The sequence below is a fragment of the Carassius carassius genome, chromosome 3 (assembly GCF_963082965.1).
Source record: "Carassius carassius chromosome 3, fCarCar2.1, whole genome shotgun sequence".
In the NCBI taxonomy this organism is placed as follows: domain Eukaryota; kingdom Metazoa; phylum Chordata; class Actinopteri; order Cypriniformes; family Cyprinidae; genus Carassius; species Carassius carassius.
The window spans coordinates 19,718,474-19,974,222 of NC_081757.1; the positions used below are offsets into that span (position 1 = coordinate 19,718,474).

Below are 255,749 nucleotides of genomic sequence, written 5' to 3' on the forward strand. Positions count from 1 at the left end.
GACTGTTCTGCTGCTTAACTTAAGCACTTCCCATTTTATCTTCCCTGTACTGTATGATCAGCAAATGTACTGAACTTACTTCTCTGTCTGCATTTTTTGTTAATAGGGCGAGATCAGAGGATTAAATTCAGCATGTGTGTATATGTATTATGTTTATATCATGAATCTAAGCAGTGCTATTGTGTGAAATGGTTACAGGACTCTGATTACCCAGTAATGAAGAACAGAAGAGCAGCCTCTGAGATGTGATTGAGAGGCCCAGCGGGTAAGTGACTTGAACAAATGTGAGTGTACTTGTTATACAAGTGTACAAGTTATACTTGTGTACAAGTTATACTTGTTATACTTGTTATACATGTTATACTTGAGTGTACAAGTTATACTTGTGAGGGCCAAATGTCCTTACATATATGGTGAAAAATTTCACGACAACTGACATTTTATAAGGCTCATGTGGATCTCAAACTCATGTTCTCAGACTGAACTACTTATAAATCAATTTATGGCTTGTTATCTAATTATTTGTCATCCATCATTTGTATATAAAAAACAAATTTTTTGATAATATAGGTAACATAGGTAAACTAATGAAGAAACGTCTCTTGATGGGGGATGTCTCAAAGCTCAACACTCAAGTGTTTGTCACTTCATAAATGTATAAATAGATGACATGTCACTAAATAACTATGTGGGCATATACAGTACCGGCATGTACAGTTCAGCTTCTAATGCAATAAGTCCACACTGCTGTATTATAGTGAAATAAACAGGTTTTGTATTATTAATTTACATAGGCAAAGCCAATTCAAGGATTTCAGTTGCAGCGCAGCTCAGCCCCCAATTAGGGTATGATATATTTAATAGTTTGTCTTTATCAGAGTAGGTTCATATACTAACTCTACTGCTGTGTTCCAGTGTATTGAATTGATAGATGGGTAACTTCACTTGTGAAACTACATGAGACTACGCAATTTTTTCTTTCCTGTACAAGCAAGATAAAAACACACATAAACACAAATATATACACTGCATTTCCGTTGTGTTTTATGGAAATGTTCCATAGTTAAACTGTATTTTCTAACCTCTTACCCTAACTCTACCCCTAAACTCTCTGCTATTTTAGATTTTCAAAAAATTAAAATTTGAATGATTTATAAGCTTATTTCCTCATGGGGACCAAAAAACTGTCTTCACAAGGACAAGGATTTTTGATATTTCCATCCTTGTTGGGGACATTTTCTAGGGTATACCTGAACCACACACACACACGTTTTTGTGCTGATAACTGATATGACCAGGGGTGACACTATGGTTTCTGTTCCCCCTGAACAGCATATTGTGTGGGTTAGCATTTAGCATAAAATTGATTTAGGCACTGCAGTAGTAGTAGTCAATTTATTTACTTAGTTTAGTTAATGCAACTAAGGAGACTGAAGACCTCCTAAAAGGGCCTAGTAACAGCTCTGGGCTATGCTAACAATAATATTAAATATTTATTTATCAAATGTATTTATAAAACATATCAGAAAAGTTATGAGTACACAGGGTCCAATACAGTACATTTTGAGGTTTGTTCACTTTACCAACATTCAGTTGTCATAACTGTTTTAAACCACACTGCGTTTGTAGTCTACGTGTTTCTGCATTCATTTACACTTGAGAGATGCTGAAGGACTGTCTGCTTAAGCTCAACTCCCAAAGTCTGACAAAGGTCATCTAAAGTTATTTTATAGGCCTAGACATTTGCTGTGGTGCTCAAAAAAGTATCTGAGGTCCCGGAGCAAAATAGCATTTTTGTGTCTGTAGCAGTCAGCCTTTTCTTCTTCCACAATGTAAGAGTCTTATTACAGAAGTGTTAGAAAAACAACAGTCTATAAAGTACAATGGAGATTTTTAACTCTGCAGTGATGGAATGGCAAAGGTGCTGCTGATGTTTTAAGCTATTTGTATTATAAAATGTAACAGTAATAATTTCCTAAATTTACCAAATTACCAAAATATAAATTTTACTTAAGTGAAATATCGTATTGTCCAGATGCCAAACGATGTCTGACGCCCTCATGTGGTTGTGAGGGGGAAAAACACAAATTTTAATGGAAAAAAAAACAATGTTACACAAAAGAGTGAGAAAAATATATGTTCATGATTGTGAAATGATAACATACTTCATTAGTATACACTAAAATTAATTGGAGAGACCCAGAAGAGTAAAAATATACAAAGGTGATCATCCTCAAACTGCTGTATGTAAATACAAAAGGTCAACATGTTATAATATCGACTGCATCTTTTCTGTAAGTTTATATGATCTGACAGAGGCACCTCTACAGAAACTCGTACACTGCATTTGTGAGTTCTGCTCAGAGAGCTTTTTGAAAAAAAATCTTCTTCCAAGGACAATAAAAATGACAACATACTACAACTGGTTTTCAAGAAAGCATAGCGGTCAACAGAGAGAACAGTCTGGGACATTAGTTATAATTTGCACCCGAAAGTGTTGAATACAATATTTGTTCAAATTGGACCCACCTGTTCTGAGCGAGTGTGCAGAAACAGAAAAATCTGCCTCTCTCATGGGTACAGTTTTGTTACCTTTCATCGCCGCCATGATGCGGGAAACGCCCAAATGTTTCTGTTTGCAGACCAATGCCAAAAACAGGTGTTTTCAGCTATAAGGGCCTAGGGACAATGCCAGCCTTACTTTATACAGTATTGTGGTATGCAACACTCCCAGATAGCAAGCAACCAATTAAATAATGTTGATCACCCAAAATTGAAAATTCGGTCATCATTTACTCACCCTCATGTCGTTCTAAATCTGTATGAGTTGCTTTCTTATGTTGAACATTGTGACGATGTCATAAGTCATCTTTAATCTTTGGGCTATGCCCTGTGTTTTGTTTGGTTTATATTATTGATATGAATGTTTGTTTTCTATTGTTTTTTTTTGGGGGGGGGGGGGTTATTTTTCTGGTCTAAGGTGCACATTAGGTCAAGAAAAAGAGACACCAAAAAGAGTTATTTATTCAAAGTTTCAGTTTTATTTCCTTACCTTTTTACCTCTGGGCTCTTGAGGGTTTGGGTGTGAGGGTTTAAAGGGTTAGTTCACCCAGATAGCAAAATTATGTAATTAATAACTTACCCTCATGTTGTTTCAAACCCGTAAGACCTCCGTTTATCTTTGGAACACAGTTTAAGATATTTTAGATTCAGTCAGTGTACTGTTTGAGTGCATGCATTACTCCGGGATATTGGTTTGTTTTATCTCAGAGGGAGTGTCAGCCACATTAAACAAGTTAACAGCTTAAGTCATTTGTGGATTAATGCGTGTTAGAGATGCGAACTGTTTAAAAGTTCAGTTCGATTTGGTGAACTGAATGATTCAATCGCGAACCGGATATCACAAACTGCTTTGTTTTGAACTCTCTCACACAACAGACACGGAAGAGAAGACAATGCTGAATAAAGTCGTCGTTTTTGCTATTTTTGGACCAAAATGTATTTTCGATGCTTCAAAAAATTCTAACTGACCCTCTGATGTCACATGGACTACTTTGATGATGTTTTTCTTACCTTTCTGGACATGGACAGTATACCGTACAAACAGCTTCAATGGAGGGACTGAGAGCTCTTGGACTAAATCTAAAATATCTTAAACTGTGTTCCAAAGATAAACGGAGGTCTTACGGGTTTGAAACAACATGAGGGTAAGTTATTAATTACATAATTTTGCGATCTGGGTGAAATAACCCTTTAAGAGGAAGTGCGTCCTTCCTGTTTCCTGTTTTACAGGAAATGTAAAAAAATACAATCAAATGGAATTCTGGGTAATGTAGGCATTGTCTATTGGCTAGTCAGAGCAGGAGGGTCATCGTTTGTTTATTTTGAATGTGTGTGTATATGTAAATGTATTGTTCAGTTTGAATGTATTTTTGTAATGTTGATCTTTGATGTTGTTTTGAACTTTATCTTCAATTGAGTTTATGTGGCTGTTTATATGATTTTTCTTTTTGTGGGTTTTCCTATAATTTGGGATGGTTTGATCCTTGAGTTTAAAAAGGGCAAACTTGGCCTCTCAGGGTTTAGTGTTGGTTGAGGCCTCCATGAGGAGAGTCAATTTTAATGTCTCCAGTGTCAGATGTGAGTCAATAAACTTCTTTTGACTGCAAGCAAGTGTCTCCCCACCTTTGTTCTTGTCATGTCTCCACAAACATAAAAGAAAACATTTTAAAGATTGCTGGTAATCAAACATTTTTCTACTAAAGACAGAAAATAAGTCCAAAGGAATATACTGTATGAATGAATAGGAAAAAAAGCAAAACCATACTGGAAATTCTGATGCACCAAGTATCACTTTTGCACCAGCAATTGATGTTGAAACAATACTGAGAAATCAAGAGAAAATCAATGAAAATGTCACAACTATAGGCGAAGTGTGTGTAAGGCCAAGGGGACTTGCAATGGCCAATCAGAGGAGTTATCGTTGAAACAGATAAGTTTTGTTGAGTGCGTGCTCGTTTGCTGACTGAAGTTCGCTCTTGTGAATTCTCTAGTCATAAATAATGAAGCGCAGATGTACGTACAATGTAAGTAAGATATTAATTTCACAGATTCAGTGATTATAATGATAGTTTTGTTATTCAAATCGTGATGGATCAGTGTTAGTGATAAATAATGTCACTATCTATATTGCCAGTCTTCGATATTTAGTCCAAGGTTGTCTTCCCATGCCGGGGAATTATGACAATAATTTGCTTATTAGTATGGTTAAATTGGATTATCGAAGGTAAGCAGCAAATTAGTTTATAAAATGGGATTAAATAAATTATATTTGTATTATTTAACATATTTTAATTATTGCAGCTTTACATCATATTCTGAGTTGCTTTTAACTGTCTTTTTTTTTTTTTTGAGGAAAACTAAACACTTTTTTTTTTTTTTTCTGTGAGTGAGATGAATAAATGCATGTTCACATTTATTATAGAACTAAAGTAACATCTTACTCCCGATTTCTCTTAACATGGGTACAGGAGAGATTTCAATCAGTAAATGGAGGAAAAAAACTACAGTTACTTATTTGAAATTTTTTCTTGTAAATTAAAAAGTAATGCGTTACTTTACTAGTTACTTGAAAAAAGTAATCTGATTACTTAACTCGCATCACCCCCAACACTAGTCTTTCAGACTGACTGCTGAAGGTGTGGAATGGCAGCTTTCATTGGCCAAGGCCCGCCCATGAGGCCGTTTAACAGACATGTCAAACAACCAATCACAGTAGGTTGCGATCAGCGGCACATTTCGGGGGGTAGAAATGTCGCTACAATAGAGTGGCAGAACTATGATGTCACTTTGTAGCCAAAAACCCAGAAGCGAGTTAACATTTTAGCACTTCCGATTCCATCGTCCCACAGTCAATGGGTTTTTTTGAATGGGATTTTGTTTAAATCCCTAAAATAAGGTCCATGGTTCACACAGCCTCAAGATACTTTCACATTTTTATTCTATGACATAAAATACACCAGTTACCCCACTCGTGATTTTTTTTAAACTGTTAAGTTTCTTAAAAAAGACAGTTGCTAATAAGTTGCTAAATGGGACTACAGGGGCTGTCAGAGACATAAAACGTCATCACGACGAACAGTTTATAAATGTACAGTATTTTCTAGTCGTAGTATAATTTGTAATACAATTAATGGTAGAATAACAAATTAATAGCTTCCTGCACTTATATTATCGGTCGACAATGTTTTTTTGTTTTGCCCTGAAATGCAACACAAGTCTTCAGATGGAAGATGCTTGTTATATCACTTTCCTACTGATATGGAGACTCTGGGTTCACACATATTCCGATTATTCCATGTTAACACCACATTTAATGGCTTTGTCACGGTGAAGTGAAACTTTAACGATGCATGCTTACAGCCATGTTAAATTTAAATGATTACAACTGTTACGGAGCACATAGATCGAGGATTTTCTAGAAACAAGGATAAAATAACATTTTGTGTAACTTACCCACCCTAACAAAGCTGAAATGTGGTACTTTATTCACTAAAATAAGTTTATCCTTACCATATCCAAAAACTCGCTCACACTGCTGTTATTTGAATTTTATTGAATCGGTTGTGGAGACACATTTTTAATTAAAATATTCATATTAATCAAGGATTTATTTACTTTTAATGCTTTCATTTAATTTATTCACTATACTATTTATTATTAATGCCTCATTTCAGTTTTAGTTTGGCTCTAGTTTTGTATTTATTCCAGTTTAAATGAAAAGGTTCATGTAGCCTGGAGTAAAATTCATACTCAGAGTAAATCGTTTTCACTGAACGTTTTAAAAATAAGTTTGAAAAAGTTGTGGGAATCGTGGTGGTGGTGACGCTGAAGGCGAGCGACCGTGGTGGTGTAGTTAGCCTAAGTTTAAGTTCTGGCGCTTATATTTAGGCTTCAAAATTCATCAAAGTTATATTATTTTGTGAAAATTATCTTGATGGACAAAATGTGTAAGTTTCATGAACTATGGTTGAACACAGAGTTTATATCTTGAGATAATCCAAAAGTGTTAACACACTCGCTTCGAACTGGAATCATGATGAATATCCAGTGATGTCCACTTCGCAGGGTACTTATGGTCAAATAGAACAAATGTCTGAAGTGATAGTAGAAACCTAAAATATGCAGAGCGGGGGCGCAAGGACTGGAGTTGAAAACCACTAAATTAGACCCCTGAGAAGTGCACAAGCAGAACCAAAATGAGCGTTTACCAATCAGTGCTTATTTTCAAACTATAGTACAACTGGCGTTTTTCAACCCACCCCTAAACCAGATTAGAGCAAACTGGCTAAAGCAAAGCGTCTGAAAATGCCCAACGTAGTCTGACACGCCCCACTGACTGAGACACACCCACTAGTGTTCTGCAGAGACATAGCCTATACCTGCATGATCTTGTGGTTATCAACTGCAAATCAGTGTCACTGTCTTACCCATGTGTGCTAATCAAAATTTCAATGCTGATCCAACATACTTCATAAATTTAAATGTCATAATGATGGTTTGGATCAAAACTCAACCTTGTCTCAGTGTCACCATGCTATCTGAGTTGTCACTTTAGTCTATAATGCACCAGGAGGTGGCAGGTTGGAGTCAGAGTTCAGCAGGAATATTAAATAAATATTTTATTACAATGAAATACAGTAAGTGCTCTCTCTTGCTCAAACATATTAAAGCCCTGAAGTAACATGTTAAACCATAGCCCAAAAATTAACCCCCCCCCCCCCGTCCACCCCCCCCCCCCCCCCCCACATGTGGACAGATATCGCCCCTTAAATAATTTTTGACTTGGTTAATTGGTCACCTCCCGCTTTTTTGTCTCATGAAATGTATCTCTGTCATTATTTATATTCTTACAGTTTTCCAATCAAATAATAATGGGGTTCCTCAAAGTCATTTCAAGAATGGACACCTGGATTTTAAAATGCCACCTGGTGACAAACCTCTTGGAGCGATCTGATATCTATTTCAACAGATTGAGGATGTTTAAGACTTGTGAACAAGGCTTCAATAGAGCACGTACTTATTTATGTACTTTTTTTTGCAAAGTCTCACTGTTTGTATGTTTTAAAGACTATAATCTTTTTAGCCAGCATAGTTTTGAAGAATACAAGTGTATAATTATAATAATTACAATGCAATTGTGAAGTATATATGTAGTATGTGATCTAAAATGTGTCTGCAGAATGTGTTAAGTGATATTTCTGTCATAAAGTTGGAGTTTCCGCCTGTTTTATTGCTAAACACTGTTGCTAGAGAGCACAACATGAGAAAACAGAGATTACAGCAACAGAAGTGATAGTCTAGGGTCCATCTTAATTTCTTACAGTTCTTGCATTTGCAAGAAACGCCTATATTGAAAGTGTGTCATATTTCTCTGCTCATTCCAAGGATTTAGTAAAAGATGTGGGTCAGGTGTGTTTGCATGTTGTACACAGAGGTGGGTAGAGTACCCAAAAACTGTACTCAAGTAAAAGTAAAAGTACTTCTAGAAATATTTACTCAAGTAAAAGTAAAAGTACTAGTCTTGAATAGTTACTTGAGTAAGAGTAAGAGTATCGGATAAAAAAGCTACTCAAGAAGTTAGTTACTAGTTACTTTGGGTCATATATACTGAGCCTATTTTTATTTAGATATATAGATAAAATGTATGTAATGTATGTGTGCGTGTATAAATGTATATATTTCATCAGCCTTTACTCCAATTTATGTAATTTATTATAAAACCCTGTCTGTTTACTTAAGTAACAGATATAGGTTTCATGCCATAACATATTTTTAATACGACTGACTTTATATTAAATGTGAATTTAACATTGAAAGTTCATGTGATATAAATATTGCTTCTAATCTTTCATTGTTCAGAAAGAGAGCAAATAACATTTACATTATTAAAGATCATTTTCACTGACAGTCTAGATTTCAATCACTCTCAGAAACTCCCATTAAAATCACTGAAACTGTTAACACTGTGAAATCAATATCTTATTTACAGATTCGTACATACACACATCTGCACTTTGTTGTTTCTGACGAGAGAATTCGCCAGAAAGAGGTATTCAATCAGCGAGCGAGTGAAGGAAGCACCGGCATTTTAGCGATGACTCATCTGAACACATCTGATTGGCCAATGCTTTAATAAGCTCAAAATAATCATGTGAGATTGGTTATAATGCGCAGCGCTGTATAAACGCATCTATCTCTGGCTCAGCGCCAGCAAGCGATCACAGATCTGAATTTAGCAGCTGATGATATGACTTGCTGAACGTACTCGCACCAGTGTGATTGTATTAAAATTAATAAAATCTTAATCGGCTATTTTTTGTCTTTTGGAAGCTGCATTCAACTTGACTCCCCTCTGTAATAAGCCACACACGTACAACAAACTAATGTCAGTGGTATCGTGTACTGTAATCGAATGTAGCCCAAGTTATTACCTGTTGAACAGTAGACAGCACACGCGGTGTTCATCTAATAAGGATCTCCATCGCTAGCAAATAATATCCTTTGCAGATTTGCTTTAAATTCAGTGCAGTTCCAGCCACGTTTTCAACGCTCTTTCTGTTCTTAAACGTTACAACTCCGAGTGAACCACTTCAGATGCTCAGCGCGTGCGGCAGGGAACTGAACGACTCATTCAAACTGATTCATGAACCAATTCACTTGTTTGCCAACTGGTTTGATCAAGCCTTTGAACAGAATTGACTCAAAAGAATGAATCATTCGCGAATGGGCATCGCTCATTGCCCAGAGAAAAGTAGACGGCGTGTTTGGAATAAACTGAAGCATTTATAACATTTATTGCATTAAGATAAAGTAACGAGAGGAGCGTCGCCCACAGTAACTAAGTAAAAGTACAGATTTTTCCCCAAAAATTTACTCAAGTAAGAGTATAAAGTACCCATCTTTAAATATACTCCGAAAAGTATTCGTTACCCCAAAAAATTACTCAAGCAAATGTAACGAAGTAAATGTAACTCGTTACTACCCACCCCTGGTTGTACATTGCACCAAATGCCCCCACAAAGACAGATAAAAATGAAATTACCTAGACTGTATGACCAGTTAACATTTACAAAATTCTTTTTTAATTAAAATGCATAAATATTTTGGTAATAGGTTATGTAAGGGGATCGAAAGCATCATTAGCTAAATATAAAAACAATACAGGTTAGTCGCCACGATAGAATGAGAGAAAACAAATGTGTGTGTGTTGATTGTGGGGGAGGGAAGGAGAGGGGGAGTTGGGATTTGACCTTCTCATTGGCTGAAAAAAAGATCTGCTTCCTTAAAAAGACTGTAGAAGCCATATGGGAAACCTATATAAACTCAACTAATGTTATAAGCTGATAGTCCTTCCCTCGAATCCCCTTTGAACGTCCTGCTCTGTGCTGAAAGGTGAGTCTCTGTTATTCTGTTCATCTCTAACATTAGAGCAGATCTTCAGATCTCAATCATTCTGAGCAGCCATACTCAGCCATACTCAGCCAAGAAATTAGAGCAATAAGCAAGATAATATGCTTTATAATGTACTATATATTGGAGGAAGGTATTAGTGACAAAACTGGGCTGTTGCCTATTATAATACTGTTTTTAATATTGAAGAGACAATGGATATTGTTTGATGTCTTCTTTATGGATAAATTATGATCAATTTTAATTTTAAACTGTAATGTCAAATGCTCAGAAAGCTTATTAGACCCCCAATTTGCCTTATTTATAGTATTTGTTTTTGGGGTCTATTTGAGTTGGCTATATTCAGTTCAAAGATTATGAATCTCATTAAGCACATGCTTACAGTTAAATATTTCCTGACTTTATCAGCACCTGTTGATTAAAAAAAAACAGCAGTTGGGGTTGCTGGAATAATTCAATTAAAATACTATCAAATGTAAACAACTTAACATACCTGTACATTTTACAGTTTAAAATGGTTTTAAATTACAAAAATGGACAGAAAAAAAAATGAAACTAGTAAATCCAACAGCCGGTTTCATAAGGTTTTGTACACACAAATAAAAAGAACCATCATGGTAACACATATTAAAATAATGCAATAAACAGTAATCTATCAACATAAGATCTAACATAAAACCATAGTTTTAACAAAATACCATCAAATATGAAGTATCATGCAGGAAATTCTGTGAATGTCCAAATGACTTGTTCCTTTTACTTCCAAAAACTGTCCATTTAAGTGTATTCTTTTACTATTAAATTGCATGAAATGTCCCAATAGATCTGTTTTAGTTTTTTCACTATGTAGAGTATGGGAGCTTATCATTAACCAATAAACAGGTTTTACCATAAATCCTGGGCAATCCTGTTTCACAATGTACACATTTCCTTCATACACCTTATGATATACCACATATGTAGAATGCGTAGCTATGTAGGTATGTAGACCACAGCTGATTTTAGAAAACAGAATGTCTCAGTGTCCACGTCAAATCCCCCAGCAAAAATCAAAACAAAAAAAAAAAATTGGCAAGGATATTATAGAACTAATAGAGCTGAAAGTATTTTTACAGTTGTAGTGGGTTTCAGCTGTTGAGTGTTGAAGTCGAGGAGATTCTTCAAGAGGCAGCAAGTTGTCTGTCAGCTGTCTCGCCTTCTGTATTGATGCAGACCTTCTGCTTCCTACAAAGGATCACTAAAAAAAGAGCACAAGACAACTGCTTCTCAAATTCAAATCCAAACACCTAACACTTCTGTGGGTCTTGACACTCACACACTCCCATCTCTCTTTCACATTATCCCAACCAAATTTAGACCTGCTGCAGGTCCGATGACTGAATGCAAATTGTTTCCATTAGATTGAAGGCAGTATCACCCCCACCTGCCACCCACAGGCGTCTTCATCTTCACAGGGGTTTCCACAAAGAGCCCGGCAAGATGTCTGAGTAAGTATTGAATTACAACACCATGATGTCTGTGTGGTGTGAAAAAGGTCAAGCCACTAAGTCCTTAATTACTGAACTCAGCAAATACATTTAGCATCATGATCATGTCGTATTTATTAAGATACATACTAGCATAAATTTTATTATTACTATCAAAAGTGTTTTAGCATGGATGTTCCATCTGTTTCTTGCAACCATAATCAGCCCAACCACTAAATGATGCACTGTTCTGCACTCTCTGAAATTGTAAACATTTGCTTTCTGATAGGAAAAAGATGTCATCCAGCCGCAGGCAGCATCTGAAGGTGAGGTCATGTCTTTTGTCACGTGATCTGTGCTATATGAGCTATTAGTGACTGTCTTGTTGAATGCTGTCTATGTTGCTTCTTTGTCTTTGTGCTCCAGAGCTTGTTGCTTCAGATTGCTCATGGCCTTTTGGAGGAAGAGGCAGATGAGGCTGAGCAGGAAAAACAGAGATACATGGATGAGAACTGCCCTGTTCTCTCATTGCCTGGAAGCATGCAGGAAATACAGGTACACACACACACACACACACACACACACACACACACACACACACACACACACACACACACACACACACACACACACACAGACACACACTTACTTCCATGTTTTATGGAGATGTTCTTAGACAAACTGCTGTACAAACTGTATTTTCTTCGCCCATTACCATAAAGTAACCACTAAACCTAATCCTCTCACAAAACTTCCTGCCTTTTTGGGGACCAATGAACTGAATAGGCTAATTGTGTACTTTTGTGTAAAGGAGCTGTGTAGGAAGTTGCACCAGCAGATTGATGCTGTTGATGAACAAAGATATGATATGGAGAGCAAAGTGGCCAAGTCAAACAAAGAGGTACTTTTGTTGTGTTTTACTACATAATGTATTTAACTGACGTAACTTCTAAAACCTAAACTTTTTTCTTGATCTCCTAAGATTGAAGATCTGAAGATAAAGGTCCAGGACCTGAAAGGTAAATTCAAGAAACCTGTTCTGAAGAAAGTGCGTATGTCTGCTGATGCCATGCTGCAGGCCCTGCTGGGCTCCAAACACAAGGTGTCTCTGGATCTAAGAGCCAACCTCAAACAGGTCAAGAAAGAGGTCAAGGAGGAGGTGAGTGCACACATAAAATGTGGACAGATGATGAACTCAGATGATGCCTTTTAAAGACTTTTACAAACAGCAACAGCAGACAAATTACACTTGTAGTTTTGAAACACTGTACTTTTTTTCTGGTGCTACAGGAGAAGGAGGCAGTGGGAGACTGGCGTAAGAACATCGAGGATAAGGCTGGTATGGATGGCAGGAAGAAAATGTTTGAGTCTGAGGCCTAAATCAGTTTTTTTTTTAAATACATTAACATGATTTATTTGGTCAGACTGTCTTAATTTTCGTGGTCAGGGTTTTGAGAGATGGTAATGCTATCTGTTTTGTGAAGTGATGTCACAGTTGGTTATGTATTCTATAAATGAGGTTTTTATGTATGTGATGGTTGGTTTTGCAGCTGAGGCTTTAATTTGTAAAATAATAATTTGACTTTGGACCTTTGTAATTAGACCAAATAAATAAATATTCATCAATAAAACCCATTTAAATACTCAAAATAGAACTGAGAGATGTTTGCTGGAAAAAAAAAATAAACTACAAATCAAGCAATCAAAATTTGAAGTTTTGCTTTTTCATTATTTCACCAAATGTGTGAGACTAAAGAACAACAGCAACCCATGACCCCTAGTGGTCACAAAGGGAAAACAGCCAGATTATCACACTAGTAGAGACTTGCTCTTTAAAGGGATCATGATGTTGCTAAAAATAACATTATGTTGTGTATTTGGTGTAATGCAATGTGTTTATGCGGTTTAAGATTCAAGAAACACATTATTTTCCACATAATGTACATTATTGTTTCTCCTCTATGCCCCGACTTCTGAAACGCATGGATTTTTAGAAAGCTCATTGTTCTGGAAAGTGATCTGTGCTCTGATTGGGCAGCTGTCCAGGGCATTGTGATTAGCCGAATACCTCAAGCGTGTGACGGAAATGTTACAGCCCTTAACATACTGTGATGGCGTCTCCCGGCACAACCGAACAAAAACAATAAAACCCATGGCAAATGATGCATTTTTTGCATCCAGTGGGGACAAAATTACTTATTATAATGACTTTTACTGTGTTTTTATGTGTTGCATTGCGTAACGCGTCACTTAAACATAAAACCATGTCTGCATTTGTAATGGGAGAAACAACAAACAACAAGTGCTTCTCTACACTGCTTAAAACACATGTTTGAAAGGACACAGTTGATAACCCAGGGCTGGACTCAGCTTGTTCCACAGAGAAAGCTGTTCCGGCGATCCACAGCACGTCCTCAGTGACTAGCACGGATCAGCTCAGACCTGACAATGTGGATATCTTTTTCTTTTGGAAGGCCAAACAAAGTAGTCTCGCTTTCACAACTAAACACAGCATCTCCACAACATGGCGGCAACAGCAATACTACACAGAGAATAAAAGTTATGCCTTCTTTCTTTGGGTGAAAATTTGGGTGGTGTTATGCAAATCTTCCCAATTAAATGTACACTGTAAAATCCAACAGTTTACCTTACTTAGATTTAATAAGTTATCTTTACTTAGTCTTTATACTTACTAGGTTTTATTAAGTTTCAGCTACTTTCAAGGCAAATAAAACAATTTACTTACTGTTTTGAGTGACACTTACTTAAAATATTAAAGTATCCACAAAGGAACCAATGACATTAATAAACCAGTGAGAGGCAGCAGTGCACTAATATGTAGCTAATTGCCGGGTTTTTTTTTTTTAGCTTACCATTATAGTGATTAGCATTCCCTTTGGTTGGGCACTTGAAACTTCATTTATGTTACTATAATTTTCTCTCTATTAATGGAGAAATGCATCATGAAATCAGAGTTATTAATATGCTGAAGTCACACACAGACTTAAACATTCATCACGTGAATCACAACAATGGTAACAATTTAAATTTAATTTATTTTCATTAATTGTAACAATAGCCATTTTATTTGCTCTTTTTGTTGTACTACTGCTGACACAAGACAACAAATAAAATTGGCAAATAAAAACAACAACTTTAAAACAAAGCAACTGCATAATTTATTCTGCGCAATGCATTCTGGGAGTCAGTGAGTAGCTATACTAAGTCATGAGTAAACCTAAATGAAAGGATCAAGTACCCCCTACAGTTCTTTTTTAGTTACTAGAACTCTTGTGTAAGTTAACTATACTAACTAAGCATTTGTCAGTACAACATACTATTCTTATTTCACTTTAGTTAGTTTTTTCAAGGCAATCAGTTTGCATGCTTTTTTTAAGTAAGCTGAATTTATTAGATTTTACAGTGTAGCAAGTCACACACAGAGATTATTCATTTAATAAGCAAAGCAAGATTTAAATGAAATCTCCCACTGTTTTAATATATTTAATTTTTTCTTTCATTATTTACATTCTTAAAAAAAGTGTATTGTATAAAGTACAAGTCTGAAGAGTTAAACATACAGAATCCTTAGTGTTTAAAGTAACTATTAAACTATCAACGCTACATAAAATGTAGGCGTTCATCTGATACTGCTGAAGTGTGATGTATGCATCTTAGCTGGCATAATTATACATCTTCACGTGCACACCCTTTTTTATATGTAACTATACACCTTATTTTAACTAATATAATTTGTGGCTAATATAATTATTTGCATTCTTCTTCTTCTCCACCCACACAATTCATTTAGTTGAATTATAATGATGATAATGGATCCTTATCATCATTATAATAAGTACATAAGTACTTATCTCTACTTATGTACTCACTGTACCCAAGTCTACCTGTTTATTGTGTAGGAAGGTAAACAATACATGTGGATATAATGCTTCTGAACTGAGTGCCTGACAACAAAAAGATTAGTAGTGGTCCTGCAATGCTATTGTTTTGAGGTGTGTGTGTGTGTGTGTGTGTGTGTGTGGTATCATCTTACTTTTCCAGGGGATTATCACATGACTGGTTAGCTTTCTGCTGATTGGAAGAGAGAACTGGAAAAGACAGGAGCCAGAGTTTCAAAGCTCTGAATGAAAAACACATGGAGAGAGACAGAGGAAGGGAGTGAGTGGAACAGAAAGAGAGAGAGAGAGAGAGAGAGAGAGAGAGAGACTGACTAAATCCTACTCAGTGAAAGAAGGGGAGCACATTCACACCCTTTAGAGGACTCACAGGAAAGGAGAGAAACATACAGTCAGATACCATTTTCAGTCACACAAGGCTGCTGGGTTTTCAGTGAGGAAATTCAGTAAAACCCCAAAACATGTCCAGCTCAATCCTACGACGACATTCCAGCAAGAAGGGATTGGAGAAACTCCAGAGGTGAGATGTTGTTGATTTGTTTGCATGTGTGTGTGAATGTGTTTGTCTGTGGCCATTTGGTCAGAGTCTTTGGTCTACAGAGTCAAACTGGTCTCGTGTTGCAGTTACTAACTAATTAAATCCTATTTTGTAAATCTTGACTTGTACATCTTAAATCATGATTTTTAAATGGTTAATGTGCTGATAGTGATGAACAGTTATCTATGAATGCTGAGTAGCACCGGACAACCATTAGGACAGAATGGATTTATCAGGCAGAACAGAGGGGTCAAGAGGGGAAAACAGAGAATGACTTCTTTCTGCTTCTTTATCAGTTCTTCGGGGTGTTTAGGGGGAAGGGTTAAAGTTCTTGTGGGTTGTTTTGTGGTTCTATGTTCAAAGAATGCATGGATGCAGATATAGTGAAACCCAAATCATCAGTCCGTCCCAGAGGTTTTGAGGGTATAGTGTTGTTGTATAGTTATGAGGGATGTCATGAAATGATAATGTGTTTGTTTTTTCGATGTGTATGTAGTTAAAGTAAAATCTGTCCCAAAGCTGTCCCAGATGGCTGTTGTTCACACGGCACATGGTGAGTCGATTCATGACATCATATGAAATGGCAGTGACAGGCTTCAATAGCTTCTTTTATTACTGGAATTTTCCTGAGAGTGGTGACATCATCAGATCTATATCTGCTGGATCTGTGATACAGAGCAGCGCCCCCCTCCCACTCTGCCCCCTCTAAACTGAGCCGATCCACGGCACCCAGCCATTCTCACTAAGTTTGTTCAACAAAGGAAAGGGTGCAGTTATTATCGATATTATAGATTTAAGCCACTCTACTTTAGTGCTTGCTACATTCTTTGACTCAATATGTTTTATAATAGATTCAAATGTTTAAGCGGAGCTTGAGTGGTAAAAGAATCTGACTACTCTGAAGTATGTGTTTTTCTTCCATGTGTAACATAATGTGATCATGGAATTAAGATTTATTGTTTACTTAGAGAAGAACATTCAGAATATTGTTTGATTTGTTTTACGGTCATGGGTGTAAATTGGAATCGCAGGTTGGGTCAGTAAGATTCTTTTGGGTGTTTTTGAAAGAGTCTCTTTTGATTAACTTGATTCATTTGATCAAAAATACAATAAAACAATAAAAAGTATAATGTATAAAATTTAATGTATCTTTGCTGAATAATAATAAATAAAAAAATGTACTGGCCCAAATTTTTAAATGGTAGTTTCAAACTATGTTTTTGTTTATTTTCTTTTATTTTCTGGCTTGGTCTTATAACCAGTTACAAAGTGCTTAGATTACACATTAGATAAATGGTGTCGGTATATACAGTAACAATCTATGCCTTTTGTTGATCATTTAGAAAAGGTTCTAGAAAATATTAGCAAAGTGCATTGGTTCCCAGAGTCATGTGTAATATAATCTGTAAGCTTACACCAATATTACACTTCCAGTAAAACTTGAAAGTGCAGAAATATTTTCTGATCTGTAAAAAAGAATAAAAGTGTCTGTTAATCATCCACCTCTGCACAATTATTGTTAATAATCAGTAAAAGTTTTTCTCTGCAGAATTAGTTGTGCCATTTGTTTAGTTTAGTTCTCGTAATGTAAGCCCTCTTAAAGGAAGGCAGTGAGTCATTTCCTGTCACTGTGAACCCTGCATTTCCTGTCCAGGTTTTACTTACTTCCTGTCCATCTCTAACCCTAACAACTGTCAGATGAACCTATCACTATCATAATCATTGTGATGAATTATTGTTTGATCCGTTGCAAATTAATGCCTGAAGATTTTTATCACAGAGTATGACCATACACTACAGTATAATGTATACAAGTCTGCACAAATGCTGCATTCATGATTTAGCAATCAAACTTCTGTTCCTGATCATAGAAATTATGAAGATTTATTTGTATTATATGAATTGTTATTATGTAGGATCACTGTTCAGCGCAGTCTGGAGGATGCAGAAGAAATTGAGAGAGAACGACGACGGCGTGCAAGAACCAGTTCCTCTACTGAGCCTCCTATGACCCCACAGGACAGCCCTCGCACTGCACAGACTCTGGACATCCAGTTAGTTTCAAAAACCTCAAGTATACTACAGTCTTCATCAAATACATAGAACAAACTGTATTGTGTGTGTGTGTGTTTGTATAAAAACCATTACGCCTATGGGATGTCCCCACTTTTCACAAACGTGTGTGTGTGTGTGTATTTGTGTGTGTGTGTGTGTGTGAATGTTTTGTTTCCATGGAATCTGTTAATCTGTTTGTATGTGTATGTGTCAAGACCACACCTATTCGTTTGCTTCAGTTACCTATTCTATTCTATTCTATTCTATTCTATTCTATTCTATTCTATTCTATTCTGTTCTAACATTCTCCACTGTTGTAAGTAGATGTGCTATTCCTATCTTGACATCCCAGTGAGAGGCCATTCTGAAAGTGTTTCACTGTTTGTTAGGGGTCAGAATGATCTGGTTCCAAGCTGTCCATCCTCTTTGGAAGAGGATGAAGGCTTCAGTGATTGGACACATCTGAACAGGCGCAAACAGGGACAAATGGAACATAAAGATGTAGAAACACATCTCAACGGCTCCCGTCACTCAGAACCCCAGCTCTGTTCCAGCTCTGCTCAAAAAAGTAAACTGCATGATATCAATGTGTTTGACAGCACCCCATTTATACAGACACGACCCCCGCTTTCAAACCAGCAAAACCTGGATGATGGTGGTGATGATGAAGACTTGGGTGCCAGAGAACAGGAAAGAATGGATAACATTAAGGCAGCAGAGAAGAAGGAGGGAGAGAATGGACACTGGTGTGCGGAGGAGGACGATCCAAGAAGGGTGAAAGGTCATGAGTCATCTCTCTGGAAAAAACAAAATCAGACCTGTGACATGGATGAGAAGGTATGATAATTAAGAAGGGATTTAACAAGATAGAGCTTAAATAATACTTCTTTACCTTAAACCCTTAACTCAGTCATGTATTAAAGTGCCGAGTATATGTCTTCATCTTTCAAGTGCCTAATATATGCTTCTTGCTGTACTCACAGAGAGAAAAGAAGGCAGAGAAGAAGATTTCCTACACCTCCACAGTTCTCCTCCAACAGAATGGGAGACAACACAGCACTAATGGACAAGAGGGGAAGAGAACAAATGACAGGTACATGCATAGACAAGCAAACATTTCTACATGCTCAACTTGTGTAATTTGTAAAATATATACAGTTACAATAAGAAAAGTTAAAATATTGTAAGTAAAGTTATAGCAAATTAAGATAAAATATATGCTTAAACCTTACACCATCTTACACTTAAGTAACTTGGGCTTGTGTTATAGTGTGTTATTATTTTTATATAATTATAATTATTTACTGATGTGTAAGGATCGAAATAGACATCCGAAGTAGAGAGCTATTACTTGTTTAGGGATTGAGAATTAGTTTACATGTTTCAAATTATTGTAAATGTCTACATGACAGCTCATGATGAGCTTGCTCATCTAATTCCTGTCGATCACAATGATAAGCAAATAACCCAACACCCACCCAACTCCACCTCCATTTTTAAACTCTACTAGGGATTCAGTAGAAATGCTTAGTTTGTATGGTGATTATGCCAGTGTTTGAATTTAAATCAGTATGAGGAATCCTACACTTATTCAGACAAAGATTAAGCATCAACATCTGACATACACATTGTGTGTGTGACTTCCAGCATTGTAAGAGATACCCCTACAATGTAATATCCTCAGTACACTGCATGAGAACAGTTTGAGAAGAATGTGTCAATGACTGGGCAGCAATAGAGTTATGTCGATATTGGCTCTGTGTTGAGAAATAATATGAGAAATCAGGTGAGTTTCGCAATTTCCTCAGAACGAATGTCCTTCCTGAATTTAGCTTTTTTCATCTTTCTCAGAGAACCGAAGATACAGAGCAACATGGACTCTTCAGTCGATTCAGCAGCGCTCGGCTGTCAAGAAAGGTAAAACAAATTAGTGTGAGGAAAAATATTTTGTTCATTAATTGTTGGCCTTATAGTCTTGTTGTCTTTAGTGTGTCTGAGGAGGTGTTTGTGAAGAGCAGTGAGGAGGACCAGGAGCACAGCGAGACAGGAGATCAGACTCATGAGGAGGTGCAGAGGAGGATGAGAGAGCAGGAGCGAGAGAGGAAGAGGAAGGATGTGATGGAAAAGCTGAAGAGGTTGAGTATATCCAGTGGAGATCCAGAGGAACCCTTCAGTCCTCTCAGCCCCAGGAGCCCCTCATACATGGTAACTATGGCATCATCGTCATTAGATACAAAATCACATTAGAATTTAAAATTCATTGCTAATATGTCCACACATGCTTGTTAAAATGAATAGAGTTAAAATGAACATTAACATGCTTTAGTTAATCTCATCTCATCATGTATAATTGCTTTTAACTAGGCATCATAATCTGACTCACAATTTTTAGCTGCTCAACAATATCTGCAATGAATGATGTGTGCATTCGTGTGTTTTGCATGTGTTAGTCTGGGTAAAGGGTGTCCTGCAGGGTTTAGCTCCAACCCTTATTAAACACACCTGAACCAGCAAATCAAGGTCTTCAGGACAAAGCATATGTGTGAATGCCAAGACGGTTTCCTCGTATTATTATGAATGAGATAAACTGGCAGTCATCAATAGATAAAGTCATGACTTCACCGCGGGTGTGGTTCTCATAGAAGACAATACTTATGAGACCGTTCATGTCAGATTTTATTTTTTTGATTTAAAATACATTATTTAAATGCAAGTTTGGTCAGCTGTTTTTGAGATTTCAGTTTTTCCTCACAAAAGGAGATAGGAGCTGGTCTTGCATGTCTGTAATAGCAGCTCAGTGGTGTTGCAAATAGAGCTGTGAGTTAAACGAACGTTCTTTGTTCAGACTGACTTTGTTCAGGATCAGTAAAAACATCTAGTCTGGCAGGCTGGAGCTAAACTCTGCAGGAAGATGGTCCAGGAGCAGGATTGAACACCTCTGCAGAGTCTGGGTGGTCTTGTTTCATTTTGGGACAAATGTCTACAAATGTCTTCAGCATTTGTCCCCAAATCAACAAATGTCTCCAATGATAATAAAAAAAATAAATAAAAATAAAATAAAAAACCTACATTGTAGTGAGGAAATAGCTTGATGAAGAAAACTTATTCATAAAGGGAATAAATAATGCTTTATTTCACTTAATAAAATAGCAAAACGTCTATTGCAGTTTGACAAATAGCATTAGATTAGGGGCAGGGCTACACCTAGGTTGGGGTTGAATGTTCAGGAAATTTATTTGAAGGTTAATTTCACAGTGTAGTGTTTTTGTTTATTTATTTATTTTACCATTTGGTGATGCTTGTGGCAAAGAAAGGCCAATGACAATGGTAGGTCCCCAGTCTGTCTGACATAAAACAAGACACACTGTATAAAACATGTGTTTGCGCATCGTGCCCAATTGTTTTTTATCTCTGAAAAGGATCTGGTATCTTCCATGTGCTGTTTGCGTGACTCAGACGTCTTTCTTGTGCTATGTTTGGTTCTAATCTTTTCCTTGCAATGGTGGTGTGGGTTGAGGGAGAAAGATGACAGAACATGAAGCATCTGCTTTACATTGCTGAGGTGCTTTGTGTGTGTATGTGTGTTGCTTGCTGGTTTCAGGCTGAGGGTGAGGAGTGGCAAACAGAAGGTACAAGCTCGGTGAGTTGCTTACTTTGTGCATGTGCATGACAGCATTAGTTGTACGTTAGAGTGTTTATGTATGTCTGCTACTATGCATCTTCCCTTTGTTTTATAAAGCTGTGGCTATAATTGCTTTGTTTTGCATTTGTTCTGTTTATGTCTATAGCCAAATTTCCTTCCATCTTACTTTTTAATTTTTTTTTCCGATAAAACGAATCCTGATATACTGTACAACTCAAGCAATTAGTGATACATTTTTGACAGCATCAATGTGCCCCAGATATGTATGTTTGATAACATGCAGTTCTTAACAACAAATAATAAACACATAGTGTAGGTTGATGAAATTTTACAAATACTCAGGAAATGTGTTGCAGGATGACTTTTTTTGGGCAATTAATGCATCCTATCCTTTTGAGCAAAAATTAACCCTTTAAAGGTCTAGACACAAAAGGCAACAGGCTACAAGGATTTACAGGATCAACAAAGAATATGAACAGCCAGATATAAATCCTCGAGTGAAATTATGAAATAAATCTGCTTACAACATCAGTGGGCTGAACTGCCCTTCAGTATTGACTCAAACTTATGACAGGCTGTACTTTGTGCAATCACCAGCCATTACCCAATGAAGTTTTTTTTTTTTTTTGTCTGTTGCCTGGAAACATTGCACAAAATATTGTCTTAAGGGTTTTCATGCTCAATACTGTAAAGATTGACAAATATTCTGAATCTATTTACTAATAAATCTTCTTTTACCTTTGATCTACAGATTACTGAGAGGACTGAGTCTCTAAACCGTTCCATTAAAAAAAAGTATGTAACGTCGGAAACACACATACACATTGAGATGAAAGGGCACAAGTGATTTACTGCAGGACTGTAAAAAACAAAAATCCCCCTCATAGTAATGAATGTGAGAAAAAGCAGGGGTGAACTGTTGTTTTTCTGTGCTGTGGTATGACATCATGGGTTCATCAGTATCTTCTCTTTCATCAAAACACCACACATGAATGATTCATCCATGAATGAACAACTGTTTGAAACATGGTTCACCTTTCAGGCCGGCAGGCAGGCATGACATAACATGTTTCTACCAATGTATTCTTCTCCTATTCATTAAATATGAAATGATGAAGGATTGGTTTAGTCGTTTTTTGTGCATGTATCAGTGTCTGAATCCAATTTATCACCGGGTATTCTTTTCCACATTTATTCTTGTATGTAGAATAAACAGTATGCTTCACAGAGCCTTTGTTTATCTAAAACGACTTTATGAGTCATGGTGCTCTTCGTGTCCATGCTTGTTCTGAGATGGTCTGTGTCTTGAAAGACTTTAGGTAATGTTTCATCTGTTTGTGAAAACAGGAACAGCATAAAGAAGACCCAGCCTCCCACGATCATCTCGAAGTTAGATGGCAGACTGGAGCAGTACAACCATGCCATTGAGGTGAATTAGCTTCACATGCACTTATATAATGTCAGCTTCATAGTTAAACCTGTAAATGCAACTGCATGGCTACATGCTGCTGCTTTTTGCATGAATTTATTTGCACAAACGCTTGTTATTACCACACCCAGTGCTTACATTCACCTGCTCTGATGTTTATCATCCTGATTCACTGCTGTGGTGCTTTCAGACACCATGCATGTCCAGGCACTTCCTCTCTTAGTCATGCTGACTCGCTCAAACATTTTTGTTTTCCTGTCACCTACCTGTCAGGAAACATGTAAGAGCCCCAAGGAAAATGTGTGTATTGTGGAACCAGGTGTTGCTGTGCTTTTATTGCAGAGTCAAGCAGGTGTTTCACATGTCCCAGATAACGTAATATTTCTGGTCATAGTAGTGTATGTTTTGTTGTGTGTCTGCAGGAGTCCAGTAAAGAGGGAAGTGTAGTAAAAGTAATGGACGTCCCAACACCGCCAGAACCCGTATCCGCTCGGAAGACCCTGTTTGAGGAGGGAGAAGCCTGGAATCAGAATTCAGCAAAGGCTGTTTCCTCCAAGGTTCATACAATCATAATGCTCATCCACTGTTTATCAAAAAAAAAATGTATTATGCATGTTAAAGGGATAGCTCATACTAAAAATGTACAAGTCTCATGTCATGCCGATCCTGTATGACTCTTTTTTTCTATTGAACATTAAATAATATATTCTGCAGAAGTTTTTTTTTTCTTTAGCCATACAATGGAAATCATAGCCTGCTGCAAGGATAACGTATTTTTGTAATCCAAAACCTGGAAACAAGTTTGCATTTTCATAGCAGTTTCTGTCGTATGTATGGCAGTATGTTTTTTGAGCCCAACGATATTTTCAAATTTTATTCTATGACAAGCTTTTACTTGTCTTGTACAAGAGAGTTACTAACAAGTAACTCAACTGTACTTCAGAGGTTGTTGGGGACAGATGTTGTCTGTTGAAAAGTCATCTAATCACTAGTCTGCCTTCTCGGCCTCAATGTGTTTATAATTATGCTCTTGCAAACTATTATAACTCAAACCTTCAGGGAAAATATATTTTAAGTGAAGACTTGTTGGTAGCTTGTTGATGGCGACTGTGGTGTAGTTCGTTTTAAAAACCTACATTTAGCTTTTTACTTCTGGTAAATATATTTAGGCTTTAAAAATTGATAAAAGTGTGCAAATTTGTGAAGATTATAAAGGTAAAGAAGACGTAAGAATCATACAATGTTGTTGGTCATAACGCTTTTTTTTCTGTATTAATCTAAAAGGCAATGGACACATCCTATGGGGTCTTTGTTGAGGGATTCAGTGTAATGCTAAAAACTTCTGGGTTTACCTACAACATTGTGTTATCACTGTTGCACGCTGTCGGTGTTGTTTTGGAACCCAGAAACTATTTTTTTTTTATAATTGTGTTACACAGAAGAAAGTCATACAGATTTAGAACAACATGTGGATAAATAAATTAAGAATTAATTAGCAAAAGCAGACAACAGTTTTTTCATTGTGCATTCCAATTAATCTCAGTCAAACAGCAGTTGGGTTATTTTGATTAGGTAAAAAAATAATTAAAAATGTAAAAAAAAAAAAAAAAAAGAAAGAAAAAAAAACAGACCTATCAGGGTTTTTTTTTTTTTTTTTAAATAAACTCTTCAGATAATGACATAATTCTAAATTTGGGGTGAACTAGATTCTGTACCCACTCAGACCCACATTGTGTTAGCAGTCATTTATTGCTGTACCTGAATTTCTGTTTCCTGTGAGATGAGCATACAGATAAGCTGCACATTCTTAATCATTCTGATCTGACTCTAAAAAAGTGAGTAATAAATAATGGACGGCTAATTTCTCTGGTTCAGGATACAGAGGGAATGAAGGTGGGTGTGGCAGATCTAATTAACCAATGGGTGAAAGGAAACAGTGATGTCAGCATCAAGAGCCCCTCCTCCAAAGCAGCTGTGAGTTTATATGATATAGTCTCTGAATGTTAATCACATACTGTAGTTACTGAATCCAGCCAATGGTAAATTTCCTTCTCAATCTATTGTATCCTCTATCTTCTTTTTCTTCATCTGTAGTTCTCTTCTTTACATTTTTCTTGTGCCTGATGTTCTTCTCATCCTTTTCAGGAAGGTAATCAATTCCTTTCTCTTTTTTCTCTATAGATTCTTTAAGTCTGAGCGGATGAGTTTAAGTGGTATCTCACTCTTTGCACTCTTTCCCTCTTTGAGATCAAACTACTGTGAAAGAGTTTTCGACACTAGCGGTTTCAAAATGTCTGCTTTGACATTTTTTGTTCTGGACTTGCTTATATGTGTTTCCTGTATATAATCACTAGAAATAAAAGATGTTGCATGGTTGAAGTTCATGCTATGGTATGTCACGTGATGGGAGAGAGCCCTGAAATAAGCTTGTGGTTTAATGACGCCATCTAGTGGTTACGACCTGAACAAAGATTTTTTTTTAAATGAACCTGTTGACTGCAGTTTGTTTTTTGTATAAAAAAGGAATCTTTTGATATTTTATTTAAAATTATATTTAATGTGTGTGTTTTACTATTATGCCATTAATTATTTCTTTTTTGTGTGTTTGTTAGTGTCAGGATGTTAAGGCTGGTGAGGTGCGTAGCATCAAATCCATGTGGGAGAATCTGGGAGACCCCTCATCTCAGGATAAACCATGTGCAAAGGTACACAATGACTCCTCATGTCACTAAACCATGGTCAACCTTACAGAAACATTTCACAATTAAAACTTATGTTAGGATTTAATTGTGTTCTCAAGTTTACCTGTTGACACTAAGCACAAGCTCATTCTATTGCTCCTGTAAGGTGCTACTTTAGATTAAGTATTTCTTAAATCCTCGTCACTTGTTTTTTTTAGATTTAACAACGCTGTAATCTGACATGTACTTTTTCAGGGACTGGCTGGAAAAAGGTACAAATTTGTGGAGAATGGGCACGGGAAATATGAGAAGGTCTTCATAAATAACACAAACTGAAGAACAAGTAAGAATTTTACTTTCTTTATTAAAAACTTATATTCAAAATAACAAAATATAAACTCAGCATGTTCGTTACTACACAGACATAATTCGTGCTTCATACCAATTCATACCAAAGTAACTAAAATATGATAATGTGCTATACATTAGCTGCTGCTTATCTACAAAAACAAACACACATACATATAGTTATATTAAAGTACAGTACCTTGAGGGTGTACAGGGTAGGGCAGTGTGTGATGAGTAACAGTTGAAATTGTTTATTGTGGTTTCTCACTGTAATTGTGCACATACACTTCTGTGCTGGTTCTACTTGAGTTCATTTAGGATCTTTGTTGCCAATTCTGTACTACTACACAGAGCTAGGTCTCAAAACCACGCCAAAGTTGAACTACTCTGAGCTATACATGTGGAGTGAGTAAAGGGCACAACACAGCAATCAGTTGGGGTTTGCAACAGAGATCCCTGAAGTGCAAGCACCCCCCCCCCCCCACTACAGTCCTAGATAGTTTTCTGTCAATTTCACATGCTGTCATTCCTATAAGTCTAATCATGCTCAGTGTTTGTGACACTGAACAAGAAATTAATCTGTAAGCATGAAATCTCTTGCAACATTTCTCTAGACATGGATGTATGAAAACATCTAACACTGGTTTTAAGCTTAAAAAAGTGAAAAATAACACATCAGAAGCAATTTTTTTTAAAGACACATGATACAATTTGTCTTATTCCATGATCAACATCTTCAGATTTAGATTTTTCATTTATTTTACATGTCTTTCCTACATGTTCTAGTTATACTTTACCACTTTTCCCTTTTTTACATGAACAACTCAACCATCATGTCAGCTCATTCTGAGCAGGGCTCTTGACTCCGCTCAAAACGTCACTTTCTGAAGCTCACTATTCTAACACGTCTGCTCGCACCACCCGGCTCAGCTGACGTGAAGCAAACCTAAACCCCAACATCCATCCCCAGGATGCCACGCCACACTCTGAGCCACTTTCCTTGTTTGATCATTCTAACCGTTACGTTTTCAGCCCTTGCTTACTTCCTCACTCCTCACATCCCAAACAGCTGCACCCATCAGTCGCCTTCTCAATGCAGGAATGCACTAGGCCTCCATTTCTGCTGACCAGCCCCTTACTGCACTGCTCGGAGCAGAGCACAGTGCATGGCTTGTTTGTCTCACTGTTGTTGATTTCATGAAATACATTTACAGTACTACAATGCTACATAAATTTGTAGTTAAAATTAACTGTACATTTGAAATGCAATCAAACATCTGCTGTTTTTTCTGTAGATGCACCGAATCCTTTGGCTGTTCTGTTGAAGTCTTTCGGCTCTTCACCTTGCTGTTTGCGATGCAGCAGCCCTCTTTCAAAGGCTGTAGCTATTTTGTTAAGAGGTTTCGCAGCCGCCTCCTTCAGCTTCCGGGCATTGAAGCGCGGACTGTAGAGAAGGATGGGCAGGCGGTGGACGAAGGATGGGACTACCTGATCATCATTCTCTATTTTTTTCTGCTCATCCTCAGATTTGTCGCTATGTATCTGCTTCATAATGTTCTCCTTTGTTGCAAACATATGAAATAGTACAGCATCCCACATTTTTGTTGCCCTGGGCTCATCTTTCTGTTTTACCACAACCTGTCCACTCGATGATTCTCCTTTGGCCCCTCCAGACTTGTCTTTACCAGTTATCTTTATATCTGCTTTCTGAGCATTTTTCTCTACCTCAGACTCTGGAAAACTGGGGGCTTCAGGTTCAACCACCATGTGCTTTTTCAGCCTTGTCCAGCCACTGAGCTTGGCCTTCAGGCCTTTGGGTTTCTGAGCACCCCTAGCTTCATCATTTTGTCTCTTGTGATCATCTGGTGTGGGTTCAGAGAGAGTCTCTTTAAACTTGCCATCTTCAGAGACTACAAGCTCATTTGGCCTTTCAGTTACTAATGAATCTTTTGAACACTTTTGAGGTTTTGAGGTATCAGACTTCAACACTTTAGCATTTGTGACAAGATCAACTTTTGTATCCTGAGCATTTTGTGGCTTTACATCCAAATTAGATGCTTTGGCTTCTGTCTGGGATTTTGCAGAGCTTTCTTTAGATGAAGAGAGCGGTAGAGATTTAGCAGCTCTGAGAAGCATGGCGGCAAGACTATTTTCTGCAATTGGAGCTTTTCGAAGAGACTTCATATTTGAAGACTGTAAAGGCTTTTGAATATCAGATTTTGTTGAATTGCTTAATTTAGTTGCAGCTTTGCAATCAATGTTTGTTTTATTGGAGTCCTGTAAATCTGATGCCAAATCAGTAGGTGTGTTCGGCTCTTTTATATTAGCACATAGGGGTGTTAGTCCTGCTTTGCTATTGTCTGGTTTAGAAAATGTATCGATTGCCAGGTGTCCGACTGGGGCTTCAGTGTTAGGTGCAGGTGAAAATATCTGTGCTTCTGAGGGGACTTTGGATGATCTGTTTGTTTTGTTTGAAAGGCTTGGAATAGACTGCACATTGATGTCATGCTTCTGCATCTGCTGACCTTCAGTAGTTTGATTGATTCTAGTAATGGGTTTCAATGAGGGAGGTGTTAAATTTGTGTTTATTAAAACTGCAGTTTTATTTGCTTCTGATTTAGAGTAAACTACAGGGTTCGATGTATCTGATTTAAACGTATTTGCAAGTTGAGATGCCTCTGGTTTAGAGTGACTTGGAGGATTAAATATATCTGTTTTAGCAGGAGCTGGAGGATAACATATGTTTGATCTGGGCAGAACATCAGAACTGTCTGCATTAGACATACATGAGGCTCCAGGTCTGGGTATTTCTGTCTTTGAGGGGGCTGTAAATATAGATGCACCTAACTCTGAGTGAGCTGTAGATTTAGTTTCCTCTGGCTTTGAGAGGGCTGTAGGTTTAATATCGGGAGGGACTTTAGTGTAACTTCTGGTGTCTGCAGATGGCATTCTAGAGTCTGTGACATTGGTTGGGTTTGTTGTGAGATTATTGAAACCTTCAGTTTTGGTGTTTATGATATTGTGAAGTTCATTAGCTGTACTGATAGTAGTAGAAGAGTCACAGACAGCGGAGTAAGTCTGATAGGTTTCTAAAGAACACTTGGATAAACATGATATGGTTTTCTGTTCTTGATTTGCAGAAACTTGCAATTGCATTGCTTTCACTGTTGCAGGATTAAAACTTTCTGTTGGATATATAGATCTGTTTGCATTCTCTGAATGCACCATTTGCTGTGGGATATTTTGAACCGACAAGAAGTTCTTTCTTAGCAATCCGGTTATATCTGAGTTCTGAATATTTGATTGTACCAAGGGAAAAGGGTAAGTTGGCATTTTTTTCCCCTCTGCTGTGGTGATGTCTGTAAACCCTGAATTGATCTGTCTAGGAGCCTCTGCTACAGCAGTGGGGTTTATGGCCATTCCTAAAGGTGTAGTTTGAAGCCCATGGCACATTGTATCTTCAGGATTTAAAGCTAGATGCATTGGTTTGACTCCAGAGATTGTCTCTTGCTCCTTAAGATTTTGAACTGGTATTTCTGAAGTGGAATTATTAATAGTTTGTTTTTCAGTTTTGTCAGTTACTTGTACCTCTGTTTGGTTTGTCAAGACTTGTGAGGGCAGCTCAGCCACTGACGTTTGTAAAGCCTCTGAAGATTTCTCTGCATTGAAATTAGATATAATGCTGAACATTTCTTGAGCTGGAAATTTGGACATGCTATTCTCACATGTCATGTTTTTAAACTCCTCTGGTACTTCAACTTTAGATACAGAAGAATCACTTTGTGAATTCCCCTTGATTCCACCATAAGCAACATATTCAGCAGGTGTCAAACCATAGTATGTGGACTTTCGTTTCGGGATGTTAGTATCATTTTGTGATGGCCTCTGGTTGGCCAAAAACCGTGCTGGTGGTCTAGGTGACCAGTATACAGGTGTACTTGATGTTTGATAGTTTCGGGAGAGTACAGGCATGGACGTCTCCTGACTTACATCTGCTGGAACAGACTTGCCTGGTGTCATTATACAGGTTTCTGGAGTTTCAGTTTTAGTCATTGGATACTCCTGTTGTATTGTAGATGTAAGCACTTCACATGCTCTAGAGCTTGACTTAGTAGCTTCAGCAATGGTTTTTAATAAGGAAACCTCACATTTAGAAATCTTTGGTGTCAAGCATTCCTCAGAATAGGCATTAGAAATGAACGGTTTGAGTCCTGTGGTGAACACAACACCATTGGGAATGGAATTCCTTATTTTATCCACAGCAATTCTTTTCAAGGTATCATCGTGATCAACAGCTGCACCTTGAGCTTTTACACTAGTCGATGAAGGAGGCTGGAGATGGTGATTTTGAGGTTTGGGCCCCTTTTGGTTCTCTGTAGAGACCATTGTGGTAGATAATGTAGAGTTAAATGCAAACAAGGGCTGATTATGTGCAGAAGCCTCCAAAACATGTATTTTTGATCCTGTAACTTGTCCTGCATATGTATTTATCTGACTAGAAGGTGTTTGAGCTTCAGACAGCATCCCTGAATATTGTTTACCATCTATCACTGGATTTTTTCCATTAAATGGTACTTCTCCTTGAAATGTTGAACCACAAGTCCAGGAGTCCTGAATAGGTGGCTTTGATATCTCATAAAAGGTGGTTTTTGGAGTATAAATTCTTGTTTTTGGAAAAGCAGCTACTTTCTCCATTGTGGAAGTCTTGAAGTGTGACCCAGCTGATTCCATGACGTGATTATGTGTGAGAGGTGTGTGAGTAATGTGTGCCGGTGCAACGTTTTTATATCCTTCCCTGTTGGATTGGCTCACTGGAACCTGAGAGATGGAATGTTGTGTCTGGTAACCCGGCGCACGGGCCAATGTCAAATTTGGAGCGAGAGGTCGAACTGGAGCCAAAGGGGGAGCTTGTATTTGTACTGAAGCTTGATAGGTCTGTCGTTCACCAAGTGTGCCATGTGTCACCCCTGCTCTTGAGGAACTGGGCTGAAGAGTTTGACAGAAGGCTATCTCAAAGGAGGTTTCTGGGTCAAACTCTGTGGCCTGCTCTGAGTCATCATCAAAAAGGATAGATGAGCATGTGTATAGAGGTGCTATCTGGTGCTCCAGTTATCGGGCAGGGTAAGGGTACGACTGGGCAGACAGTGTGGGAGTAGAGCGGTAGTGTGAGCTGTTGGAAGGGTAGAAGTATGGGGAGGTGGAGTGATGATAGCACGGGCTGCTGGAGGGATATTGAGAGTCAAGGGTCCTGCTGAAGAGAGGGGTTTCTGGAGTCCTTGGAGGGGTGGAGGGGTCACTGTGCTCCAGGTCAGGGCTGGCTTCATTGACTGGCGACAAGTTCGACCTGAATGGGATGGGTGTCTGTGAGGAAGAGCCAACTTTCTTCTTGGTGCTTTTCTTCAGGAGTTTCTGCAGGCGGGCATTGTCTCGCCCTGGTTTTGGCAGTAGAGGAGGGGGGTACTGCTGTGGGAGCAGATTAGGCTGACTACCATAACTTAAAGCCATCAGCATTTCAACACCTGCATTAAAAACAAGCCACACATAGATGTCTAGTATTATAAATAGTCAATAAACCAAAATCAGCACACTGCCACTACTGCTCTCAAAAATGTATAAAATCACAACTTTTCGATCCTAAGGTAGTTTTGTAGTTTGTTAAACGCTGTATTTTATACATTTTTGAGAGCAGTAGTGGCAGTGCGCTGATTTTTGTTTAATGACTGTTAAGGGTTTCATATGATCGAGCACCTGCCATAAGTTTTTGGATGTGCTCGCATTACACTTACTTAATATCAAAAATAAAACTTCAGTTCAGACTGAATACTAACTCTGGCTTTAAACTTGATCTCTCTTTTTCCATACAAACTGTGAATTTCACTCCATTATAAAAAAAAATTCAAAGAACTGGATTCCATTAATTGGGATTATGCATATACACTGTAACATGATTTTTCGAAGTTGAAAAAAAAAAAAAAAAAAAAAAAAATTAAGTAATTAGATATATATTTTTTCTCACTTTATGATTTATGATGCCTGTTAACTGTTTTAAAATTCTTTTTTCTCTCTCTCTATTTACCTGGCTGCGAATCACAAAGATGTCTGAAGACGAGATGCTGATGTGATCATTATTCCTTCAGTTGTTGCACTGTACAAAATGTAAACCCACTAATATTTAAAACGTGTTTTAATTGTTGTCATACATTTTAAGTAAAATCAAAGTGGTGGCAAAGCCAAAGAAACTCTGAATGACTTAACTGATGAAGAAAATCTTTAAAAACTCATGTAATCAAGTACAATTGACAAAAATTATTGTGAAACGATGGAAAAAAATTATAGTAGGGTTTTAGTTACTTTTATAACATCTCATTTATGTGTCAAACCTTAAATCATTGGTGTCCAATCCTGCTACTGGAGAGCCACTGTACTGATTTTTGTCAAAAGAAATGTATTATTTTTCCACTTACATGTGTATTATGTCAGTTTTTCAATTCAGTAAGTGTTTAGTACAGATTGAGGAACAACACCAGTCAGTATTAAATACAGAATGTAGTCTGGAAGAAGGTATCAGACAATAATCTGAACTGTCTTCTCTGAACCCAGTGGCACAAAGTGCTCTATATACATTTACTGAAATATACTTTTTTATGTTGAATGAATTATTTTTATGTTCATGTTCTCTTTTTGTTTAATTAAATTTAGTTTAATACTGAATGTTTTAACTCTCACCGTCCTGCTCTCATTTTTGTCATTTTTCTTCCCTCATAAATTTTTTTTTTAGAATATTTTCTCCATATAAGTGAATAACATTCTGTTAAGTAGCATTACAAGTTCACACATGTAAACCGATCACCAAGTGACTGTGCAGTGAAAGGTGTATTTGTCAAAAAAAAGGTTAATAAAACATAAATTTTCTGTGAATGTTTTGTCACTTTGTCCATACTCTTTCCTCTTCAGTTCCATACTTTTTAAGAACATACACAGGCATTTATGAATACTACAACGACAACAAGTAATTTCGCAGATGTAAGGTTTTCCACCTCTGTTAATTTAGGTTGATAAGCATGCATAACACTTGCATAATATGACAGAAATGACCAAATTCAAATGGACAATTATACAGAATATCACCACATTAATATTCTTGCAAGTAAATACAGCCTGTGACTCACTCTGTATCTGGGTTACTTTGGTATCTGAATGTATTCTAGTGTCTATGTGACAGTAGTGTCGCTGAAATGTGATCATGAGCTGCTCTACTTTTTATTTTTGCTGACTGAAAGACTGCACATCCTGCAGCCACGATAAGACTGGAAAGATAAACGCCCCAGCCTCAATTCTCACACAACAGTATAGATGTGAAGATGACACTACTTTATATATCCATTAGAATCAATTTAATAATTCACTATAATATTAAATATTAAAAGCATTTGTGAGACTTATGGTAAATCTAGAGAAAAGAGATGATGCTGATCTCCAAAAAAGATGACCAGACAGATATGAGATGGATATCAATTACTGCAGTACTGTACATAGATCATAAAGGCCACAATTGTTAAATATTCTATATGTCAAGCAAAGATGAAAAATGATAGAAGCAGCTTTCAATGGTTTTAAAGCAAGCACTTTGATACTTTGGTAAGCACAGCAAGCCGAGGCCTAATATCTCTTACAGAGCCATGCACCACTAACAGATCTCACTCACACAGTTCATGAAAGCTAAATTGTGAGTTTTATTTTTACCTGTGCAAGAATTGCTGTGCAATTAAGTGTGCAGCTGCAGAGTCCAACTCCAAGTGTGCTGGGGGAAGATTAGTAGAACAGAGCAACAGGACATGGTGACCTACCCCTTTTCCATGCCAAAAATAAAACTCCTCGCCCTGAATTCAAGCTGCGCTCTGACAGCCAGTGAGCTGTAACCAGGCTGGGGTTTTCCACTTCACCTGAAACCCAGTGCATGCGTTAGGTTATCAAAAGTCTGTTTCTCCTTAACTATCTTTGCATGCATTTAAAAAACGCTACAGCTCTTTTGAAGACCACATGGAATTGATATGCTATGGTAATGTTGTAAACATGTCTGTCAAAGTCTGTTGATATGCTTTGCATGAGTTTAGATTTAGGTATGGATGTTAGAGATAAATCCCTACTAAAGGATAAAACAATACTAAAAAGAATTTGAGTTTGTCTTTCTAAACAAAATGCAACCATATTATTTGCTTTTATAACGTCATAAATTCTGAAATATTATCAGCTGAACCAGCAAAAATAAGCAAAGTAACAGTGTTTGTAAAAACACATTTAATTTTAGGTTAATTTTGGTTCAATTGAGTTGAACTGTGGATCTTTTGGGCAGGTGTGAATACAGCAATCACACTCGGGTGTGGAGTAAACAAATGCACCGAGACCCAGCTGAAGACGGTGTCTCAGTCCAGTTCAAAATGAGCTCTGGTATGGTTGAATGGATGAACCAATCAATGGATGACCTTAGCACACGTGTGTTGTTGTTTACAATTTGTGGATAACTTGTAAAAAGGGCAGTGTGAAAGCGAACCACACCGAACAAAAATTTTTATTTGGTCCGGACCAAAGCAAGTGAACTAGCAGACTTTCCTGATGTGAATACACCCTTAGACTAAAAAAAAGAGCTGTACAAGAACCGGAATTTCTTATGATTGTTTGGACAATGTATTCAACGTGCAAACTATGGTGTACAAATATAAATTCTCAAATCTAAACAAGAACAATTGATATGCTGTTGTAGTTTTACAGAATACGACAACATATCTGTATAGTTTGATATTAAAATCTTCCAGTTGTATAAGGTCCATGTGTTTAGCTCCAACCTTTATCAAACTCATCTGCCAGTATGTCCAGAGTCTGACTTGACGTGGATCTGAGCAGACCGATCGTTGTTGTATGACATCAAAGTCCTGCGGGAGCGATTCAATCAAGAGTAGAATATATGTATTAGTCAGTAGCCAAATATGTTTTAACTGACATGGAGCCGGTCGCCACCTGGGGGCAGACATGTTGAGATCACACGACTAGCCAAATAGTCCTGGCTTTATTTCAGTCTCCCCTTAAATTGGGCCCTTTCCCTTGTGGAATAAATGAATTTTGTCTGAAAGTTAATAGCCCATTTCTACACTGGCACTTACATTTTTGTGTGATGCTGCATCATGCAAAACATCAAACCCAAAGATATACTTAAGATAGTTTTCATTTTACTGATTGTTGTACACTTTTTTTTTTTTATTTTATTTTTATTTTTTTTAAAGCGCATTCTTTCTGTGCTTGCTCCACACAGAATCACTATTGTGGACAACAACAAAGATATGTACAAATAATCATCGAACTTAACACAGAGAAAGAGCTCAACTAATTTAGCTTTGTACGTATCATCGGTCCAAAAGGGCTGTGACGTCTACCCTGTGTCCTCCTCCCAACAGCATCCACAAAGACATTTTGTGTCCCTCTGTTTACAACAGCCAGATTTCTAAATGATCCTCAGACCCTTAGCATGCACTCCCTCTTAACTTGGGCTTATTTTGGCTTGCCTTGTGCTATGACAGAATTAGCGATTGGGTGCCTCAGCTTTCCAAATCTGATCATCCTTTCATCCAGTACATACTGTAGGTCTCCATATGGTCCAGATTCCCCATCCCCCCACATTCACTCTTCAGCCAATGAGATTCCTTAGAAGATCAAGTATCACTATAAGTCAAGGACTTAAGAAGTTTCAAGGTTCGCAGAATCTTGCAGCCTGTCTTCGCCATCAAGACACTCTCTTCTTTCGGCTTTTCTGAGGTAAGAGTTTAAAGGTTTGGTATCTTCAAAAGAGTCAATACAAGGCTGAGCGGACATTTCTTTAACCCTTTGCTCACTGATGACGGTGCTTTATTCTTTTGAACGTTAAGGAAGGATTCAAGTTGACGAGTCATTTTTTGCTATATGGTGTTATTTCCCAGTGTTATGTTGTAAATTTTTTTCGTAAAAGATGAACTTGACAAATGTGAATGGAATATGCTAATAGATTTCACCTCAGCTGACAGCCTTGATCATTTGAGGGTGGGTGTGGACTCTTCTGTAGATGGTTCTGTCTCAGTAAGGAACTTTGTAGATAACAAACTAAGGCCAACACAATGCAATTTAGGATTTACACATGGTTGGCTTCCTCTTTGTCCTATCCTGTAAATCACTACTAATGATAGCAATGACAATAGAGGCTTAACAAAGAACAGCAGACAACAGATAGTAGCACAAACAGGGTGGTAGACTTAGAACAATGCTCCAATGATTTCTCAAACACGGACTAGATTGTTGTCATTTTGACACTAATACAATGGATATCGTAATTGCACATTATATTGGTTCTGTTTTGATGTTGCATTCACTTTTTGATTCATGTCAGAAAAGAAACACATAAATAATCTGGCATTCCTTCCTTTAATGGCTCATAATACTGTAACCAGACAGTCATGCCCACATAAGGAAGGGCTGAAAGAACCAGAGCCTCACTGTCAAAAGAGAGAGAGAGAGAGAGCTTATGCTGGGAAATCTGATCATGTGTTAATCTCCAAAGCCTTCTGCAGCTGTGCTGGAGATATGAGTCACAGCACACACACACACACATATTTCTGAAGTTTTTATTAGTGAGGGCATCTGGTATATGGAATTTTTTTCATACTAATATCATGATATTTCTTTTATCATACCCAAAAGCTTACAGCACATAATTTATGTTCTTGTTTTATTTGAGAGGAAATAATTTTACATTTATCCATGACAATTTGTTTAATGCTTAACATTTGTTTTTCTGTCAGAATTTGTTTTTTTACATTACCTCTAAATTGAATCACATTTTAGAATGAAGGCATTATTTAGTTTTTTCTCTCTTTTGTTCAGAGCTTCATTCTGTTGAAGATCTGCTCTAAGTTCTAACTCTGCCAAATTAATTTTGCTCTGCTTTGATCATATATCATTTCTTTGAAGAAATTAAGTCAGACAGTAAATGTTCAGCATATTCAGACACACAGCTGTTTTTAGCTAACTGGATGAAAAGGATGTCATAAAAATGTAACGAGTTACCTAAAATATTTAGTCTGTTGAGGTGCCTTTCACACCTGTCACGTCAGTGATTGACCCTGTCACACAGTGGTACAAAACAAAGTCTAAAGAACAATCGCAAACACTCTCTCCGTCTGCTTCGTATAGGTCTAAAGCTCCCTCTCATCATGTCCGACACAGAGGACTTGTAAGTATTCTGACATTTGATGTAATAAAATGTATATTCAAACTCTTTGGTCAAGACTAATGATAATATTTCCTTCTCTTCAATCAGTGGGGTCGAGGGTAAGTACTGAATTTGAATTCTTATTCTTATTATTGTCATCATTATTGCTGTTAATTTGTAGAAAAACATATGCCTTAGCCAGGATTTTCAATTCTGTCTTGTGTAAACATGTCCACTCAATATCTATTTCCATTTTATTTTAAATATTATTATCTATATGTATTTTTCAGTCAGCATCAGTGTTTTCTTGGTATGTCAGCAGCATTATAAATTGATTCATTAAAAAGCACATATTTCAAATCTACAGTATATCCAATGCAAGAGTGTCTTGAATTTGCTTGTAGTGACTGATATTGTGCCACCTGCTGTTTGGCAGTTGTTTCATGAATCTCATGCCAGCATACTGCCTTCTGCCACTGCCACAGAGAGCTTTTTAAGAAAATCTCTGGAGGCTAACATGTCAAATGCACGCAGTGGCTGGGGGCAGTATTAACGATGCTCATGTTACTGGTGTTCTCTGACGTGAATGCTCATGTGAGGCTACTGAACTGATCAGAGCACTGACTCCACAGAACACCAAACAAAAAAAGGCTCGGCATGCATTTAATGTATGATGTAATTCAAATTCTAATAGTGTAAAAAAAATAATAATAATAATTTTGTAATTTTTGTATTCCTTTACTGCTTTCTTTTCTGGTATATGAAGAGTACGAAGAAGGAGGTAAAATAATAAACAAACAAATAATTAATCACCACTACTACAACCAAACCAACCAAGAGGATTTGACAATTAACTAGTCTTTCAATGTACTAATTCAACACACTGTTTCCTTATTCATTAAAAAATGTCTGACACTGTCTGTAGTAAGTTGTAACTAAATCAAATAAAATAATTAACCGAAACTAGAAAATCATTTGCTGAACTAATCTTTATCTAATTCAAGAAGCTTTCAAATGTCAACCTTCATCATAAAATAAACTAAAACCATAAGCATATTAATCATATTTATGGTAGGAAATCTAACCAGAGCTAACCAACATGTGCTGCCCCCTACAGCTTGAAGAGTGCCATGACCTTTGATGACTGTAACGATAAAATCTCCATAATCATCGGGAAGAAGGAGGCGGGAACCGGCGGACAATCAAATAAAAACTTTAATAATCAAAATAAATACAAAACAGCGCAACAGCCCCTCACGGACGACTGTCGCGCACAAATAAAAAGCAAACACAAACTAAAAACCCAGGCCTGGTCCTCTCTCGTCCTTCACTGTCGTCGCTCCAGTTTTATATGCTTCCATCTCCTCCGTGGGACTCGAGACCGGTGGGTCGAGCAGGTGTCGCTCATCTCCAATCACTCCACCAGCCTCGCCCCGTTCCCACGGCTCTCGGCCCCGCCCCACTCGTCACAATGACCTTTTAAGCAGAATTCATAAAGCAGATTGGAATATTCCAGTATCTGGCGGCCTGAAGTTCTAAATTGTGTGGCTGCTGAAAAGGTCATTAAATAAACCGTTGTTTTGATGCGTTGTCTATGTTTTTTCAGATATTAGTATGTGGATTATATCTGAGCATAAGGTGTGAAATTTATTCTAGTTTATTTTCCTATCAAACACAAAATAGATGGTTTTGGATTATTAGGATCAATGGCTTTGGCAAGCAGGGAAAAACAAAGTCATTTCTTGTTGGTGTTATGTTTGGCATGTGGAATCCAGGTGTCTCAAGGTGTCATCATTTCATAACAGGTTCTCCCGCTATGTGCATCCTGTCGGCCAACTATACATTTCACACATGGCTTTGTCTCTCTTTCTCACTTTAACCAATACATAATCTCCTATTTCTGAATGCTACCTCCTCTGCAACGCATTAACTGTTGATAACCTTCCTTACCCTGGTTGCTTGCTGCATGTATTATTAGCTGAAGAGGTAGTAGAGATAGAGGTAGCCCCAGAAGCAGCACCTGAGCCTGAGCCTGAGCCTGAGCCTGAGCCTGAGTCTGAGCCTGAGCCTGAGCCTGAGCCTGAGCCTGAGCCTGAGCAAGAACCAGAGCCAGAGCCAGAGCCAGTGGCAGAGCCAGAACCAGAGCCAGAGACAGAGCCAGAAAAACAGCCAGAGCCAGAGCCAGAACCACAGGTGCATGAGGAAGGTATGTGAGATGAATATTCATTCATCCTTCCCATTCCCCAAAACAAATAAAAACCGGCAGCGCACTTCATCGGCTACTTAAAAATCAGCCACATTAATGTAGTTTGCCAGTAGTACCCTTCACCCCAAATCCAACAAAACATTAACCACTACTGGTGGTACCTCCTCTTCATTTCAGGCCCACCATGAGACTACCAAATGGTGACAGAGCTTAGATCCATGCCATTTCAGTCCCTTGTGGTGCATTTGAATTATGTTTCAGAAATGTACAATTTCCACCCTTTATGAACAAGGAATATTTTCCAATTTCGAATTCACTTGCAGACCAATGGGGAGTGAGCTGGAACGATCAAACTCTGATGCAGTGCTTGTCACACCTAAAATGCAGCTTACCTTTAGGGTGGATGCAGGAGGCCTGCAGTGTTAGGAAACAAATAGTACTGTAGCTTAGCCATCTTAACAGCTTTTTCAGTTCTATTAAAAAAAAAAGAATTTTGTGTTGGGGTACACTATGTTTCTTCTCTACCATACCAAGTTATAAAGTCATTCTGTTCTGAAAAGCAACACTGTTCTTGTGAATTAAAATTCGAACTAAGCATTTTGTAGATGATACTAATCATAATAGATTAAAGTAGCATGACTGTAGATGAACTATTGTATAGCTGGAGTAGCTTCCCCAACACTATAGAGGCCCGAGCTGATAATAAATCCCACTGCAACTCCTGCTCTAGCAGCAATGACGCTTATCAGATCACTGAAAACTCTGCACTTTTCTACATTGAGAACTGTCTCTGAATGCTACTCTAGGATGCATCTTGAAATAGAACCTATTCTATTGCATGCATTTTAATAATTCTGCAACAAATGCAGCTGTTTCATAATACTCATGGAATGACTATTAATTGTTCAGTATATCCAAAGTAATTGTCAAAGGGACAAAATGGGCTATAATAACTTATTCTTTCTGTTTTCACTGGCTTAACACTGGAAAGACTCTCTTTGGCACACTGATTAAATTAAATATATTATACTTATATATTAAATTATACATTAAATATTCCATTTAAATATAACTTTTCAAAGCAAAATGCCGAAAGTGTCAAACAAGATGCCATCCATTATTAAGGCGCTTTTGTCCACTTTGAAATACCAGTCAATGTTTTACGATCATATGTATGCTAATAGAGGTTGGTCATCAATATGTTGTTATTTAGTTTATGTTCTTTTAATTGCTTGCTCATATTGAGGTGTCCCATTGAAAGTGATTACCTAATTCATTCATCTGAATGTTTCTCTCTGAATGTAATCGATTTCTGTCAATGTATCCTGATATAAGTTGGCACCTCAATTTGAGTGTCCGCTCAGCTGAACTCTGCACACAAAGCAACATTAATGTTCTCTATTTTACTCTTGCTTTCAACGCTTCATGCATGCAGAGGCCTATGAAGAGGAAGGTATGTTTGTCATTTTCTTGTATTTGTTACTTCTGATTAGAAAGAAGGCATGGGGGAGGGGTTAATGCCTGAAAGTAACACAGTGAAATCAGATCCAAAACCTTACGACATAAGATTGACTGAATGGGGAGACACAGTAAACTTGCCTGAAGTGTCAATTGAAACTAACCTTAAGTCAAGAACAAGGGTGAAAGAATATGAAATGCTGACATTGCTCTGTGCTTTGCTTATTTTTGCATGAATGTGCCACACCAGTGGAAGAAGGGGGACAAGATGGTAGTTGGATTTCCTTGTGGAAAATATCTGGTCTGGATGTGGCTTTTTGCTTGTGTTTTTGCTGTGAAGTTCAAGCCAAATAATTACGAAACATTGCAATGGCTCAAACATCTCATCTAGGTCACCTGCAGAGTCCAGTCAGCTATATAAAAAACTCCAGTTTAGATGCTGTTAGTCAAAAGAGATGGGAAAATGAATGAAGGGTAAAAAGATTTCCACGAGGCTTTGTTGTTATGTTCATTCTTGAAAGCGTGAGAGTGGTCCACTTGCCAGGAGTTCTGTGTCTGTTTATACTCATGTACTTATAAGCACCTCACGATCTGAATTCTTATGCAATGATTTTTCTATATTTCTTTTGATCACGTACTGTACTATATTTGTTTCACAACTAACCCAGTTTATTAACATTACTGAAACGATTGAAATTCATATATGTTATTTACTTTGGAAACATGCATTCAGAAGTTACACACATCATTCTTAAAGCTCAGGTAATATAAACCAGCACTGAGTTGTTACTAAGAGTAACTCCATATTCATTCCCAACAGAATTCCCAATGATTGTTGACTGAGCTTGTTTTAAACTCTCTAACCATGTTACATATCCCTCTCCCTTTTGTTATTTTTTCACAACAGAGGAGAAGCCCAAGTTCAAGTAAGTAGAACTGTCCACTAAGCACTTTTTATAGCCGAGCAGCCAATTCCAATGCTGTGATGCAATACAGCATCCTCAGAGTGTTACTGAGGAGCTGGGCAAGATACCCAGAATCCCACTAAAACACATTTTGCTTTCATTCCCTTCAGACCAAGTGCACCCAAGATCCCTGATGGGGAAAAGGTGGACTTTGATGTAAGCAAGCACTTCATTGGATACATTATATTATAATGATAATACTATGTATTAAACTTTTTAAGAATACATGTTTCAGGTCATAATTTTGTGTATGCAAACAGGACATCCAGAAGAAGCGTCAAAACAAAGACCTTGTTGAGCTGCAGGCCCTGATTGATGCCCACTTTGAGCACAGGAAGAATGAAGAGGAAGAGCTTATTGCTCTGAAAGACAGAATCGTGAGTATCAGCCATCTCTTCAAATTATCCCACTAAATAGGTGGATACTCAACAAATAAATAAATACAGTATGTGGAGATTAAATATTGAAGTTGAAATGATCTACCTGTATCTTATCTTGAAGCTTCCTCTAAGAAAAACAAGAAAACAAATAGACTTTAAACAAGACGATCACTGCAACAATATTACAGTAATATTAATACTCATAAGAGATCATTTTCACTGTGATTTTTCAATGTGATGCGAGAGATTCAAGTTTCTCACGCCAGTTTCATTTTCCTGGATCAGTCTAGGTATGGAATAAAATATATTGCTATAAAATGTTTTTGTTATTTGAAATAAAGCTTAAGATAAATAATTGTCTCAAATAAAGTTGAACAATACTTGAAAAACTTCTATTTTCATGTAATAAATCAAAACTGAAATGAAAAATAAAACAAAGCTAATGACAAAGGCACTAAATTACAAAAATTAAAAACGAAAACTGAATATTAATAACTTTAAATATGAATAAACACTATTGTCTAATAGTACATAAATAATACTTAAATTACCCTGGGCTCGATGAGCAGAATGATACAGCAAATAAACGAAGGCGAATAAAATGAAACATCTGACAGATGATATAATATCAGGATGCCACTGACCAATCAGAATCAAATATTCCAGAGCACCTTGTTTCAGAATATTAAAATGGACACATTTAATGTGTGCATGTGCAGGAGAAAAGGAGGTCTGAGAGGGCAGAACAGCAGAGGATCCGCGCTGAGAAGGACAAGGAGCGTCAGGCAAGACGTGAGGAAGAGAGGCTGAGGAAGGAGGAAGCTGATGCTAAGAAGAGAGCAGATGAAGATGCCAAGAAGAAGTCTGCCCTGTCTAACATGGGCTCCCAGTACAGCAGCTACCTGCAGAAGGTTTTTCTATCAACCCCAACACTGATTCTGTCAATCATTACTGAATACAGTACTGTATATAACTATGAAAAGTGTTTTGTTTGCATATTGCTAAAAACAGGCTGATTCAAAGAGGGGAGGTAAGAAGCAAACTGAAAGAGAGAAGAAGAAGAAGATTCTGGCAGACAGGCGCAAGCCTCTGAACATTGACCATCTGAATGAGGACAAGCTGAGGTCAGCACAGATCTGACACCTCTATGGGAAAGACAACTTGTTCTGATGAAACTTTGAAAGTTTGTGTGTGTAATCTAAATGTGTTTTGGTGCATATGTTGGTTTACAGGGAGAAAGCTAAAGAGCTGTGGGACTGGTTGTACCAACTGGAGGCTGAGAAGTTTGAGCACATTGAGAAACTCAAGAGGCAGAAGTATGAGGTGAGGGAGCTGTCCAATGACCATTTACACAATACAACATCTGTAAAATGATTTTACTTTATATTACATTTGTTTTACTAGGGGAGATGCACTACTTTGTCAACTGCACCCTGGATAAGTTATAGCCTAAAGGGATAGCTGACTCAAAAGTGAAAATCTCTGTTACAAAGAGATGTTAGACAGAATGACAATCACCATTGGCTATCACCTTTCATTTTCATTGTCAAATGTACATAATTCAGTGTTGTCTGAGATGCACATTCTGCCGGTCAAACAGGTTTGGAATAACATAAATATGAGGAAATGATGACTTTCATTTTTTGGGTGAACTATGTTCAGTGGACAAGCATAAGCACAGTTTATGTACAACTATAAAATCATTCCATCTAGCTGCTTTTAGCTGCTTAAATGTAAAGCCAATGCCTTGTCAGTTATGGCCCTTGAATTTGATTCAGATGTGGTGTGGATTTTCAGTGACTCTTTCTGCAGGTTACATGGATATGGCTTTTGGTGGTGACAAGTCTTTGTGAATCATTAAAGAATTTATTCAGTTGATTCATTCAGAAACTAAACACCTATTGTGTGTTGCTTGGAGACACAACACTCTCTTAAAAATAAAGGTGCTTCACGAGGCCATAGAAGAACCTCTTTGTCTAAATGGTTCCATAAAGAACCTTTAACATCCGAAGAACCTTTCTATTTCACAAAAGGTTGTTTGTGGAAACAGAAGGTTCTTCAGATTATTTAAAAAAGGTTAGAAAGAGATTATTCTTTAAATAATTTTTTACTGAATGTCTCTATGTGAAACCAAAAATGGTTCTTCTATGGCATCGCTGTGAAGAACCTTTTGAAGCACCTTTATTTTAAGAGAGATGTTGATTCTGCTTCGGCTTTGTTTTTGCTGGTGGAACAAATTTTTTTTAAAGAAGCGGTCACATTGTTGGCAAAACATTATCTATATATTTCTACATAAAATTTCAATTGTGTGACCTATGAAGCAAAGCTCCCACTAAATTCACTCTTAATCCAAGTAGCATTCTGCTGATCAGCGTGAATGAGCGACCAATCCGAACCCACTGTGAAATTCCTGATCTCATGGAGTTCTATTGTTGACTATATTTCATGATATCTCATTTGCATAATTAAATCGCTATGGGAGTTTGACATTAAAAAAACGTGAACATATCAGTCATATATGTGAGAGCAGGTCGTACAGGTTATCTAGAGTGTGTTTATGTGCGGTAGCTCAGGTCTCAGCTGTGTTCTGCTGTTCTGCAGGTTACTACCCAGCGTAAGAGAGTGGAGGAGCTCAGTAAATAGTGAGTAACTGGAAATGTAGGAAGTTAAGGCTTTGTTCAGCAACAGGGACATGACGGCATGGTCTGCATGCATGAGACTCCCTGGTCTCCATGGCTTCTGGGAAACAGGTCGATTCAGACCACAGGTGAAAGGTCAAATGTACTGTGTTGGTCTCTTTCAATCCAGCAGCTAAAGCAAACCACTGATCCAACAATCTAGCAGTAGAGATGTGAATCATGGTAAACTAAAGTTAGTCAGCATCTGAGCTTTCATATCCCAAGATGTTTCTCCTGCAGGTAAGTGTGTGTGATCATTTAAGCTCAATACCGTCTTGCTGAGGGATCCTATATAACAGCACAAAACACTTTGACCACACAATGCTGCTCCATACCAGCTCTTGAGGTCAGCACGTCCTGAGCATCGAGACAGAATGATTTGTGTGTGTTTGTCAGCACTCAATGATAGAGGACAGCTATCCCAATCCAGGATCCTGTGGTTGAGGTATGATCTGGCAGGTGTAAAAACGCTCATGTGTTGTTTTCAGGTCATCTCTCTCAGAAACCGCATTGATGAATTGCAGAAGCAGTGAGTAGCTCCTCCTTACCACACGCACAGTAATATTACTATCTAACTTTAATCTAATATCATTATCTAATCATTTCACACCCCATGAAAACTCTCAAAGACACTGTCACTCACAAATAAGCTGCCAGTCATATTGGATAAAAAGTCGTAAAACTGTCATTGGCAGCACAACTTTACAAAACATGTCCTAAAACTTATTTACGATATAGGGCTGTAGTCTTGAAGCTGTTGTAGAGATGGTAAGTATCTGGGACATTTTTGTAGCACTGTGACAGATTTACTGAAGCGTGAAGCCTTTGAGAGTAAGTTTCTGCAGAGCTGTAAGAGTTTTGTCCACCACAGTCAGACAGTGAACCCTCGTTGCAGTGTCCTCATACATGCTCCCCGAGTACGTTTACATGCAGAGTTTGATTTCAGTAGGACTAAAGCAATTCTTCATCTGTTTTAAATGGTATGTATAAACTTTAGTCTGACTGAATTCTGTTTTTTTTGTAAAGTTAAATTACCAAAATATTGGAATTACAGTTTGCTATGGCAAACATGCCTTTATGCTGCTTTCAAGTGCGACTACAAACCCGTAAGACATGTCCCTTATTCAAATTTGAAACTTAACACAGACGTAGTCTAAATAAAAGAAAATAATTGTATGCCTATTGTGCAGCACTTATTTATCCATCGTATGACAACTAAATAGTTTTGTTAATAAAGAAAACAGTAAAAGTTGAGCGATTGACCTTAAACCATTTGCTACAGACTTGATTTCCAATCACTGATCTCTCTATATGGATTATGTTATATATTATAGTTCAGTGTTGTGTATCCTCTAAAATTCTGGGTTTCTGGGTCATTCATGTAATGCTTGTAATTCATAATTGACTGCAAATATGCTAATGCATATTTGCTAATGCATGCTAATGCTAATGCAAATATCGCTAATGCATTGTGTCATATATGTGACCCTGGACCACAAAATCAGTCAAAAAAAAACAAAAAAAAACAAAAGTAGATTTATACATAATCTGAAAGTTTAATAATATTGAAAATTAAAAATCAGGAATCTCAGGATGCAAAAAAAATTACAATATTGAGAAAATCACCTTTAAAACTGTCCAAATTAAGTTCTTGCCAATGCATAATATTGATCAAAAATTAAGTTTCAATATTTTTAAGGTAAGTTTTATTTTTTATTTTTTATAAAATATCTTCTTGGAACATGATCTTTACTTAATATCTTAATGATCTTTGGCATAAAATAAAAATCAATAATTTTGACCCATACAGTGTATTTTTGACTATTGCTACAAATATACCCTAGCGACTTAAGACAGTTTTTGTGATCCAGGGTCACATATTTACACTTGGACAGACAGATGAAGACTGTAACTGGATTATAACCGTGCATGTAAACGTACTTGATTTCTTAAGTTATTTACAGACAATGAAAAATAAAGCTCACTCTTATATCGCTCAATGTGAAATACGTAGTGTAGCTTACATGGCACAATAAAATACTTGTCTGTTCCTGATCTGGCTTATTTTTCATTGGTGCCAGCAAATCTGAACTGTGATGAATGTGTTTGGTATACACAAGGTAATGAGTGGTGTAAATGTGATGTGTATCAGCTGCTGCTGTGATTTAAGACTAAGACAGGCCTGTTTAACAAACTGACAGAGCTCAGAGAAAGAGTGGTAAGTCCTGCATGGAGTGAACGTGGTTTCAGTTCCATGTGCATGACAGACTTTGTGTGAACACAGTAAGTGAGAAGAACATCCTGCAGGACTGGACTGAGAAAACTGTGTTTGTAAAGATATGACAATCACATGGTAACTATTGAATACTTACATTTGATAAATTAAATTACATCTAAAAAAATTAATGGATCCCTGTCCTGTATGGTGTTTTTTGGTCTTTCTACTGGTATGTCTGTTACGGTCAGCACCACTAACTCACTCTTTCTTTGCTATTCAGCTCCAAGAAGGGCGCTGCTGCTCGCCGCAGAAAGTAAGCTTTCATGGAGGAATCTACACTCGTGGTCAAGACATGCCTGCTCCCTGCATCTCTGGGCTCTGCCTTCAATCACCAGGCATCTCTGATCCCAACCAATGTTTGCAGTTTACCAGAGGCTATCAAAGGCGATCTTCCACACCCTGCATGACATTAACACTGTCCTGTCTTAGCAGTAGTTGCTGTAGGAACTTCTCCCCTTGCTCTGTCTTATGGCTCTCACCTTCCGTTTTTGTAAATAATGTTTGGCTCACCAGCTTTATCTGTTGCATCTGGCAGTTCAATAAAATTATTCTTCAAGTCTGATAAACTAGAACTGAGCATGTTTCCTGATTATACTGAGAAACTTGGATGCTTAAGCACTGAATCAAACTGAATATGAACATTGTAAGTCTTCTGTTCTACTTGACATGTTCACAGTGGGCTCCATGCTTTGGATGTATTCATATTGCTGCAGATCGATGGGTAATTAGCCAATGACAGTGTGGATATGTCATTCTCTCCAAAAATAATGTTTCTTATCTGCACATGGATCTAAATGTCTTTATGCACAGTTAAATCTTTCAAAATCTCAGTTCTGGGCAGGTTTTTAATCCAACTAGTCATCACCCTGAAGCTAGGAAAACAACGTCATGACAATGGTTATGGGCTGATAGCACCATATTAAAGGAAACAGACAAGGAAAAAGTATTTAAAACTCCTCCAAAAAATGTTATTAAATAAAATAAATACTAGTTTAAATAGTGAACCAGCAGGTGCTGACAACCAGAAACCATTGAAATGAGTTTTGAAAAATAAATAAATAAATTAAACTCAAACACAAACTCTGCACCTTTAAAAAAAAAAAATATATATATATATATATATATATATATATATATATAATATCATTTTTTTGTAAAGATTTTTTTTTATTTAAAATGAAAATATACATACAGTATAGTACACAATTTAAAACTAAGCATATTATGTATTTTGCAATTCTTCATCAGGTAAAATGTTAAAACCAAGAAAGAGGGCTCCACAAGAAAATATATAATTCTATAAAATATTATAAAATATTTCAATCTATACAGAGGTATTCATTATGACCATCCATTTGCATTTTATTGATGCAACATTGCAATACTGTGGACACAGATATAAAAACAGGAACTTCACATACTCAGTTTTACGTCTAGTATCTCACAAACAAAAGCTAAAGCTGTTCTTAAAATGCATTACTGTATAAAGCAAAATTATGTTGACTTTGCAACAACTTCAGCAACTTCAACAATGACCAGATCACAAAGATACATTATTTTGCATCAGCTGAAGTGCTTCATCGATAAAAGCTATGCATAATTCATACATATTGTACGTGTATTGTACGTGTATAAAATGTTGTATTTTAAGTGAAGCATTGTTCTTATATGGTAATAAATAAATAAAGTGCTCAAAATACAGCATAAGATCAATTATTCAATAAACGTGATTGTTCATAACATGTTATCAAATCACATAATATTCAGATCATTAAGAAGTAACACTACCTGTCGAAAAGCATCTAAATACAATTAGTAAATCTTTTTTTCAGTTTGCTCTGTGGTACAATTCCTTATATACAGATCAGGAGCACATAGCCAGTAACGTTATTACTGTTGCTGTTGGATTCATAAGCTTCCACATTACTTCCTTCATGCATGCACTTCATGTTTAGAACCTTTTCTGAAATATTTAACAATTTATATTCTGTGTATATTCTGATCCGTGAAAAATAGAAAAACTTCCAACACTATGCAGATTTGATGGTCCTTCACGTTCAAGTTGTATGATAAGTAACACTTTCTGTTATTATGGTTTAAGGTTTATGACCACTGGCAGGAACAGTCTGTCGGCTCCTGTATGGTGTAACTAACCCACGTGGAGTTTCCACTGCAGTAGAGTTGGACTGACCGCCGCTGCAGCCCCATCTCTCTGCAGCACTTACAGAAGCGTGCATACGTGTTGATGTTGTAGTTGTAAATACTTGCAGATGGACACTTTCCATCACATGACACTATGTTGACCTGTGAACATGAACATGACCTGTAAACCAGTTTGCAGCCAAATTAGATCTTGATTATAATGGGTATAATCTGAAATGAACTCACCGGTCTGTTACTACGGCAGTCATTCTTTCTAATTGTCATCCTTACTGTCACTTTCTGACATGACTTCCCGTCCTCTTTACCTACAGCATGAAAAGTCAACGGATTATCTTTTTCATCCTGTATGACAATTCTAATTCATTTATTGAATAACTTCTGGTCTCACTATGAGGATTAAGTATCTTCTGATTTAGACTGTCATTTAAAGGGGTCATAGTACCATAAAAAAGTCCTGTAAGTTTCAGAACTCAAAAGCTTCTGGTTAATCTAAAAACATCTCGTATTGAAGGCAGTCTGCCAAAATGTTAGATTCGGTAATGTGCCACTCTATGATGTAACGGTGTGGATAAACACTGTCTCTGCAGAAGAAGATCAACGCCTGCTTCTCAAGAACTCAAGAATGCTGGGATGTCACTTTAAGTGACATCACTGGGTGTCTTTCCCTCTGATTATAAAGTAATCTTTAGATTCAACACATGCTTGAATATGCATAAGATAAATGTTAATTTGAGTGTTGTTACAAAGCGTAATCTGTCTGAAAAAGATGACGCTGAATATTATCATGTCCTTCATGTGTGTTAAAATGATGGGCTTTTTTAATCTGGTCTAACACCACATCTTACCTTTGAATTTTCCAGTTCAATAAAAATTCATAGTATGAACTGTATTTTTTTAAATAGATTTTATAATAACAAGCAGTTCACCTTTTTCATCCCCCCCTAAGATTAAACGTGTTAACTTGTAACTTCAAAGGATTTTAATCACTTGTTCTTGTGATGAATAACTGACAGTGGAAATAATAAAATTCTTTCCCCACTTAGCTGATAAAAAAGTAATCACTATAAAACTACTTATCTACTGAAAATAAATGATACATAAGAATTCACTTGTACTCAGGATCAATATCATTCAATCCACCACCAGATGAGCTATAATACTTACACCAATACTTGATTTTCCAATAAAATACACAGATCAGTAGTGAGCAGAAGCTGTAATGGTTTGAGTAATGTGGCAGAGAAGGCAACAACTCTGGAAGGAGTCAACAGATTTGGAAAACGCTTTGTATTGCTAATGTTGCCACATCACCCAAAACATTACCAAACACCCCATTACCACAAACTACACATACTATGTGATCAGAAGCTACAGCCTAAGCACCCTGAATCATGCAGAGCTACAGAAACTCTCTAACTGGCCACTACCAACAGTACATTGTTGGCAATCAACAATGCACTGCCCAACAGAGCAAAATGGGGAAAGATTTACAGTAGCTGCTTCCAAGAAATATCTGGGAGAAAAGTGACTAGAGGTATAAATGACTTCAGTGAGCAGTTATCTTCAAATCTGTTGAGATTCCTGTATTGTTTGAATAGGGGGAGTACATTGTTGGAAATCAACAATGGTGATGGCGAGCCTTGAGGTCTGATGTTAGTATCAGGTACCTTGTTCACAGTTTGTGCTAACTGTGGGTTTCAAAGGGCTAACAGAGAAGGGGAACAGGGAGCTCGCAGCGCCTGGAGAGATTGTTACAGAACGTTACACTCAGTCTGATGCAAGAAATTAACTTTTTACTGTTGTGTGCATATCAGTGCTTTTAAACAATTCTCGATTGTTCCTAGGATTTATTGTTTTTATGTTAGGTCTATGAATATTGCTCTTTACCTTGATGGTACAGAACAAAAGTCCCGTGTCTTGTTTGTTGTTTTCATTCATACATATTGAGTGCAAAAGACTTGTAGAAGAAACAGATGGAGCTGTATTTTTCTTGTTATAACAAGAGCAAAACAACAGAATGTATCCTCAGTACTCACATGTCTTGCAGCACCCATCCATGTAGCTCACAACGGTGCCCCCAATCTAAGACAAGATGACCATTTTGAAAAATGTAGCAGGGTTCAAACAGTTTTGCAAAATGTTTATTACAGTACTTATTGTTTTATGTATTTTGTCATGAAGGAAGCTGTCAGTATATTATGGAACCACTGCTTAATCACTGAATCAAGACCAGAAAGGTCTCATAAACGCATTATGTATTAGTTTTTTTATAGTGTAGTACATCTCTGTGTCACGTATATGTGTTTGTGTGTATCTTACCTGTACCTTGATGTATTATTTAGGTTTATGGTTATCAAGAAGACAGAATTTACCTTCATGCACTCAGTTTCGTTGAAGGGTGGACAGCTGTAAGGGTGCGAGACGAGCACAGGTCCTGACAGAGTGTCTGTACAGTCATAGTGCATGCAGTCAGACACCCAGCTGCGTCCTGGCTGGAGAGGGAAACACACAAAACACTGTACATTTACTGTACATCACAGCAGAACAAACTCAATAGGGACAAATTGCTGCAAGAGAGTCGTCAAAAAATATGGGATAAAAAAATATTTCAGTGAAATTTTCAAATGTAATAATGGCTTCAAACAACATATTGGCATATAATATCTCATTCTGCAAGGATGCATAAAATTTGTCAAAAGTATCAGCATTGACATTTACTGTGTAATATTACAAAAGTCACTATTTCAAATAAATTTCACCAAAAAAATATTTTGAAAATGTATCATGGTTTCCACAAAAATATTAAGCAGCAAAAACTAATTTAAACAAGTGATATAGCCGTTTAGTTCTGTGCAGCTTTTGTACAGGGTTTTGAGTGGAGGAGAACATCACCTTGTACATAGTTACAGATCCATTCTCACTCCGGATCAGGCAAGAAATGTTCTTACACATTCCACAGCAGCTGCTGGGGTCTTTAGGAGGGATGTATATCTGGTTCTGGAGAACACATAACACCGTTAGGAGGTATCTTGTGTTTGGCTTGTGTGTGTTTTGTACACTTGGAATACTCACAGGCTGGCAGCGTGCAGTGCAGTTAGTGCCAGTGGCTCTGAGGAGATAGAAACCTGTGGCAGAGTCCAGAGTGTGTGTGCACTGTGTGGTGTAACACACACCCTGATCACGATGCTCCACCAGTGTCTGCCCCGGCCGCATCACTCCCCGTTCACCATCTACACACACTGCCTCTCTCACTAAGAATACACACACACATAGAAATGTTCACATACAGTACATACATTTTCTCATGCATCTTCAGAGAATTTCAAACAGACGTGTTTGTTCTCACCACAAAAGAATCGTTTGCAGGCACACCGGTTTTCAGGATCGGACAGAGATGCTCTGTCTAACTGCATACTTTCCCCCTACAACACAATACATCTGATATCAGATATGATCCAACCAGTCAAACAAGAGCAAGAAAAATAATAGAATAATAAATATATGCAAAAAATACAAGGTCATTTTGATACAGTCATTTCTGGTGACTCACCAGAGCACATTTAGGCCGAAGGACTTTCTCACATGCACATTCTAAGAGAGAGAGGAGCTTTATTCTTTATCAGAAACATTTAATATAGATTCACATTCTGTTTCTTTAGCACACATTCACAAACACAGACAAGCAATACACAAACAGACTGACTTACCCTCACACTGATATCACATAAACAAAGACAATCTAATGTACAGTAAGTACTTCGACTTAGAGCACATTGTCATTAGGTTTGGGGCTTACCACATGTCTGTGATGGACAACACTGATCTTGAATCCTTGTGGAAATTACTGCCATGCCAACTGGACATGTGATGTCTAAGCATCGAGAGGTCTCACACACTGCATACATATACACACATCACAGTTACAATAACAATTCACTGTTTCAGTTAAGTTGGTGTTTTGAAGGTACTTCTTTTTGTGGAGCTTGAGGGTTGTCAACTTTTATGTGACTGTTCATTTAAATACATGCAAGTTTAGACTACTTGTTCTTCTGCGGATAATGGTTGTTGTTAAAAAAAAATATATATTTTTTACTGTAACTGGCTTACCATAAGCTCACAACTGGGAATGAAAATGGCGAATGTCTGTCTGTTTAATCATGTGTTTGTACTCACAGCAGTAATAAACTGGACAGCAGCGCTCTGTGCTGTTTGTGTCCACAATCAACAGTTCTCCATCCTGACACACCGGAGCTGCCTCAGAACATTTGTCACACACTAACACAATAAAAAACACACACAAAAAAATGTAGGTAGGCTGAAATCAAATAATGATGACAGGGTGGAAATACATTTTCAAGGAAGAATTTACCCAAAATATAACTTACTATTTACTCTTAGAACATGACTTCTAAAGACTTGGAATGCAATGAACAAGTCAAAATAACTATATTGTATAATATAGTGTTACAGTTCTATTATACAAGTCCTAACAATTTCTCTCTTTTTATTTAATGGGAGAATGTCAGTCATATGGGATTGGAACAACATGATTTTAACATAAATTGTAATGACTTACTGCAGATGTGTGCCAAACAGCAGCTGCCTTCAGCACGAGTGGCGATCAATGTCTGATCCTCACGACACACAGGAATGTCCAAGACACACTGATCAGGATCACACTCTAAAAAAAAAAAAACAATAAACAAAAATTAATTTGTATGCATGCCCAAGTATACAGACTCACAGACACAAGCTTAGACACAAAATATGTCCAAACTCACCACATAAGTATTCTGGGCAGCAGGAGTCCTGCCTATGATATGACACCAACTTCTCACCGTATTTACAATCCATAGGAGCCGCCTTACACATGCTCTGGTTACAAACTGTCACAAAATGAAGGAATAGTTCACTTCAGAAATGAACATTTTTTTCATCATTTACTCACCCTTATGTCATTCCAAACCTGTATAAGTTTCTTATGTTAAACACTATATATATATATATATATATATACACATATATATAATTTTTTAAAGACTTTTGAATAACCAAACAGTTGTTGGACCCCATTGACTTCCATAGTAGGGAAAGAAAAGTAAAAGTGAAGAGACATACAGCCAAGTATGGTGACCCATACTCAGAATTCGTGCTCTGCATTTAACCCATCCGAAGTGCACACACACAGCAGTGAAGACACACACACCATGAACACATACCTGGAGCAGTGGGCAGTCATTAATGCTGCAGCACTCGGGAAGCAGTTGGGGGTTCGGTGCCTTGCTCAAGGGCACCTAAGTCATGGTATTGAGGGTGGAGAAAGCGCTGGACATTTACTCCAGCCACCAACAATTCCTGCCGGACCGTGACTCGAACTCACAACCTTTGGATTATGAGTCCAAATTGCTAACCATTAGACCACGAATTCCCCAAGACTTCTGAAATACTATAGGTCAATCGGGACCATTCAACAGTTGAAAGAAACTTATACAGGTTTGGAACAACATGAGGGTGACTACGTTTTCATTTTTGAATGAACTATCCCTTTAAGCATAGAATAAACAATCTCACAAAGTATCTAAACTTATTAAGTAATGGTAAAATAGTACATTAAATACATTAATATATGAGTTACAGTTATATGCATTAACACATACAATGTCAAATAGCGTTGGGCAGTATCACAATTTTCATTTTAGATTTAGTCATTTGACTAGAAATTCAACTCCAGAATGTTTTCAGAGAAAATCTACTAACATTACGTGTGAAATGATTGTGTAACAAACCACAGGCTTTTTGAGGGCAGCAGCTGCTGTCATCTGCCAGGTTGACTGTAATCTCTCCTGTACGCATGCAGACTGGCTGAGGGATATTACTGCAGTTATACTCCACTGGCACTATGCTGTCGTTTTCACACTTGTACATGCAGCAGCCATCCAGTGAGGCTTTCCAAACCTCCCCAAGAGCACGTGGGGTTCCAAAACTATCAGTACATGCTGCAATATCAACATATCATAACTTGAGTAAATTAATAACAAGGGCTAAATGTCTTTAAAAAGAGAGAGAAACAGACAAGGAACATACCACACTTGCTGGATGGAATGCACAGGGCAGAATAGGGCCGGTGTAATAGAGTTCCCTCTGGACACACACAGCCCTCTGAAAGGCCTGTGCATTGATCTGGGACAAACTCAAACTCTTGGTTTGGGCAAGATGGAGCAGTGCAGGCAGGCAGACATGCTTGGTACCGCAGATTTTCTGGGCACATGAATGCTACACAGGAAAACATTAGAGAACATACCAATAAATAGCATTTAACACCATATACATCTGTGGAAATCATTGTCACTTAAAGCTGTGTTGATATGCCTTGCTAACTACATACGGCAGAAATCAGAGCTCCTCCATTCCATGCAGATGTTGAATTTGTGGCAGGAAGCAGCATAAGCAGCCAAAGCAACACACGGATTATTCACATACTCCACATCTCTTACCCACATCTCACAGAACATTGCTGGAGGGACCTGCAGTGCAAAAAAGCATTGAGGAAATGTAGTCAATAATCACAGGTGTGTTTTGCAGGTTTGGTATTGTTGGCATGTGCATGTTGTGTGCCGTACGTAAGGATGGCAGATGGTGAAGGTACGGTTGCTCAGCATGCTAATGCACTGGGAACAGTCGCCCGTGGTGCAGTTGGCCTCCCTCCGTCTGCTGTGACTGACGTAGCTGGTGGTGTTGGGAATCTGCCAGCTATCGATAAACACGGCCGGATCCTCTTGCTCAGGCACAACTGTACCGTTAGACAGAGTCAGATCATTCAGAGGATTACCATCACAACTACCTGGACAAGGTGACAAAGAGAAAGATGAGAGCGGTGGAGAGTGAGGAACACAAAGAAAGTAGATGGCATTAAAATACGACATGATCATTTTTCCAGTATGTATAATCTGTGGTTATTGGTTTCGTACCACACAAGCCCATTGTGGGGAGTCTGTTGTTATAGCTGTCCATCTCAATCACCATCATGCCTGTAGTGTGGAACCACTGGATCTTCAGACCAGCTGGACTTCGGATTAGATACATGTTTCCTGTGTCCAGAATCTCAAAACCAAATTTCTTAAAACGTGGCTTTGCATACCTGGAGTTCACATATAGCTAGAAAAAAACATTCCATTGTATATTTTGAACCTCTTCAATCATATATATATATATATATATATATATAAAAACGATGGATACTCACGCGTCTCTCCGGACGATTGATGAGCACTTTGTTGGATTTGTGAGTAATGTTTAAAGCAGCCAGACACAAATTGGTAAAGTTCCACACAAGCTGGAAGCAAATAGAATGATATTATGACTTTGATTGTTTTTTTTTTGTATTACACATAAAGAGCACTAGAGTTGTGATGAGCTATCCTGAAGGTTAGTGGAAACAGTTGTGCATATCTCACAGTGTCATCTGCTCCAGAACACTCTTGTACAAGGATGCTGACAGTCTCATTGGGAAGCTGAGCCACCACATATAAAGCAGCTTTATAAATTGCAACACTTTTCCCATCAAATGTGATCAGATTAAGATCAGGAAACACTGAACAACGACCTACATGTCAAAAGAAAAATATATACTTTAATAAACATTCAGTAATTCAACAAATGACAAAATAGAAAAGATCATAGTAATGTATATACAGTAATGCAGGTGTTACTCACATGGACAGTCCCATCGTGGACAACACTTATCACCATTGACCAGTATAGCAAAGCCAAGCAGACCACAGTTTGGAGGGGTAGGATCATATGGGCAGCTCTGAGACTTATTGAAGAGGAGCAACTGGCCACTGACACAAATAAGCTTTGTACATTCATCCACAACCTCTGAATATGGAGACTACAGACACATAAACATCATATTATTTAGTTTAGCATGTAATAGCTGACTTTGGTTATCCAAATATATATGTAAAATATTTGTTCATACCACCACATAATTAAAGACAGCTAATTCTATATAAAAGTATTTTATAATTGACTTACAGTGCACACTCTGCTTGGCTCGAGAGCAGTAGTTTTTGGAACTGCATGCATTTGGCTCGTCATCCAGTGCTCTGTTTCTATCGTGTAGGGCAGGCTGGTCATCACAGATGACCTCAGTGTTGTTTGGGCAGTGTCTGGAGCAGGTGGCATGGCGGTGACTGTGGTACGTTCATCCACCAGAGGGCGCTCAGAAGATGCACTTGTACTGGTTACAGGACTACTCTCAGCGATAGAGGAAGTAGGCGGATGTGTTGAAATGGTAGTCTGGGTAAAAACTGATGCCACACTAGGCACTGGAGTTGTTCCAATTGATGAAAGCAGTGTTGTGGTCTGACCAGTTTTAGTGGTGTACTCTGTAAATCCAAAGGTGTATTCAGAGATGTCATGAATGTGTGTTGGAAGTGTGCTAGAAGTAGCAACATGCATACTAGAAGAAGTTCTGTCTATGGAAACAGTGGTCACTTTATCTGTAGAAGTGATTGCAGGTGTTCTCAATGTTGTTGCATTCCTAGTTGGAGGTGAGATGCTGGTTGTGGCCACAACTTGTGGAGTTTCTCGTAGTGTCGTAGCCACAGCCACCTGTGAGGTCAGGACTTGTGTGACACGGGTTGTGAATTCTGGAGACATTGTGGAAGAAAAGGTGCTGGAGGACTCATGGACCAGTGCTGATGTCTGGGTTGTCGCAGTGGTTGACAGCACAGCTCTATCTGTGTCAAGAGAAACCCTAGTTGTCTGAGTGACAGAATGAATACTCAAAGGTCTAGCTGTGGACGTTTGAGTGGTAGAAATTATCTCTTCCTCAGCTGCAGTAGATGTTAGCAGAGGTGTCTCAGAAGTGATAATTGTTTTTGTGGTTTTTGTTGGGGCTTGAGGCACTGATGTTGCCATTGTAAGTATGGATGGTGAAGCTGGAGAAATCTCAGGAAGTGCAGATGTGGTGCTTGGAGTTGTCATAGAATAAGGAGGATGAACTGGTGATGTGCTGACTTTGTCTGAAAAGAGAGCAGTGGTGGAAACTAAACCCCAGTGAGACTCTGTAGGGCCCAGTGTAGTAGAAGCAGAGGCATCTCTAGAAGTTGTCTTGTCAGTAGGTGACACATGTGATGTAAGCAGTGTTGATGTTTCTTCTGTAGGTGCTGAGGTGAATGGGATGCTGGTGTAGGTGGTAAGTGGTGTCTCTGCTATCCTGGCACTGGTTTGGGTTGTTTCTGGTGTTGGAGTTGATGTGGTTTGGATTACTCTCCAATCCGTCTGTAATGTTATATCAGTTGTTGGAACATCAGGATAAGGATATATAACAGATGTTGGTTGATAGGTTATTTTTGCTGTGGTTTCTGTTGGCACAAATGCAGGAGCTTGAGAGGACACTGTGGTGATGAAGGCTGCTGGAGCAGCTGTGGGCACAGACACTGTTGTTTTTGAAGTTTCGGGTTGCTCTGAGGTTGATGTTGAAGGAATAAAAGGTGTAATTTGAGTGGAAGTTGGTGTTGGAAAAGCAGAACTTGTGGATTTTACTGTAATGTGAGTGGTTGAAGCTTCAATATCTGTAGAGGAAGTGGAAATGGTAGTGATGTCCAAAGTCCCATGTGTTTCAGAGGTGCTCTCTGGGGTCTTCACAGTGCGTAAAGATGTTGGAAAGGACATTTTTTCTGTGGCGATAGAGGTACTTGACTCTAATATAGATGTTGTAGTTGATGGTGAGGTGGACTTTGTTGTGCTGATGATTTCAGCAGGAAACTGTGTACTGCCACTAGAAGTCACAGAGGGTGTTGTAGTCTTTTGAGTAGATATAAAGGCCTCTGTGATTCTGGGGGTCTCGGTACTAGAGGTGAGGGGAGAGGACACTTTGACTGTAGGGGAAGTGGCATCTGTGGAGCTTATGCTGGCTGAGACTGGAAGCATAGGCGTGGTCGGCTCTTTACTTGAGGTAGACGACAGAACGGGACTAAAAGTCGACAGTGAGGGCATAGCTGTGGTACGTGTGAGAAGTGTTAAAGACTCTGTTGGCCTGCTTGTTGTAGAGGTCTCTGAGAGAGTTTCTGAGAGAGACACTGGGCTAGTGTGCAATGTGGTGGAAGAAGTGGAACTGTGGGGGATGCTTGGTGCTTCTGCGGTTCTCTCAGTGGAAGCCAGTGGGCTTGGGGAGAAAGAAGTGGATGTTGTTAAAGTGGTAATGGTTTCCACCACTCCAGGTCTGATAGGAGAAGATGTAAGCTTGGCAGTGCTTGGCATGTGTGCTGTAGGTGTGAAAGCAGTGGTGCTAGACCCTGACACTGTTGAAGAAGTGAATGATATTGAAACCACTGGACCACTCAAGGTAGAATGCTCTGAGGAGGATGTTGATGATATTGCAGTACTGGGTAGCGTGAATGGAGGAGCAACAGCAGGCTTAATGCCTAAACACAAATACAGCATTTATTAGATACTGCACAAAATATCTAATCTTAACTGATATAGCTAATTGTGTTACTTTAAGATAGATAAACTGGAGCTTGGATTTACTATCGCAATAAAAAGACAAAAAACAAAATAATTGCTCCATTTACAAATAGTGTTAAGAAATATTTTTTTTCAAAGACTGTTAGCATAAAAGCAATAAAAAATTGACCCCCCCCCCAAAAAAAGACTGTTAGCATTAGGCTGGAAACTGTAACTGAAAGGTAACATAAGCTGCCTTAGTCAAATCATATGAAAATGATTGTGGAAGTAAATCCCAACCTATCATTTACCTCATTCAAATGAAAAATGTCAGTGATTTTATTTTAAACTAGCGGTGTTAGAAGTAACACAAATAGTAGCTTACAGTCCTCCATAAAGACACATCTGTGAGTGACCTCGTCTAGAATCATGTGACTTGGACACTGAGGCAGGCATCCCTCAACCCTACAGAAAGGTGCATGTCAGCCATATCACTTTACACAATTTAGATTCTTGTAAATATTGGCAGAAAACAAATGTTTGGGGGTCTGCATGCATAAATGTGTGTGCTCTTACTTCAGGATACTTGCACAGCTCAGACCTGATGGGTCACTGCATGTCCTGAAGCATGGACTCACACATGATTCATACCGCCACTGACATCGAGGACCCATTGGATAGTGGGGTATGCCCCCTGTAGTAAAAATAATGATTTGAAAAAAAGCAAGTCATAATATTTCTGTGTGATTATAAGCAAGGTTGTGCGCATATGTAGCCACATGCTGACCTGTCAGTTTAAATAGAGTAGCTCGGCGGTACCGATCGGAGTGACTGTATTTCATGAGTTGGAGTCTGGACAGCATGAAATGCAGAAAAAACCCTGGCTTTGCCAGGGACTCTAGCGAATCAAAACTTGATATCCAGGTGTCTCTGTGAAGAACAAATGTAGCTGCATCCCAAAATGCTTCAGCTTCTTCCCACTTCTGCAGTCTCAGCTGGCCACTGCGCTCTGCTTTTAAGAAGTAGTTGGGTCTGTCTGCCGCCTCAAATGACACCAGAGATGTGTCTGCAGCATTAACAACATACCCATTAAAAAAAGCAACATATACAGTATATATATAAAATAATATAATACATCTAAAGTAGAAGATTTTTGCTTCAAAATGTTTAGATTTGGTCTGAAATGTGTACGTTTTAGTATTTACTATATATTTACAAAAGTGACTTTATAATTTTTATGCTAATTGTGTGCTTTTGTCTGTCTGACTGACCATGTGGTCTGGCTTTGCTGATGCCTGGTGTCATCATGAACAATGTCAGGATCTCATCAGTACTGGTCAATTCTCTTTTTGGGAACACCAGTCCACTTGTCTTATTGGCTGCCAACAGTGTTCCTCTCTCTCTGTAGGTCAATAGCTTCAGTGGCCCTTTCCCTAAAACTATGCAGATGTGCATTTCCACACACACACAAATATCAAAATTTAACATCTCTCAGACAAATACAAATATTATTATCATTAAAACTAAAGATGTACCTTTGTTGTAGTATTCACAGTCATAAGCTGTAAGAGGAAGAAGATAGTGTAACACATCATACAGTACCATAAAAACCAGTCATGTGATGAAAAACTGTAATGTAGATTACTCAGTTCCTTCTTCCTCCAGACTTTCATTATCTTTTAGAAGAATATTAATTCACCGTTGTATACCCAGTTATTGATTATTATCACAATGATTGATTCTAGGAATATGACTGGGCTGAGGTGTCACTCACGGCAGACAGAAGGGGAGCGCCAATCGATGGTGACGCCCTTTTGGCAGCAGCGGTGAGCATATGCTGCAACACTGGTGCAGAAACACTCACAGTCTCCTCCACGGTTGCAGCCACAGGTGTCCACCAGGCAGTTCATATAGAACCATGTGACATCTACCTACAGAGCATCAAACACCTTTAAACATAGAAACGCTCATGTACATTATGACTCGGTGTGAATGCTGTTATCTGTGATCAGCTTACCACAGGGTGGCAGACTTGGAACACTTCACTGAGCAAAATCCCACACTGTCTTTTTGCAAAGGGCTCTCGAAGAGGATTCAGATTGCAGGGGTGCCTTATATCACCACTGTTCACACACTAATGGGACATTCACACACAAACAGACACTTTCAGTGTAAAGAGTTTGATTAAAGTGTTTGATTTGTAGCTACCGCCACATTTTAGACATTCTGAAGGGCAAAAACACAATGTTTAGCCATCTAGCAAGGAGAATTAGATAAAATTGTGCATACACTACTGGTAAAAAGTTTGGAATAATTACGATTTTCTAATGTTTTTGAAAAATCACTCACCGAGGCTTTAAACAGTAAAAGTACAATATAAAACAACTAATTTCTATTTGAAACCATCAAAGGAATAATTTACATTTTAAAATATATAGAAAAGGTATTTAGAATTGTAGTAATTAGACTGGGATTTAAATGTCAATTTCACAATATTACTGTATTTAAATTACATTATTATTTTGATCAAATAAATGCAACCTGGGTAAGCATAAAATACTTTTTTCAAAAACTTAAAAAGTCCTGATTATTCCAAACATTTGACTGGTAGTGTATGTGTGTTTATCTGTGTGACATGCCTCTGCCGCTGTCCAGCTGTTGCCAAACTCCTGTGGTGTTGATGAGTCAATGTTCTCTGGTGTTCTCATCTCATTCGCTGTCTTCTGATCAAAGTTCCCACAAAGACCGGTTAGCTTGCCCTAAAATAGCCAAAAACACACAAATACACACCTGTAATCAAAACTGATCTGCAAATGACCGATTGGCAAAACTACTAATGTTTACACTTACTGCAGAGTCAGGAATCAGTTACATCTTCTTTGTGTGTGTATGTTATTGTTTTTTTTTTGTTTTTTTACCTGCCAGCGTGGCCCAGCTTGTATATGTACAGTGGTTTTTCTGTCCCACAGCACTGTAAGGTCTTCTCCAAGAAGATGCACAATGGTATAGTATCCTGCTTGCCAGATATATACTTTCTGCCTGTCGATCACACTTGATGGGTTCTGCATGTGAAATATATCCGCAGAATGTAATCAAAGGTTGTTAGAGTACCTCAGTGGTTTCACACCAAACCAGTGTTTTGAGAAACAGAAGACTGCAGATGCAACACCCTCACCACTATGATGCATTATGACCAACAGTATGATGCAACAAAATACAGGTGCTGGTCATATAATTAGAATATCATCAAAAAGTTGATTTCACTAATTCCATTCAAAAAGTTAAACTTGTATATTATATTCATTCATTACACACAGACTGATATATTTCAAATGTTTATTTCTTTAATTTTGATGATTATAACTGACAACTAAGGAAAATCCCAAATTCAGTATCTCAGAAAATTAGAATATTACTTAAGACCAATACAAAAAAAGGATTTTTAGAAATCTTGGCCAACTAAAAAGTATGAAAGTGAAAAGTATGAGCATGTACAGCACTCAATACTTAGTTGGGGCTCCTTTTGCCTGAATTACTGCAGCAATGCGGCATGGCATGGAGTCGATCAGTCTGTGGCTGTCCTGAAATCCTGAATTCTGCATCTCCATAAAGTTGGTCAGCAGCAGGAAGCATGAAGTGCTCTAAAACTTCCTGGTATGCGGCTTTGTTAACCTTGGACCTCAGAAAACACAGTGGACCAACACCAGCAGATGACATGGCACCGCAAACCATCACTGACTGTGGAAACTTTACAATGGACCTCAAGCAACGTGGACTGTGTGCCTCTCCTCTCTTCCTCCAGACTCTGGGACCCTGATTTCCAAAGGAAATGCAAAATTTACTTTCATCAGAGAACATAACTGACCACTCGGCAGCAGTCCAGTCCTTTTTGAGGCGAGACGCTTCTGACGCTGTCTGTTGTTCAACAGTGGCTTGACACAAGGAATGTGACAGCTGAAACCCATATCTTGCATACGTCTTTGCGCAGTGGTTCTTGAAGCACTGACTCCAGCTGCAGTCCACTCTTTGTGAATCTTCCCCACATTTTTGAATGGGTTTTGTTTCATAATCCTCTACAGGGTGTGGTTAGCACTATTGCTTGTAGACATTTTTCTACCACATCTTTTTCTTCCCTTCGCCTCTCTATAAATGTGCTCAGACACAGAGCTCTGTGAACAGCCAGCCTCTTTTGCATTGACCTTTTGTGTCTTGCCCTCCTTGTGCAAGGTGTCAATGGTCGTCTTTTAGACAACTGTCAAGTCAGCAGTCTTCCCCATGATTGTGTAGCCTACAGAACTAGACTGAGAGACCATTTAAAGGCTTTGCAGGTGTTTTGAGTTAATTAGCAGATTAGAGTGTGGCACCAGGTGTCTTCAATATTGAACCTTTTCACAATATTCTAATTCTCTGAGATACTGAATTTGGGATTTTCCTTAGTTGTCAGTTATAAACATCAAAATTAAAAGAAATAAACATTTGAAATATATCAGTCTGTATGTAATGAATGAATATAATATACACGTTTCAAAGTTTCACTTTTTGAATGGAATTAGTGAAATGAATCAACTTTTTGATTATATTCTAATTATATGACCAGCACCTTGTAGATATTCTGCCAAAGTATATTAACTCCCACCCGGGGATTTAAATTTACAGAATATGGTTGGGGCACATTAAATGTAATTGGTGACAGCTGTAGGCATTTTTTTTTTTAATTCAGGCATAATTACACTATTTTATGGTGTTAAACAGAAAGAGAAAAGCTCACTCACAGGTTTGCCGGTGTCATCATCAAACACAATGAAGGAGTGTCCAAAGGAGATGAGGAGAGATTTCCTGCAGATCACACCACTCTCAAAGCAGTCAACATTCTCTGAGGTCACAGTCATCATTGCATCTAATGAGCTCTAACACACAGGAGCACACATTAGCAGTCAACAACAATACAGTTTTATAAGAATATGAGATATGGGAATATCTGGATCTGTTGCTAAAAGTTCACCTTGACCAAGTACACCTTGCATGCCCCAATATAATCAAACAGGAAGCCATCAAATGTTCGGTAGTGTCGATCTCCATAAGCCGTGCACATTGAGGGACATGGGCGGAACTCACACTGAAACGTGCCGTGCTGACACACACTGCAAAATAATAACATTCAGACCTGAGAAAGTTTCACTGCACATTTCTCTCTTCCCTTTTCCCTAGAGAGATGATAAGTTAATAGGTTTATGCAGAGTTTCAGTGACATTTTATGTCTCTACCAATTTGCTACAATAATATCTGTAAAACATTGGAAAATTACATTGTTATGCATACGTTTCCTCATATTCATAACCTAAAACAATGAAGTACCAAACTTCAAGTGACAACATACCTGTATTCTTATTTTATATAATATTTCTAGGAGTACTGTATGTAAAGATCAAATATAAAAAACTGACTATTCACATAGAAATGAATGCACAGAATGTGAGTTATTGTAGTCTCACCATTGATGGCAGGGGGACGAGACTCTGTCTCCTGGATAATATTCTTTCCCTTTCCACAAACACGGACATGCATGTGCCTCGAAACATTCATCACCATGCTTGAGGAGCCTGAAATACACACATGCACAGTGCATCGTGCCTGTGAACATACTGTACTAAAACAGCACACAGGATGCATGTGTGAGTTTGTTTAGGCATGCAAGTATGCCATGCAAGAATAATGCAAGAGATTCTGCCTGAGACAAGAATATTTGGATGGGTGGTGCGATGAAAGAAAAATCTGACTGGTGACATGAGAAAAGCAGCCTATTCTCATTCTCACAGATCCAAAGAGCTTCTCTCTCTCTGATAAAGATCTTGTAATATTGCAGTGAATCATTTCCATTGGCCTGAGGGTCTCTGAGAGTTCCCAGCACACTGTCTGTTAGAACTGAGTAAACTTACACCCCAGATAGACAGGCGTTAACAGCTCTCTTTATCCCACAGCCAGAACGCTGGATCACTTACTGCCATCAAAGAATGCATGATCACCTGCTCCTGTTCTGCATGCATTAATTAAGAAACAAAGAGATGGATCCATAACTTAACAATCACATACTCCATTGCTCAGCAATTATTGTCATGCATCAATGACATTGCTCTCTCTGTACAAAGCAGACTTGAGAAAATAAAACCATGACCCAAACGAAAACTCAGGGATAAAATTACAAAAATACTGAAAAGGAGGTTTTGTGTTCATAATTGTAATTATTGTTTTCAAATGACTATAAAAAAAAGCCATTGCGTGATGAGTAAACTGAAAGGACTTATGTTATATTGAGAACAATTAATAAGGTACAATTTCATGAATATGAGGTTGCTGTCAACTTCTCTTTATTCTAATAGATTGAAAATTGGACAGAAAAGGAGCTGAAGTGATTATTCAATACTGAGTATTCTGAATGCAAACAGTCAGTCCATCAAGAAAGAATCATTGATTTCACAGGAGACAATATTCAAAGTTCAGTGCACACACAGCCTAGGTTGCTTGTTTCTTTTAACTCCAGCAAATAGTTTAAGATTTTGATGTTTCTGGTTGAGGGTTAATGGTGGCACAGGTAATATTCCAGCCAAAGGCTCAGTTAGATGTCGATATGTGGAGTTTTTACTGTATGTGCATGGTTTGACATACACCAGCTGTATGAACATCCTTGCGCAAACCCAGACCTCTCACACAACACATAAATAAAAAAAAAATACATCTAATGATTAAAACAGTCTACGCAATCTATTTTTAAAGAACTGAAAACAGAAACTCGAAAAAGGTCAAGCAGACAAATCAGTTCAAACTAGGTTAGTTCAAAGTCAAAACTGGAAGTGCACCAAAAAAAAAAATCAAAGCACACTCCTCACCGTTTCTCTCTTGTCCATTAAGCTAAGGGTGATGCTGATACCCCATCCCTCATGGGAGCAGCAGTTATAGGAGTGTTTTTGTGAACTGGGGAATTCCTGCACTAATGAGAGCGAGTAATTACCCCCTCCTCCACCCCAAGCAAAGTGGTTAATGGCAGCGATGCTTATTTACGCAGTAAACAGGTGCACAGCTGGATCAAATAACTGATAAGCTGCTTAAAGACATTCCTATAGTCCATACTTCAAAATCAGCACATTTTCATTTGTCAAGATGGAAAGAAAAGAAAGAAAACTACACGAAAAGAAAGGCATCTTTATGTATCTATGCTCTTGCTGCGCTGTGCTATGCTAAAGACCTTTGGCTTGTGTGAATACCAATGTTTTCTGAACAATTGTTTTCTCTCTTAGGGTTAAGGTCAGGTTTAGGGTTAAAGGTTAAGGTCAGGGATCAGTGCAGATTACCTCTACTTCTTCTCAGGTGTAATGCATATGACTGGGTCTGAGACGCCACAGTTGAGACTCTATACTATACAATGGTACTCACTGCATTTTCACCCAGAGATTGTGTCACCCCAAACTGAAACATCTTTAACAAACTTTGACAATTAAAGAAAAAAGAAAAAAATCCACTCTGCGGCCACTAGCCGATGTGAGGTGCATTTCCTAAAAGCATTGTTAGCCAACTAATTTGTCACATTAACATGCATCAACACACGTTTCCTCAGATTATAAACTAAAGTGAGAAATGTGAGAACTTTAGTACAAGACTCCAAAGTAGAAGCACACCTGAGAGATGTGATAATGTTTAATAATAGAAAGAAAAAAATCCTATCTTTAGTAATTAGTGGACTAGTTTTCTGGGCATGAACAGGTGCACTGAGGAATTCAACCCGCTTGTAAGGTCTAGCTCACGTATCAAACACAGCTAACACACACACATTATACTGTTTCTAGTGAGACACTGCGCTCTGAATGAGACGGGCTGTGACTATGTATGTATGTGTCTGTGTGTAAAAGGCTATGGCTGCTGGAAAGTCCCCGAAAAAGGTCTAGAGCATCAGAAGTCTCATGACAGTGTTCCAGAGGGCAAACAATCAAATACGTTACATTCTGCCTTTTACAGTCACTCTTGGGGCTTTCAGATGTACACATTATAAAAAATTGACAATCAGCAATGGATTCCTTCTGCATTTCTTTTTGGAATTAGCTAAATAGGTGAAATCACAGGTAAAATGTCTAAACTATTAAATCTTGATACATTTGAGATGCTAGATTACACAAGATATAACGTCTTGTTTTCTGAAAAAAAAATCTAAATAAAGTGAGTTTACAATACAAAACAAGAAAAAATACAACAACAAAAACAACATTAATTCAACAGAAAAAAAACATTTAGTTTAAGTATAAATGCAATTAATTTTTATAGTTTATTTTGTCATTTTACTTATTAAATAAATTTATCGTGATTTAAGATCATTTAGATATTTGTACTGGAAAACAAGACAAAAACCTTTTTTTGATATATATATTTTTTCTTTTATTTTTTGCTGTGTAATATGAGTTTGCCACCCATTGTGGACATTGCTTTTGTTAATTTCTATCCCATATTCAACATCCTGCTGCTACTATACCACTCAACTATAATGATATTAGACCACATGTATAGCACATTTAACATTTCCAGACTTATCAATAATCTCATCACTACTTCACATAGTGGCATAAGGGGCCTTTGTGCCATATTTACACCAGCCCAGATGCCAAACTATCGAGTTGCAGGAATTTATTAAACACTCATGACAGAATCTCAGCCATGATATTTCTTTCCCATGATGCTCTTGACTAATGTTTTTCTGTTTAAAAGGTCAATAAGTCAGAAGAAGGTGAATCACACACACACAGCCATCTAAAATATCACATCCCCTCTGTGTGCAGTAGAGACTCGAGTTACTCTCAAGATACATCCGTGACCTCACAGCCCTTTCACTACATGGCTGATGAATTTTCATGAGAGATTTTCACTTTGTATTGAGAGTATTAGATTGCCTTTGTAATTCAGCGTTGGGAATGTCTGAGGATTCACAAACCAAGTGTTATACTCATTCCAACCACAAATGTAAAAATAACCATTAAATCAATCAGATGAGCAAAAAAGAAAAAGAAAAATCAACAGCAATTAATCACAGAGAAGAAACATTTAGCACACACTCCAATATGCAGCAACCAAATCAAATGTGTAAAGAACAAAAAGTGTTAACACAAATAATATAAAAAAAACAGAACATGGCATGTTCCCAGACCCTCTTGCTGGTGTTGGTAAAAGGATAACTGAGACGAGGTCTTATCATGCTGTTATGGCTGAGGATGGCTTTAGGAAGTTAAGCTTGTGATATGGCACTTAACCTCCGTTTGCTTGTGTAGACACTGGTATTAAATGTATCAGATGACAAAAATCCATCTATAGAGCAGGAGTCGTGCTCTCTGAAGCCCCCTTAGTGGGAACGTGACGCGAAGGGGAGAAAAGAGGGGGAAGTGGAGTTGAGCGACAAAGAACTCTTTTCACCTGCCGTAGACAGCAGCAAAGGTTCCCACTGAGTCAGCGGAGACCCTTTAACTGATCTGTATCGCCATCATCACCTGCTCCGGCAGACACCATCCGAGTGAGACCTCAACATGTAGAGCAGAATGTCATCTGTCCGTGATAGAGAGCCGGGGAGTATGTGTGCTTCTGGTTTTTAATTATGTGGAGGAAATATTTGAATGGAATTTGATTAGGAACATTGTGTGACACAGATAAGCTAAAAAAACCCCCACTGTATGAATGCATGTGTAATGGAAATGAGTAGTTCCTGACACTCCTCGGGCGATTCCACCCACTGAGCTTAGCCATGGATCACTGCCCCATCACACACGTAAATACTGTACACATACAGCCATTCACCTACTAAATCCTCTACATCACACACAAACACGGAAACATCTAACCTTTTAAATATATAAAAATAAAACTACCAATACAGACCAAGAATAAACATACTCAGGAACATTTCGGGAGTTTGGTAAAAGTGCTTTTGCATTTGAAAACCATTGAATAAATGAAACCAAAAGCAATCACATTAAAACTCCAAAAACATTAAAATTACTCCAAAAACATCCAACTGAAGAAGAGAGTAGTAAATGGCACAACAGCAGCACACTTACAAAAAGCACCGTGATAGCCCCATGTTTTTTGGACATGCTATCATAATACAAAGGTAAACTTTTAAGTGCCTTCACTATAAATCACATTAAAAACCCATATAGCATGAATTTGCTCAATTAACACTTTTATCTTCATGTCTCTATATTATACTTTATCTTTACTATATTTTTTCTGTATTATAAATATGTGTGTAAGATTCAATGGACACAAGTTGAACTAAAGCAAGGAATCTGCTACATATATACTACTTGTATCTTTCATTTTAATGAAAAAAATCTTTGTTAGTTGGAGGTTTTAAACTTGTCATTTTGAGTCCCTTTTGATTGTTTATTGGACATGCTAGTTTTTAATCTAGGTTTTTTTGTTCTGTCTGGAAGACCATTTTCTCTATGTGATGATTGGGTGAGCTCTCAAATCGGCAGGACTTTGCACCAAATAGCCAGTAATTCAAACTATAAAAACATATTATAAAAATGTAAAGTAATTATTTTCCATTTTTATATACTTTAAAATGTCATTTATTTTGATGTCAAAAGTTTAATTTTCAACAGACATTACTTCAATTTCATAAAATATTTTAAATGTTGATATGCTGCTTTTTATATTATTACTCTTGTTGCTCGGTGAATAGAAAGTTCAAAAGAAATGATAAAAAAAAATTTTTGGTAACACTTAAGGATAGGGACTGAATCTCACTATTAACTAGTTGCTTATTATGCCTATTATTAACATCGCCGCCGCTCCCACCACGCGCATCACGCACTGTGCGTAGGGCACCAAGTGCTGAGGGGGCACCAAAAATAGCCTAATGAATTTTTTTTTTAAATGTCAGTATTATTTCATTAGCCTATAGAAATATTAGCCACATTTTAGCCATGTATATGTAACAAAAAAGGGGGAACAAGAAAGATATTTAATAATTGCTCTAGTCTAGTCTAGAAAGTACCCCCCCCCCCCCCCCCCCCCCGTGCCGGATGGTCCGTTCCGGTTGTTCGCGCGGGCGAACGTTTTTTTTTTTCTCGGGGTCGGGGTGGGGGGCATCATAAAGGAATTATGCTTAGGGCACCAAAATGGCTAGCAGTGGCACTGATTATTAACATACTGGCTGTGTATTGGTACTTATAATGCACATATTCTGCATGACCATATTCTACATCCCTAATCATACACTATACCAAAACCTAACAACTACCTTACTAACTATCAATAAGCAGCAAACTAGGAGTTCATTGAGGCAAGAGTCATAGTTAATGGTTTATTAATAGGGAGAACTGGACCTTAAAGTGAAGTTTGACCAAATCTTTTGTAACATTATAAAAGTTTTACTAAAAAATATTGTACTGATCCCAAACCTTTGAACTGACAGTGTTTGATATAAGTCTTTCATAACACATTGAGTTTAGCGTTTATAATCTTGTCTATTGCCTACTGCCATTTGTAAATATTGCGAGGCTCCAGCTGCCACTGGTATATAAATTAATAGTCTACCATAGTATGTTTTTGTAAGTGAAAACAGAATGACAACAAAGACCTTACTCACCCTGCGGGACAGACACAGCCAGGCACACACGGCTCATGGGTGGAGCAGGTGAGGTTGAGCAAATACGATTCACAGGTCTGTTCACAGGCTAAACCTTTATTGGCCGTGTGGCCGTCTACTCGGTTCTCACAGTCCTCATAAAACTGCCCTGGTGGACACAGGGTATCTGAAAGAGGAGAGAACACACACTGAACTTAAACACTGTAGACATGAAAATTCAAACCAACTGCAAACACTACAGATATTCAAAGAGTTTCACACAGATAAACTACAACAGCATGCTGAAATACAACACTCACCAATAACTGAGCTCTGGGAAACAAATTTTCCATCTTGGCAAATTCTGTTTGAGGTAAAAAAAAAAAAAAAAAGGGATTTTAACTGATGTGAGGCAGTGAGTCTTTTGTACTGGGCTGCTGTGATATCTTTACCATGCCAATATATACTGATAAAACACTGACAAAACACAAAAAATAGCTTTTATTGGGAATGTGATATGTTGAAGAGTTTGACAGTGTGGTGACATTTAATATGAGTGAATAAGACAATCTTACTGTACACCTGATGATGTCAAGATCACATCTCCAGGAGAATAGTCAGCACCAAGAAAACTGCATGGACATTCACTCCTGTACCACAAAATATTAGAAAAATATCTGACTCTGAATCAATAAATTATGCAAGGAGAAAATATAACTGAAGGTGCATCCCAAATCGCATACTTATGCACTATTCTAAGACGTTTTGTAGTATAAATAGTGTGAGTAGTGCGTTCACACTGAAAATTCAAAAAAGAAAAAGTGCACTTTAAAAACCCGGATGATGCGTGGAATGTTGGACACTTCACGCACTCAACTGTCGCAGCTTTAATAATGCAGCGAAGGGGGAGGGGCTATCAGACTCCGATTATGAATGACAAAATAATCGTTTATAATTCATACACTACATCGTTGAGTACATAGTGCATAAGTACATAGTGTATGAGTGCATAGCGTATAATGCATCATTTGGGATGCAGATTTTAATTCTGTACAATTTAGTTAAATAACACAATGTCTTCTTAACCTAACGCTGAAAGCTACAATACTGCATAACAGCGCAGCCAACCACAAGATGTTTACTGTACAGATGTAAGGAGTGAGGATGATTGCAACGTTTCAGCTCACGTGACCTATGAGACAATAAAATCTCTCTGAGCTGTTTTAGAGAGTTGAGTTAGTACAGTTCAGGCCACAGTGCAGCGGTTGAGTCTGTAGTAGAGTATGAGGCCAAAGTCCTCCTCTATCACGTCCCTGACTTTCTCTCAGCCTCTGCCAGCGTGAGTGCTGTAACTTTAGCACACACTGAGTATGTGGCAGTGGGACACGGGACATTTAAGGGAAGTGAACCCATGTGAGGGTGAGGAGGCTAAAAGCGTTATACAACACCTGAGGTTGTCAGGTCCATAACATTTTACAGCCTGCTTGACTGAGGACTGCAAATAACTTCACTCTCACACACACTAAATAACTTAATCTAGGTCTGAGTCACAGAGCTAATGTTAGAAAATTAGGAGGGTGTTGATTTAGCTTATTTTTCAGAATTTCGTAGCAGTTAGTTTCATAATTCTTGACACTGTCCATGCATAACCTCTAGTATGTGAACAAAAATTATTTAATATTATGTAAATAACAGACGTGAATAGTAAAATGGTGGAGTTGAAGTGTTGGATGGAAGCTGTTTAAATAGCATTGTGTTTTTGACTGACAAAATTAGATCCTTATGCACTTTAATTTGGATCTCCATTCAGTTCTAACTATGCAGCAAATATAATGGATAAGCACTGTTTTAAAAGTTAATTGAATTACCTTCCAAACCCAAAGAAGAATTTTAAAAGCAGTTCATAGTGATTGTCTGCTAAGCTCCAAAAAGCACTATAATGCACCATAAAGCAGTCCATACGACTATATTTGAACTTTTACCGTGGCACGCAGGTGTGTGTATGCATGTTGAAGTATGTTCCTTTTGGGCACACGCAACCCTCCTCACACTCCTCGCCACACGGCTGAGGGAGAGACAGAAACAGGCAGCGACGCTGACATGACGACACACAGACTCCATACTCCATAGAAGACGGACACGTGATGGCTGCAAAAACATACACATAAGCCACATGCATATACACTTTTACATTTACAAAGACGTTTTTTTTTTTGTCTACAAATTTCAAATAGAAACTTTAACTTTCTATTCATCATAAAATCACAAAAATGTATCGTGATTTCCACAAAAAGCAAAACTGATTTCAGCATTGATAAGAAGAAATGTTTCTTGAGCACTGAGTCAACATATCTGAATGATTTCTGAAAGATCATGTGACACTGAAAATTCAACTTTGCCATCGCAGGATATATTAAAATAGAAAACTGTTATTTTATATTTTATCAGTATTTCACAATATTATTTTTCTGTAATTTGATCGACCTGGTGAGTATATGACGCTTCTTTCACATTGGACATTACAAAATCTTACTGACCCTAAACTTTTGCATGGTGGTGAATGCATGTGTAAGTGTCAGACTGACCGCACTCAGGCAGCTGTGAGCGGAACTCAATGATGACCCCGTGTCTCCTGCAGGTGCGGGCGTAGTGAGCGAGGATGGAGCAAAGGCACGGTGCTCCACATCTGCAGACGTCTGCGCGACACTGTAGCTGGAAACCCACTGGACTTACATACTCATGACAGGCAGAAAACACTTCTTGCGTCAGCACATCACACTTCTCCACTGCATAAGCGGCTGGAATCACACAAACAGACGTTCAAGCATTACAGATCCCCTCAAAACCTAAAGCTTAAAAAGGCATTAGGTAATGCATAAGAAGGGGAATGTGTCACCTGCTTGCTGGTGTGTGTCACAAGGGTCCAGCTGGGGTAAGCTGGGCCGCGGCATACATGCTGAAGACACACGCCATGCATTTCCAAACAAGTATGGTGTGCTTTCAATCATGCCAGAGGGTGCGCTAGAGTAACACATCAACAAAATTCACTTAAAATTAAAGAAACGTTGGAGAATAAGTTGACAACATACAACAGGGAGAAAGCAAGCAGGAAGTAGAGTGGAACCTACAGGAAGTCATCCTGAATGTTGCCGTTAAAGGTTCCGCAGAGCCCCACAGTATCATCTCTCCACTGCTCCTCCAGCTGCAGGTACAGCCTGAACTCCCTCCAGTTATACTGCAGCCGCAGACCCTGCGATGACTTCACCTGAACAAACATGGACGACAGCTCCTGGATCTGAAACACATCTGAGAAGATACCACTATATTAATCACATGAAGGACTGGCAATAAGTCACCCAATAGTTGTATAGTTCACCCAAAAATGCAATTGTTATAATTTACTCATTTACTAGACTTTTTTCTTCTGTTAAACATGAAGGTAACAAAACAGTTTTGGTTACCACTGACTTTCACTGTATGGACAAAAAAAAACCCCGATATCTTATTTTATGTTCCACAGAAGAAACAAAGTCATTCAGATTTGGAAAGAACATTTGTGTGTCAGCTATCCCTTTAGAGAACTATTTTATGATGATGGACATCAGTGGTGGATGTGTGTTTGCATGCAGTCTTCATTTGCTGTATGCAGAGGAACACATTCGAGGTAATAGCACAAAACACAGAAATATATTGATCTACTAATATAAGAGTATGTTGTGGTGCACTCTCAGAAAAAGAAAAGAAAAAAGATACAAAATCTGTCATTGGGACGGTACTAAAATACTAAAATCGCATCTCTTAAGTTTTAAAACGTATCATTTATTGTAGGTACTAATGTGTAACTGTAAGGTACTAATATGCACCCTTTAGGGATAAATAAGGTACAAAGGTGAACTATTTGCCAACATCTCATTACAGATCAGCTGTAGTACATTACCATCTGAATACGGCAGTGAGATCCTGAACTGGCTGGCCAGAAAAACCTCTCCACTGTGGCTCATTGTGATCTCAGAACGTGGATCTTCATCAACCATCAGGTTGACTGACTGAATACAAGCACCATCCAGATTCTGCAGACATAACAAAGCAAAACTAAATCAGAGAGCCAGAACGTCCCATACCAGCACACACAATTTCAGCAGCTATAGAACTACTGCAGCGAACACAATGGATGAATGTCTGCACAGGGACACAAACCTATCGGTCCATCTGTTTCAATTTTGACTAATTCAGTAATCATGTCGTTTAGGAATTAAGCATTTATGCTTGTGAAAGAGTTACTGAGAGCTGCTCACAGGAGATAAACCACTCGGACTCTGAATTGCTCCATTCAAGGAAATGATGGACACTACCAACAGGTGCCTATGTGAGGATCTCTCACCGGCCGCTTTACTGAAATACATCTCTCTCTCTCTCTCTTTTCTCTCTCTATCAGCAACAACAAAGTCTCTGGCTCTGTCATTCAGAGGCTCAGATAAGCAGAACAGCTCGTTCAGAGTCCAGACAGTGACACTATACACCAGACTGCTCTCTGTGTGTTGAGTTTTAGCATCAACACGTCTGGGCTTCAGGAAAGGAAGGCTTTGAGGGAGAGAATCTCTTCATGTTTTGTATCATTTCATGTTTTATCTGTCAAAGCTAAGCAGGGTCTAATCACAGTACAAGCGCATCTAGGACTTTGTTTCATCTCAACCCAAAAAAATTAAACTTTAGGCTGTGCAATTATTTGTGCCTAATCTCCTGTCTAATTTAACTTTTCTAGCAACTAATTTAACTAACAGACTAACAAGTACAGCTACGCTAACTGCTAATATTCCAATAGCTTGACTAATCACACAAATCTAGAAGCTGTAGTCTGTCTATTGAAACTGTGTTCCAGTCCCCAGATTACTCTTTAGATCAGCACACTAGAGCAATTCTGGAACGTGATGAATAAAGCTTTGGCATGCCTTAAGGCTTTTCTCTGTTGTGTGCTAATACTTGAAGCTTGTGTTGGTGCGGTGAGCATGAAAGTGCACAGGGACTTACGGCTCCACAGGGTGCATTCTGAATGGTCACTGTGAACTTGCCCGAGTTTCTGCTCTTGGCTAAAACGTACTGGCACGTAGCAGGAAATGTGTAAATGCGGCCATCAAATGACTGGAAGAACATATCTCCTGTCACAGAGCACTCCCCTGTAAGAAAAAACAACAACACCGTTCAAACGTTTGGGTCAGAAAGATTTTTTTAGTGTTCTTGAAAAAAAAAATACAATAAAACTTTAATGTTGTTAAATTCCCGAATTTCTTCAAACATAATTTTAATATGCTGATTTGCTGCTCACGAAAGATTTCTTTCAATGATCTATGTTGAAAATCATTATGCAGTTTAATATCTTTGTGAAAACTTTGACTTTTTGATGAATATAAGTTGTTGTTGTTGTTTTTGTATATATATAATTTTACCAATTTAATGCATACTTGCTAAATACAAGTATTAATTTACTTTTAAAAAGTCTTACTGAGCCTAAACTTTTGAATGGTAGAGCATTTCCATTAGCATATTGTTCAGTTTATCAAAGTAAATTGTTGGAATGAGTTATTAAGGAGAAGTATTTCTTCTAGAATAAGGTCTTTCTTTAAATAACAAGCACTATATGAAGAAAAGAGAATTACATTTGTTATGTTTGACTAAATAAACTAAATCTATACAATCATAAGATAATAAATTTGCAATAAGATAAAGTTAGTATCAGTGAAGTGAGAAAATATGGTTTCAAAGGAAGATAATTAATAGAATGTGAAACACTTAAAATAGACATCATGAGGCCCATATAAAAAAGGTAAATAAAAAAGATAAACACCTGGGCAGCTGTTCTCAGTGCAGTTCCACATGCCCCCAACACATGTGCTGAGACAAGAACAAAAACTGATTCATACATTAATACAAACACAAGCATCAATTCTTCATTCAACCAAGTATGCATTGCATAAGATGATATAATGTCTGACCAGTTGTTGCAGTCTTCCTGTATGACACGTCCAGAGGGGTACAGCATGCCATGGTGCTCACAGGGACAGTCTGATGCCTTAACACACACCCCATTCTCATAGATCAAATCTAAAGACAATAAAATGATTACATTATTTTCAAACATTCACAAATGAACACACATATAAAGCTTGTGATGAATTCATTTAGTGTTATGTTTCTACCATCGGGGCAGTAGCAGCCATCCACACACTGCAGCTTGCTGTCGATACACATGTGTTCGATCTTGCAGTGCATGGGACAGCAGGTAATACACTCTCTGAAAAGGAGCTCGGCGGGGCAGTCAACACCTACAGGCAAGAACAACACATACTCTCACAATATACATCTCACAGCAAAAAACTAAAGAAAAGACAAAATTACTAAATGCATGACCTTTTATAAAATGCAGGCAGAAGCAATATTTCAATAAATTGTTACCAATATTCAATAAACTGTATTTTCTTTACACCACTGATCAAACGTTTGAATAAGTAAGATTTGTATTTTTTTTATTTTGTATTGTTATTTTTTATTATAAATAATTTTATTTGAAAGGGCATATACATTTATACAATAATACAGTAAAGATGTATTATTGTTATAAAATATTGATATTAAAAAACTAATGGTTTTCTTTTGAACTCTTTACTCATCAAAGAATAGTGACAAAAATTATCTTTGGTTCCAAAGAATATTAGGCAGCACAACTGTTATACAATTTATAATAATAAATGTTCCTCAGTCCAGTGAAAACTATAATAATGGCTGATAAAAATCCTGCTTTGCCAACACAGGAACAAAATGACAAATTTATAATTATATTCATGGGAACTTTAAAAAAATCTTCCCAACCATAAATTTTTTTTACCATAGTTTATAAACAATTCACACACCAGAATAATCAATTCTTGGTGCAAACAATTCTTACACCAATTGTAGTTTTATTCTGTATGGTTACAGTTGTGTGTATATTGGAAATTTAACATCGGAATACTCATTTAGAAATAATAACTATTTCTAGAATTTAGAAATTTATGTTACTATTTACAGTACATTTAACACCAAGACAAAATATGCTCAAATATCTCAAACATTTGTGCATCTGCAGTGTAACCTACTGCAAACAGGAAAGTGTGATCTCCAGTTATGCAGTGGATGTCCAGCATGGGCACATGCTCTGGCATACTCTGTGAAAACCTGGCACACAACATCACCATTGGGACCAGACCTGCACCAGGTAAATATATTATACATACACAAGCGTTAAATAATGCAATAACATCAATAGCATAAGTATGTTTAAGATAACATTTTGGAAAGTAATATCAGTAGTTTTGCAATGTAGGTTTATAGCTTTCCAGTAGGTGTAGTAATGTCAATAGTTCAGTGTTATGTCAGTACTTACAGGCAGAGGTCATTGGAGCAACTGGCCATGTATGAATATGGACTGACAAACTCATGGCAAGACTGGAACGGTTCCTTCAGGAGGGTGGCACAAACTTCCTCCACTTTCTGCAGTGAAGAACCAGAGACCTTATTCACCAGGTGTATCATGATAAATCAAGCTTTGGTCGGTGTGGGACAAGTATTTTCAGTTTGCCTGTGTGTATTTGTGTGCAGTACCAATAAGACTCGAGGATCCTGTATAGCACATGGCGATGGATAAAGAGAGGGAACAACAGGACACCTGCCCAGCTGTGGCTCCTCCTCTGCCCAGCTGTTTCCAAACATAGCCAAATCCTGTGTAAAAACCCCTGTAGAAAACAGCGATAAATGCATTTATGCACAGTCAGTGATGCATAATGTGTTTGTGCTTGTTTTAAAAATTAAAAATGAAATTGCTAGTATTTTTCACAATTACAAAAATCAATTAACACCAAAATAAATGTGACATTTTGCAAAAATTAATATGTTCTTGTAAAACATTTTCCAATAATGTTTTGTTTTATTTACAGCTTCAGTGGTGTGACAAATGGTTTTAAGTAAATATATTCTCAAAAACTGTATACATAATAATTATAAAATGGCCTGTACTAACTGTATAAACATTACTTTTTTCTTGCTGTTCAAAAGCTTTGCTGTTTTTCTATATTGCCAAATAAAATCTACAATTTCTAGTCTTGATTTAATCTTGCTGATGTTGTCCCTTTCCATCACAAGGTTTTTTGTTTTTTTTCAGTAAGAAAATGAGTAAAACTTGCCATAGCTGGTCTTCAGGTCATCCTGAGTGTCAGCGTTGAAATTTCCACAAAGTCCACAGGTGTGTCCTACAAACTCAGGACTCATCTGGATGTACACGGAGCCAGTCAGTCCCTGCCAGGCCAGTGTGAAACTCTGTGGCTGTGACACTACAATGTAGTCAGAGATGCGCTCCAGCTCAACATCATGAATGTGATGGGGCAGCTGCACACTACAGAGAGAGGATGTTCAGTTAGAACTACACACACACACATAGATCATTGAACAGATTCTTTAAAAGTATCACTGAGATTGCAAAGGTCAGGTTGAGGTTTAGGTGACAGGGGGTGTGGTTAGTGTCATCCTGTACTGCATTCGACACCATAGATCATGACATACTCATAGTCCGATTACAAAACTTTACAGGTATTCAAGGGCAGGCTTAAAGATGGTTTAGATCCTACCTGTCTGACCGCTACCACTGTGTTTAATTCAATTATCACCAGTAAAGTATAGAGTGCCACAAGTATCTGTCCTAGGTCCTCTGATATTTTCAATATACATTTTACCCCTTGATAATATTATTAGAAAATATGGAATTTGTTTCCATTGTTATGCTAATGATACTCAACTATATATCTCAACAAGACCATATGAAATTTCTAAATTATCTAAGATAACAGTGTATTAAAAATGTAAAAGATTGGATGACCAGTAATTTTCTCCTATTCAATTCTAATCAGACAGAGATATTACATATTGGACCAAAAAGCATTACACAGAATCTCTTGGATTACAAGTTGCAACTAGACGGATGTACTTTTACTTCCTCTACAGTCAGAACTCTGGCTGTTATATTAGACAGTTACTTGTCTTTTGAAAATCATATTTCCCATGTTACAAAAACAGCATTCTTCCATTTAATTGTCTTAACTGTCTGTAAAGCGACTTTGCAACAATTTGTATCGCAAAAAAGCCCTATACAACTAATCTTGAATTTAACTGAATTGAATTGTTGTAGAATGTGAATGTTTATTACCTTTGACCTTTGAAAGTAACACTGAAGTTCTGTAACCTAATCTCCCCCTCCCACGGCAGGAAGAGGCTGATTGAACGTGTGCAGGAGTATGGGAAAGAACTGCATTCTGGGTCATTATGCACCTGCAGATGAATCACATGATATAAGAATCTTGCCATTTTAAAAAGTGAAAGAAACAAAAAAAACAAAACGAAACTACATTTAAAGTTTAAAAGAATTCCAATGCTAAAATAGAGAGGAAGCAAACCAGATTATCACTAACATAAAGTGTCTGCAAATACAGTGTGCAGCTCTTAAGATGCTTCCTCTCCACCATCAAAGAGTGGAGCCTCTTATCCAGAGCAGCTGGGCCAACCCTGGTTAAGTTCTGCATTACTGTCGGCCATCCCTTTCAATTCATTGATAAATGATATTGGCACTTAAGCTAATGGCCTAAAGAAACTCCTGGCTGAGTTAGCTCACCTCCTCTGGATTCCCATCAGTGAGTCTGGGAGAACAAAGCCAATTCTGTTTTGGCCCTGGCCATAATTACTGTATTAAACTATAATGCGAATAAATGACCATAATAATGAGATCACTTTCTCTATGAATGCCAATAAATATTTTCCTCAGGCAAGAGCTGCGCAGTACACACACACTTATGGCATCTCTGAGGCAAAGCAGAGAACAGCAGCCTGCTTGAAACAAACCACATCTAAAGATAATACACTCTCCGAAAAAAGGTACAAAAGCTGTCACTGGGTCAGAACCTTTTTAAAAGATTCACCTTTGTACCTTATTTACCCCTGAAGGATGTGTATTAGTACTTCAAATTTATTTATTAATAAATTTTGAAAAGGTGCTGCCTCAGAGCAGCTTTTGTACATTTGTTTTGAAGATAAAGGCAATAAAGGCAACAAATAACCATTTGGTAAAGGACATCTTTTTTGGTAAATAGCTATAGGTGGTTATGTGTTTGATATATACTGATGAAGGATTCTAAGATGAAATGCCATTGTAGATATACTGTATCTTAAAAATAATAAAACGCTCTTCACCACAAGTGTTGCTCAATCCCTTTTCATTGTTGTTGAATGATTATAGGTGACAAAAGTATACTGTATGAATGTTGATTATTATTATTATACAGAAAATGATCACAAATAAAGCAAAATAAACATCCTTTTATAAACATTATAAGAGATCACCTGTATATGTAGACTTGACCGAGTGCTGTCTTCACAGTCTCTCAGTAATGTGTAGCTGCATTTTCCAGGGAAGTAATAATAAAGTCCATCAAATGTTTCATAGTTGTATTGTCCCCATGAGCGGCATGTCATTTCTCGCTCAAAGCCTAGGTTGGGGACTAAAATATTTGATCTATTATTTGTCATGCCAAACCTCTCAAAATGAGATTAAAGTGCATGATCAAATCATCTCAAAATGAGATTACATTTCTTGATCCATGGTACAGTACCTGTCTGGCAGTGTGATCCAGTGGCCTGATATAAAGTGCAGTTACACAAGTCTGGATGGACACACCAACCCCCATTCAGACAAGGAGATGTACAAGCACCTGTATAACACAAATAAAGCTCATTAAATAGTGTGTGTTTCAGTGGATTCAAGTGTGTGTTTGGTATCTGGTATCTGAAGTGATCACTGAAGCATTAAGATGAATCCCACTCTTGTGTAATGATGACACTCATCAGCCTGTTGAACAGATGTCTAGTGAAAGAGAGGAAAGCCCCTTTCTCATATTTCAAATGAACATAACTTGTATTTTTTGGAGTTTATCATTACAAGAATTAGGTTTATGCATCACAAGCTTGCACACAGTAATTATTAACATGATATAATAGCTTAGAATTATTACTAAATGCAATGCACAAAAAAGATGGTTTCACTAGCAAATTCTTGTACACCCACATCAACAAACAGTTCATTACAGATGAAGCCCTAAACATATGTGCAGGTGTCAAGAGCAAAACATGCAGGCAAAAATAAAAATAAAATAAAAACTGCATTGTTCAACAGTGGGATTGTGCACAAAGACCCAAAATATACACAAAGAGAGCACCGGCCCTCCTGATGTATTGTAACATTCAGTTCAGTTCTTACCGGTGGCTCTGCGGGGTGATGGCTTCTGAGCTTCTGTTTGTTCTGTTGATGAAGTGTTGCTCTCTAAGGATCTCTTTAAGGAAAAATTATAAAAAATGTAAGTTAACACATAATTTGTTTAACAGGAGGTTGTCCAGGGAGTTACTGAAAAGTTATTGCCATCCAAACTTCTACATTCAAATGTATTACAAATGCATTGAGTGCACTTAAAATCTAATGTGTATGACTCATTAAAATGTATTTAAATGTTCATAAAATATGTAAGAATATTATTGTTGTAGTATGCATACAATGCTTTTATTTATTTTTTTACAATATGTAACAGGGGGCCCTCTAGTCTGTAGCTCTACCCAACAAGCGGACCTTGGAAAGACAAGAAGGTTAACTATGAAGATTTTTATAACAATTACTATATAAGTGAAAACACCAGGATGATAACATTCTGCTGGAGCGCCTTAATGCAGGAAAGATAGGCTGATGATACATTTGGCATATTTTTGAGCAATTTTGCCAGGAAACTTTTTTTGAGCAATGTTGCTGAAGCACTTTCCCCTTGAGAATGGGTAACAAATCTCTATCTAGATTGCTCGTGGGCCCTGTGTCTCACCTGGTTGCCTGTTGATGGGAACACTTCCCAAAGTTGCCCAGCAACATTGCTCAAAATGTTGTACAGTGTATCATCAGCCTAAATGGCTGTCAATGTTTTTTCCATTCATCTGCTGTGGGAAACAAAAATAAAAAAAATAAACATTCTAAAAGTGATTCCAATGTCTTTCATCCACAATATCCACATACAGTTGTGGCATGGATTCTGCTATTCTTTTGAATTTAGAAGGATTTTTAAAAGTAGATCTTTATAGTTACCAATATTGTAGCCTATGGTGAACGGGCCTTTAGAGTGAAAGAATAATTCGAATTGTCAAAAACACATAAGCCTAATTTTAAGACAAAATACAAAGTCAGTGAGAATATAGTGGTACAAGTTTGTAATCCAAACTGTTCGTTTGAATTAGTTGACTAATTAAGCTTAGGTGAAAAACGCAAAGTCTATCCTTCAACTACATTAATTTGTTCTCAAATAGGCTCAGATTAATTAAGACCTCCATGAACTAATTTATCTAGAGACCCAGAAGCCGGACGCCACAGGGCAATCTGAAATTCCGATCAAAGTCTAAAAAGTCATCTAATAATAAATCATTGTTCGCCTGTACAGAGCCTGGAAGCATGTGCTGCGCAGAACATGGATAAGAGTTTATTATTACCGCCGGAGGGGGTACATGAGAGCGATTAGCGATTCACTTCACTTCAGAAATAAATCATTTTCTTATCTGACCGAAACCGTCTCTATTCTGCCCGCATTTCCCCATCACACCTGATATCTGAGAGTTCAATAATTTTATGTAACTTACGAGGCTGCAAGGGAGATGTATTCTGACATAATGAACGGGGCCAGTGTGTCCCGGTGAATAGCGGCTCTGGGGAACAGCTTTACCAATCCTGAGCGCCCAGCGGACACCTGAAACCGCTTTACTGCCTCCGAAATGACGGCTTTTGTCCCAAAGAGAGCTCAACAAATCCAGCACTGGGGGATGTGTTTTCAGTGTGCGAATTAAAGAATGAATTTCAGGGGGGTCAGCTCCTTTTAAAAGAAACTTCGCGAGGAATTTCTCAGGGCGCAATCTGTCGCGTTCGCCTTGTGCGTCTAAGACAATTAACCAAACGCAAAATACTTTTAAAACAAACAAATGAACCAAAAACACAAATTTGATGTTAGCCTATATGGCTAGCTATTTCTATTTTGACTATTTTATTTTGTATAAAGTCAAATGTAAAGTGCTCGAGCCTTATAGTTTCCGTAGGCTACTAATAAAATGTACCCTGACATTCTAACATTTGTGGCTAGAACTAAAACCCTTGAAACCCCTGTAGAAATTAAAAGTAATCTGCACATGCTTGCATTATGGCCCTCCATAACCCGGGGATTCAAGTCTCAATTAGGGGGTCAGGCTCTCAAATCCGTACATAATTTGCACCTCCCTTTTTCTTCTTCAATTACTGAACACACGGCATCGGTAGTAAAGACTGATGTAATTGTTTTCAAATCAAAATTATTCTAATCACTGAGCAAGGGGAGAAATATTACATTTTTATTGTCATTGTAATAATATTTTTAAATAATTGTAATAGCCTATCACATATTGAAATTTAAACCGCATTCACTTTTAGCACATTCCACTTTAATTAGATCCTAATTGATTCAGGCAGGCTATTCTCACCAAATCTTGTTTAAAAAACTCGACTTTCAAGCTCGCTTTTATCATAGATCAGGAAAACACTTTTTGCAAAACACCTTGTTTTTCTGTAATGTTATGCATTTAACCTCATGGCATCGCATTTAGCGCAGGTTTCCCGTGCGCTCTCTCAATGCATCGCTTCAGCTCTCCTACCTGCTCCGTTTGGGAAGCGGGATCCCATTTCTCCAGCATTATCCTGCTGCTCTCGCTGCTGCTGCTGGGACACACAGAGAACAAGGAGCGGTTTGTTCCTCACACACAGCTAATCAGCACTTGTGTTCGACAGAAAAGCCAGAGACTCACAGGCATTTCGACTGAGCTTTGTCAGCCTGTTTCACAACTGTTACAGACCTCAAGACCTTTCGTGTGATTTCATCAAACATGCGCAAAATTAGCGTTGGGTCAGGATGTCAGCATTTTAAAGATGCTTAAAATGTGCAAATAATGCTTACCATTACCAGTATAACAGATGTGCATAATAATAATAATAATAATCCTTAATAATAATAATAATAATGATAATAAATGATATAGGCTAATACATATAAAAATTAATGACGGACATCGGACAGACACATAAATAAGATAATACTCACTTTTCAAAATCATGCTGGTTTGTTAAATTCAGACTTTCAGTGCCCCACGTGATATGTGCTGAAAATAAACAATTTACAATCACATTAGTTTTTTTTCCACATAGGACTAAAAATTACGCATATTTTTATATAATAACAATATATTTACATAATTCTACATTATATTTCAAGTAAGCTTTTTAATACATTAAATTAAGACACTTTTTTCTCTTAATCTTTTTTTTTTTCTTAAAACAGAAATTAAGATAAGAAATGATTACCAGAACATCTTTCTACCTATCCATTCCCAAATTTCTTAAATTTCAGATATTTAAGCATATAGACCATTATCATTAGGCCTATATATTTTTCCCAAAATGTTTATCTAGGCTAGATAAACTCTTTCCTTTACAATAATATATAACTTAATTTTACAATTTAATTATCTAAATGAATTTTTCCTCTATATATATATAATGATTAGTTAATCGGAGAATAACACATCAGTTCATTGTCATGCTGCTTACCTTGATATATGAGGATAAAGAATAATAAATAGAGTAAAAAAAGTTTCTTTCCGGGAGTTAAAATAGGATCCATCCGTGACTCATGTGAATCACTTGAAATGGAATGCGATTCTCCCCTCAGTCTTCCACCGATGACTACCGACGCATATTCCCGTCTGACTGCAGCTGCTCCTCGCGCGCATCTCAGGTGCGGAGGATAACACGCGAGTCTCGCCCGTCATTAGCATAATGTATGCTAATGACCACCACTGGTGCATACCCACAACTATAGGGAGAGAGAGAGGGAGAGAGAGAGAGAGAGAGAGAGAGAGAGAGAGAGAGAGAGAGAGAGAGAGAGAGAGAAATGGAGGCTCAGCTGCAAGAAGAAATAGTTCTATTTTTTATATATATTTTTTCTATTTTTCTCTATTTCACTGTATATTTCTTTTTTCATGATACAGTGAAAATAAAAAACATTATGATCCAAGTGCTGATGAGTCCCGAGAAGTAGTTAATGAAGGTTCTCCTAAATAAATAACTAGTTCTGTCCTCATTTACTCATCATGTTGTGACAAAACAGTTTAACTTAATTTCTACTGGAACACAAGAAAGGTTTTATAGGAACTTGGAAGAATTGGAGGTCATCATTGACTTTAATTGGCTAACTTATATGAAAAGAAATGCAACAAAAGTGAATGGTAACTGAACTTCTGCCTAATAAAGAATATTCTTGGTATCAGTGATGTGAACATACAGTAATATGCAGCTGGACTAACACACACGTGCTGTGAAGCTAAACATGGAAAAGGGTGGAAAGATTTCCCTCAAGATGTGAAAAGGGGTGCTGTCTAGCATTAGAATAGTGTCACAAAATAAAATGTGCACATTTAATCTCACAGTCTGGGTGACTTTGAAGAACCTAGAAGGAGTTAGTGTGCAGACAAACAAAATAAATATGGAGAAACAATGAAAACAACAACAACAACAAATCATAACAGCTATTAGCTTATATTCATTTAAGGAGTTTCAGATACAAAATTATGGATTTTTTATTTTGTTCTTTTTCATGACATCTTAAAACTGCAACATCATTATAATGAATACTAGCTATATAATATAAAGTTGTTAAAACTAGACTATAATGCCACACAGATAAAAGCATACTGCACTTCTTTCTTTGTGCTGACCTAGACATTCACATGCCAGCTCCTTTTTAAGATAAGAAACTTCATCAAAATGATCCTGAGCTAACTTGTGCAATAAAGTGGTGTAATTTGACAGTAACATAAGATATTTTGAATGTCTGTGGTATTAACAAAAGATATCATCTGGGTTATTTGTGACCAAGTCCTTTCCCAGTGTGTGAGGAGGTAAGTTAAATGCCATGGTTTGTTGTAAACAGCCCTCTCTCACACAATGTGGCAATGAACAGGACAGTCATAAACAACACCTTTCACAATTTCTATGGCCTGTTTGGCTGTGAGCGCCCTCCAGTGGTTAGCAGAAAGCTAAAGACAGCAGCATTAATGATGCACTGGATGTATCCGAAAGATGGCACACCATATGCTTCATAGAGGAATCCTCCAATGGTTGGGCCAACAGTTCGTAAAAGAGACTGCACCGATGCACACAGACCCAGCATGGTTCCTGAACACACCACACAAACAATGCACACAGCGCTTGATTTCTTCTCTCTTTCCAAGTGCTTTATATAGACCAAATGATATTTAATGACAACAGTGAAAGCCAGTTTTATTGAAAAACATATTGTTAATATAAACGTGTTAAAGATAAATTAATAAAATTATATTTTTATTATTCTAACAAAAAACTATTGTCCCAATTTTTACATACATTCTTACTACATTATGAAAACATTTGCATGGAAAATGATTCATCAGACATTGTGCAAAATGTATATCCTTAAGTATGTATATTATGTTAATGCACAAGGTCATCTTGTTCAGTCTAGCATGTGTGTTTGTGGATTACCTGTGTCAGATGGAGACACACTCTTGGTCAACATGCTGTCTGTGATGACATTGAAGACACTTAGAGAAAACATCATTGGTATCACGATTAAACAAAAATGAAACACGTTGGTCATCATAGCCTGAAAAAACACACAAAACTGTCATGAGTCAGGTTTTTCTTCCGTTTTCGCTCTCGCACGCTCTCACTCATTTACACACACACACACACACACACACACACCTTATTAGCTTATTATATTACTCTTTGTCTGTCCCGCTGACCTCTCTCTCTTCATGCACCTGTTTGTCATTGCAATTAGCGCTCGCGCTGATTTGCTATGACACCTGTTTCTACTTTGCCCTAAGTGTTCACCCTTTATCTGGTGTTTGCTCGGGTAGATTCTTGGTTGGATTATTGTTACATGTCATGCGTTTTGTCTGCAGTTACATCCTGTCTGTATTGAGAGGTACTCACCTATTCTTGTCTTGTCTGCCTGGAACAGTCTAGCCCCTAAGTTTTTGCTGTATTCTGCTGCTGTTGCTGCTGATTGTAGACCAATGTGGTTCTCTCACCCTGCCTGAGTTATCTACTCCTGAGCTTCGAGTCTGCTACAAGGGAGTCCTGTTCTGTTACTCATCGAGACAGGAGTCTTTCCGTTTGTTCAAGTTTCTATTTACCAGTTCTGTGTGCTGAAAAGACGGACTGCCTTTGTTATATATTTTTTCATTAAAGACTGTTATTCCTGTTATCTCTGCTTTTGGATCTTTCATTTACCAGCGTGACAGAATAATCCAACCAACATGGATCCAGCAGATGAGAGGCCTGTCCGGTCGGCGATCGAGATCCAGGGAGCTATGCTTGGCAAACATGAGCAGGAGTTGGCCGCCGCTCATCAGGCTGTTAAGAGTCTTTCAGCTCAGGTGGCTGATCTATCTGCCCGTTTACTTCACCTGCATCAGGAATCTGCCATGTCTCACAATCGTCAGCTGCCCTCTGAGCCACGAGTCAACAATCCCTCCTGTTATGCGGGTGAGCCTACGGAGTGCAGAGCTTTTCTCATCCAATGTGAAGTTGTCTTTTCCCTTCAGCCCCAGACGTATGCAGAGGATCGGGCCCGCATCGCTTATGTTCTCTCTCTCCTCACGGGACGAGCACGCGAGTGGGGTACGTCAGTTTGGGAAGCGCAATCTGCATGCTGCAGCAAGTACACTCTTTTCAAGGATGAGATGATCAAGGTCTTTGATAGATCCGTCTTCGGCAGCGAGGCATCACGTCTACTTGCTGTGCTACGTCAAGGCAGAAGATCTGTTGCAGATTTCGCGATAGAGTTCCGGACTCTGGCTACTACAAGTGAGTGGAATGATCCTGCACTAACTGCTCGCTTTCTTGAAGGGTTGAATGTAGACCTTAAGGAGGAGATCTACGCGCGGGGGTCGCCAACTCAGCTCGATCAACTTATCGACCTGGCCATCCGCCTTGACAAGTGTTTCGAGCAGAGGCGTCGAGTTCGTTCTCCACTTTTCACATCCTGTGATAACTTTCCTTCTGCTACTGCTTCTGTTCAGAACCAACCTGATGCTGTACCCATGCAGCTGGGGGCCGTACGCATCTCCCCGGAGGAAAGACAGCGGCGAATTATTAACCGTCTCTGCCTTTACTGTGGTACGGCGGGCCATTTCGCTTCATCCTGCAGTTTAAAAGCCAAAGCTCGCCAGTAGACGGAGGAGTACTGGTGAGCGCTTCTGTCATCTCCTCATCACCAAGGTCTCGAACCACTATATCCGCTGTTCTCCGTTGGGCTGGTTTTTCTGTTACCGGTCTTGCCCTCGTCGACTCGGGTGCGGAGGGCAATTTTATCGATGAGATGTGGGCTCGTGAGAACAAGATTCCCTTAGTTGATTTGACTGATGTCGCCACTGTCTTTGCCCTGGATGGCAGAGAGCTTTCTTCTGTTCGTCGTGTCACCAGTCCGGTTAGTCTCACTGTTTCCGGCAATCATCATGAGACAGTCTCATTTTATGTTTTTCAGTCTCCCTTTACCCCCATTGTTTTAGGTCATCCCTGGCTTATCCAACATAATCCTCACATTGATTGGGTTAAGGGGTCTATTCATTCATGGAGTTTAGCTTGTCATGTAAATTGTCTGGTTTCCGCTGTTTCTCCCGTGTCTTCTGTTCCTCTTTTCCAGGAGGAGCCTGATGATTTGTCTGGTGTCCCGGAGGAGTACCATGATCTGCGGGCGGTTTTCAGTCGTTCCCGGGCGGTATCCTTACCGCCTCACCGTCCGTATGACTGCTCTATCGAGCTCCTTCCTGGCACCACGCCCCCTCGCGGTAGACTGTACTCTCTTTCGGCGCCCGAACGAGAGGCTCTGGAAGGATATCTTACAGAATCTCTCGATGCGGGGATCATTACTCCTTCTTCGTCTCCCGCCGGCGCTGGGTTTTTCTTTGTAAAGAAGAAGGATGGTTCTTTGCGTCCTTGTATCGATTATCGAGGGCTGAACGACATAACAGTCAAGAACCGTTATCCTTTGCCTCTTATGTCGTCGGCTTTTGAGATCCTACAGGGCGCAAGGGTTTTTACAAAATTAGACTTGCGCAACGCCTACCATTTAGTGCGTATCAAGGAGGGAGACGAGTGGAAGACCGCGTTCAACACTCCTGTCGGTCACTTTGAGTACCGGGTTCTACCTTTCGGTTTGGTCAACGCTCCCGCTGTATTTCAAGCATTAGTAAACGATGTCTTAAGAGACATGCTTAACGTTTTCGTGTTCGTTTACTTGGATGACATCTTAATTTTTTCACCCTCTCTCCAGGTACATGTTCAACACGTTCGCCGTGTCCTGCAGCGCTTATTAGAGAATCGCCTATTCGTCAAGGCTGAGAAATGCGTTTTTCATGCCCAATCGGTTACTTTTCTCGGTTCGGTCGTTTCAGCGGAGGGGATTAGTATGGACCCTGACAAGGTTCGAGCAGTTCTTGATTGGGCTGTTCCCGATTCTCGAGTCGCACTCCAGCGATTTCTGGGGTTTGCGAATTTTTACCGGCGCTTTATTCGTAACTTTAGCCAGGTTGCCGCCCCTCTTACCGCTCTCACTTCGTCCAAGTCCAAATTTGCTTGGTCTGAGACTGCTCAGGATGCGTTTGACCGTCTTAAGATGCTTTTTACGTCTGCGCCCATCCTGATCACTCCTGATCCAGAACGTCAGTTTATTGTTGAGGTCGATGCCTCCGAAATTGGGATAGGAGCTGTCTTGTCGCAACGCTCCTCCCAGGATGACAAGGTTCATCCTTGCGCATTTTACTCCCACCGTCTTTCGCCCGCGGAGCGCAACTATGACGTGGGTAATCGAGAACTCTTGGCTATCCGTCTGGCGCTAGGTGAGTGGCGACACTGGCTTGAGGGAGCCAGTGTACCATTCATTGTTTGGACGGATCACCGCAACCTGGAGTACATTCGCTCTGCTAAACGTCTTAACGCTCGTCAGGCCCGCTGGGCATTATTTTTTGATCGCTTTGATTTTTCCATTTCATTTAGACCCGGTTCTAAGAACCTCAAGCCTGACGCCCTTTCTCGGCAGTTTGACTCATCAGAGGGTGCCTCGACCGATGAGAGGATTTTACCTCAGCACTGTGTGGTCGGGGCAGCCGTCTGGGGAGTGGAACAAGCGGTCAGGCGTGCTCTTTCTCACACTGCAAGACCGCCCCGCGCTCCTGAGGGAACTTTGTTTGTACCCGAGGCTGCTCGTTTGACGGTTCTTCGCTGGGGTCATTCTTCTAAATTAGTCGCGCATCCCGGAGTTAGAGGTACTTTAGCGGCCATCCGCCAGAGATTTTGGTGGCCCACTCGTGAGCGCGATATTCGTCGTTTTGTTGCTTCTTGTTCTATCTGCGCTCAGACTAAGTCTAGTAATAATCCTCCGGCGGGTCTTCTCAGACCTCTTCCCGTTCCTTCGCGTCCCTGGTCGCATATTGCGTTGGATTTTGTTACCGGGCTTCCCCCTTCGTCTGGCAATACGGTCATTCTCACCGTCGTGGACCGTTTTTCTAAGGCTGCGCATTTTATTCCGCTCCCTAAATTACCGTCGGCTCAGGAGACCGCACAGATTATGGTGGATCACGTTTTCAAGATCCATGGTCTTCCTTCGGACATTGTGTCTGACAGAGGTCCGCAATTTACTTCTCTGTTCTGGAGGGAGTTCTGTCGCCAGATAGGGGCTTCCCCCAGTCTGTCGTCAGGATTCCATCCACAGACCAATGGGCAAGCCGAGAGGACCAATCAGATTCTTGGTCGCATGCTGCGTAGTCTTACCTCTCAGAATCCCGCGTCTTGGTGCGAGCAGTTACCATGGGCCGAATATGCTCATAATTCTCTCCCATCGTCCGCCACTGGGTTATCCCCGTTTGAGGGTTGCCTTGGCTTCCAACCGCCTGTTTTCTCCGCCCAGGAGTCTCAGGCCTCGGTTCCGTCCGTCGAGGCTTTTATTCAGAGATGTAAGCGTACCTGGAGGAGGGTGAGATCTGCCTTATGTCAGACTAGGGAACGTACTCGTCGTGCCGCTAATCGCCGCAGGGTGAGATCTCCCAGATATTTTTGCGGTCAGAGGGTGTGGTTATCCACCCGCAATTTGCCTATTCAGGAGACGTCTCGCAAGCTCATGCCTCGTTTTATTGGACCCTTTTCTATTGTTAAGGTCATCAGTCCAGTCGCTGTAAAGCTAAGACTGTCTGGTCAGATGCGCCGTGTTCATCCGGTTTTTCACGTGTCTTGCATTAAACCCGTTATTCGTGCGCCCGCACGTCCCTCCGTTCCCCCTCCTCCTATTGACGAGGGGGCCTCCATTTACAGAGTTCGAAGGCTACTCGACGTTCGTCCCCGGGGGCGTGGTCACCAGTTTTTGGTGGACTGGGAGGGGTATGGTCCTGAGGAGAGGCGGTGGATTCCAGCCCGGGATGTCCTGGACCGCTCGCTGATTGACGACTTCTACCGGTCCCGTCAGGCTCCTTCCTCGAGCGCCTAGTGGCGCTCGTTGAGGGAGGGGTACTGTCATGAGTCAGGTTTTTCTTCCGTTTTCGCTCTCGCACGCTCTCACTCATTTACACACACACACACACACACACACACACCTTATTAGCTTATTATATTACTCTTTGTCTGTCCCGCTGACCTCTCTCTCTTCATGCACCTGTTTGTCATTGCAATCAGCGCTCGCGCTGATTTGCTATGACACCTGTTTCTACTTTGCCCTAAGTGTTCACCCTTTATCTGGTGTTTGCTCGGGTAGATTCTTGGTTGGATTATTGTTACATGTCATGCGTTTTGTCTGCAGTTACATCCTGTCTGTATTGAGAGGTACTCACCTATTCTTGTCTTGTCTGCCTGGAACAGTCTAGCCCCTAAGTTTTTGCTGTATTCTGCTGCTGTTGCTGCTGATTGTAGACCAATGTGGTTCTCTCACCCTGCCTGAGTTATCTACTCCTGAGCTTCGAGTCTGCTACAAGGGAGTCCTGTTCTGTTACTCATCGAGACAGGAGTCTTTCCGTTTGTTCAAGTTTCTATTTACCAGTTCTGTGTGCTGAAAAGACGGACTGCCTTTGTTATATATTTTTTCATTAAAGACTGTTATTCCTGTTATCTCTGCTTTTGGATCTTTCATTTACCAGCGTGACACAAAACACACATATATTTAACATACACACAATGAGACCAGTCACATAATCCAGCTTCCATGTTTAACTTACACAACTCTTATGCATTTAATTTGAAACAAAAAATGAAATTGTTTGCAATATCATCTTACCTGTGCAAGGCCCACTAAACTGGATATCCCAACAGAGAGCACCAGTAAAGAAGACTCTGAAAATCTAGATGTAAGACGCCCAATTACAGCGCCTTGGATCACCTTAAACAGCAAGACACCAGTGTCACTTACTGCCTCAGCACAGAAGTGCTTCAATCCAGAACTATTTATATAGCATGTGTTTATACCATTTGTACTATGCCAAAGTAAGCCATCAGATAGCCATTTTGCTCTGCCTTCAGTTGGAAGAAGTTTATGGCAATGATGGAGAACATAACTTGAAATATACCTATATGCAATAAAAACAACAAATAAATGTCTGTTGTTTCTCTGAAAGATTTGAAAGTTTTGACATTTTAATAAAAAATGTAGCAGGTCATTTTTTTTAAAACATACTGTATGCATTAACTAATCATTCACAATAATATCAATAACATGCATTTGGAAAATAATTGGTGATTTTTCGTTTCATGTCCACTTTAAGTGTGTTTCCAATTTAGGGGTGTTTCAGTACGTTTAAAATCACAAATGCTAATAGTTAAATTGTTCACCTGATGGCAATCCAGAAATAATCTTCACTGTGAAAGTCTTTGGAACACCTGGAAATTTCATCAGCCTTGTGATCTCTCCCAGATTAAACACAGAACTTGATGAACCCTTCTCTAAACAAACATAAAAATCATAATAATCATTATATTTTTTATGAATTTTTTTTAGTAATACATAAAACATAGATATATACAAACTCCATTTAACAATATACAATAATCTGATTCTTAATATAAGACTTTTATACAATAAAGTTACAAATGGCCACTGGAAGAGCATTCCTTCTGTGTCTAGCTGAGCTGTGTGTTTGTTTATGTCCATACTGTTACTCTCCGGCACGGTGTGCATTTTGGTCTGTTTAGGGATGAAGTTCAACACCAACAGCAAAGAAACCAAACTTCCGACAGCTGCAAAACATGCTGCAAACTTTTCCCTGCAAACCACACAAAGACACATATGACCACTTGCACTTGTCAGCACTGATCTAGAAAAACAATCCTGATTTACTAGATCAGTACTTTTTTTCCAGAGTACAAATGGTAAAGTTTTGTACTAGTGGACAAAAAGATTCAAAAGTTGTTTCTTTTGAATTTGTATTCATCAAATAATCCTGAAAAAACTGTATCACTGTTTACATGTAAAACTGTATTGATGTTTAATGTTTCTTGAGCACTAAATAAGATTATGGGAATGATTTCTGAGGAAATCTGTGGAAAACTGTGTAGTGTGTCCTACCCATAGCGTGTGCTGAGGGTCCCACCCAGTGATGATCCTGCGATCATGCCTATGCCAAAGCAGAGGCCGAGTTTCCCAAGAGCTTCTGCTCGCTTCTCCTTCTCTGACAGATCTGCTACCACCATTTGAGCTCCTACACACAAATACAAATGCACTCACGTACCTGTTTACTGTGTGTTCGAGTAAGGTATATGTAAGAGTGTAAAAGCATGTGTTGCCTGGCAGTGCGTGCATAAAAACAGCAGGTAGTTTATGCACGAAAAGCATAAAAGTGTTGTCTGCCACCGCCAACAGTAAGAAATAAACCACTGATGCCATGCAAGACACAGAGAGAGCTGCACGTGCTCCGAACACATCTGCAAACCTGAAAACAGACAAGACACATATTTTAAGCCTATAACTAAAGTAAGACACATAAACAAGTAATTTACATTAGGCACACATAGTTACAGACATTTTTCCTATTTCCAAACCCATCACACAGAGATGAGTTCTGAATGCTTACCTTCCATAAATAGGGCCTCCAAGCAACTGAATCACTCCAACTGTGGTCTGCAGATACCCAAACCAAATAGTATCGAACCCGAGCCTCCTCGCCAAATACTGTTCCACAGAGGAAAAAACTGAACAGGCAAGACAATCCATCCATTATAACAGTTTTATTTCTGTCTGATTATCTGAGAGCCTGGATTAGACTAGAACAGGCCAACCAACATGGCCAGCTTTAATCTGCTGTAGCCTATATTACATTTACCAGCTGTGAAGAATGAAGAATATCACAAACATGTAATGCAGATTAATAATAATTAAATATTTACTCTCTCTCTCTCTCTCTCTCTCTCTCTCTATATATATATATATATATATATATATATATATATATATGATATTGTGCATATATTAATTTATAATATAAGTAATATTAAAAATATAAAACTTAAGTGTAAATATAAATGGTTTACATTATCAAATAGTTTGTTTACTAAATGTGAGAACATAACCAAAACCCCTGCAGATATACATTCCAGGGCTCAGCAAAAATCGATTCAAATGTGCTTTTATTTAACATCTGATCTCAAATGAAGACGAACCGGTGTTATGGAGAACTGGAGGAAGAGCCAGGTGATGTCCAGAGCTGCGATGAGGTAGGTGATGTGAATCACTTTCTGCTTCGCAGCCGGCTCCATGACTCAAAGAGCTGTATCAGATCTCAGCTTTGGGCTTTTATTCCCCGGTAGTTCTCCTTCCGCACGATCTGCTCCTTAAACAGGGAAATTAAGAGCATCGGCTTCCACTGAAACTCCGACGAATATAATGTTACACAAAATAAACTGTAACTCTTCACGGCTTTATCCCGCGGTAGCAGCGGTGACAAAGCATTATTTAATGTGAGGCAAAGGTTAAACCCAGAAACGCGCAAAACTGAACTTCAACCTCAAACTATCAACAGGTTTCAGTTTCGCCGAAGCTCTGCTCACTGCGGTGGGCAAGAAGGGTTTATACGATTTTAAAATAGAATATATAAATACTATTATTATTTATATAGAGGTAATAATTTATACAAAGATATGAACATCTGCAGTCGTTTAATCTCCGCACAAGACCACGGATCATTTAAATTGGTAGCCGACCACACGTTACAAATATGTAACGGGATGGGTTATAAAGTGTGAAGCGTATGAAGGTGTGCTAAAATAAAACCATTAATACATAGTCCTCGCCATTTTTGTTGCGGATAATGCAGATCGATGAAATTCCTCTTCCTCTCTGTGTCGTAAACACTGGAGGCGTGACTAGGTTAGTCGTCAACAAACCAACTGACTAAACCCTCAAAAAATTGCAGATGAACTGAGACCAGAGAGAGTATGGCAAGCCGTGTTAACAATTAATCTATAAACCGTACTAGTGCTTATTTCTTTAAATTCTAGTATATTTTGTAGTTACTAGTACTTATTCATTAGATACTACTTATTTTTTAGATATTAGGTACTAGTACTTATTTATTAGGTACTAGGCAAGGCAAGGCAAGTTTTTAGGTACTAGTACTAGTACTTAGTACTAGTACACTAGTACTAGTACTTAGTACTAGTACTAGGTACTAGTACTTAGTAGTAGGTACTAGTACTTATTCATAAGATACTTGATCATTACTAGTATAATTTATTAGATACTAGTATTTATTTATCTATCCAAATTCAGTATCTCAGAAAATTAGAATATTACTTAAGACCAATACAAAGAAAGGCTTTTTAGAAATCTTGGCCAACTGAAAAGTAAGAAAATGAAAAGTATGAACATGTAAAGCACTCAATACTTAGTTGGGGCTCCTTTTGCCTGAATTACTGCAGCAATGCGGCATGGCATGGAGTCGATCAGTCTGTGGCACTGCTCAGGTGTTATGAGAGCCCAGGTTGCTCTGATAGTGGCCTTCAGCTCTTCTGCGTTGTTGGGTCTGGCATATCACATCTTCCTCTTCACAATACCCCATAGATTTTCTATTGGGTTAAGGTCAGGCGAGTTTGCTGGCCAGTTAAGAACAGGGATACCATGGTCCTTAAACCAGGTACTGGAAGCTTTGGCACTGTGTGCTGGGGCCAAGTACTGTTGGAAAATGAATTCTGCATCTCCATAAAGTTGGTCAGCGGCAGGAAGCATGAAGTGCTCTAAAACTTCCTGGTATATGGCTGCGTTGACCTTGGACCTCAGAAACCACAGTGGACCAACACCAGCAGATGACATGGCACCGCAAACCATCACTGACTGTGGAAACTTTACAATGGACCTCAAGCAACGTGGACTGTGTGCCTCTCCTCTCTTCCTCCAGACTCTGGGACCCTGATTTCCAAAGGAAATGCAAAATTTACTTTCATCAGAGAACATAACTGACCACTCGGCAGCAGTCCAGTCCTTTTTGTCTTTAGCCCAGGCGAGCGCTTCTGATGCTGTCCGTTGTTCAAGAGTGGCTTGACCCAAGGAATGCGACAGCTGAAACCCATATCTTGCATACGTCTCTGTGTAGTGGTTCTTGAAGCACTCTTTGTCAATCTCCCCACATTTTTGAATGGGTTTTGTTTCACAATCTACTCCAGGGTGTGGTTAGCACTATTGCTTGTACACTTTTTTTCTACCACATCTTTTCATTCCCTTCGCCTCTCTATTAATGTCATTGGACACAGAGCCCTGTGAACAGCCAGCCTCTTTTGCAATGACCTTTTGTGTCTTGCCCTCCTTGTGCAAGGTGTCAATAGTCGTCTTTTGGACAACTGTCAAGTCAGCAGTCTTCCCCATGATTGTGTAGCCTACAGAACTAGACTGAGAGACCATTTAAAGGCTTTGCAGGTGTTTTGAGTTAATTAACTGATTAGAGTGTGGCACCAGGTGTCTTCAATATTGAACCTTTTCACAATATTTTAATTTTCTGATACACTGAATTTGGGATTTTCCTTAGATGTCACTTATAATCATCAAAATTTAAAGAAATAAACATTTGAAATATATCAGTCAGGTGTGTAATGAATGAATATAATATACAAGTTTCACTTTTTGAATGGAATTAGTGAAAAATCAACTTTTTGATCATATTCTAATTATATGACCAGCACCTGTAGACACTAGTACTTATTCATTAGTAGTAGTTATTTCAATAGTGACTAGTAACTATTATGTTGTTACTAGTAACAAATTAAATTTTTTTGCAAATGACTTCTATGGAATCCGTCATTGAGATATCAACTCTTTCGTTTTGACTTCATACGACTTGGAACTGCTTCTGTTTTACATCAGTGAGCACAAGCTAAAGTGATTATTACATTTTGAATATGGATATTTTTTGTACAACAGCACATCGATTCGCTACAGAAGGCCTTTGTTCACCCCTGGAGCCATGTGAAACACTTTTTTTTTTAAATGGGTGCACTTTTTATTAAACTTCTCATAGACCGATGCAGTGCAACAACATTCGTATGAAAGAAGAAAGTCATATACACCTAGGATGACTTCAAGGCAAGTAATTTATGGGCTAATTAAAAATTTTTGGATGAACTAACCCTTTAAATGTCGCTTCACTTCAATGTTCGATTTTTCTGTTAGCGTGGGACTTTCAATTGATTTAGATTGTTTTTATACAGAGCTAACTTTTTATTTTCTTATCCATTTCTTTTCCTATCATTACATTTAGTCCCCAATTCCCACCCAGACAGAAATGACCACAGTAGTGTGTAATAAAGTGCAGTTTTTTAATCTCAATATAATATAAAGTTCATCTGTATGGTTCTCTATCGTGACCAGCAGAGTATCATTAAACAATTAAAAAAAATATTTGTGCAGAAAATTGCAGATTAAAACCACACAAGCAAAAAGCCCCTGGAACAACACTGATTTTTTCAGTCTGAACAACATATATTATGTACAAATATAACCATTTAAGTGCACAAACATGATACAGAGTCACACTCTGTAAAAAAAGTTTTGTAATAAATTATCAGTAGACATTAACTAAAGGAAAAAAGGAAAACAAAAACATGTACAATCCAGGAATAGACAGGTCCGCATGTATCTTTACTGAAAATAACCATTCAGTGCCAATGTATTGTCCTTATGGTCAACCTTAGGCCCATGACATCTGGAAATAATAGATTTATTAAAGCCACAGACCTGAGAACAGCAACCTGGCACAACAGCTCCAACACAACCTACAGCGTATCTCTTAATGGATAATGTCACTGCACATACCAAGGTTAGTTGTTATGTTAAATCAAGGAAATGTGTTTTGAAAACCCATCTTGTCTTTAATAATGCTGCAGTGATATAGCAACATACCATGTGATATGTTCATGTCTATATTTCTATTCATCCTTAACTTCATTTCACTTGTAGTCTATGTCTGAGGAAATGCCACTTTTATAATGTTGGATGTACTTGAAAAATTATCAGATTTATTCTATGAAAAATCTCTCACAAAACATCCCTGCAACTACATTTCTGTATCTGATAAAAATTAAGAAAATTGTAAAAGATTTCTGCATACTTTTATACCTTTATAAACAAAGTTCTTAATAAATACATAGTTGTATTTTCCTCTTTAAATAAAACTCAGTTTAAAAAAATAAAAGAGAAAAGTTTTTTTTACAGAGGTGCAGCAAATTATAAGGTAGACAGTCAGGCATTATGGTAGCCATTTTTGTCTTTTTTTAAGGGTTCAAAGTTCTCATAAATATTGAGTGCAGCTGTGTTCTGGTAGATCAAGTCTACATTGTTTCCAGTCCGAGACTTGATGATGTCCATGGCACACTGGTTAAGAAACACATACTGATCCTGCAAAAGCAGAGAATGTAAAGGCCTGCACTGTTAGAGATTAAAATGTCCATTATGGCTTACAAATCATAAGAGCATATATATATATATATATATATATATATATATATATATATATATATAAAAACTCAAAATCTGGTAATGAATGTACCTCTGTTTGAACCATGAGTGGTCTGTGCATGCGTAAATCATGGATGATCCCATACACGTCTACTACACCATCCTGCTCAATCTGAAAGATTAACCGATCAATGGCAATCAAGGTTCCCGTGCGGCCCACACCTGCACTGTAATATGAAAACAAAAAATATGATGAAAAATGACATTGTTCTTTGAGGGAGTATAATAATATGGTGTTGTGTAGATCTGTTTGTATACACTGAAGAAGAGTTCAGGAACTGTTGAAGTACCTGCAGTGCACAAGTGTAGGTGAATGTCTTGAGTACTGGTCCATGTGCTCTCGGACCAGGTGTCTGAAGTTGATGAGAAGCTCAGTGGTCTCAGGAACTCCATGGTCTGGCCACGCAGTGAAATGGAAGTGACGGACTGATCGAGACTCTGCTGTTTTCACCTGTTATGACAGGAATCATTTTTTGACACATTGCAAACATTTTACCAAAAAGATAATTCTGATTGATGTATATAGCCTAAAGAATGTTTATAAATAAAATCCATAAATACAAAAAGTATGGGCACAAATGCAGTATAAAAAAAATCAGACAAAACAGAAGTGCTTTTTATTACAATTGCAGTATGTTCCTGTTTTTAGTCATGATTTAGTGTGTAAAAAAAAAAAAAAAATCGAACACTAGCTTCTCTAATCTTTTTGTATTCGGGCTATTTGTTTTATTTATTATACAATTTAACAAAAGCAATAAAGGCCTCTAACACTAGCTTGCCTTATTCTTTTTCTATTCTATCGGTTTTCCTTTTATTTATTATATAATAAACCTGCTACATGTACTGTGTAAAAGTTAACTGAGACTTGTTATAACACTTGCATATCATTGCTCTTATGCTGATTTTGATTGCTTCCATTCTCCTCATTTGTAGGTCACTTCGGATAAAAGCATCTGCTAAATGACTAAATGTAATATATGGGGTATTTAAATGTCAGTTGAAATATTCAAATATTAATATAGACTTACATTTTTCACTTCAAAGTCACGTAAAGTCCAGTCTTCCAATGGGACCTCTGAAATATTAATCACTGTCAGATTGTCAAAACGTTTGGTCTCTGCTGGCCAGTATTCTTCACATTTTACCTGAGGGACAAAAGATTGTGGCAGAATTCATACATGCTCATTATTTAAATATCTGAGACGAGGTATTACAAATGATCTTAAAATGCTGAATGAGGATGTGAACATTGAATATGTAGTGGTCAAGTGATTTTGGCTTTTAAAGCCTGATATGTTGCATCATCTGACAATAAAATGAACTAAAACATAAGGAATGAAGGCACTAACAAGTGAGATCACAGAGAAAGTGAAGCATGAGTGTATACTGTACCCGTCCTTGCTCATTGCATTTAGTGAGCATGACAATAGTGTGGACATTTTTCTCCCAGATCAGTCTCCAGAAGTCATTGACCGTGCAGGGCAGTGGCCCTTGGGCTGCGATAAACTCCTTCTTTGAAGTGTAACCCTGGAAATATCACACAGTTAGTGTGACAATAGTTTAAAGAGCTAAATGTCATCTTTTTGTAGTTTTCCCCCTTCCTACCGGCATGTAGCTGGCATTGATGTAGTCATCAAATGAGCTGCTGAGCACAGAGAGCTTGACACGAGATGAATCATCTGTCGAGAACACATTAATTATTATGAATATGGGTAACATGTCTAGAACAGAGTGGAGGAAACTCCGTGTTGTGTAACGTCATGAAGGGAAACACTTGTGAGTCCTGCGGTTCTTACATGGCAGCACATTGTTATAACGATTCTTGGCTTTGTTTTCAGGGGCCTCAGCAACAGTCTTCGGCTGATTTATCCCAACTGGCCTTAGATCCTACAAACACACATATATACATTTAGTTAAATGTTTCTATTGATTTGATTTACATCACAAATACACCTGTAATAAAGCGTTTGTTTCTCTGTCAATAAGTCAAGAAGAGACGTAAGTGTATGTCACATATTTATGAATGAAGAGGAACACAACACAGTCAGAATATAGTCACAATACTTGCGATACCAATTATTATTTCGAGTTGATCAGTTGTAAAATAATATACAGAGAAGCCAAAGATATAATCACCTCAAATTCTTCAGCAAATCCACAAAAGGAATCAGCTCTTTGCCGCCTATAGTAAGCCTCATAATCCTCCACCTTTATTGGATCACTCCTATGACACCATTAAATAACCCATCATAAAAATATATGTATTTTAACTATACAGTAAACCACATAAAATTGCATTCATTAAATATTCAGTAGCATAATGCAAGTAAAATGATAAACATACACTTTACAGAAAAAGTGCAAGGTTTCATTTGTCAATGTTAATTACACTAGTTAAATTGCAAATAATAATGGATGAACAATACAATACTACACAAGTTAATGTTAATCTAAGCATTTACCAATCAAAAGTTGTATCCGTTAACACTGCAGACTAACATGAACATGAAAAAGTTAAGAAATACTGAAACAATATATTGTTAATTGTTAGTACCTGTGAGGTAATTCATTAAATATTGTTAAAAAAATTAGACCTTATTGTGGCTTTGTTCTGGGATTTCATTATTTTTACTTTGAGACAATATTTCATGTTCCTTTCCATTTCATGAATCATTTTTATTAAAGCTACAGTGTATGTAGTCATCATTTTCTGTCACATCATAAATGCATATGAAAATTTGTGTGGACAAACGTATGATTACTTACACTTTGTTTCTGTAAGAAAACAAAAGAAAACAAAATAGTAAAAGGTTACTTTTTACGGCTCAATGTTAATTCATTCTATTGTTTCTTTCCAATGTGTTGCAATGCTGTTTTGAGGAGACCTGTATACTAACCTTAAAGAGTGGATAGGAACACTAGTAGAGTCATCTTTTCTTTTCTTCCTGTGATATTGAGAGCACAAATGTAATTATCTAGTTGCCACTTTCTATTAATACTTAAAAACAGAACTGAGGAGCATTCTGTAAACAAGAAATGCATATCTTTACACACCTAAATTAGATTAGTAAAACGGTGGGGACACAATGATAATCTTAAATCCTCTAAATCTAACATCTCTATCACTAACTCCAAATCAAACAATTCAAACACTCCAAACATCAAGAATCATGTATGAAATCTGTAAAATGTCTTACCCTCTACAAACCACAACCACGATGAGCATTAGAACAAGAAGAGCAGCTACACCGGCTCCTGCAGCTGCTGCTCCAATTACCACTGACAGATGGAGAAAGAATATAGTTAACGCTGAAATTATTTATAGAATTCATGTAAACGCTCTAGAAATGCAGATATAACTGCTGGTGATTAGGTATACATAAGTCAGATGAGCTCGTCAGAAATAAGTCTAGGATATGTCAAAGCATCCAAATGATGAGTTATTGTTATAAAGTCAATAAAAGTGTTGTTCTTAACAATACAATATTTTTACAACAAGTCTGACAATGCCAGCTGTAATCTCATCTAAATGTCTGGATGAACTTGTCAAATAGTAGGCTTTTACATTTGATTTAAAAGTATGCTTTTGAATAATTGTGAGTATTTGAAACACATCAATAAAAAATGTGACATGTTACTTTGAAAACGCCAATGCCATTAAGTTAAATATTGAGAGAAAGTGTCCCCATCTTTACCTGGATTCTCTGGCAGTTCGACGGGACTTTGGTAAAACTCTGATATGGAGTAGTATGAATTAGAAACATCCACTAAACTGTTATTTATCTCCAGACGAGTGAAAGCAATGACAGCAAAACTGCAACAAAGCCAAACAGATAGTTTCATAATTCAGAAGATTACAACAACCAATGCAGTATTGAAGCTAATGGAGCTGTGAAAGGCAGCATTAGGAACAAAGAGCAGTAGTTCAGTTTAATTTAGTGATGGAGATAACCATTACATTGTTAGAATGGTTTCTAATATATGAAGCACTGAATTTAGTTCAAAGTTTGGGAAGTATATTGACTTACTTGTAAGTGCCTTTTGCATTTAGTTCTCCATTTCTGTAACCTTGCCACTCGGATCCATCTCCAATGATGACCGTTTGTGTTTGTACATTTCTAGACCCTGTTTGACCCTTCTCCCTGACAACAGCCAGGAATGTGCGGCACCGCTTTGCTTTCCAGTCCTCATAGGTTTTCAACAGGCATTGATCAAACTTCTTATTCTTGTCCAAGCAATCTGCAGGAGGCAAAACCAAATATTTTACAATCCAAAATCCTCCTTTTTTGTTTAAATTATATACATTTATTTGTATAAAGAAAAAATCTTACCAACCCCAAACATTTTAATTGTACTGTAAATTATCAGTTATCAAAGAGACTAATGGAGAGCCATTAAAATGTTAAAAATACAAAATCAATGAATTCAAAGAACATAAAAGTCTCAGGTTTATTCGACATACCAATAGTACCGGAGTAGACAAGCACACCATAATAGAGCACAGGACCGTATGAGTCATCAAAGATGTCCGACCCAAGAGTCAAAGTAAACTTGTTGTATTTTGGCTCTGATACACTCACTTTTGCTATTTTAGGTACAACAGGTTCTAAAAACACAAACAAACAAGAAATGTGATATGCACCCACATATAAACACAAAATACAAAAGAAGTATTTTTCCTTACTTGTGATTCCAGTCCTACAGGTGATTGATTCTGCAGTACTTTTTTTCCCACAACCAACTGTCCAGAGCATGACTTCGTACTGAGTGTTGTACTGAAGTTCAGTGAAGTTGTAGGATAGGTCGGAGGTATTTTTTGTGTCGGAGTTCAGCTTCAATTCAAAGCCTTGGTAATTACCATGAGGAGGGCTCCATGAGACACTTAGCATTGCTAAGGTTAAATTAGGACCCATACACTTCACATCCTTCACTGGAGCTGCATCTGCACACGGTAAAACACACCCAAGACAATATTATTTGACCTTTATTTCAATTAAGACAACAGACTAAAGAGTTTCATGATAGTCGTATCAGCATTTTTAAAGTAGATTTGTCTCTGCGAGCTGGAAAACTACACCACTACATGGCACAGAAAAAAATAATTCTGCGCTGAATGCTGCAAATGGCTTTTTTCAACCAGTTCTGCTTTAAAACCATGTTTAACAGTATATAGTGTTTGTACTAACCAGTGCATGCTTGCCTCCACACAGCTTCTCCTTCTGTGTTGTCAGAAGTGCTGCTCTGCACACTGATGTTATATGGTGTTGAAGGCATCAGACTTTCTATGGTCATGCTGTTTTTTAGAGTGGTTGTGTTTTTCTCTTCCTTCTCAGTGAACACTCTTACTACATATTTTGGGACCCCTTCCACTTTTATCCAATTTACAGAAATGCTATTTATTGTTGTGGAACTAACTTGTAGGTTTTGGACAGGATCAGGCTCTGAAAACAGATGAGGGGAGAAGGATGAAGACTTTAGAGGAGAGGAAACCCCTTCCCAACTGCATAAAACATCATGATTTTTTGATAATGGAACTTAAATAAAATATTTACTGACAAACCAGTGGTAGGGACTACTTTTTAAGCACATTTTGGAGCTTGACAGATCGAGTCCTCCAGTCCTCTCATTATATAAAAGAAAGGATTTGTTTTCTTAATTAATCTGTTGTGTTCCATTAAAGAAATAATAGAAGTAATGATAAAGTAAAAGATAACTGAAATGTTTAATCTGTGAATGAACTATTCCTTTTTTTTTGTTCTTTTAGGATCATTGTACTTGCACAATGCAGAAATATTCCATACACTGATACATACTGATTAAAAGTTTGTGGTTTGTAAATTTGGTTTTTGAAAGAAATCTCTTATGATCATCAAGGCTGCATTCATTTGAACAAAAACACAGTAACAACAGTGATATTGTGAAATATTAAATATTAAAATAGCAGTTGTCTATTTTAATACATTTTGAAATGCAATCTATATGTGACGGCAAATTTCAGCAGCCATTACGCCAGTCTTCAGTGTCACATGATCCTTCAGAAATTATTCTAATGTTCTGCTTTACTTCTCATGTATTTCTTCTTATTTAACTGTTGAAAACACATTTTATTTGCCAGAATTCTTTGATGAACAGAAACTTTAGAAATTTGAACATTTCAATGTGCCCTTGCTCAGTTCTGTTGGATAAAAAATATTTTAACCATAAAATGTGTACAGTATATCTTGAACTATTATTTCAATGGAACTGATCGGTTCTGTATTTTTGAAAGTGCAGAACTTACTGGTGGTTACATGAACTCTGACAGAGTCACTCTGGAAACCCATGGGGCCTACAGTAGCCACAGAAACATTATAGGATGTTCCAGATCGCAAGCCGTCCAAAAGGAAAGTGTTGTTAGGAGTGAGATATTGACTGGTATTATAGCTGGGCCAGTAGGTCAGGCTGTACTTGAAGCTGCCAGCTGTCATGCTCTCAGCTTCATCCCATCGAAACAACAATGAATGAAGGCTCTTCAACAAAATCTTAATCTCTCCTGGTCTGTTTGGATCTGCAACACAATTCGAAACTTTAAACACTACGGTCCAGTATGGTGCATGCTTAAAAAGTCATTAAATGTCCTTATGCATGACTTCCTAACCATGTTTGGAGTTGAATACTCACAAGTTGCCGTTTTCACTGAATCAGATGTTTCACATAAGTTTGCTTTGACAGTTGTGAGTGTGACTGTGAAGACAGTTGCTGCTTTTAGTTGACTGAAGGTGTGATTTTGTTCAGTGTTATTGAGCTCTTTAGAGCTGCTCCATCCTTCACTGCTGATGTTCAGAATGAACCTGTCCAGCCCACCAGCAGGAAGATCCCACGTCACCAAGAGTGAGTGGTTAGAGCCTTGATTATCTAGTTTGGGAAACACTGTAGAGGGCTCTTTGGAGAAAAAAGAGAGAGAAATTAAAGTAGTCAAAAAGAGAGTATATTCTAGTTCAAGTTCACTTTTATTTACATGGTAGAATTAAATGATGTTTCTCTCACAGGTCTGGCACTGATTCATATAAAGGCATTAACAATATATAAACAATATATACAAATCACTTTTTGATTACTGATTAGTATATTGAGTATAATTACAATAAATCAGACAAGAAGACAATAAACACAATATATAAGACATATATTGTAAGAAAATATTAGAAACATTTAAGCAGTATTGTCTTCCCAAAGGCAGTGATACAAAAAGTGTATGCGGGGTGAGCATGTGTAGGAGTCCATACTTGTTAAGGCAGAGACGATCGCTGGTTGTCCCAGAATGCCGCATGCAAAACTATACACACTGAACTGACACAGGGTGCCAGGCTGCAAGCCTAGAACGGTGATGTTTTCAAAGGAAGTCGACAAGTTCCGACTATTTTCTGTGCAGTTGGACACGAAAACTCGGTAGGAAAAGTCACTGCGGTACTGCTGAGGACGAGACCAGCTCAGCTTCACGGCAGAAACATTCAGAACTTCAGTGTTTACAGAGGAAACCGGAAACGGCTCTGGAAAACAAACATACAAGTGACTGTAGAGCAGATGTGACAGCATGATATATGTAACATATGTATTTAGTACTGTGTTGCCATATGCAGGGTGGTTACTTACTACTGCAGGCGGTTATAAACTGGGGATCAGACTTGGTGTCACCAGCTGTCTGTGTGGTAATGCTGATATTGTACCGACTAGCCGACTGCAGTGACAGTAGCTGCGCTGTGGTGTTACTCACATTCCTCTGGTCAGCTGTGCCATTAGGGTGTGTGAAGGTGAGCAGGTAGGAGTAACCAGCCTGCTGAACATCAAGCTGCTTCCAGCTCAGGGATATACTAGTCTCTGAATAACCAATTACTCTTACATCAGTTACAGCAGAAGGATCTGAAAACCATTCACAAAAAACAAACAAACACAACATCAGCAATGTTATGTTCAAAAATGGGCCATACAGCACCAAAGGTCCTATTCACTTACAAACTGTGTTAACCATCAGTATGACATACAATAAGTTCCAACATACAAGTTCCTTAAAGGAACAGTTCACCCAAAAATGAAAATTCTGTCGTCATTTATTCACTCTCATGTCATTCCAAACACATAAGACTTTCATTCTTCTTTAGAATTCAAATGAAGATACTTAAGTTCTTTTCATATGCTGTAATTTTTATCCATTGATTGCAAGCAAAATTTTCAAGCATCAAAAAGTAATCCATATGAATCGAGTCGTTTAAACCAAGTCTTCTTAATGGACATGATCACTTTAACAGAATTAATTTTAGGCTTTTATTCACATATGTGACCCTGGACCACAAAATCATAAGGGTCATTATTTTGAAACAGATCTATACATCATCTGAATAAATAAGCTTTCCACTGATGTATGGTTTGTTAGGATAGGACAACATTTGGCTGAGATTCAACTATTTGAAAATCAGGAATCTGAGGGTGCAAAAAAATATATGCATATTACTAATCAGAAATTAAGCTTTGATACATTTACGGTAAAAAATTTACAAAATATCTTCATTTGAGCATGATTTTTACTTGATACCCTAATGATTTTTGGCATAATAGAAATATATATATAAATATATATATAAATTTTGACCCATACAATGTATTGTTGGATATTGCTACAAATATACCCCAGCGACGTTTCATTTAAATATTGATCAACATACATACAGAGAATCAAAATTTGGTAAGGCCAGCACAAGTTAAATCAGTTAACAAAATATTTGTACCAAAATTTTGAGAATATTAAAAATCGCTTTGAGTTTCTTAGATTAACAAAGATCTTATGAGCAACAGGTGAGTGAAAAAAATGGCAGAATTTTAATTTTAAAGATCATCTTCTTCCAAAGAACCATCGATTTTAATCCAATGACAAAAAGACTGCACACAGATATTTCTTTCTTTTTCAACAATGCAACATTACAACCTTTTGGATTTTCATCCACCATATTGAATCAGATAACGGTCTATAGCAAGCAACATGGATAAGTCTACAAACATGCATTCCTTACTTGTATATGCAGTGAGATACTTAGGAGAGCTGAAATATCCCATTGCACCTACAGTCTTCACACTGATGTTGTACTGGACACCTGCACTGAGTCCCGTCAGAGAGCTGAAGTTTTGGCTGTAGTTCAGCGTGCTGTTGCTGTATGACAACTGGAAGTTGTGAGATACTGAGCTCATGTTCAGTGGTCGAGCCCAGCTGATGTTCAGTGAGTTTGTGCTCCGAGCTATCACAAACTCGCCAGGAGGAGTGGGCACTGAAATGACAACAATATAAATCACAGCTGTGCATAAAATATAGAGCACCATCTAAAGACATCATGTGATAGTGTACATATGAGTACATGAGAATGTTATAAAATGCATTAATGGTTTTATAAACATTTGTAACTGTAACACAGCTAATGATGACCTAAGAACCAAAACTAAAAGTTTTACTTTAAAACTTCAAACCGTTAGTAACACATTGTGCAAAAGGAAACTTACGCAATTTCTAAAAACTGCAGTCGTGTAAACAGAAAAAGACACACTTTAGTACTATTTTCAGTATAATATGCCTAGTTAAAATAGATTAGTCAGCCCTTTGTTTCTGAAAACAAATGCCTTACTTCCTTTTCCCCCAATCAAAGTTCATGCTTATCAGTATATGGTGATACATGTGTTTTTATGTGTGTAGGGCTTGTACATACATAATTCAAAGTGTGTGTTTGTTTGGGGCTTGTGAAGGGTCTTACGGGTGGCATTGGATACTCTATCGCTGTCCTGTCTTATGGGTCCACTGATACTTGTGACAGTGACATTGTACTCAGTTCCAGGTAGCAGGTCTGAGAACACCACGATTGTCCCATTCGTTCGGTTTTCTGTCTTTAAAACAGTTCCGTTCAACAGGATTTTGACGTTGTAGAGACTCACAGTGCCATCAGGCGGTCTCCACTCCACTCTCATGCTCTGAGTTGTGCCAACCGCAAAAATATTGGATGCTTTACCAAGCCCTGATAACACCAAACAAGAGAGGAAGAAAAACTATTAAATAGCACAGACCAATAGACAACACTGTAAGCAACATGATATCAAGCCATTAATGGGTTGCAGTATAAAAGGAACAGGTTTTTTAGTAATATGTGAATTGTAATACCTGTAAATGCAGAGATGGCTACAGAATCAGAGCTCATGCCATTTGCTACAGTTTGGACAGTAAAGGTGTTGTTGCTCCCGGGGACAAGGTTAGTGACATTTGCAGTCTCACTGATACTCTGATTCCACTGTTCGCCATTTACACTCATATTATACCGATATGAAGGTTTGTAGTCATTCTGACGAAGCCATGAAAGGCGCATATCAGTGGTGCCAACAGGAGAGGCTATTAAATTAGTCACTGGCAGTGGCTCTGAAAGAGAATGAACAGTCATTTTCTGCACTTATTACATATTAATGCGAGCAAATTAAAGTAAGCAAAGACTAAAAACCTTAATCACTGTAGAAGCCAGACTGAATTTAAAGTGAATATAAACAAGGCTTTTGAAGGACAGACTTGCTGCCTTTAAAATGTTGTGAACTGTATAAAGGTTCTAGATCACATGTAATTTCCACAACTCACAACCTCTGAAACCGTTTTAGGAAGTTTTGTCCAAATGAAATTAAAGCATAATGCAAAATGCCCATTACTTGCCTGAAAACATCATTACACAAAACATATTGAACATTTTATTGCATGACAGTACATCTACTGTTTGGAGCGAGATGTGTAGTATTTACACTCACTTGTATTACACTGTATGAGCTGTGAGGGTCCAAATATGTTGGCAGCCATTATGAGTGCTCTGACGCTACAATTATACTGAGTCCCAGGCTGCAACGGCGTAATCTGATGATATTTGTTGGATGTGGTACTGAGAGTCTGATCAGGTGAAGTTATGTTGATACTGTAGGAGAACAGGCTGAAGATCCCATTAGGGGGGGACCAGGTCAGATTAACTGAATTGGTGCCAACAGCAGAAACTGACAGATTTTGCACTGCATTAGGAGCTGTGTAAACACAAACATGCTTATGAAACCATAAACCCGGTCAATTATACTGTAAATTTAACTGAAGATTTATTTAGCAGTTTTGACTATCAACAGCTTCAGTAAAATGCATGCTGTGCTGTATGCTTTACAGTACCTGTATATGCTGTGAGGTTTACATATGAGCTCTTGAGATCTTTTACTCCTATGGTGACCACAGTGATGTTGTACTGACTGCCGGGTAATAAATTTGTGAATGTCATGTTTAAAGAGTTGGTAGAATTCAAAGATTCAGAGTTGACCCCTGGCTGGTTAGATCTACATGACACTTCATAGGACACAATGACTCCATCCATTGACAAGGGTTTCGACCACAGCAAGGAAATAGACACATTGGTCTGTCCACTCACTCGGACAGCTTCAGGTGGGTTAGGCTCTAAAGGGAAATATCACACAGAAATACATGATGGTTCTGCAGATGTAGGGTTGTGTTTGGTGTTATGGTGATGGAGATGGAGAGTGTGTGAAGTTTTCTGACTCACTAGTGGCAACCAGCAGTATGTTAGAGCTGTTTCTCAGGTCTCCACTGATGGTGGTCACAGTGAGGTTGTAAACACGTCCTGCCGTGAGGTTACTGATGACTGAAGTGTTGACGGTGGTTATGTGGAAGGATGGGTTCAGCTCAGCACCATATATGCTCACCATATACGAGTCCACACGACCAAGAGGGACTGCCCACTCCACGGTCAAACTACTGTTACTGGAATTCACCACAGCGATAGTCTCCACTTGTGCTGGACCTACACAAAGATAATCAGACTTTCATTAATATACATACACGACTGTTCAAAAGTTTGGCGTAAATATTTCTTCTTTTTTAAAGAATGGTTGTACAGTATAAATTGATCAACACTAAAACATTTATAATGTTAAAATCAGTCAAAAAAAAATTATTCTTTTTAACTTTCTATGCATCACACTTTCCATAAAAAAATTGAGCTTCACAACTATTTTCAACATCCATAATAAAATAAAATTTCTTGAGCACCAAATTAGCAAATTAGAATGATTTCTGAAGGATCATGTGACGCTGAAGAAAATTCAGCTTTGCCAATAAAGGAATCAATACATTTTAAAATATATTAAAATAGAAAACTGTTCACATAGAAAACTTTAAATGTTAATAAGTTTTCACAATATTACAGTTTTACTGTATTTTGATCAAGCAATACAGCCTAGGTGGACATAAGAGAATCTTACATAAAAAAAGAAGTCTTACTGATCCAAAACATTAGAACGGTAATGTAAAAGTAAACACACACAAACCTTTGATTTACTCCACAATACAATAAAGGCACCTTTAAACTCTCTATTCTCTTCTGCCTAGAGTACTTACATGTGTTTTGGGATATCTCTGCAGCACTGCCCTCAGTGCGGTTATCAGAGGCCACTGAGGTGACACTGAAGTTGTATTTGGTGCCGGGTGCAAGTTGTGAGATTAGTATGGAGGTTTGGTTAGTAGTGAGAAGCAGGTTTACACCCCAAGCTACTTTATAATACAGGCTGATGCCATTTTGAAGTGTCCAGTTCAGGTTCACCGAGCTCACGGTGATGGAGTGAACAGACAGGTTACTAACAGGCTCAGGGCCTATCAGTGCAAAAGAGTGGACATGAACATGTGTGAGTGTGAGAAAGTGGACATGGACACCCAAAAATAAAAAGTCCGTCATTATTTTCTTACTACAAGTATTTCCATAATACAAAGATGTTTAGCAAAACATTTATGCTGCTTTTTGCTATACAATGAAAGAAGATGGTTACCAAAAACTGTCAAGCTCCAAAATGAAAAGGTTTCAAATGTAGTTTGTGCATGCACATATTCCAATATGATTCGTAGCAATCAGTCAGGTCACATGCAATAATCAATGAATTTGACATAAGTTATATCAGAACTTTCATAATGCACAACAATTTGAATATACATATGCACAAATGAGGTGTGAGCGTTTCAACATTACTAAAGTTTTCGTTGATTCCTCACACAAAGCAATCACACTATGATTAAAGACATATTTTTTGTGTCCTTTCTGGAACTTGGCAGACTCTGGTCATCATTCATTTCACTCTATGGAAAAAATCCCCAGACATTCTGATAAATATCTTATTTTGTATTCAGCTGAAGAAGGCAAGACAGCCATTACATTTACATTTAGTCATTTAGCAGACACTTTTATCCATTAAAGAACAACATGAAGGTAATTAAATGAAAGAACTTTCATTTATAAAGGTTTTCGGTAACACTTTCCTTAAAACCTTTAGGAATAATGCATTATAAAGGGTATAATGTACTATATTTATTAATAATGTGTGTTGTAATACATTATTTCTTGTAGTAGTAAGTAACAGTAAGACTTAGTCTGAGGAAGGGCCATGTGAGGCCTGAAACGTCACTAATAAAAAAAACATTTTTGAATGGGAGCTTATTCGGTGTGCGGATCTGTTACTTACTACTACATGGATTATACTTGTGATCCAGCACCCGTAATGAAAATAAGATGTGCGTGATTTACTCCTGTGGATACATTATTTCTTGTCATAAATAATTATAACCAAATTTAAAACGCACAGTGTAACAATTAATTAATAAGTGTTTTTATACAGGTACGGTGGCCGAGATTGCTCAGTGTTGCAAATGAAAAACCCTTACAAATAGAAAAAAAAAAAAATTGCAAATTAAGAAAACATCATCAATTTGACAACACGTGCTGCAAATTTGCTGTAAAACTTAGAACACAAACAAATAAAGAAGCACACTGCAAAAATAGAACCGTGCTAATAGCAAAAGACAGTGTAAAGAAATACTCTGAGAGAAGTTTCAGTTTTTATGACCAACTCTTACTACGTGTTTCCATTTCCCTATTATTACTACCCACCCTTAACCCATCTCTTTTAGAGAACTACAGACTGGTTTCCCTTCTTTCTTTCATTGCAAAAACACTTGAACGAGCTGTGTTCCACCAAGTCTCTGCCTTTCTCACACAGAACAACCTCCTCAACAGCAACCAGTTTGGTTTCAGAAGTGGACATTTAACCAAGACTGCCTTGCTCTCAGCTGCTGAAGCCCAAAGACTGGCAAGAGTGGATTCCAAATCTTCAATACTTATCCTGCTAGATCTGTCCGCTGCTTTTGACACTGTTAACCACCAGATCCTCCTGTCAAACCTATTGGCAAAGGGCATCTCAGGAACTTGCATTTCAGCTTATCTAACAGAGATTTCTTGCTGGATGAAGGACGATCACTTTCAACTCAACCTTGCCAAGACAGAACAGCTTGTGGTTTCAGAAAACCCATAATTTCATCACAATTTTAGCATCCAGTCAGGCATATCAACCATAAATCCTTCAAAAACAACCCGAAACCTGCCCAACTGCCCGGTCCTGCAGATTTGCTTTATTTAACATCATAAAGATCAGACCCTTTCTTTCCGAACAAGCTTTCATCTCCTTGTTCACGCTCTTGTTCTGTCAATGCTGGACTATTGCAATGCTATCTTGGCAGGTCTTCCAGCTGTGATGAGTCGGCTGCCTCCTCCGTAATTATCATTATTACCCCGAGCTGGACAAGAACGACACCCGTTATACGGCTGATGGGCCAGGATGCCGGGCCATTTAACCCCTGAAAGCGCCATGGGCCAAGAAGGATGAAGCTGCTCAGAAGTAGTTTTCTTTTTATTTATTATACAAATAACAAAATCAATAAAGGCCTCTAACACTAGCTAGCTCTATTATTTTTCTATTCTATCTTTTTTCTTTTTATTTATTATATAATTTAAAATAACCTTGCTATGTGTATTGTGTTAAGCTAACTGAGACTTGTTATAGCACTTGCATATCATTGCTCCTTTGTTGATTTTAATTGCATCCATTGTCATCATTTGTAAGTCGCTTTGGATAAAAGTGCCTGCTAAATAAGATGATTTACTTCACTAACCATAGTTTAACCATGAAATTTGTGCAACTCTGGTTATACAAATTGTAACCAATATGCCCCCCCACCCCTGTTGTTGTCTGTATTAACTGTGTGTGTGTTTCTTTATTTGTTTGTGTTGTGAGCATTTGCAGCACATGCGCTTTCAAACTGATGAAGATGTTTCCTTAATTTGCTAGTGCTTTTTCTATTTGCAATCGTATTCTGAAGTTGCAGCACATTGAGCTCTCTCGACCACCGTATTATTATGTATTAACTGTGGTTACAATTATTCATGAAATTGTACAATGCATCTTAAGAGGCATTACAAGGCATAATTAATTAATACTATTTTTATAATGCATTATACATTAGCAAAGTGTTACCAGGTTTTCTTTAATGCAATTGCCTGTAACTGTACACATTTAGGTTTTTAGAAACTATGCAATATCAAATATAATGTTTTTTTAATTATTCATGTTTTAGTCAAATTAACAAAAATGCTACTCTATAAAAAGGATGGTGTTGTTTCAGCTGTCTAAAACACACCATTTCAAAATATCTTTTTATTTTAAGTTAAATTGATACATTATAAAGTAAAACAATTTCTTATTATTGATTGTGGATGGCTAGGACTTACGGAGAGTAAAAGTCTGACTGTTCGTTGGAAACTGGCCTGTCCAGTTCAGATACACTGAGGTGGAGTTGGTCTGCGTGATAGTCAGATTGCTAGAATAGTCTGCTGTGCAAGTAGAGAAATATTGAGAATGTGAGTGACTGAAAGTATGAGAACAATGCATGATATGATGAATGATTGAGGGTGAAAATTATTTTCATCCTTTCCGGGCAACAGTGACCTTAATATTCAAAGCCGTTATTAGAAGTGGTGAAGACTTACTGGTGGAGAGGTTTGCGCAGCACACAGATGAACAGTTAATCTGGAAGAAATACGCATTTCCAGGCAGTAGTCCAGTTACTGTGATGCCATTCTGAGCACTTGTAGAGTTGACGTTCTGCACACTGCAGGAGGAGCTCTCAACTACAAACACAGTGATCTCTGAGGCTGTGGGGTTTGTCTTATACTGGCACACTGCACCTAAGTAACGACACAAAACCAGCATGCAGTAGATAAATTACATCAATTGGTTTAAGCTTAAAAGTACTGGTAAATATCATTGATACAGACTGCACAAAAAAAAAGAGCTATTTATCTGGAAAAGTGAGCTTAGAGATGATTATACTTACAGTCAGAGTGCCCACGAGGGATCTGGGGAAGAAAACAACATAACTTTGGTCAAATGTATTACAGTTTCACTTTTCTTGCTGATTAGCAGCACATGAATCCACAGCAGTAACAAGCTTAAGCAAGTTTCAAATTACAAATAAAGCACAACTTCTTTGACAACTTCCATTGTGCAATATCGGTTTCAGATATAGATCTATTATTTGCACCACAGTGACGTGAAATGAGCTCTATATAAAAAAAAAGAGGAATTATACACAGTGTATAAAAAAAATGAAGTTAATTATTAATGCACACATTGAGCCGATGCTGTGTGAAACTCCAAGCAGGCCTGACAGTTCTCTTCATGCATTGAAGTTCAAATAAACTTAACCACAAATCAAAACATCATTATTCCTTTCAATTGGATTATTTGGCCATCGTAGAATTTAGAAACACATGAATAAGCCATTTACCCACCACTGGTGAAATTAGTTACTTTATAAAGCTTTTATAAAAAAGTAATATAATATTTATAAAAATATTATTTTTCTAAAAGGACGAGCTAAAATATACAATAGTTTTGTTTTGATTAACACTTTTTGGTCACCACTTGATTCCCATACATTAATTTCTTATTTCACACTGTTGAGTTCAGTATTCTAAATGTGAATATTAATAAGGACTTGCAGGTGTATAAAGTATATAGATATAGAGTGCCTGGCAATATATGCTTCTACATTTCTTTATTCTGACCATTTCCCTTTCCTAGTTCTTCTAAGCAATATTTTCATTGGCCTATTATGAAACTGACACCCACCGCCTGGCTATGATTGGTTGCTTATCTGGGACATCTTCATTGTCAAATTTGTAAAGGAAATCTGATCTTTTTTTCTGCTTGAGCCACAGCTTCCGTATTGGTAACAGCAATACTTTCATAAACACATTTTTTAACTCCGTGGTTAGATTCTAGTCACTAAACAACGTGAAACAGTTAGAATGAAAAGAAAGAATACAAACAACACACAAACACATTTCATCTATGTCAACTCCATCCAAACAATTTTTTGAAATTATTAAATCTAAAAACTATCTCCTCCAAGATAAGGGAAAATGAGGAAGAAGCACAATGCAAGTATCTAAAGTAGGATGTATGTTATCATTTTAAATTATCAGAATCTATTTATGACAAAGGGCTTTAAAAACATGGATTATTATGTAAAAAAGAAAAGAAAATTGTTCCTGTGACTCAATTTGCCCCAGGTTAGGGGTAAGTCAGTGGGTAAGATGCACCATCTGGGTGTAAACTGTCCATCTAACTGAATCTGAAACCCATGTGAAATTTACAAATTTACTTTTGCAGGTGGTTTCTTTTCTGAAAGTTAACCTAAACAACCAAATAAAGTTTAAATTCAATTTTTTAATTGAATTTCTGAAACAAATGTAAAACACCAAAGCTGTAACCTTCCCAAAAAACAGACTAAAAATTGAGATTATGGAGGAAAATTAAGAAAAAACTGAATTAGAATGAAGGAATAATGGTCACCGAAAATAATAAACATTTTAGTCAAAAGAATCTTGGGATGGTAGGGTTTTTTTTTTTTGCAGTTCTGAACAGACCATAGGTGACAACAGGTGGAAAGATATATCTGATTATAATGTGATAAAAAGCATCTTCTGCTTCTTGTCAGAGAAGGATCTGGTGAACTTTTACATTGTCCCGATCGAATAAACTACAAATAATAATGTATATACAGTGTGTAAAATAAGTATTGAACACATAACCATTTTCCTTAGTAAATCGATTTCTAAAGATGTTGTTGACATGAAATTTTCACCAGATGTCTGTAACATCCCAAGTAATCCATACATACAAAGAAAACAATACAAATAAGCTCAGAAATTAAGTTCTGTGTAATAAAATTGAATGACCCAGGGAAAAAAGTATTGAAAACACTTACTGAAAATGTATTTATTACGTTGTACAAAAGTCTTTGTTGGTAACGGCTTCAATATGCCTCCTATTTGGAGAAACTAGTGGCATGCATTGCTCAGGTGTGATTTTGGCCCATTCTTCCACACAAACATTCTTCATATCTTGAAGGGTCTTCTGTGGGCCTCTTCTATGAACTAATCTGTAGTCTTTCCATAGATTTTCTATTGGATTCAAGTCAGGAGATTGGCTGGCCATTCTAGCAGCTTTAGTTTCTTTCTCTGATATCAACTGAGAGTTTCCCTGGCTGTGTTTGGGATCATTGTCTCGCTGGAACGTCCACCCTTCTTTCATCATCCTGCAGATTTATATCAATAATGTCTGGCTACATTTTTCCATTCATCCTTCCTTCAATTATATGATTTTTGCCAGTGCTACACCATGATGTTTTGGGTGATGTGCAGTGCCCTTTGACCTCCAAACATGGTGTGTATTACGGCATCCAAAGAGTACAACTTTTGTCTCATCTGACCACAATATATTTTCCCAGTATTTCACAGGCTTGTCAAAATGGTGTGCAGAAAATTTTAAACGAGCTTCAGCATGTTTTTCTTCAGCAATAGAGTTTTGCGTGGCGAGCGTGTATACAGGCCACAGCAGTTGAGTGCATTACTTATTGTTTTCCTTGAAACCATTTTACATGCTAATTCAGGTCTTTCTGGAGATCTCTACAAGTGATGGTTGGCTCTTGGACAACTCTTCTGATAATTAGTTTAACTGCTCTGTCAGAAATCTTGTGAGGATCACCTGGTCGTGGCTGGTTTATGGAAAAATGATGTTCTTTCCACTTCCGGATTACGGCCCTAACAGTGCTGACTGGAATATTCAGGAGTATAGAAATCCTTCTGTAACCAATGCCAGTAGTATGTTTTTCTTGAGAGTCTTGAAAAGGTCTTGAGAGAGCTCTTGCTTTAACCCATCATGAAATGTTTCTTGTGTGACACGTTGGTTATGAGAAACCTTTTTACAGGCCATCAGTTGGGACTTAAACAGCTAATATTAATTTCCAATGACTAGGATTGCTTTCAAATTACTGATAGATTTTCCCTGTTTCATTCTACTTTATTACACAGAACTTAATTTCTGAATTCATTTGTATTGTTTTCTTTGTATGTATGGATTACTTGAGTTGCTACAGAGACATCTGGTGAAAATATGTCAACAGCACCTTTAAAAATATATTAACTGAGATATGTTCAATACTTATTTTACCCACTGTAAATTCTAAACTAAACCAGTTATGTAACATCACATTAAAAAATACAAGTAGATTTAACTTAACTTCAGTGCCTTATGGTGGGGTAAGTTAAAATGCTGGCTCAACTTACTCCACACTTTGCCCTATAGCTGCCATTTTGGACGAAACTAACTAGCTTACCAACTGACCATATGCACAATTACTTCCTAGTTTTAGATAAGCCAGCTCAGTCATTTCCAGTCAACTGTAGCTACTGTGCCATAAGGGGAGTGCCCTTTGCTCGGTTTCTCAACATAATCCATTAGTCTAAGAGGACCAAATGTCCACATATACCACTTCAGGAATGACAAACACAAATGTTTGATTTATGCGAGGGAATCCGTTAAATCATGCTGTGAGTAATTGTTATGATTGACAGTGGCAAGCAATGAATCATCTGACGAGACTATGTCAAAATAAAGCTGTGCATTAAGTGATTCAGACTAAATTTAGACTCACAAAACTACAGCAGCAACAAGTTTGTGTTGGATAAAACAATGTAATTATTAAATTAAATCTAAACATTTAAAAATATTGAATGCATTCAATTGTTATACCACTTCATTTAATTTGTATTTAACTATATGGGTATTTAAATAATTCGGCATTATAGGCTGTTGTCTGGCCTTATTTATTTAAATGACACATGACTTTGTGACTTCCTGCACTTGCAATACTTTATACTTCAGTGCGGTAAAGTACTAAATTAGTTATAATATTTATTTTATAATAAATCAATAGACATGAAACAAAATAGGGAGTTGAGATGGTAGCTGCCATTCTCGTGGTTATAATGATAATTTCATTTTAGTCTTAAAAAGTCTTTATTTTTCACCAAGAGACACGTTTTTGGCACATATCTTCATGTCCTCTTCATGAATGAAAAGTGAATCTTACTGCACATAGGTGAGAAATAAAGGCTTTACAATTTTATAAGATTTTACAAATGTTTTCATGTCTATGAAGGTAAGATATTGATTAATCGAGAATACCATCACAATGTCGTTTAAGAGATTAGCCTGACTGCCTACAGTTATGATAGTGTTTATTTTACAGCATTCAAACTTACATTTATGTGTCTGGGACCTTTCCAGGGATTACCAGACATTATATGTTCTTTAATAACATGAAACTGTATGTTAATTCCACTATCAATATTTATGGTTCTGCAATTGTTTTGTTTTCTCGGTTTCTGAGAAGAATGAAGCAGAAGAGGTTTCTGTGAGAGTCTCTAACTATGTACAGCACAAATAAAATGAGCTTCATTGGAAGACTACGAGCTGGCTTATCTTTAACAGGAAGTTCTAAATAGTGCTCTGTGCATGTGGTCAATTCAAGCTAATATTTAGATTTGCCTGGTTTTAATGTTGCTGAATCACCAATACACGTTAAATATTTTTAGACCAGTTTAAAATTGCCTTTGATGTAACATCCATAACATCTGTTATGCACACATTTTAATTTGACTAGTAGCCAGAAAACTTTTTTTTTTAAGAAAATGGGTTCCTTCTACTCCGGTGTTTTTCCTTTTCACAGTCCAAGATACAGGGGTGGGTCAATTTACCCCACTCTTCCTTGTTGAACAATCAGTTGACAAGAAAAAGGACGCTGGTCTTTTTGAACACACAACTGAAGGCTACAAGAACACAAGCTCTCATTTATTGAGTGTACCAGTTGGCATAGGCTTATACAGAGTCTATGGTGAACTATGCTTTTTATGAAGACTGACTTTAAACACAACTTAAACGCTATACAAACACTGTCCCGTCTAAGCTTTGAATTTATTAATTCCTGGTAAGAGACATGCAGTATTCTTGACATCATGTCAAAGCCAAAACAACAGACATGGCAGAATGGAAATTCAGTTGTCCATTAAGGAAGTTATTATGTAAATAAAAGAATAATCAGAATAAGGAACTGGTGCGCAAATTAGATCTACAGCAACTTAACTGTTGAAACTAAATGACTATTTTCAAATGTCTAGTGATGCATGTAAACCACACGCATCACTAGCCAATGGACCCTTTTCACATTTCGGGTTCATCATATCATAGCTGGGTAAACTTCAGTGAATGTTGAACAGAAACTAAAACAAAAATATTTTTTGAATTCTCATTTGTTCTGTCAGCAAAAGATAAAATGATAACATTTCTATATTTTCCCAAAAGAGGAAAAAAGAGAGACTAGATTTACATTAAAATGTTTACGTTAGATATTACTCATAAATTACTATTTAAAATCATCTTCAATAATCTTAAAGGAATATTTCTAGAAAAATATTTTTAACACACCAAATGAATACATGTACACACTGTAAATCTACTTTAAACATTACAGTAACAATAATACGAATAATATCGAGTAGTTTTTAAGGCTTGATTTTTCAAAGGAATCTACCGGGAACAAAATCGTGTAAAATCAATAATTATATATAAAATAAATAAATAAATAAATAAATAAATAAATAAATAAATAATAATAAATATATATATATATTTAATTTATCACAATGAATTTAATGATGAAATCTGCTCATTTATTTTAAGTCTATTCTCAAAAGCCTGTGATTTTGAGTAAGGCCGGATTGTGTTTGTATTTATAATTATTTTGTACAGTTAAACATTGTATACAGCCAGACAGCTCAAGTAGAAATAAAAAAAACTTTACATTAGCAAAGCTACAGCTCACTGAACAAAGCATCCAAGCATCAAGCCTCTTAGTGGCATTACATACAGTTCTCCATAATTAAGCTCTACTCTTCTGCACAATGGTAGTGATAGAAACTTCAACATAACATAATTTTAAATGTGAAACGGAATATTTAATATTAATGGATGTTTCCCTTTACTCAAATACACATAAATTAGCACTTAATTTCAAAATTTACTCTCCTTATTCAGCCATATGCAAAGCATGCTGGAAACTAACAATCACCATTAATAATAATAACTCTGTAAAGTGGAGCTTTAAGTTTAAGCTCTTAACATTTATAGTTATCCTTTCTTTTTTTTTCAGTTTAATCCGTTCCTCAATTCAAGGTTTCATTATAACTGTCACCGTCCCACCTGTGGGACGCTTGGCACTCTTTTTTGTTGTTGTCTTTTTCTCTATAAAATCTTTTAGTAATCATCATAAATCATATATCATTTGAAAGCTTAGAAGCCCATCCTGAGAAAACCATTTTGAACTCATACATTGCTTTACCATGGAAATGGTACTTTAAAATCTAATGGTGGTCACCTCCCCCTTTAGTGGGCAGGGTCAAGTGTCATAAAACATAATGCATTACGGTCTTCTAGAACCAAAACTGTTTATAATCTTGGTCACAAACATATCATTGGAAAGGTCTGAGTCTCAGGATTTCATATTTGGTATTTCATATTTGGTGGTTATTTTGAGATAAAAGTAAAATTCACAGAGAAATCTAGAGAAAAATGTATTAAGCAAAATTCTAAATAGTTTTGATGACTCCCATTTTATGTAAAATATTTACAATAAATAAAATAAAATACAATTAATATAGCGCATATTTACAGTACAGTCGTGGCCAAAAGTTTTGAGAATTACATAAATATTAGTTTTCAAAACGTTGCTAAACTGCTTTTAGATCTTTGTTTCAGTTGTTTCTGTGATGTACTGAAATATAATTATAGTTTCAAAGGCTTTTATCGACAATTACATGACATTTATGCACAGAGTCAGTATTTGCAATGTTGGCCGTTCTTTTTCAGGACCTCTGCAATTCGACTGGGCATGCTCTCAATCAACTTCTGAGCCAAATCCTGACTGATAGCAACCCATTCTTTCATAATCACTTCTTGGAGTTTGTCAGAATTAGTGGGTTTTTGTTTGTCCACCCGTCTCTTGAGGATTGACCACAAGTTCTCAATGGGATTAAGATCTGGGGAGTTTCCAGGCCATGGACCCAAAATTTCAACATTCTGGTCCCCGAGCCACTTAGTTCTCACTTTTGCCTTATGGCACGGTGCTCCATCGTGCTGGAAAATGCATTGTTCTTCACCAAACTGTTGTTGGATTGTTGGAAGAAGTTGCTTTTGGAGGGTGTTTTGGTACCATTCTTTATTCATGGCTGTGTTTTTGGGCAGAATTGTGAGTGAGCCCACTCCCTTGGATGAGAAGCAACCCCACACATGAATGGTGTCAGGATGCTTTACTGTTGGCATGACACAGGACTGATGGTAGCGCTCACCTTTTCTTCTCCGGACAAGCCTTTTTCCAGATGCCCCAAACAATCGGAAAGGGGCTTCATCAGAGAATATGACTTTGCCCCAGTCCTCAGCAGTCCATTCACTATACTTTCTGCAGAAGATCAATCTGTCCCTGATGTTTTTTTTGGAGAGAAGTGGCTTCTTTGCTGCCCTTCTTGACACCAGGCCATCTTCCAAAAGTCTTGGCCTCACTGTGCGTGCAGATGCGCTCACACCTGCCTGCTGCCATTCCTGAGCAAGCTCTGCACTGGTGGCACTCCGATCCCGCAGCTGAATTCTCTTTAGGAGACGATCCTGGCGCTTGCTGGACTTTCTTGGACGCCCTGAAGCCTTCTTTACAAGAATTGAACCTCTTTCCTTAAAGTTCTTGATGATCCTATAAATTGTTGATTTAGGTGCAATCTTAGTAGCCACAATATCCTTGCCTGTGAAGCCATTTTTATGCAACGCAATGATGGTGCGCGCGTTTCTTTGCAGGTCACTATGGTTAACAATGGAAGAACAATGATTTCAAGCATCACCCTCCTTTTAACATGTCAAGTCTGCCATTCTAACCCAATCAGCCTGACATAATGATCTCCAGCCTTGTGCTCATCAACATTCTCACCTGAGTTAACAAGACGATTACTGAAATGATCTCAGCAGGTCCTTTAATGACAGCAATGAAATGCAGTGGAAAGGTTTTTTTGGGATTAAGTTAATTTTCATGGCAAAGAAGGACTATGCAATTCATCTGATCACTCTTCATAACATTCTGGAGTATATGAAAATTGCTATTATAAAAACTTAAGCAGCAACTTTTCCAATTTCCAATATTTATGTAATTCTCAAAACTTTTGGCCACGACTGTACATTTAAATTTCTATAACTTTTTGATACTTCAATTTTTTGAAAATTCCACTTTTGCCAAAATCTGCTAAAAATCTTTAAAAAGAGACCAACCTTATGTTTATATTCCAAAGTGTTAACAAATTACAGCAATTTAAGCTTGGATAGTGCACTTTAATGCCTATTTAAAAAATGGGGGGTGACAGTTAAGGGGGGGATTAAAACTGGTTTTATTAAAAGTTCTCAATATTTCTATACAACACTGAACCACAATGTCTTCAATAAAATGAACTTTATTTTTAATTATCACCATTTTTTTCAAAGAAAATTTCAAGACCCATGATTCAATTTTACAGTGTACATTATACCCAATATGTTACCCTAATACCTGCAGCTTACAACTGTACTAATGAAAATGACAAGCTCTGGAACTGAAATTGCCTTTTTCCCATTTGTATTTAATAGTGCATTGCTCATACACACACACTCATGTTTCTATGGATTCTTTTCTTATCTGCAGCCCTACAGATCAGCCCTTGCACTGCCCACAGGAAAGAGGCCTTACCCAGAATGCCACTTCATTTCCGCTGACTCTACAGGGGTATCCAACTCTGCTCCTGGCGATCTCAAGTTTAGCTCCAACCCTAATCAAACACACCTGACTTAATCCTGAAGACCTTAATTAGTTGCTTCAGGTGTGTTTGACTAGGATTGGAGCTGAACTTTCCAGGAGCAGGGTTAGGCACTCCTGCTCTAGTATACTGTATAATGCTTTTGTCCAGATATTACACTAATCGAACTAGAAGAATATGTACAACCAAACAATTTTAAACAACATACAAAAAACAAAGATAGATACAGGCCTTCTATGATATATACAACTTTTACTACCAAAGTACTAAAAGTAGAATTTATATTAGGCCTGATGTGATTTTAGTCAGAATAAAGCATTTACCATATATTTTTTTTTAAATTACATTATTACATTGGTCCAGCTTTTAAAGTACATGTGACCAGACTAATGGCACTAAAATTTTGTTCAAATGAGATGCACTCATTTGGTAATACACAGCAGCAAACATAATTTCAAAAGTGAGTATAAAGTAAATGCTGCATCTGGAGTTACAGTACCGAAAGCAGGCGGTGACATTCAGTCTTTGAGGTTAAACACGTTTCAGCAGTTTTGAAGTTGTTCTCTGAGAATGTCCAATATGTGTCAGAATATCACTTAAAAAAAAAAAAGCCTCAAACTTCTTCATTTCGAATTGAGACAAGAGCTGTTTAAGCAACACCCCCTGCTTTGTTAGAGAACTGTTCCCATCAGAGAGCTCCAAAGATCATCACATCTGTCTGTAGAAACAAGTGTTAACCCTCCAGCGGTGTTATAGACTGTTAAAGACTGTAGCATTACTGTAATACAGTAAAGTCTGTCACACGTACAGTACTAGTGCATGTACACAGAACTGAGAAATCAAACACTAAACAAATCAAACGAATCGTTTGTGATGTGCCTGTGCTCAAGTTCCACTCCAGATTTGCATCACTGCAGATTGTATAAGAGCCCTGTTCTTCCTATTGAGCTACAAGGCCTTTTACAGCTATTAAATGCATGCAAATACACAGCGACAGACACTGTATTTGCATGTTGCTGTTACTTGTCCATCCGGGGCAATACACAGATAAACCTACAATCTTTCCCCAGCTATGATGAAAGGCTACCTCACATAAACACACCTCTGAGTGGGTGTTTCAAATTTCGATGCGTGTATGCCTGAGAGAGAGGTGCATGTACAGTGTGTTTGAACTTCTGTGTAAATGTTTTTTTACTAAAGACTACAGAGTTTTTCTTGACAAGAGTAAGAGAAGTGAAGGGTGAGATATGTTGGGTAGACAGAACAGGAAATGAGACACTACATGACAGACTAACAACTACATGAATGACAGTTTAAAACTGATAAACAAATGCACACAAGTGTTTTTACAGAAGAAATAAATGTATAATTCATCTAATGACCAGAACAATAAATACTTTTTTAATTTGCTAATTATTTATACATTGCATTGTCTTTCCTTTGCAAAAGAGTAGCATATATCGACAGCAGCATTCTGACAATTCAACTTTAATGGCATATAAGCATAAATGCTACATTATCTGTTTATTTATGACTTACGCAATTTTATGATGCCTGACATTTCAAGTTTGTGTGCATTTCAACTAGCTGTGACATACAATAACCCATTGAATGTGAATGAATGGACCAAAATTTACATTGAACACAGAACTCTGTGAGTGTGTGTGTCTAATCTATTCCTCCCTGGAACAGGACAGAATCCTTCTACAAGAGGGCATTATATACACAACTGGACACAAGCATTTTTGGGAAGGCACAGAGATGAGCTTTATCTCACAGATGACTGAATTTCCAAACTTGGGGAAATGTACTAAAATTCCAAACTTTAGAAATGAAGCACGTTTTCAAGTACGTTGCACAATTCAGGCAGAGCTTCTGTTTTTTTATTTACTTTCTTGTTTAAGCGGTGAGCACCACTGAGCCTCAAAGCTACTCAAAAATGTAGCTAGTTAAGCTATCAAAAAAATTACAGATATAGTAGTATAAAAATACTTCATATTTTACATTAAAAAATATATTTTAGACTTGTATTAAAAAAAATACAAATTTCATCTAATACATGTTTTCTTTAAACAAAGTCATCTACAAAAAACAACAACAATGAGTGTGTGTGTGTGTGTGTGTGTGTGTGTGTGTGTGTGTGTAAATAAATTATGAGTGGTTTAAAAATAGATTATGTGAGGACACCTAATTTTAATCTACAGTCACTATATACTGTAAAGACAAAGCATTCCTAAAATGTAAACAAAGATAAACATTATGCATTAAAATGAGCACATAAAACATTACAGTATGTTTAAACTGTTAACATATTGTACAGTACTAATTAAAAAAACTTTGTGGCGGAGACATACCATATGTGACATATATACCATGTACAGAATAATTCATAAAAACATGGCGATAAAGTACTGTTTTTGATAGTGATTTAGAAATTGTATTTGTTGTTACTTTATTTGCTGTATCCTGTCACATCATCTAATTTAGTTAATGAACTGTAAAAGAAGCAAATCTATTCACAAATGTAACGTTGTTGTGATTTTAAATGGCTGACAGAAAAACACTAGACAAAACTTGACTATGGAAATATTGTCAGTGTAAATGCAATGCTGTGGGAATTTTATGAGCAAAACATCTTGTAATTTACTTTTTTTTCAGTATATTTTATTTTATTTTTGTAAATAATGCACACCAAATTCTGTTATAATACATACATTTAATTAAAGTTTTGGCCTGATGGAAAAAACTCTAGTATGGAAGACAGATAGATGAATACAGCAACATAACAAAGTTAGTATACAATGAATTAGTTCTGCTAAAATAAAAAAAAATTGTATTTATATTAAAACAAACAAACAAACCAAGACAATCACATGAAGATCAATTCTACGTTCAGCTCAATATACTTGGGTATAAATGTTTTTGATGCTTGACCAGAAATTTCAACTTAATGAAACTAATCCCCTAAATAATTACCAATAATAGAATATTTGTCCTGTGTCTCCTATGACTCATTTTTAATTCATGTGTATACCTCAGCATGTGTATAATATGCACATCAATTTATTCATCCATCAGCCAAAATGGCCTAGTGTATGACCAAACAAAAAAAATGTCTCTGTGAAAATACTTCTTCAAATAGCAACACCACCCATAATAATGGTAAACTCTACAGATGGCTGCTGTGATTAGAAATGAGAGAGGGAACGGTGGGGGTAGGAGGTGGGGATCTAGACCGTTCTCTTTTCCCTGTTCCGCAGCTCTATGTCACAGTTTCCCCTTTTCTCCTCTACTGCCCACAGCGGTTTATTCTTCCTAAATGGGCCAAGCATTATTTTCATGAGACATTCATGTAAAACATTGTACTTTCCTAGTGGTGTTAACTGCTGCACATCAAGGATTAATGCCATTTGGCATGCATATCTGCGCAAGAGGAGAGAAGAGATTTCCTCCATATCAGGCAGTGGAATCATCATTTGGTTTCTTGTGAATCAGTGCAGGCCAGTCCTTAAAATAACAGGCCTTATCTAAGTTTGGACAAAACTGTCCATGACGTCTCCACCCAGTTACACCAGCATCTAATGAGGTTATTGGTGTAAGTTTTACAAAGACACTACTTCAAAGGTGACGGTTATATACAACGACACATAAGAAGCAGACTTCATGTAAAACATTATATCATGACACTATCACATCTACACATGGAGAAATTTGGGTCAGAATCCTGTAATTGGGTGAGGTGACTGAAAATAAGAGAAACATTTATTCTTATTGAGTGCTTTATTAGCACTGTCAGGACAAACCCTAATGTCCTGCTGTCACACCAAAGCAAAACGACTGTGATGTGATGAAACTAAGAAATTTGCATAGATTAGGGTTGCACTTCTGTTTTAAGAGAACATAATGGAAAATGTTCGCACATACTTTAATTCAACATGAATCATTAAAAGCCGCTGATGCCAGGCATCTTATTCATATTTATTAAGCAGATAGATGGCCTAGATGGAAAATCAGTTTGTAACATCATTATTGTGCACTAATGTACAGCTGTACACGTGGTCAAGAGTTTTGGGGAAGAGTTTGTAAATAGGAACAGAAGTTATTGACAACTTTCCACGAACCAAGACAACAAGTGTCGATTTGCCTATATTTCCCTTTCAAATAAACTGAAGATAATAGTGTTTTTCTTGTTATCGCGTATAAAATCATGTTAGCACTATACGTCATATAGTGTAACTAATTATATTTAAAAGTACAATAAAACAATTCCAAAACGACGTTAAATTATAGTTAAAACTCTTAAGAGAACTTCAGAAACTTCAAGAGGTTCAGTCACACCAGCAAGCATGATTCATTTGAACAGACACGACACTAACTGCTACTTTAAAGAAACAACTTTGAAAAAGGAAGACGAAGACGGATCTAAACATCAACACTTAACACGGCGATTAAAAACAATAAAGAAAAATTAAGAGAGAGAGAGAGAGAAAGAACTTACCGAGACGAGAACAGCAAACAAGACAGTTGCACGGAAGACACAGGATTGGAGTAAAATATGTTGACCCATAGTGCAAAAAACAAACCAAAAGATTTATGTCATTTCATAATTTGGTTAATTTCTTCTGTATCTAGAAAACCTTTCTATCGCACAGGATGAAAACGATGCTGCTGATTCCTGCTTCAGGTGCTTTGAACATTTCTCATCTTGACTCTCTTTCTCTTCACTGAGTGATGGGGGAGGGACGAAGTGATTAGCCCCGCCCATTGTCGTGTCTTTTTCGGCTTTAACCAGATAGTAACTTTTATAACGGCACCAGCGGACGTCGTTCACCCTTTCTAAAGTCCTGTTGCAGGCGTCTGAGCAGGCAAGGGAAGTTGAACCTTCGCAAAAATAACCTTTGCTTTAATCGGGTTAGCACGGATGTGCAGAGTTCAGATGCATCTACACCTGTTTTTCTATTTCCCTTAAGTATAGTCAAGTTTTAATTAAAATTTATGCTTTTGAAAGATCATTTTATCCAAACCAATTACAGGTCTAATGTTTTATCAGTTTCTGCATTCCCCGAGAATGGGAAAAGACTTTGAAACTGCTAATCAGAGTATAACATTTTAGAATATAAACTGCAGTTTTAAGACAGCAGGTCAAGAAAAACTGAAAATTAAGATGAAGTGAAACTGAATGGCAGATTGCAAGAATAGTGAGGGCTTGTAGGATGGAAATAGCTGCACATGCATATAAAAGTAGAATGGACTCACTATTCATGTATAAATATTTATAATGTTTGCACATCATGAATTACCAATAATATTTTAAGAGAGAAATTATTTGTGTTATCAAGTAATAAAGCCTTTGTTTTATCCATAAGTATTAAATTACATATTCACTTCCTCAAAAAACGAAAAACAAAAACAAAATCTAAATTCTTCATGGAACTGCAACACAATAATCAGTCATCACTTACAAAGCAATATGAAACAGTATGGGCTTAAAGAATCAACATCAGTCAAAAATTTGGCCTATGTGAACTCTGTGATATAAATGACAAGTGAAGCCTGATTTGAAAAATAATTACGCATTTGGGTTGCAATATCATAATACTAATTGTTTTTTGTTAGTGGTACTTTTGTTAGTAACCGAGGAAATCAAGTAACACCCTCACATGACAGATTTGCACCTCACAGCATTTCACACAACACGTTTCAAAGCTTGCTAAAAAATAAAATCTTGCTAACCATCTCAATATTAATAGTTATTTAAATCTCTGTGGTAAAAAAAAAGTAGTTTATTGGGTATTTGTTAATATTGTCTGATTAGCAGTGTTGTAAATTTTAACAGTAGTTTTGTTGCAAAGTTCATTGAACTATGTGTCATAATACTTAGCCCAGCAGTTCAGCCTTCCTGTTTGTCAATTAGGACTTTCGCGTTTCCTGCTTCTAAGCACTAGATTGAAAGATTACATTTCCATATTATTCCAGTATGTTTGAGGTATCATTCAATCGTACAATACAGCTGTTTCCAGAACATACTATAGTATGTTTACAGTGACTGGGTCTTTGAATACCCCACGTAGGGTTATAGGAGATAGTGTCATCAACCATGATTTGTAGAGGCATTTCAAAAAGAAAGCTTTATAATATATCAATCCAAATGCCCTTCCAAGCATCAGATCACATTAGGAGCTATTTATGCAAAAATCTAGATAATCAAGAACTTTTTTTTCTCACAGCTGTAAGTTACTTTTTGTTTCAGCTGAACAGCTCAGCAGCAATCTTGATGATTTGGTACATCAGCCCCATAACAGTGTTTCTTTGTAAATGCTTGTGGGTGCAGTTTTCTCTGATTTGTGTTTCACTGTTCTCTGTTTTGCAACAGTTTTTCTTTTTTAGGGGGGTCTCAGTCCTGTTCAGTGAACTAGTCTCCTGGGTAACAGAAAGCAAGAAAGAGTAGGGCAAACACAATGACTAAACAGGAAGTGGTCATACATTCAGATCGCTGGTGGATGAAACAGTGAAACTGTTATCTCCCCGCTCACAATAGAAGCATCTTTTTTTTTTTTTTTTTTACCACACTGATCACAGCACTAAACAATTTTTTAAAACTCTAACTTCTTTTGCAAAATATGGGCGACTATTTGTAGTGCTAAAAACTAGTCTGTAAAAGCTTGATTGCATATTTTTCAAACCTAAGTGTAAATTTTAAAAAAAATTTAAACAACCACAAAATCTAATTAGTTTAGCAAAACTTGCCACAACAGTTGTAAGTAGTTGGCTTTAGTATGGGTTGTTGTTGTTTTTTTATTGTAATGCTGTTTTAGCTTGTTCCGGGTGATTATTTACTGGTATAGAATAGTTCAGTTATGATATTCAGGTCCCTCATTTTCAGGTATAAATCTATATAAGTAATAGCACACTGCTAAAATTGAGGACTCATAGTGTGGGATGAGGTTAGGGAATCAAGTATCAGCAAAGAGTGCATAAAAGTGTGTGTAAGGAGATACTTTTAAATATTATTTGGAAAAGTTTCTTGAAAACAGAGGATCCTTACTTTCCAACGATATAAGCTTGAACATACAATGCATTTGCATAAATTTAAGTAGGCCTATAGTTAGACTCTGTCAGGACAGTTTCTATGCCACCTCTCCCACAGAAACAGAAGCACAGACCACAACCAGCCTATCTGTCTATTTTCTCACAGTAGCAGCCATACCAGCTTTCACCACTCCAACAGTATAGCACCAACCTCTGTAAAGAGATACCACCTAAGCAACAGAAATACTTTATATTAATGAGCTAGATGCACACAGGACTTTAGAGTCTCAAAATCAACGAGATACCAAAATTATATAGTAATGGATTTAACCAAGGCCTCCAGAACTCATGGTGCGTTTGCGTATGATGACCACGGGTGGCGCTCTTGACGTGTATCAACCAAAGACTGTATCAACAATGCAGGAATCAGTTAAGCACCACTAGATGGAAGCAGGTACTTGTAGAATATGCAGTCTCTCTCTCTGTGTGTGTGTGTGTGTGTGTGTGTGTGTATGTATATATATATACACACACACTGTATATATATATATACAGAATAATTTTTATTCCTAAATAAGGAATTGAAAGAAAGGAAATGAAATAAGGAATTGATAAAAGGAAATAAGGAATTGAATGAAAGAAAGAAAGAAAGAAAGAAAGAAAGAAAGAAAGAAAGAAAACATCTCATTATGTCAGATTCACAGACTGTGACACAGATCCTCTTTTTGGAGGTGCGAAACATCCAGTATACTACGTGCTTGCATTTGCTTTAGGAAATGACGCAGTTGCTAATGTAAGTGCTGCGGGGACTGGAGAGAGGAGAGGGCACTAAAGCGCATCCCTCTCCATCCCATTCTACCCCGAGACACGTTACCTAGGTTACACCTCCAGCCGCCATCTGAAGCGAAGCATCGCACCATCCGCCTCGCGGAACGAAAGACAATACCTCACACGTCAACACCTCTTGAAAGGCGCACAAAAGGGATCTCACGAAACAAAAATATACTCGGAAGAGGGAGCCGGATCATATTAAGCCACGCACGCACTCAGACCCTCCTTGCTGTGATTGTCGGTGGAGAGAGGCGGGCTCATATGGAGGTCCGCTGCTCGGCTCTGCAGCGTCTCCCGCTGCCTGCTCTTCCTCCGCGCGCGTCTCCGCGAGCGCTGTGATGTGAATATTAATGATGCTGCGCGAACCTCCGCGCTCATTTCCACCGCTGTCACCCATCTGAGAGGTAAGAGCGCATCCGTGTTTGGCCGTATTCGGAGCGGTTTGCAATATTATTCAGTGTCCACTTCAGGCGTGGAAGCGTGCGTCGTGTTTTTAAGGATGCTCAGTCGACGCAGTGTTGTTTTCAATGAAGAGGCGAAGCGAGTCAATGAGCGAGGTCTTTCAGTATGGTGCCTGTACGCATATTTATACTGGCTGTTTCGTTCTTAAAAACTACCTCACCTTTGGGATGGGTCATTCAAGCTATCACAAGTGGTCTTTAGTTGGTGAACACAGTGACTGGTGGTCAGTTGAAGCAATTGGTCTTTATGTTTATAAGGTCGATAAACAGATGTGCTTATCAATATGTTTATTGTTAAAGAAGATAATTTCACAGAACCCATTGGATGGATTTTTGGGAGATAGAGGGATGCATTTGTGATCCTTAAATGGCATTCAACAAGTGTAGACTGTCTCATTCTGCTATGTACCTGATATTCTCCAGATAGGCTGCCATCCTGTGTGTGTGTGTGTGTGTGTGTGTGTGTGTAACTGATTGCTTACCTATGTGTGTGGGGGCTCTATGCAGTCAGACTATTATATTTTCAGTGGTTTTGAGCGTTTGTTTGAATAATTCAGACTTTGGGTCAATGTAATCTATTAGTGCAGGAATTATTTAAAGAGATTTGCTTTTAGTCAATGTATTAAGCCAATGAGACTTATATTGCATGGGGAGGGAGACTGGTCCAAATAATCCTCTGCCCATGACTTCAGTCTCTCTCGCTCTTTCTCTCCCATCTGTGGCCCTGTCTTTGTCATTTCTTTCTCTGAAATGTGTACAACCAGTTAATCACATCAGCTATGCATTTCAGAGGTGGAGAACGAGACGGAGAGGTGGGTTTTTTGGAACTCCCATTCATGGAAATCCAAAGGTGCAGCGCAATATTGGGCCCAGTCTACAAAAAATAAAAAAATAAAAAAACATTGATTTAACTCATCCAGCATAAAGCCTAATCCTCTTATACAGGAAAGCACAATGAAACACCGGCCCTATAGTGTAGGGCTGCTTTAAAGCAGGTAATGTCTCTCTCTCTCTTGCACTCGGTTCACTTTCATCAAAACTATTAATTTACAAAAATCAGCAAATGTTTCCTTTATGGATCCATACTCCTAATGTGTCTGAAATAAAAGGCCAACCGTTATTGTTGTTAAAAGTGTTGCTGACATATTAACTTTGTTTTAATCTCAGACTATAGTTCATTATAATGTGTGGGATGTCGAGTCTGCCTTACATTGTGGAGGCCGTGGAATATGTCTATGTTTAGTTTATGCTGTTAATGTGTGTTCATGTGTAGCGTTTCGGTTAGGCTAGCTAGAGATTGCAGCTTTAAAAAGCTCAGTACAATGAATTTGCATCTCAGTGGAAACTGCGATAAATAGATTTCATATTTGTTTCAAACACAAAAGGCAGGAAATGTCTATAAATGTTGCAGGAGCCAGATGGGAACTGCGTTTCTCCTTTTTATTCCACTATGGATTGTGACTGCTGCATGGTCCCTTTGCGTGTCTGTGTGTATATCTGTGTGTGTGTGTGTGTGTGTGTGTGTGTGTAGGGGGGTGTTGATAGTGGTTCTATATAAACCATTTGCTGCTGAGTGTATTTGTTTCCATGGTTACCCCCATGCCAATGTAGATCACGTCATCACCAGACCAGACCTCTGGAGCTATTGTTTACTGATCGTAGAGGAGAAGACTGAATGTGTTTTCGGATTTAGATACCTTCCCCACAGACCTTAAGTTCTTCAATATTTATTTTTGTCTAGCCTGTTGCTTATACTGTATTTAATTCCTGGATGTCTTGTTTGGATTCATGTCTCCTGCTATATTTTGACCACCTGTCATTTCTCTGTGATAGACACACATGGAAGGCTATTTATTCGAAACCACTCAGTGACTCCTGTTGGTTGACTTGGCACGCAGTGTCCTCTGCTTGTATCGCCATCTGTAGCGCTCCATACAGAGCTGCATGAGTAAGAATGATCATCCATTGCTATATATATTGACACTCTAATGCAATGCAAATAATATCTGTTTTCCTCTTTTTTCTTCTCACTACACCTAGTTTGTTTTAGGTCCCGAGAGAGGTGTTTGTCACTGTCATGTGAGCCTAACTTTGCTTTTTTATACAGTAAGTCCTTTATTGTTTCTTTATGAATTATGTCTGTTTTTTTCACAAAGAGAATGGTAAATGGACTGCATTTATATAGCGCTTTCAACAGACCACATGGCCATCCAAAGCGCTTTACAATTTGCCTCACATTCACCCATTCACACACCGACTGCGGTGTCAGCCATTCAAGGTGCCATCCAGCTCGTCAGGAGCAGCTGGGGTTAGCTGTCTTGCTCAAGGACACCTCAACACTTGGTCAGGTGGAGCTGGGGATTGAACCGCCAACCTTCTGGTTTGTAGACAACCTACATGAACCACTGAGCCACTGCCGCCCCTATAAATTAATATTTTGAATATTTTGGATTGTGGTGTGGTTTATGAATCTTTTGTAGATACACAACACTAGCACACAAGTGTTTTTAGTGATACTGAAGATTAAATTATACATTTTAAATTGTAACAGTATTTCACAATATTAGTGTTTTACTGTATTTTTGATCAAATAAAAGCAGCCTGACCAGAAGAGACTTCTTTCTGAAAAATTTAATTTTACTGACTCAAAACTTTGAATAATAGTGCTGTGTAGTTATCATTGACAAATGAATGCTGTTTGTAAAATATTAAATTCTGATGTATTACATCTATAAAAATGAGGACACCATTATATGAGAATAAATAAAAACATTCAGGCATATCATAGTGGTTAAAAACACTTTTGCTGAGTTATTATTGTATTCTTTGTGACGAGTAGAGGACACAGAGGTTATTAAATAATTTAAGAACAAAAAACATATAGTTTTCCTTACTAAATATGTAGTTCATGGCCCATTTCATCCTTGTTTTCATTCAGATACCTGTCTGCAAAGGCTGTTTTTCTTCATTTGTGGCTGGGATTTGAATGCTGACTGAGCAAGTAGCATGAGATGATTATGTTTAGGTTTGATGAAAGTCAATCTGTGAAGGGTGTGTACTTGTATGTGTGTGTGTGTGTGTGTGTGTGTGTGTGTGTGTGTGTTTCTTTCAACACAGCGATCTCTTCTCTTCATTCTGATAATTCAAGAGCATCCAGCTGCAGCATGAATAGAGCATAGGAATAAATAAATTAATAATATTTATCAGGGAAGAGAGGTAAAGAAGAAGGGGGAGTTAAAGATGGTGAAATGGACAGAAGAAAACCATTCACAGACGAGTGTTAGAGGTATTCAGAGACAGGAAAACATTAAAAAAAGATGAAAGCAGAAAGAAATAGGGAAAAGAAGAGAGGAAAGGAGAAATCCATAGAAGAAAGGTGATGAGATGAAATGAGATGAGGGTCAGAGAGAGATAAAGGAGTGAAAGAAAGGGGGACGGGTGTGTTTGTTGCTGAAGTGACTGTTTTTCTTGTAAATGCAACCTCAGTCTTTGTGTGTGTGTGTGTGCGTGTGTGTGTGTTGAGCTGGAGTATTGATCAGAGTGATCCACTCCAGCACTGAATGTTGACTCTACACTGACTCTACACTCTACACCCTTTTATACCAACCACGAATGCAGAATTATATATATTATATATAGTTACAATACTATACCTATACCAAAATATTAGTAAGGTTCTTTAAAACTGAAGTTTTAGAATATTTATATTTACATGAAATAATACAAAAGATGTATTATATTTAATAAATTAAAATGGTCACTGTTTAGGACAAAGATTAATCAAAACTAACAGATGGCTAATAACATCATTCTAGTAAGAACTAAAGCTTTTTTAAGACAACTGTATACAGTAGAGTCGATTTAATAGCAGATATAGTTATTCTCTAGAGACCAATGACAAAACTGAAAGATTTATCGCAAAAATATTTTTATTTTCCTAAATTAACTATTATTATTTATCAAAGTAAAGCACTTTCCTTTTTACATGGACTTATAGATGCTGGATTTAACAAAATTATATTGGCTGGTTTATTCATGGTTGAATCTCAGTCGGTGTTCATTTTGTTGAAACTCTGCTTTAACTTTGACAAAGCAGGGATATTGTACACCTTCACTTTTTGGAAAGTGATAGTCACTATCAGTGCAGAGTGAAGTGTTTAAATATTAAACACAATGTGTCATAAGCATTTCTGCTGTGAAAAAAGAAAGTGATAAAAATTTGATCAGCGGTAACTCTCAAATGATGTGAGAATATTTCAGTTTCAATGAGCCGACTTCAATTTGTGCCTTAACATGCTTTGAAACCCAACAAAAGAATGCGATTCCATGGTCGATGGTTCTCATTTAATGAACACAAAATAAAGCAGAAGACTAACAGTAATCATGCAAAATTAGATGGTGAATGTAATGTAATGTTACTCTCTGCTGTTCAAACTTAAATCTTTTGTTAATGCTAATCATTATGGATCTTGTGTTAAGACTGCTTTTCACTCTGTATATTACATAACAACGTGTTAGCGTTATGTCCACAGCACTGTCTCATTTGCAAAGTCCACCTCTGAATGTGTCCTTCCTCCCACAGCAATGCCGTGAATTATGAGACTGTACTGCAGAAGCTGTAGTGTACTACTCTGTGATTACATTCAGCTGCATTGCTGTATGCACTAAATTAGCTGTTTGCTGTGTATTTTTACATACATTTTAATATCTTCTGACATGGGTTTATCTGTGTCTGTTTCAGCTGTCTAAAAACTGGACGTTTTAAGAGCAGCATGGCAGAAGCCCCTGTGGTTGAGGACGCACCCAAAGAGAAGGAGAGTGCCACCCCACTTACCCACGATTCCCTGACAGGTGTTGGGGTTGCTCTATGGGAAAGAGTGTTGAAAGCAAGTGTTACCGCTGGTGCTTTCCTCCTGCTGTACACACTTTCTCAGCTCACAGTGAGTTTATGCACATTTCTCAAATAATTAACAAATAATCATATCACATATCACACTTTATGCAGATGTGCACACCATTAACCATTGATTGATTTTTATTGCTGTATGTGTGAAAGTGTTTCTGGTTTTGTCTATAAGTGGCAAAGTGTGGCTTTTAGATGTAATTAAGCAGTTGATCATTTTGTTTGTCTTTGCGTTTGAATGTGTTTGTGCATATAAGTATAGAAAAACAGGCTGTTCCGGGGTCTGCTGTGATCGACCCTATAGTCAATAACCACACCGTATGCCTTCCTGTCTGACAAACAGCTGTGCAAGACTTATGTATACACATAAACTACCGTTCAAAAATTTGGGGTCAGTACCTTTATACTTTTAATATTCTATTCATTGAGGCTGCATTATCTTGATCAGAAGTGATAATAAAATAATTTAAAGTTTCAAATAAATGCTGTTCTTTTGCACTTTCTATTCATCAAAGAATCCTGAAAAATTGATCATGGTTTTATCACGGTATAATGCATTATAATTATTCTTAATGTGCTTTGTATTACATTATATCTTGTCATTAATAATTATAAGCAAATTTAAAATGCATAGTGTAACAATGAATTGATAAGTGTTATATGTGTATTAACTGTGGTTAAAACTATTCATGAGATTGTACAATGCATTGTAAGGTGCAATACAAGGCATAATTAATGCATCAAAACTACTTTAATAATGCATTACACATAAAAGCTTTATGTAAGGTTTGCAGCACAACTGTTTTTGAGCAGCAATTCAGCATGATTGCTGAAGGATTGTGTTACACTGAAGACTAGAGTAATGGCTGCTGAAAAATCAGCTTTGCAATCACAGAAATACATAAAAAAATAAAAAAATAAAAATAAAAAAGTAGAAAACAGTTATTATAATTTGTATTGATATTTCACAATATTACTGTTTTTTTGCTATTTGAGCAAATAAATGTAACCTTGAACACAAGACACTTCTTTCAAAAACAATACAAAGCAATTTTGCCAATCCTAAACTTTTGAACGGTAGTCTATTTGCAAAAAATATAATTAAAAGAAATAATTTATTAATTTCAAAATAAGCTTGTGGCAAAATACCAAAACACATTTAGTCATTCATATCCAATGTCTCATATCTTTCTTTGCCACCCCTAGTTGTTGATATGCAAGGTACTGATGTATTTTAAAGGGTTTGTGTGTAATAATAAGTGTGTTTTGTGGATTTGTTCAGGGTCTGTGGGTCCTTTACATGCTGAATGGATACAGGGCTTTTCCAGCAGCACATAAAGTTTTGGATCTCCTTCAGTACCTTCTCTCCACCAGCGATGCCTATTATCAACAGGTAATAGAGCTAGAACTGAAATATCTTCTCTGATGTGAAAGAGAATTTAATATCATATGTTGTTCATTGTCTGCAGATGGAGATATGGAGGGTGGAAAGCTTGTTGCCCCTCATAGCCACACTCTTCTTAGGTGTAGTCATCCTTGGTATTGGAGTGAGTATGTTCTTTATGCTTTTGCCTTTTTGTTACTTTAGTTTTGCCTGTTTATAAAATAACTTGTATAACTGCATTACAGCATGTGCTTGTTTATAAAGTGTTGTCACAGCTGATTTGAAATGAGCATGCATTTGTTTCTTTATGTAAAGCTTGAACTTTCCTTTCTCCCCCTACTTGCTGTCACAACAGACACTGTTCTGCATTAAAACCCTGGTGCCTGGCAACCCATCTTGCTTCCCTGATGACCGTCGTCAGTCCATGAGCAGGCAGCCCTCCTTTACATATTCAGAATGGACTGATGCTAAACAGGAGGATTTCTACGAGCTGGACGCTGTTCCTGAGACCCCTGTGTTTGACTGCTTTATGGACATGAAGACTGAAGCTGACCCTGTCACTCTCACTGTCAAACCTGTGGGCTTGCAGGAAAGGTAAGAAAATCACATCTGTATGCATTGCATTTGATGTATATTACATTGCCGGATTGGTAATCTGATATACCGAGCATTTTCCCAGGGGGCCAACGCACTCTGAATTTTCTTTGCTAGCGCATTTATTCTCATGTCTTCAGAAAAGTTTGGAAGGCATTTTCATCTTATGTCTTTATAAGCATGGCTTATAACAAGATAACGTTTTATCACTGCTGTTCCATAAGCGCCACATGCTGTCAGAGAGTAAATATGTATTTATAGTATATCTTCACAAATCTAAAGTCAGACCATTCCGTTTGATTGAAATCTTGAAATTGTACATACGTATTTGAGCCTGGACCACAACACCAGTCTTAAGTAGCTCAGATTTACAGTATTTGTAGCAATAGCCAAAAATACATAGTATGGGTCAAAATGATAAATGTATCTTTTATGCCAATCATTAGGATATTAAGTGAAGATCATGTTCCATGAAGATATTTTGTAAATTTCCCACTGTAAATATGTCCAAATTTATTTTTCAATTCAGAATAAGTAAAGTACAATAATATTATTATCATTTTTTTTGTATTATATTTAATATGGTGTAAAATGGCCCACCTCTATTATAATATAGTACAGGTGGGCTGCTGGGACCAAAAATGTCCCCATCCAGCCCTGTTACATTCTATAAATAATTTGTTGTTGTTTGCTTCTAGAATATTCTTGTGATGGTTCAGCGTTTAATGTGACATTGTGCATAATATTTTAATGAGGAAAGAATCATAAATACAGAAGTGATGATGCTGGAAAGGCTAACCACTTGTGTCATAGTTAAACATGGAAATGAATTTGTTCATTATTTAAGAGCAACTTTAAATAAATATTTTAACACAGATGAATTCCCTTCTCATGTATTCAGAATTTCAAATGCTAAAGTGCAAAATCAGAAACTACTATAAAAAGAAAAGTAGTCAAAGTAGTCGTGACCTGTTTGCACTAATTTTACTAATTTTAAGTTTTAAGAAAGAACCTGAAAGGCTCTTTTTGAATATTCAAATGACATTGTCACACAAACTCTGTTGTGATTTTCAGGAGAGGTTCTAATGTGTCTCTGACGTTGGACATGTGCACCACTGGTAACACAGAGCCCTATGGAGCGCTGCTGTCCCCTAGAGAGCAGAGCACACAGGAATACCTGCAGAACGCATCCAACCTGCTCACCCCCGAGCAGCTGCAGAAGCGCGCACTGGACGATGCTGTGCTTCAGGCTGAGTTCTATGTGAGTGCCACTCACAGTAAAATCCATGTTCAATATAAAACAGTGATCGTAACATGACAGCACTTCTCATCTTGTAATTCTGGTTCAAACAGGAAACACCAATGAATTTCGTGGACCCTAAAGAATACAATTTTCCTGGCGTGGTGAGGAAGAATCGCTACAAAACCATACTACCAAGTGTGTATAATACTCTGCATACGGTAAAATGTGGAAATGGCTGATGAGGTTTGTTACTAATGATATTGGCATGTTTTTGCAATTGTAAGATCTTAACTCTAAATTGCAGACACACATAGCAGAGTTTGCTTAAAAGCAAAAGAGGAAGGTGATTTTCTCAGCACCTACATCAACGCAAATTATTTGAAGGTGAGTATGTGTTAGCGTCAAATGAAAATCTTATTTTGCATATTGATGTAAGCTGTGATGTGTTCATTTTTAATGAACTGTATACATTAGTTTGTGATGAAGCAACCACATTTTTAGAGTTGTTAATCATTTAGCATTCATTTTTTTCTTATATTTCTGTAACTTTCTGTCACTTGCCTTCTAAGTTAAGGTAATAAATATATGAGCCCTATGTCATAGCTTTTATGATTTATTCTGAGTTCACAAACTACAAAGTATTAGGAGACTACATAATGTTTGAAAAATAATAACTTGATGTGTGTGCAGTATTTCTGATCACATAGAAATGCAATGCATTTCAATCCAAGATGGCAGCCGAGCCACACCTATGTGTGGATCTCCGTGTTTGAGATCTCAAGATTTTACTTTTTTTCTATGATGTTTTATGTCTTTTAAACTCAAATGAGTATACTCTCGAGAAACAGGACATTCTCTTCCATACTGGGATCATTTTAATGGTGGATAAGGCTGAATTTTGAACTTAAAACCTGGACATTGACCACCTGATAGCCCTGCTTGCTAGCTACCACCTGGATGCCCTGCTAGCAGCCAGCTACAGGTAGTCCTGCTTTTTAACCTGCTGCAGCTAGCCCTGCAGCTAGTCACTACCTGCATGATATATTGCTAGCTTGCTGCTGGAATTACTGCTGCTAGCCTGCTGTCAGGCTACAAAGTCATTTTACAGTGTGCTTATTCTTAATCACAATATTAACTATCTAATTATTTTGTTTTACATTATATGTAACGAAATAAAACAGAACCTAAAAATGGTAAAGTGAAACAAAAATCCAAGATGGCAGCCGAGCCACACCTATGTGTGGATCTCCGTGTTTGAGATCTCAAGATTTTACTTTTTTTCTATGATGTTTTATGTCTTTTAAACTCAAATGAGTATACTCTCGAGAAACAGGACATTCTCTTCCATACTGGGATCATTTTAATGGTGGATAAGGCTGAATTTTGAACTTAAAACCTGGACATTGACCACCTGATAGCCCTGCTTGCTAGCTACCACCTGGATGCCCTGCTAGCAGCCAGCTACAGGTAGTCCTGCTTTTTAACCTGCTGCAGCTAGCCCTGCAGCTAGTCACTACCTGCATGATATATTGCTAGCTTGCTGCTGGAATTACTGCTGCTAGCCTGCTGTCAGTAGTCCTGCTTGCTAGCCGCCTGTTGGAGGCCCTGTTGCTACCCTGCTACTGGCCTGCTGTTGGTAGCCTTGCTTCATAGCCTGCTGCTGGTAGCCTTGCTTCATAGCCTGCTGCTGGTGGTTTTGCCTGCTTGCCATCACCTGGATGTTATGTTGCTAGCCTGTTGCTTGCTAGCTACTACCTGGATGCCCTGCTGCTAGCTGCCCTTGCTATCTTCTACCTGGATGCCTTGCTGCTAGCTGCCATTGCTAGCTACCACCTGGATGCACTGCTGCTAGCTTCACTTGCTAGCCACCTTCTGGATACCCTGCTGCTACCTGGAAGCCTCCCTGTTAGCCTCCATTCCATAGCCCTGACTTTTTGACTCCAAGCTACTGTTCACCCCTGTTAAGGCTGTATTCAACTAAACCTGGTAACTTGACATCATGCATTTGTTTATACTATTCATACTTTTACAGTCCAGCCCTATACTAGATGAATTTAATATGCCCAAAATGAGAAGTAGTATACTGATACAGTTAAATTATGGTCATTTCTCAATTTCATCTACAAGCCATTATGAGATGTACCGCCAGAAAATCAAACTGTGTAACAAAACAAATTGTTCACAAATTAATAACACCCTGTATCTCCAGAACTTAATGTTGTTAAATGATCATTTTACTGTCTCAGATTTCTCTTTTTCTCAGTTCATAGAGGTCAGTGGTAATGATAAATATTACCCAGCTAAACAAAAACTACGTTGTTTGATTATGCTTTTATTGATGTTATCTGGTAATGTTCAGCCCAATCCTGGTCCTGTTCTTGGTCTTCTTAATACTTTGCAATGCTTAGCCACTCCTTCTGATTTCAAAAGCAGACATGGCCTTGGTTTTATACATTTAAACGTTAGAAGTCTAGTCCCTAAAATGGATATGATTAAGATATGGGCTAATACAACCAATGCTGATATCATTGTTATCTCTGAAACCTGGCTTAAAAAATCTGTATCTGATGAACTTATTTCTATTGAAGGTTTTAAAGTTTATAGAACTGATCGGGTTGGCAAAGGAGGTGGGGTTGCCATATATGTGAAATCCAAGTTTATAAGCTCGGTAACCCTGTCATTAACTAAAGCTAAACAATTTGAAATTCTGACTGTGAAAGTGAATATTTCAAAAGACGCTGATATTATAGTAGTTGGGTGCTATAGACCTCCATCTGCTTCAAAGGATGCTTTCCAATCTATATCTGAAATATTACATGAAATTAATGACTCTGAATTTATTCTTATGGGTGATATGAATTGGGACTGGCTGTCTGGGAACTCTGATTGTTTTAAAGACTTATGTAATGACTTAAATTTAGTGCAACTTATTAATGAACCGACAAGAATAAATCCCAAAGCAGAAATAAAATCTACTCTCCTAGATCTAATCGTAACAAACTCAGTTCATAAATACACCTCTACTGCCGTATTTTGCAATGACGTCAGTGACCATTGTGCAGTCGCTTGTGTAAGAAATACAAAAATCCCAAAGGTAAAACCACGCATACTCCTAAAAAGACATTTGAAAAGTTTTGAACAACAGGCTTTTCTGCATGATCTGTATCATAGTGAACTCAACAGGGTGTCTTTGTTTTCGGATGCTGAAATGGCATGGGATTTTTTTCATTCAAATTTTATTTCCATTGTAAATAAATATGTACCAATCAAAAAGTTTAGGATCAGTGGTAAGGACAATCATTGGTTTTCAGACAGCCTATCAGAGCTAATATGTTTAAGAAATAAAATGTGGGCACAAGCCAGATTTTCCGACTCTTCTGCTGATTGGACTGCATTTAGAACTGTAAGAAACAAGTGTACTTTGATGATTAGAAAGTCCAAATCTGAGTTTTATTTGCAGTCAACCACAGAAAACTTAAACAATCCTTTAAAGTTTTGGAAATCAATTAAATCTTTGTCGGGTGCACGTGTGACCTCAAACCTTCCAGAACAGATTCTTATTGGGTCAGATGAAGTAAAAGACAAAGCAGTCATACTCAATCAGTTTAATAAACACTTTATTCAGGCTGGATTCATATTTAATCAAACCGCAAATAAATCTGTCCCATATCCTGCCGTGTCAGCATCTGAAAATGAAAATCGGGAATTGTTTAATTTTAAACCGATTTCAGTTTCAGAAGTTCAAAAAGCCCTCAGAGATATTGATCACAAAAAGTCAGCAGGTACAGATAATCTGGATCCCTTTCTGTTAAAAGTGGCAGCTGATATTATTGCTGAGCCCATAGCGCATATTTTTAATTTGAGTCTTCTTTCTAACTCCATTCCTAAAAGCTGGAAAGCAGCCTATGTTCTCCCTTTACATAAAGGTGGAGACCCATCAGAATTGAATAATTACCGTCCAATATCAAAACTTTCTGTTTTGTCAAAGATCTTGGAATCATTTGTTAATGTACAGTTAAAACAGTATTTTACTGACAAAAATATTTTAAATAATTTTCAGTCAGGGTTCAGAAGTGGCCATAGCACTATCACTGCTGCTACATTAGTGATAAATGATATTATCGGGGCCTTAGATAAGAAGCAACATTCTGCTGCATTATTTGTTGATCTGTCTAAGGCATTTGATTCAGTTGATCATGGATTGTTATTGACCAAACTACGTTCAGTTGGTTTAAGTGAGAAGGCTGTTGCATGGTTCCAGAATTATTTGGTAGATCGTACTCAATGTGTTTATGCTGAAGGATGTAAATCTGATTTTCTTGAAATAACTAAAGGTGTCCCTCAAGGATCAATCTTAGGACCCATTTTGTTTTCAATTTTTATAAATGATTTGGATAGAGATATTCAAGCCAAATTACATTTATATGCTGATGATACAGTGGTTTACACCCAGGCTTCCACCATTTCAGTAGCAGTGCAGGAACTTCAGACTGCATTTCAGACACTGCAATACACATTATTGAGTTTAAAACTGGTTTTAAATACACAGAAAACAAAGTTTATGGTCTTCTCTAAAGCTAGAGCACAGCTACTCGACAATTGTAGCCTTTTTTCATTAGATGGGAACTCAATTGAGAGAGTGTCTTCATACAAGTACTTGGGGATATGGATAGATGATAAGCTTTCCTTCAATGAACATATTACTGCTTTAGTTAAGAAACTTAAAGTTAAGCTCGGCTTCTATTACAGAAATAAATCTTGCTTTACTTTTAGTGCTAAGAAGAAACTTGTGGAAGCTACTTTTCTGCCTGTAATTGATTATGGAGATATATTGTACATGCATGCTGCATTTTCCATCCTGCGTCATGTTGATTCAGTTTACCATGCATCACTTCGATTTATAACAAATACAAAGTCCCTTACCCATCACTGCATTCTTTATGATTTAGTTGGTTGGACATCACTTAAAATTCGTAGACAACAGCACTGGTATATCTTTATTTATAAAGCTATACTTGGCAAATTTCCACTGTACCTCTGTAACCTCCTCTCTGTTTGCTCTGGTACCTATCAGCTACGCTCCTCAAAGTGGTTGCTTTTTAAGGTGCCACGAGTTAAAACCGAATTGGGAAAAACTGCTTTTTCTTATTTAGCACCTTGGGGGTGGAATAATCTACAAAAAGAGCTAAAGTTAGAAACCCTTATGTCCATAAATGAATTTAAAACTACTGTAAAGAGTGTTGTGATGGAGACATGTTCTTGTTTTTCTTGAGAGTCTCATTGTGTTTTTATATTTTTATTTTTAACATTTTGTACTTCTTCTTTGTACGTGAAAATGTAATTTGGTGTTTATGTATGCATTTTGTGTGCTTTGGCTGCTACCTTGGCCAGGTCTCTCTTGTAAAAGAGATTCTGAATCTCAATGGGACCTCCTGGTTAAATAAAGGTATAAAAAAAAAAAATAGGCTGAAAAGTTAAGGCTCTCTAATCAATCAAACATATCAGGTGGTTCAAATGTTCTTCTTTCTTTCAACCTTTTTTTCTTTAGGGCTATGGAGGGAAAGAAAAGGCTTACATTGCTACACAGGGTCCCACTGTAAACACAGTGGGGGATTTCTGGAGGATGGTTTGGCAGGAGCGCTGTCCCATTATTGTCATGATCACCAACATTGAGGAAAAAAATGAGGTCTTTATATATTAATGTACACACATCACATGATTGGGATGAATTATTCTTTCATGCTGAGCAATTAAACATCTTTAGATATTTGAATAATTCATATGTATTCTCTCCTTAATTATCAGGGTAATGCAAACTTGAATTAACACTAAATAGTTCTTCTTGTCCAACCCCCAGTCCTGTCACTATTTGATACTTTCAGTAGCACAAACTCAGGCTGAACATCAAACTACTTATCCTTTACTCAAATGTTAATTTCTAACTCTGGGTATTTTGCAGAAGTCAAAAAGTAAATAAAGACACCAGGGTTAAGGTGATTTACATGCCTTGAAATATTTAGGTGAATTACAGTTAGTCATCAGAAATCATGAATGGATTTTTTCTGAAAGGTTTAAAATGGGCTTTGATGGACTGAATAAAACATATATTACATATGAATCAAATAAAGCATTCTCATGTGTGTGTCCCACAGAAATGCACAGAATACTGGCCAGAGGACAGTGTCATTTGTGAAGATATCGAGATCACTGTCAAACTGGTCATCCAGGCAGATGACTACAGTCTAAGGATTTTCACTGTGAAGGTTTGGTTTGTTTGTTCATTTGATTATGTCTAGTTCTAGGGCTGTCACTTTTAGTTCGAAAATCGATTGCACAATCGATCGGACCAACCAAAAAAAGTTTCGAAAATGAAAATAGGGAATCGATTTTAACCAAATATGTACAGTTAATTTTAAATTAATTAAACAATTAAAAATATACATGTAACAAAATTCGCAAACAAGCAGAAAAAGAAAATAAAGAATTCCGAAAATGCAGTATGCGTTGCGAAAGCTAGACAGAAAATACCAGAAAATTATATAAGGCTTTATATATAATTATAAAAGCCTATAAGACCCAGTGACGCGAAAGCGATCTCTTATGCTGCGTTCACCCCAAACGCGAATAGAGCGTCTGGCGCGAATAATTTCAATGATAAGTCAATGTAAAGACGCGTTTACGCGCGTCTGGAGGTCTCGGGGCGCGGTAGACGCGAATTCGCCTCATTCGCGCATCTAGTTACAGGAGATTCTGAGTTATGAAAAGGACCATTGCAAGCTGACAGCGACCGGCTTTGTGGTGGAAAATTGTCAGTAATACCCCCACCTTGCGCAGCTGTACATGAGTGTATGGAAGGCCAAGAGGGTCAAATTCACGTGAATTTTAACGCGTCAACAACACGTTAAATACGTGTATTTCACACGTAAACAACACGTATTTAACGCGTTAAATACGTGTTGTTTACGTGTTAAAAATCAGCGCGTATTTAACGTGTATTTCACGTGTTAAATACACGTTAAATACACGTGAAGTACGTGTTAAAAATCAGTTTGAACGGGTCAATGTCATTGGCTGCTGAGGACTTGGGTCAAACCACTTCTGTGAGCTTAGAGGGGTGTACCATTCATAGACAGGCAACCACCATTTAACATGCTATAGATCAGCTTATTCAGCCTTATTATTTAGTCTTTTTTTCTTTTATTTTTTTATATAGCCTATAGAAATAATATATTTAAGTTTCAGTTATATGAAAAATTTATTTTTTTACCACTCATGCCTTTTTGTAAATAAACACATTAGTGGATATTTTAGTTTTAATAGTGGTCACTCTTAAAGGGTTAGAAGTAAAGCAACAAATCTGTTTTATGGATGGTAACTGTAAAATTATTACTGAAATATAATTAGTAATTAGTTACACTACTATTTAATGCAAAAGTAATATAATTAAAATAACTAAATTACTAGTAACTACTTACTGCTCAACTCTGACTTTCAGTAAAAAAACGATATATATTTGGACATTCTCCTGCTGAGAAATAACTGATGTGTTAAAAATGTAAGAAAAAATTTAGTGTTCAAGAGAAATTATTTATATCCGTCTTATTTGATATTCAATATCTCAGGACATAAATAAGGTTAGTTAAAGTGTATCTGTTTCAAATGTTTTGGTGATAGTATAAGACTTAAGTTAGCATCAAGCATTAACATTTGTGTGGGGGAAATAGTTACAATGGAGGTAAGCAATCAATTCAGGTTTAAGATACAAACCATTGAAATCAATATCTGTCTTTAGAAAACAATCATCTTAGTAATCAACAGCTTTTATTGTGCTTACATTTACAGCTATTGCCAGCAGGTGGCACTTATTGAAACCTCTTTTTGTTCAGCAATTCCGCACTTTTTGTTTTGTGATTATGCACTAATCAGACAATCAGTAATTAGGTACACAGGTGATGTTTTAAGACATAAGCATTTAAGACTTTCAGGATTAGAATGAGAGCTTGTACTAGGGTCAGGACAACAAAAGTATTCTACTGCTACCACCATACCACCGTGAACCCCCCCAACCGCCCATTGCATCAATATTACTAATCATATTTTTCAAACTGCTGAATTAAAATCAAGAAAAAATAGATATCATTTGAAAGCTTAGAGTCTGAGCATTACAATGCATATAGCATGTTGATCAACTCCAAAATATTGGCAAGTTATTTGCTGAGAAAAATAATAATAATCATTTTGCCGTGTACTCTAATATTTATAAAAATATCACACAACTCGGATATTCATGTGCCATATGTCATCTGAAAGGTCTCATGAAGTAGAATAAAACAACAGGGTTCTAGGCTAATTTTTTGCACTTGTTATACTAGTGTGCCTAACTTTTTTCTTACAAGTCCACTTTTTTTAAACAGCTGTCCATATAAACAATATTGACTTGTAGCCTACATGATTAACTAACAATCTGGTCAACATAATGTTCTTTATTTGAAGCATAATTCTACAAGAAAGGTAACTTACTGAAAAAGTTTGGTGCTTAAAGTGTTTCACTGAGGTGAAATTTAAACTTAAAACATCTCAAGATATATGAAATAAAAAGAAAATCTAAATTAAGGGTTTTAAGGGCTTCAAACTGAACATATCATTGCTCAATGTCTTATGGACTCTCCTCCACTGCAGTCACATGCCCCTCGGATTGCCAACTCCTGTAGTTTAGCCTTCTTGATCTTTGGCCTTGGCTTATCCAGCTGGCCACATTCTCTCTAGCATCAAAATCTTCCAGACTTGGCCCTCTACACTGATTCTTATCAGATCTTCACTGTGTCTGAAAAAATGGGACAAATCAGACAAACCTGTCTGATTTGAACTGGTGAACAGTCCCTAAACAGCTTGTACTTATTGGATCAGCTATTAAAATAGTTCAGTTTTGTATGTAATAGCAAAGTGATTATATTTTGTTAATATAATATATTTTATTAAGTTAAGTTAGAAAAGCCTTTGGAGCATTTTATGTTTGTTAAATATAAGTTTTAGGTTTTTTTAAGTAATGACCAAGCTGCCAGCGGCAGACAGTGAGCCTATGTTTGATCAATTTAGCCTTCTCAAATCATCACGACTTACCTAAAATAAAATCTATAGATATAAAACACTTGAAGCATATTGTTGAACCACAGGGAGACCTTCAGAGTCGCAGAGAATTTTTTTCCCCTTGAATGGCTCGTTGCACCGGTGCGACCTCAGAGTTTTTTTAGTTGCACCATTGAGAAATTTTTTGAGGCTTTGAATAAACTGGAGCAAGTTTTGTACAAGAAGTCAACCCCAGACCGATATAATAATAATAATTGGCCTATTGATGTCACCGTTTTACTTGTAACTTCATAAAACAAGATTTCAGTGTACAATTATGCACCAGAATTTTATAGTAGCCTAGATTCTCCTGATTAAAAGAGCCCAAAACTATCTGTCAAATCTGTCATTTATATCTAAAGATTTATAACACACATAAAACTGCACAGAGAGCATGTAGTTTAGCCAAAAATCTATGGTAGCTGTCATGTAGGCTTTCTATCATAACTTCATGGAAAAAGCATAGGCTATATCATAAAAAAGATATGTCACTATTTGCAGATTAAAACTGTCGACACTCACCATAAAACATCATTTAGATCTAAATATATGTTTCATAAAGCTATAACACATAGAAAAAAATTAGGTAATGTATCTTAGCAAAAAAAAAAAAAAAAATCAGAGGTTTCAGTCCCATGCCACTTTACCTCTTAACTTCACCAAACATGCATAGATCCTTTGATCAGACTGAAAGATTTCGTTCATAGAGCTGTGACACATGAAAGCAGACTGGCGCACTAAGGCTGCAAAGAAAAACAGCTCGATACTTCACGTTTCGTTTTCATTCATAGCTTCAAGAATCATGCATAGATCATTATTTTCAGAAAAGTATCCCAATTAAAATGAGCCCAGAGATACTGTAATCCATGGATGAGATCCAAATATATTGTTCATATTGCTATAACACATAAAACCCAACAGGCACAGCACGACAAATAACTTTAGTTTCACTTTGTGCTTTTATTAATAATGTCATGAAACATTCATATATCATGCAAAATCATACGTCATTTTTTTCAGAAAATTCTCCAGATTAAAAGGAGCTCAAATTCATCGTAATTTGTTCACTTGATCTAAATATATTACTTACGATATTATCACACACATGAAACCATTCAATTGAGAAAAAAAAACATGTTACGTTTCCATTCATAACTTCATGAAACATGCATAGCTCATGGAAATTCGTCATTGAATTATAACAAAAAAAAAACTCCAAATGCGCACATGCTGCAATATTTTCATGGTTTTACCTTTATAACTTCATGATCATGAAACATGCTCTGATTGTGAAAAATGACATATCATTATTTACAGCAGATTCCAGTCCAAAATAAAAACAATCCATTACGATCTTTCATATGTATGTCATGAATCAGTTGGAGAACTCTATTAAACTTTTGACAGAACATAGTGTTACAACCCCTTGGCTCATGAACAACATGAATGGAGAGTCCATACAACATAATCAAATTTGCACAAATATGTATTTTAATCAGAAAACAGACATAACTACATTAAGGTAAAACATAAAAAATATAAAGATACAAAAACACAACATGAAGCCTTGGACTGGAGAGCGTGAGAAAGTCCGCCTGACCACCAAACAGCAAGACCAGCAGAGACCAAGCCCCAATCTCCTTCACTCCCGAGGGTAAGAAACCAGCATCTTATAAGCAGCATGGTTAATCACAATCAATTTTCCACACCTGCATCACAGCACTTAACCTAAAGACACAAAAAGTGTTACCCCATGACACCTGCTGGACAAAATAAAGTACTACAGCCCCTTGGATCGTCACAGTAGAATCAGACTATAACTTTTGACTCTCCTTGCTATATTAGTGGAGTTATGAGTTGGTATTTTTGTGAATGGCACTCAGAAAGCAACAGTATTTAAATAGTATACTTCGGGGAGTCAAGAGCTAAACAAAAAGTCATGTTTCATTACAAAATACTGTAACTTTTATAAACTTTATACTATCACCACAAAATTTTAATTAATATTTATTAAAAAATAAATATTTCATAAAACTGCTATTTAAATATATTATTTCTATAGGCTGTACAAAAAAAGACTAAATAATAAGGCTGAATAAGCTTATCTATAGCATGTTAAATGGTGGTTGCCTGTCTATGAATGGTACACCCCTCTAAGCTCACAGAAGTGGTTTGACCCAAGTCCTCAGCAGCCAATGACATTGACCCGTTCAAACTGATTTTTAACGCGTACTTCACGTGTATTTAACGTGTATTTAACACGTGAAATACACGCTAAATACGCGCTGATTTTTAACACGTAAACAACACGTATTTAACGCGTTAAATACGTGTTGTTTACGTGTGAAATACACGTATTTAACGTGTTGTTGACGCGTTAAAATTCACGTGAATTTGACCCTCTTGGCCTTCCATATGAGTGTCCCTGGGACATCAGTGCGGTCGGAGCGCGTCTTCTCAACAGCTGGACATATAGTGAATAAAAAACGCTCTGCTCGGGACCCCGAAAATGTTGATCGACTTGTTTTCCTGTCCAATAAATTTGTAATGGCCCTAGCCTTTAATTATGCCTGCCTAGTGCCGCCTAGCCTAAGTGTCGGTTACGTTCAATAAAAAAACACACATGGCCTGTTCTCAAGTCCATTTAAAGTTTCATTTTTTGGAACAGTTGTTTGAAATGGATTGAATCATTATTTAAAATAATCTTGGAGATTTTTGAATTGCCTAAATCATAAATGCAGCCGGGTTGAAGCCTGCAGTGATGTTTTTCTTTTGTTATGGCAGCCGTCCCCTCTGCACATTTTTTTTTTAGAGAATGTTGCACTCCTGTTGCTGTTTGTTATTCTGCACGAAACTTTATGCCTATAAATAAGAAATATTGCTGACTTGTGCGTTTCCATCGCTCTCTTTACGTTCGTCCGTTATTTGACGTTGAAAAACGAAACGTCTTTTTTTTAGACATGGAAAATCGATTTTACAATCGATTCAATGAACACTTATGTCTTAAATATCGAAAATAATTTTTTCACAAAAGTGACAGGCCTATCTAGTTCCCTTATGTTGAAGAGTTAAAATAACTTACTTGAATTTTTTTTTGTTTTATATGCAAATTAATGACTAAAGGAGTATTAATGTATTAAGTTGTTTAATTTTATCTGTTACATTTTTACCAAAAATATGGCAAAATGATACTAACTGAAATAATAGAATTGTTGTGCTGAAAGTTGAGTATAGGAAGGCTGTATCTTGGTAATGTTTTGGCCTATTGAAACAAAATGTGGCATATGTCATTGTGACTGTACCCTGAGGGAACCCCAGCATTTTGTTGACAGTACCTCCTATAGGTTAATGTGGCATTGAAACATTGCAGCGACATTGAATTTGTTTATAGCACATGAGAGACAAGACAATCGACTGTATCATATTTTGAAACCTCTTTTAAACTAGAATTCAGAGACCAAAACAAGGTCAATCTGAGAATGCAGATTACGTGGTTTTTAAAAGCCATCACTTTTTAAAAAGTAATTTCTACAATTACAAAAACAATTTCTTTATTCAGTTTCATGTAGACATTACAATGCAGTATAATTAATAAAGACAAGACTCATATTTACAGACAAGAAAGATGAAAAGTAAAGAAAGAGAGAAGTCCAGGTTGAGCGCAACATTTTTAAACTTCTGTTTTCTACTGTTTCCACTGGAGGCATGGCTGTCATGGTGACAAATATTCTTAGCAACGCAGTGTTTCACATAATGGAAGGAAATATAGTTAATCACAAAATCTGTGTAAGATATCTTAAAGTGTTATGTCAAAGAATGTGTGTATGTGTTAGTATGAGCATCATACTGTATGTATAGCCTATATGATGTTGGAGATTACCAACCTGATAATCATTTTCCCTGATACTATTTCAGCAATAATGTTTATGTGTCTACTTGCTCAGTTGTTTGGAATCAGAACTAGACATTTGTGAATCATTATTGATAAGTAAAATGGGTTTGCAAAAAGATCTGAAATTGTTCTAGATTTAGTTGAATTCATTTGAACAGAACCCCAGTACTGATGAAGGCTAGAAGAGCTCCTGTGTATACATGTGTGTTAAGCCGGGTACACACACTATGTGATTTATGAGTGCTTTACAATTGTTGCTTGTCAGACTGTACGAACAGGATCCAAAGTATAAGCCATGTTACACAGGAATTTCAGTTGTCACTGTATAACAGTCAAGTCTCAAGGCATAGACATAGGATTCACATTGTCCATCTGCGACATGTTTTGTGACAGTGATGTGTGTGGAGCAGTTTTTTTTTTAAATCTGTGCTCCTAAAGGTTATTGATGTCACAGTTGTCACAGGAGAAGCCATACTGCAGGACTGTTCCTCAAAACTTCTGACAGATTTTCATCAGATTGCAATGGTCATCCATTGGGTCTCAGCACACATGTTAAACTAGTGATCAAAGGCTGCAGCTTTTTTTTTTTTTACCTTGAATATTAGGAATCTTGTAGGATTTGTAAATGTTTATTAACAAGTTGGTGAATGTTTGTGTGTGTAGAGTGAGGGTGAGGAGCGCACTCTCAGACAGTACTGGTACACATCCTGGCCAGACCAGAAAACTCCAGACAAGGCCCCGCCTCTTTTGGATTTAGTTAGGGAGGTGGAGGAAGCGAGGAAACAGGCTCAGCCCAACAGTGGCCCTGTCATTGTCCACTGCAGGTAACACACACTTTTCAAAAAAGCTGTTAAAGTGACAGTAAGAAGATAAAGCTTATATATTTAAACACAGTTTTCTCTACTCTTAGTGCAGGGATTGGACGCACTGGCTGTTTCATTGCTACCTCTATCTTGTGCCAGCAGCTAAGCAATGAAGGGGTGGTTGACATCCTTAAGACTACTAGCCAGCTACGCTTGGACAGGTAAAATATAGATATACTCTACATCCTTGGAACCACAAATGTCAGTTTGAGTTGAGACAGCAGCAGAATAAATGTTAGCTGTTTGGCCTCAGTGGTATTCCAGGCCAGCCTTAAGTCATGGAGAAAAATCCAAGTGCCAAGTTTGACTGCTAGATGCTATTAAAGGGATAGTTCACTAAAAACTGAAAATTCTGTTATTAATTACTCACCCTCATATCTATCCAAACCCGTAAGACCTTCGTTCATCTTTTGAACACAGATGAAGATATTTTTGCTTTCTGACCCTGCATAGACACCAATGTAGCTACCACGTTTAAGGCCCAGAAAGGTAGTAAGGACACTGATAAAATAGTCCATGTGACATCACTGGTTCAACCGTAATTTTATGAAGCTACGAGAACATTTTTGTGCACAAAGAAAACAAAAATAACTTTATTCAACAATCTTCCGTGTCAGACTTCGACGTGCGTTTACGACGCATAATTGTGCATTCCTCTGTTTGCTAAAACGGCTGTAGTGCATCCGGGTTTATGTCAGAACCCTGGCTCCTGAGCAGCATCACACATGTGTGTCATGGTACTATCATGAATGGTGGTGGAGATTAACACGGAAGAGAACTTTAAACTTGCTAAATAAAGTTTTGTTTTGTTTGCTTTGCGCAGAAAAAGTATTCTCGTAGCTTCATAAAATTACGGTTGAACCACTAATGTCACATGGACTTTTTTAATAATGTCCCTCCCTACTACAGTATGTTTCTGGGTCTTGAACATGGCAGTTACTTTTCTGTCAATGGAGGGTCAGAGAGCTCTCAGATTTCATAAAAAATATCTTAATTTGTGTTCCGAAGATTAAAGAAGGTCTTACAGATTTGGAACAACATGAGGGTGAGTAATTCATGACATTTAAAATTTTCGGGGAGAACTATCTCTTTAAGTATATAAACAGTTGGTCTCATGCTGTTGTTGCTGTGATTACAGAGGCGGCATGATCCAGACAGCGGAGCAGTATCAGTTTGTTCATCATGTACTCAGTCTGTACGAAAGACAGCTTCGAGAGACCTCAGAAGAGTAAAGCCTCCATGAGCGCACAGCCTTCACATCACTCCTCACAGAGCAGTTGACCTTCATCCGAACTGACCCTCAGTACCTCAAGTATCATGTCTTCAAACACTACAGAAGTTTTAGGAGCAGACCTAATATTAGATTTTAGCTATTAGAGTCCAATCTCCAATACCTAAATCCCACCAATCAGTTATTAAATATACTTTCTCTTTTTTCTTTACCATAACAGTAACATAAAGAGGTCAGTTATGTCATACACAAGTACTGCCCACATAATACCGCTCAGCAGACCATCAGTGCTCAAATGTGACAATGTTTGAATATGTGCATACTTCATATGCAGTTACATGAACACAATAAAAGACAACAAGGCCTCCATTTATGATGTAAATGTAACATTAGATTTAGGGACCTCCTGAAGTTCTGAGCCTACAGATACAGCAATTTTCCTTTTACTGCTAAGACATTTTTACAGGATTTATAACTCAATGTTAAGATGAGATTTGTAGTGAAGTGTGCGTGTACACTAATGGGTCTTACATGTTGAAAGATCAACCTCTCGGCAATCTGAACATCAGTATGTTTGTGTGTGCATGTGTGTGTGTGTGTGTGTGTGTGAGATAGTGTCGCAGAAACAGAAGGGGAGAGAGAGGTACTGTTTACTATGTGTTCGATGATTATCAGACTTTAACTCCAGATGTGCGGTTGGTCTCTTGAAGAGATTAGACTACCACATTTAATACAAAATGGCCTTAATATGTGTCTTTCTGTTTGTACTGGGGTCTGTATGGTTGTGTGTAAATGTTGTTGGGCAGAGCTAAAGGCAGTGTGGTGTAACAGCCTGTCATCGTCTCATTCAGTAAGACTGAGAGAGGGACAGAGACTGATCTCCGTACAGAATGATGTACATTATCCCTCAGCATACCTTTGCCTTCTCGATTCGCGTGTCTTGTCGGACGCTATATCGTGTGAAACATTTTAGTTGGACTCTAAAAAGCATTGATGCTGCAACTCAAGGTTTTATGTATCAAAAATGCCGAAACACTGTATCCAACTAATGTTAAATTTGTAAATCACAGCTTGTATCAATAGCAGAAATCATGACAATGGGACATATATAGTTGTGATGTTTTTTGCTAGTTTCTGTTTATTTTCTGAGCTTGTTTAAAAAATTTTATATGTGGGTCTGCGTATCTGCTTAGTTAAGACGTATAATCAGTATTTGCCTGAGTTGGCAGAACGTACAGCTTTGCTGAGACTTGCAGTTTGCATGAGCAAGTACATTTTGAACTTCTTTTTAATTATGAGCAAGGAATTGTTTGATTAGAAGCAGACATGTGTGTGTGATTATGTGCAAAAGCCTTCTGATAAAGCAGAGTGTCTGCTGTTGGAATAAGCATCTTCAGTCCGACGGACTTGTGTGATCCAGCTGGAAGTACCAATGCAAGCTCTCCTCTGAATTTGTTTAGACAGTACTGCTACCACCTTAATTGTCTCCAGTCGTTCTCGAGCTAGTCGTATGTCCTCAAAATGATGTTTCCTTCCAGGCAGCTCTGAGCTGAAATTAGGAGGTTTACAGAAGCTTGAAAACACCTCCTCGTTACACAAGAGATTGTGCTTTTTTTTTTTGGTATGTGTTGTTAGTTCAAGGCCTCATGATAGTTTGCTAGAAATGAGAATAACTTTCATTCACGTGCTTTAATCGCTGCTGTTAAAGTCTTTTTATTATTGCAGAACTGCTTTCGTGATTTAGTTGGTACTGAGTAATTGAATTGTATTATTTGTTTTTAATGAACTGTCATATTAGTCCTATTTATTGAGTTTTTTCTCTGTTTTTGTGCTGTTATTACACTGCCAAAGACTGTAGTGATTGGTCCATACTGCAAAACCTGAACAATCTGAATTCTGTATTTACAAACTTTTAAAACTGAAGTTGAAACACCATGTGGAATTGTGTAAATATATGAAACCAGCATTTATATATTTTTAAAGTGAAATATCTGAATTCCCACGGTAAAACCTGTTCTCTGACTTACACGACCTTTCTTGATCAGTGTTTTATCTTTTCTTACATGCATGTTAGTATATTATTTTATGCCAATGTTTGTCTCCTCCTTTTCTTAGTATGTATGTATGTACAGTATATATACACATACAGTATATAAATAAATGAAACTAATAACGAAATCTAGTTATATACATATAGAGAGCTAGATTTATATTTCATTTTTTAATTTTATTCAGTTATTTACTCATTTTTAATTATACAGTGATTTGTAGAGCTAGATTTATATTTCTTTTTTTTGTTTTATTCAGTTATTTACTAATTTTACTGTATAATTTTTAATTATACAGTGTATATATATATATATATACGTTCAAAGGTTTTGGGTGAGTAACTATTTTTATTTATTTTTATTTTTTTTTGAAAGAAGTCTCGGAGGCCACATTTATTTGTAAAACAAAAATACAGTAAAAAGCAAAATGTAATTTATTTCTGTAACGGAAAAAAGCTGAATTTTTTCAGCAGTTATTGCTCCAGTCGTCAGAAATCATTCTAATATTCTGATTTGGTGCTAAAGTAAGATTTCTTATTATTAGCAATGTTGAAAACCGCTGTGCTACTTGATATTTTTGTGCAAACCATGATCAATAGTTTTTTCAGGAATCTTTGATAAATAGAAAGTTCAAAAGAACAACATTTATTTACAGCAGAATACTGTTCTAACACTGTGAAAGTCTTTACTGTTACTTTGGATCAATTTAATGTATCTTTGCTGAAAATAAGGATTAAACAAGTCTTCTAACCTAAACTTTTAAATAGTATATAGAGTAAATTATTAACCCTGTCTATCTTTTTCTTTAATTAGTTTCTCCATTAAACATCCGTGCCTTGCTTCCAGTCAAACAGCTACATCTTTGAACTTAGACAACATATGAAGGCACAGTTTTTGTCCCTTAATGGGAAACTAATACAAAACTGATCTTGTAAGGTCCAAGTGAGTTTGAAAACAGGTTTTTATCAACAATGATTAACTGACTCCTTTAGAGGAATGTAAATACAAGCTCTATTTTACAGCATTTGTGTCAATTATCAGAGAAAATATTTGAGACTTTCTTCTAAAAAACACAAAAGTCATAGTTTTGACAGAATTGCTTGCTGACAATCATTCAGTGACTTTAGCCTGTAAAATCAGTCACTTTCACTATATATGTGTATACATCCGAATGCATAACCAGAAGTTAATCTACCTGGAAAAGTATTTTCTGAGATAATGGCACAAATGCTGTGGACAGCGCCTAAATGTATTCAAACCAGAACATTCCTTAGAGGAGTCATTTTTTAAATGTTGAACCGAATCTCTGTGTGTCAGTTACATGCTGTTTGCCACCCTGATGGCCGTTTACTGGTTTTGTACATTGTCTGCCAGGACAACTTTGCTGAACATTTCCAAACTATACTGTTTTAGGACAGTGATTTTATTCACTGTGAGGAAATTCTATTCTAAAAAGACAAGAGTAAAGCAGAGTTAGTAGCCTTAATCACCAGTTATCACACAAATTAATCCTGTTTTCATTGGGTGTGCCGATTTATTATTTTGAAGTCTAATAAAATAGAATCATTTGAATCAATGTTATATTCAAAGACTGAGAGAAGGGCCAATATAGCAGTTTAGAGAAGTCATACCCCTCCCCCTGCCTGCTGCCCACTCACTCTCAGTCGGACCCCGTGCACTTCCTACAGGACGCTCCATCTGTCGGGCTCGTCTGCGTTGCCAGAGAAGAGTAACAGACACACAGGCACCAGCAAACCAGTATATCATTATATCACACAAATTAGATCCTGGGCCCGAATTCCGGAAAAGTTGGGACGTGTTTTAAATTTTAATAAAATTAAAACTAAAAGACTTTCAAATCACATGAGCCAATATTTTATTCACAATAGAACATAGATAACATAGCAAATGTTTAAACTGAGAAAGTTTACAATTTTATGCACAAAATGAGCTCATTTCAATTTTGATTTCTGCTATAGGTCTCAAAATAGTTGGGACGGGGCATGTTTACCATGGTGTAGCATCTCCTTTTCTTTTCAAAACAGTTTGAAGACGTCTGGGCATTGAGGCTATGAGTTGCTGGAGTTTTGCTGTTGGAATTTGGTCCCATTCTTGCCTTATATAGATTTCCAGCTGCTGAAGAGTTCGTGGTCGTCTTTGACGTATTTTTCGTTTAATGATGCGCCAAATGTTCTCTATAGGTGAAAGATCTGGACTGCAGGCAGGCAGGTTAGCACCCGGACTCTTCTACGACGAAGCCATGCTGTTGTTATAGCTGCAGTATGTGGTTTTGCATTGTCCTGCTGAAATAAACAAGGCCTTCCCTGAAATAGACGTTGTTTGGAGGGAAGCATATGTTGCTCTAAAACCTTTATATACCTTTCAGCATTCACAGAGCCTTCCAAAACATGCAAGCTGCCCATACCGTATGCACTTATGCACCCCCATACCATCAGAGATGCTGGCTTTTGAACTGAACGCTGATAACATGCTGGAAGGTCTCCCTCCTCTTTAGCCCGGAGGACACGGCGTCTGTGATTTCCAACAAGAATGTCAAATTTGGACTCGTCTGACCATAAAACACTATTCCACTTTGAAATAGTCCATTTTAAATGAGCCTTGGCCCACAGGACACGACGGTGCTTCTGGACCATGTTCACATATGGCTTCCTTTTTGCATGATAGAGCTTAAGTTGGCATCTGCTGATGGCACGGCGGATTGTGTTTACCGACAGTGGTTTCTGAAAGTATTCCTGGGCCCATTTAGTAATGTCATTGACACAATCATGCCGATGAGTGATGCAGTGTCGTCTGAGAGCCCGAAGACCACGGGCATCCAATAAAGGTCTCCGGCCTTGTCCCTTACGCACAGAGATTTCTCCAGTTTCTCTGAATCTTTTGATGATGTTATGCACTGTAGATGATGAGATTTGCAAAGCCTTTGCAATTTGACGTTGAGGAACATTGTTTTTAAAGTTTTCCACAATTTTTTTACGCAGTCTTTCACAGATTGGAGAGCCTCTGCCCATCTTTACTTCTGAGAGACTCTGCTTCTCTAAGACAAAGCTTTTATAGCTAATCATGTTACAGACCTGATATCAATTAACTTAATTAATCACTAGATGTTCTCCCAGCTGAATCTTTTCAAAACTGCTTGCTTTTTTAGCCATTTGTTGCCCCCGTGCCAACTTTTTTGAGACCTGTAGCAGGCATTAAATTTTAAATGAGCTAATTAAGTGGATAAAAGTGTAAAATTTCTCAGTTTAAACATTTGCTATGTTATCTATGTTCTATTGTGAATAAAATATTGGCTCATGTGATTTGAAATTCCTTTAGTTTTCATTTTATTAAAATTTAAAAAACGTCCCAACTTTTCCGGAATTCGGGTTGTAAATGGACATTAATTTAATCATCATGAATGACTCACTACCAGCATAGTATGTCTTTATGCACTACTGTACAAAGCTAAAACAAGCACAAAGATGAAATACTGATTTTATGAATGTGAATGCAGAGGCTTGTGCCTCGGCTGTCTTAATTGCTCATATATTTCAATGCCACCTGAGTATTTGACCTTTTTCTTCTTCAATCACTCAGAATATTTTCAGGTCGTTTATTTTCTAGAAACCATGTGTTGAGCAGTGTTTTAATATTTTCTGCTTATTTATTGTCCTGTGGTTTTGGTTGAAATGTTTGGCACCTGCCCGTTGATCTAAAAAAAAAAAAAAAGAAAATCAATGTTTTGGTTTAATTTGAATCCTGTTCTATAGTGAAATAGATGTGGTTTGAAAAATCAATTTGCCTCATTGCTTTCGTATTGTTCTTCTGCTGTTGAATTCAAATAGAATGTAACATGACTAAGTTTACAATATTATGGCTTGTATAATTGGTATAAGCTTTAATTTTTTTAAATAAAAACACCTTTCTGTTAATCAGGACCATGGGTTGATTGGACTTTGATTGACATGAAGAAAAGGTGCATAGACATCAGATTATACAAAAGCTACAAAATCATAATTCTGAGCCTTATCGAGTATATTGCAAACACCAAACAAAACACTCCTACAGAGTGCACGCGTAAGCGACTACACTAACTAGCGTGCGTTCTATTCAGTCTATGCATTAAGAATGATCACACATTTCAAGATGAGAGGGCAGAAAATGTATATGTTTATATCATTTCATATAGTTAATCAATATCTCACGAAGAGTGCCATTAAAAAAAATCAGCATGGTTACAAATGTGATATTGATTTTATACAACAGTTCAATAAACAATAAGTTAATATCAAGAGAAATGCCTGTTTTTTATCTATTTCGCCAACAAAAAATCATTCCGAACACTGTTTTGTAGTTCTGAGCAACATGACTGTGTTTCGTTCCTGAATCAATGATTCGTTAAATGATTCGGTTCAATCGCAATGACTCACTTACAGTGACTTACTGCCGCCTGCTGGCGGTTTTAATTGTTTTAATTTTACATTTAATGTATCTTTTAATTTTTTTTTAATATAATTTAAAATATCAGTATTCAACATTTCATGTTTAAAATATCAAAACAATAAGTATGTATTTGTAACTGCAGGTTAAAGCATGTCCCTCGGGATTGCATTAACGTGTGTAAATGTGCATGTGCATCTTCTGATTAAAGATTAATTTCGTTGATACTGATTTTATTTGCTTAGTAAATCTAAATGTATTATTATTACAATTTGCAGATTAAATGTAAGAATTTTACTCAAAAGATGATGCATACTTATAGAAAAATTGGTTTAATAAAGGTAAAATTGCACATAAAGGGTAAAAAATAAATGTAAACTTATTGAAAAGGATTAATTTTTATCACTTCTGTGAACTGAACACACAGAAAATTAAATATATCAAAAACTTTAGGAGTCAGCTGTCCACGGTAGTCCTTAAGATATCCGCATAGCCTAACACACTCAGCAAAATATTGTCTCATAATCTATATCGATAAAATTCCAGAAAATATTGAGAATGTTTTATATTTACATATATATATATATATATATATATATATATATATATCGCAAACTGACACAAAATGTTTTGCAACGGTCGCTTTGTCACGTTCAGTTTAGACAGCCAAGCTGTTGATTTATTTCTGCTTTTTTTTTATAGCTAGTATAAGTTATGAAATTGTCTGGTGAGTGAAATAAAAAGTTTATTTCAATCCCTGCTTTCATTGATGCACAATGTTGAAGGCATATATCCATTAGATGCCGCGAGGGGGCTTCAGTCGTCCTTATTAATATGAGCAGGAGTACGGTGGGCTGCAGCCCAAATAAACCGAGGCACATTGTACACCAACTAGCTGTGGGACAATAAAACGTTTCTTTGGATCGATCTTCATATTTTGGAGTCTTGTTCTGAAATAAATATGAGATTGAAGGAAAATTATATTTTATATTTATATATTTTTCCTCTCATCTAATATTTTCATATGCTATTACCATATACTTCCCTATAATATCAAAGTCTTTTAGAGTCGTCTTATTAAGAAAAGGAACAATATCGCGCGTTTTTAAATTTCAACACAAAATCACGGTTTTTAATTCAATTAAAAAGTAATTAACTATTGATTAACTATTGTGATAAAACTTTTGTTGAACGGTAAAGTTTCCAAAACTATTAGGCTACCTCAAGCACCGACTGCACATGCCTTGCTATTTTCAGTGACTAATGACGTATGATGTTGCGGAGTGAAGATGTTGGCAATCTAATGTCATAAGGGAAGATATTGTGTTTTTTCCATTTAAATCAAGTACGTAAAAGTTACAATCTGCATATTTTAAAATATTCCTAATTGCGAACCCCTTGTTATCTAAAACTGACGTCAAGTTTAACTTTAAATGTGGTTCATTTTGATGAAAGTAGCCTATATTCGTAAATGAAATAACAACATCAGAATGGTGTTTTTAAAATTCTTTTATGTTAACAAATGAAAAAAAAAAACTCCCAAATCTAGCAATTTTTGCTGTATATGTAATAAACAAATCCAATTAAAATCATGCCCAAAGAGAGCCTTATAAGCTGCATGGCGGAAGATTTCGACTGCCTGACTGTAACTCGGTCGTTCTGACGCAAGCGCTCGCGGAGGGATATCAGCCATGGCGACACATTTTGTAATCTGTCTTGTTGCCTGGAGATAAATAAAATGGAGTCGGAAATCGCCTTTAAAGTCTAACTGTCAGCCATGTTGGCTCATAACGAACTGTCATATGATGTCTAGAGACATATGATGCGGGCCCGCCTTGATCCAAAATGTCGTCAGCAGCGTCCTAACCCGAGATAAGGACGTAACAGACTTTATCCCGTGCCTGGGATCAGTGACGCTGTTGCGGCGGAGCGTCAGAGCTCGAGCTCGGAGCGGCGGCGGCGGGAGAGAAGTCATCGCTTCTCCTGCTGCTATTCAGCACATCGCGTAGGGTTTACAGCAGGTAAGATTATTCTGTCACGTTAAACTGAATTTCGATATGTTGCGCGTTATACTTGTTAGTAATGCTCCCCAGGTCTGATTTGAATTGAAAGCTAATGTTCTCGGCCGTCTTGTCAAGAGTAACAAACGTCAGTAGCCGAGGCACATCAGCCGCGCCTCCTTCCCGGTGTAACGTTAGCCACAGCGGCGCACTAGCATAGCTTAGCGCTACTTCGCACTGTTGTGATAATCAATTACCATTTTCTTGTTTAGACGTGTTTGCTTTTGAATGTATTGCACGAAGCACGCGTATGGACCGTTTTATAGCGGTTGTTGAGAAGCAAACACATTTATGTTGCCTGTAGTTTTCGAGGAAGTGATAAACCGGGACTAGCGTTTCACTCTTTGGCGTAAAATGGTGTCCGAGTTAATGTTAGCCAGACAACGACACAGTACGAGCGGTCATCTGTTTACATCTCGACTGCGTCAGTATGGCACTTCAGACGACAATAATGTTTATTGTGCACACTGAGTAAAGCTAAATTGTGCATTTCATAACATGGAAATTAGGTTTATTACGCAGTGTAGGGAATCGCTTCTCACGAATCATTTTGTGATTTATCAAGCTGAATATGGAGCAAAGCAGCTCTTAACGTTAATAATAATATTTTGCACTTTTATCTGGGTGTAACGTTCGTTTTGCCGAACAACATTAATGTTAGCTGAATCATGCTGAGTAAGGGAAAGTGGTTTGTGGTCCGTCTGCTGCGCTCATAGACAGTGGCTTGTGGCGAGCGATCTTTACTGACACAAACAGTCTTTATTATTCATTTCATTGTTTTGTCGTGCAGCGTGACATAGTGATAGAAAGTGATAAAGTCCGTGACTTCAGGAATCGTGTTTCTGCTGGCTGTCAGGTGATCGTTAGCTCATAGCTAGTCAGCTGGCCTCCTGTCATTCCTCCGTTCTCCTGTCACTGGCAAACTATGCCAACTATTTTGATGTTGTTAACATTTTTTGAGCAGACGTATTATAGAGACATCAGGTGGTCGTTTAATACAGGACTGCAACTTATTGTAAGGCTTGTATTGTAACGTGATTAACTTTAACCATGTGAAGGGGCAAACGTCAAGGGCATAGTATTTCTGTTTTTCCTATACTAGCGTTTCCTAAGCAAGTTTACCATAAGTTACGAATGCAGATTAATAAAGTCCATGATCTTAATTTGTTCTACAGAATATGTTGGTGTGCACTTTTGTCGAGCTTTTAAAGCGTTTAAAGAGGTACTTTTATTACTTCTGCGCCCATTTCAGCGGATTAAAGTCATTGTGACAGAGATATATCAATGCATTAATGAAAGATCAACTAAAGTATTTTTCTGGTTACTGACGGTAAATTAAAACGCTGTTCAATGCACTCAGCACTCGCTGTATTTGACGAGGAATGACGACAGAAGATGGGCGTGGCGGACTTCTGCTGGACCTACAGTATGAACAGTTTTCAGTTTCAACTTTTGAGTGGAAACCAATGTCTTGTCTATTCCAACAGGGACAAGCTGCTTATGTCAGACGGAGAAAGGGGTTTTAAGATCTCCTGTTGTTTTGCTTTATAATGTTCAGCAGTAACATCCAAGCTTCATTATCTGCTTTTTGAAAAAAAAAAAAAAAAAAGGGAAGTATGCAACTGTAAATGTGCATAGATAATTATGGGGCTTGGGATTTTCATAGGCATGTCGAATTTTCCTTATTCATTGAGAGCTGCCCTTAGAAAACATGCATGTATGTGTACCCTACTAACTGTTTAGAAGTTATATAGTATACATTGATTAACATTGGATATTAAGGCACATTAGCATTTGATAATTGTCACGAAACGCTCACTGTACAGTGTCAAGACACGTAGGACCTGTTTCTTTGAAATTATCTTTGAAACTCATGCATTATCTTGCATAACAAGAACTTCAGAAACAAGTCATACTTATGGTAAAATTCCAGGCATGCTCATACCTTGGGCAATGTCAAAAAGGTTCATCTAGAATATTATAATCTTATGCTAATGTTGTTAGTTCTTTAGTTGAACACAAAAGATATAAAATATAGAAGTGTTGCACTGAGAGTTTACTTCCGTCTTACAGTTTCCTCTTTTTGGTCTCTTTAAATCATTGGTAAATCTTCACCGTAAACACAAAAGAACTGTTGTAATGCTGGCATTAGTTGTGCACTCTAGGGCTGTCAAAATGGCTGAAAAATTTAATTCAACTTACATTAGAATTTTATTAGATTTTGAAATGCATAACTTCAGTTAGGGTGAAGAAAAGCTTTTGGCTTTTTTTTTGACAGGCGTCATGAGCTCAAGTTCAATGTGCTTTTGTCTTGCTGTCCTCTTTGAGGAAATATTTTCTATAGGAAATGCTTTGTTTATTGTATGGAACATTTAAGTTTGTTTTTGCAGACATGAATCAGAAGACAAACATTCAGGAACAGAAGGATAAATTGAGATTCACACAAGATAATTAACTAACAGAACTCTCCTCAGTGTTCATTTGTAGAATCACATGCATTTAGTTGTGGACCACTTCTTGTGATTTGAACTCTTTAGGTGTGACTCTGTTCATAATATAACAGCCTCTCATATCTTTCTGCTTAATTGTAACTGGTTTTGATTCCAACTGCATTGAATTCTACATGGTGTTCATACCAAACCATATTAAGCCTCACCTTAAAACAATGCTGACTAATCCTGAAACATTGTTGCTGGAGCACTTGTAATGGTTATACAAGATGCCAGGAGCTGGAATACAAACTTACTTTTGTTTTCATTTTCCAAAACTAAACCTTGTGTGTGCAACAGATTATGTTACTTGTCAGATCTAGATGATTTGATAAAGGAGCTTAAACATTGGTAAGGACACAGTTGTTGCAAGGTAAATTTAATCATGTTTGATAATTAGTGTATATACTGGTTAGGTCATAGTAGTGTTTTACTTTTAGGGTGCTTTCACACTTGGTTCACTTGCCTGGTCCGAACCCGAGTTCGGTTGCTCCCCCCTCCCCGTGCCCCCGCTGGACTGTGTTCATATTATAATATTTGAGTCCGAACTGCGGTTCGCTTGCGTCATCAAGCCAGCAGCTGTTTACCCCGTTGCTTGGTAACGACAGCGCAGGAGAAGGTGGCAAATGCATAACATTACTCTCTGCACTTTTATGTATTACGTTTTTGAACTGTTCGTTTTGTTTATAAAGCTTCGGTACATAATGGCACTTGCGTCTGTCTTATGAATGTACTGAAAATGCTCTAAAAGAACGTTGAAGGCGAACATAAATGAGATGTACAGCTCTCTGCTTGCTGCGCGTCAGTCACGCTCATCAGGAAAGTGAGTGAAACACACACACAAATACACATTTTCATCAGATAATTTGTCATTAAAAGCGAGTGCGCATCCGGGTACGGAAGACAGCGTTCACATCATCCAAACAAACCGAACTCTGACATCAATCGAACCCAGGTGCGCACCAAAAGTGCTAGTGTGAAAGCACCCTTAATTTTATTAGCAAACCTCTATGGGGTTTTTTCCCCTTGTTTTTTGTCTCGGTGGGAAATCCTCCTATTACCCACAGCACAAAAATGGTCTGCTACATGTGACAAATAACAAAATGTTATTTTTATTTATTAAAACATAATTTTAAATACATCATCATATTATGCATTATATGCATTGCAAATTATACAAAATTACATCATCGTTCTCCTTGCTTTATCATAAAGTGTTTCTCAGTGAATGGGGCACAGATTTTATGGATACTACTATCTTATCTAATAAATGTCAAATAATTTTAAAACGCGTACATTTTACAGTTGACACATCTACTTTGTCGCAAATAGGGCTGCATAAAAAAATCTAATTCGATATATTTTTCTATGCGCATTTCATCAGTAAAGGCGCTCCTGTTATTAGTAGTAAATCTCCAGCACATGCTTTCAGATGCAGTGGTATTTACTACACAGAGCCATAGTTCACTCACAAGCTATGTGAAATCAGGGTCAAAATTCACAGGCGATTCATTGCCGATTATGATCGCGATTTTGTGTAGCTTGTCAGTGAACTACTACTATTTGCAAATGAGCCTTAAGCGCCCACACTGTCAAGCTCTGTCTGTCTCTGCAGAGCACATGCGAATGTCAGCGGGAGGAAAGAGTTCTCAAGCACAAGAATGAGCAGATACAAAATGTGTGTGGTTTCATTATTTCGGATGGATAAAAAAAACATACATAAAATAAAAATTAGTAGTATAAGAGGATAAAAATAAAAGCAAAATTTTCACCAAATATACTTGGGCAGCTGTTAATATACTTGGGCAACCCGCCAAGTAAAATATATGTGTGGGAAGCACTGATTTTATGATTGCTAACACAGGGAGTTACAATTAAAATCAGAGTCATGGAATTTTAGAAGTAAATCCTAGTTACAGAATGAGGCAAACTTAGATTATTTTTTTATTTTATCTCGTTTTCTTCTTCAGTGGAGATGTTCGACACAGCTCCAGCACGCACTAGAAATGCTAGCATGAAATTCATTACGGTTTTGCATTAATTCAATAAAAACTCTCTACATTTAAAAAAAAAAACATTTTCGTCAACAATTTCAACTGCTTAAAAATATCACAATTGTTAAATGTCTCAATATCCACACAAATTACTTATTTTATTATTTGTATTTTCCTTAATTTCATTGTACATTCATAAACCAGATTAGGTCTGCCTTTAGTTTTAGTTTGAAAGCACTTTAAAATGTTTTTTTTTTTTCATTTCAGTCCATTTATTATTTCAAGGTCTTGTCTTCATCAGTTGTGTAGTCTAAATTGGCAATTGCCAGCTGAAGTGCCAACCAATTCTTGGTTTGCAGTCAGGATTGTTAAAGGTTTTTCTTTAAAGGATATCTTTAAAGATTATGAATTAAGGCTTTCAGCTGCAATTGCTCCAGGGCAAAAACAGTATAAAAACTAAATGCTGCTGCTTGTTATTTTCCCTCTGTCTCTCAGGTTGAGCCTGGAACCAGCTGTCCTCCAAGATGAACCCTTATGAATGAAAGTGAGCCTGTTCAGTAAGCTGTTAGCTTCCAGCGGTCAAAGCCATGCCTGAAGATTAGAGCCTCCTCTTGCTTACAGCAATACGAATATACAGAAGATTCTACATGACTCTTCATGTAGACCTTCCTGTGTTTGTCTTGCTGGATTAAGTCATTCCTCCCCTAATATACTATCAGCTCTGTCCCTTTCAAACCACTCCCTCTTGCACTTTCATGACCGCTTGGGAACATGTATCTGCATTTGAGAGTGGCTCCAACCTAGTCTCATGCGTCCAATGAGTGGAGAGTCAGACGGCCCTGCCCCTGAAAGAGTCTCGCAGGCCTTCCCTTTAACAGGCCCTGTGTCCTCCTCAGAGATGTCCTCACTGCAGTCACTAGGGCCAGTGCAGAGCTGGCTGGGTCAGGAGCTGGAGAAATGTGGCATCGATGCCATGATCTACACGCGCTATGTCCTTAGCCTGCTGCTGCACGACAGCTATGACTATGACCTGCAGGACCAGGTATAATTAAAACATTTCAGCACATCTGGAAAACCTTTTGTGTTTTAAATTACTTGTTTCTGTACAAATCTAACACTACATCTTAAAAAAAGGATTAGTTCACTCAAAACTTTGTGTTCTATGTCATAAGTCATACGATAATTTTTTAAAATGTAAACCAACTTTAGTGATTCTTAAAGAAAAAAGTGTCTTGCATGTTCGGTTCGATCAATTAAAACAAGCATTTAGGTAATACATTTAGTTTAGTAGTAATTCAGGTCTCTCAGTATTAGTTTTATTCCATTCAGTGATAACTAATATTTATTTTGATACTCAGCAATTATTCAGATTTCATAAAGACCACAACACTTTATTGTATCAGATGTTTATCCACAAACTTGTATGGAATAAGGCTTTGAAAATATAGTGCTTTATCTTTGTAGATTATGGTATTCTTGTTTAGGACTTTTCCTTATTTTTTTTAACCATCTTATAGAGATGGTGGACTAAAGCGACAGGTTTCAAGTAGCGTTCTTTTATCTTCTTGAGAGTAGTTTATTTGGCAGTAATTGCTTCGTAGCAGAAATTTGTGCACAGTTTCTCTACATTTATACTAAAGTATCAACACCTGGTCCTCCTTGTGCACAGGAAAATGACATCTTCCTGGGCTGGGAGAAGGGAACAGGGAAGAAATGGGGGAAGAGCAAGAGGAAGGGAGGGACTGATCTTAGTCTTGAAGAGATGAAGAAACAAGCTGCTGTGCAATGTTTACGTTCAGCATCTGATGAAGTAAGACCTTTGTGTAAAGCTGAAGCTTTTAAATCAGTGCATTACATCTCAGATCCATTTTGTTTATTTTTTGAAAATCATTGATATGCTTTGCTTTTGCCACAAAGTCTTTTAGAGTCATCCTTATTTCTGTCAAAAAAGAAATCACCAGAACCATTTCAGATGTACTCAGCAAAAAAAAAAACAGCTGAAGTTTTATATGGTTACTGTTTTAATCATGTGTATATTTGGTGCTTTTTAATCAAAGAGAGTTTTTGAAGATGTAGTGATGGAGCTATGATCCTATTTTCTGTAAAAATTTTCACCTAAAATTGCAAGTTAAATTACTTTTGTTCTCTTTCAGAATTCTGGAATTGAAAGCTTGGTCGAAGAGCTATGCTCTAAGCTCAAAGATATTCAAAACAAACAGAAAGGTTTGCATATTTTCTATGTGATGCAGGTTCAGCAAAAGTGGCATTGTCTTGCAGCTGCAACAGTTTTATGGAAATACTTCAATAATATTGCTTTGCTATTATTGTCTTACAGAAAAAGAAAGGCAAGTAAATAAAAAATCTGATACATCACAGTCTCCTGAACCAGATGAATCATTTTCTTCTAAGGACCAGGTTGAGATGTGAGTAAACCTTATAATCTGTAATGTTGTAATGTGGACTGTTGTACAGGTAGAGTTATGATCTCTATGTAGTTAATTAAAGCAATGAGACTCATATTGTAATGTGGTTTTTATTAAACTGGAAAAGCCTATGATTAACCCTTGAAACCTTCACAAAAATTCAAAATAAAATTACTAAGCAACCCCTGAACACAAAATAGTTATCATTTTAAAGCTTAGAATCTCAGAAATGGAATCTATTTCGATCAACTCTTAACTAGCGCTGAGCAGCCCCTCTAAACCGAAGTGTACTGCGGGCGGGCTTTACAATCAATGTAGCCACTTTGATTAACTCCAAAGTAGTGCCGAGTTATTTACTGATAAAAAAAAAAAAGAAAGAAACTTGTGCAATGTACTCTTGAAACATGTGCCATGTAGGGCTGCACGATTCTGGATAAATTGAGAATCACAATTTTTTGGTCTCATATGGAGATCACGATTCTTTTTTTATTATTATTACTATTATCATTATCACAAGTATATAAATTAATACTTTTATTTTGCAATGATTCTTTAAATTGATAAAGTGTGACAAAGACATTTATAACAAAATATTTCACCAATTTTGTTCTTCTGAACTCTCTATCAAAGAAACCTGAAAAAAAAAATCTACTCATCTGTTTCAACAATAATAATTATAATAATAAATGTTTTTTTGAACGGCAAATCAGAATTTTAAAATAATTTCTGAAGATCATGTGACACTGAAGACTGGATGCTGAAAATACAGCTGTGCATCACAGAAATAAATTACACATTAAAATACATTCAAGTAGAAAGCAGTTATTTTAAATTGTAAAAATATTTCAAAACTTTACTGTTTTTGCTGTACTTTGGATCAAATAAATGCAGGTTTGGTGAGCAGATGAGACTTTAAAAAAACATTACACATCTTATGGTTCAAAAACGTTTGACAGGTAGTGTGTGTATATAATACAATTAAAACCCCAGTTTTTATATTAGAATGATGAAAAGGTTGTTTAAATCACTGATTCAACGACTCACTCATACACCTACTTCACTTGTTTCATTACTGGATGAATCAGAGTTTTTGAACGATTCTCTTGAAAAAAAATTCATTCATTGACAAATAAATTAAGACACTTGTCAACAATGCAATCGACACTAACGGTATTTGAAGCGTAGTACTTTCAAAAGGGGATTTGTTCTATTTTGATAAACTTTATCCCAGTATTTCTGTGATAATATAAATGACTGTAGGACAGAAATAATACTGTGTAGTTGAAAAGATAGTTTGTGAAGATGTTTCTTACCAAACATGCTAACTGCTCTCTCTGTGTCAGCGGCAGTGCGAGCACGGATTTGAATGATCCAGTGACACTTTGTCAAAGGATTAACAGACTCGGGGAATCGTTGTCATTTAGAAATGAGATCGAGAGGGTGTCTGAATCGAGATCGCGATCTTTTAACGATTAATCGTGCAGCTCTAGTGCCATGTACTCTGAAACTTGTGCCATGTACTCTATTAAGAATATCATACAGCTCAGATAGTCATGTCATACGTCAATTGAAAGGTCTCATTGAGTAGAATAAAACAAGCATAATTGTTTGGGGCTTTGAATAAACTGTAGCAAGGTTTTTGTACAGGAAGTCACCACCAAACCCATATGAAAATAATATATTGATATCACTGTTTTAGTTGTAACTTCATAAAACATCAGATCGTGATCGTAAAAAAAAAGGGACCATTATTTAGAAAATATTCTCTTAATTAAAATGAGCCCAAAATCACTATAATCTGCCATTTATATCTAGAGATTTTCCTCATGGATTTTTAACACCGCTGAACAGGCAGCATGTAGTTTAGCCAAAAAATCTAAGGTAGCTGTCATGTGGCGATTTTGCTCATAACGTCATTAAACATGCAAATATCATAGAAAATGACACATCATTATTTGCAGGATAGTCTCCCGATTTAAAAAAAAAAAAAAGCCCAAACTCACTATAATCCATCACTTATAAAAAATATCTCCTAAAGATATAACACATAGAAAAGAATTGGGCCATATAGATTAGCAAACATATCAGAGGTTGCAGTCCTGTGGCGTTTTAGGCTCGTAACTTGACCAAACATCCATAGATATTTAAAAACAGCACAGCATTATATTCAAAGAATTCTCTCGACTTAAAAGAAACCAAATGTTTCATAATCTGTCCATCAGATCAAAAGATTTTGTTCATAGAGCTGTAACACAGGCGCACTGCAGAGATGCAAAAAAAAAGCTCTGCTTCACTTTGCATTTTTATTTCATAACTTCATGAAACATGCATAGATCTTGAAAACTGACGTCATTAATTTACAGAAAATGAATTATTAAAAGGAGCCCAAACTCATTGTTCATTGTGTCTTAATGTTATCATACACATGAAACCATTAAATTGAGAAAAACTCGAATGAAAAAAATACTCGAAACATGCATAGATCATGGAAAATGTCATTATTCAGAAAATTATCTTGATTAAAATGAGCCCAATCATACCATAATCTTTCATTTAGATCTAAATATATTCATCATCGAATTATAACACATAAAACTCCAAATGCGCACGTTGCAATATTCTAATTGTTTTTTTATGCTTATCATTTCATGAAACTTGCTCAGATTGTGGAAAAAGGCATATCACTATTTACAGCAGATTCTCACGATTGAAAGAAATAAAAAATAAACAATCCATTGTCTTTCGCATGTAAGCAAAAGGCATATTTTTCAAAATACCGTATTTTCCGGACTTTAAGTCGCACTTTTTTTCATAGTTTGGCTGGTCCTGCGACTTATAGTCAGGTGCGACTTATTTATCAAAATTAATTTGACATGAACCGAGAGAAATGAACCAAGAGAAGACATTACCGTCTACAGCCGCGAGATGGCGCTCTATGCTGCTCAGTGCTCCTGTAGTCTACCACTGAGCAGCATAGAGCGCCCTCTCGCGGCTAGAGACGGTAATGTTTTCTCTTGGTGCTTGGTTCTAAATAAATGCGACTTATAGTCCAGTGCGACTTATGTTTTTTTCCTCGTCATGACGTATTTTTGGACTGATGCGACTTATACTCAGGTGCGACTTATAGTCCGAAAAATATGGTATCTGCTTTAATCAACACAAAATTTCACATTTGTAAGCTTGGAATCTGACCTTTACAATGAATGTAGTCACTTTGATTAACTCCTAAGTAGTGCTGAGTTTTGTGCTGATAAATAAAAAAATGTGTTTTCATAATTTATGAAAAGAAAAATTGTGCCATGTACTCTTAATATGTCAGAAACATCATACAGCTCAGATAGTTATGTCATTTGAAATGTCTCATTGAGTAGAATAAAACAAGTATAATTATTTTATTTTTTTGACCAACCACAAAATTTAATTCACAAACAGCACACATGTTTTGGAACATCACCAAAAAATAATTTATTTCTTTCATGAGATATTGAACATCAAATAAGAATACAAATATTTCCCTTGACCACACAAATTCTTCTTACATTTTATCACCTATTTCTCAGCATGAGAATATTCAAATGCAAAGATTTTTTCCCCCATAAAAATATAGAAAAATATATACCAGAAGATACCTACCTTTTGACTCTCCTTGCTACGGTCGTTTATAAAATTCCTTCAAGGATTCGAGAGCTTAACAAAAAGTTTTGTTACAAAATACTGTGACTTTAGATACTTTAAGCTATAACCACAAAATTTGAAACCGAAACAGTTAACATGCTGGGGAACATCATCAAAGAATTTTCCTCCTGAGATATTGAATGTCAAATAAGACTGACATGAAAAATTTCTCTTGAGCATTCAAATTTTTCGTTTTAGCTACAATTAAATAATTAAAATATTTTTTTTTAGATATGCTGACATCTCAGAGCAGCTCTGGAGATGAAGTTCATATGTTTATATCCTTTATATATTGAGAAGCAGATGCTGAAAGTACTGTGAGCATCATGCATAGTAGATGAAACCGTGCCATTCATTCAAAGAGACACTCAGTACGTGCAGACTTATCAGCTACCTGCACTTGACTGGCTGTTCTCATGTTAATTTCTGCTGTGTGATAGGCTGTTAGATATCAAGTAAAAGATATCTAACATATCTAAGATATCTAGAGATGAAAAAAAAGTGCAACAATATCTGTGCGTTATTTGGGTGCAGCAAAATATAATAGCAACTTATATTAATTTATATTAGTGTTCCTGTAGCTCAATTGGTAGAGCATTGCGTTATCAAGCGCAAGGTTGAGGGTTCGAATCCCCGGGAACACGCGATAGGTAAAAATTGATAGCCTGAATGCACTGTAAGTCGCTTTGGATAAAAGCGTCTGCTAAATGCATTAATTTAATTTAATTTAACTTATTATCCCAAATAGCAACTTGAAGATGACCTTATGCTGTATTTGCTAGGGGTGCTCCAATCAGGATTTTTGAGGCCAATTGGCGATCACAGAAGGCAGTATCTGCCGATACGATCACCGATACCAATATTCACTCAGTGCCTGAATTTAATTTTTGAAAATGATTTCCCCTCTTGTGAGAGCAGGTTTTTTTTATTATTATTAATAAATATATTTTTTAAATATACTTTTCAAAAATATGTATTTATCTCACCTAAATGTTTGATCATGCACTGTATTTTTGTTTTGACAATTGTGCAATTGTTACACAATAGCTTACACACAGAACAAGCCTGATTTTGTGAGCAGTATGTGAGGCAGCCTTTCACTCCAGGTTCACACACACACTCCGTTTTGCACTGCGTATGCAGTCCATGTGCGATATACAAGCGGTGCAGAAGCAGCACTGACTGTGCTTTCCCATGGGAGTCTGCAACTGATTAATCGGAGCCCCCCTAGTATTTGCTCTTAATTCTTCATGCTATTATTTTACCCTTATTATTATTATTATTATTATTATTATAATAATAATAATTATTATTAATACTATCATTTTTTGTGTGTTATTCTTATTATAATGTGGTTGTTTTTGCTCCTTAGGTACTATGAAGCTTTCCCACCTCTCTCAGAAAAATCTGTTTGTCTCCAAGAAATCATGACCGTGTGGAACAAAGCTAAAGCCTGCACATATTCCAGCTCATCATCATCTGCTGTCCCTCAAACAAGCACAGACACATCCTCTCCAAAAGACTGCACCAGCGAAGGTGAAGCTTTTAAAGACCGAACAGTTGATGCACCCAGTTCCACCACCTCAATCTGTGAGAGGGCCCAGCAGCGACGTACTAAGAGGGAGAAGGAAAACCGATTCCATGGAAGCGCAACAGGGGTGACTGATGATCAAGTTCCTCCTCATAGTAAGCGGCAGGCGAGACACCGGTCTGAGGGGAGGTTCCGTCCCAGATCGTGGTCCTCTGGCTCTAGTGAGGCTGGCTCAAGCTCCAGTGGTAACCAGGTTGACCAGATCCCTAGTTGCAAAGCAGTCCGCATAAGACACAAGTCTCGAGAAGTCAGCAGCAGAAACAAAAGAGGCCGCAGTGGCAGCGGACAGGTCAAACTGGCCCTTAAAGTCATCAACAAAGAAGAGCGGAAAAATGCACGAGCCAACATCAGTACCGCCGGAGGCCTATCTAAACAGCAGCACTACATGAAAAAAGGCAAACGACCTCTGAGGGAGATCCGCAAAGATGCTAATCTGGTTGAGGCACAGGAGTCAGGAGGAGAAGCCAAAAGAAAAGAATATATGGAGGAGCCACTTTGGTACACAGAGCCCATCTCGGAGTACTTTGTCCCTCTCAGTAGAAGTAAATTAGAGACAAAGTATCGTAGTAAAGAAGACTCTTCCAATGACTTGGCCATGTCCATTGATGTAGACTGTCTGTCAGAGAGAATTCAAGGAATCTGCATTGCAAATTCTTGTATTCAAAGGGCATACCTTGCAGCAGGCACTTTTGTGGATGGCCACTTCATTGAAGTGTCTGGTGAAGGTGACGAAGAGGCTCCTGAACTAAATGGGATTCCAAGCTGCCCTCCTCCTGAAGATGGTCAAAATTTAGATGACGAGCATCTGTCTGAATTCACTCACTTCTATGAAGTTGATCTTTATCAATCCATATTGGATCCTAGTGCCTCAGATGCGGTACAAGAAAGCCGAATCCTGAACATGATTCGACAAAAGAGCATGGAGCGAAAACACTTTGAAGCAGGATGTGTAGTTTTAGATGGCCTTGAGCTGCAAGGGGAAAGTGCAATAAGGGTTGATTCTCTGGGAGCCTCAGAAGCAGATGTTTCTATAACACAAGATATGGAAAATATTGCCCAAGTGTGGGAGTGCTGTTCGTCATCAAGCTTGGAAGATTTGGAAGGCGAAAGCTGTCCGGGTGACTCTCCAGTCAGGCTCTCCCCAGTGTTGAACAGTGTTCCGTTTAACTTTAGAAAATTGTCTGGAGCTTTTGTAGGGCCTCATCTCCAAGAAGCCAGCAGTAGCATCTCTGCCCTAAACTCTTGTTTTCCACTTTTTGAGTTGCAATACGATAGCCCTTCCTTTTCTTTTCCCTGCGACTCGCTTACGGAGGGACAGGACAATGTAGATTCAAGTAGCTGTTTAGATCCACAAGGAAGCAAACAGTCCCGTTTGTTAATTTGGACCAAAAACAGTGCCTTTGATGAAACAGAACACTGCTCTAACTTATCAACAAGGACCTGCAGTCCCTGGTCCCACTCAGAGGAGACACGGTCAGATAGTGAACAGATAAATGCTCCAGCAGATGAATCCGCTCAGTTTGGTAGTGAAGAGGTCAGCTGTATATCCCTTATCCCACCTTTATGCCTAGAAGAAGAGCTTTTAGATTTCTTTCAAGAGAACTCCAGTCACCAGCAGGAAGAATCCAGTGTAGGCACAGAATCCAACCAGCCCTTCAATAAGAAATCGAAATTGGAGTCTGTTTGTGGAATAGCATTAGAGCAGGATGAGAGTAAACTCTATAATGCTGTTGTGTTTTCAGATGTCCCAAATCAACAAAGTGATGAATACACCTCAGGGATAATAAAAGACATTTGGATGGCTATTGGAGACAGAGACTGTGTCTTAACACTCGGGGTAAAGAATACAGGAGAGCACCTGTTTCCAGAGGAGACTACCGGCTACCAATGCAGCTGTCTTGACAAGGATGTAAAAGGTGAAATTATTCAAAAGAAAGCTGTGCAGTGTTCGGAGTATCATCTTTGGGATGGGCAGAAGGAGGACGAGGGACTTCATAAAAACAAACTCTCTAAATCGAATGATGGGGATTACACAACGCCGGCCAAGCCTTGGAATTGTAATTCACAGGACAGCACCTCCTTTATCCTTGGTGGGGTTTATGGAGAACTGAAGAGTCTAAGCGGCGACAGGGAATGGGCTATGATTCCACCTGGTGATGCTTGTGGCAGTTTGTTGCAGTGTGCAGCAACCACATCTGCTGACATGGTAACCATTTCAGGGGCGGATGTGTTCATGAACACGAGCAGTTGCTTTGCTCCTGGCCACAAGCCATTGTGGAGACCTCTTGTGTCCCTTGGTCAAAATGAGCAGGCTACCAAGGGACCGGGGGATGGTTTAAATAAGGGATTTTCTGTTGTCTTCCATGAAGATTTACTGGGATCTTGCGGAGGCTTCCGTGGAGAAGATTCAGGACTGGAATACCCGTTTTCATCCTTTGATTTGAACAACCCATTTTCCCAGGTCCTGCATGTGGAGTGCTCCTTTGAGCCAGAGGATATGGCCTCTTTCAGCCCGGGATTTAAGCCAAAATCCATATTATGCTCCAACAATGAGCCCTTTTGCCCTTGGTTATATGGCATCAACCGGACTCGGTATCGGGCCATTCGAATTTCCCCAAGGACTCATTTCCGGCCAATATCTGCCTCTGAGCTTTCTCCAGGTGGTGGCAGTGAGTCAGATGTAGAGTCTGAGAAAGAGGAAGCAAGTCTTCCAATTGGTCAAGCAGACCTCTTTGATGACCCACAGGCTGACCTCAAGCCTCTCGAGGAGGACGCTGAGTGTGAAGGCCCTTACTACGGAAAATCCGAGCTGGAGTCTGGGAAGTTCCTACCCAGATTAAAGAAGTCTGGCATGGAGAAGAGTGCCCAGACATCGCTCGATTCACAGGAGGGTGGGAGCACCCTTCTGCCGATCACTGAACAAGAGATTTGCGTACATTGTGAGATGGCATCGGTTTCGGTGCCATGTTCTCATGTGCAGTCCTCTGTTCATCAGCAAGAGGAATCTAGCAGGGAGACAGAGTCTTGCAAATGCACTGCAACTGATCAGATTCCAAAAAGTGAGAAGTCAGTTGATGTTGCTCAAGATATACATGAGGTAAGTGACTGCAGAGCCAATCTTTTCTCTGTTATCTAACCTTCAGAGAAATGCATATGGAAAATTGTACGATAAATTATCATGTTTTGATTGATTGATACTGATGTTGCGGTCACCTGCACTTGAATGCACTGAATTTATATATTTGAGAGTACTTATACTCTATATAATATTTCTTATTATAATATAATATAATCTTTAAAGGGGTCATATGATGTTTTTTTAAAGAAAGTTATTTTGTGTATTAGGTTTAACAGAATATGTTGACATGCTTTAATAAAAAATAAAAAACACAGTATTTTTCAAATACTGTACATTTATTGTAGGTCCTCTCTCAAATGCGTAGTTTTCTACAAAGTCCATTCTTCCGACAAGCGCAGTCTGCTCTGATTGATCCACTGAACCAGTGCATCATGATTGGCCGAACACCGCAAGCACTCGTCGGAAATGTAATGCTCCTTTCCATACATAATTTTGGTGTCTTTGGAAAGAAGACCCTTTGGGCTTTACTTTTTAATCAACTAGATTTGATAATGCTCAAAAATATTAAAAATGATAGACACTGAAGTGCCTTGAATTTTTTTTTTTACCACACTGAATATATATTTTTTTATATATAAAAATACATAAAATCAGTCCTGGATCAATCTAGAATAGTAATGGGTTGAAAGTCACATGTCTCATGAGTTTCTATTTCAAATCCGAAGAAGATATAATGAAAAATGAGATTCCTGCTAATATTTTTCTAATATTTTTTCTAGACTATGTCTCCACCCCCAAATATAACAAATATTTAACAACTGTATTGAAGGCTTCTACAAACTATTTAAGTCATTAAACATACCACTGCATATTTTATTTCAATTATAAAACACTAGACAGAAACTTAAACATCATATTAGTGATTTATTTGAGCACTAGAAAAATAAAATAAGAATAATTTGAGTAAGATTTTTTTTTAACTTTGTATGCCAATTACAGAACATCCTGAGATTGCTACAAATGCAGCATTTACAATGAATTACAGTGAAAATACGTGCTGATGTGCTGATGGCCAGTTATAGAGATGGTAATCATAATGATGAGCCATAAAGTCAATAAACCACTCTCTATTCATATGTTCATCTATAGCCGTGATAGCGAGCTGATTTGCACTCAAACATATGGTAATCATGAAGATACATTCAACATAAAACACACTCACACATATATAAAAACTGTTGAAAAATAAAACGAATAAAGAAAAAGGCGATTGCTAAGTTCCGCCTCCATCAGATGACAGGTGCGTCAGAGCGCATCACGAGAGAGCGCCAATTCAAATATACTATCTTTCGCCTATCTTTCACTTTTTTTCTTTGTGGATCGTCTCATTCTGTTTGTGACACTGTACGCTACAAAACCATGCCGTTTTTTTTACTACCAAGATGCAGTTTCTGAGCATGAGTTATTCATAACGGACACAAACAGTTCCGTCACTGAAGAACTGAAACGTAAACAAAGTAATTATGATCCATATTACAACGTTATTGCTTCGTTGGACTAAACGTGCTTCACGAGATGTCCTTCAGTGGACCCTTACCTTTCTAACTAAACCAGGATTTACAGCTGTGGATGTGTTTATGACTCATTATCATGATTAATCTGGTATGTACCTAGTTTTCATTCATGTTTTGATGTGTACTGCTTACACAGATGTAGCAAATACAATCTTTATAAGCTTTACATTGAAAAACAGCACTCTTGTCGATGCTTGAGGCTTAGATCTTTATAATAATATAGTTTGTCAAGATTAAATTTGTCCCGTTTCATTTAATCTATTTGTAAATATTGACACGTGCAAACAAGGGGAGTTGAGGATGCCCGCGTCGGGGTGCAGGTTAACAGGTTAATAATATCCTTAGTTTTACCCTCAGTTCAAGCCCGAAAGAGGAACCGAGTCACGTGACAGACACCGTGATGAAGCTCGTATGTGTTTGCAGTACACAAGCCACGGACAGTTAAGACAGCTGACTCCACTGTGTGACCCTGTCTCTCTCACTCATACACACGATGCGCAAAACTCCGCATTCGAACAGTCAATAGCAAATTCTTAAACTAATAACAAAACATACTTAAAGGGATAGTTCACCCAAAAATCATAATTATGTCATTAATAACTCGCCCTCATTTCGTTCCAAACCAGTAAGACCTCCATTTATCTTTGGAACACAGTTTAAGATATTTTAGATTTAGTCAGAGAGCTCTCAGTCCCTCCATTGAAACTGTGTGTACGGTATACTGTCCATGTCCAGAAAGGTAAGGAAAACATCATCAAGTAGTCCATGTGACATCAGAGGGTCAGTTAGAATTTTTTGAAGCATCGAAAATACATTTTGGTCCAAAAATAGCAAAAACTATGACTTTATTCAGCATTGTCTTCTCTTCCGTGTCTGTTGTGAGAGAGTTCAAATCAAAGCATTTTGTGATATCCGGTTTGTGAATGAATCATTCGATGTAACTGGATCTTTTTGAACCAGTTCACCAAATCGAACTGAATCGTTTTAAATGGTTTGCGTCTCCAATAGGCATTAATCCACAAAGGACTCGAGCTGTTAACTTTTTAAATTTGGCTGACACTCCCTCTGAGTTAAAACAAACCAATATCCCAGAGTAATTCATGTACTCAAACAGTACACTGACTGAACTGCTGTGAAGAGAGAACTGAAGATGAACACTGAGCCGAGCCAGATAATGACTCGTTCACGAGTCAAGAACCAGTTGCATCGGTTTTTGGATCACCAGTAGTTCTTTCGGACAGTTCGATTCAATAAATCGGTTGAAGAAAACGGTTCACCGGTTCTTTTGCGCTCGACGTAATGGCGTCATTGGCGATGATTGCCCTTCATTCAAGCCTTCGGTTTACCTGGGCTCATAACATTAGCACAGAATCAGTTCAGAATCAATCACCAAAAGAATCAGTTCGGTTCAGACGCTCTGTGTGTCGGTCTGCTTCATACTGAATCACAAATGCACAGTATCATCAGCTCCTCGATTCTTCTTATCTGGCTCGGCTCGGTGTTCATCTTCAGTTCTCTCTTCACAGCAGTTCAGTCAGTGTACTGTTTGAGTACATGAATTACTCCGGGATATTGGTTTGTTTTGTCTCAGAGGGAGTGTCAGCCACATTAAAAAAGTTAACAGCTTAAGTCATTTGTGCATTAATGCGTATTGGAGACGCGAACAGTTTAAAACGATTCATTTCGATTTGGTGAACTGGTTCAAAAAGATCCAGTTACTTAGAATGATTCGTTCGCGAACCAGATATCACAAACTGCTTTGTTTTGAACTCTCTCTCACAACAGACCCGGAAGAGAAGACAATGCTGAATAAAGTCATAGTTTTTGCTATTTTTGGACCAAAATGTATTTTCGATGCTTCAAAAAAATTCGAACTGACCCTCTGATGTCACGTGGACTACTTTGATGTTTTTCTTACCTTTCTGGACATGGAAGGTATACCGACAGTATACTGTACACACAGTTTCAATGGAGGGACTGAGAGCTCTCTGACTAAATCTAAAATATCTTAAACTGTGTTCCGAAGATAAATGGAGGTCTTACTGGTTTGGAACGACATTAGGGTGAGTTATTAATAACATAATTATGATTTTTGGGTGAACTATCACTTTAAAGTAGCTTATTCAAAAGCGCCAAATTGTTGTAGCAGTCAGAATTGCCTCCTCTCCTAGGTCGTCCATAAAATGTTATTGTTCTATTGTAAGTAATCTTAAAGATTCCTAAATGCATCTACTTTCGGAAGGCCAAATAAAGTGATTTTGCTTTCACCTAGATTAGGGCTAGGCAAGTTTGGTCTAGAGAGTCAGTCCTGCAGAGTTCAGCTTCAAACTTAATCAAACACACCTGAACAAGCTCATCAATGTCTTCAGGATTACTAAGGGTACAGGCAGGTGAGTTTTTTTTTTTTTTTTTTTTAGGGTTGGAGCTGAATTGCAGGACTGAAGCTCTCCAGGACCGAACTTGCCTACCCTTGGCCTAGATATACAGCATCTCCCTGACATGGCTGCTTCAACACTAACTACGGTTACTGAAATCAAGCCTTCTTTCTTTGCGTGAATATTTGGGTGGCATTACGCAAATATTTCCACATAGTGATGTAGATATGGGGGGGTGTTTGAATGAGCTGTTTTAGGTGGGTGTGGCAGAGTTTTAACTTTGATAAAGAATATCTCTTGGGTTTTAAGACTTTAGTCTTTGCAACTTCAGGGATCTTATCTATTCACTAACAGCTTGTAACACTCCAAAGAGAAAGGAAAACTTAAAATCACATCATATGACCCCTTTAATGATCTACCTTTCACCTTTTCAAAAGTAAAAAAAAATTTTTTTTAAATGCTATTATTGATTGACTTTCTTTGTCTCTTAAACAGTTTCCACTGTTGAATTTTGGAGAACAGTGCTTAACTAATATGCAGCAAGAAGAGTGCTGGTGGCAAAGTACTCTGTGTTCTCCTTTATTTCCAAGTCCTCAGTGCGGAGGTAAAACGAGTACAACATTTAGCCGTATTAGATACTGGGGAAGTCAGTTGTACACTGCTTTGATAAACCCATTGATCCATTAATAGGGAATAATCATGATGGATCTTAATGTCAAATTATAGACACCACACTTTAATGGAAAAGGGAGTTTGTTTGTTCTAAATGTTGTATCCTCCTTTGTTTCTAGGAAGCAGTAATGTATGATTCTTCTGGTGAGCGCGGAGGCATACCAATGCTAATTTCCTCCTATCACTTTCAGCCAAAACCCAGAGGAAAGATAGGAGGACCCTTAACAAGAAGCCCTGTTATTCCTCAGTCAATTAATCCAAAACGGCGTATCACCAAGATGAAAGCATAAAGAGAGGAAACGTGGCAGTAGGTTTGACGTACAGTTAGATGATTCTTTTCAAAATCATTTATTATAGGCTTGTTTTCAGTCTGTTAATTCCTAGGTTGATCAATTTTGAAAATAATAAAAACAGCATAGTTAAGCATTAAGTTTGTTCTTTAATTTACCCCTAACAGATTTTAGCTTCACTTTTACGTTTGCTCTAGGATACACTATAACTGTGGTCCTACTGTTTGTGCATGTTCTTGTGAATCTAGTCTCAGTCCTTCTAATAGTCAAAGTTTCTGTGACTGAACTATGAATAATCAGAAGTCAGGTTGAAAGCGCTACAATTGCGACACCCCCTACCCTAATCAGATAATTTACCGGTTTGCTTATTTTTTTTTCTTTTAAATTACTTGTAGAGGATTGAGTTGTGTGAGGTTGAAAAGAGAAAATCCCCCTCCCACCCCCCACTTTTGTTTTGTCACATCAGTTATTGGTTTATGCTCCCTTTTAGTTCAGTGCTGCTTTGAAAGCATGTTAAAGAAATAAAGCAGGGTGCATATGTTGAAGGTGTGATAATACAACAATTAAAACCGCTAAAACGGAAGGCTCAATCAAGAAATAACCCCCTTGTCCTTGAAATTCGAAGTTGCTTTCTTTGCTTGAGTTTTCCCTTTTAACACAGCCATTGTGATAAATGTTACAGTTTGCTACGTTATTTTGTCCACTTCAGGTAAAAAAAAAAAAAAATGCTTTTTATGCGTTTGTCAGATAGCTTGATTTGAAAAGTCACCTTTCATAAAAGTACATTTTACAGAGGGTCATAGTTTCAAAGGACCATTTACATGGGGGGCGGGGGGGGGAGAATAGTTTACTGAATATTTTGACCCAACTATACAATTTCACGTTAGTTGTTTCAATGCCTTTAAAACTATACAGTTTACACCATATAGTTGATCGATCTGCATCTATCAGTTGCAGTTTAGTGTAAAGTTTACGTATTTCAGTTAAATCTGTTCCCCTTCTTTACAACACAGAATTGTGACTACTGATGATTTGTAATTTGGATTCATTGTTTTATTTTTTTTTTACTTAAAAAGAATTGAGTTTCCAGTAATGGGAGTTGATTGCTTGAAGGTTGATTCTTTTCAAGTACTTTTCCTTCTTCTTGTCTCAGAAATATTTGGTTGTTTCATTGTGTGCTAATGTATCATTGAAGAGGGGTGTATAAAAGCAATTTAGTATTTTGGCACACCATAACTCTACAACCTTACAACATATTAATGTATGTTTGTTAAAAAATATATATGCATAGGGTTTATTTGTGACACATGTTCCCACACAGCATAAGGCCCAAATTACTTTCCCTACAAAGTTGCTTGCCTATAATTTATTTTATGGCTTTGGAGTGAGAGGTGGTAGGGATATGGTGTTCATAATTCAAAAGCCAATCCATCGTAAATTTCATTTTTGCTCTAATACCATCTTATCCATTCGCTTTCGTCGTCTTCACTCTAATGGATGTGTAGTTTACCATCTGCTAGCTTAATTCTAACCTGGATGGGTATTTTCCCCCCTTTCATTGTAATTTTTTTTTTGTTTTTTTTTACCGATATTAGCATGAGAAATTACTACATGTATGCTACATCAGCAGAGTGTAAATTGCTACGATGTGAAATTTGGTGACATTTTCTTTTTTTCTTTCTTTTTTTTTTTTTTTTTTTTTGAGCACCCTCAAGTACCTTAAGTGTGTGCATTCTTTTTCTGTACCAATGTGGGGAAACTGGTTTTAAAGCATTACTTGTTTGATGTTTGTAAGGGGGAATTTGAATGTGGTATTGAAATAGAAAATTATATCGCCCCATTCATCATTGACCAACAGATGCCTTTTGAAAAATTCCCAAATTGGGCACAAGGATTTCATTTTCTAAACTTTATTTGGCATAAAATGTCAAATAAATTAAATTAAAAAAGCAAAAATGTATATAAATATATATAACAGTGATTACATATAACTTAAATGTGCTTATTCCCCTTTGCAAGTGAGAGTTTTTGTTGACTGCAGTTTTTTCTATTGGTGCTAATATTCATACACTACAACAAAGATATAATCTTCAAATGTGTGTAAGAAAAAATGGCCACACAGTCCTAAAAGATTTGTGCTTATTTTAACAAACCGGTTGGGCCTTGTTTTTGAGACAAGGTCTAGACCTAATGTTTGTTAAAGTGTGTGATCCAGAACTGTAGACCCTAACCTTGGAGAGATGATTTTGTGTGACCCAGTTTGACTGTTTGTGTGTTTCCCCACATTATTTGCTCATTATGGTTGTGGGATTTTGATTATTGTTTTTTGGAGATAAATAAAAATGTATAGTGGTAGAAAGTGAGTGTGAGGGCACAAAGTTATTATACTGTATGCTATAACTGGGTACAGCAGTGCGAATAGACTCCTTTATTGGATTTTTATTTAATTGACAAATAACATGTTCTAATTCAATGTATTTTTTTCAGTTTAAAATGCTGTCAGATTCTGAAATTCAGTTACACAAGGCTGTGATCACTTTCTCTAATCAATCCCAATCCTTGTTCTGTCAAGCACTTGGAGTTAAATATTGCCGTCTTCCAAAATTGTTACTTTAGTTTGGTTTATGATAAGATTAAGAAACTTGTTTATGGTGGGTGGGTGACTGAGGACAAAAGCATTTTATTTTGAGAAAATGCATAAATCTAGTAAATGTGTTTGACAGTCAAATAGAACAGCATAGACCGATTATTTACTGTTAAACATTTTTTTTTTAATGGTTCCTCTCTTAGTTTGAACAGACTTGTTTTTTTTTTCTTCCAAGTCTAGCTCTGTGTGCAAGGTGGTATGGTTGCCGAAGAAAGACCTGAGCACTCATGTCTATGGGAGACTGAAAATTGCTTCTTTTTTTTCCCAAAGGTTTTGGTTTAGTCAGTACATTTGAAGAGGTTAACTTTCAAGTTCTTAAAGGTTTAAAGTTTTGATTGCAATGTATAACTTTTAATGCAGAACTCTCTCGGTTTCCTGATTGCAATCATTGTGAAGTTTCTAAACCTTTAATAAACATATAAAAAAATCATGTTTGTTGTTTATTTGTGATCGTAAGAGAGAGTCTGATTTCTACAATCATTAGCCAGATAGCTAAATGTTAAACCGGTCACTTCTAGGTACACATTAAGCTTTGACTCTGGACAACCCGGATATAACAGAATCAGACCGTGAGAAAAACGCTTCATCCAAGTAGAGCTCGGACCTTGAAGACTTTCCAGAACAACTTGTCACAGAAACGTGTCTCTTGGTGGTAGTAGTAGTAAAATTAAAGTATATATATATATATATATATATATATATATAAGAACCGTGTTCTGACAGTAACATCAATCACAACTGGCTGGACTCCTGTTAAGTAGACTGGTGAAATCCAGCTGTTTGCAGCCAGTGGTCAGGCGCGTTCATTAAAGCTGCTGTGAGGAATGAGGGACGTTCACTTTAAACAGACTGGTGTAGGTGTAGGGTTTGTTTTAGTTACTGTAGCAACAGTCTGTCTACTGGTTACTGTTAAAATATCGCCGACGGTTTCATTACTTCGATCCTAGCAATAAACGCTATCTATGTATAAACTTCATTTTCACGCCGTGTGTGTAACTTACACGTGAAGCGACAAAACCATAATCAATCACCGGAGAGTAACGTTACGATATGACACTGCGTCGCGTCGCTCAGTGTGTTCAGGGCACTGGAGGTCACTTCCTGATTTACTGACTGTTGGCAAGATGTCCCAACACTTACAAAACGCTCTGCCTCTCTTGAAATGACAACGTTTTGTGTGCCTGAAAGGCGACCGTACCTCCACAGGTGGAAGAAGCCAAAGTTTGTGACTTTATTTGATGCAGACCAGCTCTTCATTCAGTCGTAGCGCAGGTGGATTTATCAGTAGTGACTCGTATGTTTTCCTGGCATGTTTATATCAGTGAGGATGTTTTAAAATGGCGGTGGCAGCGTCACAACAGGTAAGATACTTCCCATGAGCTTTTATCTAGCTGTTAGCGTCACTCTTGCGCAGATAAAAGAGTTTGAACCTTTTGCAGTCAGACACTAGCCGTTCTGTAGAAGTTTAATGTCTGCTCAACCCAGGAATAGTGAAGTGCACAAACAAGGCGAAAAGTTTTGAGTGGAGTTTAGAGTGTAGATGATAAATGAAGTGCTCGTAAAAACGGACAGTGTTGATAACAGTGTTTGATGTGTTGTTTATTGGAGGGTCTGGAGTAAATGTGAGGAGGTGATGGACGCACACACATCTTTGCAGCTACAGCAGGAACATGGCAGAAGCAGAGCACACTGATGGGGAGTTCAGTGTTACAGGTACAGTCTCCAAGATGTCTGGATATCAAAATATTCACAGCAGTATTAGTATTATTACTCATTAGCATCACTGGGTTTTGAGTCATGGGGAAAAACAGGCTACAAAAATAAAAAAAAAGAGAATAAATATTTTTAGTCTAGTCATGTTTATGTGTGTATTCAACTGTGTTTGAATGTAATCAGAAAATGTGTTTACTAATTAAGAATTCTAGCATGGACTTGAAGGAATGAAAAGAGACCAAAGGGTAGTTTCAAACTTTTTCAGAGCACTTGCAATATTGACAAAGTAAACCTATATTAAACATCAGTGATTACAAATGTACTAAATGCAATGGACATTCAGTGTTCATACAGTAGCTAGTTATGAATAAAGGAGTGCAACAGTGCTCGTCCACTTTTAAAGCATTGTTCCAGAACAGAAGTATTTTTCCCATAGGGATTTTCCTGATTGACTGACTATGAACCAAAAAAAGCTTTGAGCAGAAACAACCAGGTTGTGATTCACAACGATACACATTTTGATTTGAAGCAAAAAAGTATTTGGAAAGACAAAGAGACAGAAGATACAAGACTATATATATATAACGCCTTTAATAAGGGAAAGAACCACAATCCCATGAAGCATTGCCAGTCAAAACAAAAATAAACTATTGGTTTAAAGTTTATATGTGTATATATATAACCAGTGAGTTTTATGTTTTTTGGGGGGATATATGGATATTTCTATTCTCTGATTTCTTGGCAGAATCATATTTAATGTAGTTTAAATTAAGATTCAAAATGTCTCCATAGTTTGTCCTTTTTAGTAATGATGAACTTTTAGTTTCTAGCAGTATTAGAATTTATATTTTAATTTACAATTAGACTATGTAACCCAGACTAATTCAGTATTATAAAATATATTTTTGTAAATGAATGGGTTCACAAAAACGTAAATAATTAAAGATTGGTGATGTCAACAAACCTTTTTCGTTGAATAAATTATGTGGGAAAAATAATTTGTAATATTTAGGGTTATTGGTTCAGCCAATCAGAATACTGTTGATGTGATCCGCCCACAGAGCAGATGCGCGAGACCGGAGAGTGGAGAAGTCTGAGAGAAATTCGTCTAGTTTAGTCAGAAAGAAAATTGAGAAATAATTGAGTAAAACTATAAAAATAGTCTTTACATCTCTTCAGGATTGTTAAAAGAGGACGATATTGAGTGGATTCTGTAGTTGTTTTACTCCTGTGACGATCGATGGGTTAATTACATCGTCGTATTGCTGGAAAGTGAATATCTGGATGTGGTCAGGTTTTTTTTCTGAGTGGAGTTGATTCTCATGGATGGCGAGCCAACCTAATCGGATACTGGACGAAAAAAGAAGAAAATTCATCTTAAAGGACCAAGAGAGTATCTTGATTTCATATTTTGTTTTTCCCTGCTCAAGGTAAAACTTTTCCTGCACAGAGACTGTTTTTTCCTTCTCCATACGGGACTGAGAACTGAGATATCTAATAGAAAAGACTGATATCAGTGATTGAGTATTTGGAAATTGAACCTATCGTCGACGTGAGCGTGATATTACAAAATTGTGGTTGAGTCTGAACAGGTTTTGTCAATTTGCTGTTGGGTACATTATTAATGTATTTCTAGTGTAAAACTGACAGTGATTTGTTCAGTGACTTATTCTATTTCTTTTCATTGAATTTAAGTGATTCACTTCTAATTGTTTATTTATTTTATTTTATTGTGTTTACTTTAAAAGGGGAAAGGCCTGTGTGTTCAAACAAACATTTATAAAAGTTATATACTTACCTTAACAGTGGTGTCCTGTCATCCCTCAGCAATAACTCTCCATCTCCGTAGTCGAACATAACAATCTTCTGATCTCCTAATTGGTTCATAAAGTGAAGTCCAAATTTATAAGTAATAACCCGTTACATAACATTGGCGAGCCAGCCAGGAGATGGCGATGTGTTGCTGAGGACAGGCAGCTGAAATTTAAACCCATTTTAGTGCTCAGACAAATCAACCAGTTCACTGTCAAAATGGATGTAATTGATCAAGAAGGTATCAAAATCCCAAATGCTGTAATAGTTAGTGGGGTAACTGGAACAACAGAGGATGACGAACTGATAAAACTTCTGCAAGAACATGGTTCTATTGATAGGTGAGTGAAAATTCAGGACCCTGAATCTGAGTTTTATCATGACTTAATTATTGAGTTTGACAGTGGCAGTGCTTTACAGTCGTTAGAGCCCATGCTGCCATTTACTTACCAGCTAACCAGTGATCCAAATGTCACTTACATAGTCAGATCATTATCTAGTGTTTACACCCGACAATTGGGGGGTAGTGCTACTAGATCTTACCTCAAAGGGTTAAAAGAAATTGCAAAACTCAGTGGGGCAAATTTTGAAGTGATGCTAAGTGAAATGCTGACAGAAATGAGTTCTGTGGTTCTCCCAGCAAGCACTACATCTGAAGCTGCTGACAAAGACCCGATTAGACTATCTGGTCAAGAACCGCTTGAAGGCAAAGCAACTCCATTCACCGCTCAGCCTTACAAAGGAGGAACCCAGCAGACCCAACCTGCTGCTTCTTACGTGGCTGACACCTCAGTTCTTACCTCTCCCACAATACTTAACCCACCTGAAGTCCAGAGGTTGGTTGTTGAACACGTGGTGAGGAATGGAGAAGCTATTACTCAGGTGCACGCGCCTATGCGACTCAGATTATTTTCTGGGAGAAAACCTAGACCTGCCAATGAAACGGATTATGACTCATGGCGTTCTAGTGTTGATCTTGTTCTGAAAGATCCTGCAATATCTGATCTTCATACGTCAAGAAAGATCCTGGACAGTCTTTTGTCTCCAGCTGCTGATGTTATTAAACACTTGAGCCCTGATTCTTCTCCAGCAGCTTACCTGCAGTTACTGGATTCTGCTTTCGGCACAGTAGAAGACGGTGACGAGCTCTTTGCTAGATTTATGAATACCTTGCAGGATGCAGGGGAGAGACCTTCAGCTTACCTGTCTAGGCTTCAGGCAGCCTTGGGTGTAACAATTAAGCGTGGTGGTGTTTCACCCAGTGAAGCAGACCGGCATCTCTTGAAGCAGTTCTGCCGGGGCTGCTGGGATGATGGCTTGATTACTGATCTGCGACTGGCACAAAAACGTGATGATCCTCCACCCTTTGCACAGTTGTTGTTGATGCTACGGACTGAGGAAGATAAACATGCTGCAAAAACCATGCGTATGAAACAACATCTAGGTGGTACTAAGCAGCGCGCACTGATGCATACCCAAAGAACCTGGGTGTCTGATGAAACTGACCCAACTTCATCCACCAATGTGCTGTCGTTGGCTACAGAAGCTAAAGAGCTAAGAAAACAGATAGCGACTCTCCAGAGCCAACTAGCAAAACTTACCTCTAAAGCTGATGCCCCAAAGAAATCTTCATCGCAAGCAGTGGATCGGAAAACTTTTTCCACAGAGAAAAGATCAAGCAAACAGAGTGCTGTAGCCACAATACCTGTGATTCATAAACAAACTGACAAACCCAGGCCGTGGTATTGCTTTAAATGTGGGGAGGATGGCCACATTGCCTCCTCCTGTGAGTCAGAGTCCAACCCAACCCTGGTGGCTGAAAAGCGGAAACTTTTGAGGGAGAAACAATCCCAGTGGGAAATTCAAAACAACATCACAAAAGGCACTTTAAACTAGAATCAGTTCCTGTTGTGGGACAACCAGGGACTGAAATATTGAACTGTCCCCTTCAAACCAAAGTCTCCACACAAAACCATTGCTCCAAGATGAACATTTCCAGATTGCCCAAGGGTTTGATTGGCGAAAAATGTATAGCACAAGTTACTATTTCAGGGCAGGAATGCAATTGTTTGATAGACACTGGCTCACAAGTTACCACTATTCCTTTGTCTTTTATGAGCAATGTCTTTCAGAATATCCTATCAATTCCCTCTCTGATTTGTTGGAGGTTGAAGGTGCGAATGGTCTTTCTGTACCCTACATTGGGTACATAGAATTGATTGTGACCTTCCCGGCAGACTTCATTGGTACAAGTGTTGATGTACCCACCGTTGCTTTGGTGGTTCCAGATCCAAAGTCCCACACCATGCCTTTAGTCCTGATTGGGACAAATACTTTGGACACCCTTTATGAGGAACACTTGAAAGTGAGTTCTACCACATTCCAACCTTCATTGTTTGGCTACAGGTCTGTTCTGAATACCCTCAGATTGCGGCATGAATATGGCACAACTGGTGTTCTCGGTCATGTTGGGTTGAGGGGTAGGGTGCCTGAAGTCATGGCTGCTGGCCAAACTGTCGTTTTAGAAGGGATTGCCCATGTGAGTGGAGTTTCAACTGATAAGTGGGTTGTAGTGGAACACCCCTCCATATCTTCCCTACCTGGAGGAGTTGTTGTAAAAAACTGCTTACTTACCCTTCCTTCTAAGAAATCCTGCCATCTTCCTGTAGTTCTTACAAATGAAACCGATCATGACATCACTATCCCGCAGAGGTGTGTTATTGCAGAAATCCATGCGTTGGAGTCGGTACTTTCTTCTGACAGTGCTGTGTCTAAGTTAGCTTCTCAAAGTAATGAGCACACGGCGGTCAAAGAGGAAATGTTCACTTTGAATTTTGGTGATTCTCCACTATCACAGGAGTGGAAGGACCGAATCACCAAAAAGCTATGTGAGATGCCAGAAGTCTTTGCTCAACACAATCTGGACTTTGGACATACACAGAAAGTGAAACATTCCATCAAATTACATGATGAGACCCCGTTTAAACATCGCGCTAGACCAATCCATCCACGAGACCTTGGAGCAGTAAGAAAACACCTTCAGGAGCTTTTGTCAAGCGGAGTCATACGTGAGTCGGAATCCCCTTTCTCATCGCCAATAGTGGTGGTCAGGAAGAAAAATGGCGATGTACGACTCTGTATAGATTATCGGAAGTTAAATCTTCAAACAGTCAAGGACGCTTATGCCTTACCGAACCTTGAAGAAACATTTTCAGCTTTAAATGGTTCGAAGTGGTTTACTGTTTTAGACTTGAAATCTGGGTATTACCAGATTGAAGTTGCAGAAGTGGACAAGCCCAAAACTGCTTTTGTGTGTCCGTTGGGGTTTTGGGAATTTAATCGGATGCCACAGGGGGTAACCAATGCACCAAGCACTTTCCAAAGGCTGATGGAAAAGTGTATGGGAGACATCAATCTAAAAGAAGTGCTTGTGTTTTTGGATGACTTGATTGTGTTCTCCAAAACCCTAGAGGAACAAGAGAGGCGGCTGCTGCAAGTCTTAGCTCGCCTGAAGGAATACGGGCTCAAACTTTCGCCAGAGAAGTGCCGTTTTTTCCAGACTTCTGTCAGATACTTAGGGCATGTGGTATCTGAGCGTGGGGTGGAAACGGATCCTGAAAAGATTGAGGCTATAAAAACCTGGCCATGTCCAAGAAACCTTAAGGAGTTAAGGTCGTTTCTTGGTTTTTCAGGCTACTATCGTAGGTTTATTAAAGCCTACTCACAAATAGTAAAACCCCTGAATGACCTGACTTCTGGTTATCCACCACTGAGGAAAAGTTGTAAGAAGGCTGATAAAGAACGTCAGTATTACGATCCCAAAGAGCCTTTTGGTGGTCGTTGGACGACTACTTGCCAAGAAGCATTCAAGACCCTCATTGAAAAGCTTTCCACCGCTCCTGTCTTGGGTTTTGCGGACCCCAAACTTCCTTATGTTGTTCATACAGATGCCAGCACCACAGGACTGGGGGCTGCACTGTACCAAGAGCAGGATGGGAAACAACGTGTGATTTCATTTGCCAGCAGAGGTTTATCGCGAAGCGAGTCCCGTTACCCAGCTCATAAACTTGAGTTTCTTGCCCTTAAATGGGCTGTAACGGAGAAGTTTCATGACTATCTTTATGGCAGCACATTTACTGCCGTAACAGATAGTAACCCATTGACTTATCTTCTGACAACCGCTAAGCTTGATGCTACTAGCTACCGGTGGCTCGCTGCACTTTCCACATTCTCATTTAAGCTGCAGTACCGGGCTGGTAAACAAAACATTGATGCAGACAGCTTGTCAAGGCGACCACACAAAGAGCAGTCAGAGGATCAATTGTCGTCAAAAGAGTATGAGAGGATCCAGAAGTTTGTGCAGTACCATACAACGGGTGCTGAAACCTTACAGAGTACTGATAATGATGCAATCAGAGCCATCTGCGATAAACATTCTATCCAACAGGCTGATGATTCTGGTGTTACCTTGGTTGAGTCCCTTGCGTTTCATCCTGAAGCAGTGCCTGAGTGTTTTGAGCAAGAAAATAACTTAAGTGGGTTACCTGCTTTACCTGATTTGACGAAGGGAGAATTAATAGAAAAGCAGAGATCTGATCCAATCATTCATGAGGTGATAATGTGTCTGGAATCAGGTGAAAAACCTCCACCTGCATTAAGGAAGGAATATCCAGATTTTCCCTTTTACTTACGAGAATGGGACCGTCTTGAGTTGATGGACGGAGTTCTGTATAGGAGGCGACGAGATGGGGACTCTGTCAGTCATCAATTGGTTTTGCCAGAAGATCTCAGAAGTTTTGCTATGAGCAGTTTGCATGATCAAATGGGTCATATGGGAATGGAAAGGACGCTGGATCTGGTCCGCTCCAGATTCTATTGGCCAAGGATGGGAGCTGAAGTAGAGCAAAAAGTTAAGACCTGCAATCGTTGTGTCCGCAGGAAAACTTTGCCACAAAAAAGTGCACCTTTGGTAAACATCCAAGCCACAAGACCCTTACAGCTTGTCTGTATGGATTTTCTTTCTCTTGAACCAGACAAGAGCAACACTCGTGATATCTTGGTGATTACTGATTTTTTTTACCAAGTATGCTGTGGCTGTACCAACACCAAATCAAAGAGCAAGAACCGTTGCAAAGTGCCTATGGGATCAATTCATTGTGCATTACGGTTTCCCTGAGAGGTTACATAGTGACCAAGGACGAGACTTTGAGTCACATACCATCAAGGAACTTTGTGCAATTGCTGGGATCCAAAAAATCAGAACAACACCATATCATCCTAGGGGGAATCCTGTGGAACGATTTAACCGGACTTTGTTAAACATGCTCGGAACATTGGAAGAAAAGGATAAAAGCCATTGGAAGGATTTTGTTAAACCTTTGGTCCATGCATATAATTGCACCAAGCATGAAGCCACAGGATTTTCCCCGTATGAACTGATGTTTGGCCGTCAACCTCGGTTGCCACTTGATATTGCTTTGGGATTACCTGGTAAAGACAGTTCACAAGTATCTCATTCACAGTATGTTCAACATCTTAAGTCTCACTTAAAAGAGAGTTATGAGGTTGCTTCACGAAATGCACAGAAAATTGCTGAAAAGAACAAAATTCGATTTGACAAAAATGTGACCAATTCTTCTTTGGAAGTTGGAGATCGTGTGTTAGTCAGGAATGTCCGTATCCGCGGGAAGCACAAGTTAGCAGACAGATGGGAATCTGAAGTCTACGTCGTTGTGAAACGCGTTTCTGACTTACCAGTTTACTCGGTTCGTCCAGAGACAAAGGATGGTCCGCTTCGCACTCTTCATAGAGATCTTTTGCTTCCTTGCGGGTTCCTACCTGTTTCTGAAACCTTAGAACCAGCTGTGAGTAAACCTACCACAAGGCGCAGGACTGCAGCTCTGAAGGTTCAGAGTAGTGACTCACCTGTAGATGTTCAAGAGCAAGCTTCACCTACTGGAGCTGTAGGGGAACACTTACCTGTTGAAGTTCCAGTGGAATACTTACCTGATGTTGCGGAATATGTAGAGGCAAGTCATTTACCTGATGTAACACCAGTTAATGACCAAGTAAATGCTGAAGATGAATGTAGTGGACACAACCAGAGTTCCGATGTGGAGAAAAATGAGCATTCAGGAGACTTACCCAGACGATCGGTTCGACGAAGAGAGAGGCCTAAAATACTTACCTATCCACAGCTTGGAAACCCCTTGATACATGTAGTGCAGTCCTTGTTTCAAGGGTTAAACACTGCTTTCGCTAATGCATTGAGCGGCACTGAAAGTCTGAATAGTTTAGCTGAGATATCCTCAATACAGGATGTATAAAATGTGAGTCACTCTTTATTGTGTCACGGGACGTGCACAGTTAGGAGGGGAGGATGTAACCCAGACTAATTCAGTATTATAAAATATATTTTTGTAAATGAATGGGTTCACAAAAACGTAAATAATTAAAGATTGGTGATGTCAACAAACCTTTTTCGTTGAATAAATTATGTGGGAAAAATAATTTGTAATATTTAGGGTTATTGGTTCAGCCAATCAGAATACTGTTGATGTGATCCGCCCACACAGCAGATGCGCGAGACCGGAGAGTGGAGAAGTCTGAGAGAAATTCGTCTAGTTTAGTCATAAAGAAAATTGAGAAATAATTGAGTAAAACTATAAAAATAGTCTTTACATCTCTTCAGGATTGTTAAAAGATGACGATATTGAGTGGATTCTGTAGTTGTTTTACTCCTGTGATGATCGATGGGTTAATTACATCGTCGTATTGCTGGAAAGTGAATATCTGGATGTGGTCAGGTTTTTTTTCTGAGTGGAGTTGATTCTCATGGATGGCGAGCCAACCTAATCGGATACTGGACGAAAAAAGAAGAAAATTCATCTTAAAGGACCAAGAGAGTATCTTGATTTCATATTTTGTTTTTCCCTGCTCAAGGTAAAACTTTTCCTGCACAGAGACTGTTTTTTCCTTCTCCATACGGGACTGAGAACTGAGATATCTAATAGAAAAGACTGATATCAGTGATTGAGTATTTGGAAATTGAACCTATCGTCGACGTGAGCGTGATATTACAAAATTGTGGTTGAGTCTGAACAGGTTTTGTCAATTTGCTGTTGGGTACATTATTAATGTATTTCTAGTGTAAAACTGACAGTGATTTGTTCAGTGACTTATTCTATTTCTTTTCATTGAATTTAAGTGATTCACTTCTAATTGTTTATTTATTTTATTTTATTGTGTTTACTTTAAAAGGGGAAAGGCCTGTGTGTTCAAACAAACATTTATAAAAGTTATATACTTACCTTAACAGTGGTGTCCTGTCATCCCTCAGCAATAACTCTCCATCTCCGTAGTCGAACATAACAATCTTCTGATCTCCTAATTGGTTCATAAAGTGAAGTCCAAATTTATAAGTAATAACCCGTTACAACTAGTTTAATTGAGGCCACAAAAACTTTTGCACTAGGGCCTAATCTACAAAATACAGATGGACACACTTTGTTCATTGTTCTAGAAATGTTGTAACCTTAACTTCTGTAATCTCAGTCATGCAGTCATATTTCCTTAAAAACAGTTTATCTTTGGTGGTTTTGAGAAGTTCAGAGGATGCTGATTTCCTTATGATGGATTACATCAGAGAACAACAATATGTGACCCTGGATCACCTTGTCACATCTTAAGTCACTGGAGTATATTTGTAGCTAAACATACAATGGGTCAAAATTATGGATATTTATTTTATGCCACAAATCAATAGGATATTAAGTAAATATTGTGTTCCATGAAGATATTTTATAAATTCCCTACTGCAAATATATAAAAACTTAATTTTTGATTATTAATATGCATTGCTAAGAACTTCATTTGGACAACTTTAAAGGGCGATTTTCTCAATATTTAGATTTTTTTGCACCATCAGATTCCAGATTTTCAAATAGTTGTATCTCAGACAAATATTGTCTGATCCTAACAAACCATACATCAATGGAACACTTATTTTATCAACTTTCAGACCCTTATGACTGGTTTTGTGGTCTGGGGTCACATTTCATAGTGCACATCAGCTCAAAGAGCCAAGAAGTAGCTCTGTATGATTTAGTTGAAAGAGCTAATTTTTAATTTGGAAAACAGAAATAATCGTTTAAATCAGTAAGCTATTTATCTTTGACTACAGGAACACAGAAACCTTAAAACTCAGACCAAAAATAGAATTGTTTGAATAAGAGAAATGTATGGGCTGGGTCACTTGTGAGATTGTGAAAGCGCTGTTATTGTTTAAGGTGTGTATTGTTGGGCTGTTAAAGTATTGTTGTCCTGTCAAAAGCTGCAGATGATTATTGCACTTTCAATTGAAGATTTCATGGCTTTGTCGAGGCATGTTCTATCCACAATCGAATATTGGTTTGTAGATTATATGCACATTAGATGAACATGTGCACACACCTGTGACACACTGAACCATATTTAATTGAGGAGGAAGAACCAGCAGAGCTCGAATTATTTGTTGCCGCTCCCATTTAATATTTTACATCCATATCAAGCACAATATAAACATCATCTTTGCCATCTTTTTTGTTTTGAGCTGATGTTCTAGTTTCCACTTTCTTTTTTGTGTCCTTGTTGATGTGTTCCTGTGATGTCCTCAGGACATATGCACCCCAATCATTCTTCCTCTATCGTCATTAAGTCAAAGAGCTATTTTTGTTTTGATGGAAGATATTGTCTGCTAAATTATCAAGAATGTTTGAGGACAGTTGTCTCTCAGTTGAGCTGGAGGGAGTGTTGATGTGATGTCTCCTCAGGTCTTTGGGTCACACTTTTGGTCTGCTTTCAGGTTGCTTTCTCTACTCCTGCACACTTGAGTTTTCACGTCACTTTTGTTATGTAGAGAAGCTGGTCTGTGGTGTGGATGGTGTGACTAGAGGTAGCTGTGGCTGTTTACCCAGCCATGCACATCGAGTCTCATCACCCTTCAGAATGTGTTTACCTGTGGGGTGACCTGTGGGGAAAATAGTGTGGGCTGAGACCACAGGCCTGTCACCTAATGGAAAATTACCATTTCAAAATTGGGCCCGATTACTAATAATATGAAGTAATTTTTACCTGTATTTTCAATAGTGTTGCATTATTTTTTTATTTTGTGTTTTTTGTAAATATGGATTTTTATTTTTTAAATTAGTTTAGGGTGTGGTTTTTTTTTCTCCCCCTTATGGGTTTCTAGGATACAGATGATTTATTTTTGTCCAAGTGACCCTGAGATAAGATAAAAATGGTCTTAAATATTTTAAATTATTATAATATTATTATATTATTATAGGATTATTTTACCATGCATTCATGATTTTTCTTGTTTTTTAGATGCCTTTTCTGCATAAAGTTTGTTTAACACCATTTGCATGCAGTGTCACAGAACTTAAGTCCGATTTAGACATGCTGTTACAGTTGTTCCAGACCCAGTCTGAGAGGTCTTAAAAAAAATCATAAAATATTATAAAAAAAATTAAATTAACAATTAAAAAAAGGGTGACATTAACACTAATCATTTTAGTATTTATTACATAAAATTGATTTAGCCACTTTAATTTCTCACTCATTTAAACCAAAAACATCCATAGTTTTATATTGTGTAATTTCTGGTCAAGGTGTAATGTATAAAGTAGAAAATGTTTTTGTGGAATTAACCTAGCAAGCTGAAGTTAGCCTTTTTTTTCCCCAAAAATGTAATTTCCATCATTGTCATTTCCACCACAGAATACTATGAAAATCTGTATGTAATCTGACACGGTGGGAATGACATTTTTTGGTTCAGAAAAATGTTGGTTTATTTTCTTAAAGGAGACAAAACAGCTGTAAGACTCAGTGCTTACATTTTTTAATTTATTTCCCTTATAAGGACTGATCTACTTTTGTTATTTGCCTTTCTAGACTTCCAGGTCTCATCGTTCAGCAGCTCTTCTCACAACCAGGGTTTGCAGATTGCCTCAAAGCCTCTCACCCAAAACCATGTCAACCATCACATGCCCTCAGTCTCTCAGCTGCCTCATGTCTCCCTCAGCTGCAAATCATTCACTCCATGTAATGGCACATGTGATGAGGATGGCAGCAGCTTGGCCTCTCAGGACTCAGGAATCCCCACCCTTGAGATGAACCCCCCTGAGCACACTCAGGCTCGAGTCACCACTGCTGAGCTGGTGCTTCCACCTCCACATGATGATAGTCCAGCAACACTAAACTTGGATATCTCAGATAGCTCCATACTCAAGTCTTCCAGCTTCCCACGTTGTGGCTTTGATTTGGTACGCTCTTATGGTGCCGGTGGGCTCTCCGGTGCTGCAGGCAAGGGTACTTTGAATCGCAGTGATGATATTTCAGTGTGCAGTGTTTCAAGTTTAAGTACTGAGTTTTCTGCCACATTGTCTGTCAGTAATGAGGACTTCCTAGACTTCATGGTTACATCTGAGTCCAGTGCTGTTGTTACATTTGAGAATGAAGATGTCTTGCACCGTTCTGACAATTCACTCTCATCTCCTACTGACTTACACGGCAAGCTCAGCAGCCCCCAACCGCATCCTGTGGGGGTCTCTACACCACATGAGACTAGACCCAAGAGACTGGGTCCACTCGCCAGCTTCTTCCACAGGTATCGTAGCGTTTGCATTAGTAATGTTGTTAAATTCACACCAAGAAACTAATGATTTGTTCAGTAGTATTATGCTTATGATTATGTGAGCTTCACCAAAGGTTGCCTTTCAAATAATGTTGCATTATTATTTTTATTAAACAAGCTTCATGCTTTTTCTAATGAATAATTGTTTTTATTTCTGATTAAATCACAAGTGATTTAATATTTTCATATTTTTCTTTCTAATATAGTGTCCTTTAAAAAAAAGGTTGCAGGCCCCAATATAGCTATGATACGCAATACTTGAAATAACACTGATATACTTCAGCTTTTTTCAGGCCCCATGGTTTTGCGTGTTACCATATCAGTTTCAGTGCTGCTGAGGCACTCGTGTAGTTGCTTCACAAACATTTTGGAACAGAAAATATGACTTGTAGATCAAAAATGTTGTGAAGCCACTGAATAGCGTGGCCATGTCTCCAAATTGTCTGCCCTTTTTATCTCTGCAACATGGACTTTCTTGAAGCTTTTCTCCATCTTAAAACGGCTCCAATGTAATTTTTTCCCCTTGAGCCTCACTCTCTACTATTGTGCAGTAATATTTTCAGTTTCTGTCTTTGTTCTGTGTATTTAGTGAAATTCATATTGCTTAAAACTAGTAAAAAAAATATATGTATTTTAAAAAACACCAGAGAAGGTAATTATCAGTAGATGTTGCTCTCTGTTAACTCAGTCCTTTTCTTTTTTTTTTATATTTGTAAGGAGTCTTTTTGCTAAGAGGATGAAGGATACGGGTGCACAGGAAGAACAGCGAGAGCCCGGCTGGAAGCTGTTTGGTAAAGGTCCACATAAAGAGCTTTCAGTCAAAGACTCCAGGAAAACACAAAAGGTACATTCACACACCTGCACTCATACAAGATCTTACAAGAAGTCAAAATCCAATCTAATCTAAGTTTTTCATGTATTTGGGTTGCTCAAAATTGTGAAAATAGTTTCTGTAATATTTAGGCCACATAAATGTGATGTTGGATCCTCTTTAACAAAGCAAGTCCTGTGATGTGCTGCTTTTAACTAGGGATGCACCGAAATGAAAATTCTTGGCCGAAACCGAAAACCGAAAAAGAGAAAACCAAGGCCGAAAACCGAAACCGAAACACCGAAAGAAATTATCCCAATTATTAGTACCATTGCATTTATTGCTATGACCGTGTACTAACTTTACTAAAATTAAAACATTGCAATTGCATAAATTAATATTAAAGTTTCAAAGATAATTACAATTACATAAATTATAAAAAAACATAAAAATGCATAATTACAAATTATGCAAATATTTATTAAGCACATTGCAACAATGCACAGTATAAAATAAAATTCAAACTAAAATTTAATCCCACTCATCTGTATATTAAATAATAATGTACAGGCCTACTGGCCTGCAGAAAGGTTTTAAAATTAACTGTTCTCTCATAAAAAGTGCATTTAGGTGAAGAGCATTTGAAATTTTTCTCTGTAGTACTAGAAAGTGCATTACTTCTCCAGTAGGCAAGACTGTTATCACTTCTGGGGATGGGGACTTCAGACAGATAACCATCTAGCTGTTGAGCAGTTGAGCTTGTCATCTGCCTGACATTTGAGAAATATTTGAGAGAGTGTATTTAAATAGGGCCAGGGCATAAATAAACATTTTTATCAAATTAATGCAGAAATCTAGCAAAAAATCTAGCAGAAATATGGCTACAATCTGATATTATGCATGTATATGTATATGTGTGTGTATTATATATGCAGAGACGAGTCCTTTTTTTTTTGCGCTCTGATCTCAGTCTCCTGCGCTTGGCGCTTCTCCGTCTCCACGCGGGTTCTCCGCATCCAGCGCGGCCTGGAGCATTTCTCGTGTGCTCTGCCATATTTCCGCGTCCAAGTAATGGTCTTTATAACGCGGATCAAGCACATTCGCGATGAAGTGCGGAGGATCCGAAAAGATCTCAGTGAGACGTGTGCTAACAGACTCTATAAGACTGTACTTTTCTTTGTTTTCACTTCGTGGTCCGTCTCAATCTCTTTGTTAGGAGACGCTTTAGTGCTGCGAATAAAGGAATAAGAATAGAGAGAATGTTCTCTATTAAGACCCACTGGTGTGAAGTGAATGACGCGGGGAGCTCGTGGTCTGCGCTATGCAGGTGCACGTGCAGGTCGCGGTTTCTGTTTGCGTCATCATAACATTTCGGCCGTGTTGTTTCGGTAATAAAAGTGTTTCGGCCGAAAACCGAAAATGCACTTTTTGGCCATTTTCGGCCGAAAATTTTCGGTGGCCGAATATTCGGTGCATCCCTACTTTTAACCTAAAGGCTGAGATACAGTACACTACCTAATGTTTGCCCTGCTGTTTGCCTTAATTTACTGATGTCCAGTCTGAGGATATCAAACGTGCTTGGTACTTTTGAGCCAATGTAAGAATTGTTTTTATTAGTCATGTCTCTTTGATGTCAGAAATGTGCGGGGTAAAACTTTCCTCTCATGATTGCTTGAAATGTTTTATCAGCTGGAAGAAATTGTTTTAACAGTGAAACTTTTACATTTTTACAAGTTTTATATTTTTCCTTTTGATTCATTATCAAAAGGAAAGTTATATAGAGTTATGATATTGTTGTGAAAGGGGCTTTGTTTCCTCTGTTCAGGCCTGTTGTTTGCTTTAGGTCATTTGAACCCCCTGATTCAGCCGTCCCGTGTCCATCTAGATTTCATCCACATCCAACTCCTGCCTCTATCTCTTGTTTTTGTTCTCTGCAGCTGTAATAGAAGCCTGGGGTATTGGGTGACAGGTGCAGAGCTGCTGCTTTATTTAGGCTCTGTAGCAGTTGCTTATAGGAAGAGATGAGTCAAGATTATGCTTTTGACTTTAAATATTGCAATATTCAACCTGTTTGTAGTCCTTTAAATCTTTATAACTAAAACAAGCAAATGTACTTGTTTTAATAGTAAAGTCTCAAGATACTAAAGTGGTTAGAATGTTCCTTGTTATAGTTTATTTGAATCAGTGGAAGCTCATGAGAACTGATGACACACCAGCCACGTAAAGCAGATTATTTATCATCTTTGTACATGACTCAGACATGCACAGCGGAGCACAGAGTGCACTGATCACATGAGACTGCATTGCAGAGAGCCTTGTGCCCCTAACAGCTGGAATCAGTTAATATGGCTGCCTGTAAATCATGGATCCTCTCTCAGCACTGTGATGATTACGAGTAACATTAGCATGCACACACGCACAAATGGACACAGCGGGCGCACGGGACAAGGTCTGGTCCTCTGCAGCCCTCTGATGTAGGGCCTCCCAGTTGTGTGTGTGTTTAAGAGAGAAAGAGGGCAAGGAAAAACAGTGTCAAGTAACTTAGCAGGAGTGAGACCACAATAACAGCAGAGGAGCAGGAGCACAGTAGTGTCATGCTACTGTTTCTCAGGGTGTATCCCATATTCCTTGCGGTCTTCTGCTGCTGCTGTGCCTTGCATTTCGGTCTACAAGGCACTCAAGCTTGTAGCTGTGGAAATACAGCAATGGTGTAGAGTGTAGTGTCTGAAACGCTGGATCCTGAATGTCTCAACAGCACTGAAGCGTTCATGGGGAGTTCTTTTTTTTTCGTTCCTTGTTTTCTGTTTTCTGTCCGATGAAAGAAAAGGTGTGGAGAATGACAAGGAAGAGGGAAAAAAGCATTTGTATGGAGGAATTGAGGTGCACGTGGTGTTCATGTGTAAGTGTGTGTTGGTGAATTATGTAGTTGTCCTGTTTCTTTGGTTTGCTGTCCCTCTTTCACTCTTAAAACTAATTAGTGTTTCCTGTCTAATCTTACCTTTTCTACACACATTTGGCTCATAGTTGAAATGCAGGTCATTTTGTCTGTAGTTTAATCTCTGAGAGAGTGCAGTGTGGGGGTAAATGAAATATTTATATTCACTCATGTGCGATAGTGTGTGCTTTCTGACTGCATGAATAAAACAGAACTTATTTCTTTATCTTGGTTTTGTTCAGACACAGATCAGACAGGTTACTCGGGGGATTTAAAGATGGATGCAGAGTGAGAGCACAGATTACTACTCCGGCTGTACACTGTGTGACATGAGACTGTGTGTAGAAACTCAAATGCTGTAGCAAGTAGCAGCAGTAACAAGTTGGTCTTATTTTATTTGTGACTTTTCACAGTTCCTGCTTGTTTGAGAACTTCTGCTTCCACTTCCGTAGTTGTGAAAAGTATTGTGTGGCAAAACCCCTGGGCAAAAACTTGTGAAAGCATTAGTTCCACAAAGTTCTCATGTCATTTTCTTGAGGATTAAGCCTCACTGTCATAATCCAAAATCATTTCAGTACAGTATGGGGAAAAATAAATTAACATTTTTAATTGTAGTGTTATTTTTGTTATTGTAAAATATGTTGTATTGTTTTTTGTTAATGCAGATTTCATTAAAACATTACAAAACTATTACATTAATCAGAGTTAAATGGATTTTTTTTTTTTTTTTAATCTTTTTTTTGTGGCAAATTTTTTAGTTTGTTTTTTTTGTGAGAGATTCATCCAGCTGGCCTGTTTGTTGTCATTCTTTGGACTATATACAATGTTGGCTTCTGCATGTCATGCCTTAAATGTGTTAACAGCTGTTTTTTAATCATAAGATTGTTTATATGTTTGCTTTATTATATTTTCATCATTTTATAGATGATTCCTAAAATGTAAAAAAAAATATATATTTTTTTTTTTATTTGTTTAATTATTTTTTGGTAGGAATATGAAAGGAGTGGGCAGTCGAGCAGTTCCACATCTCCCAAGAAGAACGTAAGAAGGAACCTGGACTTTGAGCCACTTTCAACCACAGCCCTTATACTGGAGAACCGTCCAGCGTCAGTGTTCTCGTATATCTCCTCCTGTCCTGAAACCTCTCCTTTCTGTATTGTCCTAGAACAAAACAAAAATCAATTCCGTCTTGCATGCAATATTATACCATGCAGCACACAGTAGATAATGAATAATAAAGGAGTTATAAATGTGAAGTGTTTTAGAATGGCTTCTCTCACAGATAGTAATGTATACGTCTGTTGACCGTTATTATGTCTCTGTGTAGGAATCTTCCTGCAAAGCCTGAGGAAGAAACCCAGAAACACAGACAAGAATATGAGGAGATGGTAGCTCAGGCCAAGAAGAGAGGTGAATTTTTCACACATTTGTTTGTGTGTGTGTGTGTGTGTGTGTGTTCAGTTTTGTGCTGTAGATGGCGCTGTTGCAAAAGCTGAAATTGAATCCTGTTGAAACACATTTGTGTTTTGTGTCACTACTACGTGTGTGTGTTTCTGTGCAGAGCTGAAAGAGGCCCAGAAACGGAAAAAACAACTAGAGGACAGGTGTAAACTCGAGGAAACCATCGGCAATGCTGCTCTCACCTGGAGTCAGGAGATATTACCCAACTGGCAAAGCATGTCAGTCTGCACACAAATGTCATTGACACAATATATCACACAATCAGATATTCTTGTCATTCCATATAATTAAATAACAGACAATAGATCAAAGAAGAGCCAAAAACATTCTAAGGAGAGTAATATTTGGCAAGAGATGTACTGACCAACTAGTGCGAGACATGGACTAGAATTTAGTGCAGGTGTGATGACATGTTGAGCTTAGATGCTCATGTGAGCAATGTGTGTTTGAATCAGATACAGCTCTTATCCTTATGTCCAACAATCTCTCTGCTATCCCTGTGAATAAAAAATACAATTGCTGAAAGTCCAAAAAAGGAAAAAAAAAAAACAATGTAACATTTAAAATATGCTTAGAGAAAAAAAAATAAAAGCAAATATATAAAATGATGACTTGCTTCACTCTGTCCTTCTCTTCACCATTCCAGGTGTTCATCTAAGCGGGTGAGGGATTTATGGTGGCAGGGTCTGCCGCCCAGCGTGAGGGGCAAAGTCTGGAGTCTAGCGATAGGCAATGAGCTAAACATCACCGATGGTAGGAATGTGTTTTATCTGTGCTTTATCACACACACCTCACACATACTGGAAAAGCACAAACAGGAAAAGATTACTTTGAACATCATTTATTTTTAATTCCAAATGAAAGTATTAAAAAAAACATTAAATATACATTTTGTTTCTTTTCTTTCAAATGTGTATTTTGTGTGTAACACTTTGTATTGTGGTTGTATTTTGCTCATGGTGCTCAAAACAGCATCCTGTCGTTTGATGTGGTTTTGAATCGTCTTTGTTTAAACTTTTCTCGGGTATTATTTTTTTATTAACAAAACCCCACAAAACTTTATTCTGTAAACTTGAAGCTGTAAACTATTTAGAACCTGAATTAGTGTAATGTTTTAATGGTCAAGTTGAGTGTGTAGGACTCTTAGAATAATCAGCACTTTGTTGTCATCTTGAGTGGAGAGGGGGGTAATCACTTCATTGGAGTCATCAGGTGAGCACCCTCCTTCCTCTGTGTTTCATTGAAAGGCCCACGACACCTCCAAAGAGCTCAACAGCAACACCTGGCATCTCAGGTGGGCTCTCCTTTGATTTGTTTGCCATGGCTACAAAACCTCTGCACCCAGCCTCTATGGGGAGCGAGTGTGTTCGCCAGCCCCGTTGTACTGCTTCAGTTATAGGTCTGAATACTTCAGCCTTTTACGTTCATTTGCTTCACCATGGCTCAAGGCCTTCTTCAGTGTGTTAAACCCAGTGTTCTCTGTTTTTGTGAGTGCGGATCATAGTTTCATCTACCAATATTTACATATGCAAGCATAAATGACCTATTTACATGTAAATAACACATTATTATTTGTGTGTGTGTGTGTTTTAAACAGAGCTGTATAACATCTGTTTGGCAAGAGCCAAAGAAAAGTGGAATGCCTTTGTAGCCCCAACAGCTGCTGCAGAAACAGAGATTGAAGGTGATTGCTAGAAATTTTCATTTTTCCAAATGAAAAATGCTCCTCTCTTTTGCTTGAATAACTTATGTAATATCATATAAAACATTATTTATTATCCTTTTTTATGCTTTTACCATCCTCTTTTTATGTTCTTTTATCAGCAGCTTTCCTCGCTGTTAAACTCCTTTGCTTTAATGCTCTTTTGTAACTTATAATTGCTTATTTTTCAGATGCAGGCTTGTCTCATGCTGATCGAGAAGCCAGTCTAGAACTGATCAAGTTAGACATTTCCAGAACCTTTCCCAATCTCTGTATCTTCCAACAGGTAGGGTGCATTGTTGTTTCTGGAGTTTTATATCATCTGCTGAATTGTCTTCATATTTTGGGGTTTTATTTTCAGGGAGGCCCATACCATGATGTATTGCACAGCATTCTGGGAGCTTACACTTGTTATCGTCCTGATGTGGGATATGTAAGTCTCGATTCTCCAAGTGATGTCTAATGTTTTTTTAAATGTGCTCTGCACCACTGCAGTGTTTATAGGTGAAACCCCTCTTTATCCCACTATGACCCATATTTCATCTAAACCTCAGTTTGTTTGAGTATTGACTCATACAAAGAGCTGTTTACAGAGTCAAACAGAAACTGACAGAGATGCTGTGTCGTACATCTGGTTCTGTTCCAGTTATTAAACATGTGATAAGCAGAGCCTTAAAAATAATAGCGTTGCAATTGTGAGAACGATGAGCAATTTGTGCTGCACAGCCCTCTTACATCCTGCTCACAAACCACAATACCAGTTGTTGGCCAAAGAGATCTTGCACTTACACCTCCACATAGATGCTGGGTGTGAAGGTCATATTATAAATGTTTATTTATTACCATTATTCTGTTACTTAAACACCTCCACTGCAACAATTTAATTCAGAATATCTAATATATTTTAACTGCCTTGTTTAGTAAGTTTGCATGAAGAATAGAAATAAAAACTTTGTGAAAAAACTTTTAATTCAGATAATCTATTGAAAGAATAACAATTTTTAACCATGTCTTTTATGCTCACCATGGCTGGAGTCTTAATTATTGCAAAGTTTTGACCAGTAGTGTATTTGTTGAACATGAGCGTTATTAAGACCCATGCTGCATCTGTGCTTGTTATTAGAAGTGTGAATACAGAAAGGAAGCACTGATCTGACTATCTGATCTTAGGGGCTAACGCATGTTGTTTTAGGGCTAGGAATAGATGCTATTTTGTAAGCCTCACTCGTTCATCAGTTTAAGCTTAGCATTAAAGATAAATCCTCACATTCGTAAACTATTATTATGTGTTTGTTGTTTGATGTGTAGGTGCAGGGAATGTCCTTTATAGCAGCAGTGTTGATTCTCAACATGGACATTGCTGATGCCTTCATTGCTTTTGCCAATTTGTTGAACAAGCCTTGTCAAATGGCTTTCTACAGAGTGGACCACAGCCTTGTGAGTTATGAGCAGTCCTGAAGTCTTTTAAGTTGTGCGATCAATAAGAAAATAGTCATTAGTCAAGACTCTTCACATGCTCTTATTTTATTTAATTTTTTTAGATGTTGACATACTTCGCAGCATTTGAAGTTTTCTTTGAAGAAAATCTACCAAAGCTTTTTGCACATTTCAAAAATAACAACCTGTCCTCTGATATTTATTTAATTGACTGGTAAGTGAGTTACTTTGTTTCTTCTGTCAGAAATGTGCCCCTGAGTTTTGAGGCAGAGATGTATTGATCATAGATCTGCTCTTGTCTGTGTAGGATCTTCACCTTGTACAGTAAATCTCTCCCACTGGACATTGCATGCCGAGTGTGGGACGTGTTCTGTCGTGATGGCGATGAATTTCTCTTCCGCACAGCACTGGGGATTCTGCGACTTTATGAGGACATCCTCAAACACATGGACTTCATCCACATTGCTCAGTTCCTGACGCGCCTGCCAGAATACATCTCTGCTGAGGAGATCTTCTCCAGCACAACCACCATCAGCATGAACAGCAAGCACAAGAAATGGGCACAAGTGCGCATCTTTTTATAAACAATCACACATAAACACATCACATGCATTAAAATTAGCGCTGTCAAACGATTAATAGCATCTGTTGGAAACTCAGAAGCAAAGACCAGGAGACGTTGGGATATCTTTCATACAGAAGTTCCTCTTTATTGAGGACTATTTTTAAGTAATTTCCTGATCTCATCAGCATAACAGTGTCATTCAAATGCATTGGTGGTAATCCAATCAGTCTTTAAAAGACAAATGGCAAGGAAAGAGCACAAAGACAAAGGATCATTACCTCATATGCTTCCTGATTTAATCCCTTTTACCTCAAAATGTAAAAACACAATGTAAATAACTTTTTCAGTTTATATACTATAATATTGGAAACTAGATTTAACATTTTATAAATTTGTAATCCCACAGTCCTCCCGTTTAGAGTTCTAATAACTCTCACATAATACAAATTTAAACCTTTATAACTACATTCTATGGCCTATGTTTGTTAACATTAGCCCCATCTTGAAAAGGTTAAAGGCACATATAACTTATTCTGTGTCTTGTCCTAGATTTATTAGGTGTATTATTTATTTTTAGAACCATAACTGTTGAAACATTTGTCATGAATGGTAACATGTCGTACAAACTACATGATGACACAGAAAACCATATAGCATAAGAGTGGAAGCCTTGAAGTCCATAGTGCCTGTATAGCCGTGAAGTCTGTTTTCTGTAGTCCATTTCCTACGTAGATTCCCTCAGATGACTCTTTGTCCTCATGAAGCTTGTTCATGGATGTCTGAGGGGATGCTTTACACCAGGGTGTCACATATGAAGGTGATATGGCATGTACACATACCTGCAACACAAGAAAACAAAGAAACAGCAGACCAGCAGTATTCATGCATAGACATTTTTAGACTTCTGCTGATTGTAAATTGTTCTTTCTCAACCTATTTTTAAGTAATTTGACACCTATGGACCAGTGAGGTGGGGATAAAACTACTGATAGGGGAAACCTTAGGGGAAGTCTTCACCACAGGGTTGGCCCCTGAGGCCTGTTGCACTTCGGTTCTTCCCTGGGCTCCTCACTGGTCTGTGTGTGTCCTGGTCTGTCCCTGTAGTTGGTGTTTGGACTTTACTGTACAACATCTCCATCCTCTAATGAAACATCAGTCATTACAAAACATCATAACTAGGGCTGCAACTAACGATTATTTTGATAATCGATTAATCAGTCGATTATTTTTACGATTAATCGGTTTATGTACTTATATTTTAGTTCTTTCCATTTTTTCCCCAAGTAAATTATTAATAAATGGTCTTTATCCTTCAGCATATATTTTTAAGAGATTTTAACCATTTTGCACTGTCATATCCTCATCAAAAATATACCTGGAGTTGTTTTATTGTGTTAGTAATCCTTTGTCGAACTCTTCTGTAATCAGAACACTGACCCATACTAAATTTCACAAGGAGATTTCAAATAATGTTTTCACCATGGCAGTCCTTAGAGCTCCTAAAGTAGTTTAACATCCCGAACAAAGCTTAAGGAATCTTTCAGAACATATTTTCACGAAGAATAAGGATAAAACAGAATAAAATTGCAGTGCATTGTATTTTATTATTTACTGGGAAACAGCTTTATAGCTTTTGCTGTGAAATTGTAAACAATCCTTCGGAAAAAAAGTGCCAATGGCATGAAACCTGAATGGAACTCACAATTTAAAGTAAAATCCATCAGAAGGTTGTCCAGAAAAAAAAAATTGGACGCACACAAAAAACCTGCTGTGTGAAAAAGAACAGTGAATACTTAGAAAAAAAGTGCATTTCAAATATCTTTAAACATTTACCTCTCTCATCCAGTCATAATTGGGCTGCACGACTGAATTTTGAACTGGTAAACGGCAAACTGATCACAGAACATGTTTGTATAGCTTTAAATGTTAACTGTTAAAAAGCAATGTTATCAGCTTTTACGACTAAACATTTGCAAACAACATTGTACTGGAGAATCTGCACAAATGAAAGTCTTAGGGGCCGTTCTCAAATCGCGCCTAAAACGCGTGGAAAACGCTAGGCGCACCGCTTTCTCCTTCTTTCCAAAGCGCTCGGGCAGAAGCGCCCCTGAGGCGTCTGTCTTTGCTAAGCAACCATTATGTGCTCTCTCCTTGAAGACGCGGAAATTTCAGCAAAGGATAAATGGATTTGCAGCTCAAAAAATCGCTTGCAGTAGCTCTGCTACTAAATTTATTTCAAAATGGAAATCCATATACAACTATGATCAGCTGTTCCTTTCATCTTGACTGAGCTTTTAACGTTGTTACGGGAAAGGATGAAGCTGATTGGTTAGTTCTTGTCACATGACCCGCTGTGCGCTTGCGGCATTCTGAAAAGTTGAAATGTTTTTAACTCTGTGCGGTGTTGGAAATAACGAACTTGAGCGCGCAAAAGACGCGATATGTGAACGTCCCCTTAAACAGTTCAGTAGTGCAGAGTTTACAGGTTACTCTTCTTTTTTAAAGGCTCAAAGTAAAGTACTCCCACATCACGCTGAATGCTGCAGAGACGCTGCTCGGGAAGCACGTGACATAAAACGAGGCCAGCTATTGGCTATTCGCTACTTCTCCTGCTGTACTGGCTGAGTAAAACCTCCGGTGGCTCATTACTGCCACACTTTGGTCAACGCAGATTTGAAATATGCACGAAATGAGCCGCTTACGGCAAATAAAAGTTATTTAGCAACGAATCGATGACTAAATTAGTTGACAACTATTTTAATAATCGATTTTAATCGATTAAATCGATTTGTTGTTTCAGCTCTAATCATAACCCAAAAAGGATAGGTGACTGGAGTGTGATGTAGTATAGCTTTGAAGGTTGTGAGTGTTCTCTTAATGAAAGGAAGTGACAGCTTCTTGTAGTTTTATTTACAAAGGATCTTTCATCTTTGTTTTACATTACTGGGGAAGTTAGGCCCTAACAGTAAACACCTGAGCAAGCTGCTCCAACAGTAAAGTGCAGTGGGGAGAGGGGCAGCTTCAGAGTGGTAAGTAGCCTGAGTAGGAGCTGAGTAAAGCTGTTAATTCCTCCTAATGTCTTCTTCATCCAGTGTCCAGTTTTACCACACTAATGACAACTGCCCTCTTTATTGGGACTTTTACTTTTGCTCTGGGATTGTCTCTATATTTTTAGGTCTTAGCGCTTTGACAACAGTTTGTACATAGACAACGGAAGAGTTTGGAGGAACACATTCAATTCCCTCAATTCTCTGAGATCTTCTAGTGCCACATACCTTCAGTTAATTTTCAGGCACATCAGTTACTAGCTGGATGGCTACATCTGTTTCAATACTCTAGTATTTCTCTAGATTACGGCTAGATACTCTAGCTCTGAGCTCTTTGTTCTGTTTCTCTAGCTTAGAGTTATGCTGAGACTGTTGCGTAGTTAGCGCTAAACTAAATTCTCTGTGGCAGCAGATAATGCCTTTCACATTGTTTTTGCAAATACTTGATCCTAGTACCTTTTTACATTCCTCAATTGACCATAATTTTTCTGGATCAATACCAAATTTCTTTATCAAATCCAATCTGACTGACTCTGTCACTATTGAGTCCATGTGCTGTCCTAGCAATGATTTGAACTCACTGTCTGTCCATGAAGGAGAAGCTAGTCCACCTTAGTTGTTGGAATCAGCTTAGCATTCCTTCTCAACGTTTTGTAAAGTCTTTGTGACGAGTGGGGCGGGTGGTGGGTCGCAGGTGTCGCTCATTTCCCAATCACTCCACCGGACTCCACTTGCTCCTCGTTCCCACGGCCCTCGGCCCCGCCCCACTCATCACATACCCCCATCGCCCCTTGCAGGCTGGGGGGTACTCCCGAGACTGCGCTCTACTCCCCACCCCTCCTTCTGGGGGGGACCACTCACGGGGACCTGCGGGAACCTGGGGGTAGGACAGACGAGGCAAGAGGAAAGGAGATGGAAGGAGGAGCGACAGAGACAAGAGAGGGGAAAGAGGGAAAAAAAAGAATTCCGGTTCCCAGAAGCACTGCTGCTCGGCCCTCCACCAGCTGGGTGATCTCCTCCGCGGTGCCTGGCGGTGGCACTGGATGGCCCTCGGCGGACAGCACGACACCCCTCTCTGCCCGGTGGACGGCGACGGCTCCTCCGGTTTTGGGCAGCCAGCAGGAGTCCCCCGTTCCCTGCCCCTCCGGATGCCTTCACGGAGGCAGCAGGCTCCTGCCCCCTGGCGAACGGCGCCGGCTCCCTCACGGACGGCAGCCGCCCCTCCACATCGCGGGCGGCTGGCAGCGAGCTCGCCCGTCCCCGGCAACTCACTCCAGCCCACCGCCTCGAGCGTCCATGGCGGCACACTCCTCGCCTGCTCGATGGCACCGCGGATTCACCACAGCGGCGAGGGATCTTCAGCAGCGCGTCCCTCCTTCTCCCGGGCTTCGGCACCACTGTAATAATAAAAACTTCCTAAACATCAGGAAGAAGGAGGCGGGAACCGGCGGACAATCAAAATGAACTTTAATTACAAAAATAAACACAAAACAGCGCATCAGCCCCTCACGGACGACTAACATAAAATAAAGCCCAGGCCTGGTCCTCTCTCGTCCTTCACTGTCGTTGCTCCAGTTTTATATCGTTCCATCTCCTCCGTGGGCCTCGAGACCGGTGGTGGGTCACAGGTGTCGCTCATTTCCCAATCACTCCACCGGCCTCGCTCCTCGTTCTTTCTTACACATCAGGACTTTCTTGTGTCTTTCTTACACATCAGGACACTAAAACGTCCCTGATCGACAGAGGGTACCAAATATTAGCACATAAGCTAATCTTCCCTGTCTGAACAGAGTGTAATCAATTCTTCCCTGCCGAAACAGAGGATAACTTTTATCTCTAAAATAAATATTTTAGAGGGTAACTTAGTTAACCAAACACTACAGCTGTCTGTTAACTCTTCTCTGGCGGAAGAGTAGTGGATAACAAATTTGTACTGGACTTAAAGTTTCTTTTGAATAGAGTTACACTCCCCAACCCTAGGTTGTACAGAAAGATTCAGTCTGGAATGAAGTCAGATCTTTGTTGAGATTGAAGTTTCAATCTGGATTCAGATGAGAAGCTCTATCCGGGTCACGGCAGCAAAAACTTTTGGAAGCTCAGAAGCGAAGACCAGGAGACGTTGGGATATCTTTCATACAGAAGTTCCACTTTATTGAGGACTCACTGTGCGTCGCTGCAGTCATCCAAGTCTAACCAAAGCAATGATACTTTGGAGATTTTATACATTTCAAGGGGGAGGGATACATAGAGGTGGAGACCATCTAAACAAAGCATGCAAATGCAGTATCCCTGATCTCATCAGCATAACAGTGTCATTCAAATGCATTGGTGCTAATCCAATCAGTCTTAAAAAGCCAAATGGCAAGGAAGAGCACAAAGACAAAGGGTCATTACCTCATTTTATGAGGCTTCCTGATTTTATCCTTTTTTTTTAACCTCAAAATTTAAAAACAAAATGTACATAACTTTTTCAGTTTATATACTATAATATTGGAAACTAGATTTAACATTTTATATATTTATAATCCCACACATCCAAAAAGCAGACACTAGATTTGTTATAACTTCAATGTTATAAATAGCAGAGTGATACAAGGCTGTTCATATTTTAATTGTGTTTTAACTTCAATAGTCTTTTTCTGTTTTTTTTGTGTAACCCCCCCCCCCCCCCACAGGTTCTTCAGGCTTTGCAGAAAGGACAAGACCGTGGCAGTCCACTACTGAAACACTAAGGGTGCAACTCCAGTCTTCTCTTCAACCTCAAAGAGACTAAGAGAGAAAGTCATGTTGACTTTACATGTGTTGTACTCATCAGAGAATATTAGTTCCAGTGGCCATTGTATGTGTCCTCTTCCACACACTGACCTCACAGGGCTGGAACGGAGGCAACACATCACATGAATGTACACCCCGACTTTCAGTTAGGTGTGGAAATGTCCTATCATTACTTTCTTTTCTGCCTCCCTAATCTTAATCGAGACATTTCCAATTAAGCAAAATAAAATAATATATGTTTTGCTGTGGGTTTCTGAGGTTGTTTTTATGTGTTGTTTTTACCATTGTTTCTAAGACTTATTGCACACTGAACTATTATTTATTCTACCTCTTACTCCCTGTATGTAATCTGTGTTTCTGTTCTCTGTCTCACAAATGTCTTTATTCAGAGATTTGAGTGGATATTGAAAAATTTTGCTGTGTTCATATTATTGTTACTGGATTTCTCTGTCCCTTTTTACTTTTCTCTCTCCTCTCTTATCTTTTGTTGTTGTTTTTGTTGTGCCAGTTCAAAACCAAACATTCTGGAATACTAGTGTTTCTGAAGTTCCAAAGTTTGGTTTCAATTCATGCTTACAGAACAGGACTTTAGCATAATAAATGTGGCTTTAACATTGTGGTGCAGCTTAGATTTCAAGGTGGTTAAAGTGTTGAAAAGAAAGATTGAGTAGGAGTATGAGTTCAGTGATGATGGTGGTTTCACAGCATTATGATGACATCTCATATCATCCTCATTAATAACAGAAACAAGCTTCTCTAGATTTTGCTGTAAATTATTCTTGACATTCAACAATTCATCAAATTGAGATTAAGATCAGATAAAATCTTATTATTCGTAATATATAAAATACCATGTTAAAATACTTAATAATCTTTACTTGTTTAATGTAAATAACATGCACTAAACTGGCCTAATTTTTGAGATCATATGGAACACCAATAAAAGCATTTTTCACGTGTTTTTTTTTTTTTAAATCTCATTTTGGTGAATGTTTTTCACTGAGAAGTATGGACAGCATCACATTAAACATCCAGATGCTTATTTATTGTATTGATTAGAATTCATGGATGATTATTTTTGTGAGGAAAAAGACTTAAATTTCATATCCTCTCAGAGAGTGTAAGTGTGTACTGTATACTGTATGTACACAGTAATATGTAAACAAGCTGAAGGCACCAGAATATTGAATGGTACTTGATATCTTGCACACTCTAAAGTAAGTTTATGTTCAGTTATTTTCTAGATAATGTGGTGAGATTATACTACTTTCTGATCACTGTGATCGAAGGAAAACCTCCCACCTTTTTCTGTGGTCCAAACCACACTACTGCAATAAACTGCTTTGCACTTCTTTTAAAATATATTTATAGATTCTCACTGTCATCTTTACTATGCTCTGCTATTTCATGTTTTGTTTCTTTTCATTACCATGTAGGAACCCCAGAATTTGTATTGTGTTAATGTTGGCTGTTTTCATTATAATCCGATAATTAATTGCCCTCAATATTTAAATAGAATATTTTTATATCTGGGGGACAAACACCAGGAGCTTTAAATAAATGGCTTTTTATTTTTGCCTTAAGTCCAAGGTTTTGAAATAACTCAGAAAAATAACTTTAAAGACTTCATATGTATCCAGTGCTTTCAGTTGTTTGGGGTTATGTACAATAAAAGGAGTGAAGACGATCTTAATTGTAATGAAAGATGACTGTGTGTAAACAACTTCGTTATGTTGTGATTCCTTGCGTGTGCGTACCATCAAAACAATTCATGCTGTTCAAAAGAGCATAGGCCATCCAGGAACACAGGATATGTTGATCATAAAGTACAGTAATGTATTGTGCAGTGTGTGTGTGTTTTGTGTATGAATTGACAGAATTAGGTGGTAAGATAAAGGCATTATGATGTGAAATGAACACTGAAAGTGTCCAGAGCAGACTGTGTGCATGCAATCCCACACTTGAAGCTTTCAGATGTTATTTGAGCATGCACTGACACAGGTCTCAAAACACGCTTTGACCGGTCTCTGTTCTTCTGTGTTTGTCCTAAAAGGCTGCTTTGCTTTTGTTGTGTCAGTACAGATGATATAGAATTAAATAGATATGTATATATTTATGGTCTATTGTGTGTTCACTTCATTAGTGTTCACACTGAGAGTGATGGCACTGAGATGGTGAGTCATACATGAGGAGCAGTTTTGCTACATGAAATAACCACAAAACTGTTTCCTATAAGACTTATGAGCACTTTTTTTGGTTTGATCACAGTGGAACATTTCTCACCTATAACCTGCCCCCTGACCAAAACCACACTCACCCCCTCCTCTTTTACCTTTAAAACCCGTGGTAAAGTTTGTAGGACATCTTTTTGATATCAGCGTTATCTCAAGAAGAAGAGAAATCTGCAGTTATGCATCAGTATTGTCTTTGTCTTTTTATTGGTCTTCTGGCGGCTGCATTCCTCCAGTCCAGTGTCATGTGCAAAGGTAAGTCACCTGAAAGCTTCATTATTTATTTGTTCTGTGGTGTGAATTGAAATTTAACTGTTATAAAGGTCATTTCCAAGTATGAATTAGTGATCTAATAATTTTTCTACAACGAGCAATTTGTTAACATTTAAGTGATTGATGTCAAAATATTTATTATATTATTTTTTTTACACAGATGCCACTGATCCGTCCGAATGCTGTTTTGCATATTATGTGAGAAAAATCCCCATTGCTAAAATTGATTCCTATAGTGATACAACTGTGCAATGCAACAAACCTGGAGTCGTGTGAGTTTTCATTTGTCATCATAATCAAAATAATTTGTCAAGACTGTTGAATGGAAATCTATTTAAATGTGTAAAAACTGAGTATAATGATCTCTGTGTGGAGTAACTGTGATATTTTCTTTCTGTCAGTATCATCACAAACAGGGGTAAACGTTTGTGCGTGGATCCTCAGATGAGCTGGGTGAAGAGAGCCATGAGAGCAGTCGATGATCGTGATCTTTAGTGAAGCTGTTGTGGTGATGATCAACATGCTCAAACGAACCATTTTGTTCATTTCTTAAGTGAAGTATTAGCTCAGAAACCCTCTTCCTGTAATGCTGTCATTCTTTTCATTCTTATCATGAGCTAAGTATTTCTTAAACATTCTGCTTTAAATGCCTAACTAACTGTTTTACCTTTAACTGTAGTGTTCATTTTACTGCAAAAGAACATGTAAACAGACAATAATCACCCAGTTCTTACCAGGATTACAGGGATGCTTTAAAATACTATTTTAAAAAAATAGACAGAATAAAACAAAAGCAAATTTCTTTCTTCAGTGTAAAAACAGTTGTCTTGTACAATGTTCTTAATTCTAATAAAACAGAACACAAAATCATCACCATTCCTGTTTTACTGTACATCAGAAACAACGGCATAACAGAGCTTATTCAAAACAAGATCAAATTAATCAAAACTGTATGACTGATAGAAAAAAAAGATAATGTAAATGGTGACCAAACCTAATTAACACAGTTTAAAGCACAGTTTAATATTTATTTATTGTTTTTACTATTAATGTATAATAACATGAATATGCAATAGGCTTTTTTATTAATATAACAAAATATTACTATTAAAATTTAATAATAAAGTTTATGTTTATTGCATATTTTATAATATATGATAAAAAGTGTTGTTTTCCGTGTCATCTATTGTATTGTAAGTGTAAGTATGCATATGTTCACTATGGACCTTTTGTGTGTTCATAGTATGTATTAATTCTTGTTTAAGGTCCTTTAATCTAGTGAGAACAGCATTCACTACAGCAGACCCAACACAGCACAGACGATAGGTGTATTGTGACTAAATAATATAAAATAAAAATACTGCAATGCTGATGAACAAGGGACTGAAGGTCCAGAATTTACGATTATAAAATGAATGTATTTTTGCTTGTTTTGCTGTGTGAATTTTCTCATTCAGAAATCCAATACCCAGTTACACATGGATTTCCAGAAGCCAACTCCATCTAAACTGGTAATACTAGTAAGATGCAGAATTTAAAACAGATACAGCTAAAAAAAATTGCTGTTTTTAAGAAAGATCACTTCTATAACGTTTTGTTTAAAACTAGCAGACCTCAAAAATTGCTTCCTATATGTGCAGTTGCTGCGTAGTCTCTCAGAACTGCACTTTTTCACATAATGTATTAATAAAGGACTTCTGAAAGCAAGATCATTCAAAGAACTGATGACCAATTACACTTGATCAATGGCCTCGAATAAAACAAGACAAGCCTGCCAATATTAACGTTCCTAACATAATTTTGGACATTTTTAAAAGATCGGCATAGTATTGCGTAACCAGATGTTGTCTGTTGTAGAATGTGTTGGTGGTGTGGTCTTTTAATAGCACTAGTTTCTCACCTGCATACAAACATGTCATTAGATGGTAACACCTCGGAGCTGTGAGCGGACACTTCTGCCCATGACCCTGTTCCACCATCAGCTGCATTTCCTGTGGGAGGCCATAACCTGCTCATAGTTTTTTAAATAGATTGTGTCTAATTAGCAAAACCAACATCACCTATAATGATGTTTAATGGAAAACACCCTTCTAGAAGTGGAAGCAGTCAGTAGTTAATCTTGTAAAAGTTATTTAAATGTTCCACCATGACCTTCCAGCAACGGCTTGGAAAATACAGCTGAAGCATGTTCTTCCACTCAGACACTGCAAAAGTTACGTGCTAAAACCAAACATTATTTGTTTGTTGAGCATTACCCTCTGTAATTCAATGTCAAATATGTGAAATCGAGTTCTTTAAAGAATAAATTTGAATAACAGAACACATTTGAATGGAAAAATTAGAATAGAAATGTTGCCTAGTTGACTTGACATAACAAATATTGCCATCTGCTGGCACTGTGATAAACATAATGAGAAAAGAACAGTGACATAAAGCTTTAGATTAGGGGTCTCAAACTAAGTAACAGTTTAGCTTCAACCCTAATCAAACAAACATGATCCAGCTAATCAAGCTCAGGATAACTAGAAACTTCCAAGCAGCTGTGAGACGGAGCTGTGGCTCTCCAGGAATTGAGTTTGAGAACACTGCTTTAGATTAGATTAGATTAGATTCAACCAGAGGTGGAAAGTAACGAATTACATTTACTCGCGTTACTGTAATTGAGTAGCTTTTTTGTGTACTAATACTTTTTAAAGTAATTTTTAAAATCTGTAATTTTACTTTTACTTAAGTATATTTTGTTTGAAGTATTGTACTTCGCTACATTTTAAAACACATTAATTACTGAGTAAAAAAAAATAAAAATAAAAAAAATAAATCGCTCCCTGGAAACTACGGCAGTAAATAATGGGCAGGAGGGCAAACTGGCGCTAAAATCACAAGAAAGATGCAGACGGTCAAAACAGGCGTTAGTGGTGCAGACACCGCTGAAAACGAAACCCCGTCATATTCTGCAGTTGAACTCGAAGGAAATGAAGTGATCCCATGGCCATATTTATGCTCTATTATGCAGTGTAAGCTGTACTTGCCTAGGAAGACCAAACTAGCAGCTTATAAAATCTCGACAAAACATCAACCCTGCGCAAGAATGTAGATGTAAGCTAAATAATTGCATCGTTGCATTGGTGGTTAAAATGAAGCTTTGAGCAAAAGGTTTTGCACAAATTAGCCAAAAAAGACAGTGGTGAGGAGTGTGCTATTTTTTGTTTTAATGATGTGCGCACGCATTTATAGTGCGTTCTTTCACTGTGATTCAGTCTCCTAAAATGCATTTAGAATGATCACAAAATTGAAGATATAGGGGCAGAAAATTCACATATTTATATAATTTAATATATTAAATCAAAATCACACAAAGAATGCCATCTTTTCCTCCAAAAATCATCATGAATATATACATACATATATATAACAGTTCAGTAAACAAGTTAAATAAGAGACTTGCGTTCAGACACCATATTGCCTTTTTTTAGCTCTATTTCTACAACAGAAAATAATTCCAAACACAGCCACCAAAGCACAGTTTTGCGTCTCTGAGCAATGTGACAGTGTTTCGTTCCTGAATGAATCAACCGTTTAAATGATTCGGTTCAATCGCAATGACTCACTTATTAACAGTGACTTGCTGACACATACTGTCCATTTTAATTTCACATTTAAAGTATCTTTTGATTGTTTTAAATAATTCATTTCTTATCATTTCAAATGAGTATTAAACATTTTATGTCTTGTATATCAAAACATTATTCATGCATTTGTAACTGCAGGTTAAATGCATTCTTGTCTGCACTAAACAGTGTAATACATCTAAATGCCACTTCCAATGAATCTTCTGCATTTCCTCTGCATTAAAAGATGAGTTTGTTGATACTGATTTGCCTGGTAACAGCCCAAATGTTTTATTATTCTAAATAACTCATTCCTTTAATTAAAAACAACTAGTTTGAGATTAATAGACCTATCCCAGGGGTGTCAAACTCAGTTCCTGGAGGGCCGTAGCCCTGCAGAGTTTAGTTCTAACCCTGCTTCAGCACACATATCATGTAGTTTTCAAATAAACCTAAATGATTAGATTAGCTGGATTAGGTGTGTTTAATAAGGGTTATATCTAAACTGTGCAGGACTGTGGCCCTCCAGGAACTGAGTTTGACAACCTTGGCCTGTCCCATTTTTGACTCCCTTCCACTGTTAAAATGTAACTAAGAAATTTTTACTCTGAGTAAATTTTAAATGAGCTACTTTTTACTTTTACTTGAGTAGATTTTTAGACTGGTACTTTTACTTGTACTTAAGTAAAATTCCATTAATGTAATGGTACTTTTACTTGAGTAGAATAGTTTTGTACTCTTTCCACCTCTGGATTCAACTTTGTCATTATGTAGAGTACAAGTACAGAGCTAATGAAATGCAGTTAGCATCTAACCAGAAGTGCAATAATATAGTGTTTTATATACATAAAAGTGCAGAGTAAGTAAAGCTATGATATAGGCTACAGAATGTACAGTGGAGTTGCTATATACAATATTGATCAGAGTATATACAGAATATAAATATGCAATAAAGAATGCAATGTAGGGATTGTATGTACATTATGAACAGAGCAATGAAGGATTATATATACATTATGAACAGCAGGAACGTGAGAACAGTGGTAATAAATACAGTTGGATGAGTGTGCAAAAATATTGTTGAACAATGTATTATATGCAAAATATCAGTAGTGCAATGATATTGTTTTGTAGAAATAGTTTACTGTGCTTGTACAGTAACAACTTTAGACAGTTTATAGTGTAATAGCTTTAACCATGTGCAGTCAGTGCAAAATATGAATAGTGCAAATAATGTATGTAAAGTACTGAGACCAGTGCAGTAAAAGAGCAGGTGCAGGTTAGTTTGGTGGTGTGGCGTACAGAAGTGTCACAGCCTCAGGAAAGAAGCTCTTCCTGAGACTATGGAGTAACTGTGATCTTTTCTTTCTATCAGTTTTGTCCCAAAGAAGGGTTCTCATGTCTGTGTTCATCCTCAGATGAGCTGGGTGAAGAGTAAGCAATCAATGATCGAGATCTTTGATCATGCTGCTGGAATGTGTTTTACCTTGTTTCATAACTGAAGAATTAGCTCGGTAATCTATCTATCTATTATTTTTCGTTGTTATGGTATCATTACAAATGACTGCATGTTTACTGTTTGAGTTTGCTATATATTTAATCTTCTGCATTAAATGTCAAAACGTTTCTAACTGTAGTGTTTTACTGCAGAATAATGCATGTAAACATCCACCAATCACACTGATTTTACTGATAGTAACATGATCGCTACACCGCACCTTAATCATTAACTTCAAGCTGTATTAGCACTATATATGGTACTTTACCACATTGTATGAATCTTTTAATGATTAAAGAATCTCTTAAATTGTTTTTGTTCTAATTGATAATATAAAAAATTATTGTATTATGCACTCACAATAAAGTACAACAAACCACAAAACTGACAAATTAATATCCTTATGAAAATTTTCATTTCATGGAGTCACACGACTCCAATTTTTTTATGTCAACAGCATAGACAACAAGACAAGTTTAATCAAATGGCCAATCAAAATCTAAAGTGAACATTATTTTTTCTACAGTAAAAGTCAGTACTGTGACAATCAACAAAAGAAAACAACTAAGATAAATACTATTTGAATACTATTTAAGATGCCAAATTCAAAGAACTATATCTCACCAAACATTCCGCTTTTCTATCAACTTTAATGCTTTGCAAAAGATAAGCTTTGTCATGTTAAATTCTATTCATTGTATTTAACTCAATTACTGAAAGGAAAAGCACGTGCACTTGTGTTGTCACTGTCCCTCTGGTTTGCTTTGCTCGATCTTCTGCTTGACTCCTGCACACTTCAGCATGAGCTCAGTGTGACGTCTCTTCAACATCTCTAGTCTCTGCTGCAGGAATTCGGAGGTGTCTACCTTCTTCTCAAAGTCCTGCAGCAGTGTGGTGTTTCCCAGCAGGCCACAGCGCTGCTGCAGCTTCAGGTTGTCTGCACGCAGTCCGTCACGAGCCTGACGAGTACGTGTCAGTACTTCACGTTTAAGAGCCACCAATGCATCTGTCTTCATCAGTTGAGAGTGCTTGACCTTATTCTCCATCTGCATGAAATGCAGCTTCTCTTTCACATGGGAAATGCCCTGAAGTTGTGGGACAAAAAATGTGTAAAAACACAATTTTGAAGTCAATATAGGTAGTTACTTGTTCACGACTCGTGAACGAGTCATTATCTGGCTCAGCTCGGTGTTCATCTTCAGTTCTCTCTTCACAACAGTTCAGTCAGTGTACTGTTTGAGTACATGTATTACTCCGGGATATTGAGTTTGTTTTAACTCAGAGGGAGTGTCAGCCAAATTTAAAAAGTTAACAGCTCAAGTCCTTTGTGGATTAATGTTTATTGGAGACCTGAACCGTTCAAAATGATTCAGTTCGATTTGGTGAACTGGTTCAAAAAGATCCGGTTACATCGAATGATTCGTTCGCAAACCGGATATCACAAACTGCTTTGTTTTGAACTCTCTCTCACAACAGACACGGAAGAGAAGACAATGCTGAATAAAGTCGTAGTTTTTGCTATTTTTGAACCAAAATGTATTTTCGATGCTTCAACAAATTCTAACTGACCCTCTGATGTCACATGGACTACTTTGATGATGTTTTTCTTACCTTTCTGGACATGGACAGTATACCGTACACACAGCTTCAATGGAGGGACTGAGAGCTCTCGGACTAAATCTAAAATATCTTAAACTTTGTTCCGAAGATAAACGGAGGTCTCACGGGTTTGGAACAACATGAGGGTAAGTTATTAATGATATAATTTTGATTTTTGGGTGAACTATCCCTTTAAGACCAATACAAAGAAAGGATTTTTAGAAATCTTGGCCAACTAAAAAGTATGAAAATGAAAAGTATGAGCATGTAGTACAGCACTCAATACTTAGTTGGGGCTCCTTTTGCCTTAATTACTGCAGCAATGCGGCATGGCATGGAGTCGATCAGTCTGTGGCACTGCTCAGGTGTTATGAGAGCCCAGGTTGCTCTGATAGTGGCCTTCAGCTCTTCTGCGTTGTTGGGTCTGGCATATCACATCTTCCTCTTCACAATACCCCATAGATTTTCTATTGGGTTAAGGTCAGGCGAGTTTGCTGGCCAATTAAGAACGGGGATACCATGGTCCTTAAACCAGGTACTGGAAGCTTTGGCACTGTGTGCTGGGGCCAAGTCCTGTTGGAAAATGAAATCTGCATCTCCATAACGTTGGTCAGCAGCAGGAAACATGAAGTGCTCTAAAGCTTCCTGGTATACGGCTGCGTTGACCTTGGACCTCAGAAAACACAGTGGACCAACACCAGCAGATGACATGGCACCGCAAACCATCACTGACTGTGGAAACTGGATCTCAAGCATTGTGGATTGTGTGCCTCTCCTCTCTTCCTCCAGACTCTGGGACCCTGATTTCCAAAGGAAATGCAAGATTTACTTTCATCAGAGAACATAACTTTGGACCACTCAGCAACAGTCCAGTCCTTTTTGAAGCGAGACGCTTCTGACGCTGTCTGTTGTTCAACAGTGGCTTGACCCAAGGAATGTGACAGCTGAAACCCATGTGTTGCATACGTCTCTGTGTAGTGGTTCTTGAAGCACTGACTCCAGCTGCAGTCCACTCTTTGTGAATCTCCCCCACATTTTTGAATGGGTTTTTCACAATCTTCTCCAGGGTGTGGTTATCCCTATTGCTTGTACACTTTTTTCTTTCACATCTTTTCCTTCCCTTCGCCTCTCTATTAATGTGCTTGGACACAGAGCTCTGTGAACAGCCAGCCTCTTTTGCATTGGCCTTTTGTGTCTTGCCCTCCTTGTGCAAGGTGTCAATGGTCGTCTTTGAGACAACTGTCAAGTCAGCAGTCTTTCCCATGATTGTGTGGCCTACAGAACTAGACTGAGAGACCATTTAAAGCTTTGCAGGTGTTTTGAGTTAATTAGCAGATTAGAGTGTGGCACCAGGTGTCTTCAATATTGAACCTTTTCACAATATTTTAATTTTCTGAGATACTAAATTTGGGATTCTCCTTAGTTGTCAGTTATAATCATCAAAATTAAAAGAAATAAACGTTTGAAATATATCAGTCTGTGTGTAATGAATGAATATAATATACAAGTTTCACTTTTTGAATGGAATTAGTTAAATCAACTTTTTGATGATATTCTAATTATATGACCAGCACATGTATAATGAAATAGTTATAAATTATATATTATAAACAATTTTATAATACAGTTAGATAAAATATTTGTTATTATTAATAATAATTATTTCATTATATTTATATATAATTTATTTTTAACATTTACATGCTTCCAATGACCCAAAAACACATCTCACTCCTGAAATGAGGTGGTGAATACACACATATAAACACTAATGCACACAAATTCATTCATTAATTAAAAGAAAAAATCGAATTTACCTGCACAGAGCAGGCGACCTTCCTTTTGAGCCTAAGTAGTTCCTCGCTGCGCTCCTTCAGCTTGTCTTTAAATGTCTGGTTCTCTGTTTTGAGCTGCTCAAAGTCCATCAGCAGCAAGCCATCAGCAAGTTCACGCTTGGATTTAAGTTCTGTCTCAAGCTGACATATTTTGTTCTTGAGCTTGATGTTGTTGAGACGCACAGATGCCAGCTTGTCTTCCTGCTTCAATTCGTCTGCCTGCAGCTTCTCCACCTTTGCCAGGGCTGCCTGTTTGCCCACCTTACCAGTCAGTGCAGTCATTGCAGCTTCATGTTTCAGTGCAGCTAGGGATCTCAGCTCATGCTCCACCTGCTTCAGTTTCTCTAAGCTCTGCTGGCGCAGCTCCTCTGTCCGCAGTTGGTGGAGCTCTGAGACACCGTGGTTCTGCACTTTTAGCTCCTCCATGAGATCCAGGTACTGTTGGTACTGCTCCTGGTCTGAGATATCTCGGTCCAGTCTGGGATGTTTATCACCTGCCTTCTTACTGAGGTATTCTGCTATTTTGTTCTGCAGCTGAGCGTTTATCTTGCTGAGTTTTTCACTCTCAGCCTGTAGTTCAGGTAGCAGGGCCACATATTCTGCAGTGTTGATGTTGAGGCCAGTCTTCTCTTCTTCTGCAGGCACCGTTGATTCATTCATAGGGCTGCTCCTCTCACTCTCTGGGTCAGGAGCTGGATGTCTATCCTCTTCGTCTTGCTCTTCCTCCTCAGTGTCCTCACGAGATAGAAGATCGTCGATGAAATGTCCTATTTCAGGACCCTCAGTGTCCTCCAAGGTCTCATTAATAAGGGGCTCTTCATCCTCTTCTTCTGTTATCATATGTTGCCCAAACTCAGTTTCAGATATCTGTGGTTCACTTGTCTCAACAATAGACATGTCTTCTGTCAGCTGTGAACCCTGCTTGACCATTATATGAATATAAATATACGCATGGAATTTTTTTCAAAATGTATACTGTATATATGTGTGTATTTATGTATACATTATAAATACTTACAATATATTTACATTTACATTTACATTTAATCATTTAGCAGACGCTTTTATCCAAAGCGACTTACAAATGAGAACAACAGAAGCAGTCAGGTCAACAAGAGAACAACAACAGTATACAAGTGCCATGACAAGTCTCAGTTAGTCTAGTATAGAGCGCATTAGGTTTTTTTTTTTTTTTTTTTTTTTTTTTAATTAAAAAGACAAGAAAAGGAAAAGTGCTAGTGTTAGTTGGTTAAGTGCAGGCGAAAAAGATGAGTCTTTAGATGTTTCTTGAAAATGAGTAAAGACTCAGCTGTACGAATTGAGATTGGGAGGTCATTCCACCAGCTGGGGACAGTCCAGGAAAAGGTCCTTGAGAGTGATTTTGAACTTCTTTGGGATGGTACCACAAGGCGTCGATCACTTGCAGAGCGCAAACTTCTGGAGGGCACATAAGATTTAACCAATGAGTTTAGGTAAGTTGGTGCCGTGCCAGTGGTCGTCTTGTAGGCTAGCATCAGTACCTTGAATTTGATGCGAGCAGCTACTGGTAGCCAGTGTAACCTGATGAGGAGCGGAGTAACGTGAGCTTTCTTTGGCTCATTGAAGACAACCCTCGCTGCTGCATTCTGAATCAATTGCAGAGGCTTGACAGTACATGCAGGAAGGCCCGCCAGGAGAGCATTACAATAGTCCAGTCTGGAGAGAACAAGAGCTTGGACAAGAAGTTGGGTTGCTTGCTCTGACAGGAAGGGTCTAATCTTCCTAATGTTGTATAAGGCAAACCTGCAGGACCGGGTAGTTGTAGCAATGTGGTCTGTGAAGCTTAACTGATGATCCATCACAACTCCTAGGTTTCTAGCTGTCCTCGAAGGAGTAATGGTTGATGAGCCCAGCTGTATAGAGAAGTTGTGATGAAGCAATGGGTTAGCTGGAATCACCAGGAGTTCTGTCTTTGTAAGGTTAAGCTGAAGGTGATGGTCATTCATCCAGCTAGAGATGTCACTCAGACAGGCTGAAATGTGAGCAGCTACCGTCGGGTCATCTGGTTGGAATGAGAGGTAGAGTTGGGTGTCATCAGCGTAGCAGTGATAAGAAAAGCCATGCTTCTGAATGACAGATCCTAATGATGTCATGTAGATGGAGAAGAGAAGTGGTCCAAGTACTGAGCCTTGAGGAACCCCAGTAGCAAGGTGGTGTGACTTTGAAACATCACCCCTCCAAGACACACTGAAGGATCTGTCAGAGAGGTAGGACTTAACCCACAGGAGTGCTGTTCCAGAGATGCCCATCTTTCTGAGGGTGAAGAGACAAAAGTTTTCCACTTTTGAAGCCAGATTGGTTGCTGTCCAGGAGGTTGTTCTGTACAAGGAATATAGAAAACTGGTTGAACACAGCTCGCTCAAGTGTCTTTGCAATAAATGGAAGAAGGGATACCGGTCTGTAGTTTTCAAGAAGCGCTGGATTTAGTGATGGTTTCTTGAGCAGTGGGCTTACCCGAGCCTGCTTGAATGCTGAGGGAAATGTTCCAGAGTGAAGAGAGGAGTTGATAACGTGAGTAAGCAAAGGTATGACTGAAGAAGAGATCGCTTGAAGGAGGTGAGTGGGGATCGGATCAAGTGGACAAGTAGTAGGATGATTGGACAGGAGAAGTTCGGAGACGTCCATCTCTGAGAGTGGGGAGAAGGAGGAGAAAGAGTGTGCATCGGTCATTGTGAAGTTGTCCTCAGTCTGCGGTGTGGAGAATTGGCCGCTGATGGATCTCGTCTTATTTGTGAAGAAAACTGCAAAGTCGTCCGCTGTAAGAGTCGATGGAGGAGGTGGTGGCGGTGGATCAAGAAGAGAAGAGAAAGTCTTGAAGAGTGTCCGAGCGTCACAACAGCTGTTAATTTTGTTGTGGTAGTAGGATGTTTTAGCCGTGAAGACATTTGCAGAGAAGGAAGAGAGGAGAGACTGATACACACTGAGGTCTGTAGAGTTTCTTGATTTCTGCCATTTCCTCTCTGCAGCCCTGAGTTTAGAGTGATGTTCACGGAGAACCTCAGACAGCCAGGGGGCAGATGGGGCAGTGCGTGCTGGTCTAGACAACAGTGGGCAGAAGTTGTCCAAGCAAGATGTTAAAGTGGAGCAAAGAGTGTCCGTAGCGCTGTTCGTGTCCAGAGCAGAGAACTGAGAGAGTGCAGGAAGTGAGGATGAAACCACAGAAGATAGGCGAGATGGAGAGAGTGAGCGTAGGTTCCGTCGAAAGGTGACCTGCGTTGGAGTGTGAGGCACTTCAGGAGTAAGTGCTAGGTTAGCAGTAATGAGGAAGTGGTCTGAGGTGTGCAGTGGAGCAACTGAAGAGTTGTCCACAGAGCAACAGCGCGTGTAGATGAGGTCCAGTTGGTTGCCTGATTTGTGAGTCACTGTAGTAGACACTAGCTTGAGATCAAATGAGGCGAGCAGAGTTTTGAAGTCAGCAGCCTGGGGTTTATCTAGGTGGATGTTGAAGTCACCAAGCAGTACCAGAGGAGTACCATCTTCAGGAAAGTTTGATAGCAGCACATCCAACTCCTCCAAGAAGTTTCCCAATTGACCTGGGGGACGATAAATGACCACAAAATGGATTTTAACAGGGTGGGTTACAGTAATGGCATGTGATTCAAATGAACCAGTACCTGTAGGTGATGGCTGAAGATCAAATTTCCATTCTTTTGATATAAGGAGACCTGTTCCTCCACCCCTCCCAGTGGTACGAGGAGTGTGGGAACAAGTGAAATTAGTGGAGAGGGCTGCAGGGGTGGCAGTATCTTCAGGTTTGATCCAAGTCTCTGTCAGTGCCATGAGGTTGAGACCGGAATGAGTAGCAAGAGAAGAAATGAAGTCTGCTTTGTTAACTGCAGACTGGCAGTTCCAGAGACCAACTGGAATAGAGAGCGTAGTAGTAGAGGTCAGAGGGACAGGCCGTAGGTTTGTCAGACAGGCCTTCCTGCGACGTCCGTAGCGTGCTCTCCGAGTGTTAGTAGTGATAGTAGAGATCTGAAAGCACATAGTGACTACAGGTGTAAGATATTTGAGAACAAGGTATACAAAAAGTAAAGAAAGGGGGGGGAAGCAATACTCAAGTGCCCTGTCGGTGTCCTTGCTCGGTGGAGTCGTGCAGGTAGAGTCGATCGTCTTTACACTCGTCCGTCTTCACACGAGGAGGGCTCACACGAGGGCTGCCGCGACCGCTGCCGCGGTGAAACTTAGCGCTTTTGTATTAGCCTGATTACCTGTGATTGAAGTCAGCTGGCCACGCCTCACTATTTAGCAGATCGAAACCAGGCAGTCCCGCGATAGGCAAACGCAAAACCAAGCGCCACTGTCAGCACGTATTAACCAGGGTAAGACACACACAATTTAAACCAAAAAACTTTCCTAGCAATGACGATCCCACACTAGTCTGAAGAGAAAACAAGGCAAAACACTCACAAGCTGCTGTCCTTCTCTGTAGCTCGACTGTTTCTTCGATATATATCACAATGAATCATGATGTTAAAAAATCGTCACAATTAAAAGAACCAAAGACTTAAACTACTTCAGTCTGTGTGCATTAAATTTATTTAATACATGAGTTTCACAATTTGAGTTGAATTACTGGAATAAATGAACTTTTCCACGACATTGTAATTTATTGAGTGTTAATGTTGGCTGTTTTCATTATAATCTGATTATTCATCACCCTCAATTTTTTATTCTTTTTATATCTGGAGGACACATACCAGGAGCATTAAAGGGGTCATACGATGTTGCTAAAATAACATTATTTGGTTTAATTCAATGCGTTTATGGGGTTTAAGGTAAAAAAAAAAAAAGATCTACATACTGTACATTATTGTTGCTCCTCTATGCCCCAACTTTCTGAAACATGTCGATTTTTACAAAGCTCATTGGTCTGAAAAGCAAGTTGTATGCTGATTGGCCAGCTATCCAGTGCATTGTGACTGGCTGAATGCCCCAAGAGTGTGATGGAAATGTTACGCCCTGTAGCATTTGAATGCAATCAAAATGTTTGATCAGTTTTTAGGCACTTTAAACTTTCCCTCCTCCCTTGTTATAACTAAATTACAGGTGCAATTACAGATGCATGTCTAAAGTCCACCTGTGCTTCAAAGAGCATTATCACCTCTACTATCTTCTCCAACGCCAGCAGGGGCAGTCATCAACTTTCTCTTTGAGCTTCAAATAGATTCCAGAGAGAAAGGAACAATTCCCCCATCCCCACGAGGAGCTACTAACTGTGGCAAATACATACTCAAAAGCCACAATACACATAGGAAAGGACACTGACATTGACTTTATTCACAATCAAACAGTTTCAAAATGTATATAGTGTATTCCTGTGTTGTATGCATGTTCCTAGGCTATAGTAACTTAGTTATAATTCTGTAATACTGTAGTGATACTCCAATTACTTGGTTCTAGACATATGAATTTATCACTGCCTTTATGTTTTCCAAACCCTGGCATGTAAAGTATCAAAATCTTATGATTCCTTGATTAATGGTGTATATTATGTCCCATAATTGTGGACAAATCCTCCAGACAACCATAAACTGTGCAAATAAAGTGTTGCGTGAGACAAAGGAACCTCTCCTGCTCAAAATTTACACCTCTACATTGGTCAATCTGCCAAAGATGGGTGTGACTGATAAAACCATAAAAAATCCCTAATCCAAACCAATCTTTGCTCATTCCCTCTGAGACACACTCTCCAAGACTCAGCCCTGAGTCTGACCTTCTGGCAGTTTTTAACCTCAAGTAACTTCGTCAAATCGCTGTGGACTCTCTGATCTTCAGCAGAACCTGATGAAAGCCTCCAGCTCACTCCTACTGAACTCATCAAGAACCTCTGTTGTCCATCGCATCTGGACTCTTGTTCAGCAACAAAGCCAACGCAAGTAACCAGTTCCAAAATGTTAGATGTATATCTAAGTTTGGGCCCCTTTTTTCAAGGTGATTTTTGATTCTCTGATTACTCTCATTAGGTTGTGGTTAATTGATGCTAAATACTGCCATTCTTTGTTCATCTCTCTCTCTCTCTCTCTCTCTCTCTCTCTCTCTCTCTCCCCTTCTCCCTACTTTTCTTCAATCTATATGTGTTTTGCTTAGTATTGTTGTATGTTAGCTGTAGTTTCATTTATTAAATCCCTTATATTCAAAATTGATTACCTCTGTGTGGCGTTCACAAAGACGGAATGTTAATCTTACTACATGCTAAGTTAATGCTTGTACTGTATGAAGTAGGAAAGTTATTCTTTCTTGGCCAGGAAAATAATCTTTCCTAGAACTGATTTTACTGTCGGTGGACAAACAAATTAAATAATTGTTATATTAATTCTGCTACAGTTAGTTTTAAGATCTGATCTAAATATTAATAATTAATTATAACCATTTACAATGGATAATAAATATTTCCCTTTTGAGCTAATTTGTTACAGCCTCTTAACATGGTTCTTTTTATCGGCAATTTTTTTTGCTTAAAAATAAATTTTATACACCATAAAGGTTGCTGCTAACCATGCTTTCATTACTAATACTCTATTCACACACATTACCATTGCTTTACTCACTGTTACTTGCTTTAATGGCGGATGAATGTCTACCTTTGATTGCAGGTGAGGACACTTTCGAGGGTCGGGACGCAACGTTGTGATCATCAGAGACTCCATTGTCCGACATGTACGTGCCACGTTAGCCATTAAAGTGCACACTCATTGTTTCCCTGGTGCTCATGTTCTCGATGTTTCTGCGCAGATACCCGCGATCCTGAAGGCTGACGAGAGCCCCAGAGCGGACGTGCTTCACATCGGGGTTAACGACACCAAGCTGCGACAGACGGAGGCGCTGAAGAAGGACTTCTGGAGCCTGATCGAGACGGTTCACAGCACGACGCCCGCGGCGACGATCATCGTGTCAGGACCACTGCCCACGTATTGACAAGGACAAGAAAGGTTTAGTAGACTTGTTGCTTTAAATGAATGGTTGTTGTCATGGTGTAAAGAACAGAAACTGCTATTTGTTAATAACTGGAATCTTTTCTGGGAGCGTCCTAGGCTGTTTCGCGCTGATGGCCTGCACCCCAGCAGAGCTGCTCTCTGACAACATCTCCAGGACACTTCACTCCATGTGACTAGTAAGACAATTCTCAAATAACTATTATGATGACTTTTGTTCCACCCGCTTAAATGATAAAAGTACTTGCGCTGTAAAATCTATTAAGAACGTGTCTGTTCCCCGAATAGTGAGGTCAAAATATAAATTTAATGTAGGATCTAGAAACAATCATGTGATTAAACCATAAAAATGTAAAGTAAATGAACAAAAAAAAAAAAAGTTTAAATTTATACTCAAAAATATTAGATCACTCACACACAAAGCAGTTATCGTAAATGAAATGATCACACATAATAGTTTTGATGTACTCTGCTTGACTGAAACTTAGCTAAAACCAAATGATTATATTGGACTAAATGAGTCTACTCCACCAAATTACTGTTATAAGCATGAGCCCCGTCAGACTGGTCGTGGCGGAGGTGTTGCAACAATATATAGTAATATTCTCAGTGTTACCCAGAAAACAGGATACAGGTTTAACTCATTTGAAATACTTGTTACACTGTCAGACATGCAAAAGAAATCTAATGTATCTCTTGCTCTGGCTACTGTGTATAGACCACCAGGGCTGTATACAGAATTCTTAAAAGAATTTGCAGATTTCCTCTCAGACCTTCTGGTTACAGTTGATAATACCTAATCATTGGAGATTTTAATATTCACATTGATAATACAAATGATACATTAGGACTTGCGTTTACTGACCTAATAAACTCTTTTGGAGTCAAGCAAAATGTCACTGGGCCCACTCATTGTTTTAATCATACACTAGATTTAATTATATCGCATGGAATTGATCTTACTGATATAGATATCTTACCTCAAAGCGATGATGTTACAGACCATTTCCTTGTATCGTGCAGCTGTGTATCACTGATATTAGCTACAGTATGTCTCAGCGTTACCTTCTGGGCAGAACTATTGTTCCAGCCACCAAAGACAGATTTACAAATAACCTGCCTGATCTATCTCAACTGCTATTACCCAAAAATACACTGCTGTACCCAAAAATACAAATAAACTAGACGAAATGACTTGCAACATTGGAACTATTTTTTCTAATACATTAGAAGCTGTTGCCCCCAACAAATTGAAAAAGGTTAGAGAAAAACGTACTGTGCCATGGTATAACAGTAATCAGTGATGCGCGGGTTGATCCGAAATTGCCTGCATCACCCGCGGTTACCCACGGTTACGAGTCATCCAAAAATATTTTTAATGATACTTTATTGGCTGAATAACTGACGCGAAGATGACGCCCAAGCTCAGTCTGCAGGTAGAGATGGAGGCAGCAAGGGCAAGGGTGAAGCCACTGTTTTTGGTAAAACATGATTTTGATGACTTCATTAAGTTTTGTTTTACAGAAAAATGTTTTTAAAAGATTTTCGTTTTGTATAAATTGTATGTTAATTTTGATCAATGTTTTATCAATCAATTGCCCGTATTTTATAAATAAGAAGCAAATATATAGCAGACAATGTAATGAGGCGCTGGCACGATCACTTGCATTGCATGTGAACTGGAGGACGCCGAAACTCAGCTTGTGCCTCACAGATTTGAGAAATATATGATATTTCAGAAAGCTTAAAATGTCTACTTTTAAACGAAAATATTAAAACCAAAATAAATAGGTTACTCTCCGATTATGTAATCCATATGAAATGTGCATTTCTCTCTGGCGTGGCGAGTCCGCATCGTCAACTTCATCTTTGCAGTGACACAGAAAACACCAGTTTATTACTAAACAATTAAATGTCTCCTTGCATATTTTCGAACCAGCAGGCCATTCTGGGTTGAGCGAGACACGGAATGAGTGAGCGGAGCGTCACTGACAGCAATACCCACTCTCTCAAGAAAGAAACTCATAGCCTTGAACGCAAATTGAGAAAAACTAACTTGGGAGTTTTTAGAATTGCTTGGAAAAACAGTATGTCCAGCTATAGACAGGCTCTAAAAACCGAGCATATCCACAAACTCATTGAAAATAACCAAAACAATCCAAGGTTTTTATTTAGCACAGTGGCTAAATTAACAAATAACCAGATGCCACCTGATTCAAATATTGAAGAACCGCTTCTCAATATCATTAACTCGTCGTAATCTTAGGTCACGTGCCAAAACCATTTAATCTGGCAGTTATTAAGCCTCTTATTAAGAAACCAAAACTAGATCCTAGTGAACTAGCAAATTATAGACCTATTTCAAATCTTCCATTTATGTATATAATTTTAGAAAAAGTTGTGTCTGCTCAATTGAGCTCCTTCCTGCAAAAAATTATCTGTATGAAGAATTTCAGTCAGGTTTCAGGCCCCACCATAGCACAGAAACTGCACTAGTTAAAATTACATATGACCTGCTTTCTTGCGTCAGATCAAGGCTGCATCTCATTGCTAGTTTTACTTGATCTTAGTGCTGCGTTCGACACCATAGATCATGACATACTCATAGATCGATTACAAAACTATACAGGTATTCAAGGGCAGGCTCTAAGATGGTTTATATCCTACCTGTCCGATCGCTACAATTTTGTTTATTTAAATGGGGAGTCATCTTATTTATCACCAGTAAAATATGGAGTGCCACAAGGATCCGTCCTAGGTCCCCTTCTATTTTCAATATACATGTTGCCCCTTGGTAATATTATTAGAAAATACAGGATTAGTTTCCACTGTTATGCTGATGATACTCAGCTATATATCTCAACGAGACCAGATGAAACTTCTAAATGATCTAAGCTAGCAGAATGTGTTAAAAATATAAAAGATTGGTTCACCAATAATTTTCTCCTATTAAATTCGGATAAGACAGAGATATTAATTATTGGAGCAAAAAACACTACACAGAATCTTGTAGATTACAATCTGCAACTAGACGGATGTACTGTTACTTCCTCTAAAGTCAAAAATCTGGGTGTTATATTAGACAGCAACTTTTCTTTTGAAAACCATATTTCCCAGGTTACAAAAACTGCATTCTTCCATCTTAGTAACATTGCCAAGCTACGAAACATGTTACCTGTTTCTGATGCCTGTTCATGCATTCATGGCCTCTAGACTGGACTATTGTAATGCACTGCTAGGGGCTTGTCCTGCTTCTTCAATACACAAGCTACAGGTCGTCCAAAATGCAGCAGCTAGAGTCCTTACCAGGCCAAGAAAATATGATCATATTACCCCAATTTTACAGTCTCTGCACTGGCTACCTATTAAGTTCCATATCAGTTACAAATTATCATTACTTACCTATAAGGCCCTTATTGGTTTAGCTCCTGCGTACCTAACTAGCCTCATCCCACGTTACAATCCATCATGCTCCCTAAGGTCACAAAACGCTGGACTTTTGGTAGTTCCTAGGATAGCAAAGTCCACTAAAGGAGGTAGAGCTTTAACACATTTGGCTCCCAAACTCTGGAATAACTTTCCTGATAATGTTCGGTGTTCAGACACTCTCTCTCTGTTTAAATCTTGATTAAATATGCATCTCTTTCACCAAGCATTCAAATAATAATGCATCTCTTAAATTGTGACTGCAGTTTGTTTCTGAAATGCGCATTCTTATTCTTTAGCTTCGGTTAAACTAATTAATTTATACTTTGTTGTAACAGCAGCTATGCTAATGATGTCTCTATTAGGATTTACACAAGCTCCAGTCTGGATCCAGAACACCTGAGAAGAGATGATGCCAACCCCTCAGAGGACCTCATTTGATGCTAACTCTGAATCAACAAACAGAACTAACAAATATTGCAACATATAATAATTGCTGTTAATAATGCTCATCATCTGGCTGACTATGTCTTGTATTAATTTTTTTTTTAAATCCTGTCATATGCACATACACTGACAGTCACCACTTATAAGCTACTACTAAATATTGTAGAAACATAATTTTTCTGTAAAGTTGCTTTGTATTGATTCGTATCGTAAAAATCGCTATACAAATAAACTTGAATTTAATTTAATTGTGATGCAGTGTGTCCCAGTGTGACAAGACAAAAACAATAAAATCCATTATAAACTAGGCATTTGTTGCACCCAATCGGGACATAATTACTGATTATAATGACTTATACTGTCTTTTTACGAATTGCATTGTGTATCGCGCCGCATAAAAACAACAAGCGCTACTCTACACTGCTCAAAACTCAAGAATCATCAGTGACAAATCCTTTAAATATGAAAACATATACTTACAGGCTGTGAGCCAGAACAGATGGCATTGTAGTCCAGAATCAGAAAACAGTCCTCTGTAAAATGCGCTTCACACATATGAATATTTGGGATTAACTGTTTTGTAAATACAATTTAATTTAGTTATGTCCTCTTTTGGAAAATAAAACAAAGTAGTTTCGCTTTCACAATGAAACATAGCATCTCCATCTCCTCATGGCGCCAGCAGCAACAATAATACTAGTAAGAATAAAATGTATGCCTTCTTTCTTTGCGTAAATATTTGGGCGGTGTTATGCAAATCTTCTCACACAGTGACGTGGACATGTGGGGTGTGCTTAAATGAGGCATTTTAGGGGGCATGGACAAATTTCTTTGGGTTTTGGCAAACAGGCAGCCCTGGCAAAGGTGGAAAAGCTGCAGGCAAATTAACTGAAACAGGAAGACAAGCTGGCATCTGTGCGTCTCAACAACATCAAGCTCAAGAACAAAATATGTCAGCTTGAGACAGAACTTAAATCCAAGCATGAGTTAGCTGATGGTTTGCTGCTGATGGACTTTGAGCAGCTCAATTCAGAGAACCAGACATTTAAAGACAAGCTGAAGGAGCGCAGCGAGGAACTATAGGATCAAAAGGAAGGTCGCCTGCTCTGTGCAGGTAAATTAGATTTTTTTTGTTTGTGTAAATAACTTCATTTTATGTTGTGTATGTATGTATGTTGTATGCAGTAGAGCCCTGGATGGGAGACTGTTTTCTTAAACCTGCACCCGCCTGCTTCTGCTGATTGTATGACCACTCCCGCTACCTATGTGTTCCACTCCGGCTTGCACCCGTGGACCTTATCTCAGAGCTTGTTAAAAATTTACACAAATAGGTACTCAGACTAAATATTTGTTAACATCCAGAATAACAAATTTTAAACATGATTGCAAATAATATGAAGTAACCGATGCTAAACTAAAGCACCACACATGATTAAAACATTGGGTATTTTTTTATTAGCATTATAAAACATTATATATATATATATATATATTGTTTTTTTTTTTTTTTTTAATAAAATGTAGAGTCTAGTGGTAGACTACTTAAACAAATGAATTGATCACTGGGCCTAATTGTAATAATACGAAGGAAAAGTATATTGATGCTGACTGACTGCAGTCACAGACTTGTGCGTCTTTCTTCCAAGATCCGCCCATACACACTAGAGGTGAGGATGCTTAAAATAAAATCTGTGAATTTTGAGAGGACAGGATATCGTTCTTTCCCATTTTATTCAGTGACAAATAAGAATTGTTTCCATATATCTGACTTGTCTTGCTTTGCTTTTGTCAAGTAAACGGTAGGTCCAGCGGGAGCCCAAACCCAAAGCAGCCCTCTAGTATGCTGTTCAAAAGAGCAGGAACACAGGATATGTTGATCATGAAGTACAGTAATGTATTGTGCAGTGTGTTTGTGTTTTATGTAGGAATTGACAGAATTAGGTGGTAAGATGAAGGCATTAGGATGTGAGATGCATCTCTGGCCAAATATGAATAACTGGCCAGGCCAAACTATTTAATGTGATCTTTTTATTAATCTGTATCAACACGGTATGAACACTAAAATGTGAGCAGACTGTTTGCATGCAAAACACTCACGCAGTGTATGTTTCATTCATACTCGAGGCCGGAGGGAGCTGGCAGAAATTCATACCAGGAAATCCCTAATATGGACAAAAGCATCTTGATATGGCTTTATGTTGTTTCACAGAAAAACAGAAACGTTTGGAATCATAAAGACATTAAACATACAATTGCGACAATATATGTTTTTTTTTTTGTTAGTCATCTCCAGGAAATTTAAAAAGAACAATGCAATTGACATAGCATTCATTACAGCATAGAAACTATTTGCCTTATGTGATAAAAAAAGAAAAAATTATTTGTATTATATAAACAAATTATTATTATTGGTTATTGTCCAGCAGTGTATCTGATTTCTAAGCTAGAAATAAGATAAAAAATAAAGTTGCCTATATACTACCAATCAGAAGTTTTTGAGCAATAATTTTTTTAAATGTTTTTTTAAAGAAGTCTCTCTGTTCACCAATTTATTTGATCCAAACTACAGCAAAACAGTACAATTTATATATATATATATATATATATATATATATATATATATATATATATATATATATATGTACTATTTAAAATAAATGTTTTCTATTTAATGTATTTAAAACGTAATTTATTCCTGTGATTTCAAAGCTACATTTTTAGCATTATTACTCCAGTCTTCGGTATCACATGATCCTTTAGAAATCATTTTAATATTCTGATTTGCTGCTCAAAAAATATTTATTATGATGTTGAAACAGCCCAGTATATATATATATATATATATTTTTTTTTTACAGGTTTCTTTGATGAATAGAAAGTTCGGAAGAACATTTATCTGAAATAGAAATATTTTGTAATATAAGTGTCTTTATCATCACTTTTATCAATTTAAAGACTTGCTAAATATAATTTAATAATTTCTTTAAATCCTTTTCAAATTTTTTTTTTTTTATTATACTGACTCCAAGCTTTTGAATCAGGAGCGGACTGGCCATCGGAAGCACCCAGGCGGGAAGGAAGTCGACTGGAAGTTGAAGCCGGTCGCATGCCGCCATCTTGTAGCAGAACTTCACTTGTGTTAGCATCCCATTGACTCCCATTCATTTTGGCGTCACTTTGACAGCGAATAACTTTACATCTGAGGCATTTAAAGACTCCATTTGTCCATTATTTATTTGTAAAGATACACGACAATGTATAAAGGGCTCCATAACCTTCTATCTTACATAACGGCCCCGTAGAAACAGTTTTTGTAAAAATAGGCTAACGATTGCGTCATAACCACTCGACTCTCTGTCGCACAGTAGAGAAATTACCGTACAGACAGGAGGAGAAGCTCGCAGGCAATTAACTTAATATGGCGTACTGGCGTTACATTTTAAAATACTATACAAAATAATTAATCAGAATACTTACTCCTGCGCACTCACGCCAAAGAACTCCCCGCTCAAGCTCGCCGTCTCTGCAAGATTAACGATGGCAGTTTGCACGCACAGCTACTAGAAGATTTACATCTGTCAGACAGGTTGCTGACGTCATCAAGCTTAGTTTGAGTCTGCGCGTCAGAAACGGAAGTGCTAAAATAGCTAAAAATGGGCTTCACTTGTCTCAATTGAGTTCCAATGGGGTCGCTGTGTCCATTTCTTTTACTGTCTATGGGAGCACCAGGACATTTCTCGGTGGCCTGATGGTCATTCTGGCCTGCCGGCTGCTGCTGTGCAGTCGATCAGGCTTACGTGCTGGTATGCCACTGCGAATTAATTGACGGTTTTATGACTCTATGAATCAGGCAATCTCGGAGTGAAAATGACACCACCACATGACCAAACATCAGCGAAGCACTGCCTAATAGAGCATCACAGTCCCGCCCACAGCTGGTGCCGGAAGTAAAAATTCGATGCAATTTCTGCATTGACATTTGGGGTATAAGCCATAAAAACTTAACCATACATGGTAGACTTAAAACCAGCTACGGCTGTACTAAGCGATAGTATAGATAGTATATGCTCATATAAACGCAAAAGGATCATGGGGCACTAACCTTGTTTTGATATAAATGCCTTTTATTCGCGATGTCTTGGATAAGTACTTCATTACCCACAATCCTGAACAATCCCACAGTGATGCATCTGATTGGTGGAACTCATGGAACTGTCTGGTTAAACCCCGCGAAGGTCCGTGAAGACGGAAGATCATTAATAAAAAATAAAAACCTGTGTTGCGTTTTTGCACGGTAGACTTATCAGTGCAATCATGAGCTTCTTGACTGCCATGATGGCTTTTTTCAAGGAGGAAAACAAGTGTTCAAAGGGGTGAAACCCACTTTAGATAGGGTCATGTAACGTTAGTTGATTGTAGCGTGTCCGAGGGTCAGCTTGTGGGTTTTGTAAGGGCCAGCATGAGGGACAAGACCTACAAAGTTTTGGTGAGTTTTGCAGAGAGGTTGGTAACGTTAGTTAGCATTATCGTCCACTTTAGCTAGGCTACTGTACCCTTCATATGGTATGAGTCCTATCAAGCATTTTATGATGCCACAGTCAAAACAATATTTAGCCTAGGCATACCTTTTTGTGCATTTACCGAACATTTGTGTAATGGCAACGACATGTGTTGACTACTGAGCGGTGATTGCAGTCAGGTACAAAGCACTGCACCATGTTGCTGATGTTATCGTTAACCACTTTCAAACACGCACACAACATATAAAATACACGATGATAAAAATAAAAATCAATACACAATACCTATATAAAACACTATTTATTTACACGATTAATACTGAAAGAACTGCTATTACTGCACATTCACTATATAAAATAAAATTCACTGGAGGAAAAAGTTCACGCTGCCGTCGTCAGATTTGGAAGTCGCTCAAAGGCTCGTTCGCGGTAGGCAGCAAGGAAGTCGACCCGGAAGTTGAAGTCGGCCGCGAGCTGCCATCTTGTAGCTGAACTTCACTTGTGTTAGCATCCCATTGACTTTGCATTCATTTTGGCATCACTTTGACAGCGAATAACTTTACATCTGAGGCGTTTAAAGACTCCATTTGTCCATTATTTATTTCTTAAGATACACGACAATGTATAAAGGGCTCCATTACCTTCTATGTTACATTATGGCCCCATAGAAACAGTTTTTGTAAAAAAAAGGCTAACGATTGCGTCATAACCACTCGACTCTCTGTCGCACAGTAGAGAAATTACCGTACAGACAGGAGGAGAAGCTTGCAGGCAATTAACTTAATATGGCGTACTGGCGTTACATTTTAAAATACTATACAAAGTAATTAATCAGAATACTTACTCCTGCTCAGTCACGCCAAAGAACTCCCCGCTCAAGCTCGTCGTCTCTGCAAGATTAACGATGGCAGTTTGCACGCACAGCTACTAGAAGATTTACATCTGTCAGACAGGTTGCTGACGTCATCAAGCTTAGTTTGAGTCTGCGCGTCAGAAACGGAAGTGCTAAAAATAGCTAAAAATGGGCTTCACTTGTCTCAATTGATGCTGCGTTCCAGGCAGGTTTTTGAGCCCGTAAGTCACGATTTCAAACCACGACTCACGACTTTATAGCGTTCCAGGCAAGTCACGCCAAACTTCCTGAGCGCAAGCAATTGTAGCTAGATTATTAATTTTATTGCAATGTTATATTGTCCTAAAATCGTTTTTTTAACGTGCACCACTTGCGTAAACACTGCATCCATAGGCAATATTATCCGTAGAGGCTGCCATTGTTGTTTCGCAGGCTATGTGACGTCAGAGTTCGTAACTCGGAGTACATCTATCTAGTACGAGTTCACGGGTGGGAAGTCACGGGTTTGACTGCTGTTCCAGTGCAGTTTCACGGGTAGAAGGTTGGAAAAACACGGGTTACGGGTTGCCTGGAACACGGCATGAGTTCCAATGGGGTCGCTGTGTCCATTTCTTTTACTGGTTCGCGGCTGTGGGCTTCAGTCGAATTCAGTGAGGCGCGGTGGTTTATGGGATGAGTAGTTCCTTTGCTCGAAATTAAAATATGTACACAGTCTTGTACCTTTTTTTTTTTTTTTTTTGGATTTTCTCTTACTTTTTTCACTCGAAATGATATGTTGTATGCTTATGAGTTCAGCCGTAGCTGGTTATCCTCAGACATGCTCTAAAACATCTCGGTTACGTATGTAACCTTGGTTCCCTGAATAGGGAACGAGATGCTGCGGTGACGTCACCATGTATGGGAACACCTTCGGTGTGACGAATGTCTGAAGCCCTATACCATCCCGCCAATCCTATTGGCCAAATAGCGCATGGCACCGCCCATGCATGCGTACGCATATATATACCTGGTGCCGCGCGCCATTTACCTCAGATTTCATGAGTGAAGAAGAAGAAGAAAGCTATCAAGGTATGGCACGGCCAGAACCACAGCATCTCGTTCCCTATTCAGGGAACCAAGGTTACATACGTAACCGAGATGTTCCCTTTCATAGGTCACTTCGATGCTGCGGTGACGTCACCACGTATGGGAACGCTATACCATAACGCCTGGCGTACCTGATAGCTGGGATCCAAGGAAGCATCTGCTCAAGCGGAGAGAACCCGGGAGCCAGGAGCCATCCTCACATCCAGACTGTAAGACCTGAAAGTGCTCGGTGAGGACCAGCCTGCCGCAGCACAAATATCATCCATAGAGGATCCACTGAGAAAGGCTTGAGAAGAAGCCACTGCTCTCGTGGAATGACCTTTTACTCCTAAGGGCAAAGCGAGCCCGCGCACCTCATAGGCCAAGGATATAGCCTCCACCAGCCAATGGGACATGCGCTGTTTCGTAAATGCATGGCCTTTATTCTTATGTCCAAAACAGACAAACAGCTGGTCAGACTTGCGCCATGGGGCAGTACGATCCACATAAGTCTTTAAAGCTCTCACAGGGCAAAGACTTAGATCCCCAGACTCCGCCACAGCAGGGGAAAAAGCCTCCAGGACCACCTGCTTAGAGGCGACCTTAGGAACATAATTAGGCCTAGGTCGCAACAACACTTTCACAGAGCCCGGTGCAAACTCCATGCACGAGGGTGAGACAGAGAGAGCCTGCAAATCACCAACTCTCTTGAGGGAGGATAAAGCCATGAGAAGAAGTGTCTTCAGAGTCAGGATCTTATCCGATACAGTTTCCAGGGGCTCAAACGGATGCCCTGACAAACCAAGTAACACAATGGATAAATCCCATGAAGGAACTCGCACAGGGCGGAAAGGTCTCAGCCGTCGCGCACCCTGTATGAAGCGAGAAACCAGTGGATGATGACCCACTGAGACACCACCTATATACTCGTGGTAAGCTGAGATAGCTGCCACATAAACCTTCAGGGTGGCTGGTGTCACTCCATCCGAAAAACGGTCCTGAAGAAACTCCAGTACTGAAGCCACTGGGCAGTAAACTGGATCCATATTATGAGTTTCGCACCATGTCGTAAACAGTCTCCACTTGAAAGCATATAAGCGTCTCGTAGAAACTGCTCTAGAGTTTAGTATAGTCTCGGTGGTTTCAGCAGAAAGACCGGGACATATCAACTCACTCTGCTCAGAGGCCACGCCCACAGATTCCACAGATCTGGCCTCGGATGCCAGATCAGTCCCTGTGCTTGCTTTAATAAATCCCGTCTGAGGGGAATCTCCCACGGAGAGCCCGCTAACAGATTGATAAGATCCGCAAACCACGGCTGTGTGTGCCATCGCGGAGCCACCAGCAGCAGCTGTCCCACTCTGTCCTGCCGTATTCTGCATAATACCACTGGGATCAGACGAATCAGGGGAAACGCATACAAACTGGTCCTGGGCCAGCTGTGAGCTAGCGCATCCAAACCCAGGGGTGATGAAGGGCATAGGGAGAACCATAGCGGGCAATGCGTAGTCGTGCTTGACGCGAATAAATCCACTTTCGCTTCCCCGAAAATCCGCCATAGGTGATTCACCGTTTGGGGGTGTAATCTCCATTCCCCCCGCTCCAGAGCCTGTCTGGATAGTAAATCCGCTCCGAAGTTCAGTCGTCCGGGGATGTGAACAGCCCGGATCGACAGAAATTTGTTGTGACACCAAAGAAGAATACGTCTCGCCAGCCTGCACAGGGGGCGAGAACGCAATCCTCCCTGATGATTCAGGTAAGACACGACCGCTGTGTTGTCCGTTCTGAGAAGCACATGACGGCCAATCAGTAGACTCGAAAAATACTGGAGAGCCAGAAAGACCGCCAGTAATTCCAATTTGTTTATGTGCCAGCTGCGTTGTGCCGATGTCCACACTCCGTGGGCTGGGCGCCCCTGACAAACAGCCCCCCAACCGGTCAAAGACGCATCTGTCGTGACAGTCTCTCGGGAAGCACAAATCCCCAGCCGAACCCCGGTGAGGAGAAATTCGGCTGACGTCCACCGTTTTAACGACATCACACACCTCCGTGTCACCGAGATCGTTCGATGCGGAAGACAACGGGGTGAAATATTCCGTTGTTTCGTCCACCACTGAAACGGGTGCATGTGAAGCAAACCCAGATGAATTACGGGAAGCGCCGCCGCCATTAGACCTAACAGTCTGAGGCACAATCTCACTGTCACTGTGTGACCCGCTCTGAAGTGCTGTACGCATGACGCAATCGACTGAGCGCGCGGGAGAGAAAGCTTTGCTGTCATCGCGCGAGAGTCCAATTCTATTCCCAGAAAGGTAATCCGTTGAGAGGGGACTAACACACTTTTCTGGAAATTCGTGCGTAAGCCCAGGCTGTGTAAATGATTCAGCACAAAATCCAGATGAGAGTGTGCTTGAGTCTGTGATTGCGCTAACACCAGCCAATCGTCCAAATAGTTCAACACATGGACGCCCCGGAGCCGCAACGGGGCCAGAGCTGCGTCCATGCATTTTGAGAAAGTACGGGGAGCTAGCGCTAAGCCAAAGGGAAGAACACGGTACTGATACGCTTTGCCCTCTAAAGCAAATGTGAGGAACTTCCTGTGTCTCTTGATGATCTGAATATGAAAGTATGCATCCTTCAGATCGATCGTGACAAACCAGTCGTTTGGTTGAATCTGAGACAAAATAGACTTTACCGTCAACATCTTGAATTTGCTCGGCCTGAGTGCAAGATTCAGACGGCGTAAATCTAGAATGGGTCGTAATCCGCCGTCTTTTTTTGGTACCACAAAATAACGGCTGTAAAATCCTGACTCCATCTGAGAGGGGTGTACTTCTTCTATAGCCCCTTTGCTCAGTAGAGCTGACATCTCCCGTCTCAGCACCGCTATATCCATCGGTTTCACTACCGTGGAGAGAATTCCGCGGAAAGGGGGTGGGCCTTTCCAAAACTGAATGGTGTATCCGTGACAAATTGTGTGTAACACCCATTGAGAAATGCCGGGCAAGCGTTCCCACGCGACCCGAAACAATATTAGCGGTCTCAAAATGTCCGTTTCCTGCAACGCTGTCGCACACATAGAAATGTCCGGGCACGAAAAACTCACGGTGTTTGTGCACAGGGGAAGTATATGCATAATAGTCGTTGCATCCCGTTGTGCGTAATCCTGAAACGTGTCCACGGCAGGAGTTAGGCCAACAGATTGAGCATCGGGCTCTGCCGGTAGCGAAAAAGCGGCGGCTGTGCGAGCCGTCATGACGGGCCATTCGAGAAAGACCCTTTGAAGCGCCCCTCGAGCTCTGAAAGCTGGATTGCGCAGAGTGTCTGAGGGAGCGTTTGGCGTTACAGTTCGCTCCAATGCTGTTCGAGGCGCTGTTTGCGGCGAAACAGTCAGAGTTTGAGCGTGGGGACTGCAATGAGAGTGTTGGATGCGCGAAAGCGGTCCAACAGCGCTCTCTAGCGGAGGGCACACTCCCTGGAAGGCAGCAAAAAGATCAGGAGCTGCTGTTCGGTGCCCGAGAACGAGAGGCGTTGGCCGTCGAACTCAGGTTCAACCTTTTACGTTGGCGTTGTTGAGCCGGTGGAACAACCCTAGGGCCCCAATCCTTGCGAGGGGGCGCCATAGGTGAAGGCTCCTCCCGAGAGGCTACTCACTGGCGGTGAGAGGAGGTTGAGCGAGAATGCGCGCGCGCCTGTCGGCGTTCAACCTCTCTGGGTCTGCAGGGAATCAGCTGGCGGAAAGCGGTTGATTGCTGTTTCGCTGCCCTCAATTTTTCCACCACTGAAGTGACAGCCTCTCCAAACAAACCGTCCTTGGAAACAGGGGCGTCCATGAGAAAAGATTTATCCTTCTCCTTTATGTCGGTGAGATTAAGCCAGAGGTGGCGCTCAACCGTGATTAATCCAGCCATGGAACGGCCCACTGCTCGAGCAGTATGTTTGGTAGCACGAAGCGCCAAATCAGTTGCCCGCCGTAGTTCCTTAACCGCCTCAGGTGTAATACCCTCCCCTTCATCCAATCCTTTTAACAGCTCCGCTTGGTAGGCCTGAAGGACCGCCATAGAATGGAGCGAAGCAGCCACTTGGACAGCGGCCATGTAGGATTTCCCCACTAAACTGGACGTGACTCGACACGCCTTCGAGGGAAGGAGGGGGCGAGACTTCCACGCCGCGGCCGAATTAGGCGCAAGGTGCTCGGCGAGAGTCTCTTCCACCGGCGGTATCGCTGCATAGCCATGATCCGCCATATCAGAAATGGTGGCGAAATCCGCAGCCGCAGCGTTCGTGATCCGCACCGAAAATGGCTGTTTCCAGGACCTTGAAACCTCCTGGTGGAGGTCCGGGAAAAAGGGTAAAGGCCTCCAGGGCTGCGCAGGTGTCCGACTAGTCAAGAAACGGTCGTCCAGCTTCGAAGAAGGTTGGGCCTCGGCCTTCTCAACCTCCCATTCCAGCCCCAATGTACCCACCGCACGGGAAACCACGTCCAACAGCTCACTGTAGGAGGGGGAAACACGCCTCTCCTGTCCACTAGGAGGGAGAGGGCTCGTGTCGGCCACAAAGTCCTCAGAGGGCTTCAGACATTCGTCACACCGAAGGTGTTCCCATACGTGGTGACGTCACCGCAGCATCGAAGTGACCTATGAAAGGGAACTCTTTAGATACGTATTTTCCCGAAAGTCAATGGGAGAAATGAATGGGAAATTTACTTCCGGCACCAAAGCTCTCTCGGGCTGTGGGCGGGACTGTGATGCTCTATTGGCTAAGTCCAGATGCAGGCTTTATCTTAGAAAATCGTGCAATAAATGGAGCGTAAACGCAAAGGAGCTACAGAGACGGAACGTATAAAAATGAGAAAAGCCTTGGCCACAGACGCAGTTGCTGCAAAATCCCCGCCATGTTCGCCAGTTAAGGAGAAGGTCGGTCAGAATTACATTTATATTTACTATGGTTCACTGAAAAAAACGATCCGTTCAGTTCACCACACACGGTTCGACATGCGCTGGGACCGCTGTTCAACTTAAATCTGACAAAGCATCTGTAATATGGTTTACTATAAATAACACGTAAAATAAACTGGGTTCAACTAATATATGTTTCTGTTGATGCATGCGCATTCTGGATTCCCAGACATTACAGACATCCCAAGTCTCCCGGAAGTTCCGGGAGTCTCCCGAAAGCGGCTCCCTGAGACCCGCAAATTAGTTAAAATCTCCCGGAATCTAGACCGAGCGAGCAAAAGCGCACATGCGAAACAGATACTGTGTTTCAAACCGTGTAGCGCACGCACGGCAGAGAGGGAGAGGGAGCGAGAGACCTTGCGTGTGTGATGTGCGTGCGTGCGAAGCGCATGTAAGACAGAGAGCATCCTGATTGGCCTGTTTCTGCAAATCAACCAATCAATTGCCAGTGTGGGCGGGCTTTTATCTCTTCACCCGAGTCCCGAACAAAATTAATCAGTTATGTCTATCTAGAAACAGGAGCACCATGGCAGAGGGAGAGTGCCACAATACAAAAAAGTATAAGACACATTTTACGGCAGATTACCTCCCTGAAATGACTTTTTGCAGGTTGGGATGTCTGACATTACAACAACACTGTTGAAAAAATCAACAGTGATTTCTTTGTTGATTCAACAAAGAAATCACTCACTGCTCTTGATTAAAAAGCTTTTTTTTACTTTAATAAAGAATAATCTTTAATTTATCGTCCAATAGTACTTTAGTATTTATAGTACTTTAAATTCTGTACATAAAAACTAATGCAAGACCTACCTAAAAAAACCCTGAAAGTCAGTTTATTTTATTTGTATCATTACTCTATTGTATTTATTTGTGCTGTTGCTTGTAGGTAGAATATTCTTAATAATATGATTATATATATATATATATATATATATATATATAAGATATATAAGAATATTCTACCTAGTGTACAATGCTTATTTATTTTGAAGGTGACAAAGGAAGCAACAGTAGCACTAGTGCTGCAAGTTAATCAGGATAGAGACAGTGAATGCCTTGATACTTCTTGATACTTCATTTGATTATTTTGCCCATCCACAGTCTAAGGATTTTGATTTATTTTTTGAGTATAACCCAATTCAAACAACTGAAAGAGTCAAAGAGTTTAGCAGTCTGGTGGACACATGGATTACGTGGTGGTGACTGCAGCAACAGAGGTGGCCTGGGGTGGAGTCAAATTCCCGGCCTGATTTACTGTCCCAGTCCGCCACTGTTTTGAATGGTATGTTACAAAAGCTTTTTATTTCAGATAAATTCTGATCTTTGGATCTTTCTATTCATCAAATAATCCTGAAAAAAAAAAACAGCATATTAGAATGATTTCTGAACGATCATGTGACACTGAAGAGTGAAGTAATGATGCTGAACATTCAGCTTTGATCACAGTAATCAATTACATTTTAAAATATATTAAAAAAGAAAACAGTTATTTTAAATAGTAAAATAGTATTTCACAACATTTATGCTTTGCCGTACTTTGGATCAAATAAATGCAGGCTTGTTGAACAGAAGAGACTTCTTTAAGAAAAACATAAAAAAGTCTTGTTAAAAAACTTTTGACTGGTAGATCCTATTACAGAAATGTTATATTGTAATATATAAAATTTACATAAAATTTCTGTCCCCCGCACTTCTGAAATGATGGCTACGCGCCTGCGGCCCTGAATGAATGAATAAATGAATGAGTTAGTGTCACCTAAACCAAGAGGCGAAACTCTGATGATCTTCGAGAAACAGCCACTAGGTGGCGCTTCGGAGAAAATTCCAACTGGACAACAGCACAGATACACAGAAACAGACAGAATAACCTAAAAGAGAGGTCAACGTGGAATAAAAGAACGCAATGTTGGGCAATACAATGCAAAAACTATCAATGTGACAGTACACATCTTGCCCTTCATCGTTTTCCCAGAGATCCTGACAGGTAAAAGTGGAAAAATATTGTGTGTGTTGACGTGGGATATAGCGCTGTCTTATGCAGCTGCTAACTTTGAATGTTTTTAGTCTAGTACTAAACTTAAAACCTTTTAGGAACTGCTGGTCCTAGCCATAGAAACCATGATAATGATTTATATGGATATGACACTTATGCAACTTTACACATTTACAATTGCTTAAGCTAACTTACTACATTATTATTTACTATTAACGTACTCCTCTAGGTCTGAAATATATATTGTACGTTTTAATCGCCAGGAACACACTACAAACATGATGCTCTAGATTAGATGATGCATTGCCGTGTCGATGTCATGCATAGACAGTAAAAGAGATGTCTGATGGCGGGGGCCGATTCAAGATGGCGGCGAGACCAGACGCAATTTGAATAGACCTGGAACAACTGTTGAATATTGCTGCTCAAATTAACATTTAGAATTTAATTTTGCTGCTAAAAGTTTTTTTTTTTTTTACTGGGTGCTCGACTGCAGTGTTATTGAATTTCCTTTTTTATGCCGGTTTTCGGAAAAATAGCGTCTTATTATTTGAGCTAGTCATTGCTAACTCTGCAGCTAGCATAACAGTGCAATGGAAGTGGTGACAAATAAGGAAAAACGAACTGCCCGAGAAATACACTCTTATGCATGCCAGGCCAGTGCTTTTGAGGAGGGTGTCTCATCTCCTAACACGCCTACAAAACCTCAAATGAAAAAGGCAAGAGGCAACGAAGAACAGCCATCGCTTCTGGAACTTCAGGATACCATCATCTCTGCCGTCATCGACAAGATAAACGAACGGGCGGATCAGACAGACAAGGCGGTGCATTACAATACAGTCCAGATAGATGGTCTGAAAAAGTCTTTGGACTTTTGTCATAAAGAAGTGGCAGATCTGAAAAAACAGAATAGCATCTTAAAAGCTTCATGCGAGACACTCCAGAGAAAAGTCAGTGAAATGGAAACTAAAGTAAATGAGAGTGATCGATACAGCCGACGACAGAACCTACGTTTGCACGGGATCCCAGAGAGAGAGGATGACAACTTGAAGTCTCGTGTGCAAGAGGTATGCCGTGCAGTGCTTTCGGCTAGTGAGGTTGGAGCAGTGATGGAGGCAATCGATGTGGTACACAGAATTGGGAGACGCAAAGATGGCAATTCCAATCAGCAACCAAGACCAGTGATCATCCGGTTTGTGTCGAGAACAGCGAGAGACTTAATCTGGAGGGCATCTAAGAAGAGTGAGTTCCTGAGCAGCAAGAAGCTTCGTTTCAAAGAAGACCTGACCGCTGAAGACAGAGCCATTCGCGGCCGGCTCTGGCCAACTGTAGAAGCGGCAAGAAAGAAAGGAGAGAAGGCTTATTTCGTGGGGACCAGAGCATTTGTGAATGGAAAAGAAATTAAAGACACCTGAAAAGGAAAGATCCTGTATGCTCTGTTGAAGTGCAACCATATCTTAAGGTAACCCCCCATGTGTAATAAGGGGCATTGAGGCAGCTAATGATTACATTAGAGCAGTTATCTCACAGTTTTTGCAAAGAAGTTCATTAAAGTTCGTTAACGTTATTTGTTCTGAGTTTTTATGTCTGTATCTGTGTTATCTGTAAATGCCAGAGGTGCTAGAGACCAATTGAAAAGGAAATGTTTATTTTTATTTTTTCAAAACAAAGGTGCTGATTTTTATTTTATACAGGAGACTCATGCGACTAAATCAGATATTTCTTTTTGGGAGAGTCAATGGGGGAAAAAAATATGGTTTTCATTTGGGAGTAACCGGTCAGCAGGGGTCGCTATTTTACAGGGAAACTTTAAAGGGCACATTATTAAACATTTAGCAGATTCAAATGGGAGATGGGTAATACTGGTTGTTGAGGTAGATCATTCTCAATTCATTATTGTAAACATCTATGCGTGTAACAACAAAAAAGACAACAAGCTATTATTTACAACAATAGAAAATAAAATTAACCAGCTGATTACAATTTTTCCTACTGCCAAAATTATATGGGGAGGTGATTTTAATACAGTTATGGATGGAAATCTGGATAGATGGCCTCCAAGAAACAGTTCTTCAGATGAGTTGGAGAATGTATGTCAAAGGATGAGTCTTGTTGATATCTGGAGACAAAAAAATCCCAACAAAAGCATATATACTTGGAGTAATAAAGATAGGTCACAGAAGTCCCGTATAGATTTCTGGATGATCTCTTCGGAGATCGATGACAAGATGGTTTCAGTTCATATAGAACCTACTGTTCTCACAGATCACCAAGCCATTTATATAAAGATAGATTTAATAATACTTAGTTACAAACCAAACAGAGATTATTGGAAATTAAACCAAATGCTATTACAAAATAAACAATTTAAGGATGATGCCGCCGTGATAATTGGAAAATATTGGAGAAAAGCTAGTCTTGATGACAACTTTGGAAGCTGCTGGGTGCTGATGAAATTTGAAGTTCGTAAGTTAGCTATAAAACTAGGGAAGAAAATAGCCAAAGACAAGAGAGAGGAAGAATCCAGAGTTATCACTAGAATAATAAAGCTATCAGAGAAAGTTAATTTAACTGGATGTGAATTTACAGAATTAACTTCTTTACAACTTAAATTGGACAAGATGTATGAAGACAAAGCTAAAGGGGCTTTTGTCAGATCTAGGAGGAAATGGCTTGAAAAAGGGGAAAAATGCACTAAATATTTCTTTAATCTAGAAAAAAGAAACTTTGAAGTATCATCCCTAAGTAAATTGAAAATCAATGATGTCGTCTGTGATGATAAGATCCAGATATCAAAATA

At 38.1% G+C, this 255,749-nt stretch overlaps 10 protein-coding genes and 1 long non-coding RNA gene across 22 annotated transcripts; 7 read left to right on the top strand and 4 right to left on the bottom strand.

Annotated features, from left to right (window-relative positions):
• Positions 1 to 9,884: 9,884 nt before the first annotated feature.
• On the top strand, positions 9,885 to 13,146 carry LOC132122592 (troponin I, fast skeletal muscle-like). The gene is made up of 7 exons (XM_059532974.1): positions 9,885 to 9,954; positions 11,373 to 11,459; positions 11,728 to 11,764; positions 11,865 to 11,993; positions 12,250 to 12,339; positions 12,421 to 12,597; positions 12,729 to 13,146. Exons 2-7 carry the CDS (start codon positions 11,452 to 11,454, stop codon positions 12,816 to 12,818), a joined length of 531 nt encoding a protein of 176 aa, XP_059388957.1. The 5' UTR covers positions 9,885 to 9,954; positions 11,373 to 11,451; the 3' UTR covers positions 12,819 to 13,146.
• A 2,441-nt stretch (positions 13,147 to 15,587) lies between these two features.
• Positions 15,588 to 32,967, top strand: LOC132122576 (lymphocyte-specific protein 1-like). Of its 2 annotated transcripts, XM_059532956.1 has the most exons (14): positions 15,589 to 15,875; positions 17,810 to 17,947; positions 18,338 to 18,785; positions 18,932 to 19,041; positions 19,800 to 19,865; positions 19,937 to 20,153; positions 21,550 to 21,588; positions 22,343 to 22,386; positions 22,939 to 23,020; positions 23,443 to 23,577; positions 24,896 to 24,994; positions 25,633 to 25,725; positions 25,957 to 26,044; positions 32,145 to 32,967. In XM_059532956.1, exons 1-13 carry the CDS (start codon positions 15,817 to 15,819, stop codon positions 26,035 to 26,037), a joined length of 1,611 nt encoding a protein of 536 aa, XP_059388939.1. In that variant the 5' UTR covers positions 15,589 to 15,816; the 3' UTR covers positions 26,038 to 26,044; positions 32,145 to 32,967. The 2 variants fall into 2 exon arrangements, with proteins under 2 accessions (XP_059388947.1, XP_059388939.1); XM_059532964.1 differs by lacking the exon at positions 21,550 to 21,588 and having other exon boundaries at positions 15,588 to 15,875.
• A 2,596-nt stretch (positions 32,968 to 35,563) lies between these two features.
• LOC132122623 (uncharacterized) lies at positions 35,564 to 37,598 on the top strand. The gene is made up of 3 exons (XR_009426415.1): positions 35,564 to 35,856; positions 37,264 to 37,303; positions 37,391 to 37,598. It is a non-coding gene; the product is annotated as an uncharacterized LOC132122623 (long non-coding RNA).
• Positions 37,599 to 40,627: 3,029 nt separating this feature from the next.
• Positions 40,628 to 47,819, top strand: LOC132122603 (troponin T, fast skeletal muscle isoforms-like). Of its 2 annotated transcripts, none has more exons than XM_059532989.1 (9): positions 40,628 to 40,941; positions 41,854 to 41,872; positions 42,022 to 42,067; positions 42,172 to 42,288; positions 43,011 to 43,202; positions 43,303 to 43,415; positions 43,524 to 43,614; positions 45,458 to 45,498; positions 47,468 to 47,819. In XM_059532989.1, exons 1-9 carry the CDS (start codon positions 40,914 to 40,916, stop codon positions 47,502 to 47,504), a joined length of 684 nt encoding a protein of 227 aa, XP_059388972.1. In that variant the 5' UTR covers positions 40,628 to 40,913; the 3' UTR covers positions 47,505 to 47,819. The 2 variants fall into 2 exon arrangements, with proteins under 2 accessions (XP_059388972.1, XP_059388967.1); XM_059532984.1 differs by lacking the exon at positions 45,458 to 45,498 and adding an exon at positions 44,893 to 44,933 and having other exon boundaries at positions 40,659 to 40,941.
• Positions 47,820 to 48,826: 1,007 nt separating this feature from the next.
• On the bottom strand, positions 48,827 to 86,451 carry LOC132122631 (otogelin-like). The gene is made up of 56 exons (XM_059532997.1): positions 86,196 to 86,451; positions 85,690 to 85,747; positions 85,247 to 85,307; positions 82,800 to 82,872; positions 82,156 to 82,254; positions 81,887 to 82,044; positions 80,700 to 80,821; positions 79,684 to 79,892; positions 79,106 to 79,236; positions 78,888 to 78,994; positions 78,601 to 78,710; positions 77,665 to 77,790; positions 77,461 to 77,569; positions 77,313 to 77,359; positions 76,499 to 76,644; positions 75,408 to 75,540; positions 74,599 to 74,776; positions 74,367 to 74,491; positions 74,056 to 74,268; positions 73,453 to 73,618; positions 72,046 to 72,120; positions 71,791 to 71,834; positions 71,492 to 71,657; positions 65,358 to 65,465; positions 64,868 to 65,006; positions 64,638 to 64,772; positions 62,784 to 62,927; positions 62,505 to 62,624; positions 61,883 to 61,999; positions 61,640 to 61,796; positions 61,401 to 61,427; positions 61,137 to 61,304; positions 60,653 to 60,931; positions 60,442 to 60,559; positions 60,251 to 60,330; positions 57,448 to 59,843; positions 57,124 to 57,301; positions 56,865 to 57,013; positions 56,654 to 56,743; positions 56,379 to 56,565; positions 56,031 to 56,251; positions 55,796 to 55,934; positions 55,495 to 55,683; positions 55,197 to 55,406; positions 54,192 to 54,296; positions 53,987 to 54,091; positions 53,584 to 53,685; positions 53,207 to 53,305; positions 52,961 to 53,001; positions 52,757 to 52,832; positions 52,483 to 52,661; positions 52,303 to 52,407; positions 51,783 to 51,902; positions 51,447 to 51,492; positions 49,636 to 49,715; positions 48,827 to 49,551 (listed from the first exon to the last, which is right to left on the bottom strand). The coding sequence occupies exons 1-56, from the start codon at positions 86,266 to 86,268 to the stop codon at positions 49,351 to 49,353; spliced, it is 9,339 nt and encodes a 3,112-aa protein (XP_059388980.1). The 5' UTR covers positions 86,269 to 86,451; the 3' UTR covers positions 48,827 to 49,350.
• Positions 86,452 to 87,207: 756 nt separating this feature from the next.
• On the bottom strand, positions 87,208 to 96,888 carry LOC132122640 (solute carrier family 22 member 18-like). Its single transcript, XM_059533007.1, has 10 exons — positions 96,327 to 96,888; positions 95,741 to 95,838; positions 95,454 to 95,599; positions 95,236 to 95,368; positions 94,824 to 94,933; positions 94,503 to 94,613; positions 94,140 to 94,240; positions 93,952 to 94,053; positions 88,167 to 88,287; positions 87,208 to 87,821 (listed from the first exon to the last, which is right to left on the bottom strand). Exons 1-10 carry the CDS (start codon positions 96,420 to 96,422, stop codon positions 87,637 to 87,639), a joined length of 1,203 nt encoding a protein of 400 aa, XP_059388990.1. The 5' UTR covers positions 96,423 to 96,888; the 3' UTR covers positions 87,208 to 87,636.
• Positions 96,889 to 99,622: 2,734 nt separating this feature from the next.
• LOC132122651 (receptor-type tyrosine-protein phosphatase eta-like) lies at positions 99,623 to 130,526 on the bottom strand. Of its 5 annotated transcripts, none has more exons than XM_059533025.1 (30): positions 130,318 to 130,526; positions 116,924 to 116,945; positions 116,577 to 116,774; positions 116,319 to 116,417; positions 113,108 to 113,359; positions 112,254 to 112,511; positions 111,869 to 112,147; positions 111,469 to 111,732; positions 110,843 to 111,094; positions 110,442 to 110,699; positions 109,713 to 109,964; positions 108,301 to 108,567; positions 107,934 to 108,197; positions 107,329 to 107,589; positions 106,949 to 107,215; positions 105,855 to 106,109; positions 105,353 to 105,610; positions 105,131 to 105,274; positions 104,697 to 104,907; positions 104,364 to 104,482; positions 103,866 to 103,947; positions 103,554 to 103,613; positions 102,805 to 102,889; positions 102,465 to 102,555; positions 102,274 to 102,347; positions 102,061 to 102,195; positions 101,697 to 101,813; positions 100,959 to 101,119; positions 100,700 to 100,835; positions 99,623 to 100,548 (listed from the first exon to the last, which is right to left on the bottom strand). In XM_059533025.1, exons 1-30 carry the CDS (start codon positions 130,384 to 130,386, stop codon positions 100,393 to 100,395), a joined length of 5,346 nt encoding a protein of 1,781 aa, XP_059389008.1. In that variant the 5' UTR covers positions 130,387 to 130,526; the 3' UTR covers positions 99,623 to 100,392. The 5 variants fall into 5 exon arrangements, with proteins under 5 accessions (XP_059389008.1, XP_059389001.1, XP_059389011.1 ...); XM_059533018.1 differs by having other exon boundaries at positions 116,319 to 116,420; XM_059533028.1 differs by lacking the exon at positions 110,442 to 110,699 and having other exon boundaries at positions 116,319 to 116,420.
• Positions 130,527 to 133,497: 2,971 nt separating this feature from the next.
• Positions 133,498 to 159,407, top strand: LOC132122697 (tyrosine-protein phosphatase non-receptor type 5-like). 4 transcript variants are annotated; one of them, XM_059533037.1, is made up of 15 exons: positions 133,498 to 134,083; positions 135,974 to 136,088; positions 136,181 to 136,246; positions 138,882 to 139,080; positions 140,326 to 140,436; positions 140,513 to 140,590; positions 140,783 to 141,021; positions 142,096 to 142,282; positions 142,375 to 142,459; positions 142,569 to 142,648; positions 147,813 to 147,950; positions 148,417 to 148,527; positions 155,946 to 156,106; positions 156,193 to 156,306; positions 157,284 to 159,407. In XM_059533037.1, the coding sequence occupies exons 4-15, from the start codon at positions 138,913 to 138,915 to the stop codon at positions 157,375 to 157,377; spliced, it is 1,566 nt and encodes a 521-aa protein (XP_059389020.1). In that variant the 5' UTR covers positions 133,498 to 134,083; positions 135,974 to 136,088; positions 136,181 to 136,246; positions 138,882 to 138,912; the 3' UTR covers positions 157,378 to 159,407. The 4 variants fall into 4 exon arrangements, with proteins under 4 accessions (XP_059389020.1, XP_059389029.1, XP_059389042.1 ...); XM_059533046.1 differs by lacking the exons at positions 135,974 to 136,088; positions 136,181 to 136,246; XM_059533059.1 differs by lacking the exons at positions 133,498 to 134,083; positions 135,974 to 136,088; positions 136,181 to 136,246 and adding an exon at positions 139,306 to 139,434 and having other exon boundaries at positions 138,941 to 139,080.
• Positions 159,408 to 170,874: 11,467 nt separating this feature from the next.
• Positions 170,875 to 186,027, top strand: LOC132122722 (uncharacterized protein KIAA0232-like). The gene is made up of 7 exons (XM_059533071.1): positions 170,875 to 171,449; positions 172,077 to 172,217; positions 172,561 to 172,630; positions 172,743 to 172,830; positions 177,878 to 181,193; positions 185,620 to 185,728; positions 185,916 to 186,027. The coding sequence occupies exons 1-7, from the start codon at positions 171,216 to 171,218 to the stop codon at positions 185,930 to 185,932; spliced, it is 3,975 nt and encodes a 1,324-aa protein (XP_059389054.1). The 5' UTR covers positions 170,875 to 171,215; the 3' UTR covers positions 185,933 to 186,027.
• Positions 186,028 to 189,814: 3,787 nt separating this feature from the next.
• On the top strand, positions 189,815 to 219,787 carry LOC132122731 (TBC1 domain family member 14-like). Of its 3 annotated transcripts, none has more exons than XM_059533084.1 (15): positions 189,815 to 190,094; positions 190,342 to 190,446; positions 202,192 to 202,906; positions 203,651 to 203,777; positions 207,670 to 207,785; positions 208,007 to 208,089; positions 208,241 to 208,358; positions 208,787 to 208,893; positions 209,738 to 209,824; positions 210,034 to 210,128; positions 210,204 to 210,275; positions 211,151 to 211,279; positions 211,384 to 211,493; positions 211,587 to 211,845; positions 217,567 to 219,787. In XM_059533084.1, exons 2-15 carry the CDS (start codon positions 190,404 to 190,406, stop codon positions 217,621 to 217,623), a joined length of 2,118 nt encoding a protein of 705 aa, XP_059389067.1. In that variant the 5' UTR covers positions 189,815 to 190,094; positions 190,342 to 190,403; the 3' UTR covers positions 217,624 to 219,787. The 3 variants fall into 3 exon arrangements, with proteins under 3 accessions (XP_059389067.1, XP_059389077.1, XP_059389086.1); XM_059533094.1 differs by having other exon boundaries at positions 189,815 to 190,093; positions 190,338 to 190,446; XM_059533103.1 differs by lacking the exons at positions 189,815 to 190,094; positions 190,342 to 190,446; positions 202,192 to 202,906; positions 203,651 to 203,777 and adding an exon at positions 206,012 to 206,514 and having other exon boundaries at positions 207,669 to 207,785.
• A 6,095-nt stretch (positions 219,788 to 225,882) lies between these two features.
• On the bottom strand, positions 225,883 to 229,633 carry LOC132114601 (coiled-coil domain-containing protein 96-like). The gene is made up of 2 exons (XM_059522804.1): positions 228,693 to 229,633; positions 225,883 to 226,361 (listed from the first exon to the last, which is right to left on the bottom strand). Exons 1-2 carry the CDS (start codon positions 229,605 to 229,607, stop codon positions 226,020 to 226,022), a joined length of 1,257 nt encoding a protein of 418 aa, XP_059378787.1. The 5' UTR covers positions 229,608 to 229,633; the 3' UTR covers positions 225,883 to 226,019.
• Between the last annotated feature and the right edge of the window lie 26,116 nt (positions 229,634 to 255,749).

What these genes read in the sequence shown, in the direction of transcription:
- LOC132122592 (XM_059532974.1), top strand. An exon ending in TGGCCAAGTCAAACAAAGAG is followed by an intron (nt 12,340 to 12,420) that starts GTACTTTTGTTG and finishes TGATCTCCTAAG; the next exon opens with ATTGAAGATCTGAAGATAAA. An exon ending in AGAAAGAGGTCAAGGAGGAG is followed by an intron (nt 12,598 to 12,728) that starts GTGAGTGCACAC and finishes CTGGTGCTACAG; the next exon opens with GAGAAGGAGGCAGTGGGAGA.
- LOC132122576 (XM_059532956.1), top strand. Translation starts at nt 15,817, where the DNA reads ATGTCCAGCTCAATCCTACGACGACATTCCAGCAAGAAGGGATTGGAG. An exon ending in GGGAAGAGAACAAATGACAG is followed by an intron (nt 19,042 to 19,799) that starts GTACATGCATAG and finishes CATCTTTCTCAG; the next exon opens with AGAACCGAAGATACAGAGCA. An exon ending in CCAGGAGCCCCTCATACATG is followed by an intron (nt 20,154 to 21,549) that starts GTAACTATGGCA and finishes TGCTGGTTTCAG; the next exon opens with GCTGAGGGTGAGGAGTGGCA.
- LOC132122603 (XM_059532989.1), top strand. Translation starts at nt 40,914, where the DNA reads ATGCATGCAGAGGCCTATGAAGAGGAAG. An exon ending in CTGAATGAGGACAAGCTGAG is followed by an intron (nt 43,416 to 43,523) that starts GTCAGCACAGAT and finishes GTTGGTTTACAG; the next exon opens with GGAGAAAGCTAAAGAGCTGT. An exon ending in ATTGATGAATTGCAGAAGCA is followed by an intron (nt 45,499 to 47,467) that starts GTGAGTAGCTCC and finishes TTTGCTATTCAG; the next exon opens with CTCCAAGAAGGGCGCTGCTG.
- LOC132122631 (XM_059532997.1), bottom strand. Translation starts at nt 86,268, where the DNA reads ATGGATCCTATTTTAACTCCCGGAAAGAAACTTTTTTTACTCTATTTA. An exon ending in GCAAGGTGTACTTGGTCAAG is followed by an intron (nt 64,773 to 64,867) that starts GTGAACTTTTAG and finishes CCTGTGTGTTAG; the next exon opens with AGCTCATTAGATGCAATGAT. An exon ending in CAGCAAAGCCAGACCACATG is followed by an intron (nt 60,932 to 61,136) that starts GTCAGTCAGACA and finishes TTAATGCTGCAG; the next exon opens with ACACATCTCTGGTGTCATTT.
- LOC132122640 (XM_059533007.1), bottom strand. Translation starts at nt 96,422, where the DNA reads ATGGAGCCGGCTGCGAAGCAGAAAGTGATTCACATCACCTACCTCATC. An exon ending in CACCGTGCCGGAGAGTAACA is followed by an intron (nt 94,614 to 94,823) that starts GTATGGACATAA and finishes ATGTTTGTTTAG; the next exon opens with AGAAGGGTTCATCAAGTTCT. An exon ending in ACTTTGGCATAGTACAAATG is followed by an intron (nt 94,054 to 94,139) that starts GTATAAACACAT and finishes TTGCTGTTTAAG; the next exon opens with GTGATCCAAGGCGCTGTAAT.
- LOC132122651 (XM_059533018.1), bottom strand. Translation starts at nt 130,386, where the DNA reads ATGGGTCAACATATTTTACTCCAATCCTGTGTCTTCCGTGCAACTGTC. An exon ending in TGTTTGCTGTTCTCGTCTCG is followed by an intron (nt 116,946 to 130,317) that starts GTAAGTTCTTTC and finishes TTTCTTCCCCAG; the next exon opens with ATCCCTCGTGGGCACTCTGA. An exon ending in GTGGTTGTGGTTTGTAGAGG is followed by an intron (nt 103,614 to 103,865) that starts GTAAGACATTTT and finishes TCAATATCACAG; the next exon opens with GAAGAAAAGAAAAGATGACT.
- LOC132122697 (XM_059533037.1), top strand. Translation starts at nt 138,913, where the DNA reads ATGGCAGAAGCCCCTGTGGTTGAGGACGCACCCAAAGAGAAGGAGAGT. An exon ending in TGCTTCAGGCTGAGTTCTAT is followed by an intron (nt 142,283 to 142,374) that starts GTGAGTGCCACT and finishes TGGTTCAAACAG; the next exon opens with GAAACACCAATGAATTTCGT. An exon ending in CTACAAAACCATACTACCAA is followed by an intron (nt 142,460 to 142,568) that starts GTGTGTATAATA and finishes TCTAAATTGCAG; the next exon opens with ACACACATAGCAGAGTTTGC.
- LOC132122722 (XM_059533071.1), top strand. Translation starts at nt 171,216, where the DNA reads ATGCGTCCAATGAGTGGAGAGTCAGACGGCCCTGCCCCTGAAAGAGTC. An exon ending in TACGTTCAGCATCTGATGAA is followed by an intron (nt 172,218 to 172,560) that starts GTAAGACCTTTG and finishes GTTCTCTTTCAG; the next exon opens with AATTCTGGAATTGAAAGCTT. An exon ending in TTGCTCAAGATATACATGAG is followed by an intron (nt 181,194 to 185,619) that starts GTAAGTGACTGC and finishes TCTCTTAAACAG; the next exon opens with TTTCCACTGTTGAATTTTGG.
- LOC132122731 (XM_059533084.1), top strand. Translation starts at nt 190,404, where the DNA reads ATGGCAGAAGCAGAGCACACTGATGGGGAGTTCAGTGTTACAG. An exon ending in CTCGCCAGCTTCTTCCACAG is followed by an intron (nt 202,907 to 203,650) that starts GTATCGTAGCGT and finishes TATATTTGTAAG; the next exon opens with GAGTCTTTTTGCTAAGAGGA. An exon ending in ACAGAGTGGACCACAGCCTT is followed by an intron (nt 211,280 to 211,383) that starts GTGAGTTATGAG and finishes TAATTTTTTTAG; the next exon opens with ATGTTGACATACTTCGCAGC.
- LOC132114601 (XM_059522804.1), bottom strand. Translation starts at nt 229,607, where the DNA reads ATGTCTATTGTTGAGACAAGTGAACCACAGATATCTGAAACTGAGTTT. An exon ending in AGGTCGCCTGCTCTGTGCAG is followed by an intron (nt 226,362 to 228,692) that starts GTAAATTCGATT and finishes CCACAACTTCAG; the next exon opens with GGCATTTCCCATGTGAAAGA.